At 43.6% G+C, this 288358-nt stretch overlaps 1 protein-coding gene and 1 pseudogene across 1 annotated transcript; one reads left to right on the top strand and one right to left on the bottom strand.

Moving 5' to 3' along the window:
• Nucleotides 1-56282: 56282 nt before the first annotated feature.
• Bmper (BMP binding endothelial regulator) lies at nt 56283-272749 on the top strand. The gene is made up of 15 exons (XM_090332652.1): nt 56283-56631; nt 57675-57760; nt 86153-86252; nt 110408-110490; nt 114541-114631; nt 118946-119028; nt 176644-176743; nt 182637-182746; nt 185285-185425; nt 187291-187395; nt 190121-190166; nt 207522-207851; nt 213248-213584; nt 263984-264114; nt 271870-272749. The coding sequence occupies exons 1-15, from the start codon at nt 56493-56495 to the stop codon at nt 272049-272051; spliced, it is 2064 nt and encodes a 687-aa protein (XP_090188778.1). The 5' UTR covers nt 56283-56492; the 3' UTR covers nt 272052-272749.
• Nucleotides 93877-94452, bottom strand: LOC150062818 (large ribosomal subunit protein uL6 pseudogene; annotated as a pseudogene).
• Nucleotides 272750-288358: the final 15609 nt, after the last annotated feature.

Raw genomic sequence — 288358 nt, 5'->3', positions numbered from 1 at the left:
AGGGCAGGGGCATCCAGTGGGGCTGGGTTCCTTCCTCCTCAGGGAGAGATTTTTTTTTTTCTTTACATGCAAAGAATTACTTTGTACAGCCAAGATGGTCTCAAATCTTGTTTACATAAAAGAAGTTGAACATTTATTTTGTGCTTTCCCCCCCCCCCCTTCTTCTTCTTTTGCCATTCAGAGGGTCCTAGGCAAATCAATAAACAAAGACCCTGCTCTGTGTTCATTTTGTGGCTGAGGATTGGGGTGGGGTGGGGGATGGGTAACCCTTCCATGACTGGATTAGTTATTTCTGTGAGCACTGGGATTTGTTGTTCATTCAGATGCTGGGGGTGGGGGGTAGGGGGAGTGACAGACTCCTCAGATTAGAGATGGACAAGCAGAGCCCCTGGATTCTTAGAGGCCAGGATGGACGGAAAAAGTAAAAGACTCACCTTTTCATCTTCTTCAGAAGTCAGCTGACACCCTAAAGCATATGATTTAGTTCTTCTAATCTTAGCCCAGTCAGCAGCCAGCGTTGTTGCTCGTTATTAAATCAACCACAACGAGGTTAGGAACTTACAGCCCTGATATTCGACTCCGCAGCACTTTATGATATGGAATTCCATAGTGGAGGCTCCATGCTGGGGGGCAAAAAATATTTTCTTTCTTTCTTTTTTCTTCCTAAGTTTACCTGCTTGCTGTAAACTTGCACTGACTCTTTGTTCTCTTGGTTCCTGGCAACATAAAAAATAAGCTGAAAAAACAAGTAAGTCATTGAAAAGCATCTCCTTAATCTGTGTGAAACTGACTAGCTTGTACCCTGTTCCAGTTCATCATAGTGTCTTTTAGAGTGGGCTGTCATCTGAAAATCTCAGTGCTTTACATTGCTCTTTGATTCCTATTGACTTTGGTTGGATCAGTTGGGTTGAGGTGAGAGTCAATAAAAGTGTTAGACATATCTGAAGTAAGTTACCATCCATCCTTAATTCATAGATCTTCTCTAAGTCTTTTTTTTCTTTTTAGAATAAATGGGTTTATTAGGGGTGTTTTTCTTACCTATAAAATAGATATAAGGAACACTGTTAGAGGTAACATCTATAACTAGCTTAAGATAGCCAGTAGGATCCATCATGGGTTACCAATAAGCGGGACTCAATTCATATTTCATGAAACTAATACAAAATGGAGTCTTTCTTCCACCTAAGAAGAGAGTCTGTGTGTGCTGCTGGGTCTCAGGCTCTGCCAGGCGTGGATGAGGATGGCAGCCCGGCTAACTCCACACAGTCATCATCGACAAGAGCTCATGGGCACACATTCCATCCAGCTCCATGCCAGCAACAATACCATTGACCAGCATGGCACTCTGGGGGGCACATACACTCAGGACCACTGCAGGTAGCACATGCACATGTGACCCCAGGTTATACACATGGAGATGGGGCTCCAGCTGTGGCATGACCTTGGGAAGTGCAGGCCTGCAGCTCCCCAGATGTTAGAGGTGGGTGAGCCTAAATAATTCCATTTACCCTTCACAGAGTCTTCGGCTGGGGCTAGAAATGTACAAATGGATCCATGACATTTCAGAATTGTGCATGCTTTGAACTAAAAGCAACTAGAAGAGTCAAGAGGCCTTCTCATCCTAGCATTTGTAGAGGCACCAGGCCCTGTATCCTTCAGAAGAGTATGGAAAGTTCTGGATTTGTCTCCAGTGTCTCCAGTTTCCTTGGGGACATACTGTTGGTGAGATTTCTTCAAATGTTCTGTTGCTGCTTCTAAGATAAATCTAAATGTAGTCTAGTCACCTGTAATGGCCCAGTGTTTTCTGTATTTTAGAAGCCATAAAATGATGGATATGTGACTACGAAAATATGAAATTATGCATTAAAAGCTACCATAAACAGAACTGAAAAGCAGATGGTAAAACTGAAAAAAAGTATTTGGAACATATAAAACAAACAGGAGATTAATATCTTCAATATGTCAAGGATGATTGCAAGACTATCAAAAGAAAATAAACACTACAATAGAAAGAACAAGCTATAAATATGCAATTCCTAGTGAAGAAATGTGAATGTCCACAAGAACATGAAATATGTTTGATTTTGCTTGTAATCAAAGAAATGCATACTTAAATAAATTACCTCTACTGAGTAGGGTTTTCCTCTCCAATTAACCTCTAGAAAATGGGACGTGAGGCTTGGCCCAAGGGTTGGGTGGTAGCCTTAAGCTGAAGAGCTCAAGGACAGTGCTCAGGCCAAGTTCAAGCCCCAATACCCACCAAAAAGAAAGAAAAAAAGAAAGAAAGAAAGAAAGAAAGAAAGAAAGAAAGAAAGAAAGAAAGAGAGAAACAGAGAGAAAGAGAGAGGAGAGAAAATAATCTTTAAAGAGTATATTTACTGGAAAGCTGTCTGCCAATACATAGGTAACCTGAAGTGGAATACTTAATGCAATCTATTTTTGTGAAGAATGCACGTAGAAATGTGGAAATATAGAGAGGAAAATCTAGATGCACATAAAATCAAATGCCATCAGGGGTTGCCTCCAAGTTTTAGAAACACACCTCATTTTATCATTTGTTTATTTTTATTTTCTAATTTATTGGATCATGAATTTGTATCACCTTTTACAAGACTTAAGTATAACATATAACACATATACACAGAAATGTATTCAACTTGTAAGCATTAACATTGAAATAGTTCCCTCATTTAAGTAAGCTATGGCAATCTGTGTTCACTGAGGACATCCAGAATCACCAAGTGCTGTTATTTCTTTTTTAACCTACCTGGTCCTGCCTCGACTTATCTTTCCTTTCACATTCTTTAGGGCTTAAATGTTTGCAAAGTTTCACAACGGATGCTAAATTCAGGGCAGAGGTATATTCTCTTACAATTACTGTCCCACAGCTGACTTATTCTGTGTGACAATATGGCTTTGGACATTCACCCATATTCTTCTATGTTTGTTCATAGCACATCAGGTGGATGGATGAAATGCACATTTTGTATTTTATGGTGTATCACACTACCCTACTAATATACATTTAGGTTGTTTTGCAAATAGGCTAGCCATGAGCAGTGCCTTTGAGGGATCCTTATATGTGCATTGGGGCACATGTGTAGGCTTTTTTATGTGCTGTCTACTTGGGAGAATTGCCTGAGAAGAGCATTATAAGGCGCAAGCCAATCAGAGTTAAGAGTTCGTGCCAAGTGGACTTTTAAAGCAGCCATGTAAACCTGAAGTCCTGCAGTGGTGTGTGGTGTGTGTGGTGTGTGTGGTGTGTGGTGTGGGAATGCTCTACCAACTTCACACCCTTGTCCTCATGTGGCACTGTTCTATTTTTGCCAATCTGGTGTATGTTAAAATGTTTAATTTTATTTTCCTGACCACTCATGAGAGAATTTCTCACATATTTAGATAGTGTGTTATTGTTAGTGTTGTTATTATTTGTGGTGCTGGGATTGACCCTAGACTTTGTGCAGGCTGGCTATGCGCTGGCGGTTCTCTTGCCCCTGCTTCCCACGTGCTAGGACTGGGTATTATTTGTCTTATTATTTGCTGCTTTCCTGTCATGAGTGTTTCTGTTAAGCTATTTGGAAGAGCTTACACACAGATGCTACCTGCAAACAACATGGGGAGTGAAGATCACTTTAGTCTGGAGGGAAGCCCCTTTTCCTTCCTGGCCTCTTTTCCCATCTTCTTTTGTACAGCTGACAAGAAGAGTCTCTGAGCTCAGAAAGCCTGAAAGAGACTTGTGCCTGTGTGAGGCTGGCTGCTTCTCTCCCCTGGCTCATGTCCCTAAACTTCTGGTGGAGTGAGAATGCTGCCCCTTTCCTGCACTGGAGGGAAGTGAGGACTTTGCCTTGCATGGGTGTAGCTATCGCGGATCCAAACCTGGGGAAGACCATATGTTGGATGACAGTTTGGAGACAAACAGAAATGATGGCTAGCATTTGCTGTGTGTGCTCTGTGCCAGGCCCTGTGCTCAGATATTCAGGCCCTGTGTCAAAGACATTCCTTCCTGTAGCCCTGTGGAGGCAAGGACAGGAAATCACACACAGCGGAGGAAATCACAGACAGGAAATCACACAGCGGAGGAAATCACAAAGAAAGACAGGAAATCACATGCAGAGGAAACGGCAAAGACAGAAAATCACATCACAGAGGAAATCACACAGACAGGAAATCACAAAGAAAGAAATCCCACAGCAGAGGAAATCACAAAGAAAGACAGGAAATCACATGGCACAGGAAACTGCAGAGACAGGAAATCATATCATAGAGGAAATCACAAAGAGGGAAAGTCACAAGACAGAAGAAATCACCAAGAAAGATAGGAAATTATATGGGAGAGGAAATTATATGGCAGAGGAAATTGCAAAGACAGGAAATCACACCACAGAGGAAATCACAAAGACAGGAAATCACACAGCAGAGGGAATCACAAAGACAAGAAATCACACACAGAGGAAATCATAAAGAAAGACAGGAAATCACAAAAAAAGATGGGAAATCACACAGCAGGGTAGATCACAAAGACAGGAAATCACACACAGAGGAAATCACAAAGCAAGAGAGGAAATCACAAGAAAGAGAGGAAATCTCTTCCAGGACAAGAGGAAGTGACCTGCATTCTGGGAGAGAAGAGCTGAGAAAACTCCCGGTGGTGCAGCCATGGAGCACAGGTATTTAACCTGAAGACGACAAGGCTCTGAGGGAAGGGTGGGTTGTCTTAGGACATTTAAAGGGTGAGCAGGGGGAGTGGGGGTTGGGAGCAGTTACCATCACCCCTCTCCTGGACTACAGCCATCACTTGCAGCACCACTCCACTCATGCATGTAAGTCACCAGTGATCTTTGCAAAACACAAATGTGGCTTTTCATGGCCCCAACCCTCTCTTTTCCAGACATAGCCAGTACAAGTGCCTGCACACACACACACACACACACACACACACACACACACACACACACACACACCTTACGCACATGCATCTGCACACACATGTGCTAATACACATATGCACTTGTACATACATATGCCTGTATACACATGCCTGAACGCACATACACAATGCTCTGGATACAGTTTCACCAGAAAACAAAGGCAAAAACAACATATCTTGTGAGATTCATAAATCGTTTCAATATATTTTTAAAAATGTATAGGTTTTTGGTGATAGATAAAAGCCATATTCTACCTCAAGGGAGTCCTGGTGGCTTTCACTCCTGTTAGTGAAAGGTGTCTAAATGGATTCATTCCCTGGAGAAAGGCTGAGAGAGGAGTCTTGAGCAAGTGGGTCTGTCTGGTTAGTTGGACTTCTGTGATCTCAGTTTTTGATTCAAAACCCGGGGCTAAGTTTAGTAATCGATTCTCTTGTTTTTCTCCTTCCAACACTTGTGGGTGGACACAGTGTGTGGCTGGGGAAGGATGTGGAATAGGGAAATATTGAGACAAGATGAGGTTGAGGTGACCAGAAGAGGGAGGCCAACCAGAGCAGCCTGTCCTTAGCAAACAAAAGCCCAGGCATCTGAGGATGTGACTCCACCACTACCACTTCTGCATTTCTGTGCACCGCCCCCCCCCCCAAAATCTCTGCAAAGAGCCAGAATCTCAAAGTCTGGCTTTCAGAGCAGTATCTCTCTTTAAGAGTGTATTCTTGTTTGTTTGTTTGATTGTTTGGCCATCACCTATGGTTTGTCCTGGTACAATGCTTGTTCATGCAGTTTCATTGTTGCCTGGGGAAAAGAGAAGCCAGCAAATGTAATAACTGCTTCCCAGCAGGGCCTCTGCTTTGAGTCTGGGTAGTGTCTGCTCCAGAGGTGTAGGATAAAATCTGCAGTGGCTGCCAGGCACCGTGTGAACTCTGTTGATGCGAGGATTAACTTTTCTGTAGTAATAGCTAAGGTGGTTCTCTTTCTTATTTTCTGGAGGTGGAGCAGTCTCCTGGAGTGCCAGGAGTGTGGAATGGCTCTGCAGCCATGTCCCCTCCTTACCTGAGACCTCACAAAAGGTGGAGGATGATAGGTGAGCTGGGCTGGATATTCAATTCTGTCTGTCTCATAGGTGGCACATTGAAGGTGCAGACGAATGTTGGGATCATTTGCAAGAGTTTCAACCAGTCATGGCTGTATTTTATTTTTTTTTTTAGCTATCTGTTGAATTTAATCTTCATTGCAATGACAAACTAAGAACTCCCCTCCATCTGACAAGTTTCCACATGCATTTTAAATCCTCCAAATAAAACTCCCTGACCTGGGCTGCTGTAAGGAAAAACTGAGATTTATATTGAGAGGTAGAAACGTTCCCATGTTCATGCATCAACTATTCCAGAAGCACTGATCCAAGGGCTGGCCTTGGATCTTGACTTTCCTATCTCTGCCTCCTAGTAGCTTGGCTGGCAGACCTATACCGCCATGTCCAGCTTGTTGGATTACATGGGGGTGTTGCTGCCCTCTTTATCAAGTAGCCAGCCTCCAGTGTTTCGCTAAAGCAATGGAAAAGGAACAAGGCTAAGCTGGAACCCACACCTGGTATACCTACAGGCAGACATGGCCTCAGGCAGACATGGCCTCAGGCCATGGGGGACTGGTTGGAAGTGGGGGTGCTGGGTGAGCAATCAGTTCTTCCGATGTGTTCAAAACTTCCCAATCTAGGACTAAAATCTGGAATCTCTCTCTACTCCCCACCTGGTTGTCCCAGGGACATGGGGATTGTGGCTGGTTACTCTAGAGCCATGCAAGAGGTTCAGAGTCAGATCTAGACCACAAGCATACAGTTTTCACATGAATTACATTTGTTATGGAGGGTAGGAGGTGGGGAAGAAATTGATTGACACTCCCCCAGAGCTTGGCCTGGGGTCCAATGACACCAGATCTCAGTGCTAGTGAGCAGTGGAATGGTTTGAGAATGGTAAACAGGACACTCTGGGGATGATGCATCCGTCAAAACTTGCCCCCCAGTGGGCCCAAAAATCCCAGGTCAAATCAAGAATGGGGAGCCTGGGGGGGGGAGTTTTCTCCCCTGAGGGTCTTTGACAATCAGAGAACATCCTAGCTAGAAAAGAAGGTGAACTTTGGGCCCGGCTGGCTTGAGTGTCCTGGCTTTAGGGCTGATTAGCTGTGGGATTTGGGGACTTGGAGCTGCTCACGTGACTCCTCTGACATCCAGTTTTCTCATCTTTAAAGTGACTGCAGGGAGGTGATGGAAATTCTCTGAGATGCAGGGTGTCCTGTTCGGTAATGCTGTGTTCCTGCCTCTTCTTTCCATGTAGAATGCAGGGAGTGCTGCCTGCAGTGGGGGTTTGAATCCCAACAACCTCCACTGGCCGCTGTGATGAGTGAACTCTGCCTCCAGGGGTCTATTTACTTGCCAGATGCGGTTTCAAAAAAAATTTCAGACATGCTCAGCCTCAACGTACCCCAATTTGAAGATGCATTTGCGTGCCAATCTCTTTTACAGCCCTTCAGATTATTGTATGTTCTTTCATTTCTTCTCTGGTTTTGCTTTTCATTTCTCTTTGTTTTTTGAGTTTCTTTTTCTCTTCTTTATGTTTCTTTTCTTGCCCCTCCCGCCCAATCTTACCTCCACCTCCCATGTGGTTAGATGTATTAGCTCTGGGCTCTTAGAAAGTTATTATCTGGAAGCAGACTCAGTTTCCTCATCTACAAAACAAATGCAAAGGGGCCGGGAGTTTGGCCTAGTGCTTAAAGTGCTTGCCTAGCATGCATGAAGACCCGGATTCAATTCCTCGGTACCACATACATAGAAAAAAGCTGGAAGTGGTGCTGAGGCTCAAGTGGTAGAGCTCTAGCCTTGAGAAAGTCCAAGGACAGTGCTCAGGCCCTGAGCTCAAGCCCAGGACTGGCAAAAAAAATAAATAAATAAAACAAAACAAATGCAAAGCCAGGTAGTTTATAAAGCAAGGGCAGTCCTCCTTCCTGAGGTAAGAGGAAGAATTGCCTTTTATCTGCTTAGCAGGTAATTATCAAACACTTACTGAAGACCAAGCGCAAGACACAATTTTAAACAACCACCATCAAAGGCTTGACTGCCTGGAAGCTTACCTAACAGTGAGGGGACGACATGACCTAACTGAATATATGATGCAGCAGGGTGGTAAGTGCTGGGACTGCAAGGCAGAGTAACGGACAGGGTGACAGGGACAGGACAGGATGGGGTGACAGGATGAGGTGACATGGGATGGCCGGGAAATACTCTTGGATAAGTTGACATAGGGGACAACAACTGGAAGAATGAAGCAGACATTATGCAGATAGCTGGGGAAGAGTGTTCTTGAGAGAGGGAACAGTGCATGCAAAGGTCCTGGGTGGGACGAGGTGTGCATTTCCAGAAAATAGCAGGGAGGCCCTTGTGGCTTTGGGTTGTGCCAGCCAGGGGAGAATAGCCAATGGCAAAGTCAGGGAGGGGACTGAGGATGATGTTATATAGACCAGACAAGATGGGCTCGTGGTCAGCCCAGAATCTGGACCCAGTTCAGGATGTGTACAGACTCTAGCACACCGTCCAAGGCCACCTGTGCACCATCTGGTTTGCAGGTACTGACTCTCACCATCTTTCTCCACAGGACATCGTGTTTTTGAACCTTGTCAGCTGCAGGCAATTGGGCTCAGAAGTGTGTGTGGGGGGTGGGTGATGGGAAGGAGGGGGTTCTGAAGACACAAGACTGACTTGCGGTGTCTGGACAGCCCCTGGGTGCCTGCTGCAGGTCTGGAATACATACTTGGTTTAGTAAGACCCTTAACACACATTGCTCTTGGTCTCATTCAAAAGGGAACAGTATGATGAACAGCAAATCTGGAAACATCAGTCCCTTTTTAGTTAACACATCCACAAGATTCCACCCAGTCTGTTCCTCTCTGTTCTTCCTATTGTTTTCTCCATCTGGGTTAATGCAGAATGCTGTAAAAATGAAGTTTAGCTATGACGCCCTTTCTTAAAGTTGATACCAGATTCAGAAAGGCAAGGCATGATATATATCTTAACCCTTGTTATAGAATTAAATATTCTGGGCCCAGAGTATGTTGACCTGTGTCCATGTGTATAAATGCCACTCAGGGACTCCAATACATTTAACCTCAAGACAAACTCAGTGTGAAAAAATGGCAATGATTTTTAACTTCTCAAATAAACAAAAGACCAAACAACAACAAAACCAAAAATAACCAAAATAACAACTACAACAACAAAAAAAAGACCAATTTTTAAAAAAAGACCAGTGTTTCTTTCCCCGTTTCTGCCAGTAACTCCTAGCTGTACTACTGAAATCTTACAAATACAGCACAGTGAACATGAAAAATGAGCTGTGTGATCTCAGGGCAGTCCAAGTTGAACAACACATAACTTGGCACAATGTGATGGGCTGGGATTAAAGGCAAATACAAGTCTGGGAAGAAGGAGGCTTTATGATTCTCATCTCCTTCCTCAATGCAGATGATGTTTCCAGTTCCCATCTCCGCTTCGGGTATGAATGTCATCTCCTTTTGCCATAAAAGCCAGACAACAACTTGTAAACAACCCACAGTATGTTCTTCCTTGGGTGATGGTCACAGCAGCACCTCTGGCCTGTAGATGTGCTCCAGATGGCTCTTGCCAGGCGCTGGTGGCTCACGTCAGTAATCCTGCCTACTCAGGAAGCTGAGATCTGAGGATCATGGATCAAAGCCAGCCAGGGTAGGAAAGTCTGTGAGTCTACCAAAAAACCAGAAGTGGCATTTTAGCTCAAAGTGGTAGTAGGTACAGTGCTTGCCTTGAGCAGAAGAGGTCAGAAACAGTGCCACTTCTGGAGAGAAGGAAGGAAGGAAGGAAGGAAGGAAGGAAGGAAGGAAGGAAGGAAGGAAGGAGGGAAAGAAGGAAGGAAGGAAGGAAGGAAGGAAGGAAGGAGGGAAGGAAGAAAGGAAGGAAGGAAGGAAGGAAGGAAGGAAGGAGAGAGAAGGACAGAAGAAAAAGAAAAGAAAGGTGACTCTTAAAGAAGAGTCAGATGCTAAGGCTCATGGCCAAGATCATGCTCACTGTGGTCCAGCAGAGAAGTTTCTGTTTGGCCCTGATGCCTTTGGATTCCCAGGGCACGTGTTTTACCTAGGGATGGCTAGAGTGCAAAGCATCTTGGGAAATAAATGAAATAAGGATAGAGAAGGCTTGGTGAATCAGATTGATTATAGCCAAAAAGGCTAAATGGCACTGGATGGGCTTGTGGCCTTGGGCAGGGCATTTGTGTTAAATCATGCTAATCCCTATGTCAGAAGCCACTTTGAATGATGAAGTTAGTGGCTTGCTGTGGGCACCAGAGGTTCTGGGTTGCCAGCCCAGCTGGGGCTGGAGTGGGGAGTGCTGTCAGCTCTCAGGGTGCACTCTGGATCCTGTCTTAGGGGCCCGGCTCAGCCTCTGCGAGGAGACTGGCAGACATGGCAGGTTTCAGTTTGGTTTGGAGTTTCACTGTGTGTTTCTTGGCAGGAGGTGACCACCTCCATCCTCAGAGCGCCTGGAATAATGACTGCATAACACCTACCAGTTGGATTAGACCAGGCTCAGGGCGACTTTTTTTTGCTGTTTTTGACCCACAGCCGCACTCTGTTTTGTGGGTGGTTAGAGGCCAGTAGTTGATTTGTGCCATTGTGAATCCCAGGGCAAACACAAAATTCTCTTTATGTGACAATTGCGACTTGGGCAGGATGGAGTGGCTCAAGTCTGTAATCCTAAAAACAGATATTCTCAAGACTCAGTCTCCGCCACTGATTAGACATGGTGAGGCCTGCTGTCCATCTACAGGGGAGGCTCAGTGGCTGGGGGCAGTGGCTCATGGGAAACACAAATAGGAGGATCTCAACCCAGGTTGGCCAGACCCTATCCAAAATAACCAATGCAAGAAGTAGCTGGAGGTGTGGCTCAAGTGGTAGAGCAGTATGTGTGTGAGGCCCTGAGTAGTGAGCCCAGACCCTGGGGGTCTGAGCTCAAAGGCAGGCCTGGAGCTTTCCCTTGGGCTCCAGGGAATTGATTGATCTTCATTGTCACTTTACTTCTGCTCTGTGATAAATCTTCCTGCAAACAAGGCTGGATGCTTTTTTTTTTTTTTAATCCTTTTTCTGATCCCAAATTGTGCCAAAGTGTGTGATTTTTGTTCTGCTTGGTAAAAGGATGGAGATAAGTATTTTCCTAATCTGTCTCAAGAATCTAAAGTAAATAAAAATGCCTCTTGCAGAAAGTTTTAAAAGGGGTTAATTTGGCTTGACCCATGGCTGTGATGCTGTTACATATTAAGCACTTGTTTCTACAGTGGGTAGTGGAAGGGTATAAATCTCAAATCAAAAGAATGGCTTAGTGTCCCTGGAATTCCTACATACTTCCATTCAAACAAGGACAAAAATGAAGGGAAATAGGAATGGGTCAAGCAGGGGGTGTCATGTAAACTAAATAACTAGTGCCTACTACATGGAGGGTGTAGAAAATGGAGCTGCCAGGCAGGCCCTTCCCGTATATGTATGTGTGTGCATGTGTACGTACATGTGTATATACACACCACCTCCCTCACCCCAACAGCAGACAGAGGTGGCATTGCACCCTATGGTGTAGCTCTGGGTTTCCTATCCTTGGCTCTATTTGCAGCTGTGAACCAAGTCTTACCTCCTCCCTGAGCCAAAATTGTTCATGCAGCTGACAGTGCTTGAAGGCAGTGGAGGTCATTGCACAGGTAGGTGGTTAGTACAGATTTATTCAATCAATTTACTTTTAATTAGAAGTTGAATCATGTATTAGTGCTCAGAGGCCCCACCCTCTTTAATTAGCTTGGAACTTTATCAGGTTGACATCTTCTAAGACGATATAGCTTTTTGGTAATTGCCAGGATTTACAAGGGGCTGGGAAACAGGCCTAGGCCCACATTACTAATGTGACTGCAAATTGATATGAATAAAATTATTTGGGAGCTATAAATAGAATAATGCCTCATTCAAAAACTTACCCTAAGGATATGATCAGTGATGTCAACAGAGGTGTATGCACATACACACATGCATACATGCATTCAAGCCCATGTGAGGATGATGTAATGATGCATCATTCTTTTTGAGGGGTTACTGGGATTTGAAACCATGGCTACCAGTCAGTTGCACTCCTAGTCTGATGTTCTGCCTCTTGAATCAGACCCCAGCCCTTTCTGCTTATTGAGATGGAGTCTCATGTTTTTTTTTTTCAGGTCAGCTTTGCATGTGGCTTGTTTTACATGCCCAGGTTTTCTTTGTTGAGATGAGATATTGTGAGTTCTTTTGCCTGAGCAGGCCTTGAACTATAAGCCTTCCAATCTCAGCTTCCTAAGTAACAGGTATTACTGCCCATAGTTTCATTGCATTACTCTAAAAATTAAAACTAAAATCAAATTCTCAATATGAGAGGTGAATGAATGCATTCTGCCAACACATTTCTGAAGACTGTTTAAGAGCATCGAAAGAATGTTTTCCCAATATAATATAAAATGGGGGAAAAAGGAAAAGGTAAAATGAAAATTAATTAAATAATTTTAGTACACAATATATGTATAGGACAAAGATGAGTCACAACTGATTACCAATATTCTTTGGCTGAAAATTATTCTTTATTTTCTCTATTTACCATATTTTTAACAGCACAAATTACTCTGATAATTTTTAAAATAATATACATGACGTATACATATATATATTAATCTTATATATCATGTATATATATATATATATTTGGAAAATGAGCAGTTCATTAGAGGATATAAACAAAATTAACATTTAACTTGAGTAGGTCTTCCTTCTCCTATAAAAGCTAAGATTGCTTTTAAGAGATACATATGATAAAATGTATCACATATTTAAGATAAATACATAAATAAATGTTAATACATTATCAGAAGTAAAAGGCAAAAGCCAGAGCCCAGATCTGTTGGCTGCATGTATTTGACTGATCATCTGAGCAAGTCCTGCATTGGACAATGATGGTTCTTAGCGCTGGGGAGCAGAGAAGGAACGCTGTCCAGTGGTGTGTGAGGTCTCACACACTTCCTCCAGGGAGGCAAAGTTCCAGGATTCCACCTATTGACACAAACACATGCCTCTGTCTGGTGGATGGTGGCCGACGAGGCAGTCAGGCCACTGGCCATCTCCTACTGCTACCCAGCCGGTAGATGGCACAGCCCTAGGCTATGACTCCGGGAGCCAATGTAGGGACCCCAGGTAATTTCGAACCTTCTTAAACAGAACCTAGTAAGGGCTGTGCGTCATCACTTGCTGAACTTGGCTTGTCCAGTGACTGGCATCTAAGTGTTAGAATGTGGTGCAGATAACAGGATAGCAAAGCCATGATTATATTCCCAGAAATTGTTAACTTGTCTGTGGCAGACCATCTCCCCTGCAGGTCTCAAGGAGACTATGAGAATCAAGATTCAAAGACACAAAAGGGACCTGAGACTCTTATTTCCAATTAACCTTTAGAAAATGGGATGTGGGGTTTGGCTCAAGGGTAGGGCCGTAGCCTTGAGTTGAATTGCTCAGGGACACCACCCAAGCCCCATGACCCACAGAAAGGAAGAAAGAGAGAGAGGGTGGGGGGAGAGAGAAAAGAAAGAAGGAAAGAGAAAGAAAGAAAGAAAGAAAGAAAGAAAGAAAGAAAGAAAGAAAGAAAGAAAAGAAAAGCTCAGCCACATGATGTGTAGAAATAGGCCCTCTGCCCATTGGCCTGGAGGAACTGAGTCCAGCTAAGAATCAAGGATGTAAGCTGGGGAGCAGAGCTGTCCCCAAGGCACATTCAGAGAAGACCCCAGCTCCATTCTGTGAACTAACTGCAGCCATGTGAGACACTAACAAACAGAACTAGGACCTACCAAGCCAGGTCTGGATTTTCGATCCACAGAAACCATGAGATAACAAATGGACCCTCTGTTGAGCCACCGGGTTTGTGGTGCTATGTTATGGAGAAATAAATAACTAAACATAATCATGTTTCTGAGATCTGGGGATTCAGTCTCAGGCCTGAGAACAGCAGCTACTTCCTTAGGCACTTCCTTGTTAGCTGTGAATTTACTTCCTGTAGGAAAAGATGTGTAGTCATGTGACACCTGGTGATGGAGATGAAATCTAGGAAACATCATTGTGAGGTATGAAGCAGTGGATGAATCCTTTTGGTAACAGTGATGCTTAGTAGAACCATTTTCACTTTACCTCTTCAGCCTTTATTCACCACACAATGTGCACTGAGCCCTTCTCAGTGCAACACCAAACTGGACTCTAGGGACACACTGGTGCTACAAGTTGGGCTATGCACACCAATATTTATATATATATATATATATATATATATATATATATATATAGAGAGAGAGAGAGAGAGAGAGAGAGAGAGAGAGAGAGAGACAGAGACAGAGACAGAGACAGAGACAGAGAGAGAGGGACCTCTTAAGCCTTTGTCCCTAGAATGGGACTCCGCTTAGAAATAAGGTCTCCATAGAGGTGATAGTGCCAGAGTGGGGTCTTTAGGGTGGACCCTAACCCTATATAACTGATATTCTTATAAATAGTGGAAGCTGGGATACAGAGGCACAGGCAGAAGGAATATGCAGGGACACAATCACCTAGAAACTACTGAGAGGAGTCCAGAACAATGTCCTCCCTCTGAGGCCTTGGGAAAGAAAACTCTGATGACACTTTGATTTTCAATTTCTGTCCACCAGAAGAGAAACAACAACTTTCTGTGCTTAAGTCCCCAGATTGTAGTGTTTTGTTACAGTAACCCCAGCAAAGTCATTTGATGGCAGGGCAGAATGGACAACTTTTCTGTGGTCTCAGAGTTTATAGCCCAGCAAAAGGGTCAGACACATAGATGCCCAGATAAACAATGGATCTTTGGAAGCCAAAAGAATTGCTTCAAGAGGATTGGGCTCACATATGAGGAAAAAAGCCCAGCCTAGCCCTGCACACTCAGCTCTGAGAATCAGCAGGGACCTACCTGGGTGGAGAAGTCCATTCAGGTTCCTAGAGGATTGATTCTAGATAAATCCTTGCTCAGAAAAACTCCAGTTGGAAGCTGGGCACTGGTAGCTCATGCCTGTAATCCTAGCGACTCTGCAGGCTGAGATCTCAGGATCCTAGTTCAAAGCCAACTTGGCATGACAGTAAGACTCTTATCTCCAATTAACCACCAGGAAACTGGAAGCTGTGGCTCAAAGTGGTAGCCTTAAGCTAAAGAGCTCAGGGATAGTGCCTAGGCCAGAGCTCAAGCCCCACAACTGGCAAAAAGAAAGAAAGAAAGAAAGAAAAAAAGAAAGAAAGAAAGAGAGAAAAGAGAGAGAGAAAAAGAAAGAGAGAAAGAAAGAAAGAAAGAAAGAAAGAAAGAGAGAGAGAGAAGAGAGAGAGAGAAAGAAAGAAAGAAAGAAGAGAGAGAGAAAGAAAGAAAGAAAGAAAGAATAGAGAGAGAAAGAAAGAAAGAAACAAAGAAACAAAGAAAGAAAGGAAAGCACTCTAATGTGGTCCAAGCACTGCACTGGCAGGGGAGGGTCTGGCTGATTTAATCTGGATCTTTGTTTTATTTCTCTCTCACACCAGCCCCTTGTCATTCTCCCTGATAGCTGGAGGGGTTGTGTTCCCTCTGCAGCCACAAACTTTCTTTTTTTTTTTTTTTTTTGCCAGTCCTGGGCTCAGGGCCTAAGCACTGTCCTTGGACTTCTCTCAGGGCTAGTGCTCTACCACTTGAGCCACAGCACCACTTCTGGCTTTTTGCTTTGTATGTGGGTACCGAGGAATTGAACCCGGGTCTTTGTGCATGCTAGGCAAGCACTCTACCACTAGGCCAAACTCCCGGCCTGACAAACTTTCTTTTTATTATATGTAAAACCCTTATGCAGGATAAGAAAGTGTGACCCTTCAAATAAAACAGGGTGACATTTAAGGCAAAATCAATGTTCTTCAAGAGTTCCCAAAGTCTGCAGGAGGAATAATGGTGTTAAGAAGTTGGAAAGTGGACGTGGCTATTGAGGTGCGGGGGTTGGGGAGAGAGAGGGAAAGGTCATGGCAAGATGGTGGAAGGGATGACTTGTGTACTGTGTACATAAATGGTACAACTGTTTGCAGATAATAATAATAATAATAATAATAATAATAATAAAAATAGAGCACAATTGATTAATTACCCAAAGAAAAATTAAATTTTACAAAAGAAATTGAACCTGAGGGGCTGGTGATGTGGCTCAAATGATGGGGCATGGCTCCAACTGTCAAGGGCATGGTCCAAGTGGCAGAGCACCTAGCCAGCAAAGGCAAAACCCTCAGTTGAAACACTAGGGCCACCACCACCACCAAGGAAAGGCTCTGAGTTTGTTGCTTGGCAACCTGACAGACCTTTCTCCACTTCCTTGTTGCTACTTGGCAGCCAGGGTGAGGAATGGAGAAGGCTTTCTTTCAGAAGGTCTCAGAAGCCACTTGGAGTCTGCAGTTGAAGATGGCAGTGTTGAGAATTGGTTCGGTTGGTCTATGAGTCATGTTATATCCAGCCTTCTTCACATTCAACACCCCAGACCTTGAGTGCTCAGATTTCAGAGAGATGGACCTTCAAAATCCGGGCAATGTGTCAAGGGCTGTTAGCTAGCCAAAGGACTCACTTTTGTTTTGGTTTCCTGCCAACGACCTCAGGAGGGTTCAAGTTGAGAGACACCCATCGTCTGGTTGCCATGTGGGCTGTGTTACTGAGTTCTGATTGTGCATACCACTGGCCTGTTAAGGCATAGGTGTCAGGATTAACTCCAAGGTCATGTTGGGCAAGCCAAGTGGGAACAACTCTATCCAGACCTCAGGAGTTCAGCCTGAGTCAGGAGGCAGGCAGGGGTCCCTGATTCCCACTATTGGCATCCCCCCTGGCCCCCTGCAGAGCTTTCCCATCTCCCTGGCCTGCTACATGCCCTGCCTTCTCTCTGCCCATGGAAGCAGCCACCATAGTCCTCTACCTCTCCACCCCCACCCCCCTCCACCCCCATGTTTATGGGCTGTTGTCTACCTTGAATTCCTGGAAGCGGATTTGTCTTTGAACTTGGTTTTTCATATTTCTATTCAGGTTATCTGGGTGATGCCTTCAAGCCTTTGCTGAAAGAATGATTCCATAGGAAACCTGTCTAGTACCTATGCCTTCTTGAGTCCTGAAAGTTTGGCTCTATGTGCTGAGGGTCTGTTTGTCATAGACTTCAACTTATGTGACTAAGTCTTACAAATAATGGATCCTATCTTTCACTGAAACAGACTCATGGCTTCTGTGGCCCCAAGCTGCCAACAGAACCTTCTCCATTCACAAACTCAAATGAGAGCCCTGGGATTCTGAGCTGCTTTTGCTGATTAACGCCCAGCCCACCCACATTCTTCCCCTCCCTGCCTCTGTTCCACTGAGACAGCGTCTCCTCTTTCTCCTTGGCACGGAAGATTCATTGTGGTCATGGTCACACCAGCACCTGCCCTGCCCTCATTACGTGTGTCCTCACTAGGGTCTTGAGCCCATGGGCCAGGGCAGCTATTATATTATAATTAGGCTTCTGCCCTAGGAAGATCATGAAAATGCAATAGATGCCACTCAGTTAAAAAAATGTCCAAGATCAAGACTTTGATTAAGCTGGATGCTCAGAGGGTGAAGTGTAGCTAACTGATTCCAGTATAATATATGCACACCGAAATGCCATGGTACAATTAATGCACACTGAAATAAATGAGTGACAGGCGAGTGAAGCAAGCGCTGTTATGGAAGAGGACAAGGGGAAGGGTGAATGTAATCAAAATATATTTGCATATATGAAAATAGAACATGGAAACTTGTTGAGATTGTTTTAAGCAGGAGAAAGAGGAGAAGGAAGAATGATAGAGGGGGTGAGGTTGATGGAGTACATTGTATGCAGGTATAGAAATGTCACAACTGTGGTATGCTAATAAAAGTCATAACATCAGTACATGAAAGGACCAGACCAACTGGTCTGCCTGTCTCCCTGTCTCCCATGTGGTCTTGCCTTCTCCCGTGCGGTTCTACCCTAGCACCATCTGCCATGATGTGCTAATAACCAAGGTGGACTCTCCAATCTCAGACTTTCTAAAAGTGTAAGTTAAATATACTCTTGTCACTTAGGTACTGTGTGATAGTAACAGAAAATGGACTGGTGGAGTCAGGAAGCTTGGACTGAGTACCAACTACATAAGAGACTGGGGCCTGAGTTTACCTCTGTTCCCCACTCCATAAACCAACACAGACTGCTGTGACATGACAAGATGAGCACAGAGACAAGGTGTTATCCTCTGGGCTTATTATGGGAAAGTACCTGCATATTTGCACACATGCACATACACACACCTGTTGTGTGTGATTATCTCTCCAGAGGTGATGATACAAAGGTAAGCTAGTAGAGTGTGGCTCTGTGATTGGTGGATTCTGGGATCAAGGCCAAGGCCCATCAGGCTTCTACTCAATTGCTCCAAGCTCTAAGAGGGAGCAGAGTTGTGGGCATGGAAGCTGAGGCCCACAGTGTTCTCCAGATGAGGATGGGGTCAGCAACATCACGCACCACCACCCTCCATCCTGCATGGCATCCTCTTCTGCAGTCATCATTTATTAAGTAACTGAAATCTGTGATTTGTGCTTGAGAATGCATGGAAGAAGCATCTACACAGTCTGGCTGTCACCTGGCAGGTACCCAATGAGTGGCAGTTGAATCACTTTTTCATTTTTGTTTCAACAGTTGTCCCTTTTCTTTTCCTGCAGCTCTCCTTACCTCTCACCCTCCAAGGGACATTTTGTTGTTGTTGTTGTTGCATTGTGGCCAGAGATATTTTTTCTCTTGAAACATTGTTCTATCACATGTTTTCTCTTTTTTCACATCTAAGAAACCAGAGGGGAAGGAAGAGGAGACAAGAGAGCAGTTGTAATGTTTGACTTGTGACATGTTTTTGATAATAAAAATATGAAATTTCAACTTGGTTTTTAAAAAATGTCAACTTGGAAGAGATTTGCATGCCAGAATGGATCATGCTTTTGATTAATTTCCTGCATGGTGGGAAGTATTTTGAAAGAGATTCCTCAAAATGAAAATGAGAAAAGTTTCAAAATCTATTTTTGAAAGATTGTTGGACTAGGGTAGGGGCTCCAGTGGTAGAATGCTTGCCTTATGAGCCTAAGGCCATAAGTTCACACAAAACAAAATAAGAAAACAACGAAGAGCCAAGCTGATTCTATGCTGAGTCAAGCCAGCTTCTGGCTGAAGAGGGACAATTCAGTACTACAAGGCTCTGATGGATTTTTCTTCTCTCATGGTTTCTAATACCAAACTTGGCTTTCCTGCTGCACTTCCCTCTTCCTTTGGGAGAAATCCTCTTTTGTGCATTGGTCAACCTGAGAGTAGTTCTTTATTTTTATTATTACTTTATATACTGTCCGTTGTGGGCTTGAACTCACGGACTGGGTGTTGTCCCTGAGCTGTTTTGCTCAAGGCTAGGGCTCTACCACTTTGAACCATAACTCCAGTTCTGGTTCTCTGGTGGTTAATTGGAGATATGAGTCTCACAAACTTTCTACCTCGGCTGGCTTTGAAGTATGGTCCTCAGATCTCAGCCCCCTAAGTAGTTATGATGCCAGGTGTGAGCCACCAGAATACAGCATGAGAGGACTTCTCGGATGTTTATGTCATTAGGGGCCCAGACCCTTCCTCTCAGCTGCTCATTGTCACATTCAGGGTCAAGCCTATGAGCATAGGACCAAGCCCACGGCTAAGCAATCAGGAGAAATGGGCAGGACTGGACTCTCCACAAATATAACAAGTTGGGGCTGTGAGTGTGGCCTAGTGGTAGAGTGCTTGCCTAGTGTGCATGAAGACCTGGGTTTGATTCCTCAGTACCACATACATAGAAAAGCTAGAAGTGGTATTGTGGCTCAAGTAGTAGAGCACTAGCCTTGAGGAAATCCCAAGGACAGACACTGAGATCAAGCCCAGGACTGGCAAATATATATATATATATATATATCCTCTTGCCCAAATTTCTTTTCCTCCTTAATGGAAGGGCTGCACTCGTACAGTATTGGGTTTTACATTAGGAAACAGGTGGAGAGTTTAGGTCTTTCTTTTTTTCTACCTTTCTCTCTCTCTCTCTCTTTCTTTCTTTCTTTCTTTCTTTCTTTCTTTCTTTCTTTCTTTTTCTATTTTTTTCTGCACCCTCCTGGACTGCATCAGGCCTGTGGTTTGATGAAGAAAATGAAGAGTTTGAAAGGATGAGTCGGGGGTGGGGGGGAGTGTTGTTTAAAGAGAATTAATTCTACATTCCAGAAACTTCTTTATTTTCATTGACTTTCTGAACCTTTCCACCTCTAAAAAGTAAAGATTTCAAGTCATTAGTGTGGAGCTTTGCATGCAATTTCTTGGTTTTGTAAATTTCTTTCTCTTACGGCTGAATAAAACCTGAATAGAGCTTATCTAAATAAATATCGCAAAAGTAAGACTGGAGTGTCAAGATACAGAGGTTCATACAGTGACTGCTGTCCACGTGATATGAGCTGGGCCACACTGGGCCACCTTTGCTTTTTCATGGTAATTGGCTGCCTGCTTCTCCCAACACTGTCACCTTGGGTGACTCCATTTCTGTAAGTAAAATACAGCCTGGTGTAATTGAGATGGTGTTAGATGAATCCCCAGTGCCCAGTTTCTGAAACTCTCTAGCTGAACCAGTTCTCAGATCAGAGAGGGTAAAAACAACAACAACCAGTAATTAGGTGAAGGACTTTTTCATTCAACATAAATAGACCCAAGAAAAAATTATTTTAAGGGATGGGAGTGTGGCCTAGTAGAAGAGTGCTCTCCTAGCATGCATGAAGCCCTGGGTTTGATTCCTTAGTACCACATACTAGAAGTGGTGCCAGAAGTGGTGCTTTGGCTCAAGTGGTAGAGTACCAGCTCTGGGCCATGTTCAGGGGCTATGGACATGAAAGATGACCAGTCCTGGCCTGAAGAAACTTGAAGATCTGTGGTAATTGACAAGGGTAGGCACGGTGAACTGACTCTACATAAATCCCTTTGTACCAGATGATACAGGGCTTTTGGAGATGCACATGGAGACAGGAATCGTGATCTCACTAGAGACCTGACAGGCCCTTCCCTATTGACCTTTGCTGCTCACCCACCACACACTGACTCTGAGCCGTTAGCAGTAAGTAAAGGAGACCAGGAGCATGAGGAGGACAGGTAAGGAGAGCAATGCCAGCTCTGAGACAGGGTAAGGGGGAGCAGAATTAAAGTTTCCTAAGAATCCAATCTACGTGTCCATGCGTCTATGTGCCAGTACCATCCTGGTGATCTTTTTTAATTTTTAATATCTAAGGGGAAATCAGAAAAGCGAAGACACTAGTATTTTAGCATGCATCAAAGGTTGTCCAGGCTCTGGCAGAAACTGGATCATTTCCTTCACAACCATCGTCTTCTAACCCACCTTATGGTAGCACAGATTTCTCTAAGAATTCCTCAGAACACAAATGAAGGTCTGCAGAATCAGGAACTAGTGAACCCTGGACAGAGTGAGGAATAAGAGAAGCTCCATCATCCAAGGTGATCATGCTCTTGTGAACCCTAGGGTTCTCTCAGGAGGATAAAACACCAAGCATTCTTCAGAAATGGCAAGTGGGATTTGGGGAGCCATGGGTAGACAATCTGTGAATATGATACATTTACCCAGTAGGGATTTGCATTCCAGAGAGGACAGTCTGAGGACCAAGGGCCAGGGAAGTGTTACGGCAGCAATGTGAAAAGGGTGAATGGGTGAATCAGGACATGTCTCCCTCCCCAGGGAGCAGAATGGATTCCTGTCTGGTCACCAGCCACAGGGACACTTGAGAAGAAATCCACTCCTATCACTGATGGGGAGAGAAGTGAGAAGTTGAGCTTCATCCACACACAAGCTTAGAAAAGCTTTCCTCAGGATGGTGCCCAGTGCCAAACAAGGCTTAAGGGGTCATCTTGCTTTGTTCCCAAAGTGGTTCTATTGTTCCAGTACTGCTGTGTTAATATTTCTGGTCAGAAGCCTGGTTGAATCATGTTCCCTAACCCCCCAAATGAAGTGTTGGAGCTCTCTGTCCACCAGGGTGACTCTATTTGGAGATAGGACCTGTAAGGAGTTAATTCAATCAAATGAAAAACCATGGTCCCATAGATTACTGTCTTCACAATAAATATGAAATAATGTTTATACAAGCCTATAAAATATAAACATATAAAATAACGCTTATCAAAATGAACCCCAAGAAATGGAAACATGAGGTTTGCTATTGCCCTGTTAAAAAAAACAAAAAGAAAAATGAAGGTTGGAAGGTTGCCATAAAATGGGAATCTTAATGATTATTTCTGAATAGAAAAATATGATGACTGATTTTGACTTTGTTTTATTCTTCTCTGGACACTTACATTGTATGCTCTCACAATTTTCAAACATGAAAAGCAATGAGCAGTGTCTTCCTCCTACAGCATTTGTGCGCTGTGTGAGTCCATGACACCAAAGAGGACCAGTCTTCAGAGGCCTGGGTACCACATGTGGGCTCCTGAAAACCAGAAAAGCCTCAGCAGACATGGAGTCCAGGTGGTCCTGTTCAGAGGCAGGGGTGGCAAGGGGCAGTTCACACTGGCTCAGCTCTGAACTTCCAAACCCAGCTGGGGAGATGTGGAAGTGATTATCATCTGAGCAGCGAACTGGAGCTGAGGTCTAGGGCCAGGATGCCTATGGCTGCAATGTGACTGAGCTGAGGAATGGGCCTCTCGGGTGCCCCTGCCTTTGCCTCAGTGTGAGGCATGAGAGCAAGATCCGCATTCCTGTGAACTTCTCACGATCCCAAGGCGCAAACAAGGTGACACTCTCCAAGAACTGAGTGCCCCAGATCTTTCTAGATCTTCCTTTATCTGAAAGCAAAAGGAACAAAGAACCCAGTCTCTGTTCCTTCACGTGCTAGTGTGTGGCCAAGATGGGTGGTGTTATTCATGGATTTCTTGGCAACACTTGGCTCTTGATCCCCTCTTAGATCTTCCAAAGTGTCATTTTTGGCAAATGTGCATGGGAGAAATATTATATGTTGAGGAAAAGGAAATGGGAAGGTTTCCATTGCCTCCCTCTGCCCAGGCTCATAATGAAAAGTTGTGAACGGTAGAGAGCTAGGATTTCTTTAAAGGGAAAACATGATGAATGAAAGCTACTTTTAAGTGCTAGAATGTTCTGGAGAGGATCTTACTAATTAGAAAGTCAAAGAGCTATTGTGCTCTCTCCAGGGGAGATATGAAAAGGGCAGTATTTCTAGAAGCTTTCCCAGCTTGCAGGCGAGGCTCCCTTCCTGAGTTGATGTTGGAGGGGTATCGTGGGGAGAATGAGGGAGTCTGCATATGTGTGTCTGCCTTTGCCAGAACTTGTAGAAAGTCTTAAAAAAGAAGGATCGTGTTCTGTTTGGCAATCTGCTCCCTTCAACAACAGTGATTGTATGTATCCACTGAGGTGACCAGTTCTATGTGGTACATGGAGAATACACATGCACAGATCGCACACATGTACTATGAGCTAAGGAATGGTTCAAAAGGTGTTCCCTGTCCTAAAAATATGTCTTATACATATGACTTTATTTAGGAAAGGTACTTTCAGAGGCAAATAAGTTAGACATCTTTGAGATGGGCAGATCTTCCCAGATTTCCCTAAATCCAATAACAAGTGCCCTTGTAAGACAGATTCAGGGAAAGGGACAAGATGATCAGAGAGGCCAAGATTGGAGAGTCACAATCAGAAGGCAAAGAATAACCAGAAGCTAGACCAGGCAAAGAATGGACTCTCCTCTAGAGCCATCGATGGGTGCATGGCCTTCGTCATACTTGGATTTTTGAACGAGTGAAAGCATTGTTTAAGGGATGTGTTTGTGCCACATCGGTTAGAATGTCAGACAGTGAATTAATGATGTGAGTGAGTCAGAGACTCAAAGAGAAGTCAAAGAGAGTCCTCACTTGCAAACATGGCGTATGTAGTGTGGACTCAGTGGGATTTCATCTCCATTCCACCCATGATGGCTCTCAACCCTGCTTCCTCTCTTTTGGATTGCCCTGCCAAGAAGCAACTGTTCAGGGAATTACTCATAGTGGTGTTCTTTGTTGTATGGAGTTGTTATCAGTTTTTGCATGCTAATCATTTGCTTGCATCCATGATACTCACTCAACACCCGAAAGTGTCTGGAGGGCTAGTTGCTAGTTCCCACAGCATAGAGATTCTGCATTTGACAGAAAACAAAACAAAACCCAGAGGCAATAAATACAAAGTGTTGTAAAGCAGGAGGAGCTTGAAGCCTCAACAGACTGGTGCCTGGGCTTGTTGGATTTATTTTGTGTTTGAATCTCTGAATTACCGAATGAGCGCTCAGGGAGCACTGAGGGCTTGGAAGCAGAGCCTGGGCATGTGAAGCCAGGGCTAACTCTCAGAGTCCAGTGAATCCTGGAGAGGTACGAAGGCCAGAAAACCTAGCCAGAAGTTCACTGTGTCCACAAGCCTCAAGCTCACATTGGAAAAGTACTCTGGGGTCATCTGGTGCTAACCAACCCTCCTCAGTCTCTGTTCATCCATATTTAACCTGCATATGCTACTAAGGGGAATCTGAGCTCCCCTCATATACTGGGTCTTCTTACCCCCCTGCCCCCTGGCAGGCAGGTTTTGGTGGACCCAGATCTCTTCTGGTGGCTTCATTCCACCACCGCCACCAGGCTCATCTCAGGCCCCACTCCTGTCAACAGTATTTCTGGAATGCCACATCAAATCTGGAGTGAGGTGGCAGAAGAGATTTGAGGCAGCCATTGCAGAATAAAACCATTCCTCTTTCTGCTGGAAGGCACAGGGATGGGCGAGGGGAGGCGGACCCCAAACGTGAGCATTTAAAAACCCTTCCAAAATATACAATCATTGTTTCAAAATGTCAGTTGGTAAAAATATCTGCAGATTGAAATCTAAAATTATGACTCCCATTTGTTGAGTACTTACTAGACACCGGGCTCTCTTGAAATCACTTATGATTATTATTCCTTCTTTTCTTTCCTCTTGCAGTGATGGTAAAACTTGTACCTCTCAGTTCAGAACCATTGCTTAGTTTAGCACTTGTGTAGATAAAGATCCCCAGGATTGCCCATGGCTCTGGGAAAGACCAATGAGTTAACAAATTCTGACAGAAGAGCAGGGCATCCAGGAGAGGAAACAAGGGAGAGCTGAGTTAAAACAGGTTGGAGTCTTTGAGGTAAAGGGGGAGCCCTTTGTAGCTGGTGTTGTGTCTCACCAGCCACCTCTCCTATTCTTTCTCTTTGAGCTCAGTGTGGCAAACAGTGAATCTGTGGGGTCTTTCTAAGATGGAGGGAGGGTAAGTCATCTGAGGTAGATCTGAGATTCCCTATTTGTGACAAATGAACAGAGGCCAGGGAAACACACTCTGTATAGCCAGGATCTGGCCACTCAGACCCTTCCTGCCCAGTGCCCAGTTGGCAGTGTCAATTCACAGGGCTGCAGGTTTGTCTTCACCAGACGTCACAGACTTTGCTGAATCCTCTCATCTGACCATGGCAACAAACACCCCTTAGGCAAAGATGGCTCCACTTCACAAATGAACAGACACCTTTATCAAAGGTTAAATGATTCTCCCTCCGCACCACCTGGGAACTGTTTGAAAATAGTGTCAGGCCCCCTCAGTCTCATGGCATCATTTGCTTTACCATTTTTCCTTTATTTATGTTATTGCTTTAGCAAGATCTCAGGAAATTCATATCCACACGAAGACATTAGAGCACTGCTCTAAACCACCATCTCCATGCTTCATTGTCCCTCATGCCATTATTTTTAAAACAAGAAGTCTCCAATCACGTTTGGTTTTGTTTTAATTGTTGTTTTGAGTTTTGCCAGTCCTGGGACCTGAACTCAGGGCCTAGGTGCTGTCCCTGAGCCTCTTTATGCTCCAGGATAGTACTCTACCACTGAAGCCAGAGCTCTACTTCTGACTTTTCTCAGAGTGATTGATTGGAGTTGAGTCTCATGAAATTTCTGCCTCGGGTTATTTCAAGCCACAACCCTCAGATCTCAGCCTCCTGAGTAGCTAGGATTATAGACATGGGCTATCAGTGCTTGGCTTTGAATAACAACTTTTATTGAACCATTTCCATCTTTTTTTTTTTTTTTTTGCCAGTCCTGGGCTTGAGCTCAGGGCCTGAGCACTGTCCTTGGACTTTCTCAAGGCTAGAGCTCTACCACTTGAGCCTCAGCACCACTTCCGACTTTTTTCTATATATGTGGTACCGAGGAATCGAACCCGGGTCTTCATGCATGCTAGGCAAGCACTTTAACCACTAGGCCAAACTCCCGGCCCCTCCATCTTTTTTTTTTTTCTTCTGATGTTTTTGCTCTAGAAGTTTGGCTCAAAAGGTATCTTTTTAAAAACAATAGCTTACTGGGGAAAGTTCGATTTGGTAGAAGCAATCAATACAATATAAAACTGACAATGACTAGAAGTTGTAAACAGGTAGAATTGTTATAAATGAAAAAGGCCTCTCTAAAGACTCATCTCAAGTGTGTTGTATTGGAAACTGTAAGAACTGGCTCAGGAAAAATTAGACTTGGTAGAAATAATCGACGCAAAATAAAACTGTCATCAGCTAAAATTACACATGGCAACCTGCAGATCAAAAATGATAGCAGAATCAAGACTCGCTAACAAAAACAAGTCAGAAAAATTGAAGTCAGAATCACTGGAAACTGTCTTTTAAAAGAAACATTACAAACTATGTCATTTAAAGAAACTCACAAAAGGACAGAAGACTACTCTAAAACGATTTCTAAATAGCAACAATAAACTGAGACAGTGTTAAACTCCTTGAGAGCAGGAATCAGTCTGATTTCCTGCTATGTTCCAAACATCTAGGATAAAACAGTGCCCTGGACACATAATAGTACCTTAGTAAAAATACATTGCACAACTGAGCATTGGTGGCTCATGCCTGTGATTGTATCTACCGAGGTGGCTGAGATCTGAGGCCCATAGTTCAAAGCCTGCCCATGCAGGAAACTTTGTGGGATTCTTATCTCTAATTACCTACTAGAAAATTGGAAATGGTCTTGTGGCTCAAGACCACTAGCCTTGAGCACAGAGAATCAAGGATTGTGCCCAAGCCCTGGGTTCAAGCTCCAGTACTGGCAAAGAGAGAGAGAGAGAGAGAGAGGGGGGGGGGAGGGAGAAAGCATTAAGCTGAAGAGCTCAGAGACAGTGCCAGGCCCAGAGTTCAAGCCCATGACTGACAAAAATTAATAAATAAATAAATTTAATTTAATTTAAAAGAAAGAAAGAAAGAAAGAAAGAAAGAAAGAAAGAAAGAAAGAAAGAAAGAAAGAAAAAGAGAGAACAAAGGGAAGGAAGAGCACAACAAGTACTACAAATGTTTTAATGTGCATTATAGAATTTGAAAGCAGAAAAAGGATTTTGTGGGATTTGATCCAGAAATTCTCTTTCATCCAAGAAAGACTATGAGATGATTTGTCTGTGTTGGCAAGATCCAAATTTGTCAGTGTGGGTCAAATGGGTCAGAGTATCTACCTGCTCAAAGCAGTTTGATTTTTTTTCGCTTCCATCAGCAAATCTGAATTATTCTTCATGCCTGAAATGATTTGGTTCATGTCTAAAATTTAACAACTTGCACTGAGCTTATACCAACCTAAAGAAGGATATTTTGATTCCACTTGACACCCCCATCATTGTAACCCAAAACTCTATGCAAAAATTCAAAGCTCCAAGACTTTAGAGTAGTAGGAAATCTGGAACATCTGAGAAGAATTGCTTATAGTTTTATTATAGCATGGCTAAGAAAGAAATCCAAGTGATCAAACTCATATTAAATTCATAGCACATGGGAGAGAGGCTGGCTCATATGGTTGCATCTGCCCAGCAAGTGGATTCATAATGTAAAACTAAAGACTAGACAGGGAATCAGTGCTCTGTCATCAACCGTCTGCCACATCAATTGTTGTTTACAATACTAAGAACTAGAAAAACAAACCTTTCCCCAAAAAGAATTTAGATAAAACATACTGAATATAAAATAAAATTGCAAGCTGTGGGCTGGTGGCTCATACCTATAATCCTAGTTACTCAGGAGGCTGAGATTGGAGGATCACAGTTCAAAGCCAGCTTGGGCAGGAAAGTTTGTAAAACTCTTATCTCCAATTAGCCACCAGAAAACCAGAAGTGGTGCTACAGCTCAAAATAGTAGAGTGCTAGTCTTGAACAGAAAGAGCTCAGGTACAGTACCCAGGCCCAGAGATAAAGCCCCACAAATTGATCAAAAAATTCAAAAAAAAATTGCTCATTGTTAAACTATATAAATGCTGGTTTTCATGAGAAAGGAGAGAAGAGTACAAATTCTTTCAAAACTGAATTTTTGACTAGTTGAACTCAAGACATTAGCTTTGGAGTAGATAAATAAGCACAGAATATTTTTAGTCACAATAATTGTAATTGCCAATTAATTAATCAATCAAAAATGGTTATAAAATTCATGAATACCAGTAAAACAAAGACAAAAACTGTTCTCCTGTTTATCTGATATACTGTATATATGCATATCTGGTTATTTGAAGTTGGACAGGGAAGGGGGGAAAACAAGATGAGGGTTGGGGGTGGGGGGAGGGAAATGGGGACCAAGACAGGAGAAAGGGTATCAATGATTGTTAAGTAATGCACCATCTATCTGGAAAATATAATGTAACCCTTCTATTAATTACAATAAAAATCTATGCAAAAAACCCTGAGAAATAGTAAGGCAAAGTTTGAATTGCCTTGTTTAGAAATCAATCCAAAAGAAGTCTTTCTTGATGAAAAAGCACCATCATTTGTCCAACCAATATTTATTGAGCATTATAGAGATATAATTATTATGTATATAATTATGTATGATAAATGCATGCTGTATATATGTTATATAATGTGTATAATATGAAATACAATGAAATATATAATATACATAAATAGATATATATTATACATTATACACTCTGTATACTGGATATGCAGAAAGTTACGTGTCTGTATAACAATTCTGTGGTGCTCAGTCGTTCAGTGTGAGGTTGTTGACAGGTCAACGCCGGGTTGGGTTCTACAGGATCCGATGCCCTGCAGCACTCCATGCCTGGGTGTCTTATCGTGAGAACATGCATTCTTCATCCCGTTGCACACGATCTTCACTGAAGGTGAGCTCATGTTCGGTGAGGTCTTCGTGCGTAGTTAACACCTGTGGACGTGACCTCAGTGTGTGTCTAGTTCTGTGCCAGCTCTCCGCCCACATTCACATCAAGTGATGAAATGTGAAGAGGCTCCGCGCTTCTCCTGCCCATGGAGCCACCCAGTGCCTCAGTAGCCACAGGTGGAATTTCACAAGCCATCTCCACCTCCACAGAGCCAAAGTGAAGCATGGAGATGTTTGTCCGTCCATCTGTCGGTCACACCCCACCCTCTGAGGTCTGCAGCCTGGGCAGAGGTGAATGGACAGATGTTACTCCCCAGCCCTTGGGTGCGGGTCTTTTGATTTCCCTAGCTCTTTTTGCTCTGATTATTTTTCAAGAGGGTCTCACATTCTGACCTGGCCAGCCTGAACTATGATCCTCCTATTAATGTACTTCTCACCCTTACTGGGGTGAATCATAGGCATACCATCATGCTCTGCTTTTCCTATTGAGATGAAGTCTCATGAACTTTCAGCCTAGACTACTCTAGAACAATGATTCTCCTGATCTCAGTATCTGAAGGAGCAAGCATTCCAGGTATGAGCCACCATGCCTGGCAAGATCCATGTTTTCCCTGCTAACAAGGCCTTTTGCACTGAAAAATGCAGCACAGATGTGGAAAGTCCACAAATCCCATCGTCCCTTTCTGGGAAATCTAGAACCAAAATAGGAGAGAATGGAAGGGGGTTGAGGACATCACTAAGATTATGAGCCAGAACAAGAGGCTACACATTGAGAATGTTCCCCCTTTTCCTTGTCTTATCTCAGATGCCCTCAGGGAGCAGGGACCATGAATGTCCAATGGGACTTTCACTGTACACAAAGCAGAAAGCACCGGCAGATGCTGGGGAAGGATTTCCTTTGGCTCAAGATTCCAGAGGCTTCACTGCCCAACGAGCACCATTGCTATTGGATGTGTAGAGCAGAGATTCCACCTCATGGTGGCCAGGAAACAGAAGAGACAGATAGAGAGACAGGCAGAGAGAGACATGGACAGAAAGACAGAGGGGGGAGAGAGAGAGTGGGAGGAGAGAGAAGGAGAGGGAGGGAGGGAGGGAAGAAGAGAGGGAGAGAAAAGGAGAGGGAGGAAGGGAGAGAGGGAAAGAGTTGGGGAGAGAGGACTAAGGCGAAGTATAGCCCCAAAGAACTTAATCCCAATGATCCACCTCTTCCAATCAGGTCCCAGGTCTGGAAGTTTGCACCTCCTTCCAAGGAAGAGGAGTCTGACTAGAATGAGCCTTCAGTCAGGTTGGATCCCTGTTACCTCCTTCTCTGCCAAAGGATCCACCTGCTGGGGTGGTGGTGATGGGAGGGGTTCTGAGTACATGACACTTTACACATGAACTCTTGTCAGCCCAACAGTTATGACCTAACTCCCTGTGAACAAACTGGAAGCTCCTGAAGGAGGAAGGAGAAAGACTTTGTGGGCCTTGTTGCCTTGGACTCGCCTGTGGTTTGACACTATCTGTTCCAGTGCTGCCAGTCTCCCCAAGGTCCTGCGAGAAGGTTGGGTTCAGTTCAAGGTGTCACCTTCCCACAGGTTTGTCTTATCTTCCATTGAAAGGTTCTGTCCTTCTAAAGGCACCATGGGATGCTGCTGGAGGTAATGGGCTCTCAGAAAGGAAGCTTCCCAGGGAGCTCTTGACCAAGAGAAACATCATTTGAAAATTCCTATGCTAACCAAACAGCTTAGGACATCTGCTTTTGGCCTCCTCTCAGTAACCACCATTGTCCCTAGAGACTGGATTTCCTCCTGATACGGCTAAATAGGCCAAAAGCAAGAGAATCCTCCAGTGGATTTAAAGGGTTTAACTGCATCGCATGGAAAGTTACCAGGTTTTCAAGATGATTTATGGAGTAGAAGCAAGGCTCTATTTGGATGAACTTCTTGCTGTCTTACAGAGAAAAGAAAGTAAAACATTCAATATACATTCACCAAGTGGTTCTAAGAGCCCTGCCTTGAAAGGAAAGACATAGCTAAAAAAAACAACCTAGTTTAGAAATGTGAAGATAAATCATATTTTTGAGAAGACTTTTATTAGCATCTGTTAGATGTACAAGGAGATTTCAGTTCCATACAAGCATACGATGTACCCCACTAAACTCATCCCTCCATCTCACTTGTATTCTGCAGTCTGTCTTCTTAAAACAGTGTTAACAGGTTGCACTTTTTAATTTTCTAAATATTATTTAACTTTTAAAAATTAACTAGTTTGTCTCAAGGAGTTTCAATTTGTGAATACAATGTCAATTTGTGAATTTAATTCATCTTGTTCAATGTCACATTTTCCATCATTTTTTATTGTCTATTAATTGTACAAAGGGGAAAGGATATTTTATACTGAGAGTTATAGTGCCCATTTTTGGTTATTGCCATAAATAAAGTCACTTTTCTTGTTAGCACATTGTGTAATTGCTCATAAATAAGAACAAGGTTATAAGGGGGCATGTCGCAAGTATTAAGCCAATTGAATGGAAATTTACAGCAACTGCTTTAAACACAGGTGAATTTCAGAAGCTGGTCTATACCTGCAGATGGTGAGCAAACCAGAAACAGCCCACCTTCAGCATTTGTTTTTAGTTTTGTTTTAGCTGTTGTTGTTGTTGTTTGCCAGTCCAGGGCTTGAACTCAAAGCCTGAGCATTGTTCTTGGGCTTTCTCAAGGCTAGGGCTCTACCACTTCAGCCATAGCACCACTTCTGGATTTTTCTATATGTATGGTTCTGAGAAATCAAACCTGGGTCTTTGCATATGCTAGGCAAGCACTCAAGCAATAGGCCAAACTCCTAGCCCAGCATCTCTTAAAAGTGGTTGCATTCCAAGTAAGAAGTCATTGTTCCATTCCCAAATCTACTTTAAAATAAAGGGGCCAAGGACTGGGAATGTGACTTAGTGGTAGAGTGCTTGCCTAGTATGAAGCCCTGGGTTCCATTCCTTAGTACCAGATAAACAGGGAAAAAAAGTTTTTAAAAGGGGGGGGTGTGTGCAAAGTGAATTCTTTCAGATCCTCTTCACATTCCAGGAACCTTAGAAAAGCTACAAAACTTATGCTTAACAAAACAGCTAAGACAAACTAGAGAAATGACATGATTCACATGACTCATTTATTTACCACAAGCTCCTGGGATAAACCCTAGTATTTTTTCCCCAATGACTTCAGCAATATCTATCAGTAGAAAATTAGAAAAAAAATACAGTATACATCTTTCTTTCCAAATGCAATGTCAACAGAGATATAAGAATCTATCCTGAAACTGTTCCATTATGATAAGGAGAAAAGGCAGACACTGGTGACTGATGCCTACTGATAACTACTCAAAAGGCTGAGATCTGCGGTTCCAGGTTTGAAGCCAGCCAGTAGGAAAGTCCATGAGACTCTTATCTCCACCAATCACCCAAAGTCAGACGTGGAGATGTGGCTCAAGTGGTAGGGTAAAAATCAGTCTTAAGTGAAAAGTCAAGTGAAAGGGTAAGGCTCCAAGTTTAAGACCCAGTAGCACACCAAAAAGGATAGAAAGAAAGAAAAGAAAAGAAAGAAAGATGAAAAAGAAAAAACAAAAATAAAAGGATGACTTGTTTTCATAAAGAATGGCTTCAGGACGCATCAGTTGAATTTGAGAGGTGTTGGCTATTTCCTGCACTTGTCTTTTGGACTGCTGAGATATTTGGACCACTCTGCCCTTTGCATTTGATATTTTCTGTGTTCTGTCTTGCTTCTGAGCAGTGTCTTTGCCTATACAAATTGCAGCAGCTCATGGAGGAAAAGTGCATGCCTGTTGAGGAAGGAGGCAATCACCTCAGTTTGGAAATGTGGATCCTTGAGTATGTGGTGCATAGACCATTTGGAGAAACCCATAAAAGCCAGTAGAAAAGAAATCTGTCTGTCCTGTGCATGTTGCACATTACCTTCCTTTCCAGGGTCCTGAAGCCTTAGAGGTCTGGAGCATGGCTCTGGGAAGATGAAGAACATCTATAACAGTCAAGAGGAATGAGATGAGGGCCTGGCCTTGCATCGTGGTATATTGCCTTTTACTAGGAACCAATTAATCCCACCAGACAGGATAATCTTTGCTCTCGCTTTTAAGTGGTTTATAAACAGAATTGACAGGAAGTAACACTGCTAGGAAATTGTCAGAACTGGAAATAGAACCAAATGGACTCAAAACAAGCTTCAAATAAATATAATACACACAGAATTCAAGTTGTAAATGCTATTGTAACAGGAGAGGCAAAGGAGGAAACAGTGATTTTTGAAGGGGAGAAACATTCTGCATGGTGGAGGGGGGATAGTAGGAAAAGGAAGACCAGATGTTCAATTTTCAACAACCGTGTTGTGAAGCCAAGAATATACTGCTGACCCAGGCACGATAAAATGTGCAGGGATTTCCAGCAATCTGCAGTCAGCTGACCAGCTGAAGCAGAAAAACAACAGTTTTGAAGATAATAAAGTCAGGCTGTAAATATGATTTTCTTATCGGGGATTCTATTTATTTATACCTCAAAATAAATAGCTGCATTAAGATTGCATTGTTTCTAATTGCATTGTTCCTAAGCTCAGGAACACTTCCACTTGAAAAAGTTATCAAAAGGAATCTAGTGTGTGTGTGTGTGTGTGTGTGTGTGTGTGTGTGTGTGTGTGTGTGTGTCTGTGTCTGTGTCTGTACTGGGGCTTGAACTCAGGATCTTGAGTTCTCACTTAGCTTTTTCCACTCATGCATGACACTCTATCACTTTAGCCACACTTCCACTTCTGGATTTTTACTGGCTAATTGAAAGTAAGAGTCTCTCAAATTTTTTTGTCCAGGCTGGCTTTGAACCAAGATCCTTAGATCTGTCTCCTGAGAGCTGTAAGACTTGTAAAGCTCATTTTATAGGCTACCCATTGACTATTAGGACTGTATTCTTCCCTACCCCTTCCTATGGTCATTCATCTACCCCCTTCTCCTTGGCCTCCTCAGATTTCTGGTATTCAATTTGTTGGACTTTGAACTAATTGTTCTAAGGAGCTCCACCACTGGAATTCTCCATTTTAATCTAATCTTTAGTGATCGAACTTGCATTAGGGAAATTAGACAGTGTGTGAACTGTATCCCAGTAAAACAACTTAAACATGGATAAGAGGGTGTTGATTAAGTAACAGATCATAGAATCTTGTGTTTAGATGTCTATGAAAGAGAAGGTGTAAACAGACGTGGGTTGGCTAGAGCACCTAGCCTAGTGCCTAGGCATATGGGATGCTGAAGATGATGCTGGTGGCTAAATAACCAATATTCTAACAAGTCCCTCAAGCCAGAGTTCTAGGCCAGCCCTGGATTGGGTTATGACTGAAAGGTTTTCAGTTAGCTAAGCTTTACTACTGGAACATTGTTGATCCAAGCAAGATTCTTGTCAAGGCATTGTGAACAGACATTGTGGAGCTTCTGTGTGCAAACAGGAGCAGAGTTCAGTCATTTTTTGTGTCTGTGGGTGAGTTAGGATTTGGCCTGAAACTTGCTTTCATTGTTACTGTCTGTTGTCTAAGGAGGAGATGAGAAGTGTGTAGCTCTCACCTTTTTGGGAGAGAGGCTAAAGACACTGCGAGTGATTGCCATTACCTTTCAGCTTAGCTTAGGTGACCTCTAGCTATTGTCTTTGTTCTGTCAAGTTGACTAAACTGGTCCCTTTGCTGAGCCATCCGTTAACCAACCACTCTTGAAGATGCAATGGTACCACATATTCTCCTAAGCAGAAACCTTTTGTGACCTTCTATTTCCCAAGTACTAGGCTTACCATCTCTGTCTCAAATGCAAGACTTTCATGTTTGGTATACATCTAATTGGAAAATCTCTGCAAAATGATAGCTTCTGTGCTTCCTTATCTTTGTTCATTAATATCCGTCTATCTCAATGATCTTCCTTTCCATTAGCTCTGACAGTGCTTACTATTTGTCAGGCCCTGGGACAAAGATAAAAGCACCCCCCCCCCCCATGGAAAGCTGGTTGTTTGGTATGAGTTGGCCGCGTCAATAAGCGATTATTGATTGTTGTGGGTAGAGTCAACACAGCCATCAATTCTTTGTGGCTCTACTAGAAGTGAATCCTTTGTCAGATACTGGTGGCTCAAGCCTGCAATCCTAGCTACTAGGTGGCTAAGGTCTGAACATCACAGCTCAAAGCCTGCCTGGGCAGGAAAGTCCATGAGACACTTATCTCCAGTTAACCATCCAAAAGCAGGAAGTAGAGCTGTGGTTCAAGTGGTAGAACACCAGCCTTGAGCAAAAAGGAACAATGCTCAGGCCCTGAATTCAAGCTCCACTATCAGCACACACACACACACACACACACACACACACACACACACACACACACACAACTATATTTCCTGAGTAAGGTTATAGTTAGCCTTAAATAAGATCATGCAGCAAACACCTGTTTGCCTACCTGACATTGACTTCCACACTTCCCCAAGTCAATCTCGGTGTCTCCAGCTCCAGAGAAGGTAGCTAAGCACCGCAAGGCAGCCTGTGGTCCTTCCCTGGACTCTGAGAGGGGTTAGGAGATGCATGCAATCGTTGACTGGGGTCCTACAAACAAATGGTTTGCATCTCATGTTGAAAGACAGTGGTCTGTTATATCCTCAATCTCCTCCCCACCCCACCCCCGCCCTTTCCTCCTGGATTGAAGCAAGAAATATGCACTGACTGCTGTAGGCAGCCATCTTGTGATTAAAAGGCAAAACAACCTTGGGCCAGGTTGTTTTCCCTCTGCTGGGAATGGGAAGAACAGAAGCCAGCCCAGTGCCTGGTGTAGATTCCATGCTTTGCACACAATCTAGCCTGGGTTCTGTCCGAGAGGAAATGAATCTGTCTTGGCATCTGCTTCAAGAGGACTCAGGCGTGCTGGCCAGTAAGAATGGGAAGGGCTGCTCCGTTTCCCGTACGTTGTATAAGGCAAGTGCAGTTTTGTGGCATCAGTGAGGACTCCCCTTACATCCAAGGAAAAGTGCAATTAGGACCTTGGCCCTGTATTCATTGCCTGTGGCCATAATTCTTCTCTGTCAGAGATAGTTGTTGTTTTCTTTCCTCCCGCCAAGCTGTCGAAATCACAATTTTCAAGAGTTTGGACAAGAAGTGCTTTCCCATGAGAGATAACATTTTACTTTTTAACTGTGACTTTTGTCCATTACACTCTCAAATAACAATAGCCAAGTCTTGCTTCTAGTAATACATGCTCTTTAAGTATCTGAATTAGCACCCCGGCTAAGTGAAGTTTCCAAATCAAGCTGGTGGTTTAGGCAGAAGCGAAAAATTTTGTTGCTTCTTGAATAAACCTTGACATATTCGATTTCAGCTTCCAAGCATTCTTCTGAATATAGGCTTGCCAGAATGCAGTTGTATGTGTGCACACAAGCATGCATACATGTGTACAGAAATACAGGATTATACATGTAGATGCATGTAAGTACATACAGTGTCAAACATTTAAAATATGAAAACGTGGCAGAGTTGGCTATTGCATAAATGAAGTTGTGGGACTGCTAATTGTGTGATTTTTTTTAAATGACAATGTCTTTCTATCTAGTGATGAGATTTGTGAAGCTATTCTTTTTTGGCTCCACTATGGTTTGAAACCAAAGCTTTGAGATAGCTTAGCAGTAGAGCACTTATCTAGCTCTTTTAGTCACTGGTTGTTTTGAGATAGATCTCACTTCTTGCCCATAAGTACTTGGGTCTGTTTTCCACTGCCCATTGTAGTTGGAGTGACACGCACACACCACCACGCCCAGCTTCTGCCATTGAGATGAAGTCTTAACCAACTTTTTAGCCCAATCTGGCCTGGAACCACAATCCTCCCATCCCAGCCTTTCTTTAGGATCCACTGGTTGATCCATTCTTAGCTGGCTCAAGAGTATAGTATGCTTCAGTAATATCCAGGAGGGGCTGGGAGTTTGGCCTAGTGGTAGAGTGCTTGCCTAGCATGCACGAAGACCCATGTTCGATTCCTCAGAACCACATACAGAGAAAAAAGCCAGAAGTGGTGCTATAGCCTTGAGAAAGCCCAAGCACAGGACTAGCAAAAAAAAAAAAAATTAACAGTAATACCCAGGAAACTCTGAGGTCAAATGTCAGCTTGTTTTCTAAACATGTCATCTCTGTGATCAGTACCTGAGACAAAGCCCAGATTTCAGTTAAAGTCCTGTCTGTTGGTACAATTCATTAAAAGGCAATTTGCCTATAATAGCTACTTAATGTGTCTGCAGTATATTTTCACCATAGACAAAATCAATAGAAACAATCAATAAAGAATGATCACCAATTTCCTGCCAATGCCACAAGAGGAATGGCTGGAGTGTGGGGTGAGGCTGCAACTAAGACCTCTCAGCCAGTGGAAGATCATTTAGACCGGGTACCTCTCAGTGCCAGTCTTGTCGCTGTCCTGGGCATCTGCTCACAGTTCCTTTCCTGGTTTATCTACTGACACATTCATTACCTTGACATCCTCTGATTTCCTATCCTGGCCCTCAGCCCTCCTCTAAGTATAGATGAGCTGGAGTGAGACCTGGAGTCTGGACTGCTTTGATCTGCATCCATCTTAACTCTAACTAGAAAACTCTTCAAAACCAATACAGCTGATTGATTGCTCATTCAGTCTGAGGGAGGTTGGTCTGTAGACTTAAGAGAAGAACTGACATAGTCTCTTTTTTTGCTCCTCAGTTTGCCATTTTGTCTATTTGTGTCTGCCTGACTTGTCCATTTAAAAGGACCTGACCCATCTTACAGTAATGGGGCTAGACACATGGAAATGCCGATTCGCTGTCAGGACACATGGGATTGCTGATTGACTACTAGGACACATAAGATGGCTCATTGGCTGCTAGGGTACATGGGACCATTACTGATTGGCTACCAATGAGTAGAATACAGGAAATGCTGGTATAGACCCAGGCTTCTGTCACCTTTTTCTTTTTCTTTTTTGCCAGTCCTGGGACATGAACTCAGGGCCTGGGCACTGTCTGTGAGCTTACTCAAGGCTAGTTCTCTGCCATTTGAGCTACAGCACCACTTCTGGCCTTTTCTGTTTGTGTGGTACGGAGGAATGGAACCCAGGGCTTCATGCATGCTAGGCAAGTACTCTACCACTAGGCCATGCTCCCGGCCCCTTGTGTCACTTTTGAGTGATGAATCCACCCTCGTACTGCTTTCTAGACTTCTGATTGAGTGAATCAATCAGATACTGTTCAGGGCTGATCATGTCGCACTAACACAGGTCAGTATGGTTATTATTTCTGCCACAGAGGTGTGAAGACATTGGAAGTGTGTCAAGGTACTTAATAGCTGGGTGGTAATGCCTGACTTTTTCCTCCTCTGTTTGACCCCATAGCTCAAACTCATTTCATTGTATTTTTATTGGAATCCATTAGCTATACAAGAAGGAATTTCATTGTGACATTACCACGTGAGTGTATAATGTATACTCATCCTCATTTTAAGCAATCTCCCCTCCTCTACCACTCTGCCCCACTTAATTTGAGGGGTTCCATTACTCTATTTTCATAGTTGTCAACAATCCACTTTGACATTACCCATACTTCTTTTCACTCTCATGAACCCAACTCTATCTTGATAGTACCTCCCCAACAGAGCCTCTTTCTTTTCCCTTCCCTTAACCCATTATGAATCAACAACTGTCACTGAGGTTCTTTATGGCATTTTCATATACAGTGTGTCTCAAAATTATTTATCCTCTATCTTTTTCCCCTTTCCTCTTCCCCTTCTTCTAAATCTTCCTTCAGTTAAAATCATGTTTTGTGTTTATCCATATATACATATATATATATAATTAAGTATATATGTACATCTAGATATATATCCATGAGTATATATGCCTTTTAAGTCTAGCTTCTATGAATGAATGAACATATGCTCTTGTCTTTTATTTCTTTAAGCTTGGCTAATTTCTTCAGAATTATGCCTTCTACTTCCATACATTTTCCTTCATATGACATAATTTCATTAGCATCTTCTCTGGTTATTCCTGTTAGGCACCTATCATTAGCGCAAACTCTTAATCTCCTTTATAGTAATTCTCTAGCTTCACCAGGGACCTTAGTTTAAAACAAAAACAAAAACAAATCCCGCTATTTCATTCTCAAATATTCCATCCAGCAACTCTGGGGTCCCAGGAATTTCCATTCTTAGTGAGCAGCTCAGACTTCCTACACCTCATTGAGAGACTCACAAATACTCCATCATCTCTTCCAGCGCCGAGCTCTTTCCTGACCAAATCCTACTCTTTCCTCACCAGTCTGGGCTGGCCTCACTATATCTACTTTTCCCCATACCTTTAATCTTAACCTGGCATCCCCCAGGGCCAGAGAAAATGCCAGCTAACAGTGTACGACTTGAGGTGCTAATTCTTCATGTGAAAAGTTAGGTCACTCAGGAAGGGTGGGTTGGGTCTCAGCCTCTTCAGAGTCACCTGGAGAATTATTTTAGTTGTTGAAATGGGCATCCTGGGTGGTGACAGCTCGAAACAGTCAGCTTTACCTACTCAAAGAACCAACCAGCTCATTCCTTGATGTCAAGAAATGCCTGTGCAGAACAGCAAAGGGAAACGGTCTCAGGTCTTTGCTTTGGGACCATGAAGGACAGAGATGGAGAAAACACGGCACATATTACTTAGATTGCTGAGGAGCTCCCACAGTCTTCTCGCTGTCATCCCATTCTCTCTGGCTCAGCCAGAGGTGTACAGAATCCAAATGTAATATGGTCAGAAGCTGTGAAACCAAACTTTTGAATTTTTCTCAGGAATTTCATTTTTTAATAATAAAAAAGAAAATCACCAAACCCATGTGTCTCATAAAAATAAATGAGTGTTTTCATTCTTGAACCCACAAAGCAGATGAAGGGCAGGAAGCCCTTGCGTGCTTTCTGTGTAGCTCATCCAGGCCATGTGAAGACTTAAGAGAGGAAATCATAGCAGAGTCTGAGGACGAAGGGAGCGGAGGAGCCCCAGGTCTGTGTCTTGCGTGAGGCTGCACTTCGTAGCCTAACAGCTGGAAGGGCAGCTCTGTTTCCAGCTGGCCCTTCTCGCCCTGCAGGACCTGTGCGTCTGCAAACTTAAGATCTTCATGCCTTTATACATGCATCCCTCGCCTTGCAATACAACCTGGCTCCTTTCCCACACAGCAAGTGTCCATCTGTCCATCTGTCACTTCTCACTGCAGGCTGTTGATAAATTCAGGACTTTCCCTGGCTCTCCTACAGCACTTTGAAAACCCAAAGACATGTACCTTTACCCAGCCAGCCCGACGTCTCTACCCAAATACACGGAGAACATCTTGAAGGCTGGATTATTTTCCCATTTGTCTGTAGTTTCCCAGGATAGATTGCCAGGCACAGAATAAATGCTCATTTAATGCTTGTTGAAGTGAAGGCCTGGGATGATGTGAGAAAAACAATGAAGGCCTTCAACCTCTTATGGCTCCCGACAGGAAGTTGAAGGAAGACACGAGGGGGAAGAAGCTCATTTGACTTTTAGGCTGGCCTGCTTTTCTCAGGGGCTGTGTCTCCTCTCTAGGCCTAAGGAATGTAAACACTGGAACTTGAGCTCAGATTCCTTTCCATGATAAATAGCTACTTCCATTAAGACAAAGAAGGAGGAACACGGGCAGTCCCTGCAGGGAGAGTGATTTCTGTTGGCCTGCCAGGGGAGGTGGTGGTGGCTGTCTTGGGCTGGTATTTAGACAAAGGCTCTATCTAGAGAGCTGGGATTACTTCTGGTCTACCACACCGGGGGTGAGCATTGTTAAGGCTTTTCATTCCTGTGGAGCTGCAGCTCCCAGTAAAGGACCACTAGGTAAGGGGCTTGGGGTGTTTTTCCTCCAGCAAGTCTCCCCACCAGGGGGCTGGAGCCAGGCCTTGCAGACATCTCTACCAGGCCCCCAGGCAAGGCAGCCAGCTGTGACACACAGCTCTGCTTAATGGGCTGTCCCGCTGACCCATCTTAAGTCAGGTAAATCATACTATCTCTCAGTAACCTCTTCTCACCCCAGGTTCAGGCATTTGAACTTTTATGGTGGTAAACTGGGAAATGGCAAACAGTTGTTGGAGGGAGAGGTTTCAGAGATGGCTTTGGGGAGGAAGTTTTATATCAGAGCCTGGCATGGACATGCAGCCTGAGATGTCACATCTCATGACATCTCATTTCATGCCGTGGAAGCCCCACCCACAATGTAATTTTACTATCTGTCATAAATGCAAGACAAAACTGGGGTGGGGGGGAAAGGGTGGAGGGGGAGAGAGAGAGAGAGAGAGAGAGAGAGAGAGAGAGAGAGAGAGAGAGAGAGAGAGAGAGAGAGGAGAGACAGACAGACAGACAGACAGACAGACAGACAGAGAGACTCTGCCCAAGGCCAGGCAGCTGGTAAAAGAGCCTCCCACAGAGAAATGACAAGGTCCAGGTAAGATGAACATGTTCCCAAAATTTGAATGCTGGCCTCCCCAAAAGATACACAAAGTAAGAGATTGCTGATGAGCAAATTCCACAGTGGTCCCCTAAAAATGGTTCCTCAACCCTATCAGGGCAGCTAGAGCAGCGTGCCTCTGCTGAGCTGCTGCCCCATCTCTTCTACTGCAACCTAAAAACCCTTTGCTTTCTCTTCTTCTTTCTGCTGGTAAATTATTTTACCAACCCACAGCTCCAAGATTATCCAGGACATCAGGAGGTGAAAGATGTCAGTGTGCCAAATTGTGAGAGAAGTATAAAGTGTGGGGAAGGTAGTGAAAGGGACAAATTAGAGCCGAGCAGGGCGCTGGTGGCTCCCAGCTGTAATCCCAGCTACTTGGGAGGCTGGGAGCTGAGGATCCGTGCAAAGCCAGTTCAGACAGGAAAGTTCATGAAACTCTTATCGTCAATTAACTAGCGAAAAGAAAGAAAAGAAGAAAGAAAGAAAGAGAGAGAGAGAAAGAGGAAAAAAAAAGTAGAAAAAAGAAGGAAGGAAGGAAAGAAGAAAGGAAAGATGGGTGGAAGGAGGAAAAAAAAGCTGGGAGGTGGATATATGGCTTGAAGCACTAGCTTCAAGCACAAAAGCCCCAGGACATCTCCTTGAGTCCTGAGTTCTCCATGTCAGAAATCAGCCTGGGGCTACCATGTTGTGAGGAAGCCCTGCCCACACAAAGAGGCCACGGTGTCCTGGCCAATGGCCCCAAGAAAAGGACTAGCCAAACATTATCACCTACAACCACATACAAGAAACATTTCTAGATGATCTTACTCCACAGTGGTCAAATCAAGCCATATGGGCTCCATCCATCTTTTCTTTTTCTTCCAATGGAGATTCCAGAGCAGAGGCAAGCTACAGTTCCTGTCCTCTCAAAAGTCACAATGCGTGATCACCGTAAATTGGGTTGTTCTATGCTACTCCATCCTGGGGTACAGCAGGAATTTCTGGACCATCTCTCTCCTGTATTTATTGGGAGGAGGAAGAGGAGGGTGTCACAAGTTGTGGTTGAGTCATGTACTTGCAGACTGATCTCAGAGACATTCATGACCAGGCGCTGTCAGGCTGCACAGATGAGGTCACATGATGGGACCTTCACACAAAGGGACAGCTCCTCATCCCTCCCATGTCTCCTGTGGGGATGGCAAATGCCTTTCTGTACCTTCAGCCAGCCTCCAGGATAACTTTCCTGGGAATGGCAGAGCCATCCAGGTTGTTCCCCCAAACCCCTGTGGTGCAGCCCCCAGGCTCCTGGAGGCTGACCTTTTGTGAGGAGGGCGGCTCCGGAGATGCCAACTTAGCTGTTATCTATCTGGCTCAGATTCTAACCTTCTGGTACAATGCCCCAGCAGTTAAAATTCCTCAAGGAGCTAGGTGAGCTCATTCCTCCTGAATTAGGGCCTGTAGGGAATCTTTCATCCTTCCTACAGAGTTTATTAGGGACACCCTGTGCTAATTCACAGCCCTGGTAGCCACCAGACTTTATAGTGCTGGGTCCCAGCAAGATGTTGGTTGGGGAAGGAAGCTGGGGGAGGGAAAGGGGGACAAAAATGTGAGAAGGAATATCAATGTTTGAGAAGTACGGTACCCACTACCTGACGAATGTAACTGTAACCCTTCTATACATTACCTCGACAATAAAATACAATATATATTTTTTAAAGATCTTGGTTTCTCTCCCTCCTCTCCCCTCTCACTCCCCCCCATCTTAATTGATCCTGAAATTTAGCACCTTGCGAACAAGATGTATGATTTAGAGTTCAGATTGTTCAATGGCACCTCTGCTTGCTAGCTTCTGTGACTTCCAGTTTATTTCCTTATCTTCAGGATACAGATAGGAATTCCCACTGAGATAACACTGGAAGTTCAGTTGGTCAGAAATTTGGCAAGTTGGAAAACACCATCTAAGATCTCATTATTTTTGGTGTTTGTGACTATTTGCAAACCATCCATTAGCCAGCCCTGTTGTACCTACCTTCCAAATGAACCACATCCTAACCTTTGTCACCACCTCTGCCACCAAATCACCCCTACTCTCCTCACTGCTCTCTTGGTGCCATCCTGGGTGGCTCTTGTCCCTCCATGTAGCAGCCTGAAAATTCTACTAAACACACATTTTGAATGCATTTAAACGAAGTGGGAAGGAAATGCAAGCTCCAGCACTTCAATGGCAAGTACACAGGTTTCAACCAGGGTAGATCACCCTAACAAGATTTCAGTGTCTTTTTGCCAAGATAAATATATGCTATCTTAAAAAGTTCTAGGGAGACTTAAACCTTACAGTGGCTTTTTCTCTTTTGTAGGTTCCATGGGCGGGTGGGTGAATACATCTGTGTACTAAGGGAAATACCCCTTTGTTTAATTTTTGTCTCCCATTGGGGTTGTTTGCTGCACTTTAAGGCAGCTGGTATCGGATCAATGGTTTCTGTGTGGTGACATATGACCGGAAATGAGACCTCACAAGCTGCAAGGCCCCAATGGGTCATATACATTCAGAACCACAGGCTCTTGCTTCTTGCAGTTTGTATAACACCCTGGGAATTCAGCTTTTTTTCTCTTACCTTGCAAGGCCAGTTTTCATTGACCATTACGACCCAGTCATTGTGAGGGTAAGGACACAGCCCACTTCAGCCGTAGCCTGCTCAGGATTGGCTCACAGAGCTCAGGGCAAACCCCACAGGGGCAGCTGAAATTTCTGTGATCAGGGAAAGTTAGCCCTAGCAGCCTTAGGCCCAAAGCTTCCCTCTCTCCAGGGGAATTGTCTAAGGAGCCAGAGAGCAGAGCAGAGTGTCTGCCCTGGCTCAGAGGGAGGAGGTACATTTCCTGTCCCAGGATATTTCTAAAGTCCCCTGAAGGAAACAAATTGTACATGCAAATCTGATCTTTGAGAGGAATTGCCACCCAACCTCAGCACCCTGCCTCCTCCCCCCGCCCCGCCCCAAATTTCTTGTCAGGGTAAGGGCACACTTCCCACAAATATTTGATGGACTTTCAAAGCTTTCACACTTGAGTTTGCTAGGTTCATGGGTAAGCCCCTAAATTGCCACTGTTTTGGTCATTAAAAAAATTCTAGGTTGATTCAGGAAATGGACAGTGTTCCACCATGTGTTTAACAGTCACGGCAGATTTCTGTAGTCTCACCTCGTGCTACCAAGTCTTTTCAAACACCATGGAGCAGAGATAGATTTCTGCTTTGACTCTTTGTGTCTGATGTTCCCAAGTTCTGCCTCTGTACCCCAACCTTCTGTGCCAGGTCCTCCCTTCCCTAAACACATGAGATGGCTTCCCATTCCTCTTGTGGGACGTTTGGGAGTTGACAGGAGTTGACAGAGAGACTACACCTTTACATAAATGAATGGGTAGTTTCCCCATTGTTCATACCCGGCCCAGGATCTCTAGGCCTCTTGGCCTTGCATCCCAATTCCTTCAGCTCTTCATGGCTAAAGCGAATAGCATGCCACAGCCAGAGGGTACTGTACTGGCTGGGACAAACTTCAGGTCCTCTTGGTCTGGCATCTGCTGTAGAGTTGAAGGTGATGGGGGTGGTGGGAATGAGGCAACAGTGTGCAAAATACCTACAATGGGGAGCAGAGTGGGTACCCTACATGTATACATCTTAGAGAAAGATTAAATTTCCTGTCCCCTGGGGCTTCCAGCCCATAACTAGCCTTCTATCACACACCGATTAGAAACGAAAGAGCTGTCTCTCTGGAAGTGACCTGTGGCAGGGGCAGTGACCTGGTAGCAGGGGCCACCTTGTAGTCCTGCCTGGGGGAGGGAGCCTGAAGCTCTGGGAAAACTGACTTGCAGCTGGAGAGGGGCCAGCAGTAGTGAGGTGGCCTTGCTGACACTTGGGTTGGGCTCTATGAAGGGCTGGGATTTAGACCAGCATGGGCTCTCCCTTTGTTTTCTGCAATTGCCAGAGCATTCTCTGATCTGTACTGTCCAAAGTGCCAGATTCCCAGAACACCTAAAGTGCTGGGAAATGAGGAGGGAGGACGAGATGTAGATTTGTGTGTGCTGTTGACTGTGGAACTGAGCTAGCTGCTAGCCTCGAGCCTTGTGAACTTGCAAAGAGGGTGATCAGAAGTTCTCTAAGAGAAAACTTTGCAATTAAACTTCCAATCAGCCCCAAGGACCTCCCAAAGTCACAATGTCACTTGCTAGGTCTTTTTTTTTGAGTGCCCACCCACTTAAGGATTAATGATAGGCTTCATTCCAGCTCAACAAATATTTCCTGAAACAATAGGTCTTTAATTCAACCAAGCATGTTAATAAACCCTGCCCTCAGGTCAAATGTAATTCAGTAAATCTCCCCCAGCCTACAGCTCTAGTCTTTGCCTGGGTAATGTGTGCTTCTAGCCTCTTGCATTTCCATAAAAACCAGTTGCTAGGGCACCTGTGGCTCATGCCTATAATCCTGGCTATTTAGATGACTGAGATCTGAGGATCCAGGTTCTAAGGCAGTGGGGTCAGGAAAGTCCATGAGACTCTTTTTTCAATTAAGCATTGAAAAAGCCAGAAATGGTGCTATGGCCCAAATGCTAGAGTGCTAGCCTTGAGCAAAAGTGCTCAGGGACAGGGCTCAGGCCCCTAGTTCAAGCCCCAGGAGAGGCACCAAAAAAAAAAATTATTAATTTTCTTATAAATGGTCCCTGTCAGTGTATTGGAGGTGTATTTCTCCCCTGTCGCTTGTGCTTGGTCTGGCAGTGTGGATGGAAGTGCACAGCCTCTCTGACTCTCCAGGTACAACTGTACAGTACCGGGCTAGGCCAGAAAACAATTCCAATGAGATCCATCCAGCAGAGAATCTTGACGCCCACTGGAGTTGGGACACAGGTGGTGAGAAGGACTGAAGAAAACAGGTGGACTGTTGTCTTTGCCTCTGAAGGGTTGCCTCTAGGCAAGGGAAGTGAGTGAGAGCTTCCACTAGACAGGGTCTCTCTGTTGCTCTACTGGACAGTCCTTGCCCCCCAGGCCTTGAGGGAGTGAGTCACTGATTTGACTAGAGAGAGGCTGGAAATGAAAATCTTGTGTGCCAGGCACTGGTGGCTCCCTTGCCAGTATGTGAGAGGCTTAGATCTTAGCACAAACAACTCAGAGACGGCGCCCAGGTCCTGAGTTCAAGTGCTAGGACCGGTACCACACACACACACACACACACACACACACACACACACACACACACACACACACACACACACACACCCCAGATGAAGTGTCCACAAAGTGTTGGGCAGTTTGTGCCCAGCTCCACCTCCACTTGGGTTTCTGGTACTCCATCCTGGGGCTGGGCACTGTTCCTGAGCTTTTTCACTCAAGGTTGGCGCTCTACCATTTGAACCACAACGCCACCTCAGACTTTTTGGTGGTTAATTGGAGGTTAGGAGTCTCACAGACTTTCTTGCCCAGGCTGGCTTCGAACTGTGATTCTCAGATCACAGCCTCCAGGGTAGTTGGGATTGCTGGGCTCTTTGTGCCCAGGGTTACCAGCCCCCCTCCCCCTTTCTTCCTCTTCCCACTCCCCTTCCGGCCCCTCTCTCTCTCTTCCTTTCACCCCCCCCCCCCCAGTCTTCCCTTAAGAGGTAATGGAACCTTTTAGACACTTCAATACGGAATTACAGTGTCAACTGGAGAGTCAGGCCGCCTGGTCATGGGCCGGCGTGCTGCCTGGGCTGTTGCAGCGGGGATTTCAGCATTTTCGCGGTGTCCCGAGGGCTGTGCGCGTCTCGAGGCCTGGGCAGGACGGCGGCCCTGCGCCGCCTGGCCCTTCCCCGGCGTGGAGACCCTTTATCAAGTCCGGAGAGCCCGGGTTTGGGCGACCAGCCTCGCCCTCCCAACTGCAGAGAAGCAGCGGAGCCGTCCCGCTGGACAGGAAGGGAAGCCGGGCAGAACCGTGCGCACGGGCGTGGAGCCCGGCGCGCAGCGCTGCCACCTGCAGGCCGTGCGGGGCGCCGCGCCGCACCCCGGCCGCTGCGCGGGCGGCCCTGGCGCGGTTAGGTTGACCCCGGGCGCCACAGCTCTGGACACATTGCTGAGCCTCCCAGATGCAGGGCAGCACGGAGGAGAACAGGGAAAGAAGACAGAGTGCTGACACGCCGCCGGGGGCGGGGGAAGGGGTGCTGGGTGCTGGTGCAGGGTTGGCCCACGGTACTGGAAGACACCGCCCATCCGTATCACCGCCGGGCTCGAAGCCTGTGGGCTGAGGATGCGGGGCGCAGGTCGCGGAGCCCCACCCCCACCCCCGGTGCCACAGCGCCGGACAGCGCGGGGGGTCGGGGGGCCCTGGTCTGGGCGTCGAAGCTCCGCGATGGGAATGCGGCTCCGGGGACTGGCGGACTGGCCGCGGCGGCTGCCTCCGGCGCCCAGCAGGGCCCTTCCTCCATTTCCCCGCGGGGGGCTTGGTCCATTTGTGAAGAAGCGCCTGTCCACTCCAGCTCAAATACGAAACGGGGCGCGCGCCCGCCCTCCAGGCTTTAACCGGAGCTGCCTTCCAGCGACGTGGCATGGGGCGTGCGTCAAAAGACGCCTTGGTGCCACAGCCATCGCGTCCCAGTTGGCCATCCGGGTGACGCCGTGTGTCGCCAGCCCCCGCGCTCAGTCCCGACGCGGCCCCCACGCGGGGGGGCGGAATGGATGAGCACCAAGACCTGGAAGTTCCTTAAAAGTCCCCAGAATCAGCCTGCAAGGGCTGCGTCTTCATCCTGTGCACCCCGGGAGTCACTCCACAAGCCGCACAGGTCACCCGCATCCAGCCACGCAGCACGGCTCCCTCCACCAGCCCGCCCTGTGCTCTCACCGCCACCGTGAAGTCCAGAGGCGCCTCTGCACCCTCGTGAGCTGCTCCAGGGCTCGCCCTTCTGACAGGCTCCAGAGGCCAACCAGCCAGCGCCCGGTCCCCATGTCCCAGACACAAGCCCCTCGCACTATGAGGACCCCGTGGCCCTGTGCACACGCCCAGCCTGCCCTCTCCGCCCGTGTGTCATCTGCCAGAGCCCGGCCGTGATTCCCACCGCCAGCCTCCATGCAGAGGAGAAAGGCACTAACTAGCACAGCATCCCTCCCTGGGAATATATATATATATATATATATACACACACACACACACACACACACACACACACACACACACACACACACACACAGACGTTGCCTATATTGATTTGTAGAAATTTATTGTCATTTCATACCCAGCCTCACCCAACAGGCAGAGTGAAGATTTCTTCCTCTTATTAGGTGGGGAGACTGAGGCTCCATCAGAGTTCCTTAACTTGCTTCAAGGAGTATGTGAGCTGCACAGTTAGGATGGGACAGTAGTTAAGTCACTAGGTTACTTTCAAGGATTCCCTTTGAATGAATCCTGCCTTGGTGAGATGGGTTCCTTTCATTTGGCAGTGATTGCTGACTAAGCTGGGGCAAGCAAGCTGTTCCAAGTCCCTGCTATGGCTGGGGCTGATGAACTAAGCCTTGGCTATTTGGATTCATGATTGTACTGTCTTCTGAGAGATGCTGGGGTTGCTTGTTAATGTGATTATTGTCTTTATTACAAGAGATTTTTTTTTTGGAAAATGTAGCTTGGGGAAGGAAAAGAAACCAAGCTGAAGGATTACAACTTTAAGGAAGAGATTGTTCGAAAACCTTAGCAAGTTATGAAGTGGTATCCTCTCTTACAACACCTTAGTGTTAACAATAAAGTGACTTTTTATGTTTTTGCCAGTCCTGGGCACTGTCCTTGAGCTTTCACAAGGCTAGCGTTCTGCCATGTGAGCCATAGCAACACTTCTGGCTTTATTTGTGTATGTGACACCAAAGAATCAAACCTATGGCTTCGTGCACGCTATGCAAGTACTCTACCACTAGGCCACATTGCTGCCCCTAAAATTACTTTTTAAAAACCTGGGCAGAGAAACTGGCAGGAACTGGTTACTATCTTCTAGCTCATAGAAACTTGGCATGGAGCAGCAAAGGTGGCTGTGGCCAAATAAACAATGCTGCTTTCTATAACAGTCCTCTGTTTATGCCACATGATCAATGAAGTCTAGAAAGCCAAGGGATGTTTTCTTTTTAATAAGACAAAATAATTGTATCTTCATCTACACACATCTATTAAGATAGTGGAGGAGGGTTTAGAGGTTTAAGGCCTCATGTTGAGCAAGTATATTGGTTTACTATAAAAAATGAAGAAAAAAAGTGGAAAACAGTGTTTGATTAATACTTTTAAAAATAGAATCTGGGTGCCACTGGCCAATGCCTATAATCCTAGATACTCGGGAGGCATTAACCTTGAGCGCAAAAGTGAAGGAACAGAGCCCAGCCCCTGAGTGCAAGTCAAAACAAAAATAAAACAAAAAATCATAAAAATATAATTCAGAAGCCTTCAGGCATATACCTTTGATCTGTCGATTAATGAATTTATCCCAAGGGAAATAAGTTCAGATATTAAAATGTTTACTGAAGAATTCCTTATAGGAGCACACAGTTGGAAATTACCTACGTGAGATACTATTTAGGAGAAATATGGTAACTACATGTAATAGGGTATCTCATGATTGTTAAAAAGGGATACTGTAGAGGAATAATTAGTGACACTAGCATTCCTAATCGTATAGCCAGGCAGAGGGCATCTCTGAAGACAGCTACTGGTGTTGACTCTAGCTCAATTATTTCTCTATTGGGGAATCATCTGGCCCTATGTGCTTACTTCTCATCAACTTTAAAAGGAGGCTTAGCCAGGTGTTGTGACTCATGCCTATAATCCTAGCTACACAGGAGGCTGAGATCTGAGGATCCTGGTTCAAAGTCAGCCCAGGCACTAAAGACTGTGAGACTCTTATCTCTAGTTAACCACTAGAAAACCAGAAGTGGCACTATGGCTCAAGGGGTAGGGCAGTAGCCTTGAGCTTAAGAGCTCAGGGACAGTGCCTAAGCTCAGAGTTCAAGCTCCATGACTGACCAAAAAAAAAAAAAAAAAAAAAAAGAAAGATTAACAGTTCCTATTTAGGAAGCTTGTGGAGTAAATCGAATAAGATGAATATGAACTGCTTATCACAAAACTAGGTATCAGAATATGATAAAATATATTTCCTTTCCTTAATAATTTATAGCTTCTATTCTGGGCCAGTAATTATATGCTAATTTAGTAACAAGGAAGAAAATAGAAAGCTTTACTTAACATGCAAAAAAATTCAATTATAATGAAACACATATAAAATGTAGGATTTTATGGGATTCATATTTTTGAGTCATGTGTTTAACCATGTGGTTCAGTTTTTAAGTGTAACCAGAACTCTCATTATACCAAAGTAAGATTCTGCTCCTATTCAACAACCCCTCATTCATTGCTCGCTGCTAGTACTGGGTCTTGAATTTGAGGACCTCAAACTCTAGCTTGGCTTTTTGGCTCCTACTCTACTAGTTGAGCCACACCTCGGGTCAGGCTTTCTGTTTATTCAGTAGAAGTAAGAGTCTGAAGGATTTATATTGCTCATTACCCACAAGCACCATATAAACTAGGAGTTCAAGATGGAAAGAAGTGAAGAATAGATGCCAAAGAATCTTCATCATAGCATCGTATGTATCAAGTGGTAACCCGGTAGGGGACATTTTTAGGTCAGGAATGCCGAACCATTTGCTCCGAGTCTCTCATTGATCATCATGAGCATTTCTATGATGACAATCATTTCCTCTCCACTGTGGGTTTTGCTCCCAATGAGATGGATCTGAAGTCTTGTGAGTGACATTGGCCAAATCTAGAGAAAATCATGAGCCTAATGGACTGTTACACTGGCCTGGCACTCCTGCTTCTTTCCCTACCAATGATGGATGACCTATAGGAGGTAAATTTGCTTTGGGGAAGAAATCTCTGAACAGAACAAGGAGCTCAGGCTCCCTCCTATACAGCATTCTGTGCCAATGAGCTTCCCGTGCCTGCCTAGCAACCAAGTCTGACTCACACCTGACTTTTCTAACTTCTAATATCAATGTGAATGGTTTATTTGTATGAGTCTCTGACAATGAGTCAATGCATGGAGGTCGTCCAGATGTTTCAATGAAATATGAAAATAAAACCTCTGTTTTAATGACAGAACTTTTTGGTTTTTTGTTTTGTTTTTAGCCAAAGTTTGTAAATTTTCTACCTTTAATTACAGAACTGGAAAATGTGTGTCTCCCTAACCAATCCTCTTGGCTTATGGATGTTTACATGAACAAGTACTAAGTGAAACAGCAAACCTTTCCCCATCGCTTGTAACGATGGCTCATGGTTCTTGAGACAAGTTCTGAGTGGGCTGGGCTGGGAGCAGGGAAAAAATGGGGCAGGGAAGAAAGGGTCTTGTTGTTTCAATGTTTTTATCGTCCTCATCAAACTGACCTGCCTCAGCAAGAGCTAAGTTGTGTATTTGGAAGAGTCATGTGAAGAGAACCTTGGGTGACAAGTGATGGAGAGAGAGGACTCAGTGAGAAAGGTTTTGTTAATGACTTAGAGGACCCAATGAACCATACCCACATCACTGAAATGATGATCTTGTCATTGTCTCCCCATCCTCTCCATCTCAGAAAGGCACATTCAGAGCTTCTGGTGTTTGGCTGATGAGAGAGCCTACTAGCTGAAGCCAGATGTTTTTTCCCTGTCCTCAGCAGAGATCTTTGAGATAATCAGACATCAAGCAAGCCAGCGGCCCCACCCAGACTAGTGTGAAGTCCTTTAATTTTTTTCCAGTGACCTAAGAATAAATTCATTGTTTCTCTGAGCAGCACCATTGTGGTCTGGGTTTTATTGTGTTACAACTTGTGTCTTTTGTTCCAGTTTAGTTCATAAAGATTTGAGTAGCTGTGGTGCCAACTCTAACCAATTTGCATCCTATCACAATCTTTCCCCTGAGTCATGGCCCAAGAAGGTAGAGAGTATCTTTAATGTACAGTACCATAATCAGGAAGTCAGAGTGACTGTGGAAATGGACCCATCACTCCCCTCTTAGTTTCCACATTGCTCACCATGACCTCATCCAGTAGGTGAGAGGAGGAAATTATGCTTTCTAGTATTGTAATGATAGTTGAATACCACTACAGAGAGAATTCACCTTCTAAGGATAGATAGTTTTTAGTCCAGATATTTCAAAGAAAAATTAGGCTCTTACTTCCTGATGTGTGATTGCTCATTCAGATCTATCTAGATCTATCTATCTCTATATAATTTACCTGCATACTATCTCTATATAATTTACCTACCTACCTACCTACCTACCTACCTACCTATAATTTCTCATAATCTTTCTTATTCCCAGGAGCTCCCAGTCAGACAACTGGTAGATCTAGCAGAATTACTGCTTCCCAATTCCTTTGGAAACCACTTTTTATCTGCCTGCTGTTATTTTCTGTTGTTCCCGAAGCTCAAAACTCAGATACTGCTGCCACCCCCTCTTGGAAGTTCAATCTCTCTCTCTCTCTCTCTCTCTCTCTCTCTCTCTCTCTCTCTCTCTCTCTCTCTCATATCCCCCCCCCTCTCAGCTGGTACCAGTGTTTGAACTCAGGGCCTCATGGCTTGAGCCACCTATACACCCCTTCTCCTTTTCTCTCTCTGTACTAGTACCAGAGCTTGGACTCAGGGCCTTGAGCTATTGTTCAACTTTTTCACTTACAGTGAATGCTTTGCTGCTAGAGCCATACCTCCAGTTGGTACTTTGCTAGTTCACTGGAACTAGAGCCTTTTGGACTTTTCTATGTATGTTTAGCCACTTGATCAAATAGAATTATAGCTGTGACCAATGATGGATTCTCACCCCCCACACCTCACACTTTGACACAGAATCTTGCAATGTAGTCCAGGCTGCATAAGCCTCACCTTCCTCCTGCTTCAGCCTCTTTAGTGCTAAGATTACAGATGTGAGCCTCTAGGCCTGGCTTATTATCTCTTCTTTAATCTCCCATGTCATGCTATGTTCTAATTGTATCTGCTGTATTACATGTGCTCTATGTCCTTGACTACACTAGGGTTCTTGGTGGTATAATCCTTTGTCAAGTGTGCATCTGACCTTGATGCCTTTTGTAAGTATAACCCTTACACACTTAGGGAATCCCTTGGACTGTGTCACTCTCTCTCCTCCCCACCTTTGTGAAGGGTCTGTGTGATGCCTGAATCATGTCTCTGGAAGTGATTTTGGGACTATAAAGTCCAAGTGAACTTTGCAGTGGGGATTCAGCACACATTCTCTTATCATAGGAACATCTGCCTGTTTGATTAGATTGCACATTTTGTTGTAGAGAATTAGAGGTGCCACAGCCTTCAATGGGCCCTCAGTTAAATCTTTGAGTTCCATTACCTCCTTACCAGAGTAAGGTCAAAAGCAGAGCACTTTGTTTCTTCTTTTGATTTCAGTCAAAAGTTAAGGTCGTATGGGAATCTGGATAGCTCTGCCATTTTGTGTCCACATAAAAGCAGAATCACCAAGGGTCTATAAATTGTAGCTGCACAGGATGCTGACATCTGAAGATCGACCTTCAAAGCCAGCCCAGGTAGGAAAAAATCAGAGACTCTTACCTCCCAAAGTGGAGGTACAGCTCTACCACTTCAATGGAAACACTAAGTGAGAGCTTCAGAAACCGTTCATGCCTCAACACTAAACACAAAACAATCATGTTTTTGAAAGCTTTATCTCTTTTGCTACTGGGGAACTCAGCTCTGCTTAGGTAGAAGCCAGGGAGCTGGGAATGTGGCTTAGTAGTAGAGTGCTTGCCTAGCATGTAGGAGGCCCAGGGTACTATTCCTCAATACCACATAAACAGAAAAAAAAAGAAAAAAGCCAGAAGTGGCCTGATGGCTCAAGTGTTAGAGTGCTAGCCTTGAGCAAAAGCAGCTCAGGGACAGTGCCCAAGCCATGAGTTCAAGCCCCAGGCCTACCCCCCCCCTGCCAAAAAAGATGGAAGCCAGTGGGTAGCTATCAGTGGAAGGCATCTGGGGAACCCTAAGAAAGAAAGTGGCTCTTCCAGTAGGGTCCATTTGCAGATGATGGTAAATCACTGGCCCGCAGCAGACTAACAAATGGGACAAAGAGCTGGATTCTACAAATCCTTCGTACTTTTACCATTTGCAAAGGTCCTGGCACAGAAGCTGTTCTTCAAGTGGCTTTTGGATTTGTGCCCACAGGGAGAGTTCAGCACCCCCTTTCCTCCAGACACCACTCCACGGTGGTAGGGGTGCACACATCCCTCCATTCCCAGAGGGATTTGAACTGCAACCCCAAGGACCTGTGGACCCCGGAAAGCAACCAGAGCAGCTCACTCACACACTGGAGATGGCTGCTTCTTAGAGGGCCGCTATTCCAACCCACTGAAGTCTAGTGCAAGCGAAGGCCTACCGATCTCTCCCGATTTACTTGTGTGTGTGTGTGTGTGTGTGTGTGTGTGTGTGTGTGTGTGTGTGTGTGTGTGTGTGGTGTATGTATACGAGTGTGTGTCTGTGGTGTGTATTGTGCGTATGTGTGTTGAGTGAGCCTGTGTTGTGAGTGTGTAGGTTCGCTGGGCCCATCTGTCACTGGGAGAAGGGCTGTCAAAGCCCAGCTCCTGCCCAGGGCCTCCGCCTTCCTCACCTCACCCCTTCAGTTTAGCTGAGGTCTTCTTCCCTGCATGACATCCCTTCTTGGAGGCTGCTATTTGGGCGGGAGGTGTCGATTCAGCCGGTGGGGGGTTGGGGGATCAAAGAACCCAACTTCAGAGCTAGTGCAGCACCCGCGAGGCAGGCGCCCGCCAGGCCGCCCAGCGGGCGGAGGCGGCCGGGCCGCGAGCCGGGGCGGGGCGGGGCGGGGCGGCCCCAGGCGGGGCGGGGCCCGGGCCCGCCCTCCTTGGCTGGTGAATGAATGATTAGTCAGGCGCCCCGCCCGCCGGCCGCGGGAGGGGGCGGAGTCTGGAGCCGTGGTGCCTCTTTTACGGGCGAAAGGCGTTGGCGATGCGCAGTGCTGGTCTCCTCCTTCTCGGTCTCGGGGCTCGGCTCCCCGGTGTCAAGGCGCGCAGATCCATAAGCGCAGCCCCCAGCCCCCCAGCCCGCCCTCAACAGGGGAGGCCGCGCGGTTCTGGAGTTGCAGGGTCGCCCTGCGCCCGGGTTTCTCTCGCACGCTAGGGTGCCCAGAACAAGCGCCGGCGGCGGATCGGGTGGGGGCGGCACCCGGGGCAGGAGGAGGCGGCGCGCGGGCGGGGAGACGCGGCTGTCCGGCTGGGATAAGCACCCAGGGGCGCGGGGCCGGGGGACTTGCTCCGGGCCCACGGATCGCCGGACCCTCCAGGCCCCGCGTCCCCCAGCGGGGTCCGTGCAGCCCGAAGTGCGCCCGGTGCTCGGTGCCGCCGGGGTAGTGCGCGCATCGGCCCGCCGGGCTGCTGCGGGAGGCGAGGGTGCGGCGGGAGCCGCAGCGTAGCGCTTAGAGCAGCGGCCGGGCCGGGCTGGGCGGGGTGGCCGTGCGCCCCGGCAGCCCGCGCTCCTCCCCGCGGGTCCCCGGCTCCGACTCCCCTCCGCCGGCCCCTCCGCGGGCTGGCGGCTCTCTCGGAAGCGCCCGCCGCAGTGGAGCAGCGCAGCCGCGGGACCCGGCGCCCTGCGCCCCGCGTCCGCAGGACCCCTCCCCTCCAGGGCCGCCCCGCCTCTCCCCGCCCCGCGCCCCCAGTCCCCGGCGCCCGCCCCCTCCTCCACGCCGGCTCCCGACAGCCAGCCCCGAGCCCTCCCGACTGCGGCGGCGGAGCACGGTCCCGGGGATGATGCTCCGGAGCTCCCGCAGCGTCGAGGCTGCTGCGGGGCGAGCCCGCCGGCGCCCGCCCGGGATCACCTGCTGCGTCCTGCTGCTGCTCAATTGCTCGGGGGTCCCCGTGTCTCTGGCCTCCTCCTTCTTGACAGGTAGGGGCGGCGAGGGTCCTGGGCAGACGGGAGCGCGCACCTGGGCGGGCGCCAGCCATCCATCCACCCGCCGCCGGGATGGAGCAAAGCGGGACCCGGGGTGGGAAGTGCGGGGGTGAAAGTGTGTGTGTGTGTGTGTGTGTGTGTGTGTGAGGATGAGAGCGCACCCCGATCCAAGGCGGCGATCAGAGCCATCCTTTGATAAAGTCGAGAAATCCCTTGACTGATTTCCAGTATTCTTCCTGTTTCACTCGTGTCCCCCCCCCCCCCCTTGACAATCTAACAATTCTGATCGCATCCGGCACTCGCCCTTCTCCTGGACACGCGGAGACGCGCGTGTCTGCGGGGCAGGCAGCGCAACGTGCGGCGCCGGCCTTCCAGACCCGGGGCACTGAGGCGGTCACAGTTTGAAAGGGCAGTGGCGGCAGAAGATAGGACCCACAAGTGCCAGGCAGGTGAATACCTGGCTGTGGCTCCACTCTGAAGGGCAGGCTTTACTCTCACCTGGCGCAGAAAAAAAAGGCTTCTGAGAGACCCGAGGCTTGCCTTGCAAAGCGTGATTGCAACTGCCACAAAACAGCAGATGCCTGTACAAGGCCTGATCAGCGGCAGAGTCCAGGATTCGAATTTAAAATCTTCCCGCATGGCCCCCTTGAGAGTGTGTGTGTGTGTGTGTGTGTGTGTGTGTGCACTCGCATGCACGCTTGTGTAGTTGAAATAAATGCCCTCACCAGAGGAGCGTTATTAAAGATCCACAGAAATATTTGGAACCGTGCTTAAATAATTCGGGAACAGAAAATCTGTCCATAAATTATGTGTGTGTTTTTTTTAAAAAAAAAAAAAACAAAACAACTCAAACCGTTGGAATAACAGTATTTGAAATAGATTTCGAGACATTTGGTTTTTGATGATTCTGGTCTTTAAAATTTATTATTCCTGAAATGTGGGTAAGGTGTTTTAGAAAGGGCCAGTGTAAGGACTTAAGACATTGCCATAAAGCTACTAAGCAAGGATTAAAACAAAAAAATTCCCCCTCATTTCAGGGTCGGTTGCAAAATGCGAGAAAGAAGGAGAGATTCTGCAAATCCCCTTCATCACAGACAACCCCTGCATCATGTGTGTGTGCCTGGTAAGTGTGGGGTCACATCACCTGAGCCCCATGAGCCCCACTGCTCTTCAGACAAGCCAAATTCCTTAGCTGTGACACCACTGCCAGGTCGCAGGCCCTGCTTTTCATGTTGACACAATTGTACCAAGCTGCACATGGCTCCTGTGTTGTATCCAGCTGGGTTTCTGGGGTTTGTGGTGGTTGGCAATTTCCATTTCACGGTGCTGACAATTCTTACCTTTTCATCCATGTGGCAAAGTCAAGTCAAGATGGACTTTGTGCAACAAGGTTTTGGTGGCAGGATGGTTTGCGGTAGCTGGGCCTGGGGGAGGGGGGAGGGGGGAGGAGGCTGGGACCAGGGGACTTCCTGTCACTCAGCTTCCTAGGTGGCTGTGTGGCAGGGAAAGGATAAAAAAAACACTGAGGAATAAAGGCCAGGAACAAAGACTGTGATGGGGAGAGATGGCCTCTGCAAAAACACATGGACCAAGGACAAGGTCAAGATGTAATCTTGAATCTCTTTCCTGGGCTTCTTTGCCTGTTGTGGCTTACGGTCTCAAGCCCAACTTTTATTTCTAGTTGAGAAGCATGAATGTAGCTGTGAACTTGTGGCTCATACCTGTAATCTTAGCTTCCCAGACTGTTGAGATCTGAGGATCCAGGTTTGAAAACAACCCCAATGGGGAAATTCCAAGAGACTCTTATATCCAGTGAATCATTAAAAAGTCAGAAGTGGAGCTCTGGCTCAAGTGGTAGAACACTGGACTTGAGTGATTAAGCTCAGAGGCATCACCTAGGCCTTGAGTTCAAGGCCCAGTACTGGCACCAAAAAAAATTAAAACCAAACAAAAAAAAAGATGGGAGAAAGAACAACATCGTACTTAAGGAGCAGGCACTTGGCTGTATGCAGCTTAGTTAACCCTAGTGATGGCTAGTAGTCTAGATGCCAAAAAATAATTTGTTGCAAGATATTTGAGCATAATACTTCATGGTAAGCCTAATAGCCATGTGTGTATATGCTAAGTTATATGAATATGAATTGCTAAGATGAAATGTACACTCAGCCAGGGCAACCCCCCTTGTGGGTCCCCTCCTCCCCAGTGTCTCACATGCCAATCACTTCTGGTGAAAGTCAATTATAATCGGCATATCACCAAGTTCCACTGGAAATACATTCAGGCCCCAAGTGGTAGATGATTGCGCGCCAGCAGGTCAGCTTGCCCTGAGGGAGGAGAGAGAATCCATCTCTGTCTAGTAGAAGCCACACCATCTGGGCTGAAACTACCAAAACTTGGTCAGGACCAGAGATGAGGTCAATGTTGTGATAAATGGGTGAGGTGAGTCAAGTGACTGCCTGTCTCTGATGATTACCAGGTTCTGAAGAAAAGGAAATCAAGGGAACCAAGAAAGAAATGCATCATAGTTGTTGGGACAATAAACATGGCTGTCCAATAAAAAGAGATCCTTTAGTTTCTGAGCTACTGTGTTACTGATTGCTACTAAAGAACTTCCTTAAAAGCAGTTTGGAGTTGCTGAGCATAGCCATAGAAATCTTCCCTTTTCATTTCTTTCATTGCATGATGTGAGTGAACGATTTTTATCTTAGTCTCTTAAGACTGCAGCAGCAATTACCCTGACCAAGTAACATTTAAATATGTTGAGGAGAGAAGTAGAGAGACAGAGACAGAGAGATAGAGCACACCACATGCAAAAATATCATTTTTCTCTTTGGCAGTATAACTATTTACGAAGTTTAAATATACAGTTGTGAGTTTTACAAATCGTTTCCAGATAACATTATGAAAAAATTCCCACATAGCATTTTCCCTTTTTGCTATTCCCATCCTGGTTTAAAAAAGAAATAGTGCTTTTCTTTCTTTCTTTCTTTCTTTCTTTCTTTCTTTTCTTTCTTCCTTTCTTTCTTTCTTTTTTTTTGTCAGTCATGGGACTTGAACGCTGGGCCTGAGTGATGTCCCTGAGCTCTTCAGCTCAAAGTTACCTTCCTACCCTTTGAGCCACAGGGCCACTTTTGGTTTCCTACTGGTTAATTGGAGATAAGAGTCTCATGGTTTTTAGTGGCCAGGCTGGCTTTGAACCACAATCCTCAGATCTCAGCTTCCTGAATAGCTAGGATTACAAGCATGAACCGCCACGCCCAGCTTAGTGCTTTTCTTTGAAAGTAGAGACTTCACAATAGTGAAAAACTGGAATGTTGAGAGACGCACTAGTTGCATTTCAGGGAAGGCATTATTAGGGGGGTACTGACTGAGTTCAAAGTCAAGAGCTGTTTTGTCTAATTGTGTTTGGAAGCATCTATTGGGGCAGGGGATTGTTAGGGTGTCTTTTGGGGGCTCGTCAGAAAGACTCCCGATTATTTAGGAAGCACTTGGAACTCACAAATCAGGTATCCTGGCCTTGGCAGGGATTGTGGTGAAATAGCCCAACTTGTCACAGCCAGTATTGCTTCCCAAACATTCATAATGACTTGGGAAAGTTGAGTAAGATGAGATATCCCACTGGTTCCCTTTTTATATGTGCCCCTACGTGTCCCCGGACAGGAACCCATTGCTTTCCATGAGTTTCCAGTAATTCTGTATGGCCCAGAGGAGGTTTAGCATTCTTGCACTTAGCTGTAAAGGGTGCTTCCTTGATATGATTCACAAGCAGACATTTACAGAATACATTCTGTTCACCAGACAGAGACTTTAACCTCTGTTTTCCAGAGGCTCATGACACCAGGTAACTTGATTAGGCTGTTTTATATGCACCAAATATTTACATTTTGTTTACTGAAACACTAGTGTGGACACTTAGGATTGATGTCTGTCTCTAGAGCATACCCCTGTAACCATGCACCTTCTATTTGGCAAATATCATATCATGTAACCCTTCTATTAATTACAATAAAAAATACATGAAAAAAATAAGAGAAAACTAGAGGAAATAGAAAGAAAGACCATTGAAAAATGCTTTTGCCTTTTGATGTTGGAGTTTTGGGGGAGTTTGCTTAGTTAATATCTTGTTATGATTTCAGCTGACCTGCCAGGAACGAGTGGGGTTCCTGAGCTAGGTTTATGTGTGTATATTAAGAAGGTCCGTAATGGTTTCAACTGAATTTTGGATAAAGAAAATAGTTGTATTTAGTTTGTGTTGGTCTGGCCTTTTGGCAGAAAAAAGTAGCTAAGGCTGGGCACAAGCTCATATCTTATTTCATAACATGTACTAAAAAAAAAAGCTAACCTCAATGTATGCTTTAAAAAGATCTAGAAATGTTACAGTTGGAAGGAAATGGGAGGTACAAACTCCTGCATATAATTACAGTGTCAACGTTTGAAAAAAAAATCCCACAGAATCTACTTTTAAGTTGGGAATATTTCAAAGGTGCAGGAAGGGCCTTTCTGTGGAGACCTCCAGAGTGATGGTGGGTAGTGTGGTTACGGCAAGCAAGGAAGACTTTGATTCCCATTTATCACCATCGACATAGGCTCCAGTATCTTGCCCAAGCAGGTGTGGTCCAAGCATAACCTGGTTGTTAGATGGAGATGGTGTCTCTTCTTAGAGTGGGTGGACCACAGGCCAGGAGGTGAACTGACTCTAAGAGTCCAAATGTGTTCGAGATGCAGAAGTTTCAATGTTGCGCGAGAAAGTTAATCAAAGCCTTTCCTTCCACATCAGATGACCTTTCATGGGGCCGAGGAAGGCAGGCACGGACTTTCCCTGTTTTCTTTGATTTTCCCCTTCTTGTTACCAGATTTATTTTTTCCCATAATGCCCAAGAAAACACACTGGTGCTTATGCTGATGTCAGGTCAGACCATGGGAGCCAGTCACACCCACATAAGCAGATTGGAAGCAGTTCTCAGGATGTGTGGGCACCTCCAAATTCATCAAGTGCCCCGGCTTCTCAGTCTTGCTCCTCCCTCCCTGTGTAGCACCCGAGGGAGCAGCTGGAGCCAGTGTCTTGGGCTCCGGACTGGAAACCTGAGAGAGCTGTGGAGGCCCAGGCTCACAAAACCAGAAGTCAGAGCTTAGTTTGGCATACGTTTTGTTCAGCAAAAAACAAAAACCCTATGATTGAAATTTCCTCTTTTAAATCCAGAGGTGTAGTGCAGAAGGAGACCCTGTGCTCATAAAAAGCCATGTGAGTGAAAGCAGTGTCACGGGTGGCAGCTCCCCCCCTCCCCCCACATCTGGAGCCCATGGAGTAGAAAGCAGAGGAGCCAGAGCAGAGCATACAAGCAGAGCAGACCTGGTTCCTCTCCTTCTCCTCTTCAATCACAAAAATCTTCCACCTGGGAACAAGTTGCCCCTGCCCCCCCACTACCAGTTTACCTTTACCCTCCCAACCTCATGATTCTCTCTGTCCATAGCCCAAAGGGCTGGGAAGATATCTGGAATGGGGGTAGGTACTTATTTAGGAATGAGGGAGATAATGTTGCATCCATTGCATCCGGATTTAATACACGTGTGTGTGTGTGTGTGTGTGTGTGTGTGTGTGTGTGTGTGTGTGAGAGAGAGAGAGAGAGAGAGAGAGAGAGAGAGAGAGAGAGAGAGAGAGAGGGAGAGAGTCCTATTTTATACTACACCCAGGTATGTACATGTGTGTGGATTATGTACTTTCCTCAAACTTGTTTTGTGTTATTTATAGACTTTGGATACTAACTAAGAAGGTGAGCTTTTCTTTTCTTCCTTCCTTCCTTCCTTCCTTCCTTCCTTCCTTCCTTCCTCCCTCCCTCCCTCCCTCCCTCCCTCCCTCTTTCCCCCTGTTTAGAAGGACAGTTTTTGAGAAGACTCCTAATTCATAGGCTTACGTTGGCATGCCCATAGATGTCAGCTCTGAGATGGTTGTCCTTGTCCGGTTCTGTCCAGGTCCAAGGAGATAGAGCAAATGCCCTGAGATTGCACAGGTGCTGTGGGACAGAACAGGGTGTGAGGCTGGTGTAGTGTTTACTAAAGCCATTTGCTTCTGCTGGTCACTCCTTACTAAAGAATGGCCTACCAGTGCCTTCAGAGGCTTCTGAGAGCCATTTGAGTCCCGACGGTGTTAACCTGGGTCTCTTTGCGGGGTGGTTAGCATGGTTTGGGATGGTATAGCACAAATGGAACATGGAATTTGGGGGAGTGACCCATGGAAGAGACATACAGCTTGTCATTTGGTTTGGCCCAGGCATCCAGAAGGCCTGGCTTTAAACGTAACTGATGGTGACCTTGAGACAGTGAGGTTAACTTTATAGCTCTCAGTTTGCTGACCACAGCGATAAGACATCTCAGATAGGTTGATCCTAGAACTGCAAGCAAGTTATTTGTGATACACAACTCTGTCGAGGCCCCGGGAGTGGCACGTGTGAAGTTCTCTGGGATGGCTTTTTTTTTTTGGTGGACCTTGTTGGTGATGTGCTCTTCTGTTTGCATGTTCGTTGAATCCTCTGGAAAAGGATGCCAAGATTCCCCAAGGACGCTGCGAGGGCAGCTGTACCACCCATCCTTGTGAATGCAAAGAGCTGTGCTCTGTTCCTCCAGGCTTGGACTGGGCCCATGCAGACTGCATCCTTATTGGTCTCATGTTCTGTAGGCCTTGGTCTAAGTTTCCGCTAGCTCCCTATGAAACAGGAAGAAAAACTTTCCATGCAACCCCCCTCCCCTCCCCTCCCCAGAGTAGTCACCTCTGTGTGCCTGTGGGTCACCTGCATGTGGACTTCCCTTGGCAGTGATGCAGGGTTGGGACAAGCTCGGTTATGCTGGAAAAATTGCCGAGGGGATTTTCCTGGCCTGCTTCATGGAAGTCTCTTGACCCCGTTCCAGACCCAATTGTGGTTTTGCTACCTACTTACTCAGTGACCCCTTCTCCAGTCACGCACTTGCTTCACTCTATAGACTTCCACAGTGACTTGTTTTTTAAAGTAGAGAGGGACATGGGAGGGAACAGAGCCCATCCCAGACCTGGACCACAAGTCAGGTAAGCCAGGAGAATGGGAGATGTGGGAAAAGTTAGGCAGGGTGGAACGGGGAAAAAGGCAAGCAGTTCATAAGAATGGGTTGGGTAAGTAGAAGGTATCAGTGTTTCATGTCTGACCTTTTGTGCTGTAAAAGAAAATAAATAACACCACTGCTGCTGGCCCAGAGAGGTCATTGGTGCTTGCTGAGTTTTGGTGAGTTCAGCAAATAAGCTGGGGATATATCTTGAGATCTGTTGACTCCCACTTCTATTTCTATTAAACACCATTCAAGTCACTAGGGATTTCAGGTTTTAAGTTCAATAATATTGTATTTCCTTCCATCCTTCCTTCTTTTCACACCCCATCCTAGCCTCCATGTTGTTTATTATGTGTAGCATGTGCTAGGTTTGAAGCACGTGCCGGCTGAGCATCTCTGAGGAAGGGATCTTGCCTGTAGCCTTGTGGGGAAGAGACCCACGTGCATACTAAAGGTCTGCAGGAAGGGCCAGGAATGTGGCCTCCTGGTAGAGTGCTTGCCTAGAATGCACAAAGACCTGGGTTCATTTCCGCAGTACCATATGCATAGAAAAAGCCAGAAGTGGTGCTGTGGCTCAAGTGGTAGAGGGCCAGCCTTGAGAAAGCTCAAGGATAGTGCCTGGGCCTTGAGTTTAAGCCCCAGGACTGGCCAAAAAAAGTATGTAGGAATGAGATGAAAATTATAAGACAAACTGACCTGTGTAGGGAGGTTGGGGCAGAGGTGGGTGGGGAGAGGAGATTCCAGGTAGAGTGTCTAAGGTGTGGGCCCAGAATGGTGGAGGTGGCTGAGCCTGGAGTAGGAATGTAGAGGTTGAGGCCTTAGAGCCAGCCTGGGAGACAGTGAGTGAATTCTCAGGTCAGCTCTTCATGTCCTGGGGTAGCGGTTAATAGTTTATGCATTGCCATAAGCACAGTAAGAGGTGCTGTGTCAGTGCCTCTAGGAGTGTGTGTGTGTATGTGTGTGTGGTTTACAGTGTAGATGCCAGAGTGTAGATAGCAGACTGCTGATCTGTGGTGTGGTCAGGTGATAGCCGGGGCAGGGGATGGAAAGAAGGTGTGGGAATAAACAAATGCTAAGATGAGGCGGTCAATAAAAATGAAGTTGTGGGAGAGGAGGATGTCCAGTGTAGCCTGGCTCAGGGCTGTGTTTCTAGAGAAGGGTGCTGCTCCTGATAGGTAAATGGTTGCTTTCCCAGAGCTCCCCTAAGTTCTTGCGAGTGACCACTGTCCCCCACAACTCAGTGATGCCCCGTTGTCTTTATTCTTGTTCATTCCATGAATGATTCAGCCAAGTAAGGATTTTCATGATAATAGAGTACGTGTATTTATTATACATATTGTATAGTACATGATGTATAATAGTAGTAGAGTATATAAATTGGCTATTATACATTAATTCTACTATATACGTGACTGTATAGTTATATCATATATGCATATATACAGTTGAGTATGTATGACACATTGTATAACACATAGTAAGAAAATATAATGCAATACATAGCATAGGTAATATATGTTGAGTATGTAATTATGTAATTTGTATTCAGCTGTAGCACAGATTTTCTGCATTAATCACTGCTTGTTTGGTTCATCCTGTACCACTGAGAACCAGTAGACTCGATGCGGCATACTGGACTGGTGGTAGCACTTGGCTGGAATGCCCAGGAGAGGGAGGGTGGTCTAAAGGGAATTCTGCGTCTTAGCCAACCGGAAGAGGGGAGGTTGGGGTGTGAGCAAGCTGAGCCTCGATGGTATGGGGTTGAGAGACCTGCACGCCACACACCCTGGTTCCTCATTCAGCAGAGCAATCCGTGCAGGTAGAGGGGAGAATGGCTTCATGTTAAGTATGTGCATCAGAGTTGTGGGAGCTGGTTTGGCTTGCTCATTTTGCCTTGGTGGTCTAAATGAAGAGTCTTAAGAAGTGAGCCCAGCAGGTTAACTGGACAGGTTGTGTGGCAGAGGACAGGCAAGGAGAATTTAGTACAGGCATGGAGGAAGAGTCATGGAGGCCAGAGATATAAGCAAGCGCAGGGTGAGGTTGGTGTCTGAGGAAGGCCGCAGGAAGTTACTGTGGAGAATTAGACTGACAGCACTTTCTCCGCATCTTTTTAGCTTGCAGAAATGAATTTTTGTCTCTGCCCTGTGTCACTGGACAGGTCTCAGGCTGTCTCTGAGCCTTAGCTGTGAACGCCGGGCAAGTCAGTAAAGCAGTTCTGAGTGGGTAGTGGGAGGGATTGGCTGGAGTGCTGGTAAAGTGTGCTTTGTGAGGGTGTTTGCAAGTGCCATTCTCACCATTGTGAACAAAATCATCATTCCGGGTGAAAACTTCAGTAAAAGAATGTTAAGCACAATGGTATATAACTTGGTATCTTCCAGAGCTGGATTCCCAATCCCAGCTTGGTTTATGAGGTAGGATCTTAGTACCTTTTCCTTGGGCTGGCCTCAGACTACGATCCTCCCATTTCTGCCTCCCACATAGCTGACTTTGCAGGCATGTACCATCACCTCTGACCTTTGTCTTTGGCTCTTAATAGTTATATGGCTTCAGGTATGTTGATGAGTATTGCTGTCTTCATCTTGGCTCTCTTCCATGTCTGGCTTGTGAATTAAAATGTGGACAGTTCTCAAAGCTTGTGGTAACATGGGAAGTGCTTCTGCCATGACTGTTCCCCACTCCTGTCCATTCTCAGTGCTAGGTGATTGCTGTCCACAGTACTCAGGGGTTGGAGGGATGTCAATAACTCAGTGTGTTATCTACACCTGGGACAGGTGCTTACACTGAATTTTTCTCAGGGTCCTCTAAGGAACTTGAGTAAAAGTAGTCATTGCTCTTTGTGTGGAGGACAAAAAAACCCATGTATATTTGGGCTCTTGTGAGGTGGGTGGCCCCCTTATTTTATTTTATTTTTGTTGGTTATAGGGCTTGAATTTGGGACTTGGGTACTGTCCCTGAGTTCTTTTACTCAAGGCTAGTGCTCTGCCACATCGAGCCACAGCTCTACTTTTGGTTTTCTGGTGGTTCATCAGAGATAAGAATCTCACGGACACTCCTGTCCAGGCTGGCTTTGAATGGTAATCCTCGTATCTCAGTTTCCTGAGTAGCTAGGATCGTAGGCATGAGCCATTAGGATCTGGCTTTGCTCCCTCATGCTTACCCTGAGCGTTTACTTCCTCCATCTCCCTCCATCAGCACTACTGTTGTTGTAGCGAGGCCCAGTGTGGCCCATGACCTTGGTCAGGAAGTGGCAGTCAGGAAGCAACCAGGTAAAACTCATCACCCAGGGAGCCCCTGGGCCTGACACTCCTGGGCGGTGATGTGGTCAGCAACCTGCTTCCCAGCTAATGGTGTCGTCCATGCAGGGGGCACGCTGCTGGTGGGTTTGCACTCGTGGTCCAGGCAGACCTCATAGCTCTGTATGCTTATGACCAGCCAGTCTGGCTTGTGGTGCTACTTGTGTGAATTCTTTATATTAAATTTACTTCAACGAATGAGTTGATAAGCTCAATGCATCTTGGTCAGTGTGACTCTCCCCCGCCCTCACCTTCCATACCCCCTTCTTCCCCTTCATGAATGCTGGTCCCAAGCATGGAGGCTGCCATGGTCCTCTCTGTCTACTGCTCAGCTCCCAAGCCCTGGGGCTGGAGCTTCCTGTTTATAGTTTACATTAACACTCTCCTCCGGGATGGAACATCAAGTTCCAAAACACGGCTTTTTCTGAGAGAGTTTGTCCCAGAAGGTCATCCTCTTCCGTAGAAGACATCCTAAATAATCATGACACAACCCTCATTTTTCCTTGAAAAGAGAGGTTGTTGTGGGAGAACACGGGTATCCCGTGACCTTTAAGGCATGCTTTTATGTGTGATGAAGGGACAGAATATCCTGCTGTCACATGTAGAGGTTGAGGACACACACACAGAGGTGCAGGGCAGGACGTTCTGGGATCCACTTACTTCCTGCTGCTAAAGCCACTGTGGAAGCAGTCCCCATTCTGGAATTGGCATCCCCCATCTCCTAGCCCCAGTCCTGTCATTTCCAGCCACGCCTCTGAAATCTTGACACAGGCCTTCATGTTTATATTAGGTTTTGGACGTTAGCTCCCTTGACTTCTGGAAGCTGGCTGTTGAAAATTATGTTTTTCTTTGAAGGACAAAGGCCTCATTGTATGTACATATCATGTAGTAATGAGTTTTTCTTTCTTTTCTTTTCTTTCTTTTTTCTTTTTTTTGTAAGTGTTAGGTAATGGGTAGCACCTACCTAGGGCTGCCAAGTAAAGAAGTTCACAGATCTATCTATAAGGCCACTGGCAATGTTAAGGTTTCATACAGGTAACTTAGCAAAAGAAAAAAGGAGAAGCTGGCACAAATGTCGCCCCTCAAGTGGCTACACTGTTCCCCCAAACGCCCTTACATGGGGGAAATACCATTCAGTGTCTTTGAGAGGATTTCAGGGTGCCTTATGGCACCCCAGAACTACTTCAAAGAGATGACAGTGATAATAAAAATCAGGGGGATAGTGATTGGCTTACTCAAAATGAGCAGAAGACACATTCATAAAATCTCTCTTGGGTTCTTGGTCAAATCAGTGGATCTGGGCCAGCTGGTTATTTATGGCTCTGGGTGGCAGGCGTGGGTGCTTGTGGTGTTTTTGGGTGTGGTGGGGCTGTTCAGTCTCTGCTGGCCTTTGGGGTTGTGAAGCCAGACAGGATTTGTCTAGAAGGAACCCACCTGGCCTGAGAGGAGCAGCGCAGCCTTGAGCCTCTGTGATTGTGATTTTGACATCTTTATCTTACTGTTTTTCCTCTTACTTCTTCAACTATTTTTCTCATTTTTGAGGCTGGTTTTCTGAGGCTCCTTTTTGAGGCCCATTTCTGAATCACAGCAGTACTCACACTTGAGTTTCCTTTAGCCCTTCCCTGTGTTTTCCTCAGTGAGTGAAGAAATAGCACATTTCCTCAGAGCGTCTTATTACAGCTGCTGGACGATTCATGTTCTGTTTTGTTTTCTAGCTGAACACAATTGTCTGGGCCAAGATAGCAAAGCAGTCTCTGAGCTCAAAGCACAGGCTCTGCTTTCCTCATATCTTTGCCTGCTCTAGAACCTTCCCTACCCTATTTGTCCTGTGTCCCCAGAAGTTCACTCAGTCTGGAGGTGAACTCAGCCTGTGGGTTCCCTCCTGCTCCTGAGATGTATGGTGAAAAGGCAGAAACCATAACTCATTCTCAGAGCAGAGCGTGCTGTGGTCTCCTAAATATGCAGACATAGACCAATTGTTCTCCCTTGGGGAACAATTAGGCCTCAGCCACAGTCCTGTGCTTTATTCTTTGAGTGGGATGGGGCTTGTGAGACCCTGTTGTGGCAATTTCCTGTTTTCCAAGTATGTTGCAAACACTAGTGGCGATGCCCAGGGGTCACTAGAGTGAGCTACCATGTGCCCACTGGCACGTGGGTGGTTGCCGGCACTGTGTCCCAGTGTCCCTAGCCTGCCTGGGAGGCAGTTCAGATGAGAATTGATGAAGGAGTTGGCAAGAGGTGGGAGGGTCTAATGGCTTCTGTTGGAGCTGCATGGGCCAGTTTGGGGACTTACTTAAGATAGAGATTTTCTCCTGTTTCCAGCTAAGAACTTTCCTTTCGTTTCCTTTCCTTTCTCCCTCTCCTTCCTTTCCTCCCTCTCTCCCTCCCTTCCTCCCTCCCTCCCTCCCTCCTTCTCATCTTTCCTTCTCTCCTAGCTGGCTTTGAGCCTCCAGTCTCAGATCTCAGCCTCTTGATTAGCTAGGGTTACAAGCTGAAGAGCTATTTTCTTATATCTTGTATATTCATGGGCCATGTGGAAGAACTCTAGAGTCCCCAGATTTTGGTGTTAGGAAATTGTTGATATTTGTCTGTCATTGATCTACAAAAATGGCAGTTTCATGTGGTTCAACCTAATGTGAGTTTTGAATACCTTTTGACTTTTTTCAAAGTAGGTGTTTATCCTGACAGGCTATTTCAATGTACATATTGGATAGGGTGGCAGACGTTAAATTCAGAGTGAATTTCTAATAGGTTTGAAAACTAAAAATAAAATGTGGTACAGTCAGATATCTCTTAGTCTGTGCTGTGGTAAAGTGTTTCTCAATCTGTGATCCTCAAGTGAACCAGCTCTTTCCTTCACTCCAAGACTCTTCTGAGTGTGGTGGGGGGGTGGGGGAGGGAAAAGGCCAGCGTAGCCTGGGGAGGAGGGTGTGTAGCCGGGACTCCACAGGAACTGCACTGCTGGGCTGAAATAGGAGGGTGACTGATTGATGGTCATTAAATCTGTCACATATTCATTGAACATTTATGTTAATAATGTCCCGAGGCTCTGCAAGATCGGAGAAACACTTTTTACATGAGCAGAAAAAAAGAGATTAAATTATGTTCCAGAAAGTTTTGAAGTTAGATATCTTTTATTGCTTTAGACTGCTTTGAAAAATTGATTAACTTATGCAAACCAGAGATATTAACTCTGGGCTAGAATATCTGATTAGTTGGGATGAGCTATGACTCTTTGTACTAGCTTTTATGATTAGTATATGTATATATTTTGTGGTGTTTCCCCCTTCCCAGAGTGGAGTTTGGGGTATATTTCAGGCTGACAGTCATTAGCTAGTCCTTGGTAAGAATTTTTTCTTTGGCTTTAGGTTTAACCCCAGGCCAGCTGTTACATTTTAATGTGTATAAGAGTACCAGGGAAATGCTTTATTCCAGAGGCCACCCCGAATCTCTCTGTGTGTGTGTGTGTGTGTGTGCGTGCGTGCGTGCGTGCGTGTGTGTGTGTGTGTGTGTGTGTGTGTGTGTGTTGGTGCTGGGACTTGAACACAGGACCTTTTACTCTTACTTGGCCTTTTCCGCTCAAGCATGGTGCTCTGCCACTTAATTCACACCTCCATTTTTGGCATTTTTCTGGTTAGTGGGATGTAAGAGTCTTACAGATTTCTCTGTCTGGGCTGTTGTTCAACCATGATCTTTAAATTTCAGCCTCCTGATTAGTTAGGATTACAGGCATAAGCTACCAGTGCTTGCCATATCTAACGGGAATCCTTAAAAAAAATGAACTCAATATTCCACAGTTGCAGGGTTTCACCATTATCACTTCTATCTTCATTATCATTATCATTATTATTATTATTATTATTGTTATTGTTGTGGCTAGTGGGGCTTGATCTCAGCCTGGGCACTGTCCCTGAGCTCTTTAGCTCAAGGTTACCACCCTACCCTTGGGCCTGGGTGTTTTCCATGAGCTCTTCAGCTCAAGGCTACCACCCTACCCTTGAACCAAGCCCCACTTCCTGTTTTCTAGAGGTTAATTAGAGATAAGAGCCTCAGGTCCTTTTGTGCCTGGGCTGGCTTTGAACCTAGATGCTCAGATCTCAGTCTCCTGAGTAGTTAGGATTATAGGTGTGAGCTACCTGGCCAGATCATCTTTATTATTTTTTACTGTTATTTTCTTTTTGATCACCCAGCATTTCCATGCTGGCACTGATCCTCAAATTTTGCGTGTTGTTTATCTTGGTCACTCTTGCTTTTAGCCTCTGATGGGCATGGCTTGATTTTCCTGCACATGCCACAGAAGCTGGATGGGGGTGGAGGGGTGGAGGGGAGGGGGCAAGGGGGGAAGGGGTGGGATATACGGTGCACTGAGTAGCGTTCACTGGCTGTGACTGTGATTTGTGATATCGGGAGTGCAGCTGGGAAAGCTGAAGTGCCAGCTCGGAGCAGAGTCAAGTGCTTGGGGAGATGATCAGTAAATATTTGTCACTAGCCATTTTGTGCAGATATAAATTAGCTTGGTGAATAAACGTCCAGGAGAAAGTTTAGCAGCTTCCCAATATATGGGAAGGAAATATGATGTTGAAAGGACAAAGGAGAGAACTCATCCCAAAGTTGCAACACACCATTAACTCTGGTTTCTCCTTTGCCTCTCGCTTGCTTCCAGAGTGGGTCCCAAGTCGCTCGTGGGGCTTGGCTCCTCTGCTTCCTGGCTGAAGCTGCCCATGGTTGCAACTCTTTCTTGGACCCTTAGATCCTTCCTACTTTGCTGTAGATCAGTATCTTGGTCCTGGTATTGAGTCAGGCTTTTGAGGATCAGAAATTGAGAGCGAATCTCACTCTGGTGTCTGACCATTGCAGGGTATGGTTTTAGGACTTAGTAGAGAAAATTGACATAGAGAGACTTGCCACCTCTCACCCCTTTCTTTTACTCTGTAATTTTTCTCACTTCCACACCAATCCATGATGCACACTTAGCCTCTGTGCTACTGTAAATAATCAAAATTTTCCTTTACTTAAATATAGGCTGGAAGGCCTATATTGTTGGTGCCATGGAAAAGGCACAATGGCAGTGAAAACAGCCGACCCTTCTTCAGGTGTCTTGATCTCTAAGTACAGAGAGTCAGTGACCGATGGTGGCCACTGAATTCACATCATAATGTCACCTAGGGGGGGCACCTACTGTTGTGAACACACAAGTGTGCATGCATCTCTGTGAGTTACGATTAACATGTACTGAACTCCCTCAGCAACTGTGTGTTGGGTTCATTGGAATTCTGTTTATGTAAGTCAGGATCTTTGATCCGTGCAAATCCTGTCTATTTGGGACATCAGGGCAGGAAGGTTCAAGTTCAAGGCCAGCCTCAGTAGAGAGCTCACAAGCCTCTTTTGAAGTGAGAGCTGGAAGTGATGGTGTGCACCTATCATCCCAGTTGTGACAGGAAGCCTGAAATGGGTGGATCATGGTCCGGCCTGTGGTCCAGCAGGAAGTGAGACCTGGTATCACTAACCACTGGTTTGGAGGTGAGGCTCAGCTATGGAGGACTTGTCTAGCAAGCATGCGGTCCCGCGTTCAGAGCCCAGTACCACAAAGTCTGCTTATAAATCTTTCTCTGACCTTGCTTTTTAACTGGATCTTCCTTATCATTCCCAACTTTAAATACTGGAGGGCTTCAAGGTGCAACCAAGACATTCATTGCCTCTGCTCTTCTACTGCCTAGATGTTTTCTACAGATCCACAGCTTAACAAACAAACAAACAAACACTTATGTGCTCACAATTCCTCCAGCTGAGTCCCCAGGCCCTCCCCTCTGCTCCCAGCTCTCCTCAGACTATGTGTAACCTCCCTTCTTGGGGTGTCTAATGCCTTAGTACTGTAAAGGTTATGTTTGATGGTGAAAAAGTTGCACAACTACACTGAGAAGATGAGCTTTTGTCTCCAGCGAAGAGCCATGATGGTAAGATGATAAGACACACGCACAGTAAGGTAATGTTTACCAAGGGTCCACTTAGAATATTTTTCGACTATGAGGGAAGAAAAACAATACATGCTCAGTAGAAACTGTGTTTTCTATTTTGAATCTGAATCCTTTTCTGGACTTGTGTGTACATGACCTCTTTCTAGGTGGTGTGTATCCTCCATGAGGCAATTTAACAATCCACACCACCTCACTCTGCTAAGCCAGGATGGGTTAGGCATCTTACTGACTTATTGATTAATTAATTAATTAATTGTGCTGGTCTGGGGACTTCTACTCAGGGCTTGGGCACTGTCCCTTAGCTTTTTTTTCTCAAGACTAGGATTCTACTACTTGAGTCACACCTCCACTTCTGGCTTTTTTGGTAGTTGATTGGAAATGAGTCTCAGGGACTTTTCTGCCAGGGATGGCTCTGAACTGCAGTCCTCAGATCTCAGGTGGCATGAGCCACCTGTGCTCAGTATGTTATTTTGAAGACAGGATTCCATGCCAAATTAAAGAGCATTTGTATTTTATATAAAAAATACTTTAAAGGAAAGGATCATTTCTGCTCACAGCAGATGTGATGGCCTAAGTTTTGGACTGTTCATGGAATTGTCCTGTGATTGATTGTACTTTATATTTTATTGATAACATATCTGAGTTGGAAAGCAAGGAAAGCGTGTTAAGTGTTTTCAGAAAGCAGGGAGGTGATTGCCATGCTGTCTCTGAAGCAGATGGTTTCTGCGTGCAGTCCTGGGCAAGGTCTACAACCAAGTTGGAGTGAACCTCAAGGCCTTCATGGAAGAAGCTTTCCCTGAGGGCCGTGAGATGCCAAGAGGCTATGATATGTAGGTCAGATTGTATAACAGAACTGTGGAAGTGCTCACTCAGTAATCCATGGAGTATCTCAAGATCTGGGGAGATTTGAGGGATCTGAGAGAGCTTGTGGTAGGGGAATTTGCTTGAACCCAACTGTTCCCTCCATGAACTCGTAACCAGTGTTGTCACTCTTGTAATAACAGGCCAGGCACTTATGCTGTTTTCTCTCTGGTCCTTCTCTCTCTTGGACTGGAAGGTCTCTGAGGGCAGAGGGCATATCTAATTCATATCTTCTGTTCCCTGCAAAACGTGGCATAGTCCCTGGCCTGCAGCAGTGGCTTAAATATATTCATAGATATTTAGCCAGATAGATGTGAATTCTTCAGTGTTAGACATCTAGCCTGTAGGAAAGTTTGTTTATAGGGAAAAATGGCATTTGGTGAAAGGCCATTTGTTTTTCTGTGGATGTTCTAGTGTTTAGGTACTTTATTGTTCCTAAAATTGGTTTAAACTAACCATGGTTAGTTGGTTGCTGGTGGCTCACTCATATTCCTCGCTACCCAGGAAACAGGTCTGAGGATCGTGGTTCAGAGCCAGACCAGGCAGGAAAGCCTGTGAGATTCTTATCTTCAATAAACTACTGAAAAAAAAAAAAGCTGTAAGTGGAGCTGTGGCTCAAGTGGTAGAGTACTTGCCTTGAACACAGAAAAGCTCTGAGACAGCGCCTAAGCCCTGAGTTCAAGCCCCAAGACTGGTACAAAGTAAGCAAGCAAGCAAACAAAAGCCTAACTATTGTTGACTTTATCTTTCTTTTGAGGAAGAAGGCACATCTTAGCAACAAGTTTATGTAATGATGCTCTGTGTGTAACTGGCTTCTTGGATTTCTCTATAACTTCTTCCTCTCAGAAATAGATTATAGACAAATTTGGCACTCGTTGATGGTTTAATGAGTTTGAAAATGGAAGCAAATAGAGTAAACCAACATTCTAAGCCTAGGAAATAAATCGACGGCTCCTCTGGTTCTTCCTGACATGTGTAGGTGGCCCTTGGGGAGGCTTTGGTGGGGAAAACATACGGCTAATGGCCCTGAATGAGTCAGAGCAAGCCCAGCTTGCCCAAATTGCCTGCGAATGGAGCGACTGTCTGAGACTGGGTTTTTCACTTCTGTGGACTTCTAGCCAGCAGAAGAGTTCCTGCCCCTACCATCCCATCTGCCATTACTCAGGCTAAGTGGTTAGTTGCAGGATAGACCTAGCCGGGGCAGAGACCTTTCCCTTTTCTGCCACAAGAGCCACCCAGGCCCATGGCATTCCATAGACTCAGGCTGCAGCCAGGCTGGTCCTTCTGCCCCAAGGGGACCTTTGAAAGGCTCAGTGATTGCTGGTGGTCAGGGTCAATTGTGCAGATGTCTTTAAACGTGCCTTACCGGTGACCAGAAAGTTGCTTTGTCAAAATGACGGATGGGCTGTGAGCAGCTCGGCTGCCCTGCCTGGTCCCTGGTTGGCCCTTCTGTTTACTTGTCAGAAACAGGTATTTTGGTAGCTCCCAACAGTGCTCTGGCTTTTCCCAGGGCAATCTGTGAAAAATCTTCTATTCCATCTCCCCTGTGGCTTGTTGCTGACCCACAAGAATGCAGAGTTCTTGTGGGCTTGGTAGGTTCTGGGTAGGGGTGAGAGCTGGGAAGGCGGCAGGTGCTGACAGCAGTGACAGCTTCTAGGGCTGGATATGGGACAAGGTGGCTTTGCCCACTGGATCTGACATCTTCTGTGCACTTCATGTTTCACACACATTTTGTGCATCCTTGGAAGACAATCATGCATGTGCATAAGTACAAAAGTGTACTGAATTCTTGGTCCTTGAATTTTAATTTCTGTGCTAGTACCAGGACATGAATTCAAGTGCCTTGGCTTTTTCATTTATGGCTGGTTCTATACAACTTGAACTGTGTCCCCACTTCTGGTTTTCTGGTGGTTAATTGGAGATAAGGGTGTCATAGACTTTCTTGCCCAGACTGCTTTTGAACCATAATCTTCAGATCTGAGCCTCCTGAGTAGCTGGGATTACAGGTATGAGCCACAGGCATCCGACTTTCATCATTAATTTTAATTCTCTACCCCCAACATCTTCTCTCTTCACATTCCTCTTGCCTGGTTAGCAGATTTCACTGACCCCCTCTGATTGAGAGCCCCAGGTCCTGCTGGCAGTGAAAGTGAGCCTCCTCAAATGTCATCCATCATCTTTGTATTGGCTCAGATGAGCTCTCAAGAAAGGGATAAGAATATTCTGAGAATTTCATCACCCCTTGCTTCCTTATTTTTCTTTTGAGGGTAGAAGACAAATCAGATTCATTATTCTTCATGTGTCGAAGGCACAGTAGAAAATAGTCAGAAGGCCTTTGGAGGTTCAGTCCATAGCCACCATTCCACTCTCCATCTCTTTTCCATTTCCCATCCCCCATTTTATCCCATCCCATCCCCCACTTCACCCCATCCTTCACTTCACCCCATCCCCCACTTCACCCCATCCCCCATTTCATCCTATCTCCCATCCCCAAGTCCACCTTATATATATCCCAGCTGTTGAAGCCTTCTAGTGTGGGAAAGGAAGGGCAGGGCAACTGGGCATTTGGGAAAGGCCAAGAATGGACATTCATTCCTTCACTCCTGTCCACTGGCACAGTCTACTTTGCATGTGCAAATGTGTGTGCGTGTGCATACAGCGTGTATGTCTGGACACCAGGATGGTGGCAGATCCACACATGGTGACAAGGCTCACGGCAAAGCTGCTGGCTGCTTCGCAGGCTGTCCATCTTTGTTGCATGCATTGGTGCTACCTAGAGTCCTCTGCTTGGCTTAAGTGACGTACAGGGTAAAAAAACCAGGTTACTTTCTTTGGCCTACCCTTTTTATTTGATGGTTATTTCTTTTGTGTCCTGCCATCTCCAGTGTTTTAATTCTGTTTCAAAATATGCTTTAATAGAACGAGGAAGAGTAGTGTGACACCATCTGAGCTGTACTTGAACAACTGGAACAGTCAGATGGCCCAGTGCATTGTTCTGAGAGTTCCTTGGGAAAGGCCATAAGGAAAAAGAGAAAAAGCAACAACCCCTAAACAGACAAGACCCCCAAACAATCCCTCCAACAAGCTAAAGCTTGTTAGGAACAAAGAAAAGGAAATGCTGGGTGAGTTCAGCGTAGACAGGCCTCCTATGAAGTCCTCATTCTTCTGCTGACAAGTGTCATATTTTCAAGGTTCAGCATGGTCGCTGGTGATGTACTAAGCCACTGTATCGGCTACACATAGTCTTTGTGGAAGACCTGGGACTAGCAGACACGATCTTCCAGACAGAGCAGTGGGGGGCTTTCTCTCTGCCACCCCTCCCCTTGTGTTTTGTTTTAATATTCTTCTGTTCTGTGCTGTAGAGTAGTGAATTTCTTCATGGGATATGACTTGTTGCAAAATAACTAGGGGGCCCCCGTGGGCTTCATAAAGTCTTTGAAATGGCCACATTTGAAGGGCAGCATTGTTCCAGTTTGCCTCATGAGCTGGGCCAGAGAAGGCAGAATGTGCCTCTGGGGTGAAGGCTCACTGAGCCTAGAGGGGAGGGAGGAGGAAGACAGACTCACACCTGGAGATGGAGCGTGCTCAAGTGTACAAATTGTGAACCTGAATTGTGTATTTTAGGGTTTAAAATCACATACTTTGACATGAGTAGGGATTGGATTCGAATCTTTCTCTGTCTATCTGTGCAAATCTGGTGAGCCATGTAACCTCTCTGTGTCTTACCAGTAAAACAGGATACAGAGTAAATTGGCATCTTCTGCTGGTTTGTTTCAAGAGTTTAATGACAATACATAAAACATAAAATGTGTTCAATACAGTGTGCCAGGCAATAGGTTTTCTTTACTTTTCTTTCTTTTCTTTTTTTTTTTGCTAGTCCTGGGCTTGAACTCAGGGCCAGAGCACTGTCCTTGGACTTTCTCAAGGCTAGAGCTCTACCACTTGAGCCTCAGCACCACTTCCAGCTTTTTTTTTCTGTGTATGTGGTACTGATGAATTGAACCCCGGTCTCTGTGAATGCTAGGCAAGCACTCTACCACTAGGCCAAACTCCTGGCCCCTAGGTTTTCTAGAAGTGTCTGTCACCAGGAGTTCGGCCCCTCAGTTGGGAGGCTATGCCATGTATACACTGTTAAATTGGGTCTGGAGCTGTTTGTGGCCTTGGCTGTGGAAGAAGGGATGCAGGAGTCCTACAGGCTGGGAGGGGAGTGCAGAAAGATCTGGAAATAGCACATTAGGATGAAGACTGGAGGGCATGAAGCATAAGGTGCATCGTTGACCCCTCCCCTGTCCTGACAGCTTTGGGGTGTGTGTGCAGAAGTCTCAGGAAGTCTCACTGTTTCTCCCCCCTCCACCCCACCCCAGGAACTGGGACCTTTGAACCTCACTTCTGCATGTGGAGAATGGTTTATTAATGTTTTCTTTTCCTGTCTCTCCATTTCGCCCTTGAATGCCCAAGGCCTGTTGAATGGCTTTCCAACCCAAGACCATATACCTGTATATTTAGGATTTGTGGAAGAAGCCATTTTTCATTTTATTTTATTTTTTCCCTCCAGTTCTTTCGGTGTAGAAGTCACAGGGAAATCACGGGTTCTATCCATAATGAAGAACAAGCAAATGAAACCTCAATTAAAATAATTAATCAAACAGCGGGCTCGCTTACTGCCTCTCCCCCTCCTCATTATTTCCAAGTCTGAGGACAAGTTTTGTCTGAGGAAGATGAGCTGGAGCAGGTGCTGGCTTGCACACACTCGGTGTGGGCCTCCAGTTGCTGGCAGGGTCTTTCCTTGGTGCATGATGCCCTCTCACCCTTTGCTGGCCAGAGTCCCTGTAAGCCATGGAATCCATCCTCTTTGGGTCTTGAGCTGCTGCCTGTGTGCCTCATTTTGTAACGTTTGCGTCTGCCTTGCATCTGAGAACCTTGGAAATCTTCAAGTCAGCTCAGCTTGCCCAGGACCTTGCCCTCCATTTGCTTCTCCCACTTTAATCCTGTGCCAGGCACACAGCTCAGCCAGGACCCACTGCTAGCTAAGAGACCTGTCTCTCTAGGAAAGCTTCAACCTAGCTCAGTGACAAGTTCATCCATTTTGAAAACCTCAAGAGTCACATTAGAGTTGACTGGATTCTGTTAAGACATATACACTTAACACTTAACACTGACATCTTAGCCTTCCTGCCTGGTCCTTAATCCAGGCCTGGAAACCAGATTATGGTCCCAGCTCTGCCGGGGCCAACTGACAGCAAACCAGGGTTCGCAGATTGGGGTTCCTGAAATAGGGGGCAAGGACTAGGAAGAAATAGAAGAGAGACAGACACACCGGGTCCGGGATGTCGCAGTCCAGGTAAAGACTGCTGCGTTTATTTTTCACTCCCGCTTCTTCCCTCCTCCAGACCCAGGGAACCTCCAGTTGTTACATTCATATGGTAAATCTCAGGTCATTTACATAGAATAAGGCCAGAAAACAATAAGACAATAAAGCCATTGTCTGATGCAAGTCAAGGTACAGTTTGATTCCACTCTGGCTCCCAACACAGCTCCACTGGTTGCTGGGTCTTTGAGGAATCCAGGACCCCTGAGCTCATTGTATACCCTTCGTCTGTCTGCACATCTTCAGAACACATGACATAATGTCTTTGGAGAACTTCAGAAGGCAGCCGCTGTGTAGACACAAAGTACGATTCTCTTGTCCAGGAGAATCTAAGAGAAATGGGCACCCTTATTCAAAAGTACTGGAGCACCCCCTTTAGCTCTCTCAGGGCTGAAGTTAATCAAGTCTACTTAACTATAACCAACTTCAGCCCTGAGAGATCCAAAGGGGGTGCTACGGTATTTTTGAACAGGGGTCCCCATTTCTGTTAGGCTTTCCGTGTAGACTACTTGTGTGTAGGTGGGAAAAGTTTGCCAGTAATGAGCATTTGATTAAGAGTCAAAGTGGCATGTGGCTCACCAGCTGCCATGGATTCTTGACTGAAGATGGAATTCTGCACTCTTTTTATGTCAGTCCTGGAGCTTGAACTTGGGGCCTGAGTGCTATCCCTGAGTGTTTGTGCTCAAGGCTAGTGCTCTACCACTTGAGCCACAGCTCCACTTCTATTGAATGTGTGTGTGTGTGTGTGTGTGTGTGTGTGTGTGTGTGTGTGTGTGTGTATATGTGGGAGATTAATTGGGGATAGAGTCTCTTGGGCTTTCTTGCCTGAGTTGGCTTTGAACTGTGATCCTCAGCTCTCTAGTTCCTCCGTAGCTAGGCATGGAATATTGGTATCTTGCAGAGTAGGGAATGTTTATTGCCCATAGGTCCCTTCCCCAAAGAAGAGACTACCATGATGAAATGTCAGGGCTGTGTGCATCTGAGTAGGAGGGAGGAGTAAGCTGAGTACTTTTCATTTAAGAAAGTAAAAGTTGGTGCGACCTGGCCTAAGTGCTCCATTGAGAAAATCACAAGTTTACAGATTTTTTTATTTTTCTGAAAGAGGACCTTGTACTTGAATTTTTTCCATGTACTTGGGTTTCAGTTCAAGGCTTTGTGCTTTCCAGGTAGGCACTCTACCACTTGAACAGCACCCTAAATGCTTTTGCTCTAGTCTTCCCTCGCCCCCAAAAGGCTAACCTGGACTTGGGTCCTTTTATTTATGCTTCCTAAGTAGCAGAGATTATAGACATGCATTACTGTACCCAGATTTTTAAAAATTGTTTAAAATTTAACTTGTCTTGCCTGCTTGGCCTTGAACTTCCATCCCCCTGATCTCTGATGTCTGAGTAGTTAGGATTAAAGAGGAGTAGAGAAACCATGCCTGGTAGCTTGTTTGACAAATGAGAGGCGTTGTTTTCCCAGGAGAAAGGAGTGGGGGGTGGGGGGGCGGGATGCTGCTGCCTTGGTCTGCCCACTTTGAGGCCTTCTTATCTCAGGAGGTTTGCCAGCCTGGTTCCTACTGAACATTATCCGTGGGCAGACGCCTCTCTCCACCGCTGTCTTTCTGTGAGGCGATGTGTTTCCATCTCCGGCCTTCAGTTGCTTTTCAGCATGAATGAAAGCTCAGGTGAAGAATAAGAATCCTTACTTTTCAATAGGATTGCTTCTGGAAGAGCTTCAGGCAATCCGAGTTTCCAGACATTGGCTGGTAACGTCAAGAGCATCTCAAACCTATGATGATTTTCCTGCTGGAGAAAAGCAAGCAGAAGTACTGGACACTGATGCTCTGCTAACTTGTGTTTCTTTCCATCCTTCGCTCATCACAGGGATCAGTCCTTGCATACTAGACTCAAAATACTAGATGCTGGGACCCCACCCTGGGCAACCATGGATTCCTAGAACCAGGAGCTCTGTGCTGCCATCTAGTGGCTCATCGGCAGCATAGCGAACTAGCTTTGGGGGAATCTGGTTGGAACTGCAGCTTGGTTCATGTCCTGCAGCAGCCATGTGGACTTTCCCCACTTCGTTTCCAGTCTCTGGGGCCTTTTTCTGCATGTTGGGCCTTTGCTATGGTGGAAAGAGGCTATGTTTTGGGTTTTGATGCTTTTGGTCAATGTTAATGTAGCCACTGTTCAGAAAGGAGGCATTAGTTCAGACAGACAGAGACAGAGACAGCCTCCATTAACCACAGGTGAACTGCTGGCTGGTGACTCTTACTGATCAACAGAGGAGGGTGGCAAGACTTGGATGGAAAGATGTGGTGAGGTTTGCTACTTCTAGTTACTGGTTGGGCAGAGTTTAAAAAATGTCTCTGACCTTTTCCTGCAGTTCATTTTTGCCATTATACTAGTGCTTACTTAGGTCAGGGAGCAGGGGTGGGGGGGGGTAGGGTGGGGTGGCAGGGGTGTGTGAGGAGAACCAGCTGCTTGTGTAATTTGGGAAGAGTACAGGATGCCAGGCTGGCCTGCAGAGGTGTGACAGCTGGCTCATCCTTGTCCATATCTGATCAGCACCTCTTTCTCTGATGAGGAGACAGCTGATGCCTGTGGATTTCCCATGGCTGGCTGTGGCAGGCATGTGTGCCTCCCAGTAGACTGCACATTTCATGGGCATAGGACCACCAGGACCCCAAATCTATCCCGAGTCTCAGGACCAGAGCATCTATCAGTTCTAGGATGTCTTCGGAGTTTCTGGGGAGTACCAAAGCTCATTTTTAATTGCACGCCTTTATTTGTGTCCCAGATCTTCTGGCTCTCATATGGTTTTGGGACCCTTTTCCTAACTAGCATTTAGGGTGCCAGCTGGGGACAAGGCAGAATTTGGGGTGGGCAAGTGCTTACAATTGTCAGCCCAGAGCTTGGATACCCTGCATGTCAGTCATCATGAGACATTTCTTCAATGGATAAGAACACTGGAGGGGGGCAGGATTTTGGGGTGCAGCCCTCTCCCACTATCCATGCTCTTCCTCTGGAAGGGGGAGGGAGGTACAACCCTTGCTGTTCCTTGGGGAGCTTTGGGGCTCCCAGGAAATGTTTTTGCCTCAACAAACCCCAGGAATCAAAGTAGTCTTCACTACCCCATGTCTGCATTTTACCTGTTGCTGCTGATTGAGCTGTGGAGATGAGAAGTCAGCCCCCTACCACACCAGTGATTCCATGGAGCTTTAACTTTTTCCACCAAGGAACTGTGACTCTAAGCATAGCTCCATATTCATACCAACTAGACACCTGTCGATATCGCTATCCATGCACGGTTCCTGATCTCATATAAAACACACCAAGTGCAATCAGAAGGGGTGAAAATTCCCACCAAGCACATAGTAAAGGCTGGGTTCTCTCCCGCTCTTTCCCACCCTCTCCTTCCCTCTCTCTTTCCGCCTCAATCTCTCTCTCCCCACAAAATTCTAGATGTAAATCTCTAGGCCTTCTGGTTGTGCTGGATAGCAATTACAAGCTATGCATTCTGACTCTTGGGATTCACCAGCTTCCAGGTTTCTAATTTAGCAGAATTCCTATATTTGAGATGTTGTGTGCCTTCCCATTAATCAGATCCCAAATCACCTCCTTTCATCCCTCTGTCCTGAGGGCTTGAACTCTCCCTCTCCTACCAGAGGAGATGAGATGCACTAGTTGTCTTTCTGTAAGGCTGTAGCAGAGTGTCCTGACAGCCATAAGGTTACACCCTGGTTAGAAGAGAAGCTCTGCTTGTGAGGACGTTCACTGCACAGCCTTTCCAGGGTAACAAAGTCCACCTTGACTTGTGGAATCTATGCCTTACAATGCAAAATCACAGCTAATAATGCCAGGCAGAGCTAATAACGCCAGGCAGTGTAGACCCTGTGGTTGCTCTCCCTGCGTTTCGTTGAAGCACAGTTGTTGGTATCAAATATTTAAATAGAGCATATGTCTTTGATTTGAATCGTGATCATGAGGAAGTTATGTTTGTGATTGCAGAAAAGGTACAAACATAAAGCTGGGTGTCCTCACTTAGCTGGTGATGGTACCAACATCATGGGGATCAAAAGAGCAAGCGAGGGCAGGCATTTGGAGGGCTTGGAGCCTGATCCACCCCCACAGGCAGAGAGGAGGTTCCAAGGACGCTGGCCTTGGAGACTGGGGCTGCCTCAGCCTTGGCTGCAGGCACTGTCACTTGCAAAGCAGCCCTTTGATGAATCAGACCTGAGCTGCAGAACTGGAGGCCTCCCCCTTTCCCACTCCATTTTTTTTTTCTAAAAAGAACTCTAGGGGGCCTTTGAATTGCAGTTCAAGAGGAGACTGCTGTCTCCCAGCTTCTGGAGAAGTAAACAAGGTCAGCCTCCTGGGGCACTGGTTTACCACCGAGCACACTCTAAAACCAACAAACAGAAAAACCTGGAGTTGGGTTGCGGGTGGTGGGGAGAGGGAGGGAGAAGAGAATAGAAGAGAAGAAAAGGGAAAGGAGGAAAAGAACACATATATCTCCTATCTTACCCTGACAACCAGTAAATGAAACACAGAACCACTGTGGCAGCCCTGAAAGGGTCCCTGTGGACTGACAAGATCAACACCTCTCCTCCTCTGATCATCATCTTAAAGAAACACAGCCTAAAGCTCTGGGGTCCCCTTGCTCCTGTACTGTTTCAGTAACAACAGTGATAACAGCGCCTCCAGAATTCCCACAGGGACTAGGATAATGGTCCTCTCACTGCACCTGTGATCTCCACTGGCTTACTTACTCCTAGCTCTGTTCTGACTCCATCGGAAGCCAGTGAAGATGAACCTTACACCTGGCCCCATGGCTCCCTCCCTCCCTCCCTGCTTCCCTCCCTCCCCCCTTCTCTGTCTCATTGAGGGACTTTAACTCAGGGCCAGGGCTTTTCCTCTATACTCTTTTGCCCAAGGCTCTACCATTTTGAGCCACCACTCCACTTCTGGGTTTCTGGTGGTTAACTGGAGATAAGAGTCTCACAGACTTTCTTGCCTGGGCTGGCTTTGAGCTGAGATCCTCAGAATCTCAGCTTCCTGAGTAGCTAAGATTATAGGTGTGAGCGTGAGCGGCTGGTGCCTGGCCTCTCTTGTCTCATTATTTGGCAAAATGGGGCAGAGTGGCAGAACCTAACTTGGCACTCCAGGACTTTGGTTTCAGAGATGGTGAGAGCATCTTGTGTGAGAAGCATTCTGGGAAATGCTCATCAGTCTTCTCAAGATCATGGTCACGACTGAGCTGGACACCTCCAGGTGTCCAGAGTTGGTTAGTTGGTCTTCTGCAGCTCACGCAGGCCTCAGGTATGAAGGCAGCGGTCTCACTTCAAAGTCATGCAGTTAAATGTTTTACCTTTGTTCCATCACTCCTGCTGCTACACTTTCTGAGTTTATGGATGTTTTGGCCATGTCTTCCTGGTAAGAATGCATCCTGCCATCAAACAGATGCTTGTCCTTGAGATAAGGAGACATCTTGATGTCTCTCTTAGAAGCAAAGCTAGAGCTTCTAAGTTTCTAAATACCTTGTTTCTGAGTTGCCTTCACTGGGCCTCATTTTCTCTAACTTATTCTGCCTTTGTTTCACTTTCTTTCCCCCTCTCCAGCTTGGTTTGGATTGCAGTCCTCCTATTTATGCTTCTTGCTATAGCTGGGATAATGGGGGCATGGCATTACATCCAGATTTCTCTGTTGAGATGGGGTTTCATGAACTTTTTTGCCTGAGGGGTTAGCTTTGAACCCTGGTATTCCTGAATTTGTCTACTGTATGGCTGGGACAAAAGGTGCTGGCCACAGCACCCAGCTTTATATTGGTTGAGATGAGACCTTGAAAACCTGTTTTGGGGTGAGATGGGAGACCTAGAAAACCTGTTTGCAGGGCTCCATTCTCCAAACTGATCTCAGCCTTCTCAGTAGGTAGAATTGCAGGCAGCAGCCACTGAGCCACTCTTATTGTGACTGAGTGGCTATTTCCTTATTTGTCAGCCCAGGCCTCTGGTAATTATTTACTTGAGAAGATTAAGAAAGGCCACTGCAGAGTAAGCTCCTGTAACATCTCAGATCCTGGTCAGATTTGGTAGCATGCAAACCCTCAGATTTGGCTGGGTTGAGGTACACACACTCAAATCCCCAGGCACATACATGACATTGTGCACAGGGCTCTGTGTCCACACACACACACACACACACATACACACACACACACACACACACACACACACACACACACACACATTGAGCTTGAATTTTCCCAGAGACATTTTAACAGCTGACTTCACAGAATAAAAACTGAAGATGCAGAGTCCCTGGCCGCTTTCATTAGCATAAGTGCTAATGTGACACAGCTGTCCCCTGGCTGTCAAACACGGAGCGTGGGGTCTCTCTTTGGCATGGTGAATAGTATTTTTTTCTTTTACTGAGCTGATTCAGTACTCAGCTTTGCCATTATTTGAGTTGGAACTTTAGATTCCTGCATTTTAATATGTTCTTCTATTAAGGATTGTTGGATGGCCATGAGAAAATATTTTTGTTCTCACGATGCAGTCCTGGCCCAGGTAGCCAAAACGGGCAATCTATGATTTACACAAATATTATCATTTGTGGAGTGCGTACTGAAAGGAAACCTGAGAGTGGAGCTGGAGAAAGCGTCTCCGTCCACAAAGCTGGCAAAGCTGGCTTCTAGAGAAGAGGCTATTTGAAATCCTCCCCTGCAAAAGTATCCAGGCTCAGAAGTCCCATGTGGATGGCTCTGCTGTAGTGAGGGGTTGGGGGAGGGAGCAAGAGAGGGGGGCGGGGTGGGGGGGTCTCTGCTCCCTGGAGTAATGCAGTCAGGGTCTGAAGAGGAAGCTGCAGGATCTGTTGCTGGTTAGGATTGGAGTGATTCTGTTTGAAGTTCATTCTGAATGTCTTCAGTCATTCTTTTTCTTCTTTTGTTTCTTTTCCTAGAATAAAGAAGTGACCTGCAAGAGAGAAAAGTGCCCGGTGCTGGCTGGAGACTGTGCCCTGGCCGTGAAGCAGAGGGGTGCCTGCTGCGAGCACTGCAAAGGTGGGTGCTGATGAGCCGGCCATGCTGGGTGGATGATGGTGTGGCTGCCTTCTCCCTGAACCCTCATCTCACATGATTCCATCACAGCTTCTTTCAACTTTCTATTTTGTTCAGCTTCTGGATGGGGTACAAATAGGTATTAGGAAGGAGGGGCGTGTGTGTGTGTGTGTGTGTGTGTGTATGTGTGTGTGTGTGTGTGTGTGTGTGAGAGAGAGAGAGAGAGAGAGAGAGAGAGAGAGAGAGAGAGGGCGCTGCTTGGGATGGGAACCCCCCCTGGACAGGGGTGAAAGTACAATGATCATGAGCACCTTTGGATGTTTTTCTAGGACAAATTGTACACATGATGCCTATAAATTCATGTACAAACACACGCACGCATGCGCGCACACACACACACACACACACACACACACACACACACACACACACACACACACACACACACACACATTCTACCGTGCAGTTTTTCCAGGCTCCACACTTGTCCTGCCTTCTTCTGTCAGATGAGTCTTTAAACCCACATTTTCTCATTTTGGTTCCTGTTAAAGTTTTCCTTCCTTCCAAGTGAAAGCTCACTTCCTCTGCTTGTCTGTGAAGCAGCTCTCAACTGCCTTCCTCTGGCCCTGGTGCCCAGTGCCCTCCAGTGTTCACGCTCTGTCTGGAATATGCTCTTCCTGACTCCCCAGTACATGGCCCTTGCCCAGGCACTCTTCTTTCCCTCCCTTGCTAAGGCCACGGCCAAGGCCACTGGCACCCAGGGCCCCAGCCTTCATTCTGTCTGTATGGCCCCCTTGGCATTCTTGTCAGCCAGAACTGGGGTCTGGATATGTCTGGTGTGAGTACAGATGGAAACCCTGGTTTGGTTCCTGGGTACCCTCAGGCTGTGCCAGGGCAGGAGTGTGGACATGGACTTGGGCTTCATGCTGCCAAGTCAGGCCCAGCAGCCCTGCCTAGAGCAGTATCCCTCCTGATTCATGGCAGCTGGGAACCACAGAGAACAGGACTTTCTTTGGAAAGTCTAGAACTTTGCAGATGTGATCACTTATGGAGGGGCTGTACTGGGTAGGGTGACCCCCAAATGCAGGGTGACTATTGTGTCTATGAGAAGAGGAGGAGACACAGAAGAGGACCTGGGCTTGGGGACTGGAGGCTCAAGGGAGACCCACTGTACACAAATGGAGCACTGCCAGCAAAGGCCTTGATGTGACACTTCTATTTACTAGGACTGAATGGGGCACATTCTTGTCTTTTATATAAATAGGGTTTTTTTTTCCTTCCTTGATACTACTGGGGTGTGAACCTAGGGTCTTGTGCTTTTTAAGATGGCCCTACTACTTAAGATACAGATCCAGCCCTTTATGCTTTTTCTAAAAGGGCCTTTCTTGGCCTGGACCACAATCCTCCTATTTTTGCTTCCTGCATAGCTAAGATGACAGGTATGCACTGCTATACTCAGCTTGTTACTGGTTGAGTGGAGGTCTTACAAACTTTTGTCCAAACCTCAGTGAGCCCTAGGAAGATTCTAATCAGAAGTAGTGTGAGAGCTGGAAGAAAAGGCATGCACCACAGTGTCCGGCTTATTTCATTACTATTTCTAATTAGCACATCATAGCTATGTGTGTTTATGGCATGCACAGTGATATTTCATTACATATATACAGTGGTAATGATGAGATCAAGGTAATTAGCATATTGATCTCTTAAAACATGTTTCAGTTGTCTATGTTGAGGATATTCAACATCCTTTCCTCTAGCTTTTTTTTTTTTTGGCCAGACCTAGGGCTTGAACTCAGGGTCTGAGCACTGTCTTAGACTTTCTCGAGGCTAGAGCTCTACCACTAAAGCCACAGCATCATTTCCAGCTTTTTCTATGTATATGGTACCAGGGAATCGAACCCAGGTCTTCATGCATGCTAGGCAAGTACTCTTACCACCAGGCCACACTCCTAGCCCCTCCTATAGCTGTTTTGAATTATACAATAAGCATCCCCATACTGTGTTACAGAATACTAGAACGTAATCTTTTTGTCTAACACCAACCTGGGTTTATTTTCCTGTCATCCCACCCTTTCTAATTTTGCTAATCCTTTTCTATCCACTTCCATTGCTGTTGGCCTAAGTCTCCGTGCTGGGGTAATGTACATGACAGCCACAGGAGGAGCTGTGAATCACCATATGAGGAGGTGACTTGTGTGTGCATGCCACCCTGCCCTCACTTGTCAAATGTAGCTAATAAATGTAGGAATTGATGGGAGACTTATGTTAAGAACTGAGCACCATGTCTCTATGGTAAGAACTGAGTACCATGGCTCTATGGTGAGAACTGAGCACTGTGGTTCTATGGCGAGAACTGAGCACGTGTCTCTATGGTGAGAACTGAGCACTGTGTCTCTATGGTGAGAACTGAGTACCATGGCTCTATGTGAGAACTGAGCACTGTGTCTCTATGGTAAGAACTGAGTACTGTGGTTCTATGGTGAGAACTGAGCACTGTGTCTCTATGGTGAGAACTGAGTACCATGGCTCTATGGTGAGAACTGAGCACTGTGGTTCTATGGTGAGAACTGAGCACTGTGTCTCTATGGTGAGAACTGAGTACCATGGCTCTATGGTGAGAACTGAGCACGTGTCTCTATGGTGAGAACTGAGTACCATGGCTCTATGGTGAGAACTGAGTACCATGGCTCTATGGTGAGAACTGAGCACGTGTCTCTATGGTGAGAACTGAGCACGTGTCTCTATGGTGAGAACTGAGTACCATGGCTCTATGGTGAGAACTGAGCACTGTGTCTCTATGGTAAGAACTGAGTACTGTGGCTCTATGGTGAGAACTGAGCACTGTGTCTCTATGGTGAGAACTGAGTACCATGGCTCTATGGTGAGAACTGAGCACCGTGTCTCTATGGTGAGAACTGAGTACCATGGCTCTATGGTGAGAACTGAGCACGTGTCTCTATGGTGAGAACTGAGTACCATGGCTCTATGGTGAGAACTGAGCACTGTGTCTCTATGGTAAGAACTGAGTACTGTGGCTCTATGGTGAGAACTGAGCACTGTGTCTCTATGGTGAGAACTGAGTACCATGGCTCTATGGTGAGAACTGAGCACTGTGTCTCTATGGTGAGAACTGAGTACCATGGCTCTATGGTGAGAACTGAGTACCATGGTTCTATGGTGAGAACTGAGCACCGTGTCTCTATGGTAAGAACTGAGTACTGTGGCTCTATGGTGAGAACTGAGCACTGTGTCTCTATGGTGAGAACTGAGTACCATGGCTCTATGGTGAGAACTGAGCACCGTGTCTCTATGGTAAGAACTGAGTACTGTGGTTCTATGGTGAGAACTGAGCACGTGTCTCTATGGTGAGAACTTAGTGCCATTTCTCTATGTGAGAACTTAGCACTCTGTCTGTGTCTGTGTGTGAAACTTCAAGTCCTAGGTGATGGGCATAGAACTGGTACCATTTACACACGTGACAGGCATTTGATTTGTTGCATGTGATCCATGTACGGGAACCCTGTATGAAGCATGTGATCCATTCTTCTTTCTGTCCAGCTTCTTTCTTGTTTCTTTATCTTCCATGGGAAAAAAAGAGAAAAGAGCATTCCCCTGGAGTGTAACATGATTAGACTTTTTGAACTAAACTAGACCCAAGGACCGATCAGAGACCCCAGAGTCCTGAGATCTCTTCCTGACGGTGAAAATCTCAGTGTGTGTGTACGTGTGAAAATGTGTTTGTGTATGTGTGTGTGTGTGTGTGTGTGTGTGAACGTGTGTGCATGCATGTGGGATCCTATTCTACCTGCAGAGAACCTTATGGAAAGAGCCTCTGAGTGGCTCTGAGGACAGATGCTAAAGAGAATTTCTCAGTTTCTTCCTTCTTACCTCCACAGTGCCAGTAAAGAGAGTTTTCAAAGGCCATAATTACATTTGTTCCTAAATGCTAAAGACACCCAGTATTTGTTTTGTGTATGTTTTCCTGATTAGCATAGAAATGTGTGCTTACAAAAACAACTTTGAAAAACAGTCTAAACTCATTACTCATTTCACAGGGGGAAGTTAATAATCATTGATATTTGTTAATAACATTAACATTAGGGTTACTACTATTTGGCATATTTAGCTTTATATTTTGCCCATGTAATAAGTTTACATGATAGATAACTTACTGCTTACATTGTGTTATTTTATTTCATTTTTTTTTTCTAGTTTGAGGTCAAGGTGGTCTCCATTTATTGTGTTTATTGCTCTTAAAAGCTACAGAGGGTTTCCTTGTGGAAGCATTTCTTGTGCATTTTGAGCATCTGCCCTTGGCTTTGGCCATGGTCAGGATAAAGACAAGGAGCTGAAGTCAAAGCACTTGAGCAATTAAAAACAAACAAAAAAAACCCCCAACTGCTTAAAAGAGAGCAACCTCTTTCCAGCTCTTTAGTATCCTCTGTCTGCACAGAGAAATACAATTGGTCATTAATATGTGGCAGAAATTCAAGGCTGCTGGACTTCAACAAAGTCCTCCACTCTTGTGCACTCCTACACATGTCTGTGTACTCCTATGCACTTCTATACACTCTATACACGTGTGTGTGTGTGTGTGTGTGTGTGTGTGTGTGCGTGTGATGGGGCTTGAACTCAGCCTGGGTGCTATCCCCTAGCTCTTCAGCTCAAGGTTACTGCCCTAACCTTGAGCTAAGCCCCACTTCCCTTTTTCTAGAGGTTAATTGGAGATAAGAGTCTCAGGTCCTTTTGTTCCTGTGCTGGCATTGAACCTTGATCCTCAGATCTCAGCCTCCTGAGTAGCTAGGATTACAGGTGTGAGCCACCGCACCTGGCTCCACTCTAAACACCCTTATGTACTCTGTACACTCCTTTGTAGTGCTGTACACTCCTGACGAACTTGTATATACTCCTATGAACTTCTAGATGCTCATATGCATTCCTGATACTCCTATGCACTTCTGTACACTCACGTGCCCTCTGATGTTCTTCTAGAGACTCTTATGCATGCCTATACACTCCTATGCATTCTTGTCTTTTCTTCCTTAATGAGAATGACTCAGAGATGAAACCTGTTATAACAGAAATTTTCTGATAGACTTTATTTTAGTATCAAGTGCTGTTTAGGCAAAATTGTCTCAGGGTGGACAGATTTTATCAGATTAAATTATTTAGGATAAATAATATATAAGATACAACATGGATTTTTACTAGCAGAGAATGGACCAGTTAACCTGGTGACTGCAGAGCAGATGGTCTGAAGCCATCTGTGCTTGTGAGTGCTCTGAGCACACAGGCACTATCCAGTGGGGTTTGGAGAGACAGAATCTCAGGCCCCTTGCAGAAGTGCACACAGCCTGTGCTTGCCCTGGAGGACAAATGCAGGTGCGGATCTCTCTGACTTTCTGAGGGATGAGGTGACCAGAAAGGCTGGGGACGAGATTTCTTGTCCTCAGCAGGCAAGGGAAAGATCGTCTTGTTAACAAGATGGAGAAGTAGCCAGGGTTTGTTGGCAGAGTGCCCTTTAGGCATCCATTCCTGGCTTTTGTCACTTGTTTAAATGCAGTGGACCATGGGTCAGTCACCAGTATCATCTTCTCCAGGATAACAGCGGTAGTGTCCAGAGACGCTTCGTTACTCTGTAGTATGAGAGACCCCTCACCACTCCCTTTTGTGCATAAAAATGGTTTAGTGCCTTTTCAAGGTCACAGAGCTCCTGACAGATGAGACAGATTAGGTAGTGTCCAGGTGTACAGGTGCAGGTGCTGTATCAGAAGCTTGGGGCCTGGGTCCCTGAGTCCACATGTTCAAGTTTCTGTTGAGACCCCAAGACTGATGGGCTGGAGATGCTCTGCTCTCCCAGATGAAGAGAGGACAGGAAGACAAGGTTGGCTTCTAGATGGAGAAACAAGACCCTCCAACTTGTGAGGCTGGCATCTGTCCAGTCAGCATGCCCTTAGGGTGGGAAAACAATTTGTGCTTTGTAGCCTAAAACCCAGGGTTTTTCTCTGACCATTTGCTCTTTTCCTGTTCTGGAAAGTTCACAGGTTTAGAATGATGACATAAGAAAGCCAGACAGCCCATAATGGCCAAGAAAATAAAAGTCAGATGTTGACATACTGGTGAATGTCTATCAAGAGTCTTTTTCAGCTGTTTTATTATGGGGACACATGGAAGTGGGAGTACCAGAACGCCCCAAATTGGTCAACCATTTCCCATTGGTGTTGGGACAATGTTTTCCTTTCTAATTTTTCTCTCATTCCCTTTCCTTTTCTTAGCATCCTTCCTTTCCTTAGTATGTAATTTTAGCTTTGATTAGATAACCACATAGGATAATACATTATCCTACTAAAACACTTGAGCAGGAAAGGGGGAAAAAGTCCTTTTGACCATTAAAAAAAACCCCACTTTGCTAAGAAATAACAACTGTTATCAATTTATTGTCTTTCCCAGCCCTTTTGCACTTTATTACATATATGTGTAATTTTACATGTATGTTTTCATTGGTACAGAAGTGGAAGAAGACAGCAATATTATTTCATAGTTCGCTTTTGAAAAAAATCTCAACAACAATATGACTGAGAAATTTCATGTTGTTTGAAACTGTTGTATGGCTCTCATAGCATTAAGTAAATGCTTAGGATTTTGGTTTTGCCAGGCAACAGGGAGCCAACTTTCAAAGTCTGTTGTATCCATACAGGTCTGTTCTAGAAGGAAGGAGACCTGGGAGCCTGGGAAGGGCTCCACTGTAGTGGATCTTTGTAATTGGGACTGTAAAAAATGTGTGTGTCAGTTGGGGTGCTTGTTAGCCCTTTATCTTCAGAGGATGGAGGTAAGGAAGGAGAGATAGTGATATACATATTCACTGTGTTTGACTTAAAAATTTGCCACCTCCTATCCTCATTCTCATCCATCTGGGCCCTCCCCACATTCCTGCTGGGCCTCCCACCCCTCCCTGCTCTCTGCTCCTTCTGGGGGAGGGGAAGGGGGATTTCTCCCCTTCTGGTGGTTCAGACCTGCTTTGTGCTCCTCTTGCAGTCTCCATGAGCACCTTTCCTTATTACATGCTGCCCACTGCTGGCTTGAAGCCCTGCCACAGAGAGGCCTTTGAGTTCAGACCTGCATGCTGCGTTTCACAGACTCAGGTCAGGTGTTGTAGCACTGTGGCTATAGGATGAGTCTAGGAGCTGAGTAGGTGTTCCCCCCACTGTGCCCCAGAGTTCTCTTTCAGTGACAGATGCCACATTGCCTTTATATGCAACACATTCTGCATGTGGAGCTTTTGAAAGAACTCACAGTGAATTCCTTGTTATTTATTTATTTATTTATTTTTGGCCAGTTGTGGGGCTTGAACTCAGGGTCTGGGCACTGTCCTAGGACACATTTTTTGCTATACCATTTGAGCCACAGCACCACTTCCATGTTTTTCTGTGTATGTGGTATGGAGGACTTGAACCCAGGGCTTCATGCATGCTAGGCAAGCACTCCACCACTAGGCCATGCACCATGCTCCCGGTCTTTTTTTTTTTAAGTCTCACATCAATAGAATTCTTTTATTGCATCACTGAAGTATCACAAACTGGTTATCAGAATCCTGGATGGTATTTCTGAAGATGAGTTAACTTACATATTATTCATTAGCCTGCTGAACTGTTCCTTTTTCAGAAATACAGATACCATCCCAAAATTTTCTGACATCCTTGTTTTTAACTGTTGTTGCTTGCTGAATCAAAGCAGCTGAATTTGAGACAAATTCAATATCATTTCCTTCAAGGATTAATTCATCTTTCTGGGCTTGAGATACTGAACAAGCAACACCTGCCCTCATCCGAACCCTTCGGATGTATTTCTCACCCAAGAAGTTTCGGATTTCAACTAGAGACCCATTCTCCTGAATAACGACGTTGATGGGAAGTGAGCATACACAGACCTCATCTTGTAGCGGAAGCCCAGAGTAATAGCCCTGATCATGTTCTGTACATGATTGCAGATAATACGGACAGGGGCCAGTTCCTTTCTGTTTCCCCACCATTTGTCAACCCGGAGCCTCTTCTTCTTTCCAAGGAGACTGAGTTCGACGTTGATGTGGTTGAAATCGCTGCACAGGGTTCCACGGAGGGCCCTTCACCGTCACAGTGCATCCCTTCAGAGTGATGTCGATATTTTCTGGAATGTCTACAGTCTCGTTGCTGAGAATGATCTTCATTCTCGCAGTGAAAGGGGCAGAGAGCCCGGCTCTTTTTTTTTAAATTTAAAAACTTTGGTGCCAATATTGGGGCTTAAACTTAGGGCCTGAGTGATCCATTAGTTTATGCTTATGTTTGTTTATTTATCTATTTATCATTCAAGGCTGGTACTCATGACACGTTTATATGTCTGTTGTTGTTATTGTTAGTTTTTATTTTATTTTTGGTGCCCGTTAATTGGAAGTAATAGTCTTACATGTGTTTTCTTCCTGGGCTGGCTTTGAAGTATGATCCTTAGAGCTCAGCCTCTTGAGTAGCTAAGATTACAGGCATGAGCCACGGTTACCTGGCTTTTAGTTTGCCTGTTAGATATTTCCCTTTCCGGTTTCCCAAATATTACCATCTTGAACCTCCGAAGACTTCCGACTCCAGGTCCATAAACACCGAAGCCCAAACACCACACTGTGAGCATCTGAATTCACACGGATACCCTTTGGCTTGTGAGGTATGTTCTTTACTGCACGTGCTTTCTTCATGGAAGCAACAGTTTTTCCCACGACTGGATGCTGGTTTGATGGTTTATGGGCATTGGCTTTTTTTTTTTCCCAGTCCTGGGCTTGAACTCAGGGCCTGAGCACTGTCTTTGGGCTTTCTCAAGACTAGAGCTCTACCACTTGAGTGTCGTGTCACTTCCAGCTTTTTTTTCTATGTAGGTGGTACTGAGGAATCAAACCCTGGTCTTTGTGCATGCTAGGCAAGCACTCTACCACTAGGCCAAACTCCAGGCTGGCTTTATCCTCACAATTGTGAGTTAATTACTACCTTGGTTATTTTATATATGATGAAACTGAGCATTAGGGAAGTAAAACTCTTCAGTGTCAAGTAATCAAGAAAATCAAGAGAGGATGTCCTTATTTCCAAAGAACTCGCTCTACTTGGAGACTCAGAAATAGTGACTAGCGGAGAAGGTGTCCAAGGCTTGGTGCCATAGTGGGCAGGAAAAGAGAAGGAGAGGAACTGGGCTGGAATAGGAAGTGTGCCTGGAGGTTTTCCAGAAGAACCAATACAGTTTTTGTGGATAGGTAAGAGGTAGTTGCATCTACACAGGACTGCTCTGGGAAAAGTTACCTGTCATGGTCCACACAGAGGCATGAGATAATTCTTATATATTGCCCATCTCCATCTGTCCCCATCTTCCCCCCCCCCAATGTGATACACTGACTTGATACATTGTATAAGGTTCTTGTTTGCTTGGGGATTGTTTGGGGGCAGGGGAAGAGTCAGACAATGATGTAACACAACTTTATCCCGATTTATCTTCCTATTTATCTTCCTCTGCTTCTACTGAAGAGGAAGTGATAGAGTGAAGCTATTCAAGGACAGAAATATGGCAATTTACATTCTTAGAAAGGATGTGTGTGTGTGTGTGTGTGTGTGTGTGTGTGTGTGTGTGTGTGTGAGACTACATGGGTTTGTATTCCTCTATGCTTTAATCAGATTGCTCATAGGTTCCATTTATTCATTAATTCATGGGACAGTGCTATTCACCAAATTATTCTTAGGTGAAGCCAGAATAGTCTCTAAAACAATAACATAAGTAAATTACAACCAAGTCTTCTTAAGCATGTCTTCCAATGAACTTCTGTGGTTATTCTTATACTAATAATGGTCATAAAGTTTAATCCAAATGGCCTAATAACTGGGAAAAGATTAATCTAATTTGAAAAACTCAGTATTGTTTGATGAAAACAAATGAGGTCATGGGGTGTCAGGCAGAGAGCTTTGGCAGCTTTTCTGTGTTTATTTGGACTGGAAATCACACTTTAATTTGGGGTTCTTTCATGAACAATAATGCATCTGTTATGTGATTCTGTGTTTGCTGTTAGTGGCTCACAAATGCAGAAGGTGTGTTTCAAGATTTATAGGTCAATTCTGTCTTCTTCATAGCATGAATTATTAATTGTCTGTAATACTTTGATGAAAGATAGCAAACACGCTTTCCTTTGTCTGTGTCTTTTTCACCCTATAGGCTAATGTTGTGTTTCATTTCTTTGGGCTTTGTCTTAGTTCACTGTGGATTGTGCTTATGTGGATCGTAATTCAATAGCTTTAATCTTTTTCTTTTGGTAGTCTTTGGTTTATTTTTGATAGTATTGGGGTTTGAATTCAGGGTGTTAGTCTTGCTAAACTGGAATTCTACCATTTGAGCCATGCCTCCAGCCCTTTTGGCTTTATTTTTCAGATAGAGTCTTGTATTTCTGGTCAGGGCCAGCATTAGACTGTGGTAATTCTACCTAGACCTTCTAAGTAGATGGGATTATAGACTTTTGCAGCCATCCATTGCTTTGATTAAAATGCTAACTCTTTGCCCAAGCTAGCCTCCAACTGAGAGCCTCCCAATCTCTATTTCCCAAGTAGTTGAGATTACAGGTATGATCCCCCACCTTCAGCCATGGTTTTAACTTTTATATTTGGTTTAAAAGGTACCCACAATATCATATAAAAGGGAATAGGAAAGGAAGAATATCACTTTTGTACATTTCTTTCCAAAATCAGGGCAACTATTCAGGCTTCTGATGAAATAAAAATTAAGACAGACACATGCCTGTGGAGTTTTAAGGGAATTTCCCCTCTTGACCAGAGTTAGAGAGGGCCAGGGTAAAGACACTAGCTTGGGCACTATTTATTATTATTATTATTATTAATTTGTATTTTTTAAATTGTTGGGGTGATATATAGAGGAGTTACAGTTACACTCATTAAGTACTGGGCACTTCTTGAACAGTGATACTCCTTCCCATATTTTTCTTCTGTTGTGGGGTCAAGAGGAAGGGAATCCAAACCCCTCCAGGTGGGGATTCCACATCCCACCAGAGTCCACCACACAGAGACAGTCTCATATAAAAAGTTGAATTTATTGGGGAAGTAGATGGTGAACTGACCAGCCAGGGGAAATAGATGATGAACTGACCGGCCAGGGACACAGTGCAGACTCAGGAGCTGACGCTGTGACCCTGATTGGCTCTCATGCAGGGTTTTTTAAGGGCAAAACCCATGCGGTGGAACCTGGCCACACAGGTGGCCAATGGGATAGTCACATACACAGAGGGACCATTACCAGCTCCAGCCACACGCAGGTAGCCAATAGGGTTACAGCCCAATGTTTGAATCTACCTATCACTTTAGTTGGAATTGGTGCAGGAATTGGGCAGGTCTCCACACAAAGCAGGCCCCTCCCCACCCAAGCGGATATCCCTCCTCATGGGGGTGGGGAGAAGGTCAAGGTTGCCCCTGCCTAGAAGGGCAAAGGTGGCTGGGCTGTACCATTGTCGACCTTCCACAATGGGGCAGGGAACTCTTAGGCATTCGGGGTGGCGCCAGTCCCTGCTCCTCTTAATACTCCCTGCTCCCCTTAACACGTCTACTTTCCCTCCTTTCATTGAGCACTATTAATTACTGACTGCCATTCATAAAGTACCAGTTGGGAATAGGTGTCTTGTCTCAGTGCTGCTTTGGGAATGACCTAGAAGATGGTTGTGCTGTTCAGAATATTGCTTTGTGGTTGTGTTGGAGACAGCCCACTGCTTACACATAGAAGAAAAGCTATTTTAAACATCCCATGTGAGAATAATCACACTGCATTGATGGAGTAAATGACCCCATTGTTTTAATAAGATGGAAAGGTGGAGTCAGCCACGTGCCAATCTGGCTTTTAACCAGACTTTCTTTGCCAATTATAACCATGCACCAAAGATCACTCTTCCCTCACATTCTCACCCCCATTTAGATCTGAACACATTTGCTGGCAGTTAAGAGTATGAGCAAACAGGGAGTCCTGTTGTTTGCCATGGGCTTTGAATCCCAGAGGAGGGGGACCCTACTTTTATGTCAGTGGTCTGCCAGTCATTCAGGCTATAGTGTGAATGAGGTGGCAGAGCTTTGTAGATGTTACTGTATTCACCCGGAGATATGAAGATGGTAATATTATCCTGATGGGAAAAGTAGAGAGGCTTGACAATTTCTGAGAGGATGAGGGGAGTGAGATGTTGAAGGTCACATTCTTCTTCCCTGGAGTCACAGTTCCTGGGATATAGGGAAGAAGGAGGAGGGACATTACAGTCACCAGGACCGTCAGGAGATGAGGGAGACAGAGGTGCTTGTGTGAGTCTTGTGTGGATGAGTCGTGTATATGTGAGTTGTGTCTTTGCAGATTTTTGCCTCTTGCTCTTTCTCCCTCCATGGCCTTTGGTAGTGTGGGTGTACTGACAGTTTCAAAGGAAGCTGGTGTGTCAGAAACCTTGTGAAGTGACTGACATCAACATGTAACTGAGAGGCAGTGCTGTTTTCTTACTAATTGTTATGTTTCAGGGACATGTTTTGGGAATATGTCTTATTATTGCAGAAGCATGCAAATGAGATAATGTACATGAACGTTGGGAGTATGAGTATGCTTATTTTCATATATATATATATTTAATTCAAATGAGATCTTGCTATGCGGCCCAGGCTGGCTTTGAACTTGTGGGCTCAGGTGATTCTCCTCCCTTAATTTCTGTAGTAGCTGGAACTACAGGCTTTTCATAGAAGATGCATCACACTAATGTACTACATTATTTCTCTTCTCATTTTTTCCCTTATAGTTAATCTCATATCTGTATCTGACTTTATTACCTGGTATATTGTATATATGTTTAGTTTATTTGAAATAGGGAAGGGAAGGAGAGAAAAACAAGATGATTGGGAGGGGGTGGGATGTAGGAAACGGGGACAAAGACATGAGAAGGGATATCAATGTGTGAGAAGTAATGCACCTGCTACCTGATGAATGTAACTGTAACCCCTCTATGCATTATCCTGACAATAAAATAAAAAAACAAAAATGAATAAATAAAAAGAAGATGCATCATACAATCAAGAATACACAAAAAGTGCATGTAGTTTGACCAAATACCATGCTTTATATTCAGTTTTTTTCCCCCCAGCCTTTTCTGGAACTTGTACTCAGAGCCTGAATATAGTCCTTGAACTTCTTTGCTGAAGGCTAGTGCTCTGCCACTTGAGGTTATTTTTTCTGAGTAGTTTATTGGAGGTAAGAATCTCATGAACTTTCCTGCCTGGGCTGGCTTTGAACTACAGTCCTCAGATCTTGGCCCAAGTAGCTAAGATGACAAGCGTGAGCCACCTGCTCCCAGTTCTCTGCTTTGTTTTCTGGAGACAGCTTCTAGACCAGATTCCTGAGGGTCTTGTGAGGGCTAGCCTTCCCATGTTGTGTGTGTGTGTGTGTGTGTGTGTGTGTGTGTGTGTGTGTGAAAGAGAGAGAGAGAGAGAGAGAGAGAGAGAGAGAGAGAGAGAGAGAGAGAGAGAGAATTCCATTCACACAGACACCCCTCTCCACTACCTTTCCTCTTCTCTGCTGACTTTACTCTGTCACTTAAAGCATTTTGGAAAAATACATGTCTCTCCCACCAAAGAGCTACTTCATTCCAGCAGTGTTGTCTTTACCATGACTTGGAGCTTAACAGGACTTTAGATGTGCTTCTTAATGAAAAGTCTCAGATTCAGGAAGGCTTGTGTTTACCTTTTAACCTATGCAGTATAACTAATTTTATCTACCCAGCTCTAGAAATTTGAGTAGAGATTGCTAATACATTTCAAAAGAAGAACCAAACAAACCCCCAAATAACAGGGATTCCCCCCCCATCTCATTTTTCCTAACTGAAAAAAGATGTATAAGATGTAATTCATAGATTGCCTACCCATAATGTAAACCAGGCTATTTTGGCCTTTAAGAAAAAAATGACCCTACTTGTTTAAAAGGATCTTGTTAACATTAAAAAAATCATACTTTATACAAAAATCTCTTCTTGTTGTTAAACTGGTAAGGAAACTTAAAACAGAGATCAGCTTTCCCTGTCAAATTTGTCTCAACCTATTTTCTCAGGGGTTTTGTTTTTCAGATGTTGTAGGATTTTGGAAGGCCATTTAAGGGGGGGAGTTTGTGGTTGCCTTTAAGTTTGGAGATGAGATTTCTGAAGCCTGCCGCTGGCTTTGGCTACACTGATTTTTACTTTTCTAGTGTTGGCCAGGTTGAGAAAACTCTTCATGATGTCAGAGAAGGATGGTGGCGTTGGCCTCTGAATATTCCCAGCAAAGAGCTGGAAAGATTCTTTAGTATTCTCCAGTGGTGACCTGCCTGGCCCCGCTGTCTCCTGCTACTGATACCCAGACCATTGTGTTTACACCTGATGCGTAGGTAGTGATGGCAAACTTAGTTCCCTTAACAGTAGTCATTATCATAGGTCACAGAGGTTAAGATTCGGGGTGTGCAGCTTCACTGGGCTTTTGCAGTCTGGTGTCCTTTTCTGAATTCACAGGGTGGTCAGGAGAATTCAGTTTCTTGTAACTCTCCATATGTCTTCTTTGGTGCTGGTAGGAATGTCTCTGTCCATTGTACACCCATTTTACATCATCATTTACTGTGGCAATAGGTCAGATACACTTAGAACCAACTCAGGTAGCTCAAAACTGATCAAAGACTTCACGCCTATGTAAATCTCTTTCTTCCTTTTTTCCTCCTTTTTTTTCCTCCTTCTTTTTTCCTCCTCCTCTTCTCCTTCTCTTCTTCTTCTCTTCTTCCCCTCCCCCCCCCCCACCCATCCCAGAGTTGCCATCTCACAGCTACAGGGCTTGTTTATACTCCAGGGAGGATTGTACACAAGGGGTTGAAAATCTTGGAAGACCATCTTAGAATTCTACCAACCAGATTGAGAATAGCTCCTGGATATTGCAAATAGAAACTACTAGAGAGAATGGGTCTTAGAGGTGGAAGGCAGCAGCCTACAGCTCACAGCAAGTGCTTCCCATTGGCTCCTCCCTCTCTCCCTCTGAACTGGTGACCACCCATACTGGCAAGGTGTGGCCCTGCTCCTCTGTTCTATGTGTATTTCCAAGCATGCCTCCTGGTAGGAGACATTTTTTTTTTTTAAATACATGCGGCTCTGCATTGAGCTGATATTTTCCCAGGATGGACATGAGCATGAGATGACTGAAGTCCATTGGTATGTTCGTGAACTTGCGTGCTTCTTCCTCACTGAGAGTTTATTCACACCAGAGCCAGCTCATTATGCTTCCAGAAGCCTGGTGGTTAAAGGCTGGAGATGTTTATCTGCAGACATGCTCAGGCACCGGCTTGCTTGATGTTGAGCTTGGGAACAACCTGTGGAATGCCCTGGAACTTCTGTCCTCACTTTCTCTGAATTTGCTCTTGGAGTTTTTTGTCCTGTTGGGTTGTGGGATTGGTGGCAGGGCTAATGCAGAAGCAAAAGCAGCAAGTGCAAACATCTAGAGGCAAGGCCACCCTGAGGGGCTACATGCAGAAGGCAGGCTAATCGTTTGCATGCCTAGGCATCTAGAGAAGGCCATCTGTGGTAGGTGACCTGCAGGTTGTAGAATAGTCATAAACATTCTTAGTTATCTGAAGAATGAAACACAGAAGAAACAGGGCTTGGAAGTAGACATAAAATCAGCTTCTGACTTTGTCACTCTAGTAACTCAGCCTGGACCATGTTTCTTCTTACCAAACCATGGATAAATACAGGGACTGGACTTGATTGTGGATCCCAAGCTTCCCTACCTCAGATTGCCAGAACAGCTTCTGGAATATCCAGGTGACTTAGCCATGCCCCGGATCAAGTGTATCAAGTGGTAAATAACATAACACAAAATGGACTATTTTAGCATGTGAAGGGCTGAGGCCACTGGTGTTAAGTCTGTTTATGCCGGGTGCTGGTGTCTGACACCTGTCATTCTTCAGTGGCTCACATCTGAGCATCATGGTTTGATGACAGCTCAGGCATATCAATCCACTGGACTCTTACTTTCAGTTAGTTAGCAGAAAACCGGAAGCAGAAGTATGGCTAAAGTGATAGAGCACCATCCGTGAGCAGAAAAAAATAGTGCAAGCATTAGCGGTTTTTTCCCCATTCCCCTGTTGAATCTCTGCACCTTTCTTCTAGGCCCTGGTCACTTTGTCCTAGTTCCTGTTTCTTGGTGCATGTCTTTCTAGGTAACCCATGTAAATGGAGTCTTTTGAGTCTGGCTTTATTTGACTTCACAGCATCTTCAGGGCTTTTCTGTGTTGTAGCATGCATGATAATGTTCCTCCTGTCCACTGCATGCATATGCCACATCTCATTTATCTTTTCCTCAACTGGTGGCTTTCCCATGGCTTCCACCAGACATTGTGTTCTGAATGAGTTCTCCAAGTGATTTGATGTTTTGCAGGCATGGTGACTACTGGACAGAGCATATACTCCTCATTAAATCATGTGCTTTTTGTTTTCTTTTAACTTTCACTTGTGGTGGTGCTGGATACGCAGCACCTCACATTCTCTCTACTGGCTTTTTTCACTCAAGGCTGGCGCTCTACCTCCTGAGTCATGCCTCCTGTCCCATGTTTTGTAAATAGCAGGTTTAGAAGGAGGGCAGGATATAATGTTATGATGGAATAAATGTCATGATCATTAATCTTATGTTTTTAAAATTCATTATTCTTATTATCATGTTTAAGTAGTCATCCAGGGGAGTTACAATTGCGCAAATCAGCTTACGAATACAGTGCTTTTTGGTCTATGTTGTCCTTCTTTCATTTTCCCCCATCACTACACTTAAGTCAGAGTTGATTTTGATTTTTTATACACTGTACATGGAATAGAAATGACTCCATTTCTTCTGTACACTTATCTAGGGATAAACAACAAGATTTTTGGTGTAACAGTGGGACTCTAGCCAGATGTTCATGGCTTTCCTTAGGAAGATAAGAGCTTTTTTAGAACCAATAGCATCTAATGTTAAAATAAAGACAGGTTGAATATCCCTTTCACAGATTTCTTAACACCAGAAATCTTTCTGATTTTGGATTATTTTCAGGTTTTAGAATGTTTTGTGTAGATGTGAGATGATTCAGGGTTGAGACCTCTCAAGAGATTCACATGTTTTGGCACACACAGTTCAAAGGTAATTTTACACCGTCTTTGCAATGACTTTGTACATGATACAGCTTTATACGATGTGGAATTTTCCACTTGTCTTGTCAGTGCTCAGAAAGTTTCCGATTTGGAATTCATAGAGTTAGGGTGTATTTTTGTGCACACCAATATGCTAGAACAATTTTCTTTCTAACCCTGTGTTCCGTGACTAACTGGCAGCCTGGAATCCATCGACTACAAGGGAGCACTGGATCTTAGAAATCGGAGCCTATAAAACCAGTGTCTTTTCCTCTGAGAGAGCTGGCTGTTAAACTAGCAGCATGCCCAGGGCAGCATGCCAGGTGTTTGGTTGCTTTTCTTCATTTTCCCCGAGTGTCTAGTAGGAGAGGTGCCTGGATGATGTGTAGATCCATCAAGAAATAAATGTAAAAAGATAAGCCTTCACCAACAAGCTTAAATCCCGAAGTCTGTAGTCGCTCCCTGCTCACCAGCCAGGGTGAGGAGCCAGCTTCACAGCTGGGATTTCCCTCCTCCCTCTCTAGGGTGAGGGAATGAATTAAAAGCTGCTGTTATTGCCAGATGTTTGCTAGGCTGGTGGAACGCTCTGAACCCCTGGTTAAAGTCATTACCAGTGTTGTTTCTGTATTGGGATGGGTGGCTTCTTCTTTTTAATATCTTGTGCTTCAAATGTGAATGGCGACCGCCTGATTTCATAGCAAGGGATGAGTGGCCCACAGAGGATCAAGCTGGTGTGCTAGGCTATTAAGCCACAGTTCTGAAATCATCTCAGCCTTTTGAGGCTCAGCTTCAACTGCCCAGAAAAAAGCGTGGTTAAAGGAGGGGGCGGACATGTGACTGACTGCCTGTGGGAATCTGCATTCTTACAGGGCCCTAGTCCTTGCCTACTTCCCTGATAAAAGCTCCCTTATTGAAGATTGAACTTGGCAGACACAGCCTGCTTCATTCTGCACTGGGAGAGGCTCCAAACTTGATAACCCAGAATAAGTAAATTGTGTTTTTTTTGGAGGGTGGTGGTACTTGGGTTAAACTCAGGGTCTTAGGTTTGCTAAGCAGGCACTTTATCTTTTGACCCTTACCTCTAGCCCTTTTTACTTTTGTTACTTTTCCCCCCCTTTGCTTTCTTTTAAAAACTAGCTCACAGGGGCAGAAGTTTGGCCTAGTGGTAAGAGTGCTTGCCTCGTATGCACGAAGAACTGGGTTTGATTCCTTGGTACCACATACATAGAAAAAGCTAGAAGTGGTGCTATGGCTCAAGGGGTAGAAAGCTAGCCTTGGGGAAGCCCAGTGATCAGGCCTGAGATCAAGCCCTAGGACTGGCAAAAAAACAAAAACAAAAAAAACAATCCCCCCCCCCCAAAAAAACTAGCTCACATTAGTTATATGGTGGGCCATTTCATTATTATATACCAACCATTTGTTTGTTACTATTATTATTATTGTGGGCCATTTGGGGGAAATTTGAATGTAGAGCCTTCAATTAGCTCAGCTTGCTTTCTTAGCTGGTGTTCTGTTACCTGAGCCAATCCTCCATACCCGCTTTCTGCTAGGGTAATTGGAGATGGAGTCCTATAGTATCTTCTACCTGGACTGGCTTTGAACAGGGATCCTCTGACCTCTGCCACTTGAATAGCTGGGGTTACAGACTTTTTGCCGCCATGTCACGCCTGTTTTATTGAATAGTAGTCCCAGTTTGTGGCTCATAGAATCTACTATCAGTGCTAGATATTGTGTTATGATGGTAGTTTGAAGTTATGGTAATAGAGCTCAAACTTCATTCTTTCATGTTTACCAGCAAGCACAAAGACCAAAAGTACAATCAGGCTATCTCTGTGCTGCTGGAATGATCTTTTTTGGGGGTGGGGAATTTTATTTCTACAACCTTGAAAAAGTTAAATAAAATCGATTTCTACTATATCTTATCCTATTGTAAATTATTTCACTTTGATCTAATGTTGAATTCTTAGCTGGAAGAAAAAATACAAGGTCTCTGAAAAGAATGTTGAAGAGAGGGGCACACACTCAGTAGTCTTTAAGAACTTGCTTCATGAGTCTGATTTCTTCTCCTGGGATTGAGGAAATGGTCTGACTATAAAATTCCCATTACCCCCAAATAAGTGAAATTGCCTGCAGGATTCATGGTGGGTCCAGCCTTGAAGAGCAATAAAAAGCCTGTGTTAAATGAACTCTTAAGGACACGATTTAAGCCCTCAAATGGCTAGTCAGACTTTACGTTTATCCCCTCTGATTATAATTCCAGATGCTTTGGGAGAACAGTGTGTGAAAAGTGGTTCATTAAAAACAATTGCATTGGCTTGGGATAATTTGGGGCTTATTGACCAAGTCCAGGGTATGGGGCTGCCCTGTCTGGGGACCAGGAAATGGCAGAGAATGGTAGACCTGTCTGCTCTTACCCTCTGCTCCATATCTTGAGCTAACTTCAGGGACCCCAAGTTTGGTTTCCATTTAAATACATATAACTGAATGCTTGTCATTTTTTTTCTAAGAAGGGGAAAAGCAAGAACCAACCAATAGTTGGGGAATCAAAGTGGATTTAAGGGAGGGAAAAGGCATCTACTCAAAATGAATTCATGTAATGCCTTCAGGAGAGCTTTGCTGCTTAGAGGTGAGATTGAGGGGGTCCAGGCACCCAAGAGGGGCAGAAGGCCTAGAGAATTGCCTCTGCCTCCTGTTATATTTCTGTGGCTTTCTAGAAGTGCTGTAATTGGCACTTGCTGTTTATTACCAGTAAATTTTATTAAGTGCTCACAGTGCACAACAAACTGGGAAAGGCCTGGAAATCTACATTGTGCTTGGCAAAACTGCACAGACACATCCTAGCTGAGGAAGTTTTAAGAATGGCTTCTCAGATGTTATGACCATAAACTGAGTATTGAAGGTTGAACAGGGTTAGTGCTTGGATAACCTGGTGTTCCTGGGGAGGTGAAGATGGAAGGAGAAAATGGATGAGACATGGATTTTTGTTGTTGTTGTTTGTTTTTTCAAGAGAGAGAAACATGTGAAAATTTACAAGAGACCTGGATTTGTTTGGGGAATTGTGAATTCTCTCAACTGCAGATTGCAAATACTTGAAAAATAATTTTACCTCTATTGAACATGTACTGACTTGTCATTGTTTCTTAAACAGTGTCACATAGGATCTATTTGCATGGTATTCACATGTTGTTAGTTATTGAAGCTAGAGATGATGTAGAGTAGAAGAGTGGATATGAGTAGGTTAGGTGCAGATGCTGTACAGTTTGATGTAAGGGCCTGCCCCACTGGTTTGGGTGTCTTTGATGTTGCTGGAATCAATTCCTTGTGCATGCCAATAAATGTTTTAAGTTTAAAGACCAGTGATTTTCAGTCACATTATGAGTTTCATCTTTTCCCATTTCTGGAGACTGATCTAGTTAGTCTGGTGGAGAAGGCTTGGGGGTAGGAGTAAAGCCTGTACCTCAGCCATCAGCCAAGCACGCACATGATGTCATTATGTCCAGACGTGATAGAGCACATGAAGGGCTTGGGACTATGATGGCTTGGAAAAGATCCCCTCCCCCCAGCATCAAGACCAGGAAAACAATGGTTTGGCCTGGTAAGAAATAGGCCACAGCCAAGGGGACAGAGCAGTGCTAGGAAGGGAAGAGTGAGGAGAAGGAAAGGGTGGCAACATCACACAGAGATGCCTGTAAAACAAAGGTCAAGCATCCTTCCATTGGGCACTGACTGGGAAGGGGCAGGTTGTTGGGGCTTTCCTGAGCCACCCCATGGAAGACAGATATCCTTAGCCAAGGCCCTAGGAATTCAGGAGCATTGCGAGGTGACTCAGGGATGGGCGAGGGACCTAAGCATGAGACGAAAAGACTGAGGCGGGGTGTGGTGGGCTCTGGGAGGCTTCCCATACCCAGGATTAGGTGCAAGGCCATGGTGAGACCTGGTTCTCTGCCCCTGGGGTGCATGTGAAGGCGACAAGTGAGAGGATCTAGATGCAAAGGGAGGATCCAGGCGGAGGGAAGGTTTATCAGAAGGCCAAATGGCATTTTTTTATGGTGTCGATTTTTAACAGTTGCTTTAACAACAGAATGTTGAAAATGTGTGGCCTTCTCTCTCCCTTGGGATGCTGTGGCCACTGAAAAGGTTGCATCTATTAAGAAAATGAGTTTTATTGCTCAACTGTGGATTGAATTAATTTGTATTCTCTTTCCTTTGCCACGTGCTTTCTGAGCCGCCTGGTTGACTAGGCAGAGTTCTCTAAAGAGGATGTGCGGTTAAAAGAAAAACTCAACTATGAACCTTCTCCTCACCCAGAAACATTTTATATTAGAAAGAGCCAAAATACATTCAGAAGGGAAGTGTAACTAGTTTAAGATCTTTCTGTATTATTTTAGGTGTCAAGAATGACTGAGTTCTGTATGATGGTTTAAATTAGGATTGCCCAACCCTGGTACTGTTGAATTTGGGGGCTGGTGAATTCTTTTTGCTACTGGGGTTTTGAACCCAAGGCTTCCTGCTAGTAGCAACACAAATGCTCTGATGCCTAAACTATGTTTCTGGCCATTGTTGCTCTGGCTATTTTTGAGAGTGTTAAGAAAATAAGAAGTTGTCTATTTCTGCCAATGATTCTCTTAGTCTGAGCCTCACACAGTTCAAGTTATTGTCTTACATTAAGATATCAGGTTTAGCTTAGAATATGAATCTAAAAAGCAGTGGAATACCTCCTGCCCTTCCTCTCTCTTCTCCCCTTCCCTCTTCCTTGGGGCTTGAACTTAGGGTCTGGGCACTGTCCCTGAGATTTTGTGCTTAAGGGTAGGGATCTACCACTTGAGCCACAGCTCCGCTTCTGGCTTTTTTGGTAGTTTATTGGAGATAAAGAGTCTCATGGTCTTTCCTGCTTAGGCTGGCTTTGAACCACTATCCTCAGATCTCAGTTCCCTGAGTAGCTAGATTTATAGGCATGAACCACTGATGCCTGGCTGGAAATACTCTTTTTAAAAATGATTGTATAGTCCAAGAATCCCTTGCATATTAAGTCTAATGCTTGGTGTACTGAGGCCCCCAGAACTGTCTAGTGCTCAGGAGGGCAGGTGAAGAATGAAAAAGTGTGGTGGCATTTACCACAGAGCTTTTCATAGCTGTTTCAAATTCCATGCTGTGGTTCAGATTCACCCATCCTTTGGGGAACCTCCAACGTGGTTTCAGGTGTGGCAGATCGGCAGGTAAGCAATGAAGCCCTTCATGATCTGAGTTTCCAATACTATTTTCCAGATTGTCTCTTCCTGTTACAAATGGTAGAACAAGGCTGGCGGCGGGGTGGCGGTGTTCCTGTACATGGAACCTGTAGTGATAAAATAGCTTCCTACTATTAGCAATGGAATAATCCAGCCTGCCCTGGGCTTCTCCCGGAACCCTATGCCTATGACCTCACATTTCTTAGGAACTTTGTCCTACAGTCTCCCATAATCTGTATACATTTTGTGCTATACTTCATTCTCTCAAGTATATAAAGGAAGATCTTTGCATGTCCTATTAGTAACAACAACAAAAAAAATCATCCTTCGGACTTTAGTTTTTTTTTTAAGATGATGAAACTATGTAACGTATTTGTAAATGCAATGTTAGCAGGTGTTCTATATTTACTTAGACTTACCATAAGCTGGATTTGGTTCTCTGATTCCTCACCTCCATTGATCAGAGAAAGTCATTCATTATCCAAGCCAGTCTGTCTTTGTTAGTTGACCAGACATGTACATGATATTGATTTTAAGTGCATTTGTTCGATAAGATTTATTCTAGCCCAAATTGTTTCATATGGACTTGCATTGCTAGAAATTTACTGTTTTCTTCCTTGGTTTGGCAGAAGTTTTTGTAGTGTGCCAACTGTTTGTATGGATGGACATTGTATCTCTATAACACTTCATGCAAAGAAAATTAAAAAAATATATGGTGAAGGCATTTCCCTGATGGGTTTCCAATCAGCAGTGTACTTTGATAATTTGATTTGTAGAAACTAGAGAGGGGTGTTATTAAGCTCTTCCTACTGTTCATAATTCTTTGAGAATTCAGATCATGGTTCTGAGTTTCTGAGAACATCTGTTGAAAATTTCCTAAGTCCTTTATTGTTTTGCTGATGTATTTTAAGAAGGCCTTGAAAAAATTTAAACCAGAGTAGTATCCAAAAGAACTCGGAGGAAAAGGTGAATCTTTTCTCTATGCCTGGAATAAGAGAAACCAAAATACGTTGATGTGGATTAACCTGCTAGAGTTCTATCAGTGTAGTAAAGATGAAGATGTGGTGTTTCTTCAAGACCTCATGTCACATGCCTTAATCCCAACTACATAGGAGGTATAGATGACAGGGTTGTAGCCTAGGCTAGCTAAGGCAAAAACCAAGACCCTATTTGCAAACTAGCCTAAAGCAAGAAGGGCTTGAGGTGTGGCTCACAGAACAGAGCACTTGTTTAGGAAATGAGGCCTTGAGTTGAACCTTTCATGACTGCAACAGGGTGGGGTGTGCTTCTTAGATGGGTATAGAATTTTGCAATCACTTCTTATAATTTAATTTTCTGCCTTAATTTCCCACATGTTTTACAGTTCCTTCTTGATCTTGAGCAATTTTGAATCGATTTGGTTTCACATAAGATCTCTTTTCTTGGCCGTGTTTTTAGCTTGCATGCTTCCTCCAACTTGGTTAAGCATAAATGAAATCACGATAGTATTTATTTTGGCCAAGAACATTCATTAATCTCTGGTTTTCCATCGGAAAATCGACTGCCTGAAGTTCATGGACTCAGTTGTCAAAGAAACACCGTCAGGGAATGCCAAATAGATGCTTAGAAGGTTCAGTGTGTTTTGGGGGAACTAGCTAAGGAGCACTCTTGGCTTAGGGGATGTCGTACTTTCTTTTGCTCCCCAGAGAAAGGAAGTCCATTCATTCCTGGCTTCTCTTCTCTTCTCTGTTTTTCCTGTCTAGGTTGCACCTACAGAGGAAATACCTATAACAGCTCCTTCACATGGCAGAGTCCAGCCGAGCCCTGTGTCTTGCGTCAGTGCCAGGTAAAGCCAGATATTTTTTACTCTCCAGCAAAAATGTGATTTCTTATAGAACTCTTAGTAGCTGCCAGCTTCAACCAACACAGAATGAGAGTTCCACTCACTCCCACAAAAAAAAGGCTGAAAAAAAAGAAGCAAGTGAAAAAGCAGCTGTATGCTTGTGCATATTTATTATATTCAACATAACAAGACAGGTACAGGATAGGTACTGAATGGACCTGTTTCCAGAAGCACACAGCAGAATGGTCTCCCATTGTTAAGTGGTGTCTGGGAAACCTCCAGGAAGATGCTTATGTCCTTAGGGAAAACCCATGTCTTCCTGTGAAATCGTCTTGGAGTGGAAGATGAATTCCTGTTAGCAGAAAAGAGGTATTGTTAGCTGAGGTATGTTTTCTTCTTTGACTTAGAAGGGTTTTTGCCAATCTGGAAACTATATTAAAATGAAGTAATCAATGCACTGTCATCTTAGTGATTTCCACCTCTCATTTGGAAGAACAAGCCACCAGTTTAGCCATTAAGGCACCACTGTAGCTGATTCTTGCCGAATTAAAAAATAAGTAGTAGTGGCATGTGGCTCTAATCTCTGCAGTATTAAAAATAGAAAGATGAACCAAAGGGAAAATGAAGAACCTTAAACTTTGGAATTCTACAGCATCATGATGAAACTACTCAGTTTAAAAATGAAAGTCTTGTCTGAGATTAACATAACTAACAAAAATTGTGTACATAAATGGACATTCAGTGGCTCATGCTTATAATCCTGGCTACTCAGGAGGCAGGTATCTGAGGCCATGGTTCAAAGCCAGCCTAGACAGATAAATCTAAGAAACTCTTATCTCCTACTAACCATCCAAAAGCCAGAAGTGGTATGACTCAAGTGATAGAGTGCCAGCCTGGAGTGAAAAAGCCAGAGGAAAGCACAGGCCCAGAGTTCAAGCCCCAGTATGCAAGTTTACACAGACATACAAATTTCTGTAGAAACGATGGGGGATGCATGTGCATTGAAAGGAGATGGAAAGGTAATATAATGGAAGATAGGTGTGTCTGTCTCATCATATCTCAAGCACATTGACATTTAGTTCATTAAAATCTGAAATTTATGTTGTAATGTTCTCATTATATATCTCCATTAGGCATGATGGTCACATATAAGACTTTCAGTTATTTATTCTTTTAATTATTTTGCTTGCTGGCATAGCAAGGTTTTTTTTTGTGAAAAGAAGCAATAGGTAAAACAGATGCAAGAAAAATAACTTCATTGGATCAGTAGATATTTGTTGAATTGTTTTATTTGATTATAAATCTGGCAGCCTCATGGTGCAAAGAAACAAGTTATTGTTATTCATTCTTTTAAAAAAATTTCTGCTGCTACTGGGGCTTGAACCCAGTCTCACACTCTCCCTTGGCTTTTCTTGAACAACACTACTACCTCCAAGAGTGATGGAGTGATGGAGGCACCCTGCCTCCACCCTGTCTGTGGACCTGTGACATTTCCATTGTGGTTAGGGGTGGAAGCCTTGGTAGAAGGGTTGTTAAATAAGATACACATATGTCCTATGTAATGAGATAAGTATTTGTATGTGGCTGTCTGAGATCTTTTAAATTCACACGTTGCTTGAGCTAGAGCAAAATTTTACTGTATTTGGATAAAAACATCACTTAAATTAAATGCAGCTACCAAATGGGAGGGATTATTATTCTTTTGCCTGAAGAACACATTAAATTGTTATTTGTTCTTAGAACCAAAACTCTCATTATCTATCCCATTTTAGTAGCTGGCTACTCCATGGGGCCCAGAGAAAATGGGGGGCAGGACTCCTGAGTTATTACAGAAAGTCAGAAAATGCTTGGAATCTTACACAGGAGCAGGATATTATCTACCAAAGAAGAACTTGGCCTCTTGCGTCTCCTCCTTGCTAAGCCGTTGTCCAAGTCCCTATGGTGCTATTTTGTCACTAAGTAGAAAATCAAACCTCTGGGAAGGTTACAGAAAACTGGCACTTCCCACTCCTATCCACAGGCTCTTGTGTGGAATTACCCTTCCTCAGGAGACAGATGTGGGAGTTGACCATTGCCTGCACTTTCCAAGCCCTTCTGGCTCCTCTGAAGACACAATTTCCCTCTGTCTCTGTGTCCTCTTTTCAGGGCATAGGGTCAATGCAAATGACGACCGCGTAGGACACATGCAGGCTCTGTCACTCCATGTAACTGGTTACCCAAACTTCCCACTTTACTTTACTCTTGGTACTATGAGAAGAAGTTGGAAGAAACCAGAATGAGTAGCTGGGTGCTGGTGACCCACACCTGTAATCCTAGGTACTCAGGAGCCTGAGATCTGAAGATCCCAGTTTGAAGCCAGCAGAGCCAGAAAAATCCCCGGGAGACTCTTATTTCCAATTAACCCTCAAAAGCTGGAAGTGGTGCTGTGGCTCTAGTGGCAGAGCACTAGCCTTGAGCACAAAGAAGCTCAGGAGCAGCTCCCAGGCCTGAATTCAAACTCTACACGGTCAAAACAGAAACAAAATAAAAAATAAAGCAAAACAAAAGCCAGGGAGACTGTGGTTAACATTTCTCTGTCCTTGGACTGGGAATTTGGCCTAGTGACAGAGTGCTTGCCTAGCGTGCACGAAGACCCGGGTTCTATTCTTTGGCACCAGGTACATAGAAAAAAGCCAGAAGTGGTGCTGTGGCTCAAGGATAGAACTCTAGCCTTGAGAAAAATCCAAGGACAGTGCTCAGGCCCTGAGTTTAAGCCCCACAACTGGCAAAACAAAAATTGGTCTGGACCATCCTGCATGTATGGGTCTGATGAGGTACTATGGACTGAGACCCAATGGTCTAATCTGTCTCCATTTGACTTAAAGTCTGCCTTCTTCCTTCTGTCTTCTAACTGAAGGAGTTCTGATGGTGGGAATTTTTGCTTTATGTTCTCCCTTTTAATTTCTTATGGAAAAGAAAACCCTGAAGATCCCCGATAGGAAATTGATACTGAGAACTGACCGGAATCCTTCATCTGGCTTGCAGATATGAAAAGAAAATTGACCTCAGGCCACTGCTCTCTGCATTGCTTTAGTGACGTATGGGAAGCATGGATTCTTTTGATGTTGGCTCTTGCTAGTATGTGAGGGGATTGTTTTTTCCCTAATGAGACAGAGATAGCAGTAATTTCCCTTCATGGCACAGACCTTGGGTGTGACATGAAGTCACAGAAGCTGCTCTCCTGCTCATTGAGCTGAGGTGTGCACTGCTGAGGAGCAGATGTGGTGAGCAAATGGCCCAGTTGGTTGTCTTGTTGTCACATCTGTTTCAACCTGCCATCCAAAACAAAATTAACAAACAAAAATGTGTTCATTTAGAAAGTACATAGGGAATGTAACTCTTCAAAGACGATTCCTGAAAATTATGTTTTTCTTTTAAAATTTATTTTCTGAAGAATAATATTTAAAAATGTTGTAGGTGACATTAAGTTGAGTTTGCAAATGCCCTCATGCATGTGAGGATTTAAATCTAGACTCCTGCTCTGTCACATTTAATGTGAATTTAGAAGTCATTTTGTGTTGTCTTTTCATCGGATCCTGGAGGACTAGAGCCCCGATTTCACAGGGGCTGAGTGATATTTCTCAACTTGCAGAAGTAATCTAGGCTTTTCTAGAAAGGTTGTTCAGTATTTACCAGGAATTTCAAACTCTAGATGCAAGTCTGGGTTTTATGCTGGTAGCCTATGGCTCCTGGTCAATGTCTTGACATATATAAACAATGATGGATACCTGAAGCAATTGAGAAGGAGCAGGGAGATCCTGTCAGGTTCTGACTGCCAGCAAGAAGGCTTTAACTAGATTTCAAAGCCAGCAAGTGGGGCCAGGGAGAGAGTGCACTCTGAGGTCCAAAGCAGGGCTCAGGATCTCACCTGTGCAGCGGTGGTGGCCTCTGGGGATGACACCACCCCACCTTGCACTTGTGCATTTGCCTTCCTTTCCTTCCTCGATTCCCAAAGTTGTCCCCCCTTAGGGAGGGAATTCTGGACTGATGTTCTTGTGACCCTCTGTCACCCAGGAAGGCGTCATCACCGAGTCGGCCGTGCGCTGTGCTGTCCACTGTAAGAACCCCACAGAGCATCCAGGAACCTGCTGCCCTTCATGTCCAGGTAACACTCAGAGGGAGCCCCTGGACCATCCAGGTGCAGTGTGAGGGCTCTGTGTTCTCCAGAGTGCAAGAGCCCTTTCATCCATGTCCACACGTGAGCCTAATTAGAGGGATAAGGAGTGTAGGAGGAAGAGAAGGGGGAGTGAGATTATGTGTGAGAGGGAAAGATGAGGAAAGATAGGAGAGACTGAGACAGAGTCTATTGCTCCCTCCACATGCCCAAGGTGAAGGCCACGTGGTATAATGTTGGCCCATAGCCTCTCCTGGCTTGGTGGCCACTTGCCACCCCCAGGGCCACAGGTAACACCTATTTCATGAGGAAGGGCTATGGCTCTCACTTCCATCCAGGAATCTCTTTTTATGACTTCCTATTACAGTACTTTGGTTGGTGTGCACCTGGTGATGCAGTGGGCCAGATGTTTTCTGAGATCCCAGAGCTGGGTCTCCCGTGAGTTTAGCTTAAGGTTTTGCGCCTTGTTTTTTGGTGTGGCTGGATGAGCTGGACTCACAAGGGTCTTCCTTGAGTGGCCTTTGGTCCTGCTGGCAGTGGAGGGCACTTCTTCTGCAGTATAGGAGTGACTTCTCTCACCTTCCTTAGCAGAATTGCCCAGGCATCCCATGGCTTTGTAAATGCCCAGGTGGTTTGAGATGAGATTTGTTTTCCTGATTTCTTAGCCCACTGCACAGGTCATCTTGGATAGGGTGCTGCATCTGGATTTTCTGAGCATTTTTCCTCCTTGGTGACAATGCTCTTGTTCATGGGCCTTTATATGACAGGCTAGTCCCCTTGGGGGGGTCTTTCTTCCTTCCTTCCTTCCTTCCTTCCTTCCTTCCTTCCTTCCTTCCTTCCTTCCTTTCTTTTGTTTTTTTTTTTCTTTCTTTTTTTTTTTTGTGGGTCATGGGGCTTGAAGTTGGCCTGGGCTTTGTCCCTGAGCTCTTTAGCTCAAGGCTACCGGCCTACCCATGAGCCAAGCCCCACTTCCCATTTTTCTAGAGGTTAATTGGAGATAAGAGTCTCAGGTCCTTTTGTGCCCGGGCTGGCTTTGAACCTTGATCCTCAGATCTCAGCCTCCTGAGTAGCTAGGGCCTGTTGTTTCTTGCACCTTCCTTGGGGACAGCAAGGGGTGATCCCTGGCTTGGTCTAATAATCTTCCAGTGTTTAGGACAGCAGTGTCCACCCTTCTCACATCTCAGTCTTTACTCAGCTCCCTTTTAACATCAGGGCTCTCCCCTCACAGTCCTGCCATGTGAGAAACCTATCACAAAGGCCCCAAACTAGATGAAAATAAAGGAATTCTTCCCCTAACCCAATGACTATTTTGTATCCATAGATAAGTCCTTCAGTTTGTTAAAGTTGATGAACATATATTACACTTGCCTGAAAAACTCCAAAGACTTGTCTTTGGTGCTCAAGCCAATGTTGGTCTTGTAGGCCAATTCTGAATAGACTGAACTGGGGGAGGTGATTGAACTTCCAGATAATTTCTGTATAGAGAGTGAATGAACTGCCAGATAATTTCTGTATAGAGGCAGGCTTAAGGTTAATAGCAAAACAAATTTTACTTGCACACATACAATGGCTCATGCCTGAAATCTTAGCTTCTTGGGAAGTTGAGATCTGAGAATCCACAGTTTGAAGCCAGGTTGGAAAGAAAAGTTTGTGAGACTCATCTCCAGTGAACCAAGAAAAAGCTAGAAGTGAAGGTGGCTCAGGTGGTAGAACACCAGCCTTGAGAGATCAAAGGCCAAGAAAGAGTGTGAGTCCCTATGTTCAAGCCTCAGTACTCTCTCTCAATGTGTGTGTGTGTGTGTGTGTGTGTGTGTGTGTGTGCGTGTGTGTGCGTGTGTGTGCGTGTGTGTGTAATTGGCTAGATGGAGTACGTTGTTAGTTTTTGGATCCAGGATGAACTCAGAGGCCCCCACTGATGGCCTTGGGGCCCCTCACAGACCAAGGGTAATGCGAGGGGGAACTTGAAACTGATCATTTCTTACTTGCCTCACTTTGAATCATCTTATCTGAAGCAGTAGAGTGCATTTGTTTTTCAGCCATCAAAATTTTCATATTTGAACAATTGCTTCATTTACTTTGCTATTTGGTTGTATTCTGAGGAAGAAAAGGGATGGATCATGGCTGCACACACTACATATGGCATACTACATACTATATATTACATACTATATGTTGGACACAACACTCTACACAGTCCTCCTAGCGGTGGCCAGGGAGGGGCCCGGTATGGTACACTGGACAGGAGAGGACCAGACCCATGAGGTGAAGATCTGGGTCTCTTTCCTCACTAGCACCACTGCCCACCTCGCTCCACCACATGAGAAGTGTTAGGCTTCCAGTCTGGGTGAGCCAGGAGGCAGATCCTCTTTACAAGTGAGCATGTCATGCCAGAGCCTGACGCCTGCCTGAGCAGCAATGGGCCCTCTGTGGTGAGGTCAGTCATCACCAATAGCCTTCCTTCTAGACAGTTTTGGGGATGCAAACCAGAAGTCAGCAGGCATCTTCCTCTGGGGAGAGAGGAGTGTACAGGAGCAGTCATGGAGGGCTGGGGGGACTCCCGGTGGTTCCAAAGGACTGGCATCTGTCACTGATCAATGGATGCTATTCTGTGTAATGACAAACATGTACAGTCTGTGGTCAGTTTCCTCCTGAAACAGATTACAGCACATTCTTGGTTGTCTGCTCCTTCCTTTCTGTCTGATCCTTCGCTCAAGGATGTTGGGTTGTGATGGGAATAGTTTGAATTCTCTTTAAAATTCCTTCACTTGAGTTGTCAAATGTAGTTGGTTGTGTCAGTTTGTAGGACAGAATCAGAGGAAAGAATGGAAAACTGTGTCGGAAGTGCCCCATGGGGAGAGGCAAGGGGACATCGGCCATCTATGGATGGCATCGAGACACAATTACCAGGGCATGGCATTTAGCAAGTCCTCCCACATTGTGGATGGCTAGCTCTGGGTGTGGCTGTCAAAACAAGTCTATTCCTGGGGCAGGTTTTGAGTTCAGTTTACTATGGCCAGTCCACTGTACACCCAGCACTTTCTGTTGAACAAAGGGCCCCATCTAGCTTTAAAATGGAGAGAACAAGGATGAGGTCTGGTGGGGATGCTGTTCTTTCCCTCTGTCAGAACCAGTTTGTCCAAGCATTTGGGTGGTTCTGTGGAAAGCTGATTGTCTAGTCTCAGTCATGCAGGAGAGCCTGCCAGGCTAACTTTTACCTGCTGAAAGTCTGTTTCTGCTTGTCTGCTATGGCAAAAGTAAAGCCAGCCATCCCTGCCTTGTGAGGGCCACACTAGCACAAAATGGCTTTTCTGTTAACTGACCACCCTCTCATGGCCCTGTGGCACGGAGTTGCTGGCCATCCTGTGCCTTGTGTCATTTAGAACATAGCAGTATTCTGAGCATCTTTCTGAATACAACACACCTACTGGGTTTGGGTCCTATGATAACCTAATGTGGTAAAGAACTCAACCCTTTTAACACACACACACACACACACACACACACACACACACACACACACACACACGCGAGGCTGAAAACCCACGGTGCTTTCTGCCCTGTCTCTGCCTCCTGTTGCCTGTGTGCTCAGCTTTCTGCAGAGCATGGGTGGGTAGGAACTGGTCTGTATTTCAGCGTGGCTGCCAGGCAGAGTCCCTACTTCCTCTCTGAACTGAGCATTCTTGCTCTGTACAAGGACAGAGGTCTTGCTTGGAAGATGGCGGGAGGACAATAAGACATTCCAGATTATTGTTATTCACCATGGGCTCCTAATCACATCATGGATATCTTCCTTCTTAGCCTTCCATTGAGTTCTTATTGCCCCCTCTGGGGTGTGGACCTCTGTCATGGTAAATGTATGTTGGGGCCCCAAGCTCTCACAACATGGCTCATTGCAGTGTGTTTGTGCTCCTTGGGTTGGTCTGGATCCCACTGTTTGTTTGCTGCTTTCCTTAGGGTTTCTGGTCCTCCTCCTTTCCTTCCTTCCTCCTGTCCTCCCTCCTCCTCCTCCTCCTGCTCCTGCTCCTCCTCCTCCTCGTCTTCTCTTCTTCTTCTTCTTCTTTTCTTCCTTCCTTCCTTCCTTCCTTCCTTCCTTCCTTCCTTCCTTCCTTCCTTCCTTCCTTCCTTTCTTCTTTCTTCTTCCTTCTCTTCCTTCTCCTTCCCCACCTCAACTGCTTCCTCTAACTCTGTAGCAATCTTGTGGTTAAAGAGGATGCTGCTCAGGTGGAGGTGGGCAGTGGATCAGGGGATCGTGTGAAGTTGATCAAATACGGATGCTGAATTTCTGAATTTTCCTTTGCTGTCCAGGCTGTGTGTTTGAAGGTGTGCAGTATGGGGAAGGAGAGGAATTTCAGCCAGAAGGGAGCAAGTGTATCCGGTGTTCCTGTCTGGTGAGTTCTGGCGTTGGTGTTACTGGGCGATCCTTTGGGTTTATGGAGCTTGCTGCCCAACTGGTACACCTTCCTCTCCTCTCCTGTGGAGGGGAGGGGAGGCTCTGAAGTCTGTCTTTCCACCTCAGTGCCATGGTCATGGGTTTGTTTGGCTCTGAGTCAGGAGTGCACCATGGGGTGTTAAGCAGCTCCCTGATATCAGCCATTAGGTCCCAGTATACCCTTTCCCTTAGCTGGATCCCCAACAGTGTCTTCAGATATCCAATCTCTCCCAGAGAGCAAACTGGCTTTGGATTAAGACCTCCCTCCCAGGGAGAGAGGGAGGGAGAGAGGGAGAGTATGATTTGCCTTCACTGGTCTTCTTTTTTTGGGAAGGTGATGATGGACTTTCTGACTCTCGAAGGTAGAGAGCTTGTTGTTGAGGAAGCTGTTGACTTCAGGACAGCTGGGCGGGAAGGTGGGGACAGGCAGAGTGTCTCAGTGTGTCCTGTGGGTGAGGACCGGTCCTCTGTGATACGGAGAAGAAACAGGAAAGAGTCGCCTTTCAATGAGAGATGCAAGGCAGAGGACTGATGGGTGAGTTAATCCATAAGCCTAGCTCCGAGTGTGTTTACAAAGGAGGAAAGGAACGTGGCCTGTGTTATCATTTTAGAGGAACCTTTTCTATTCATTGATTTCAGAGTAAAACCACTGGTGGTGGTAAGGGTGACTGCGACGGCAGTGAGTGAGAGGTAGCTGCTGTAAGTTATTTACAGTAGGGAATTAGGACAGCCACATATGTTTTCATCCCTTGTAATGAGGAACATACCTTTTCCAAGTTGCTTGCAACTGTGGATGCATCTCAGAATATTTAAAAAGGAAATATATGGGGAGCCCTAGCATCCTGATTTTAGCAAAGCAGAATCATATGGGGATGATCATAAATCTCAGCATTGATCATGTCTTCGTAAATCTCTATTCCCTATAGTACATGTGCATCCAGAGCCCAAGCTAGGATAAGCACGACCAAGGGCAATGGGGAAGGAGAGAGGGAAAGGAGCGAGAACGAGGAAGGAGGGCAGTGTGTGTATTCACATAGATATAAAACATATGTGGTCATTTGCATAGTGTGTCAAGAGCACAGAATAATTCACTGATGAAAAGGAGCATGAGTTTGAATGTTCCAGTTCAATTTTTAGGCTTTCTTGCTAATTAGGAGCAAATAGATTTACATCCGATTTTATGTAAGTGATTTCTATGACTTGCTGTCCAACATTGCCTAATTTTATTTCTTCTGTATTGGAAGCTGTAACATTTTTCTGATCTATTAGTACTCTTATTTTGGGGGGAGTTGTTGAGGAAACATAAGGCACATTTCATCAAGAAATTTTAAATGCGTGCCTGGGCAAATTGGCTTTCTAATAGAGGTGGGCCAAGGCTGGATAGCTGAGACTTCTGAGGTAGGGTGGGCGGTTGCGGGAGGGGGGAGGGGAGACTTAGAAGGTGGGAAATTAGAGGATGAGAAGTTCCTGTATTTTTACCATGATAACATTCAAAGGCCTTGGAAGTGGACATGAAGTTGGGACTTATGGAGACAGGAGAGATATAAATGGAAAACAGTACTGAGACACTGGAGTTTCATGTTTTTAAGCCCAATACTCACTAAACGCAATGCACTTGAGTCCCTGGGAAGTCCTGCTTTTGTTTTGTCAGAAAGATGAAAATCCAAGGCTGTTCTTTGCACAGGTCCTAATATGCAGGGAGAGATTTCCAGACCTGCAGCCCAGATCTTTTCCTGGAGGACTATAACCTAATTTCCTGGATCCTGTAATCCTACTGTTCCCGTGTCTTTTCCAGTTCTCTGTGCTGCCATCCTTGGCAATTAAAAGGCAATTTTTACTTAATTTTTAAATTTTGCTGTTGTTGGGATTCGAACTCATGCCCTCACAACTGACTAAACTTGCTTGCTTGGCTGGCACTATACCACTCCTCTAGCCTTGGTTTTTGCTGGCTGTTTTGGAAATGGAGCCCTGCCAACCCATCTACGTGGATTGGCTCTGAATTGGGATCCACTTAGCCTCCTGAGTAACCAGTAATGATTAGCTTTGCTTCTATTCCCCACACTGTCTTTTGGACGGATGGAATGTGGAGGCAGATGGCCTTTTTCCAGCATACCAGACACAGGTATTTAGGCCTAGAAATGGATGAGGGTCAGGGAGCAATTTTTCTTTCTGTAAGATTTCTTTTATAGATGGTTATTAAAGAACCTTTTCTTTCTTAGTGGAGCGGGACTCAAGGCCTTCCACTTGCTAAGCAAGGTGCTCTACTGCGGAGCCACACCCTCAGGCCTGTTTTTCACTGATTATGTTTAGCCTGGGCCACCATCTGCCTACTTTAGGCTTCTTCTTGATTTCCCAGCAGAAGCACAGGGTTCGTTTGTGAAGACTCTGAGGTTTTCACTTGTTAATTTACCTGTCCTCTTCCCCTCCTTTTCTTTGCATATGTGTATGTATGTATACTCACATACAGACATACGAATGCATGCATACATGCTTCCAGGTTAGCACTTTTCCATGAGTATAATAGTTATCAGCTCATTTCTCTGCTTTCTGTGTTTGTCGTGGAAGAGGCTATGTCTTTATGTGTTTGCTAGTCTGTTCCCAGCTCATAAAGCTGACACAAAGCTCACAGAAGATCACAGTGATGCTTCTTTTCTCTTTCACCCCATCACTCTTCTCTTCCACACTAGCCGCCCATTCTTTCCCTGCTTGGATCTTCATGTTCATCCGCTTTCTGTTGCCTAGGGAAATGTGTGTATTCCTCATGCAATCAATGAGGTGTACCGCCTCTCAAGTAGATACTGTTGGTACCACACAGCCCTTCTTCATCCTCATCAAATTTGTGAAAATCTGCCTCCTCTTGATTCCATGATGTGGTGACAGTGGCGTAACTCCCTGGGAAGATTCTTCATGTTCTTGAGACAGATGCCGTTGCTAATGAGAAATGCCTCACACATGATTTTATGTCCTGGTTTTTGTCGGGACAGTACGTATGGCATTCCAGACAGCTGACAGCACGCTAGCCTTGGATGCTATCTGGAGAGGGTTTCACAACCTTTCTTCTACTCATGGCAGCAGCAGAAAGGCCAACATTTTTTGAGGTGAGCGTATCATCATGACTCAGTTAGGAAATGCAACACATTCTTATCAGTTGTTGAACTGTGTCACCCCATTTACACATTCTATAAAGAGAAGAGCCAAGAGGAATGGCATAATAGCTCCCCAGGGCTCCAATAGTATAATGGGGAAGCAATGCCCGACATTCCTCCAGCCGTTCCATACAGCTGTCTGAGTCACTAGACAGCTCTCCTTGTGAGAGGTGAGAGCTGTGACTCAGGATTAGCCTCATTTTAAAAGAGAAAGACTACTCTTTTTCCTATGTTTGAAGCAAAGAATACTTTCTAAAGCACACTGAGTGTTGATTAAACCCCACATTCACTTCCTTTCCAGTGGGCTCTAAAAATTTCTTTTTTTTAATTCCCTGTCCACTGTTGAGCACAGAGTCCTGTGAACCATTGTCCAGCTGGTTATTTAGGAAACAGGATGGTGGCTGTTGGCCTAGTCTAGGCATTGCGGTAAAGCCTGTCTTCCAGGTTCTAAGTCTGGAGATGAGGCTGCTAGTGAGAGGGGCTGTGTGAGAGGGGCCCCGCCAGTCTGTTATAGGCAGTAAGTATAAAGCTCAGGCCTCTCATACCTTGCTTACCAAAGAGTGGCCAAATCATTTACTTTGCCTGACCAAGGTGTATTAAGTTCTGAGGATTTTTACCAATAAACAGGGGTTATTAACGGGCTGTCTGTGCTGAAGAGGCCTGGCTTTATTGGCTTCACAAGATCCTGAAGTCCATAAACACTTTTGCTTACACTCACACTGGAGATTCTGCACAGTGCCTCCTAGGGAAATGGAAACTCCAGGAAGAAAGAAAATGGGGCACAAAGAAAACAATGGGGATCTTTCAGGCTGTCCCGTCTTCCCATCTAGTCTGCCTGCCTTCAGAGGCCACACAGCCAGGCATGTCTAGCCTCTGCCTACCGCTCTTTTTATACTCTCAGTATGGACATTGTAGTCCTTGTGCTGGTTATTTTTCTCCTCAGTAGATATCATATGGCCTCTGCCTGCTGTACAGGTCTCCTCCATTGAGTTTGTTAAGTATGGAGAAACTCAGTTGCTCTTCTAGGCTCATGGAACAGAAAGCCAAAGCTTATCAAGGTCTACCAAGTATCTCCTTTGTTAGTAGTTTGAGAAACTGACCTAATGCCTCCTGATCATTATCTCAGCTGCCATCTTTTTTTCATATATTTTTTTATTGCAATTAATAGAAGGGTTACATTATATTCAACAGGTAGAAGGTGCATTACTTCACATACAGTGATACCCTTTCTCATGTCTTAGTTCCCATTTCCCTCCTCCCCCCACCCCTCATCTTGTTTTCCCCCCTTCCCTAACCCATTTCAAATAACCAAATACATATATGTCCAATATATCAGATAACAAAGTGAAATACTGTAACAATATGAGATAACCAAGGGACAGCAAATGAGATGAGAGATAACACACTACATTAAGGACAATAATCACTCATTTATGGCTTTTGTTTCTATATCCTAGAGGTTCTTTCATTTAGTGTCACACTGTATGGCCTTATGTATCTAGGTTTTGCTCTATTGCAAATCTCTGCTAGGAGAGCCCAAGGTTTCTACTGATTATGACAAATGAGGGAAACCATTGAGCCTATGTTCCTTTGAGTCTGGCTTACTGCACTTAATATGAATTTTTTCTAAGTCTTTCCATTTCCTTACAAATGGGGCGATGCCATTCTTTCGGACAGCAGCATAGAATTGCATTGTGTACAAATACCACATCTTGTTGATCCATTCATCAACTGAGGGACATCTGGGTTGGTTCCATATCTTTGCTATGGTAAATAGTGCTTCAGCTGCCATCTTTTTATTTCTCCTCACCACTCTCATCCTTAGCAGATGTACTTTTACCTTGCATTGGAACGCAAAGCATTTCTTCCTCAGGTAAGGGGGCTCTGACAGCCCAGACCAGACTACTTCTTATACCAAGCTCTTTTATAGCAAGGTCTAATGCTTTATTTCCCAAACATCTGAAATTATTTGTAATTAGCTATTTTTGTCACAATCAACACATATTTTAATGTTTTTAGTTGTGACAAACATACACACACACCCATACACACACACACACACTTATACATATAATCTCACACAAACAGTATTGGGGGTTGAACTTAAGTCCTTATGTTTGCTAAATATGTGCTCATCCCTAGCTCTTTTAGTTTTGTTATTTTTCAGATAGGGTCTCACATGCATGCTTGAACCAGCCTGGATTATGATCTACCTTGTTTAACGTCTCTCCTGCTTTTTAGGATGTCAAGTTTGTACCATTTTGTCCAGCGTCTGATGGATATAGGTCCAGGCTGACCTGGAAACACAGTCCCTCTGATCTCAGCCTCATACAAAACTTGGATTCTATTGCAAGCATGAGCCACTGGTGCCAGCTTTAGTTTTATTTTTAATGGATGTGTAGCAAATGGGCATATTTATGGAGCTTGATACATGTACAGAACATGATGGATTTGACAAGGGTAACTCACATTTTTTTAGCTGGGAATATTCAAATATCCCTTCTTTTTGAAATATATAATTTTTGATGATTTTTATTTAGACTCCACCCATCAGGCTAAAATGTTGACTTTGAATTTTTGGTGCTTGGTCCCAAAAGGGTAGTTATAATAATTGCTACATTCATGCACAAGTGAATGCAGACTTTATTTTCCTGCTACCACTCTCCTCTTCTCGTCCCTCCCTTGAGAACATTCTCAGACTGTACCCATTGGCTGGGAAAGCATGATGGCTTTGTGTTCAGCTGCACACTGCTCTTTATAAGTAGCTTTGTATGGATTGTGCATGACCTTGCTTGGGGTGGGGTGGCCTGGTGGAGGAGTGTTCCCCACACCTCAAAAGTTTCCACAAGTCCTGGAAACAGGAAGCTGTGGTGGTAGGAAGTGGCGGCTTGTCTCAGGGCCATTCAGAGACAGTGTCATCCTGCTGACCCAGTTGACCTTGGGCTGAGGTGATGGGGAGCTGTTGGGAGCTTGGGAGGCAGAAGGATATCTTGTCATTCCTGAGTCGCTTGATGCTGAGGCAGTCCAAGTTGTACACTCCTGATCATGCTGTTAAGTCCCTGATGTAGAGACATGGGACTGCTCTGTGGCCTCTGCCTTACTTTTGATAATAAGTGTGATTTGGCGCATTTGACTTGTAAGCTGTCATTATAGCTTCCCTGCCCATGGGGAGACATTTGGCTCCATCTGGGCCATGAACTGGAGAATTGAGCAATTGTTGAGCGAATTAGATCAATGTGGGCAGTTTATCTAACTCGTGTAGGCCAAACAGCCTCAGAAGAGCTTTCAAGACTAGCCTGAAATTTTGGTGTAATGGCTCCAGGGCCTCATTCTGCACTGGAAGTACCATGGCCCTGAGGATCATGAGGTCTTGGTTTGGACAGCAAAGAATGTCTGTCCTTCCATGGTCAGATAGTGCTTGGCCACTAGGAGGGTCTTGAACTTCTTACAAAAGCGATCCATGTTCTGCTTGGTTCTTTGGGGGGAAGAAGGGGGAAGAGGGTTGGATTGTGAGATTGTGAATATTGGTGTTTTATGTTGGAATGTGTCTGAGTAGGTATAAATTGTAAAAGTGCATTGAGGACTCAATGGGAAGGTGATTCTTGTTAGGCTGGATCAGTATATGTGCAAGTATTACTATGGCCTGTGTCTTGGAAAATGAAGTTTTTTTTTTGTTTTTCAGGCAAAACAGGACTGAATACTCACCATGGCCATCGGTCATTTCCTTGACAGCACCATGATGGCATCTTAGGAGGAAGTGGGTTAAAAGTGGCATCATGATGATGTTTGGGAGGGTCTGGCTTAGCCTGATTTTTTGGACTTGATTTGAGTGGACAAGTTTCCTGATATTTAGAAGCTGATAGAACCAGTGAAGCCGAGGACTCACAGCATGTGAGTTCATTAGCCTATTTTAATGATTTATTTATTAGTACTTTTAGCACGTTTCTGAAGCCAGTAGGGGGCTTGCATTTTTGTTTTGAGGGTCTGTTAAAAAGCTTGAGGTAACTGTTTTATACTTTAAATCCTATATCAGTCCTACCTTATGAATTTTCAGAAGATATCATACATCATAGTCCTCATCTATGTCTCTTTTTTATCACTAGACTATTCCATATTATTGGTTTCTGCTATAATTCTGCAGTGGAAGCATCCTGTGAAGTTTTCTTTCTACACAGGGAGTTACCATGTCAATTATCAGTCCAATAGGGACAATAATTGGAAAGAAAACTTCTTGCATGACTTTTGAGTATTTATATGAAAACACAGTTGGAAAAGAGATCAGCAAATGATTTATTTACAGAGGAATTACTGATTATAATAGCCTGTATTGCTGAACAAATATTCTGTGCCAGGTACATAGAATACTGTAACATGAAGTCTCACGATCACTTTGCAAACTAGGAGTCTTTATCTCCTTTTCTTGACATAGAAACAGAGGTTCTGAGAAGTTTTAGTAGCTTGCCTAAGGTCAAACAACTAATAAGAATTGACAACCAGCAGGATGGCCTCATTACAAAGCTTCACATCATTTCTACCCCTCCAGCCTGTGTAATTGTGAGATATTATCTATAATTGCTTGTAGACATTTGAAACTGGGAAATACAAATGGAGTTCGTGGAATGAAGAGCAAGTAGACATTTCAAGGAAGAAAGACTGGAGTTGTGAGTACCCGAAAGAAACCCCAGATCTGATGCAAGAGATATTAACACCATAAAAAAGCAAATTACACTTCCTCACTCCAGAGTTCACAAGTCTAAGCAAGTTTGAACTCATACCAGATTTCGGCATTGGGCGAGCAGCCTAAGCATATGTCGTAACAATGGCAGAAGGCTGCAGAACAGATCTGTTTCCTTTTCTTTGGTTGGAGAAATGGAGACACTACGATCTCTCGTGCTTCTCCTTGCCAAAAAAATGATGACTGCTCAGGGAAAATGCGATCATTTCTGGGACAGACCTACTCTCATTGCCTCTGTGTCCAGAGAGGGATAGGCGGGAGTGTTTGTGTGACGGATGCAGCTCTGTCTTGTAATGATGTGGGGAAAGTATTTAGGCCTCATTTCGAGAGCCCCCTCTGAGATCTTCATCGAAGAGATGGGTTCACATCCATGTGTCTGTCAGCAAATATAAGTTTATCCTCTTGGTAGAATCAGAACCGAATCGTGTTGCTTCCTGCCATCTGTCAAAGGAGCAAGTGGGCTTAAAATTTTGAATATAAGCTGGGTGCCCAGATGCTCACACCTGTAATCCTAGCTGTTCAAGAGGCTGAGATCAGAGGATCATAGTTCAAAGCCAGCCTGGGCAGGAAAGTCCAGGAGACTCTTATCTCCAATTAATTAGCAAAATGCAACAAGTAGAGCTGTGGCTCAACTGGTAGAGCACTGGCCTGGGGCAAAAGAAGGGAGGGGATAATGTCCAGGCCCTGAGTTCAAGCACCACTCTCCCTTCAAAAAACTGAGTATAGTTTAGAAGAGCTATTGGAAGCTAGTGGAAACATTAGTTCAATTGATTGCCTAATCCCATTTGGTCCTTGTAATGACTATTCCTTTTATTTCTCCCGCCTTTCCTTCCCTCCCTCCTTCCCTCCCCTTTCTGCCCATCATGGTCTTTCTCTCCCCTCCCGCCCTCCCTCCCTCCCTCCCTCCCTTCCTCTCTCCCTCCCTCCCGCCCCTCCTTCCTTCCTTCCTCGTTCCCTCTCTTCCTTTCTTCCCCTCTTTGATTCACATGTTCTTGCATTTCCTCAAAATTCTAGGGAAGAGACTGATTTTTTACTAACTGAAGAATTTTTCAAAAACATCTGAAATCCCCCTTCCATCTTGTCTCTTTACATTTATCTCTTGTCTTCGCATCCAGCTGGATTCATCCTGTATGGTGAACATATCCCTAACTTGTTAAAATGTTGCAGAAAGTAGTTTTTAATAGGTAAATAAGATTATACCAGTATACCATCATTTATTTAGCCATTACTATGATATTTAAGCTGTTTTTATTATATAACACATTATTATAAATAATGTGATAAGCATCTTGAAAATTAATTTATCCTGTGTCACTGATTGATCCCTTAGGCTAAATTTATAGAAAAGTATAATAGGTAAACCAAGGATATTGTTTAATTAGCAGTGATCAAATGTACATTAAATGTCAGTTAAATAACTGTACATAAATATACATTAACTTTAACTTAAATGATTCAATGTATACTAGTTACCACTGTATTAAGTAGAGAATGACTGATGGAAAGATCTAAACTTTTTCTCTCCAGACAATTACAGGTGTGTTGATTTAAAAACAAATACAAATAAAACTGTAAATGCAACATTTTTGTGTGCCATACACAGTTTGTGAAAATAACAGAACCTAGATATACTGAAAAATAGAAATTATTAGGGGAAATTATTAGCTTTCTAAGTTTCCTTTGCATATTTCCACATTTTCCTAAACTAGACAGGATTGCATTGTAAGCGCAGCTTTCCAACCTTATTGTTGTTTTTTTTTTTTTCATTCAATATTATGCAGGTTGGCCATCCCTAATCTGAAAATGTGAGACAGACAATGCCTTCCAACAAAAAATGTTTGAGTACAGTGCTCAAAAAGTTTCAAACTGGGGCTGGGAGTTTGGCCTAGTGGTTAAAGTGCTTGCCTGGCATGCACGAAGACCCAGGTTCGATTCCTTGCTACCACATACATAGAAAAAAAAAAGCCAGAAGTGGTGCTGAGGCTCAACTGGTAGATCTCTAGCCTTGAGAAAGTCCAAGGACAGTGCTCAAGCCCTGAGCTCAAGCCCAGGACTGGCAAAAGTTTCAAACTTTGGATTACTTTATAGTTTAGATATTTGTATTACGAGTGTTCATCCAGTAAAGTTGGTACAGATATTCTAAAATCGAAAGAAAAATATCCCAATTCTGAAACATTTTTGGCCCTAAGCATTTTGGATAAGACATATTCAACTTGTGTGGTGAACACATTTCTATCTCTTTAAAATGTTGCTGAATATATATGGGGGGGGTCATGGGGCTTGGGCACCGTCCCCGAGCTCTTCAGCTGAACGCTGCCACCCTACCCTTGAGCCAAGCTCCACTTTCTATTTTCTAGAGGTTAATTGGAGATAAGAGTCTCAGGTCCTTTTGTGCCCAGACTGGCTTTGAACCTTGATCCTCAGATCTCAGCCTCTTTAATAGCTAGGATTACAGTTATGAGTCACTACGCCCGGCTGAAAATAATTTTAATAAGTACATAATATTGTAAAAGTATACCACAATTTATTTAGCCATTTTTATGGTATTTAAAATGTTTTTATGCCTAACTTTACTTTGGGGTATTTAAAGCCTTTTTGTGAATGAGGATATATATTCAGTGATGATAACTGTATTTTTAAAGACCCTGAGAAAGTACAATCTGACTTCAGTGGATATACTGCATGGTAGAGAATGACAGAGTTTTCTGAAATCCCTTGTCTTCACTGCTTTGAATCTTTGTTCTTTGGACCTTCATCCAAATATGTTCACAAACCCAAATATTTAATGAGAATAAAGGGGAGGGGCCAGGAGCATGGCCTAGTGGTAGAGTGCTTGCCTAGCATGCAGAAAGCCCTAGGTTTGTTTCCTTGGTACCACATACACACAAAAAGCTGGAAGTGGTGCTGTGGCTAAAGTGGTAAATTGCTAGCATTGAGAAAAAACAAGGACAGTTCCCAGGCTCTGAGTTCAAGCCCCAGGACTAGATTAAAAAAAAAAAAGTGGGTAAAGGTGAGTTAGTACTGCCACCTCCAAAAGTTAGTGAAGGTTTTCCTTTCAAGTCCCTTGCTTTTCCTCTCTAAGGTTGTCCTTTGGGGAGCCGGCCATCTGCAGCTTCTCTCGTGGCGATGTGAAGTCATTCTTTAGAGGTTCTCCCATGCCTCTTCCTTACCTGGAGTGGTCCAGCTCCGTACCCTGAACCTCTGTTTCTCTTGTGGCTATGAGTGGAATGTGGTTTTCCATCTTCCCCAAGCCCAGCTTTCCTCCATTCAGGCTCTTGCCTTTCTCTTCCTCTCTCTCCTGCAACTTCCGCTCTATGCTTTAATTTTCAAGTTTCTCTTTAAGAGCTGTCATTAGTCACATGGTTTGACTACATGACTAATCCTACAGGTTTTGATGTCATAACTTACCATGTTCTTGAAAAGGACTCATCTGATCTAGAACTTTCTACCTTTCACCTTGGGTCTTGGTTTCTATTTTGAAGGCCATGAGTTAATTTCTCTTTTAATGAACATGGTTGCATGAAGGATCTGTGACAGATATGTGGGTCCCAAGATAAGCATTGAAAGAAGACAACACCAGACTGATAAGGAGACATCAGAGTTGCTGTGTGTGGCATGTGGGGTGTCAGTAAGCTCAGATTCCAATCACCAGCTGTCCTTCCTGTGGCCCTAGGGGTGGCAGCCATGAGAACATAGTTCTCTGGGGTGAGGCAGGAAGAAAAACTAAACTATCCATTTATGAAAGTGAAATAACTATTTTATTTTGTCTGCAAAATAGCATAAAATCTTAGTGTTAAAAGAATATTTCTAAATCTGTTTGATCTTTTTCTCCAGAAAGCTGAGAATGTTTTTTTCTTTTTTCTTTTATCTTCTCCATCGGTGACTGGGATCTGTAGCCCTCTGTTCTCTCTTTGTGTTCTACCTCCAGCCCCATTCTCACTGCCCTGGCCCTTCCATTCCCAGCCTTCTTCATGATTCTGTTTCCTTGTGATTTCCAGTCCTTCCTGAATGGCTCTTGTTCTAGCCCAGGACTCATAAAAGATCACAGCTCACTCCCAGTGCTGTCCTGGTCTTTCTTTAAGAACCCATCCCAGAGTTTTGCACATAGATATTCCGGAAACATCCTTTGAATGAATTGATTACACATTTTGGCACCTTTTAAATGTCATTCAAATGTTAGATTTGGAGGGTGGCAGTGCTTTTGTGGTCCTGAGAATGGTTTCAATTACCACCATTCCCTCCACGTGGAATTTTAAATGGTACCACTTGTTTGATGTGGAGGTAGCAATGCCTTTGCATTTCAAGGAGCCATATTCCTGCCCAGAGAATGGAGAATATCAGCAACCAATGCACCCAGAGAACTGTGTGTCCCCATGTACCCCAGTATCCTCACGGCCAACCCTGCCCAGGCTGCTCTGAGTTGTGAGCAGTGACTCACTCTTTTGCGAGTCATCTATGTATTTTAGCTGTGGTTTAGAAGAGCCAGCTCTGACTACTGAGCAGATTTTTCTGTATGGACAGGGGATGGACCTCCGGGATGCAGGTAAAGGGTCTACTAAGGAGGATGATGATACATCAAATGGTCAGGTCTTAGTTCGAGCTCCAAACACTGCTATCAGAATGTCATTCTAGGCACCATTCTCTTCTCTTCTCTGTGATACACATACAGAATTAGACAACATGATTGTGATTACTGTCAACAGTATCACTTCCAGATGTTAAATTATACAACTATGTGAGGGTTCTTTTAACCTCTGTGTACTACTACAATTAGAAAGAAAAGGTTTATATTTATCATGAAACAAGAAAAGGCCATCATTTCCACGACCTTCTTGTTAGGTAGGGTAGGAAGCAGGGAGGTAGCATTTGCAAGTGTTCGGTCTGAGGAAATACAAATTTGCACTGTAGTCAGACAGTAACATGATCACTCATTGTGAAGGGATATCCTTTGGTTATATTTTAGGAATTGAAACTCAGAAAATTGCTTTAGAAGCTAAAACTGATTATGCAAAATTACTCTATCACATCCTCCCTGCTGATATAGCTTATTTTTCCATGCTTTCAACTGATGCAATGCACTTTTATGACTTTTTGTGCATTGTGTTATGGGTAATGTTATCTGTAGGGATCTTTCTCCACCAAACTGAGTTGATGATTATGACTGGCAGATGCCAGAAGTGCTTCTTTTTGCATTGGTGGGAAATGCATTGCTTTCCAGTTTCAAGTTCAAGAAGATGGGAGGGAGGGGGCCCTTGAGAATTTTGGGGTTTGTTATTAGGTTTTCAGTATCCATAATATTCATAAACAATGAACACAGCTGTCTTTAATAACCAAGCCCACTAACTGAAAGAACACAGTGCATGCCAGAAAAACATCAGGCTCTAAGAAGATTTTTTTTTTCCAACACAGAAATGTTCGTGGATTGAAGCAAAACTTCATTTATAAGCAAACTGGATTTTTACCTTAAACATTCCATCATTAAGTAAAATCTTTTGACCATTCACTAGGAAAAATGTTAGGAAATTTGTGGTATTTTTCAGTGTTTTGCCTATGCATCTATATTGTTCTGATTATGTTTATGGTGTGTCATAGGCTCTATAGACTTTGGAGACTTGTGGTGATCAGATGGTCATAGTCCTGAGGGTAACAAGACTTGGGTTTCAATTCTGTCTCTGTTGCTGGCGAGCTATGGGTCCTGGAACCTTCCCATTGACTGCTTTGAGATTGTTTTCTTATCAGTGAAATGGAATTGCCCAACTTAGATCAGGCTTTGTATTCACAGAGAGAATCATTGGGAAGAATCTAAACTTAGCAGTGAATGTTATTTTTTCTAATATAATAGTAGATCACTCAAATATTTTAAAATTTACTTTAAAAATGTACTTTGTCTTTAAGTAGTTTCACAAAGGGATTTTAATGCAACCGTTTGTGAGTACAATGTATCTTGGTCAATATCACCCCTGCTGTCTTCTTCCATTCATCCATTCGTTCCCTAGTTCCATCTTCACATACATGCGTTGAATATTATGACTCTATTTTCTCACCCTTCCTCTCGCCATTCATTATAACATAAAACATTTTAAAAACTTACCTTGAAATTTATAAACACTAAAATTCATCCATTTGGGTTATATATTTAAATATATATGTCTATTATCTATCTAATCATCTATCATCCATTTATCTCTTAGCCTTGACAAATGCAAACATGCATATTTTCATAGTTAACATTATCATAGATTATATTCCATGATACAGAAAATCTTTAGCTGCAGTTACATCTGCAGATTACCATATTAAAGCAGCAACAAGAGAAGCAGCTCACATTCTTACACCATGAACTTTTTTGAACTGTTGAGACCTGTCTGCTACCTCCAGCACATTTAGGCTATTGAACAAAAGACTTCCATTCATTCATTCTCTCCAGAGATGGATTTGAGGGCTTAGTTTGCAAAATCACAGTGAGAAGGGTAGGAAGATTTTCTTTTTCTTCCCAAGACCAGAGTTAGACAATAAATTAGGAGGTTTGTGAGAGCTGAGACAAGAGCTCCAGTTGTAGCTTCTGTCCCAGATGTGACTGAGTGGCTAGAACTTTGGAGGTCTCTCTGCTGATTATTTAATGGAAAAATGTTCCAATGGCTTGACATACCCCTTTTCCCCCTTGCATTAGAATTAGGCCAGGCATGATGAGATGGATGGCTTTTTGGAAGTGTTTTGAGGTTCTCTAAGGAGAGGGCGTCCCCTGGCTTTTCTATTGGAGGAGGTTCCACAGTGCCTGTGCAGATGTTCAGGTGCTGCTTGTCTGTGTTAATCCTCGTTACTTCTCCCTTCCAGATGTCCAAATATTGGTACAGAAGCTAATGAAGTTTCCATGTGGCAAAGTGGCCATGACAGTAGAGGATTGAGTCAGGGCCCAGCTCATGTGTTCTGTATTGTGGCCCTGGGAAATGATCCCTTCAAGGTCATCGTGCCCTGGAGGAGAGAACCATGGTCTCTGGATGCAGTCAGATGGGGGTTTATTTCAGCTCCGCTCTGTATTCAACACGTTAATGCAATCCAGAGACTCACTTTCTTCCTTTGTAAATTGCAGAACCACTTTTTGTGGTTCCCCACCCCCAATAAAGCCCATGGAAATTCTGTTTGCTTCTTCCTTCTCTAATATGGTTGCTTTAGTGAATAGGACCCGCAAAGCTTCTTCATGCATGAGGATCCATATGGAAGAAGAGAGGGAGGTGGATCCTTTACTTTCCATTGTGGAAGTGACACAGCTCAGTAAAGCTTCAGAGATAGGAAGCCCAAACTACTTACCCATTCCCTCTTTCCTTTCCTTTCCTTTCCTTTCCTTTCCTTTCCTTTCCTTTCCTTTCCTTTCCTTTCCTTTCCTTTTCTTTTTTTTTTTTTTTTTTTTTTTTTTTACATCATGGGTCTTGAATTTGGCCTGGGCACTGTCCCTGAGCTCTACAGCTCAACGCTACCACCCTACCCTTGAGCCAAGCCCCACTCCCCATTTTCTAGAGGTTAATTGAAAATAAGAGTCTTGGATCCTTTTGTGCCCAGGCTGGCTTTGAACCTTGATCTTCAGATCTCAGCCTCCTGAGTAGCTAGGATTACAGGTATGAGCCACTGTACCCCTGGCCCGTCCCCTCTTTTCTAATACACAAAAGTCTAGGTGGTTGAAAGGATTTCATGGAGTGATGTGTGCTCTGTCTAGCAACAACACCTTTTCCTGCACTGATTTTTAGCTGCACTACTTTTGGTGCTAAACTGTATGAATTTGTTCTATAAGGACATTTATTTGTCTAACAAAGCTGAATATTTTATAGCTGAATTTACTAGTCTGGTTTCCCCAGGAGAAATACCTCCCTACAACCGCTCTTGCCTGTGGTTTTTGTACTGAAGAAAGAAATCTTCATCTTCAATGTCAGTGTTTCCTCTTTGCTTGGAGGGAGGTAATATTGTGTGGCTTGAATCATTCTTTCTCTTAACTTAAGGAAGTAAGGCACTTTAGTTCTTTATGGTGGGAGGTTCCAACACTATTCTACTAATATTCTAATGCTGGACTGTCCAGTAGAAATATAATTTGAACAACATATACAAATTCGAGTGGAAGTATAAAAGAAGTAAAACAAATTGAGTATATTTTAGTAATATACTATAATTGACGGAACATATCAAAATATCCTTTCAATATGTGTTATAAAAATACCAATGGATTATGGATCATTTCCTTTCTCTTTATTTTTTTTCTTTTTTCTTTTGTGCCAGTACTGGGATTTGAACTCAGGGACAGAGAATGTTTTCTCTCAAGGCTGATACTGGCTTTGAACCACAGTCCTACTGAGTAGCTAAGGACTGCAAACATGAATCTTTAGCACTCAGGTTTATTTTCTGTTCTTTTAATTTCCATGAAAGGTCTTCAAATTCTGGTGTGTAACTATTATAGCACTTTTTTTTTCAGGCTAGTTATATTTCAAGTGCCTAATCACACATTGGCTGACAGACATTGGCACACATCGGCTAATGGCCACAGTATTGGATGGTGTGGGTAGACTTCCAGGGTGAAGGAGGGATCTCTTCTGCTTCTACCAGCACATCACCCCCTGAATTTATCTGTATGTTTGGGAGATATTCATATTGTGCCAAAAAATCATGAGGGAAGTGAAAACAGAAGTTAATCACCAGCCAACAGGATTCTGGGGGGTCACCCCACCTTGCTCCACATCCTCCAGTGGCATCCCTCCAGAGTTCAAGCTAACATGAGCTTCCAGGTGTCTCCTCATCACAAGCCCCGGCCAGACACATGGGATTCCTGGCTCTTCTTGAACATTTCTACTTAAGTGTTTTGCATTTGTAAAACGATCCATCTGGAACATTCTTCAGATACCTATGTGTCTGGCTCTTTATCTCCTCAAAAGCTTTGTTTAGAGCTAGGAATGTGGCTTGTGATAGAATGCTTGCCTAGCATACATGAAGCCCTAGGTTTGATTCCTCAGTACCACATAATCAGAAAAAGCTGGAAGTGGTGCTGTGGTAGAGTGCTAGCCTTGAGCAAAAGAAGCTCAGGGACAGTGCTCAGGCCCTGAATTCAAGCCCCAGGACTCTCTCTCTCTCTCTCTCTCTCTCACACACACACACACACACACACACACTGCTTTGTTTAAAGGTATCATCTTCAGGCATGGAGGATAGCCTAGTGGTAGAGCGCTTGCCTAGCACTTATGAAGCTCTGGGTTTGATTCCTCAGTATCACATACACTGAAAAAAATCTGGAAGTGGTGCTGTGGCTCAAGTGGTAGAGTGCTAGCTTTGAGAAAGCTCAAGGATGGTGCTCAGGCCCTGAGTTTTTTTTAAAAAAAGTTTCTCCTTCAGTGCTATTTAAAATGGCGACAGAACCTTGGCACTGGCCGGCTCTGTGGCCACACGTTCTCTATTAAGTTGGCCTTATTTCCCCATGGCTTATTCATCAGCTTCTGGCATGTGAGTTTTTCTTTTTTATCTTTCTCTTCTCCCTTGGCCCCGATAGGAAACATGCTCCTCTAGGGCCCAGACCTTGTTTAGTTCATTGCTAAATTCCTTCCATCTATCACGTAGCTTAGCACATGGTAGGCGCTCAATTGATAATAGCTTAATGAGTGGATGGATGCATTTGATAGTTGAAAAGATACCAGATTTCATGCACAGAACCTTCCAACAGTTGGTTATATTGGAAAATGTCTTGGACACCATTCTGCACAAGATAGAGTCATATTGCTTAGCATGGAAAAACCAAGCCCACAATCCAGTGGTCTTTACATGACTTCACTTGGCTTGAAGTACCCCTAATGGCTTCTGTCATCCAGTTCAGCTGGACCCAGGTGGGGATGTTGTCACACTTTTTCTTCTTCTTCTTTTTTTTTTGCCTATCCTAGAGCTTGAACTCAGGGCCCAGGCACTGTGCCTGAGCTTCCTTTGCTCAAGGCTAGCACTCTACCAGCTTGAGCCACAGAACCACTTGTGGCTTTTTCTGTTTGTGTTGTACTGAGGAATCGAACCCAGAGTTTCATGCATACTAGGCAAACACTCTACCACTAAGCCACATTCCCAGCCCACACTGTTCCCTTTTAAATGGTGAATTCTTGGAATATCAGAGTCAATTCAAGTTGTTAAGCCCTTGAATGTTTTTTTTTTTCCTTTGGAAGTAGATCCTTTGAATTCCCCAAACACAGGAACCTGACATTGGAAGATTTAATGGGGGCAGGTTGAATTACCTTCTCTGTTTTATAAATCCCCAGAAACCTATAAACAAACTTCTCCCACTCAGTTTCATAGACACCCCGAGAACATTGTGAACACATCCATGGGGTCAAGGCTGACCCTGTCAGGAAGGGCTATTGTTGTTGGCCAGGCCTGTGTGCAGAGCAGTGTTCAGAATGGATGAATGCATTGAGATGCGATCCTGGATGCTCAAAACTGACCAGACAGCGTAGTTTGGCACAGTGGCCAACAGACTCTTCAGGCGAAGGGCCAGGCAACTTCCTTTTGTCTTACTTGTTTTCCCTCTCACAAGAAGAAGTTTGGAAGGCCTCTGTCTGGAGATATCTGGCATGGGGGTCATCCTCTCAGGGTGCTTGGACTTGAAGTTCTTGGGTGGGCAAGAACTTTCCACATCTGTTCCTGCCCTGCCTGCTCTTGGCCCCCAGTATAAAATTGGCAATGACTGTAAATATATGCCACACTAAGTCATTCTTCCTAGAACTACAGTGCCTCGCACCATTCTCTTCCATGCTTCCAGCAAGGAAATCACATTTTTGTCCACTGTTTTAGATTCAAAAGTGTGAAATGGCAGTTTCTAGGGGATGGCTCCTTTCTGGTTCCCTTTCCTCTGCCGGACTCATGGGACTATCCTGGGCTTCTTGGGCTCAGCCCAGCCAGCTCAGTAAGGGAGAACACAACATTCTCTGTCATGAAGACATTGCAGCTGTTGGCAACGTTTGGTCAAATAAAATAGCTTTGGATTAAACACAACCATCTCTGACTTTAAAAGATGTCTTGTCCCCAGAAAAAGAATCAAATATAGGCAGGTTTTGCTTTTGAAACTTGTGTTATTATACAATGAAGAGGAGGAGGAGGAAGAGGAGGCGTGCTTTAAAATTTTAATTAAAATGGAAAAGACTTTCCTGTACTTATCAGTTCACACTGCTACAGCAGTTACAAAACGTTGTTTTGTCCAGAAATTCTGAATGTGTTCTAATGCTGGAAATCACCTCTTCTTTCTTTCAAAGAAACTTTGCTTTGTGCACCTTCAATGTAGACCTTGTAGTCTAGAGAAGAAAGGAAACTCTAGCCCATTTGCTGCTCACGCTTTGACTTTCCTATGATCTTAGTGCAGGAGGTCCGCTGAATTTGAAGGGCTGACACTGAATCATGAAGTTGAAATAAGGCTTGAGAGTGATGTGGAGCAAGAAGGCCATAGAAAACCCATTCTTGCCCTCCAGCCTTTCCTTTTTATCTTTCCTTCATTGATGGATTCCTCCTCTTCCAAACTCAAGTGGCAGATAAAATGGAAAGTGAGATTTCCTCACACCTCCAGGGGAAGCTGTTTTTTCCAATGTAAGACTTTTGTCTTTGTGATAAATTGGCCATTAGTGGTGTTTATTTTCCTGTCCCACTAAATGATCCTTCGTAGCTCTTTTCTCAATAAACTCGTGAATCATGTACTAATCTCATGTGGAGGGCCCTGGTGGGGGAGAAGGTGGGAAAGAGATTTAGAAACAGTTTGGACAGCTAACATTTGGAAAAGGAGGCAGGCATGCAGTGCAGATAGATGGCTCAAGTCTGTGGTGTCATTTTTAAGACTCTGGCATGTTTCTGTGTGGGAAGTGAAACCATTTTATCACTCATTCATTTCAATCTGGAAAGAAATGCAAGTTGTGAATAATCATTAAGGTAGAAGAAGGAGACATTGCATATAAGGACATTTCACCATCTAGGATTGAACCTGGAATCTATTTCTTTTTCTTTCTTGGAAGTTCTTGGGTTTGAACTGATGCCTACTAGAAAGACGCTCTGTCACTAGAGCCATGTCTCCAGCCGCTCTTTTGCATTGCCTGTTTTCAAGGTGGGCTTTGACTACCTGGGATTTAGTCCTTCTACTTGTGATTGCCTGGGCTTCTGGGCACTCACATAAGCTTATGCCCAGCATTGGTTGAGAGACACAGACTTTATTCCCAGGCTGTTCTTGAGCCTGATTGCTTCCCAAGTAGCTAGATTATAGGCATGAGCCACCACCATGCCTGACTGGATCCAGAATTGAGAAAATACTGTACATGGCACTAAGACAATTGTGTAAATTTGAAGATAAGACTAATGTTAGTCATATGACATGGCTAATTAATTTCTAGAGTAAAATAATAGTATTTTGGTTGTCAAGAGAAAAAATACTTTTAGCCTTAGGAGGTGCATGTTTAATGAGGAATAAGATGTGTATGAATAAGTCTTTCATGAAAAAGTGAATGTGAAGGAGAATATTGTAGAATATTAAATACTGTGGATGCAGGTAAAGGGCTGCAGGTGTGTATTTTTTTGTTCTGTAACAATAGAGTGGATTTGAAGGATTTCAAAAATAAGTATGTCAAGAAAGAATATGTGGAAGAATGTGGAAAGTGATTTCCAAAGTATTTCTTGACATCATCCATTTCAGCGTGATGCATGGTGTTAGCTGTGGGGTTTAGTAGACAGCTTTGAGAAACTGTCCTTCCTAATGAGAATGGCTGCATGTTGTCGAATGCATCTTTTTATGCTATTGAAATGATGATGGGATTTTTGTCTTTTACTGTATTAACAAGATGTCCTATATTGACAGTTGAACATTTTAGCTGGCCATTTCAGGATCGTGTTTAAGGTTTTTGTGTCTGTATCCATAGAGGTACTCACCTATAGTTTTCTGGACTGTGATCTTCCTGTTTATGCTTCCCTGTATGACTAGTGTGTGGAGCTAGTCACTTACAGTGAATGCCAACTTTTTTTTTTTTTTTGCCAGTCCCGGGCTTGAGCTCAGGGCCTGAGCACTGTCCTTGAGCTTTCTCAAGGTGAGAGCTCTACCACTTGAACCTCAACACCACTTCCAGCTTTTCTCTATGTATGTGGTACCGAAGAATTGAACTTGGGTCTTTGTGCATGCTAGGCAAGCACTCTACCACTAGGCCAAACTCATAGCCCCATACATGCCAACTGTTTATTCACCAATAGTGCCTCGGGATGAGGCTGACTTCACAGTTCATTGCTCTGATAGTAAGGGTTTCTTTCTCTTCTGTGTTTTGGAACACTTTGAGAGCAATGTGTGTTACTTCTTCTTCAAACATTTGAAGAATCCATCTGGCCTTGCTGCTATTCATGGGGAGTGTTTTGGTTACTAATTAAATTTCTCTATTTGTTCTGAGTCTGCGCAGATTTCTTCCTGACTCATAGACAGTATTCTGTGTGTTTCCAGAAATTTGTATTTTCCATGTAGGTATCTAATTAGTTGCCACATACTTGCTCACAATGTCCTCTTATAATAATTTCTTTTCCTGGGAAGCCAGTAACAATGTCTATACTTCATTTCTGACTATAATAAATTCAGCCTATTCCCTTTTTTTCTGCTCCATCTAGCTAATAGTTAATTTTATTGTGCTTTTAAAAGAATCATTTTTGGTTTCATTTAATACTTCTGTTTCTTTTTTATTATCTGTTTTTATTTATTTTTACTTTGACTTCACAATTTCCCCTTTTGGGATTGCTTTGGGAGATAGGTCCCCCCACTCTAGTCATGGGGCTTGAACTCTGGGCCTGGGCACTGTCCCTGAGCTCTTCAGCTCAAGGCTACTGTGCAAACCTTTGAAACACAGTGCCTATTCTAGTTTTCTAGTGGTTAATTGGAGGTTGGAATCTTCATGGACTTTTGTGCCCAGGGTGGCTTTTATCCATGATCCTCATATCTCAGCCTCCTGAGTAGCTGGGATTACAAGTGTGAGCTACCATCATCTGGCTCATCTTTTTAAATATAAATTTTTTAAAGTATATATTTCTTTCCAAACATTGCTTTGGGTTTCAGCTCATAAAATTTGGTATCTCGTGTGTTTTCCTTTACTTTTAATGATATTGGGTTTGAACCCTCTGCCTCCTACTTGTGATGGGGTGCTGTACCCTGTAAGCCACCCTTCTACCTTCTTTCTTTGCATTTGTTATTTCTTAGATAGGCTCTTGCCTAATGCCCAGCCTGGCTTGGACTGTGATCCTCCTATTTTCATTTCCCTAAATTGCTGAGATAACAGGCACATGCTGCTGTGCCCAACCAAGGGTAGAGCTAAGCTTGCTTGCTTGCTTGCTTGCTTGCTTGCTTGCTTGCTTGCTTTCTTTCTTTCTTTCTTTCTTTCTTTCTTTCTTTCTTTCTTTTCTTTCTTTCTCTCTCTCTTTCTTTCTTTCTTTTTTTTTTTGCCAGTCCTGGGCTTGAGCTCAGGGACTGAGCACTGTCCTTGGACTTTCTCAAGGCTAGAGCTCTACCACTTGAGCCTCAGCACCACTTCCGGCTTTTTTCTATGTATGTGGTACCAAGGAATCGAACCTGGGTCTTCATGCATGCTAGGCAAGCACTCTACCACTAGGCCAAACACCCAGCACCCTGAGCTTTCTTTAGGACGACTATGAGCCTCTTACCTTCACCTCCCCAGAATTACAGGCATATACCACAACAGCTGGCCTGGTATCTTGTTTTTTTACTTCCACTCATCTTAAAGCAATTTTTCACTTCTTTCTTGTTTCTTCTTTAACCCAGTGTAGACTGCCAGCCCTGAGCTGAAGAGCTCAGAAACAGCACCTGGCCCAGACATCAAGCCCCATTACCTACAAAAAATATTTTAAAGTTTATGGAGGTTTGTTTTTATAGCAGAATGTATGTTCTATCATGGAGAATGGTGCATGTATAATTGAGAAGAAAAAGTTTAGGAGTACTATAGTGTTCTTTAAGATATTATTCCTTTTGAAACCTATATTACTGAGGTATAAAATTAAATATGGCCCTCTTGTCCCCTAGCTTTTTAGCACTCTGTGGAGCTATTATTAACAGTATTTTCTGTTTTATTACCCTGACAGTCTCTTCATTCACAGCAGTAAACCTACGCATTTCTTTTTGCCCATACTCCCAGCTTTAAATAGCCATATTCCATAAGCATTGTTCTATGGTTTTAATGCGCTTAGTTATACATCTTGAATGTGGTTCCAAACTGGTGTTTTTCAGTGCTACCGCATTCTTTTGTATGGCTGCGTGCTATTCCAATTATGAATTATGGGTTTACTTGTAGGTTTAGAGTACTTTCTGTGTGAATGTACATACTATGTGTGTATTTTTCCAATATTTGGCTATTATATCTGGTGATGTAATTAATATGTGTGTGTACCTGATTCATTTAATGCAGATGAAAGTATTTTGTTAGGATGAATTCCTAAGACTAGTCTAAGATTAGTCTCTCTGAATTCTGTCGTGGCTTGCATGGGCATGTGAGAGAGCTTGCTGGATGGACCATGCTTTGTGAACATTACATTTTTTTTTCTGTTTGATCAATTTGCTTGCTGAAAATTATGACTTCATGTCATTGAACTTGGTTTATCTCACCACAGAAAGGTAAGTGTCTTTTGATGTACTACAGTTCACCAAATTTAAGAAGACTTGAAGATTGAAAAAAAACCATGAAAACATAATAATTAGACGTAGAATTCATGTTACTTAATAAGCCACACATCTTTCAACTTCTGCACAGCATCTCCCTCCCTCCTCCATGGTCTGGTGGGCGTCCAGTGTTGATTCCAAAGCGTTCTTTGTGCTATGTGTCACATCTCTGGGCTGTAGCTGTGGATTCCATGGTATTTTTTCAGAAGAGAATGTTATGATTGTCAGTGGCCCAGAGTCTCTTTATGAGCATCTGGAGTTGGTGTCACCAATAAGAAGGGATGACCTTGCTTGCTCTGAGATGAAAAAAAAATGGTCTCTAGCAATTTTCTTGTTCTATGATAAGTTTAATGTCTTAGCAACAGATGATTCATCTATACAATTTCCATGAATTTCTCATTATTAGATCAGTCTCATAACATTCATTTAGTTTAAACTAGGAGTTTATTTATGGCAGGGTCAAGCTTGAAATTTCTATATAGATCAGTGATATATAGTAGTCAAAATAATTTGTTTCTTCCTTTGGAATAGTATTTCATAGATATTCAGATTCTTCTCTTGTGAAACTGCTGGCTGGCAACTGAAGAAGAGGTGAAGTATTCCTGGTGGTGGTTAATATCTCTCCAAGATATTCATAACTTCTCTACTATCTGGGGGATAGTGTCTTGTTGAGGAGAGCATGCATTCAACTCTACTTCACCAAGAGTAAAGTTAAAATGTTAGAGTCAAATTCTTTTTGTTGTTGTTGATCATGGGGCCTGAACTCAGGGCCTGGTCACTATCTTTGAGCTCTTCTGTTCAAGGCTAGGGCTCTACCACTTTGAGCTACCATGCCACTTCTGCTTTTCGATTGTTAATTGGAGATAAGCATCTCATGGCCTTTCCTGTCTGGGGCTGGCTTTGAACTGTGATCCTTAGCTCTCAGTCTCCAAATAGCTAGGATTACAGGCGTGAGCCACGGGAACCCGGCATAGAGCCTGACTCTTGAAGGTATTTATGTGATTTGCTTTTTCTTGCTTGCCAACTAACTTACTCTGAGATTAGACATTGCTCTTTCTCAACTCTTAAGGGTCCAGGAAGAAAGTACTCTTCTCATACCCCCCAGTCTGGGCTCTCTTTATAAGGAGTGCTGTATTCATGGAAAGAGACCTTTGCTTGTGGAGAACTTCCATATGTTCAAGCAAGGCTTACCTTGGCAGTGCAGGGTTTGGTCTCAGGGCCTCATGCTTGCTCAGCAAGCACTACCACTGGAGTCTCTCTGCTAGTCCCTTTCTTTGTTTGTTATTTTTAAGATATGTTTTATGCCCAGGCTGATCTAGACATGCATCCTTTTGTTTGGGGGGATGGGAATACATCGCTATACTCAGGCATTGATTGAGAGGGAGTCTTGTGAGCTTTCTAGCTTGGGTTTCCCTAGAAATCAATTTCCTGATCATCACCTCCCAGGTAGCTAGGATTATAAGTATGAGCCATTGTGCCCAGCCAGAGAAAAGATTTATTTTCAATGATTAACTTTTTTAGCCGATACATACTTATTTAAATTGACTTGTTAATACAAATTGATTTTCAGATCCATTACCATTCTTTATTTTCACATTTCATCAAACAATTTTATTCAAACTATGTGTGGCTTCATCAGTGACCTGTGACGTCACCAGGGCCGTGTTTTCAAATTCTTCATTTCTGTTTGAGTTGGTTGAGATTCAGAGCTTTTAAATCAATGCATGTTGTTGTCCTGAGTATACTGGGTTTTCTTTTTTTTTCATTCATCTTTGGGATTTATGACTATCACAACATAACTATATGCTGTGTTACATTTTCATGTGACTTTTTTTCAGAGGTTTGTGTAGGGCAAAATTCTACATTTATCAAATGTGAACTTGCATTGTAGCAATAATTACTATATCCTTGTGAAGAGTTTTCTCTTTTTCTGATTCCATAGGTGACTTCTCACTCGTATTCTGATTAATGGGTCTCATTTCCATAATAACTTGGTATTCTGAGTAATTTAGAAAATTCCCTTTTAATATAAGAGAATATGAGATTAACCCTTACTTTAATATTGGATAAATGTGGAGTTTCCTTTGGAAACTGGATTTTTGTCTTATTGTATTTAGGCATATACTGCTTCTAATATTACCTGTTAGGAAATAAAAGGATAGATATAATGATTGTGAACAAGACTGGCTTAGATTGGGGGAAAGCAGAGGAGAAGAACTGCTTTTTAATTTTTTCCCTGAGATTTGCTTTGCAGTTAGCCAAGTTTAGTTTTGAGTCATACGTAGTATTAACTTCTTATGTGATTTTTGAGTAAATAACTTAAACGCAATGAACCTTACTCTTCTCATAAAAAATTTGAAACTTACCAAATTGTTATGAAATTTAGAAATTACAGTTTACATGTGTGCTTGTGACAGGCAGTCTTTAATATTCTCTGACTCTACTCTTTTTTTCTTTTTTCCTTCCATTTTAATCTGCTACAACTTGCTCCAAATCTTACTTGATGAAGTTCAGAATTGGAGTTTTGATCCTGCTTTTGGAGACATGGCCTGGCCAGCTTCTTCATATAATACCATAAATACTTCCATTTGCTGAATCCTTACCCCTCACCAACACCTCAAGTCTTTGTGTGTGTGTGTGTGGGGGGAGGGGGGTCTGTGTGATGGTCTTGGATCTTGAACTCATGACGTAGGCACTGTCTCTTAGCTCTTTGCTCAAGGTTGGCACTGTATCACTGGAGCCACAAATATACTTCTGGTTTTTTGATCGCTAATTGGAGGTAAGAATCTCATGGATTTTTCTATCTGGGCTGGCTTTGAACCTCACTCCTCAAATCTCAGCCTCCTGAGTAGCTGGAATTACTTGCATGAGCCACCAGTGCCCACTTAACCCCTGTAATCTTGCTTAGTGCTTCTCAGGACTGTATTGGTTATGTTTATCAGGTGAGAAGCTTGTTAAGTGTAGATTTTGACTCTGTAAGTGAGCTTGAGGCCCGAGACTTCTCTTTCTAGAAAGTTCAAGGTGTTACTGGTAGTTTTGATCTATGGTCTAGACTTAAATAACAAAGAGAAGAAATGATGCTGAACCTTTAAGAATTTACTAGCATCTTGCTTGGCGGCCTGTGGAGGTGTCTGTGGAGGGAAATAAGAAGCATATTTTGTGTGTGCAGTTTCACAACACTCCACTCACTCTCATACCACTCACTGTGGAAGATGAGTAAGAATTTCCATTAAAGGAAAATCTTTTAAGTCAGAATATAAATAAGCTTGGTCAGGGCAGCAAAAGCAAGTTTACAGCACACCTTGAAAGTCCTTCCTCTTGCAAGCGTATTCCAGAGAACTGGGGCTATCTTAGAAGACTATTATTACTTTCCTAGGACTTTTTTTTTTCATTGTTGGAGATAGGAAACATGAAAGCCAGATCCAAGTTGCATTCCCAGAATGCAATTCTGGAGGATTTAGGCCAGTAATATTTTTCCCTGTAAAAATCTCTTTGGAAGGGCTTTTCAGATCTGACTCCGAGTGAACCCATTTTCCAAAATTTTGTTTCTGGAAGCATTTAATTGAAAGGAAAAACCCTAAGAATGCACCCAGAGTTGAATGTCCTGTAGCAACAATGGAAGGAATGGAAGCCAAGGGAAACCTGCAAATTATTAGGGTAAAATTGGTACAGGGCATAGAAACTTAACAGGGGGAAGAAGAGAAACTAGTTTTCCAACTGAAACTACACTGACAACTTGCTGAAGGAGAAATTCTAAATGGGAAGACCACGGTAGATGCTAAAGACTTCACAGAGGCTGGAGGGCCCACTTTTTTATTTTGACTTCTGCTGAGGGATTTCAGGTTTAGAAAAAGGTAGCCCTCAATCTGGATTCTTCTAGCCTCTCCCCAAGCACCAAAGAATGTGTTCCTCCGAACGCTGAGATCTGGAAGCATGCTGTATTAAAAAAAAAGAAAAAGAAAAAGCAAATAGGTCTTAGTGAAGGAGACAGACTCAGTTTTCACTTTACTACATATTTAATTTTCCCTTGTTTGCACTGTCTGCCAGGAGAAAACAGAAGGTGTTCATACATCTTTTCTCATTCTACCAAGGCATACACATGTTCAACCATGCACATATATACTCATCCATATGCACACACATGTACTCTCACACACACTAATGCAGACAGGAACTTCCTAATGCTGCCAAGTACAATGAGGTTATATATATTAACTCAAACTTCAGAGAAAAACGAGTAAGATCAAGGAAAATGTGGATAATATACTAATAAGGCTCAAATGGTTCTAATAAATTGCTCATCATAACCAAATAAAATGATCAGGAAAGCATGCAAAACAAACTTGGAAAAAGTCTAAAGGCAGAAACGCAGTGATACCCATCATAAGAATATATTTATTTGGATTAAAGTCTCCAAAGATGATCTCAGATGAAATCAATATAAAAATCTAGAGACACAGTGTTTGTAAGCAATACTTTAAAAGAATGACTAGCTCAAAATTTTGAAGGGACAGCATCTTTCATTATTTTTATTGCCTTTTTTTTTCTTTTAACTTGTCGAGATTTCTAGAATCTCCAGATGTCTTAGCCTAGAAATACTGGCTTGACAATAGGCAAATATTACTAAAAAGTAGAAAACATTTCCCAGGCACCAGGGCACATATCTATAATTGTAGCTACTCAGGAAGCTGATATCTGGAGGCTCAGCATTGAAAGTCACCCAGGGGTCCAGCACTGGTGGCTCATGCCTGTAATCCTAGCTACTTAAGAGGCTGAGATCTAAGGATCACGTTCCAACGCCAACCCAGGCACGAAAGTCTGTGAGACTCTCATCTCTTAAGTAACCACCAGAAAAATGAAATGGCGCTGTGGCTCAAAATGTTAAAGCACTAGCCTTGAACTGAAGAGCTCAGTTACAATTCTCAGGCCGAGTTCAAGCCCCAAGACAAAAAGAAAAAAGTCAGCCAAGGCAGAAAAGTCTGGGAAACTGTTTCTCCAATTAACCAGCAATAAAACTGAAGAAGAGGTGTGCCTCAAGAGGTAGAGTATCAGCATTATTTAGCGTACCATACCAAGTAAAAGTGTTTAAGCACACACACCCTAAGATTTGTAGTCAGAACAAGGTGCTCAGCTGCTTCTCCTGAGCTCCAGCTCTCAGTTTCATCTCTGCTTAGGGATCTTCAGGGTTCTCAGCAGAGTTAGTGTATGTTTGCTATACTTTGCTTTGCCAAGGGCACAGCCAAGGGCACAGCTCTCCACCCAGCATGGAGGCAGGTCCTAGGAGTCTTACTGGGCATTCTCCGCGCTCTGTTTTCATTTCACCAAGTTTGGTCAGGTTCGTATGATTCTTGAGATTTCTTTTCCCTACCATTGCTTCTGCCTGAGATCAAGCACTGTCATTTCTGAGTTGGCTTCTAACTAAGGCTTCCTAGCTAGTCTCCTTATTTTTATTATTTACACGTTTTAATAGATAGATTAATTCTAATTTCTTTTACAGTGGCTCTTTTTATATATAGATTTCACATAATATAAAATTCACTTATTTGAAATGTACTATTCAATGATTTTTAGAAAATTTAAAGTTATATGCTGGTTATCCCAATGCTATGTATATTTGTCAAACCTTTTGTTATGGAAGATTGATATATAGAGAAATCAAAAGAACAACATGACCTGTGTGCTTCACCTCACATCCTAGATTATTTTGATACCTTCCAGGTAGATGGCCATTTTTAATAGAATGTAGATACACATATTTTATCTAGAGCATGCAACTTTCAAAGGGAAGGACTCATTTCAAAACCATAATCATGAATGCATGATCATGTCTTGAGAAAAATACCAACAGGTCCCTGATGTTGCTGAATATTTAGTTGATAATTAGATTTCTCTTCATTTTCTTTTTTCTTTTTTTCTTCTCCTTTCTTCCTTCCTTTCTTTCTACCTTTTTTTCTTTCTTTTTGTGCCAGTCAGGGGCTTGAACTCACGAGCTAGGCACTGTCCTTGAGCTTTCTCAAGGCTAGAGCTCTAACACTTGCCACAACACTACTTCTAGCTTTTTCTGTGTATGTGGTACCAAGGAAGGAAACCCTGGGCTTTGTGCATGCTAGGTGAGCACTCTTCCACTAGGCCATGCTCTGAGTCTCTCCTGGTTTTCTTTTTTTTTCTGTCTTGTACAGGAGATTTGTTTAGATCTGACTAAGATTCATGCTTCACAATCAGTTTCTGTATTTCTTCAGCTTGTCCTAAAGTATACTTGACTTCTGATTGCCTTGTCTCTGTCCTCTTTTATGTGTGGAAAGAATTGGATCACTGATATCCTAGAATTTCCTGGCTTCTGGATTTGACTGTGGCAACCTTGTAGTGTCTTTTAGCACATGTTATCTTTTGGAAACTGAGTTATGTTTTGAGGGAGGTCTGATGCAGGCATGGATTTCTAAGAAGACTGCATCACATTCTTCCATCCCTCTTTCCAGAACCCCCACAATCCAATGTGCACCTCTTCTCTATTGTCACACCATTAGCAGGATCTATTTGTTGACATGTCAGTCTCCCACTGCAGCCACAATTAACTTCTTTCCATTTCTTTTTCACAATGAGCTGTAAAAACCATGAGCTGATTTTATTGTTTGAGCATTTTTAGATTTAAAACAAAACATGAATAGAATAACTAGATTTCCAGATGCCTCCATAGCCTGACTTTAAATACAAATGCATACAGAGGTCCTTCTTGTGTTAATTCCTTACATGAATAGGAGGTTTTTACTGAATGACTATATTGTTACAATTCTTATTATTTATTATGTTGGTGGTACTTAGCTTAAATATAAGGCTTACTGGCCAAATACTCTGTTACTGAACCATGCCTCCAGCCTCTTAAGTACTCATTATTTTGAGATAGGTTTCCCCCCCACCCTTTGTGCCCTGGACTGTGATCCTCCCATTTTTAAGTTTCTACATATCTGAGTTAACACATGCAGGCCACAGCACCAAGCTATTGATTGAAAAGGGGTCTTGCAAATTTTTAGCACTGAGCTAGTCTTATACCATAATCCTCCCATTACAGATCTCAGCTATGTACTTGGCTCACAATGAATGCTTAAAAGTGGAAATCTAGTTATTTTCTTTTGCATATGGCGGTTAAAGCATTGTCACAGCTCATCTCCAGATAGCACTCAACCTTTGGAAAGTTCTGTCTCCTGGGCTCCTGCCTTCACCTGTGCCTCGGTAGCCTTGGCATCCCCATGAGGGTAAGGATCTTGTCAGCCGTCATCCATCTCAGAAGACCTCAGCCAGTGCCTGGAAGGTGCTGGTGCTCACTTGCTGACAGATGGGCAGGAACGAATAAACAAGGGATTGGGCTAAAGGAGGCTGTAGTATTGACAAAAAGCCATTAAATACTTGCTGCTGTTAAACTTGAATGCAGGGACAAATGGGAAAGGCAGGCAGAGGTTGGAGAAGTGAGAGAAGGTGAGTGGAGAAGTTGAGGGGAGATGACTTTGCAAGATTCCAGTGTTTCTGATAGTGGGATACTGTGATCAGATGTGGAGACACAGGCACTGTTAGCAGAGACTGCAGACAAAGCATCCCAGGGCACAGAGATGCCTTCCACCGAAAGGCAGAGAGAGAGGACAGGAGTTTCTGTGCTCCGAGCATGTACGGTGCAGGCATGGAGTCCTCTGCCTGCACTGAGCAGTCCTGTACAGCTGGTGCCCCCAGTGCCAGGGCAGCACTGTGTAATTTCCTCCCCATTTGAGGAGACTGAGGTGCTAGACACACGTCTGGGGTAGGAAGTAGTGATGGGACAGCCAAGATCCTGTGGGAAAATGATACATTCCTTATCCTTTGGATTTTATTTTAAGAACTTATATAAAGAACAATATCAAATAATTTTTTATGGGTCATGGGGCTTGAACTCTGGGCCTGGGCACTGTCCCTGAGCTCTTCATCTCGAGGCTACCACCCTACCCCTGGAGCCACAGCCCCACTTTCTGTTTTGTAGTGGTTAATTGGAGATAAAAGTCTCATGTTCTTTATTGCCTGGACTGACTTTGAACCGTGATCCTCAGATCTCAACCTCCTGAGTAAGTAGGATTACAGGTGTGAGCCATCTCGTCCAGCCCAGCTCAAATGACTTGTTTTTATCTATTATTGATTCAGAAAAGCTAAGCAAAAACAGGAAAGTCTGAGTTTAAGCCCCAGTACCAGCATACACACATGCACATAGACATGCACATATGCATTTGCAAGCCTTGCTGATCATCCAGGGGTGTCAGCTAGCCAGTGTTCTTCATGTGGGAGGCTGATTACTTGAACTTGAAGAAATTCCAGCTCAGTAGGTGGGAGGTACAACTCAGAATCAGAGAGTTCTAGAAAGTCGCATTACCAGGCGAATGGGTGGCCAGATTTGGGAAGCATTGAGTTCCACAATGCTGCTCCAGCTCTGATCTTTGGAATGCTTACTGAAACAATTCCTGGTCTTCTCCCCAGACTCTCTGAATTGGAAGCTCTGGGGGGAGGCCTAAGGACTACATTTTACCATGGTCTCCACTGCTGGCTTTGAAAGTCACCATGGTAAGAGCTGCACAGCCTGCGGGCTGGCAGAGAAACATGCATATCTGACTTGTTATTTTCTAAATTTGAATCTCTCCAGTGCCTATGTTCTTATCTAGGCTTCTCTTTGGCTGGGGTTGGGGCTAGGGCTGGGGGTGCAGGATCCACCTGTGATGCTTAATTCCTTACCCAAAGCCAGTGGTTGGCTTTCATGAATGAAGATTGGGTAAGAGTGCATTTGCTTCAATTTGGTCTAAAAAATTGATTACTATAGCTTTGCCCTGAACTACAGTGTCCAAGCTAGAAGAAAATGGAGAATGCCATGATCTGAAGGCTCAACTTATAGGCTGTGGAAAATTAGGTTACTTCAAAGAGAGTATCTGGGATGTAAGTGGATATTTCCTTCCTGCCTGACCATGTGGAAACCCGTTCCAGATACCTCTTCCAATGCCCTAAAATAGAAATGGAAATCTTCCTTTTAGAGCATATTGGGGAATTTTATATGAGTCTGGTCTTTGCGGCTCGAATGAGCTGGCACAGATGGAATGTGGCTCATGGATTTGAGTTTAAGCCCCAGATACTCATTGAGAAATCATGTGTGTGAATTTCACCCACACCTTTGGGAGCCTCTGGAGACTTCTGTCCACCTCACAGGAACTGAGAAATGAAAGACGACTCTAGGCCAGGCTACCTGAGCCCCACATCCCATTTCCAAGACAATCAAATCATTGCTCAGAGCTTCAAGTTTCTGATCATTCTCCCACAGGCCTGCCTCAACTTGTATCCCCAGTATTTCCTGGGATGTTGCAGGCTGGAGAGAAGCCATGTAGCATGGCAATGATCTCTCAGAAAGTTGCTTCACTTTCCCCAATAAATCTGGAAGATGAAAGACAAATTTCTAGGAGGTTAAAAAAAAAAATCGCAGAACAAAACGGAATCCCATGTGGTTTTCTGTCTCCTGTCCCTTACCTCACCTTGAAGTGCAGCTTGCCTTGTTCTGAGGGCTTGGGGATGTGAAATACAGGCCTGTCAGCCACATGGAAGTCCTCAGTCTGGGTCTGGAGGAAAATGCTCACCAGTGTCTGGATGCACCTAAGAGCAGTATGACTCCCTGCCCCGTCCCCCCACCAGATGGCTGACCTGCTCAACAAGTTCTTTACTTCCTGGAAGCAGCTGAGTTTTGGGGAAGGCCTGCCCTGTGTTGGAGATCATGTTGCCTGGAGAACTGCATCCAGATTGTGCTTTTGGAGAATGGAGATGGACCGCTTTCTTGTTCTATTTCTGAACAGCTTGTACACTGTGGAGTCTTGGCATTGGATTGCTTCATAAATTGTGTGGTATGGACAAGGGAACCAGGACCCTCGCTGGCCAGAGAACCACAGTTAAAGGCACAACTGCCCCAGGCTGACCCCTACCCCAGCAACTCCCTGCTCAGACTTGATTTAGGGGAGCCAAGGCACGTTAAAACCACTATTTTCCCTCCCCTGATCTGCGTCATTTGTATTCTCAAGCTCACTGTAGAGCTTACAGAGTGAGCTCATGTCATCTTCAAGAAAAGCTGCCTGGTGGTTTGGGGTTGTCATAAATACAAAATGGACACCCTTGTAGTCAAGGAAGTTCTTGCAGCCAGACTCCTTCATGGGTTCATTTATTCATTTTACGAATGCATGTGGAGCTCTGCTTTGTATCTTACAAGTTACTCTGGATCCCACAGAGATGATTCCAGCCTTAAGAGCTGTTGCGAAAAAGGAAAGCAAACAAAGCAGCAGTTACAGAGCAGTGTAGACTAGAAAATGGCATGGATTACCAAAAGAGCTTTTTGCTTACTCATAATGGATGGTTCAGTGGCTGACAGGAGAATGAGAACAATTAAGCCATGCACAAGTGGCTCAGACCTGTAATCGTGGCTAATCAGGAAGCCGTGACTCAGAGGATGGCAATCCAAGGCCAACCTGGGCAGAGAACAATCTGAGAGGCTCTGTCTCCAATTAAGCAAAACGTTGAACTGGAGGCTTAACTCAAGTGGTAGAGTACCAGCTAAGGAAGCAAGCCAAATAAGCACTACGACTTGAGTTCAAACTCAGGTACTGACAAAACAAAACAAAACAAAGCCTCTTTAGGAGGGGGGATTGGTCTTTGTAAAATTACCAGTTACTTCCCTCTTCCATACCTGTGCCTCCCAGACAGACACAAACACAACCTGAGAAACCTCTGGAAGTCATTCAGAAGGCTGCTTTAAGAACTATAAATCATCTGATTAAAAAGTGAATGTTTTTGCATTCCTTGGTTAAGTAAGTGTCTTGGGGAGTGGTATTGATAGGGTTAAGGAGAGTCAAGCTTATTTATTAACAACAGTTACTTCATTACATAGGGAATAAATTCATTGTTTCTATTAATTAGGACAGACCCCATGGATCAATGCTTTAATACACACATATTATTGAGTAAATAGATAAAGATATCAAAAGAAACAGCTAAAGGTATTGGAATTAGTAGCCTGTAGAGAAAAGGATACAGGGAAGAGATAGGTGAGTGGGAAATACTATTGATTTTACTAACATTTTAGCACTGCTTGATTTTAAACAAAACATATCCACCCATTGCTTTAATTTAAAACTATAGAATCCTGTATTATTCAGAGTTTTCACTTATTCAGACTGGCATTTCCATGTTATTTCTGTCATGCAATAGCAGTGGTAATTCTAGGGAAAGGAAAGCACTAACAAGCTGTGCAGTTTTTCAGTGTTGCTTTAATAGAAGTCAAAGCAAGTCACATAAAATTGTAATCCCTGTTTTTTTGTTATTGTTATTGTTTTATTTATTTATTTATTACTTACTGTGCTTCATTGAAGGCTAAAATACACTTCACAGCTCCTTTCAAGTCTCTACACTCTTATGTATGAGCCAACTTGGGGAACAGCAGACGGGAGCCCTGAGTGTGATTCTCGAGCTAGAACTGGAAACATGCTTGGAAACTCTCTGAGAGTCTCCTACACTTGTTGGGCGGCTGGATCAGAGTTTAGTTAGCTTGTTGTTCTCTGGGGAACTTTCAGGGCAGCCTGGAGAAGAATAGATGTTCAATGATAGGAGGTGTCAGGATAAAAATTGATCTGCTTCTGTTGGAGGTTCAGGAATAGTTCTAGACCCCTCATTTGAGCTCAGTGCTGGACTGTCAATGGCCAGGTCAAATGAGATGGACAAGTCCCACCAGGCATTGGGCTCAGGGATCTCCAGTGGGTGACTCCTCACTTTTATCTTGTTCTGAGTAGTGCAGGGTCTAGGTTGGAGCTGTGGCTCAGTAAAGAAATTGGACCAGGATCAGAGTCAAGGAGACTGGAAACTTCTCATTTGGCTCTGGTAAGACTTGTTTTACCTTTGTTTTGGGTGCGCGTTCTAGGGCTTGAACTTACGGTCTGAGTGTTGTACTGGAGGTTTTGTGCTTAATACTTGGCGCTCTATCACTTGAGCCACGGCTCCATTCCAGCTTTTTGGCAGTGGTTTATTGGAGATAATAGTCTCATAGACTTTCTTGCCCAGGGCTTGCTTCAAACTGTGATTCTCAGATCCCAGTTCCTCAGTAGCTGGGATTATAATTGGATGCCACAGCACTGGCTCTGGTAAGACTTAAGCACACAGCTGGAAGGCCCTGTTGCAGGCCGGGTCCGATTCTTTTAGCTCCCTCCCAATTTATTCCTGGCCAAGTCCATTTGATGAGTTGGTGGCCATGTCTGGAGCTGAATGGAGATGGGGTCCTTCAAGGCCCTCCGTCTAATTACACGAGTTCCAAGTTACTAAAATGAGAGTGGCCACTGTGTTTATTTATAAAATTGCTTTGTTGGTCTTCTAAGTTGAAGTTGATGACAGATGTGTTTTGAGAGAAAAAGTACAATCTCTAGGGTTGTTAACATCTGTTCTTTCTCAGTCTTGCCTTTTGTGCTCACAGTTACTTCATTTTTGTAATTACCTAATGGGCTCGCTTTCTTTCTTTCTTTCTTTCTTTCTCTCTTTCTTTCTTTCTTTCTTTCTTTCTTTCTTTCTTTCTTTCTTTCTTTTTCTTTCTTTCCTTCTTTCTTTCCTTCTTTCTTCCTTCCTTCCTTCCTTCCTTCCTTCCTTCCTTCCTTCCTTCCTTCCTTTTTTATACTTGAAAAATCTGGGAGTAAATATCTAACGTGGATTCTTGACAGTTTTGCTGGAACAGAACTGGTTTTTCCTGGCTTTGGCAGCCCCTATCTGGCTGGCACTGTGGGTTGCTGCTGTCCCGCAATCCCCTCTTCTCTCCACCTTTTTTTTTCGGTGCCATCCCCCCATGTGGTATGGCAATTTATGAAATGGAATTGCTGATGTGCCTTGTTGCCCCAGGGCCAGGGGTTTAGTTTCTATGATACAAATGCCCCACTTTACTTTGGTTTGTGTATTGTGTTAGGAGAATTATTTCCTGGAGGGAAAAGTCAAAGCTTTTAAGTCAGTGGTTCTCAAACTATGGCCTGTGGACCCCCAAAAGTCCTGAAAGCCATTCCACACGGTCCATGGAATTAAACTGATCATTTATCACACTACTAAGACATCATTTGCCTTTTGTGCTATGTTTTCCTGCACTCTGGGGGTGAGTAAATGTTCTGGAGCCCTAACACATCTGAAGTATTCTAATGGTGATTGTATTACTGACTGCTGGTCTCTTAGTCAAACGAAAAAAAGTTATTTTTACTTAACAATGTCCTTGATGAAGCAAAAGATTAGGGTTTTTTCTCTATTAAATAGTACCTCTTAACTATCATTTTAACAAGGGGCTTAAAATAAATTTGCCTATTTAAATACAGTGACTGTCTAGAGGAAGAAAACATGTGTATTAGAATATGAACTGGCCCAGTTTTCCTGGAATTCCTTCTTTTTTCACCTCTTTAATTTTTACCTGAAAGAATCACTTGACAATTTATGGTTATTTAGGCTTAAATTTTTGGTAGGTGGTACTTTCTCGAAAAAAAAAAAAGGTTGTCACTTCAGGGTTAAGGAGTCATATTGTTAGTTGTTAATGATAAAATTGGATCTTTCAACTGAAAATTAAGATTTGGGATTTTCTTTTTGATATGCCACTGTGAGCTTGACATCTCTTTAATGCTTAAGAACTTTCCTAGAAGGATGATATTGACAAATAATTTTTTGTATCTAATAGTTAGATATATCTATATTTTGAAAATTTCCTAGATCAACACTCTCCAGAACACCAACTCTAAGGTGTTGCAGTTTGGCATAGAATGAAAGATCTGTGCTTACCCTTATTGTTATAACAGGGCTGTGAGGCAGCTACCGCTCCCTGTACTTCAGATTGAGGAAGCAAGTAAGAGACTCCAGTGCCTTTTATTAAGGAAGATCTGCAAATATGTAACATGATATTACTCTTCTCACTAATTGTCTTTTGGGAAATGCAGTTACCTTATTCACAAAATGGATTATTGCTGCCAAGACACAATGAGGCCTTACTATTTTATTTTTTTCTGGAGCATGTCACATATTTTGTTTTGAGTTTTTTTCATTTATTTTTTATTGTAATTAATAGAAGGGTTACATGATATTCACCAGATAGAAGGTGCATTACTTCACATACATTGATACCCTTTCTCATGTCTTAGTCCACATTTCCCTCTCTCCACCCCCACCCCTCATCTTGTTTTCCCCTTTCCCTATCTGATTTCAAATAACAAAATAAGCATATACACTATATATCAGATAACAAGGTGAAATACTGTAACAATATGAGATAGCCAAGGGAGAGCAAAAGAGATGAGAGATAACATAGTACATTAAGGACAACAATCACTCATTAGATGGCTTTTGTTTCTATATCCTGGAGGTCTTTTCATTTAGCTTCATCCTATATGGCCTTATGCATCTAGGCTTTGTTCTATTGTAAATCTCTGCTAGGAGAGCCCAAGGTTTCTACTGATTATGACAAATGAGGGAAACCATTGAGCCTATGTTCCTTTGAGTCTGGCTTACTTCACTTAATATGATTTTTTTTCTGTTTTTCCATTTCCTTAAAAATGTGGCTATGTCATTCTTTCTGACAGCAGCATAGAATTCCATTGTGTATAAATACCACATCTTGTTGATCCACTCATCAACTGAGGGACATCTGGGTTGGTTCCATATCTTTGCTATGGTAAATAGTGCTGCAATGAACATTGTTGTGCTAGTGGATTTAGTTTGTCCTTGTTTTTGGATGATTGGGTAAATGCCAAGTAGTGGAATTGCTGGGTCATAGGGGAGTTCTCTATTTAGTCCTTTGAGGAACTACCATACTGCTTTCCATAGTGGTTGAACGAGTTTGCACTCCTACCAGTGTAGTAGTGATCCCTCCTTGCCACCTCCCCTCCAGCATCTGTAGTTATTAGACTTCTTGATCCTGGACATTCTAACTGGAGTGAAGTGGAATCTTAGAGTTGTTTTGATTTGCATTTCTTTTATGGCCATAGATGTCAAGCATTTATTTCTTCATGTGTTCATATGCCATTCTTAAAGAGAAGACTCTCTTTAAGTCTTTGGCCCATCTTTTAATGGGATGGTTGTTACTTTGGAGATTAGTTTTGGAGTGATTCAATTTTTTGAGCTGTTGATATATTTTACGTATGAGGCCTTTGTCCATTGTATGGTTAGTGAAAATCTTCTCCCATTCTGTAGGCTTCCTAATTAATTTACTAGCTATGTCCTTTGCCATACAGAAGCTCTGCAGTCTAATGCAGTTCTGCTTATTTAGACTTTCTCTGATTTGTTATGTTTCTTGGTCCTTATTAAGAAAGTTTCAGCCTGTGCCAGGAAGTCCTAGCGTATTCCTATTCCTTCTTGTAAAGATTTCATGCATCTGCTTTTACCTCAAGGTCTTTGATCCATTTGAATTAATTCTAGTGCAGGGTGTCAAAGAAGGATCCAACTTTAGTTGTCTGCAGGTGCTTAACCAGTTCTGTAAGCCCCACTTGTTGAAGAGGCTGTCTTTCTTCCAGTCTATTTTTTTGGCTCCCTTGTCAAAGATTAGGTGCCATAGGTCTGTGGGTTAATATCTGGGTCCTCATCTATTCCATTGGTCTTCAGGCCTGTTCTTGTGCCAGTACCAAGCTGTTTTGGTCACTATAGCTCTGTAATAGAGTCTAAAGTTTGGTATTGAAATTCCTCCTGCACTGTTCTTTCTGCTAAGAATTATTTTTGCTGTACGAGGTCTTTTATTATTCCATATGAAATTTTGGATTGCCTCTTCTATTTCTTTAAAGAATGACATTGGGATATTGATGGGTATTGTGTTGAATTTGTAGATAGCCTTTGGCAAGATTGCCATTTTCACGATGTTAATTCTTTCAATCCAGGAGCATGGGAGATTTTTCCATTTCCTCAGTTCTGCTTTAATTTCCTTTTTCAGGGTTTTAAAGTTTTCATCAAAAAGGTCCTTAGTTAAGTTAATTTCTAGGTACTTTATTTTCTTTGAGGCTATTGCAAAAGGAGTTGCTTTCCTGATTTGCCTCTTTCCTCCCATTGTTGGCATATAGGAAGGCAGTTGATTTTTGAGGGTTAATTTTATACCCTGCACCCTTGCCAAAGTTTTGTATCAGCTCAAGCATCTTGGGAATGGAGTCTATAAGGTTCTTTAAATACAGAATCATGGCATCTGAAAAGAGGGAAAGTTTCACTTCCTCTTTTCCTATTTGGGTCCCCTTTATGCTTGCTTCTTTCCTCATTGCTCTGGCTAGGAATTCTAATGTTATGTTACAGAGGAGTGGAAAGAAGGGACATCCTTGTCTCATTCCTGATTTTAGAGGGAATGGCTTTAACTTTTCACCATTAAGTATAATGCTAGCTGTGGGTTTGTCATTTACAGCCTTTATTATACTGAGGAATGTTCTATGGATTCCTAGTTTCTCCAGAGCTTTTAGCATAAAGGGGTGTTGGATCTTCTCTGCATCTATTGAGACAATCATGTGATTTTTGTCCTTGCTCCTGTTGATATGTTGAATTATATTAATTGATTTGCATATGTTGAACCAGCTTTGCCTCCCTGTGATGAATCCTGTTTGATCATAGTGTATAATTTTTTTGATGAGTTGCTGAAGATGGTTGGCCAGTATTTTGTTGAGAAGTTTTGCATCAATTTTCATCAAAGAAATGGGTCTATAGTTCTCTTTCTTTGATGAATTTCTGTCTGGTTTGGGGATGAGGGTTATAGTGGCTTCGTAGAATGAGTTTGGCAAAGAGCCTTCATTTTCAATTTTGTTGAAGAGCTTGAGGAGTATTGGTGTGAGCTCTGCTTTGAAGACCTTATACAATTCAGCTGTGAATCCATCTGGCCCTGGGCTTTTCTTGGGTGGAAGGTCTCTTATTGCCATTTCTATTTCAGTGATTGAAACAGGTCTGTTTAGTTGGATTAGGTCTTCTTGGTTCAGTGTGTGTATGTTAATATTGGTTAGAAATTCATTCATTTCTTCTAGATTCTCAAATTTGTTGGCATAAAGGTTTGAAAAGTATTCCCTCATGATGCTCTGGATCTTGGTAATTTTTGCAGTGATATGACCATTCTCATCTGCGATTTTGTTTATTTGGATGTGCACCCTTCTTTTTTTGGTAAGATTTATTAAGGGTCTGTCAATTTGTTGATTTTTTTAAAGAACCAACTCCTTGTTTTGTTGATTCTTTCTATAGTTTTTTTGGACTCGAATTCATTTAATTCTGTTTTGATTTCAATAATTTGCTTTCTTCTACTGGAATTGAGGTTGGTTCGTTGCTCTTTTTGCAAGAGTTTAACATGCGACATAAATTTTTTGTTAGCGTGTTTTCCAATTTGTTATTATAGGCTGTCAGAGCTATAAATTTTCCTCTGAGTACTGCCTTTGCTGTGTTCCAAAGGAGCTGGTATTTTGTGTGCTTCTTTTTGTTAAATTTCATAAACTGTTGATTTTCTGTTGTGATCTCCTCGGTGATCCTTTGGTAATTCAACAATGTGTTGTTCAGTCTCCCTGAGTTACAGGGTTTTCGTTGGTGGAGACTGGTGTTCAGTTCCAATTTGATGCCCTTGTGGTCTGAGAGAATGCAGGGAATTATTTCATTGTTTCTGAATCTGCACATGTTTGCTTTATGCCCTAAAATGTGGTCTGTTTTGGAAAATGATCCATGTGCTGCTGAAAAAAACGTATATTGTGATGTGTTGGATGAAATAATCTGCAGATGGCTGTTAGATCTAGTTGGTCTGTACAGTTGTTCAATTCTGAGGTTTCTCTGTAGCGTTTTTGCCTAGTCGATCTGTCCATAGGCGAGAGTGGTGTGTTAAAGTAACCAACAATCACTGTGTTTCGATCTATGTATGGTTTTAGCTAAAGTAAAGTTTGCTTGATGAATTTCGGTGCTCTGGGATTAGGTGTGTAGGCATTTAGGATGGTTATGTCCTTCTGGAGGAGAGATCCCTTTATTAGTATGTAATAACCTTCTTTGTCTTTTCTCATTAATTTTACTTTGAAGTCTATTTTATCTGATATGAGGATGGCAACTCCAGCCTGTTTATGGGGGCCGTTAGCTTGATAAACTTTATTTCAACCTCTCACTTTCAAAAAAATGTTTGTTTTTTGGGGCAAGATATACCTCTTGAGGACAGCAGAACGATGGGTCTTGCTTTTTGATCCAAGTAGACAGTCTATACCATTTAATTGGAGAGTTTAATCCACTGATATTGAGAGATAGAATTGAAAAATATTTAGTGGTTCCTGCCCTTTTTAAAAGCTTTCATTATGGCCTTTGGCTTGACAGTTCTTGCGGTACTAAGTCAGTATGATTTTTAGGTGCCATTTCTTTGTCAGTATCACGTTTGTGTTGGTTTTCAATGTGTAGAATGCCTTTGAGAATTTTCTGTAATGCTGGTTTGGTTGCTATGTACTGTTGCAACTTTTCCTTGGAATGGAAAGTTTTTATTGTTCCCTCCATTATGAGTGAGAGCTTAGCTGGGTACAGTATTCTTGGTTGGTAGTTATTTGTCTTAAGGGCATGACATATATCCTTCCAATCTCTCCTTGCTTGCATGGTTTTGCTTAGAAATCTGTGGTTATTCTGATTGGTTTTCAAATTGTTCTCTTCTCCCTGGCTGCTTTTAGGATCCTTTCTTTGGTCTCTATTGATCCTGTATGGATTATAAAGTGGTGGTGGGATGTCCTTTTCTGGTCAGGTCTGTTTGGGGTTCTAAAAGCTTCTTGTATCTGGATGGGCCTGGCCTTCTGGATTTTTGGGAAGTTCTCTGAGATGATTCCCTGAAGTTTTCATTTCTCATGGAGAAATATCACTGGATAGATGTAATCCAGACTAGTGTCCTTTGTAGGTTCTGAAATTTGAAGAGTCAGGCTGGGGAGATGGCCCATAGCCTGGATGACCAGACAGCTTCTGATATAAGTTGCTACTGAGGCCATTCTTATCTAAGGCAGTATTCAAATTTTGAAAAGGGACTGAGGTAGTCACCACCACCACCATCATCATCTTCAGCATCAGCATCATCACCATCACCATCATCATTACCACCTCATACTCATCACCACCATCATCATCACTACTATCATCATCATCCATCAACACCACCATTATTACCACCACCACCACCACCACCACCACCACCACCACCACCACCACCACCATCATCAAATGATCTCTGGGTGATAGAATGCTAACCTCATGGAAAGTGCTTGCCATGGTTTTAGCTATGAGATAGAACATACCCATGATATTATAGTGTAGCATAGACATTTTTAATAGCTAGGAAAAGACGCCATGCTTGGGAGTGGGATAGAGTGGTGAACAAGGGATGCAGCCCTTAATTGTGAATGCGGAGCCAAATTTGGAAAGCTCCTAAGTCAAAAGGCCAATAGATTAATGGGAAAATTGTCTTAAAGTTTTACTCTCTAAAATAATTTTAGTGTCACTACTAGAAGATTACTGAGATGCAGCTATGAAATTTATGCTAATTTCATTACCATGTCTTCAAAAATTACTGCGCTAGGAGAGGAGAGGCCCTGGGAAAGGAGTGAGAGGCCCTGGGAAGGGAGCTGGGCCCTGCTGAGGTTCCCAGCTGGCCTCTGGGTACTTCCCAGAGTGGTGGTGGCTGTGGTGCACTGTTAGCTGTGCTCTTGGACCAATGCCAGGCCAGTGTCAGTCACACCTGTTGCCCCATTCAGCCCCATTCAGAGGGAGCTACGGGGAGTACAAGTGTCTTTTCATGGAGTCTTTGTTTCACCATTTCTGAGGGTTCACCACCGAGCTGCTTCTTTACAATATGGCTCTTTCTGAAGACTTCCAAAAGTAGGAGATTGAAAGACAGATTTGTTGGGCTAAAAAAAGGACAGGAGAAAGAGAAGGCCACAATATTCCTTGTATGTCTTATAACCCTCCCTAAAGAGACCCCAAAGACCACAGATCCCACATCATCTGTCTGGGGTGTTTGTAAGCCAGCTATGTTTGTAGAGGATGGGGATGCTAGTAGTTATACTATGGTGTTTATAAGTATTCCAGAAATGTTAGGTATTGGGTGGACAAACTGGTTTGTGGAATTGAAAATATCTACCTTGAACCTTTCCCTTTATCATAAAGTATAAAAAATTTCTGAGGAAAAAAAACACAAGAGACTCCTGAAAAACATAAAACCAAAGGGAAAGGGAATCCTGAGACCATTTTTGTTGACAGTGTCCTTTAGAAAAAAAGGCAATTGAACACAACAACAGCAATAATAACCCACCCTAAAAATAGGTTTTGGATTCTAGGAAAACAATCTTTTTTTTTTTGCCACTCCTAGAGCTTGAATTCTAGTCCTGGATGCTGTCACTGAGCCTTTTTGTGACCAAGGTTGGCATTCTTTCACTTGAGCCACAGTGCTACTTCTGATTTTTTCTAAATAGTTTGTTGGAGATAAAAGTCTCACAGACTCACCTGTCTGGCTTTGAACCTTGATCCTCAGATCTCAGCCTCCTGAATAGCTAGTAATACAGGTGTGAGCCAACCACACCCAGAGAAAAACAATCTTTACTTGAATGTGAAGGGTCTATTCTTTACTATAGCATTTGTAGATGGGCAGATAAAGGTGTAAGGGAATGTGAACCAACTCTATTTAAGCCCCAATTCTCCTCAAGAATTTATCTAAGTAAGAAGGATCCTGTTGCAATAGATTTTTAGGTCAGAACATTCCTCTTGACCATTGAGCATTGCTCATATGTGGTGACAGAAAGTTTCTGTGGCTAAATAAGTTTGGATAACACTATACTCTATGTCTTCTTGCCTGGCATCCTCCTGCATTAAAATATGGTAAAAAGGAAAGCTATTTGACTTTAACTCATCAATACTCTCTTGTGTGGAGATGCCTTGGGTCATGGAGCACCTTTAGAAGATGCTCTAGATTACTGATGTGATTTGTATTGTTATTTTGGGGTAGACATGTCTGGTTTGAGTTTGTGGTGTCTCTGAGAGAACGAAGTAAAGAGTGGCAGATATGGGTAAGGAATTGTCTGACTATATTCATGTAGAAAGATGGGCAGGCACTCATGTTGGGATGGAACAATTATCTGGAGGTCATGACCTTCTGTACCCTTCTTTCTCTGGCTCTCAGAGGGCTATGGTCAGAGCACTGCTCAGTGCTGTTTTTAGCAGAAAATGTATTTTAAAGAAACAAGCCATACAGTGACCCACTGTATCTTTGGGGTTGTCTCAAGAAATAACAGGGAACCACCAGCCTATTTGTGGCCATGGGGAAGGGGGTAGGGCCAGCTTGTGCCACTTTCCATAGTGAGATGGAATGATTGTCTACACTCCCCCGTCCCCCAGCCCTTCCTAAGGAAAACAAATACTTGCAAGTTTATTTTATAAGTCCCATATCAAGCCCACATAAATATGTTGTGACAGCAGCAGACAAGCTGCCTATAGCCCAAAAATGCTTTGAAATTTTATGCAAATACACAGGCGATGTATACACTACTGTAAGCCCTGAAGACTACACCATGTGTTCTTGGTGCCAGGGTAAACACAAACCTTCTCCAGTGAATCCAGAGGAGAGCTCAACATAGTCTGTGTCTTTCAGAGCCTGGCTGCCTGAGAAACACACTTTGACTGGCTAAGCCCAGGAGCAGGGGTGGGCTACTGGTTCACACATATAATGATTTCTCATAGATCAGACACTGCACGGGGCTGTGTAAACTCATCAATGCCTATCCATTTCATTTGTAAGGAAAATGGCATTTTTTAGTGATTAAAATAACCAACACTCATTAAAACAAATTGCCCAAGGACATTCATTACTTAATGAGTTAATTAATGACCAGAACACTGCTAGTCCTGCTTCCTTGAAGATATCTGTGATCTGAAAAAAGAGAAGTCCTGTATGGTATCTGGATCTCCTCCTTAGTATTAATTGTACAATGCATTTTTGTTCTTAGTTAGCTATATGATCTGTTCTGTCTCTGGACTTGGGATGAAACTCTGAAACACAAGATCTCCATCTTCCTTCTGAAAGTGGTTAGGGTGGAAAACACATTTATGTTTATATGATATACCTTACCTGAAAGATGTTGTGTGGTCATTCGTATTCCTATGCCAAGACTACTTTGGGCTTTTTTTTTTTTTAAAGAAGCCATTTCCAGTGGTCTAGAAGGAGGTGCATAATTCAGCAAGAAGCTTTTGCTTCTCCTCTGCCCTAGGCCTTCCAAGCAGCTCCTTGTTTTGAATTATAAGTGGACATTCTCTTGAACCAGCCTGTTACTTTCACTATAACTGAAATACAAGTACCACAAGATGTAACACAACTATAATAGAATATGTAACACAACTGTAATGCAACTGTAATAGCACATGTAGCACAACTGTGCTAGAACAGTTAGTTCACTTTATGCTTTAGCGATGGGAAAATTCTTTGTTTCATGGTGTCCTGAGCATAGAATGATAAAGAGAAAGCCCTTAACCAAGACCTGGAGCATGGAGAATGCTTGTGGCGTGTTAGTATTGCAGATATTTAATTCAAATAATTTTAAAATATTTATGCAAAATAATGTTGAATCCCACTCATGTTCAAATTGGAACTGATTCTATATGTACACCAAGTTGCTTATTCCTATCAGTTCTGTTATATTGGCAACCCAGTACTGTACTGGATGGTGATACTCTTTATTAATGACAGAGACAAAGTTTGAAGTGATTTTTCTCGATTTTAGAAGACATTCAATCTGGACATTTTCAAATAGTGTGTTTATTAAGAGATAACTATCCTCCTCCAAGGAGCTTGGTAGGAAAACACTGGCCATTTCTGAGCCATTGCCCCTGAATATTGTTTTTAATAGCCACCTTTGTAGAGAGCCCCTGGTGGGTCCTGAGGGGCGTAGCTCTGTCCTGTTGACCACTGAGGCCCCTACAGGTCTTTTATGTGGCTAGGCATTCTGTCTTTTTAAAATCAAAGATGGGCTTTTGCTGATCTACCATTCCCTTCCTAAGAACCATGGAGACTGTCATTGGTTTTCATAGAATCACTCAGGGTCATCCTGACAAGTCCCTGAACTTCTGTCCTTGCTGTTAAGGCCTTACAAAAATCCATTCTGTGCTACCTTCTGAAGGTTCCAGTCTTGTGGCTCAGGTAGCATTTTTATTTCAGATAATTTAATTTCATTGATTAAATGGACATTGATCTTTCTAGTAAAGAACCTTTGTGGGTGTGACGCTATTGGGAAAATTATACAGCGGTGGTCCACTTAAACCTTGTGTCCATCTGGGCAAGCTGTCCATCTGGCTTCAGCCTCACAGAGGTGTCCACTGACTTCTGGCTTCTCGAGTCTGGCCCAGGATTAGGATGATGCTTCTTTTGAACTTGGATGTTTTAGTCAACCTTTTGTCATGGTTACAAAATACCTGAGACCATGGGATTATTTTGGCTTTATTCCATAGCCAGCTGCCTCCATTGCTTTAATGCCTGTAGTGAGGTAAAACACACATGGCATGCAGAGGAGAGAGGAGAGGGATAGAGAAAAGAAGGGTAGGAGAGAGAAAGAGAAAAAAAGGAGAGCGGAGGGACAAGGACAGAGGGGGAAAGAGAGAAGAAGAGAATCCGGTTTATTCCAGGACAACCTTCCTTTACTGCAGCCACTCCCTCCTCCTAGATCTGGGCCCCCTCCCCAGGAGTGTCATAGACTGTGGCCCCAGCTTTGAACTCAGAGCCCTTGGGGGGCGTTTAGATCCCAAACCATACACTAGCCTGATATACTCTGAGAGGAGCATAATTTAATACAGCTCATGCTTTCTACAAGAGTCTATGTACATTTTTATCTAGATAATAAACAAGTTCACTTGTCAGAGAACATACATGGACTCCCTATAAACCTATATAAAGAAGATAATCTTTGAATGTGGGCATGTGCTGCTATTCTATATTGCCATGTGGCCTGGCTGATATTGAGCATCTTCCCATAGGAAGAAAGTTGCAATCCTAGAAAGTTAGAATTTGAGGAATGGAAAAGAATCCATTTTGTGCATTTTTCTCTTTCTTTTGTTCTTTCTTTCTTTCTTTTGCAAGTTCTGGGGTTTGGACTCAGGGTCTAGGTATTGTACCTGGGCTTTCTCATGGCTAGCACTCTACCCGCTAAAGCCACAGCATCACTTCTAGCTTTGTCTATGTATGTGGTATGGAGGAATCGAACCCAGGGCTTCTGCATGCTGGGCAAGCACTCTACCACTAGGCATGCTCCCAGCCATCATCTTGTACATTTTCTGTCTATCACTGCTTCCTTGTGTGGCCCGACCCTCTTTCCCTAGACTTCCCTCTAGGCCTGGCTATGCCCTACCACAAGTGCACCAAGGCCTTAGGTAGCAGAACAGCTCTATGCCTCAGAGGAAATCACACTGGCAAGATCAAAGATCACAAGACTCAGTTCATTTGGCTTCATTTTAGTCAGATATAGGGTTCCCAATTCTATAGGGCCACAAGGGGCTCAGGGACACAAGTCTTCTGAGGGTTGGCACCAGGGTTCTTTCCACTCTAGGACCAAGCTGGCACCCTTGGCCCTGTACTTGGATCGTTTGAGTGATATATGTGCCATGTCGATGTTTTCTTTTGAAACAGGGCTTGGTCACTCAGTGGTTCTATTGTCTGCAGCTCCCCCTCCTTCTGGGTGGATTTTCTCTCAGGAATAGCCAGCTGTTACCTCTCTCCTCTCTGGACTTGCCCAGACATGTCTGAACTCGAGCTTTGGGGTCTGCTGGGACCTACCACTGCTGGGTCCTGCACACTATAAACTTCCTTTCCATTGATCATGTTGGGCTTCAGTTAGAGTCACCCTCAGCTCTTGCCAGGATCACGTCCCAGACTGATTGTCTCAAATACAAAATTAAAGTTGGTTGGCAAGGGGAGTTCACTGCCTAGCAGGAATGGTGCCAGAAACCCTGTCTCTCTGAATAACGCTGGAGGCTGGAGTTTATTGCAGAACTCCATGCCATGGTACTCAATTTTAGGAAACTGGAAGAGAAAGGAACAGGCCAGACTCCATCTCATCAGGCAAGGACTGTTTATTGAAGCACAGCAAGTGGCAAGCAACTTTGGGAACTGTGCATAATTGTGTCTATTGAGTTGATATTTTAGAGGTTTTCATTTAGAGGCCACGGTGTCTGTCACATAGGAAAGTGCATTTTTGCAGGATGGGTGGTAAAAACCAAAATGCTCTGACTAGGAATGAAAATGAAGTTTGAATGTTACCTTCATTTTCAGCAATGTGTTGAGGCTTACTACACGTACAAACCCCTCAAAGATTTCTTAAGTATAGTTCTGTAAAAACTGTAGAAGTGAGGCTCAGATGCATCTTAAGAGTAATTCATTCCAAGATGACCAATATTTTTGAACCTCAGAAAACCTCACTGGAGCACAAATATTTTTGAGTTATTTTCAGCTTTAACTGACAACCCAGTGATTAGATGTTTAACTAAAACCAAATCCTTGTGATATGCCTGTGGTCTGGCTGTGGAGTTGGGCAGGGTACAAGACAGAAGGTGCATTAACATGGCTTCTACCCCACTGTGAACCCTACCCTGCTCGGAGCAAATGATAAACTGATGCAAATCATTGTGGGAATAAAATAAAGCTGTCTCAGTATGTGGCTCAGATAAATGACTTTAGGTGATCAGACTTGAAGGGGAAGGAGCCAGGTATTCAGTTCACTGGCGATACTGGGCTATCTGTTGTCCTGTATTTCTAGATGTTTCTAACCTATCCTGGGCCTTCCTGTGGCTTCTTCCCTGAGCAGTGTTGTTGTCTGAGAGCAGGGCAATGTGGAAAATGCCTCTTATACCTCAGAAAGTGGTTACTTTCTTTCCTCCTGAGATGTGTCATATTTCACAGGAGGTATGAGCTCTGACTAATTGTTCTTTCATCTCCCTGGCAGTGGGCCAGGCTTAGAAAAGAGTGTTGATGTTGAATGTGTTCGCAGTGAGCTTGTGACAGCCGACTACTCAAGTGATCGTGGTCGAACTTTGATAAAGATGTCAAGAAAAGGAAAAGGACTTATTTAGCTCCTTTAGCTCATCCACCCCCACCCCCACCCTGGGTGGCAGCTGAGAAATGTTCTTCGAGTGTTGTCTGGGAATCTAAAGTATTAGGAGCGAGCCTTCTCATGGATTAGACGGGACACCCATGCTTCCCAGCAGCGTTGGGCAGACTCTTAGAGGCTTACCATGGGCCTGACAGGTGTGTCTCCTTCTATTCCCTCGGGCAGCCCCTGGCCCCTAGGTGAATGTCTGCACTGCAAACCAGGGCTGGCAGAGCAACTCGGATTCCTACCCCTCCATTCCCAGAGTATTATTTTTGCCAGTCCAGGGTCTTGAACCCAGGGCCTGGGCACTGTCCTTAGGCTTTCCTCAAGGTTAATGCTCTAACACATGAGCCTCAGCACAACTTCTGGCTTTTTCTGTGCATGCAGTGTTAAGGAATTGGACCCAGGGATTTGTGCATGCTTGATGAGCACTCTAAAACTAGGCCACTCTCCAGGCTTCCCCAGAGTATTTATTCGGGGATCTTATTTGAGTTTTGGTCCTGGGGTGGTGGTGGTCTTTGGCTCTGTGACATCTGGCGCCATGGTCAGGCTGAGCAAGCTGTGCACTGCTGTGCTGGCGTAGCGAGAGACAGCATCTAGCTCTGCAATGACCAGATGCGTACTATGCTTTTTGCCATGGAATCTCTCCCTGGAGACCAGGACAGGCGAGAGTCTTCCATTTTTTTTTAAAGCAACTTGGACTATGGTGAACACGGCCAGACGTTCCGGGAGTCATCTATCTGACCATGCAAGGACACTGAAGTCCCAACGGAGTTCACTGGCCTGGGCTAGAAGGTGACAGCCAAGACTTTCAGTGCAGTGGGAGCTTCAGCTTGCAGGCTGAGAGCTGGCCAGCAGAGCTGATGGAGTGACCCTGACAAGGCTTATTTTAGCAGCAGGACAGCTGCTCTACTCCATTAATGTGGAGAAGTTACTCTTCACTTTATTTGTGGTATTGGGGTTGGAACTCAGTGATGCATATTGCTAGGCCGGTACTCTACAGCTGAACCATGCCTCCAGCCCTGTTTTCCAGTAGTTATTTTGAGGATATGATCTCCCATCCCTTGAGAGCATATCCCTGAATTGTGATCCACCTACTGGTGGCTTCCTGTTGTGGCTAGGGTGGCAGGCACACACCACTGCAACCAGCTTCGCTCAGTACAGATGGGATCTGGAAGACTTTTCAGCTCATTTGTGGTCTAGCACCATGATCCCCTCATGGGATGTAAAACAGTTAAGAAGAGGCCTGTGTTTGTTCAATGCACAATCATATTGCAGAATTTACACTGAGTGCTCGGTGGTGTTTCGTTCTGGGAATCATTGGTTGGCAACTCAAGCTTTTTGGTGATGGGGAAGCTAATAGAACAGGTGACTTTAACATGCTGCAGTCACTTTAGCTCTGAAATACATATTCGTGATAAGGCAGAGAAACGTGGCATCAGTAGGTGGTGTAAGGGTGTAGTAAGGGTGTCCCATATTCTTACTGTCAAGACGGCCGTACCTGGTAGAGAGACCCTGCAGACTGATGAGGCTGATTGTAGGGACAATGTCCTAGATGACCTGAGAGGGCCTGTGACATGAGCAGCCACTGGGAGCTCTGAAGATGCCACACTGGTGGCTCTGAGGATGGAGGAAAGAACCCCAGTGAGGGAAGTGGACTGAGTCTAGACATGGGAAGATGCAGGAAGAGCCTCCTCCCAAGCCTCAAAGGTGCATAATCAAATTTGATTTCAGAATCTGACCCTCCATATTGTAAGACATAAAAATGCATTGCTTTTAGTCACTAAGTCTGCCTGGTGATTTGTTAGAGCAGCACCAGGAAGGCAAAAGAAAAATATGAGCATCACCACAGGTGGACTTGGAAGGATTGATGTGTAGGGAAAGAAAAGGGATGGGTTGTTTCTGGCTTGGTTGTCTAGAGAGAGCAATGGCTGAGGTCTCTGAGTGGAATATGAAGGTTTCTGGTCTGTCACTCCAGTGGGCCTTGCTCTGGGATCATTGTCTGCTCAAGACTTCGATGGGAGAAAATACATGGAGCTTTGTTGACATGTCCTTTACTGTCTGTGTGCAGAATGGAAGTTGAGTTTAATTTGACTATACATTTTAAACATCTAAGAATTTTCACACATTTAATAAAATACACTAGCTGCTCATTTACCCTGATAAGAATCATAACAGCTTTACAGGTTGGAGTAGAATGATGCTTTTCTTATCAGTTGATACATTTGTCATATTGGCAAGTGGAAGCAGTTAATTAGTACCTGAAGTCGATTCATGTCAGCTCACATTTCATTGGGAACTTTTCTCCCTGTCCTTGCCCCTCTCCCTGTTCCTTTCCCTCCCTTCTCTTCTTCCTCTTCCCCTTCCCTTCTCCTTCAATCCTTACCCCCACTCCTTCCTCTTTTCCCCCTCCTCTCCTCCTCCTCCTCCTCCTCCCCCTCTTCTCCCTCTTCTTCCCCCGCTCTGCCCCTCGCTCTTCTTCCTTCTCCTTCTTTTTGGTAGTTCTAGGGTTTGAACTCAGGCAGGCGCCTAGCAAGTATGAACCAAGTCTCTAGCCCTTTTTTGCTCTGGTTGAGTCTGAAATAGGATATCACATTTTGTTTAGGCTAGCTAGGACCACAGTCCTCCTCTTTATACTTTGCACGTAGTCAGGATGGCAGCCAGGTTCTGCCACCCCAGTTATTGGTTGAGATGGGGGTCCAGTAACCTTTTTTTCCCAGGCTGGCTTCAAATAGCAATCCTCTCAAGCTCCTCCTCCTGAAGAGAGATCTGGGTTCTTTCGGAAGAAAAGGGCATAGGGATGCATTGCTAAATCACTGCCATGAGTCAGCTACAAGCTACCACATCCTAAGTGTTGTAACTGGTTAGCAACTGTACTTCTAGCCTCCTGCAAGGGAGCCAGGCTGCATCCCGATGAGGGGCCAAGTGCCTGGTCACATGCTGCAAGATAGTTTCCAGCCCTAAATTTTCAGTGGATCCGAAGGGGCTGGTGAAGCAGGCTGCGTGCACATGGCTGTGGTTTTTATCATCTTGCACTAATCACTTCATTCAGGAAGACAGATTTTTATTATGCAGCAGAATTGCTGCTCTAGGGTAAACTTTGACACAAAGCAATTGTGCTTTTGACTGAATCAGCTAAAACCAAAAAGAAACGAGTAGAAAATAGGCCTTTGATAGGCTTCAGGTCCTTGTTTTAAAAACAGCGACTGTCAGAGAAGCGCATGGGCATGCAACGTATGGCAGTAATATATTTCCATCTCTGAAGAACAAATTTGCCTTTCTAAAGGCAAGGCAAATGGTAAGAACTAGAATACCAGAGACCTCAGGGAAGTTTCCAATGATCCTTGTCTCCTAGAGAAGAATACAATCATTTGTGTATCTGTTTTAACCACCCAAGAATTTTCATACATTTAATGAAATACAGTAGATGCTTGTTTATGCTGGTAGGAAGCCGACCATCTTTACAGTCTGGAGCTGATGTTGCTTTTCATATCAATGGATATGTGTGCATACCACCACGCAGAAACATTTAATTAGTACTGGAAAGCGATTTCTTGCTCAGTTCATATTTCTTTGCAAGGATTTGGGGGTAGAACTCCATGGAGTGACCTAAGGAACCAGGCTTTCTTTACTCCAACCAGGGGATCTAAATGAAAAGCTAGAAGAGGAGGATTACCTGTGAGCAGTTGCTATTGGTTGGGTCCATGCGTGTATTATTTACGTCCTCTTCTCACTGTTCAAACTCAGTCCTATGGCCACCCCTACTGGCAAGGGAGTCTGGCAGATTCAACAGAGCACTATTGAGATAAGAAGGAAGCAGGGTTTGATGAACATATTGACTTCTATATGGGGTAAGTTCAACTTTATCTTATATACAGTGTGGAGTCAGCTTCATCCTGAGCAGAGGTGAGAGCATGCAACCTACCACCACTGTTTAGGAAACTTTAAAGAGAGCAGGCTTCAAGCTGGAGACATGTGGGAGGCCCTGAGTTCAAGCCTCAGATCCACCAAAAGTTTTTCTAAAAAGTGGCTTTCTATGATGTACTTACAACTCTATTTTCAGCATATAATGATGGCCTTCGGTACTTGCTAAAATAAAGGAATGATGGCTGGATGCTATGAGAGAGTCATGGTCCCTTCTAGGTTGGGTTAGGGAGTCAGTTGAGGCAGAAAACTATCATTGCAATCTGATAGACCCTGAGTTAGTGCTGTTACCCGAGGAATATGCTCATTTTTAAAAACAGAAATGTTTTACTTCTGCTATTTTAACCTTAGTTTTCAGCATTCTCAGAGACTGTCATTTCACTGGAGTCCCTGCTGAGTGGAGATGGTAGCAGCTGGGTGTGAGCAGGCTTGTGCTCCTCGGAAGGCCTGCCCTTTCCCTGCACACACTGATTGGACTGCAGCCGGGGATTTGGGCTGCGCCACCACTCTGCAGCCCAAACAAAATAAAACCTGACGAAACCAGCAAACCCAGACTGGAGTTCAGGTTACCTGAACAGACTTTTGAGAAACAGACTACAGTTGTTCTACGTTTGCAAAATTTGCTCTTTGACCTTCTGGTTGGGAAAATTCTCAGAGTACATGCAGCCTTCTGCCAGCTTTCCAAAGCGTGGGACAAAGTTAGCTCTCTTGGCAGTGGTGGCCATATTTAACATTTTGTAATTTTAAAATATGCTTGAAAAATAGATACTGATCCAACAAGCACAGAGAATATTGACCCGAAGAACACAGTCTTTGTGCATCTAAAGAGAAACACTGCTCAGGCAACCTCGTGTGGCAGAGGACTTGAGATTTCAGGAACTCCCTACACTTGAATGGCTCTGAAGTCAAAGCTAAAGGCAGCCACATCCTGTCCTCCCTCTGAATCTGGATGTGACTTTCGTATTTCATGCATAAGTGATGGCTGAGGTCAGGGCTGGCCAGACCCAGTTACCACCTTTAAAGGCTGATGGCAGGTCCTCTAACTTTAAGATTGTGCAGGACTGAGAGAGAAATCTCAGAATAGCTTGGGAAGTCTTGCAAGGTATTTTAAATGGTTCTTGCTGATCTGGAAGTAATAGGGGGAAAAAACTGAAGAGCCTTTTGTGGTATTTTTTGTATGTGCTCTATTGGTTTGGGGAACAATCCAGCATGAGAGAGGATTAAAAAGAACAAATATTTAAAAAGACACATAACACATTCTCTCCTTTTCATTCTTACCCACCAGAAAATAAACTGTAATAAAAAAAATAGAGAATGAAAAGGAGTAGCAAAACTAAGGGCTGCTAGGAAACTAGTGGGATGCTAGGATGGGGATGAATAGGATTCTTTCACACTTTTGTTTTTCATTTTATGGTGGTACTGAGTATTGAACTCAGGGCCTCATGCTTTCTAGATAGGTGCTCTAATGCTTGAACCACACCCAAAACTGCTTTTTGCACTGGTTAATTCTGAGGTAGAGTCATATTTTACGTCCTTGTTGATTTGGGATGTGTGAAAATGGCTCTGAATATTGAGGTGTCATGTACTCACTCTAAAAGAACTCAGCAAGGCAACATTTACTTCTTCAGGAAGTAATGCTATGGCCCAAGTAGTAGGGCAGTAACTTTGAGCTGAAGAGCTGAGGGACAATGTCCAGGCCCAGAGTTCAAGTCATGCAGCTGACAATTTTTTTTTTACTTCTGCAAAAGGGTGCACTATCAGCCAAAAATCTGTTAAGCAAGCAGGAAGAGCAGGCCAACTCCCACCTACCCATAACCCTACCCCTCCACCCCTCCGCTTAGACTGGCCAAGCTCAGATTCACAATCTGCTCACCATTGGCTAGCTTGAAGAGGGTAATTAATAAAAGGGTTACAGTTATATTTGCTAGATAGAAGGTGCATTACTTTTCACACATTGATACCCCTTCTTATGTTATCCCTTCCCCCAACCCTTCCCCTCAATGTGTTTTCCCCCTTTCCCTTTCCTATTTCAAATAAACAAATAAACATATATACAATATACCAGGTAACAAAGTCAGATACCGTAACAATATGCGATTAACCAAAGGGCAAAAATAGAGAAGAGAATATACTATATTTAGTACATTAAGAACAACAATCACATGATATAAAGCTCTTGTTTCCATATCCTGGAGATCCTATCATTTAGCCTCATCATGTATGGCCTTATGTATCTAGGTTTTGCACTATAGTAATCGTCTGCTAGGATTGACATTCTTCCTTACACCCTCTGCTACGTTCTTCACTCGCTGATATTGTCTTAGCAGAATAAGATAATAATAAAAAGAGTCACTCCACCATGCCAACTTTTAAGCAACCCATTTGGATAGAAAAGATAGTTTTTCTCACAGCTTCGATCCCCCTACTTGTGTTACCTTGTGTTTCTGGAGATGACCAGCCATTGATTCATCGTCAAGATGAATCTATGAACTTCTTTTTGCCTGGGCCAGCTTTGAACCATTCTCCACCTTTTAGGTAGCTAGAATGACAAGCTTGAGACTCTGTGCCTGCTGGGACTAACAAGGATTCTGGAGCTAAAGCTTATGTTCATGTTTGTAAAGAAAGTGCTGGAGAAATGTGAGGAAATGTTGGGTGTTTATCATGCATGGCCTAGGACTTTTTGAACCTTGAATTCTTCCCTCCTCAGGCCTCTTGAGATAGAAATTATCCACTCAACAATTGGGTATATGAAAATCCATTAATTGTTTCTGGTTGAAATCCTGGAGAAGCCAGGATTTCTATTTTCTGATATTCTATTTACCTACTAATGTAGTTGCCAAATTTACTGATTTCCTTTAAAAAAACAAAGAAGAAGAAAATAAAATTTTATTCGTAGAGATCACAGCAGTTCACATTCATAGCAATTCATATTGCAAGTGACAGTTTTTGCATCAACTGTTCAAGTTTCTTAGATATGAATGATCTGGAAAGTATTTTTTAAAAATGTTTTTCTCTGCTCCTCCCCTTTTTTTGAATATGAGGTTATAGCTTGCTGAAACTAAGTGAGGAACAGTGGGCAAGTCTCATCCGAATTTCGGAAGGAGAGAAATTGAAGGCAGAGAAAGCAGGAATGCTGAGGTTCCAAAAGGGGGAAAAAGGTATTGGAGGTTAGAGTGTCAGGGAACAGAGAGGGTGAAGGACAAGGGTAAAGGAAATATTCAAGGACTCTGAAAGTCGTCTCGCATTCCTCTGAGGCTATGCCATTTCAATACCAATCATTGGCTTCTGGAAACAGGCTTGGTTAGTGGATTGCATCCCAGTGGAAATGTCCTTCAGAGCATCCATTATCAACAGATTGGCCACTTCCTCTGGTCAGACCCTCAGTGAGTCACCAGAGACTCCTTCATGCTGTGGTAGAGAGTGGATCCTTCCTGGAGGAGGAGGAAGAGGAGGATATGTACAGGAACTACAGAAAGATAGGCCTCAATAGAAGTCTCGCTACATGCCAGAAAACTTCTCTTGCTTGCTTGGGGTGGTGAAGGAGGCAGCCGTTTGTGGGGACCCCACTCGACTTGGTTTGTCTGAAACCTCCATTGTTTTAGTGTTGAAAACCTCACATCCTGGGCCATCTTGGATGGTTGGGTAGTCAAGACTGCCAGAACCAATCATGGGGAGATGGTTAGCTTGTGCAGAGATGACACTGTCTGTACGAAGGAAGGGATGGCATTGTCACTAGCATCTCTTTGGGATGAGGGTTGGGGTGGTAAGAGGAGGCAAAGGTGACATCACAGCAAAGGTGACAGTGTGCTGGGGTGGGGGTTGATTTCCAAGGTTCTACGCACACTGCCTAGGGACCCGTGACTCAGAAAGCCCTTGCACTGGTTCCAGGTATCTGGTTTGTGTAGATCATATGCATTGACTTTTCTAAATGTGCTTTTTTTCCTTTTTTCCCTTTCTTTCTTTCTCTCTCTTTTCTCAGGGAGGCAGGACACAATGCGTGAGAGAAGTCTGCCCCGTTCTCTCTTGTCCGCAGCTCCTTAGTCACACCCCCCCAGGACAGTGCTGCCCTAAGTGTTTGGGTGAGTGTTTTCAGGTCAAAGAACAATGCAATGCCTTCAGTTTTCTGTGCATGATTTTCTTGGGATTCTTAAGTTTGTGTATGTGGCTTCTTGGGGGGGGGGGTGTTTACCTGCTTCTTAGCTTGTTGGAGAGCATTGGAAGGTGCGGGCAGTGTGTGGCTCCCACGTGCAACTTTTCATCTTTCCTTATGTGATCATCTCTGAGAGCTAGAGGAAGTGCTTGGCAGGCGCGTGCCATGTGAAGTAAACCAAGGCAAGAATCTGGTCTAGTGAAGCATGCAGGCTGTTGTGACAGGTTTGGAAGGAGCAGATCTAATATTCCACAGGAAGAGGGTGCAAGCCTTTCTGATGGAGTGTTCCATAAGGACTTGGCATATTTGGACATACTTTATACCCCTTTTCTTAGTTAATATTCTTGAGAAGCAATGAATAGTAGTTACTAAAAGTCGACCTCCTCATCTCAAGGCTGTGCTGAGGCCAGATCATGCTGAGAAAGCAGGTCCCTCTGGGATCTCCAGAGATACTCAGGATACCCCAATACTGTCCCTATCATTTCTGGCAAGGGATTTCAACTCCTGCCATTTCTCTTGGTCTCCCCACCCGCCCCTCTGCCCCTCCATCCCCTGACCCCTCCAGTTCTGTGAATTGAACTCGGGGCCTGAGCACTGAACCCTGAGGTACTTCTAATCAAGGATAGTACTCTACCACTTGAGACACAGCTCCATCCTTGTAGCTTTTTTGGTGGTTTGTTGGAGAAAAGAGTCTCATGAACTTTCCTATCTGGGTTAGCTTTGAACTATAGTTCTCAGATCCTAGCCTCCTGAATAGCTAGGATCAGGCCTCAGATCTCAGCCTCCTGAGTAGCTAGGATAACAGGCAAAAGTCACTAGTACCCAGCTTGGTCTTAATTTTACTTACTCTGTCTGTCTGTCTGTCTGTCTGTCTGTCTGTCTCTGTCTCTCTCTCTCTGTCTCTCTCTCTGTCTCTCTCTCTCTCTCTGTCTCTCTCTCTCTCTCTGTCTCTCTCTCTCATTTTTAACATCAATTTGTCCCATTTGGAGTCCCCTACCTTCAACTCTTTTCACACTAAATGGCATGTTGGGTGGGTCAAGATTTATGTAAAGATTTCACTGGAAGTTTTCACAAATAGTACTTTACAGAGAAGCCTGACAAACACCATGAAATGGAATCCCTAGCTCCCTGTTTCTTCAAAACTCTTCATTTTCTGCCATTGGGAGAACGTCTCTGGTTGTATCTTCCTTTTGGGCTCCAGACTCCTGCTAACCACCTTCAGCGCCTTTTTCCAGGGTCCTCTTTCCTCTCTCCAACCCCAGAGCGCCAAGTTGATTTAATTTTCTCATTCGCATATTATCACAGCCATACCTTGAAGTCTAATTTCTTTTTATAACCAAGTGGGCAGAGTGAGATATTTTTTTTAAAGTAAGATAGTTTTCTTCTCTTTTGAGATTCTACTGTCATTCTTTCTAACAGTGTTAGCCTTTCCTGTTATGCACATATACAAGCACACACAGACACACAATACACTATTACACTAATGTATGGAATAGATAGAAGAACAAAGGAGAGTTGTTTAGATACACCTGACTGAAGACATTTTCCACATACATGTGCTTTTAAATATGTGTGCATTTGTTCTCCTGAACTAGGATGGTAGGAATGGCCTTCTCTGAGTGTTGGTGGAGGCGCGGGGAGGGACAGGAAGTGGCATCTGGACTGGGCTCCATAGATAACTTGGCTTGATTAATGCTTTGAAGCTGAAGCCCAGGGCATGCACAATCAGCTTAGGTTTCCTGCATGAATGATGGCTGTTGTATTGAATGCAGGTTTTGCTGACTATTTGTGGTTGTAAGGCAGGATTACAAAAGGCACAGTCAGTTTTGGGAAACTTGAAAATCATAACTGTCCTGAGTGAAACCTTTTGGGGTTGGACTCAGCGTCCGTGGCATGTGATGGGCATGGTTCGTGTCAGGCTGCCCACCACATCTCTAAACCACTCCCTGGAATGTGTTATGTTCTGCTGGGCCATGGAGACTGAGATTAAGGTAAAACTGTGCTCTGTAGTGGTAAAAAGAAACATACCCATACAACAAAAGACAGAAAGAAGGAAAACAAAAACCAGGATGCTTTCTAGATGCCAAAAGCTTAGTCTCATTAGACTTTGGCTGATAGGGCATTGATTTTTTTTTTCCTTCTTAAAATATCCCTTGACGCAGATTTTTTTTTTCAAGAGCTGAGGACTAAACTTGGGGCAATTGCTCTTCCACTGAGCTAAATCCCAACCAGGAATTCTGTATGTAACATACGTCTGTCTCCTTTAAAAAAATTAAATGAATGTTCCTTTTCTTGATTGTCTGATTTTCTGTGGAGAGGCTAATCAAACATGAGAGTACATGGAGTGACACTCAACTCACCCCTCAGTGTGACCCAGACCAGGGTAGGATCTTATGTCAATCTCACAATGACTGCTCATCACTTGTCATTTATTGGGGGTGTTGGGTACCAGACTCTTGGTTAAGAGCTTTATGGCCATAGTTTTAATGAAAGATTATTGAATCTTTTGATTACTTTTGAGTGTTATAATACTCAAGTCTGTTCATCCGTCAGTGGATCAATCAACTGATCACTGGTCATTGTCTATCCATCTATTCAGCCATCTGTCCTCCTATACAGTAATTATAGGACACATATATGATACAGGAAGTTCTCATTCTACTGTGGGAAGAAAGGAAGGGAGTCATACATTTTACTAGGAGAAAGGACCTCTGGGGAGGAAATGTAGGTCCCAGATCTCCACTGTGGGGGAAAAAAAGAGATAATTTTCATTGGTGGAGAAAGAAAGTTTTAAATTTACATAGAGCTTTGCATATTTATTTATTTTCTGTCATTTGTCAAAAAGTACTTGAGGTCATTTGGAAAATATTTGTAACAGATGTAGATCTGCCATGTCAAAAATTGAAAAAAAAAACACATCACTTAATTGAAACAGAACTACTTTTACTTCTTTAAAGGCAGAAATGTGTCTCTAATGGATTGATAAGAAGAGAATAACATTTAAATTAGTGAAAATGGCATCATGATTATTTTTACAGAAAGTACAAAAATGATTGCCTAGAACATGGCTTATGCCTAAGGCTCAGGATGCTTTTGGCCAAACTGCTTAGAAGTGGAGGGAAAAAGAAATCCACATGCTTTGGGGTGCACAGCACTTCACAACAGCGCAGACAACTTCCTGGAGGGATATTTAGAGAAAGTGAATTTTGTATTTTATTGGTAATCCTCTAATCAGTGTATAAGTTCTCATGGGAAGGAAAAGTCTCAAGACTTGGAGTGTGCACATCAGCATAACTGTGGGTTGTGATATTTTGCTAGAAATATTTTTGATTGTATACCTTCATGTTAACTCATTCATATTCAGAATAGATGGAGGGGCCAGTAGTTTGGCCTAGTGGTGGAGTGCTTGCCTCACATGCATTGGATTTGATTCCTCAGTACCACATACATAGAAATAGCCAGGAGTGGTGTTGTGGCTCTAGTGGTAGAGTCCTAGCCTTGAGAAGGTCAAGGACAGTGCTCAGACCCTGAGTTCAAGGCCCAGGACTGGCAAAAAAAATAGATGGAGGTGGTGATATGACATGGTGACATTGTTGACTTGTTTTATGAATGCAGTGAGTGAGGTCTAGAGAAATCAGACCCCAGGTCATCAGGGAGTCCAAAGTATAATTCACTATCATTTTTGGAGGACCAAAATCCAAGTGATGCTTTCTACAGCTGTACTGTTGACCCTGATAAGTAGAGAACATTTTTCTTTTCTTTACTCTCAACAACTCTGTGAGCACAGCTTTCACTTTATGTTTGAAGATAGTAGGAGCTTTTCTTTGGGTTTACTGATTAGTCTATGTAGCTATTAATCTTTTTTCTTTTTTCAATAGGAAAGAAAAGGGTGGATGTAAATTGGATCAGTGACCATGAATCATGCTTACTTAGTATTTTTGCTGTTGTTTTTTGCCGGTGCTGAGGGCTTGAACTTGGGCCCTGGCTACTGTCCTTGAGCTTTCTCAAGGCTAGTGCTCTACCACTTGAGCCACAGCACCACTTTCAGCATTTTCTGTGTATGTGGTACCAAGGAATCCAATCCAGTGCTTGGTGCATGCTAGTTGAGTACTCTACCACTAGGCCACAGTACACAGGCCTTTACTTAGTCTTTAATTAAAATAAATTTTGGAGATGGATTCCTGTGCTTCAGGGAATAGAAGTATTGGGAGAAATTAGATCTCACACTTTGAGATTGTGCACGTGTTTCTCTCTCTCCTCTCTCTCTCTCTCTCTCTCTCTCTCTCTCTCTCTCTCTCTCTCTCTCTCTCTCTCTCTCTCTCTCTCTCTCTCTCTCACCTGGTCATTAGTCATGTGACTGAGAAATAAAGCTAACTCTGCAGAAATATTAGGCCTATGAAAGATTGTTAGATAAAGTTGGAGTCTTTCTCTATGTATGCTGTGAGTTAGTTTTATACTTTATATCTTCGTGCAGTTTTTTTTTTATTGAGACTCTGTGTTAATCTGTTCAGGCTGCTATAATTAAATAGCCTCAATGAGGTAGCTAATAAACAACAGAAATGTATTTCTCATTATTCTAGAGGCTGGGAAATCTAAGATCAAAGTGCTTGCAGAGTCTGTGTGTAGTGAGGGCCCAAGTTGAGCCCCTAGATGTTTTTTTTTTAATTTTTATTTATTTATTTTTATAAATACTTATTATGGTAGAAGAGGTCTTTCTTTTTTGTCTTAGGAGCACTAATCCCATTCATGGGGAGGAATTCACCCTGGAACCTAATCACTGCTTAAAGGCCTAGTACTATTAAGTACTATCTAACACTATCTGGTACTGTCTAACACTGTGTAGTATTTTCTAGTACTATCATATTGATGATGAGGCTCCCATAGACATTTGTGGACAGACAAATGTTTAGAACATAAGGAATATGAGTTCACTAGTCCTTTCCTTTCCCTTCCCTTCCCATCCTTTCCCTTCCCTTCCCTTCCCTTCCTTTCCCTTCCCTTCCCTTCCCTTCCCTTCCCTTCCCTTCCCTTCCCTTCCCTTCCCTTCCCTTCCCTTCCCTTCCCTCCCCTCCCCTCCCCTCCCTTCCCCTCCCCTCCCCTCCCCTTCTCTCCCTTTCCCTGCCCTGCCCTTCCTTCTTCCCCTTTTCATTTCCCTTTCCTCCTCTTCCCCTTCTCCTCTCCTCTCCTCTCCTTCCTTCCTTCCTTCCTTCCTTCCTTCCTTCCTTCCTTCCTTCCTTCCTTCCTTCCTTCCTTCCTTCCTTCCTTCCTTCCCCTCCTTCTCTCCTTCCCTTCTTTCCTTCCTTCCTTTTTCTTTCCTTCTTCCTTCTCCCCCTCCTTCTTTTTGCTAATTTTAACTGTTGAGTTACCTTGACTCTTTCTACCTTCACTTACCCAACCATTAATACCTACTTTGGGGGATACTTTTACATAAACATGACATCCTCTAAGAAGTCTTACATTACTTTTTCACACTTCCAGGTTGGCTTCTTTCTAGAACTTACCATATTGCTGAACTAAAATAATCTGTTATGAGATGTCTTCTCAGTGGACTGTGAGCCTCTGGTGGGGGGCAGCTTTGTTCTTAGGTCCCTTGGTTGGCTATGTTGGACAGGAATAAAAGTAAAAGACTGATGATGAAACTTGCTCTTCTACAATGTTGTGGCTGGGAATCTTCTGGCCATAGCTGATCAGGGCTCTGATTGTATGCACTAGATTCATCTGGTCTTCTGATGATGTTGAATAACTATGGTACAGTTGTTGAGAATACAATGGGACATCCCTGGACTGTGCCTTGCTTACCTGGTGGTGTTGTCTCCCTGTAGGTCAGAGGAAAGTGTTTGACCTTCCTTCAGGGAGCTGCCTGTTCCGAAGTGATGTTTATGACAATGGATCTTCGTTCGTCTATGATAACTGTACCACGTGCACATGCAGGGTAAGATGCTGTGGGTGGGAGTGGGGAGGATACCGCTATTGCTATGATGGTGTTTTATTTGGGGGGGATATTCATGATACCATTTGACAAGTAACATCATATTCAAGGTCACCCAGGGGACACACATTATGAGTCCCTGCCATCTTCTGGGACCACCAAGTTAGGGATGGTGGTGAGGTCCATCGTCAGCGGGAATGTGTGCAGATATTCTAATGTCAGACAAGGACTCTAGGTGGTGTGCTCTGGGACTAATTATATAAGATGAACTCTGTACCACACCTGGTGGTGGAAATAGCTTTAATTGCATTTATAAGGAGAAAAAGTTGTGGATTTATTACTCATCACAAAGATAAATCCGGCTGTTGGAGAAGAGAATGTTTCTGTGCTGTTTATTGTGACTACAAGTGAACTACTGCTTACTTTTCTCAGAAAGGCAGCTGAAAGTCTCATTCTTCATGGGGGATGAATTTAGCTGCTGCTAAAGTTGAAAGGGGCGTATACCACACACACTTTGACCGTACTTATGTAGTGAATTGTATTTAAAACCTGAAAAAGGGGCATTCATCACAGAGAGCTATGGGAATCCCTCATTAGCAAGTTAACCCAGACATCTGTGTGACACGAATATCAAATAATTTATCTTGGTGGTGATGGGGGTGGTTGTTTCTCATAGCTCAGGAGAGGGAGGGAAACTATGGATAGTGTCTGTATGTGTCAGTATGAGTTCAGGAGTTGTTGATTCCTTGAGGATGCTTTGTTGAGGAGTACACTGTCCTTCAGAGTATTGTCAGGTACTGAGTACTCCCTAGCTCTGCTTCCCAGCCCTAAGAATGCCTTCCTGAGGGGCTTGAATCTGTCCAGAACACACACCAACTCCCTCTGTGGGATGTGGCCTCCATGCCTGTCTCCTCCACATCACTCACTTCACAGGTTACTGCTTCTGGGTGTGCATGGGTGATGCCAAGGCCTCTGCTGATAAATACTGTACTCCAGCCCTCCTGATCCCAGAGCATCAGGAGCCTGGTGAGTGGGCACCAGTCACTTGTGGACCACGAAGGGGCTCAAGGCCTCTGCGAGAGATGACTGAGCCAGGCATCCTCAAATTCTGGAAGATCTGTAATTAGTCCTTTTCTTGCAAGTTGAGTGGATTTATCACAGCACACAGTCACAGACTTGAGGAGAATGGGGGCTCTAAGAATCAGACAGCAATCATTGGGGACAGTCTGTGTTATTTCCTGTCTGTTTAATGCTATCTCTCTTGAGAATCTCTAGTCAGTACCCTTCAGGGTTTCCAGGGCAGGTTCAGGAAGCCATCTCCTAGTTCTCTGAGCACAGTAGTTGGTCTTGGATCTCCCTGAGTTCAGATTTGATGGTCTCTCTCTGTCTATAGTACCCTGGCCTTCATTGATTTTATTAGCCAACTTTGCTTCACCTACAGCCACCCATTTTGGAGGCCTCCTTCTCCAGGAATCTGCAATCCTTTTCTCTACTGCCTCTGCACTTATACTCACTAGTCTGATCAATTGCATTGTATTTGTGTACAAGGTTACCTCTCTCACCCCTTGAGGGCAGAAGTTCCTCATCCATCTCCATATTCTCATTATCTGACCCAATGCTAGGCACATAATCCTACAGATGAATATTAGTATATATGGATCTCGTGTGTGTGTGTGTGTGTGTGTGTGTGTGTGTGTGTGTGTGTACACATATGCCTGGGAGATCTACAGGAAGTGTGCATTATTTGAGAAATGGTGAGTGTTCTTTCGTAATCAAAGCTATAAATCAAAGCATGTAGCTTGACAAAAGATTGTGTGTTCTTTTATCCTTCTGATTACGAGTTTGGTTTCTAGTCATTTTTATGTGTTTTGCACTTTACACATAAACAAGATGCATGTGAAATCGAGAGATTATAGGTAGAATATCACCTATTTGGAAGTAAAGCTGCTCTCCTTGAGTTGTGGATATAAACCTGTCATGCTAGAGGTTCAGCAGCCTGGTTAAGGTCAAGGCTTCTGAGGGAGGATGTAGACCTCAGGTCCAATTTTAGCATCACTCATTCACTTCCTTTGTGAGCATGAGAAATTTCAACTTGGGGTGGATAGCCTTTAGTCTCTACTCTTTGCTCAGCGTTGTCTGCCTTTATGTTTGTTCAACTCTGAAGAGACCCAAGAAGGGCATGTTAATGTAGACTGGCTAAGGAAAAGTAAAGGAAGAGGGGAATGGGCGGGTCTAGAGTGAGCTGAGCTTTCTTGCCATTAACTGGCCAGAGTGAGATGACTGACAGCATAAGGCACAGTTACTTACAAAACCCTTAGAAGGCTGGCAAGCGGTTCATGCTACCCACAATTGCTGCTCATAGTCTAGCGTATGTATTCACCAACAAGTACACTTTGAAGCATATGTGAGGTTTATGGTAGCATATTAAAATGTGACAGGACAGAAGAAGTTTTAGAGCAGTCTGCTGTGGGTTGGGCAGGCAAGGCCAGCATACTGCTTTGTAAATATCGCCTTTCATTTGTAATGTGCTTGGGCCCCCAGGACTCCACTGTGGTATGTAAAAAGAAGTGTGTCCACCCTGGCAGCTGTGCCAGAGGCAAGGAGGCCTGCTGTGAAGAGTGCCTCCTACGAGTGCCCCCGGAAGATGTAAAAGTGTGCAAGTTTGGCAACAAGATTTTTCGGGTATGTCATGAGCCAAGCTGATGGGAGACTTGAACTAATGTGATTGTTTAAAAGTTCCTTCCACAGAGCAGATTGAATGACCTTCTAACTTACATGTACATACACCTACACGTGTGGCTGTAACAGATTTGTTTCTGGTACAGTGTCATCTGTATTTCTGCATTTAGAATCTAGGACAAAGTAAGGTAGAGAAGCAACTGTGTGAAAAAATGTGTTTCCTTGGCTTTATGCTCACGTGAAAATTGAAGGCTTGCATTGCGCTATTTCTCTTTCTAAACGTGGCCAGGCAGTGACGAGGCCGCCTGTGCCTAGAAGCACCTCCTTTAGTTGGGGATACTGGCTCTCCTTGTTGAAACATGGCTCATGTCAAGATGCTGGCACTTTTAGAAGCATTTCTAAACCTGCTTTTTGGGAGAATCTTTGCCATCAGGAAGATGTGTGGGTGAGCCCATGTAGCCTGCAGAATACTGAGCAAAAGGGAGGAAATACTGGTAAGGGTCCCCTATGGCCATCTACTACCTTCCCACGTGCTTTATTGGTGTTTCCCAATCCCACATAGGAAGGTGTGCAGTGACCATGTAAACCGCACTTTCCATCTCCCCTCACAGTTTGTTCTCCCTAAGATGGTGACAGCTATTGCATCCCTAGGTGACTTCTCATCACACCTCTGTGGATCCAGACCCTTAGCAGTGAGTGGCACTAGGAATCCCCCAGACTTCCAATTACCTGGGCACAGACAGGCACAGTGGTGAGGTTTGGGTACTCAGGGCATCTGTAAGCAGCTGGGACGCACCATCCCAGCACCATGTCCTGTGCAGGGCTTCGGCTCTCTTTATACAAGCTCACCCTTTGTCTCCCGAACACATTAGCAATCCCTCATGACGATTTTTTTTTTTAAACAAAGCACTTTTATGACACCTTGTAAAAGAATGTTTGCAACTCCAGAAATGCACGCTCAGCACTGGAAGCACTTAGGTTACTTTGAAGACAGATTCAGGCAGGTCATTCTCACCTGAAGAGCATGTGAAGATGCTTCTGGAGAGTAAGGGAAGAGGAAGATGAAGAAGAGGCCACACAGGCCCAAGGAAGGAATTCTTAGTTTGTCTTTAGGTCCCATTTGGTTGTTTATGGGTGCTATTTTCAGCTCACAAGATGATGGCACATATCTCTATTGTGTTTTGTCTCAGCACTGGGCAAATTGCAAATCACAAATCACAAATGAGCCCAAGGAATTCCTCAAGAAAGTCTGAACAAGGTGTGATCTTGGAAATAAGTACCAAAGTGCTACCATTTTTTTGTGGTGAGTGTGGAGGAGAGCCAGCCAGCCAGGACCAGTACTCCGTCACTGTTCTGTCTGGGTTCTGCTCTCATGTCTGTCTGAATGATGGAAGTCAATTTGAATTAGCCCCAGTTCTTTTGCTGACCAATGTGGACCTGGGCATAGCTGAGAATAAGCATGCCACCTCTGGTTATTTCAATTCGCAGTTGGTGCTTTCGATAACCCAGTATTTCAGTGCTATGCAGCATAGGGAAGTGAGACTTTTGTTACAGCATCACATTATTGTGTCATACATACTGTTTTTGATAGGTAGAGGAACCTGTGCATTAAGAAAGAAATGCAGCAAACAAAAAGGGCGTGATTAGACACAGCGCAATTCTCTTTTTATCCTGGGGGAAGAAAACAAATGCACTCATCCTGAAATCCTCCCCAACCTTGATGTCAAGTTGATAGAACTTAGATTGACACTTCTGATTGGTTGAGTGTATGGATGGCATTGACATACTCTGCTTGCAGAGGAACCACAGCCAATTGGCTCAGCTCTGCAGCAATGACTGACTGCAGATTCCTGTGCTGTGTCCTGCAGGATGGAGAGATGTGGTCCTCGGTGAACTGTACCATCTGCGCTTGCGTGAAAGGCAGGACGGAATGCCGCAAGAAACAGTGTGTCCCCATCAGCAGCTGCCCGCAGGTACACCCGGGATCAGGGTGGACTTCCTTCTTGTCTGGTGTCCTGTGTGAGGTGTGTCACATGATCTTCCAGAATCAGAGCCCTGAATTTCCCCAGTTCTGATTTGCCACATGTCCTGGGTGCAGGTTGCTCCTTTTTCATTCTTGCGATCCTCACCCAGAGTCCATCCTTCTGTGAGAATACCTTTTGGCACCTACCTCTTCTTGACATCTCTCAATTTGTCTTGAACTTGAGGCCTCACACTTGATCCACAATTGCTATAGCACTTGAGTCATGCCCCATCCTATTTTGTTTTTAACAATTTTGGCTTGAGCCCAGCCTGAACTGTGATTGTCCCACTTCTGTTTTCTAGGAGCTGGCTTTGTGGGCATGGGCTATTCCTAGATTATTGGGTGAGATAGGTTCCCATGCACGTTTATTCCCAGCTGTTCTCAAATCTTGACCCTCCCAGTCTCAGCTTCTCTAGCAGATGGGGTTACAGGCATGAGACACTGCTCTGGGCTTCCAATTTCTTTTCAAATTGTCCCCAACTCCATTGTCTAGATCTACTCTCATTTATTTATAGTCAAAGTAATATGTGCTTTTTTATTAATAAATTCATCCAAGAGGCTTTTCGTGTCTGGTCCCATTTGCTTTGCTGGAGTTTTCTCTCTAACCCTGGCTCCACTGATGGAAATAGCATCCTTATAGAAAGATCTCTTTGAAATGCCCTTCGCCCTACATATTGAATAAAGCCACTATTATCTGCTAAAGCACTAGTCTCACTGAATTCATCTCAGCAACTCAAAACCTTTCAAGGTTTGTGCATTTTGGGAACACGTCAAACCCATTTAATGCTTTCCAGTGAATGGGGGAAAATACAGATCCATAGATTTAGGACATGCTCTCTTTCTCCAGTATAGAGAGCCTTTAATTTTATTCACATCTGTTATTATTATAAACAAAAAGTTGCTGTGTATTTTTTTCCCGAGCGCCAAACGAGGCACTGAAAACAACAGCTGTTGCCATTGCACAATTGAATACAAGGGTGAGAGGAAAAGAAAAAGAACCCTAATTAGTCTTGCTTTAAAAAGCCTCAGACATAAAACTGAAAACCTTCCCATATTAAAAAAAAAAAAAGAGGAGAGATACAATAAGTCGACTTGAACATGGCCTGCTTATACATATTCATTAGGAAAAATGGGATCGCATTATTTATGCCAGTCCTCTGGGAGTCCGGGCTGCTAATGAACTCTCTGAGCACATGGTAGCAATAACGGGCTCCCCGATTCCACAAGACAAAAACAGGACACGGTGCCAAGCTGGTGGCTTAAGTAACTCTCAGGCCTTCACAGGCCTCAGCAGGCTGCTGTGGCCTTTTCCGTTTCACTCTGTCCTTTGCAGCAGGGTCTGTGGTTTTCCTGGTCCTTTTGCTGCAGGAGTCAAGTGTTTTCCTGAGCCACAGTCTCCTTGGTGTGTGTCTGGGCAAAGCGCATCCTCCTCCCAGGGCTTTCTCCTCAGCCTCACCTCCTCCTCCATCCACCCCCAAGTCTTGTTGATGCTTGTTAGCACCCTGGCTCAGCTCCTGCCTCGGGGACCACCTTCCCGGTTCTAGGCAGCTTTCCAACCTTCCTCCAGCTCACTTCACACTTTTCTGTCTCAGAAGCCAGCATGGGGGTCTTCCAGAGACTTCCACTCTGCTGTGGAAATCCTCTCAAAAGATGAATTCTCTGTGCTACATGGTCTGGGAAGAGAGCGAGGGAGTGGAAGAGGGAGAGGGGAAGAGAGAAGGGAAGAGAGCAGGAAGAGAGAGAGAGAGGGGAGAGAGGGAGACAGATGGGGAGGGGGGCAACATAACAGGGTGAAATGAAAGAAAAAGAATTTGGGAGAGAAAAAGAAAGGGTTATTGAGAAAGAGAAGAAAGGAGAAAGGACAGTGATGGAGGCAAGGAAAGAAGGAAGGGAGGAAGGAAGGAAGGAAGGAAGGAAGGAAGGAAGGAAGGAAGGAAGGAAGGAAAGAGGAAAAAGTGTGACTCCAGGTAGGTCATGGAAAACCCCTGTGCATGTCACGACTCCCTCCCAACTTCATTATTGTTGATGGTATAACACAGATAGGTGACATCCGCATTCTAGAAGAAGATATTGGACTGAATGTGATCTACCAAACACTATAGGTATGTGTAGGTTGGAGGCATTCAGAGCTAGGATACAGGTTCTGGCTTAGTTTCTCTGAGCAAAGACAGAATGAAAAGCCCACTGGGCATGGCTTCCTGGACTGAGTTTGCAGATGGTGTGTTATTCTGTGTAGGCTCGCACTTAAATCTCTACAGAGGTCAATTTGAATATCAGGGAAAGGGTCCCTGACTGTCCCCATCTTTTTAATTTTGTGCTGGCCCTCGGGCTTATACTCAGGGCCTGGGCGCTGTCCCTAAGCATCTTTTGCTCTAAGGCTCTTACTCTACCACTTAAGCCCCAGTACCACTCCCCCCATCTTTCTTCTGTGTGAGAAAAATCATACTAGCAAGTCATTTGGGATTGTGTTTGTCAGGGAATAAAAACAGGAAAGAGTTCTAAATGACTTTACCTAGCTTTGGATTCTGATATTTCATATGTTTTATTTTCAATATCACCACCGGGGCCCCAAGTTCCAGTACAACTTGATTTCATTGTCATGTCTGGACAATTCGATTGAAAAAAAAAATTGTCCTTAGCAGACTAACCTTTTGTTTTGTTTTTCTCCCAATTAGGGTAAAATTCTCAATCGGAAAGGCTGCTGTCCCATTTGCACCGAAAGTAAGTTCATTCTTTTGGAAATGTGCTATTTGTATTAGTTTGGCATTTTATGCACAGATGAGAAAAACATGGTTGTAAGTTTTCAGCACGTAATGGTCATCTCGCCTCCCTGGGGACATGGTACATCAGCAGCTAGCCTCTAACTGTAGAGATACAGGGGCAGCTTTCCGAGCAAATTCGTCCTTAGGAGAAAGCCAGAAGACTAATGGCGTGACGAGGTTTTCAAGAAGACCAGATAATGTAATGCACATTTGAAACAGCTAATAGCACTGGTAATCATAGTGGCTGAGATGATAGGAGCCAGTAAAAACAAACATCTCTAATCTGTGGGGAGGGGTCCCCTTCTGCTTATGAAACAAACAGCTGTTCCCACCCCCATCCCTCATTCTCCCTCCTTATCCCACTGGAGGCACAACTAGAGAGAAAGCAAGAGGTTGTTGGGCTGATGGTGGGATTGCCTCTTACTATGTGTCATGGAGTTCTCCAACTCTTGAGTTTTTTTAAATATATATTTTATTGTATAGAAGGGTTACAGTTATATTTGCCAGACAGAAGATGCATTACTTCTCACACATTGAGTTTTGAGAGACCTGTGAGTTCTGAGAATTCTTAAAGTTCTCAATGTGGCCTCATCTGAAAGCCACCGGAGACTGTGCTAGCAATAGGAGATGGAATGGAGAGCAACAGGTTTCATTTAGGCACTGCGTGTGGACCAAGGCCTGTATCCATTAACTTCAGTCCTCAAATTCATGTAACCTTGAGATAATTTGCTGAAGTAGGGTACCAAGAGAAGGGTTTTAGCAATGCATAGCCAGATTAGTTCCGATATATGGTAAACGGGACTGGCCAGGCCAAGAAATCTATTACAGAGGATTTTATAAGCCAGTCTGACTTTGAGAAGCAGATTTGCATAGCAATCGAAACCACATGGGAACCTGTTTGCTCTCCCATTTTCTGAAATCAGAGTTTCTATTGCTCAAAGTAATCTTATTTTATTTTTCCTTTGATTGGTCAGTACTTTCAAACAATTGTGTATAGGATCATTATATGTATGATAGAAAAAATATATAAAATGATTATTAATATCTGTTGCTGTTAGCTATTACATGACTAGTATGTCATTATTTATTGTCAGTAGGTAGATACACAATGGGTTTCAACATGTCAGTGTGTAAGTATGATGCATCTTGTGCAGCAAGAGAGCTAGGGAACAATTAGACACTAACAGAGAGTGCCGGTTGAATGCACACACAAAAATAAATTATAGATTTAATAAAAGAGCCTTGCTTTGAAGATCATGCAATATATAAAGTAACTGAAAGGACGTCTGGCTCAGTAGGGCTCAAGAATTAACACAGGAAGAAGAAGCCGCTGTGATTAACACACAGGATGATTTCCAAGCAAGCACGTGTTCAAACTATTACCTTTAATCATCCTCCTAGAGGCCCTCTGAGGAAACTCTGTGGACGGCTGCTCCAGGGGTGCCTTCAAGTTCATCCCTTTCCAGATAAACAGCCTAAGAGTCTACACTGGAAGTTTTCTTCTGTATCTCCATTAGTGGATACAGAAGTGCCCCAAAAGTTGATCGTATTTCTCCATGAAATGCCTCCGAGTGGGAGCAGAGAGAGACCTCACAGGAGGCCCGATTATCTATCTGCTCCGGTACCCTTCAGATTGGAGAACCACAGACAAGCTGCATCTGCCAATCATGTTGCCAGGCCGGAGACCAGCTTATCAGCTTTGCACAAACACATGGCCGACCTTACCCCGAACAGCCCTCACAGGGACTTATCTGAGTTTATGTTTTAAGAATCACAAAGGAAATTTGTGAGACGAGACATGAGAGTAAAGCCGAGTTTCTTTTTCCATTTATCATTATGAAATGTCCGCTCCAGATTTTCAAAGACAGGTGATGCATCAGAAAGGAAGGAAAACAAAAAAAAGAAAAATGAAGGAAAGAGGGAAGGTAAAGGAAAGAAAATGAAAGCAAGGAAAGATAGAAGGCAAGACATGATAAAAGAGAGCAGGTTCACCAGAAGTTGTATGAAATACTGGGTTGTGTGTGCCATGGGTTTGAGTGCATACCTTCTGTCATTTGGGAGACAGCAGGCAGAGAAGAAAGCCACCCAGCTGGAGGGGCACAGAGAGGCCACCACTGCACCTGTGTGCAGCAGGTCCAAGCTGGAAGCGCCCCCGCACGAGACTGTGTCTAAATCTAAATGATATCATCAGATGGCTGCTTGTCAACTTCCCCTCATGTTCTTTCCATGGGTCAGCTCCCGCCCTCTCCAACAGGTCCTCCATCCTTGCTGTTAAACCCATTCTCCTTGGTAAGGCTCATTTGTTCAGGCTCGGTGGAGAGATGGGATGGCTTCCAAGGTTTGAAGCAGTGCCCAGCTCTTCATGCCGCATCCAGGTAGACCCATCCTGGTCCTCTCGTTATGGCTACAGACCTCCTACTTGGAAATTCCTTTGTCATTATATCTAGGATCTGGCATACACCTCTGCTCATTCTTTCCTCCTTTGTCAAGTACCAACGCTCTTCTGATGCATGAGGCTTCCAGAATACAAAAAAGCACAGCCAAGGCTGCAGGTTAGGGCTGGGGCATTCTCAAATAAGGAAGATGATCTGTATTTTCATTGAAACTTAGATTCACACATGTGTCCTTTTTTCCATCAATTTGGGGTTTTCAATCTCTGCCCGGTTGACAATTTGCCAGGTGATTCCTTGTGGAGTTGTCCTGGGCAAGGTATTTAACCGCCTATCTGGGCTCTTCCTACTAAATGCCAGGAGCAACCTGTCCCCCAAGATTGTGACAATCAAATAATGTCCCTAGACTTTGCCAAACCAAGGGCAACCTTTCTGAAGAATGCAGAGATGAATAGACATGGGGACAAGTGGTTGTGATTTGTGCCCCAGACTTTCTTTGCCTGTGTATGTCTGTTGGTTCATCTCAGCAGCAGAGTAATGTGAGCTTGCCCTTTGTGAGTGTGGGACGCCAAAGACCAGAAGCCTCAGGTTTCACTGGATGTGTTTTTATATTTTAATTCTCTAGCCTGACAAATAGTTATGCAGATGTCGCTGGCATGGTTAGAAGTAGGTGCCTTTGCTTCCATTGCTAGGCAGCTCGAACCAAGTATGCAGTGCATCTTTGGATGCCTGGAGTTTAGAGTCATTACCTCTGACTTCCGTGTTTGTGGTCCCTCCTGACGTATCATGAATTATCCGGCATGCATATGTGAATGCTCCTTCAGACCTTTGCTGGAATGAAGGAAGGTCACCTATAATACATAGATGAAATAGATGACAGATTCCATATACTTGGATTCTCTGAGGTTGTTATGAGTGCTGGATTATTTCTTGCATTCTCTTTTTCTAACACCATCCATTTTCTTCCCCTTGGTGTTGTCTTGGTCTTGGTAGTGGTTGGGGATTCTTCCAGTGCAAAGAAGAAACAAAATGAATGTGTAGAACAGTTCTGTGCAGGAAGTGATGGGAACACAGAACTACTGTTTCCTGGATGGCTTGGCAGGATTGGTCTGAAGGGACAATAATGATTTTATCAAAACTGATCGTTAGCAGGGCTGAGATGTAGCTCAGTGGCAATGCTTGCCTAGCAAGTGCAAAGTCCTGGGTTCAATCCCCAGTCCCAAAACAGAAAAGACAAAACTGGTCAAGAAAGCCCTCTTCAAATCAACCCTAGGAAAACTATGCAATGACTTGCTTTCTTTTAATAGCTTGGGACATAGTTGAATTTGGAACATAGGGTTGAATTTGGTTTGAATGATGTATTAAACTATATAAATATTATATTACTTAATATTATTTAAATTTGTATTAATATTTATATCCTTATATTATTTAATATTATATTCCTATGCTATATTTTATATTATTTCTTACTCTATATTGTCTTATATTATTTGCATATTTTTATAAATACTTTATTACTATTTTTAAAAAATAATTGTTTTATTTCAATGTATAGAGGGTTAACAGTTATATTTGCTAGATAAAAGGTGCATTACTTCTTACACACTGATATCCCTTCTTACGTTTTTGGCCCCATTTCCTTTCCCCCACCCTCTCCCCTCATTTTTCCCCTCCTATTTCAAATAAACAAGTAAACATCTATATAATATAGATATTGTAACAATATGAGATTAACCAAAGGGCAAATAAGAGAAGAGAGAGAAACATAATATATAAAGAACAACAGTCACTTATTGTCATTTTCACAATGTTGATTCTTCCAATCCAGGAGCATGGGAGTTTTTTCCATTTCCTTAGTTCTGCTTTAATTTCCTTTTTTAGGGTTTTAAAGTTTTCATCACAAAGGTCCTTTACATTCTTAGTTAAGCTAATTCCTAGGTACTTTATTTTCTTTGAGGCTATTGTGAAAGGAGTTTCTTTCCTGATTATTGCTTCATTCCTCTCACTGTTGGCATAAAGGAAGGCAGTTGATTTTTGAGGCTTAATTTTATACCCTGCTATCCTTCCATAGTTTTGAATCAGCTCAAAGAGCTTGGGAGTAGAGTCTATAGGATTCTTTAAATACAGAATCATGTCATCTGCAAAGAGGGAAAGTTTTACTTCCTCTTCACCTATTTGGATCCCCTTTATGCTTGCTTCTTGCCTTATTGCTCTGGCTAGGAATTCTAATACTATGTTAAAGATGAGTGGAGAGAGTGGGCATCCTTGTCTCGTTCCTGATTTTAGAGGGAATGGCTTTAGTTTTTCGCCATTAAGTATAATACCATCAACATCCCAATGTCATTCTTTAAAGAAATAGAAGAGGCAATCCAAAATTTCATATGGAATAATAAAAGACCCCGTATAGCAAAAACACTTCTTAGCAGAAAGAACAGCGCAGGAGGAATTTCAATTCCAAACTTTAGACTCCATTACAGGGCTATAATTCTCAAAACAGCTTGGTACTGGCACAAGAACAGGCCTGAAGACCAATGGAATAGAACTGAGGATCCAGATACTAAACCATAGACCTATGGCCACCTAATCTTTGACAAGGGAGCCAAAAAAATAGACTGGAAGAAAGACAGCCTCTTCAACAAGTTGTGCTGGAAGAACTGGTTAAGCACATGCAGAAAACTAAAGTTGGATCCTTCTTTGTCACCCTGCGCTAGAATTAACTCCAAATGGATCAAACACCTGGAGGTAAAAGCTGACACTGGAAACTTTACAAGAAGGACTAGGAGATACACTAGGCCTCCTTGGCACAGGTCGTAACTTTCTTAATAAGGACGAAGAATCAGCAAATAAGAGAAAGGCTGGATAAGTGGGACTGCATTAAACTGCAGAGCTTTTGTATGGCAAAGGACATAGCTAGTAAATTAATTAGGAAGCCTACAGAGTGGGAGAAGATCTTCACCAACCAAACAATGGACAAAGGCCTCATATCTAAAATATATCAACAGCTCCAAAAATTGAATCACTCCAAAACTAATCCCCAAAGTAACAACCATCCCATTAAAAAATGGGCCAAAGACTTAAAGAGAGTCTTCTCTGAAGAAGAAACAAAAATGGTCTATAGACACATGAAGAAATGCTCGACATCTCTGGTCATAAAAGAAATACAAATCAAAACAACTCTGAGATTCTACCTCATTACAGTTAGAATGGCCATGATCAAGAAATCCAACAACAGATTCTGGCAGGGATGTGGCCAGGAGGGAACACTACTACATTGCTGGTAGGAGTGCAAACTCGTTCAGCCACTATGGAAAGCAGTATGGCAGTTCCTCACAAGACTAAACATAGAGTTCCCCTATGACCCAGCAATTCCACTACTAGGCATTTACCCAATTGTCCAGAAACAAGGGCATACTAAATCCACTAGCACAAGGATGTTCATTGCAGCACTATTTACCATAGTGAAGATATGGAAACAACCCAGATGCCCTTCAGTTGATGATTGGATCAATAAGATGTGGTATTTATACACAATGGAATTCTATGGCACCATCAAAAAGAACGACATCGCACCATTTGTAAGAAAATGGGATGACTTGTTTTGGTTTTGTTCATGGGTCTTGAACTCTGGGCCTGGGCACTGTCTCTGAACTCTTCAGCTCAAGGCTACTACCCTACCCCTGGAGCCACAGCACCACTTCTGTTTTTTTTTTTTTTTGCCAGTCCTGGGCTTGAGCTCAGGGCCTAAGCGCTGTCCTTGGACTCTTTCTCAAGGCTAGAGCTCCACCACTTGAGCCTCAGCACCACTTCCGGCTTTTTTCTACGTATGTGGTTCCGAGGAATCGAACCCGGGTCTCCATGCATGCTAGGCAAGCACTTTAACCACTAGGCCAAACTCCCGGCCCGGCCACTTCTGTTTTTTATTGGTGAATTGGAGATAAGAGTCTCATGGACTTTAGTGCCCAGGCTAGCTTTGAACAGACTCCTTGGCTCTCAGCCTCCTGAGTAGGCATGCTACCACATCTGGCCTATTAATACTTATTAAAATATTCAAAGTGTGCTAACAAAACTTAAAGCACTTGTGCAGTGCCATTTTATGACAAGCTCTCAGAAGCAAGTCTTGCCTGGCCTTGGCTGAGCGTCATGCAACCATGAATTAGTGCCATGTTTTGATGCATCATTTATTTTGTGTGAAATGCCATCCTGCAGTGACCTGAATCAGATAAACTAATTTGCTGGAAAAATGTCTATTTTCAGATTTGACAATTATACTTAATGTTTGAGTTTTCGGTTAGAAATGGGGTGTGGATGTGGAAGAAAGAGAGAGGGACTGCCTAAGTGTTTACATGAAAGAACTGAATTTCTCCACCATCTAAACACCAGTGACCTCCAAAAGCAGGCTGCCCGGGGTTGTAGCCACCAAACCCGAGCCATCAACAGCTCCACCTAAAATGTCAGTTCACGATTCTTTATCACTGAGCTGTTTAGGGTATAGTAAGCACAGACGTGCACTTATTTGAAAGAATATTCCTTGTATGTCCCCTAAGTGATAGGACATGTTAAATTTCAGCAACGCGTGGTGTAGGTTGGCTGACAGCTGTCAAGTGACTTTATAAACCTTCAGGGTTTAATTTCTAGCTACGTGTCTGCACAGTTCTTAGAGTGTCCCCTCCCTCACCCACCACAGACAGATAGCCCAGAGGTGCGATTCGCCTGTGCTTACGTCCCCCAGACTTAAGCCTATAGGTAAATGGTAGCTGAGGAAATCAGTTTATTTTCTGTTTTCTGTGCTGTTCAGCTCTAAGTGATATGGCTACTTTAAAATTTCTGACTGTAAATCTATGCAGAGTTGAAGGAGAATGAAGGCATTTGACAGTAATTGGTACATCCTCTGTCACTGGCCACCTCTTGCTAGCTTGGCACTCCCTGTAGAACTGCCCCTGGGAGGAAGAGCAGCGGGTTGTTGGTGAGTGTGCCACCGGCACGTGTTCCGTGAGTAGACACACCACCTCCACCTCCATCCTCAGCATGGAAAAGAAATACAGTGCTAGCTGCACAGTGGCAGTACATAATTCTTTCCCATCTGCTCTAAGTCCAAACACGGTCACCGGCTGTCCCATTGGGTTTCATTGGATTCTCATAGCCATCCTGGTGGCCATGTAATGTCATCAGCTCCATTTACAGCCGAGAAAACTGAGGCTTCGATGTTGAGGTCACCTTCAATTTAGGGAGCCTAAATTCCTACTGCAGCTTCCCCCAGAGCCTGGCCAGCTACTTCCCTTGCTTCCTTTGTCATTTCTGAGGTAAGAGAAAGGGAGAGAGGTTACCAAGGGTCTGTAGAGCTGTAGATTGGAAAGGAGTTTTTCATTTAATATCTTTTCTTTTTTTGCCCCGGGAGAAATAGACAGCCAAATCTCTAGGCTTTATCTACATGATAGTGTGTCTGCTTGTCTGCTCTGAAGTAAAATAGTGATGGTTTGTGTGCTCTGAGTTCTCTCTAAATGTGGGAGGGTTTTTCTATGTCTGCTCATTTTTTCTAGCCTTTTATTATTTTCCCCTTTCTTAACAACTTGAGTTGGGTATTTTTTCAGGAACAAGTAAAAATCTCCCTATTTTTCCCCCCTGGTCCTGAGGCTTGATTTCAGGGCCTAAATGCTGATCTTGAATTTATTTTGCTCAAGTCTAATACTTTACTCCACAGCTCTACCTCTGTTTTTTTTTTTTTTAAACTGGAGATGAGTCTCATGAATTTTCCTATCCAGGCTGACTTTGAATTGTGGTCCTGAAATTTCAGCCTCCTGAGTAGCTAGAATTACAAGCCTGAGTCACCAGTGCTCAGCTGGCCCTAGTAGTTTTAAACTTGAAAGACCACTGTGTCCAGTGCCTATCAGGAGCGAGAAAGAGCAAGATCATCTAGGGTCAAGGAATTAAACAAGCATGTACTCTCACTCTGAGCCACCCCTCCCCACTTCCTGGGGGCAGGCTCACAGTTCTAATTGGAAGAGCTGAGATTAGTACCCAGTCACACATTTTCCTGCTGAATGAATATTTATGAATGGTAACTGACTTAATGGTGATGACCACAATAGACGTAGAAAAACACACTAATTCAGGTGATTTCTACAGTCCCACTTTTGGGGGACTTATTTCCCAAGTGATTATAAATGAAATCAATTCTGCCAAGACAAGTCTCTCAATACCTGAAAATGGGGGATTCTGAAAGGAAATTTTCGTTTCAGTACATGAAACTCTGTGTAAGGATTAAGATATTCAAATAACATATATTCAAGGGACTAGCACATACCTACAAATTAAAGCAATTAGTTAATTGCTCTATTAACTGGTACACACTAACAACTACATTAAAAAAAAAAGCCTAATCTCACAACGAGCCTTTATAGGCTTTTTGGGAACATTTTAAAGTAGAGGAAGTATTATTGAATCATTGTGTTAAAATTTAACCAGGTTACCTGAGTGGAGGAGTGGGGTGTGGAGAGACAGGAGAGATGGATTGGAAGGGATGACACTGACTAAGATGACATACTCAGAACCGGGCAAGGTGAAAAGTGATTCTTCTTTGTACTGTTTCTTAAAGAAAATAATAAAAAGGGACTTTTGATGGCCCAAATAAGTCACTTTCTTGCCTGGTTTTGAACCAAGTATATATATTAATATAAATATGAATATATATATTTGACATCTCCCACATTTTAGTCAAGCCTCCATCTTAAATCTCAAGAAAGATGTATCGAGGTGTGATTGAAGTGACAGATGACCAAAATTTTCCGATGGTGTACACCTGAAATACATCTAAATGATCCAACCAGTGAATAATGAAGACCTCAAACTAGGCAACTAAAATACACTTTGTGGAAATCCCTGGAGCCAATAACACATGACAATTGGCCACAGGAAGACAAGTTACTCTTTTATACCTCCGAGGAGCAAAATAAGATCAATGCAAGTTGCTACCCATGCAATTTGTATAGTAGTGGGGTTTATGGACTGTCAGACTTTGAGATAGATGCTGTTTACACATCTGCTCACACAATGATACTGTGAAGTGCAGTGTGTTCACCCCATTTAACCATGTGTGCTATAAGGTCACAGAAGGTAAAAATGTGAGGTCAGGTAATTCTCTAATCCTTGCCACTCCGAAGGCCAAACTTTTAAATAATATTTGATGACTTCTCTTAACTCTGTTGTTTTTACTCATTTTGGAGTTTTGCCTTCAAATATATGATACTTGCCAAACTTTCTTCTTCTATTTTTTTTAATGATTAGGGATTTCTCACCTTTATAAAATGTACCCATGTTTTTGGGGCCACTTTAGCAAGCTTAATTTCTTGGAGTACAAGTTCCCCCCTTCACTGTCAATGTGGCGTTCTGGCAGTGTAGTTTATTAGCTGCCCTGTGTATTTCTCTTTGCTGTGAAGTTGATGATTATGCCCCATTCTTACTCATATCACAGTCCATTTCTAAGTAGGTACCCCTTGAACCACACTCAACCATGTTATTTCCATTCAACCATTGTTCCCATCCTCTGCTCTGCCATTCCATCTTCCTTTAGCACAGTATCTCTAGTTTCCCTTTGCTTTTTGCATTTTCATTCTGTATAAGCCAGGGCTCTGCCTCCTCTACACCTCCCTCTGATTCTTTTCTCATCCTGGTTTCAGAGTTTTCCCAACTTTGAGGTTCTTAACTTACTTTTAGACGAGATGTGAATGTGGGGGTCTTCACTCTGAGTCATTTGGGGAAGCACAGTCTTCTTGGAAAGTATTGCATTTGAATTTTATTCACAGTCACAACCTTTGATTCACCAAATTGTCTGAGTTGGGAGTTGGCTCGAGGGGTTCTGGCTCTTTCCAGTGCCTATTGACTGAATTCTGGCATTAGGTTCTCCCAGCTGCACAGGTTGTGAGCCTTAATGTTATTTCTCATATTTCTGGCATTCCTCTCCCCTGTTGCTAATCAGTCATCAAGTCTGGTTGATTGTCTCTTTGGGTTGTTTTTCTAATAAATAATTTCCTTCCCATTCCCACAGCAGCCAGGCCTCCCCCCCACTCCCCCCCAACATTGCCTGCAGCAACTCCCTATCTTCTTCAACGGTTCATCCACATCCCTATTAGAAACCACACCTTCAGTTTCCCCAAGTTTGTGCTATATCTGAGGGGTGGGTGGTCATGAGTAATATTTCAGAACAAGGCCCTGTGATTAAAGAGGGGAATTTGGAATGAATTACATGTACACGTTTCTGTGCTACTCAATCCTCAGGGCTCTTTCCACAGCAACAGGCATAATGACAGTGGGCATGGTAGTGGAGGGTGAGGGGTTCTGGGGTGCCCCCCAAAGTAAGTTGCTACAGCCTTGAAGGAGGTTTCACTAATCTTTGACAGTGCAATTGGCAGGATTGATGTTTCGTGGGAACCATGTTCAAAAGTGTGGGTTCACCTTGCAAGCTAGCAATAAATCTCAGGGAGATTTATTTAGACAACATGAGTATCTCCCTTCTCTTGAAAAATATGCCCCACTCAAGACAGACTGATCTTTCTCTCTTTTTATCCAGGTCTGTGATTGACTGGTATTTTTCTTTTGGCCTAGTAGATTATCTTCTTCCTGGCCTTCTATCTACACTTTTTATATCTTTCATGTTAATTCAACACATGCAGTGTGTTTGGTATTTATGTATTTGGTTGTTTTTATGTCACTGGGATTGAACTCAGGGTCATATGCTTGCTAGACATGCCCAAATCCTTTTGATTTTAGCTTGTTTTTTTTTCAGATAGGGTTTTTTTTAAATTATTGTTGGGATAATGTATAGAAGGGTTACAGTTACGTTCGTCAGGGAGTAGGTACATTACTTCTCACACATTGATAGCCCCTCCTCTCATCCCCTCCCAATCATCTTGTCAGAGAGGGTTTTGTCCTAACTTGGAGCTGATATCAGGCCTTGATCCTTGTACCTCCACCTTCTGAATTACTAGGCTTACAGTCATGCCTTGCCCATCCAATCTACATTTTTAGAGTCCATATTTATATTCATCTTTATTTTAGTCAGCAGTAATTGCCTATTTACTAGATTTGCATAAATCTATAGTAACAAAACTAATAATCATCTTTGTTCAGCCTTGGGACAGGAATTATGTACCAAGAGTCGGTTATATTCTTGGTACATTTGCCATGACCCAGTAAAGTAGTTGTCCTTAGTTTTAGCTAAGCAGACTAAAGTTCCCATGGGAGTTTGAACATGATTTTATAGTCACTAAGTAGCAAGACCAGGGTCCAAACACAAGAGTCTCCTCATAGCTATATATGGGTGCCACAAGGCATGCTTGACCAACTCCTGTTTATCAATTAGGGCACTAACACATTCAGTACAGTGCAGTACAAAATATGAGATATTTTGCCAAGTGTCTTAGTGTCCTGTGGATGCTGCCATCACAAACCTGCTGGCTTAAAATAATGCATGTTAATTACCTTACCCATTTTGGAAACTGGAAGTCAGGAATGGGACTCACTGAACTGAAATCATGGCAGGGATGTTCAGGGGAAGAGCCTTTTTCTTGCCTTGTCAAGATTTTAGAGGCTGCTCATCACAATTCTTGGCTCCTGGCACCCTCCATGTACAGAACTGGCAATGGCACATAGAGGTCTTCCCATGCAGTTCCCTGTGAGGGGCTCGACCTTGCCTTCCTCTGAGAGGGTTGAGTGTAACCCAGGGTCCCTGTTTGGACTAGCTACAAGCCTCCTAAATTCCGTCCCCAATATAGCCTTCTCAATTGCCAGGAAATTATCCTTTCCACAGTCTCTGGGCATTCAATGTCCACTTTGGGGGAGGGGGGAACAAATACTTCACCTGTCATACTTAATCTAGGGCTTTGGACTTCAATTATTGTCTCATATTATTGCGACTCACTTTCATAACTTTTGATTGAAACAATCCTTTTTAGTGGGTGAAGTTATAAAGACATTGGACTTCTAAACAGGGGGAAAAACTTGCTGCCAAGTGAGCAGCAGAATTATCTTTCTATGGATCTATGTATCTATATATCTATATATCTATCTGTGTATCTATGTACCTACCTCCTTCCCTACCTACCTATTTCTTTCTTTCTTCTTCTTCCTTTTTTTGATGGCTAATTAGAGATAAGAGTCTCACTGACTTTAGTGCCTGGGCTGGCTTTGAACCCTGATCCTCAGATTTCAGCCTCCTGTGTAGCTAGGATTACAGGTGTGAGCCACCATGCCAGGCTCCTATTTCTGCTTATACAGTCTTGAACCAGGTACCTCTAAGTACCAGTACCTGTAAACTTTTCATGGGAGAAGCTCAAGGCCTGATTTAAGAGTTAAGTATATACTCTAACTATCAACTAGGGTAGAAATGGATTTATCCTAAGTGGTGTGTGGCGATGGTGACAGGAAGACTCAATGGCACTGTAAGATAGACTATTTAAACTCCAGAATGTTCCAGATCCTCAGCACCAGGTGGCCAGTTTTGCTTCCAGAATTTGGAAGGAGATGACTCTTCTTGAGGCATCAGACGTGGTACTCTGGGTGACCCAGCACTGGAACTGAGGGGAAGGGCCATCTTGGTGTCTGTGGTAAGAGTTGAGTGGACACAGAACCAGATGAAGGGTGGGGGTGACCTGGGCTCCAGAGGACATACTTGGAGGTGCAGAGCTGGCTTGGGTCTGAACTTTTAGAGTAAATCTTTGAAGTTAGAGTTTCTCCCTATACCCCCCAACCCTCATTACTCTCTGCTCTTTTGTTAGACACCTGTGCATATATGGAGTCATGGAAATATGGAAAAGTAAAATCACATAATAGTAAGCAAAATTCCTGTCTCCCTCATGTCCTTGCCCATCCACAACCTAGTTAAATGGAGTGCTGGGTGCTGGAAGCCCTGGGTGTAGTTTTATAGGCACGCAAGTGCCACCTGGTGGAGTATCTGTTGGACCTCAAGGACCCTGTGGGCTGTCAGCTCTCGGTGACACTTCCTGCAAGGCCAGAGCTCTGCACAGAGGGGCTCAGACCCACAGGGGTCTCATGTGTTTCTTCTGGGGTCTCCCTTGCTACTCAGGAGGAGTCTTAGCACTTCCAGTCTCAGCCTTCCATAACCCAGACTCACCCTCACCTCGATCCTCATCTTCTGATCTTCCCAAGATCTCTGCACAACCCAGTGACATGAAGTCCCAGGGGACCTGCTTTCCTGCAGCTGTATTGAGAAAGGCTTAAAGCCATTCCATAGGCCTCCTGGTGGCTTAGGTTATACATGTTATACAGGGCACTACAATGGAAAGGTACTGATCTGCATGTTGGCAAAGCCTTTCCTCTCCACAGAAGAGAGCCACCATGGTTCAACATTCCCCTTTGAGTTCTCAAAGCCAAATGTGTATGAAGGACTGTGGAAATCTTGTGAAAACTGGAAATGAAATGTCATGTCTAGGATTATCCTAACTATGTTAAATAACAACGCGCTCCCTCTCCAAATTGCAGACAGTGGTTAATTCCTGGTGCTTCTCTTTTGTTTTGTTTTGCTTTTTGCTGCTTTAGGCTTTTCTGATTTTGTTTTGTTTTTGTTTGGAGGAGGAGAAGGGAGAGTGTGCTGTTTCTATTCATTTCTTCTTTATAACATGGACTTGAATAATTTTCCCTTAATTTTCTTTGACGGATGTTTTGAGAGGAACTACAGCTCTCAGAGGAAAGGCATTTCATTAGAATAAATACATCCATGGTCAAATAAACATACTCGATGCACTTAAGAGAAAAACATTGGTGTTATATTTTCAGAGGCAACAATTTTTATTAAGGTATGTAACATCAATGTAATGCACCTTAACTCGAGTTTTAACCTTTTAAGGCCAACATTGCTTTAAAGTATATATGGTCATGATAAATAATGACATCTAAGTGCAAATAATAGTTAAATAATACATAGACAAGAAAGAGGAAATGCCATGCATTTTTTTTCCTTTTTGCCTTTTTGGATTTAAGCCTTGTTCTTATGTGGCTGCTGGCTTTCTGCTTGAACCATGACCTCAGCTCTGGTTTTTGGTGCTTAGTTTGAGTATAGAGCCTTCTTGCTACTGGTGCTCACTAGAGCCAGAGCTTCCTACTTTAGGCTTGCTGATGTTACAAACCAACAGGCCCCTGCTGCTGTGTCCAGCTTCCCTTCATGGAGATAGCATCTACAAGGTGGGCCTGGAACTGTAGTCCTCCAGTTCTTACCCCTCCAAGTTGTTTAGGTTTGCCAGTGTGTACCAACCACTGTGCCTGACTGGAGGTAGAGAAGGGATCATGAGAACTTTTCTTCTATTGATTGGCCTCAAACCATGATCCTCAGTTCTCAGCCTTCCCAATAACTAGGATTGCAACAAGTGTGAGTTGTAAGTGCTTGTCTTAAACATATTCTTACAAACATTTAAGTTTATATACTAGGGATCTCCTTTCTTCCCAAGCCATCTCTTTTTGTACACATAAGTCGATCTAATGATTAGACTTCAAGACTATGACAGAAAGTTTACACCAGGAGAAGTGGGCATCTTTCCCTCCATCCTCTGGCTTAGGCACATTCGATCCAGGCCAGTTTCAGGATGGTTTGTTTATATATGTCCTCTCTCTGTCCTCCTACTGTGGGGCCAAGCTTTCCAGAAGAAGTGACCAGCACCTGGACATCTTGGACCACTGCTCATTTCCTGGGGTCTGCTGGGAAAATAGTTGTGTAAGGATACACTTGGTTTTTATTCCCTGGCCCTTTGTCTTTTCAGCAAGCAGGTTTCCGTGACCCTCGGATTCTCACTTCAGGCATTCTCCAGCACACATGTTTGCTGCTTCTACAGGATCTGGCAAGAGGAGCTGGCAGTACCAGGAAAAGGGGCCACGGATTCAAAATCCCTTTAGCTTACAATGCAAATATCCCTGACTGCAACACATAATTCTCAGGCATCCTCAGAGTCATGAGATTTTCTTGGCCTCTTCTACATTGCTGTCACGGAGAAGAATCATCCTGATTTCCAAATTCTTCTCTTCTATAAGTTAGGGACTCTTGAAAATCTCTCTTCTGACAGCCGGGTCCATGCCTGACTTCCCTTGCTCTGGTCTCTTTTCGCCTCCCTGCTGCTTCCTGCTATCTCTCAGCAGCTGCCTTTCTGTTGTTTCTTTGAGGTTTGCCTTATGTTCCATAATTGGTTCTATCTGCAGTTACCCACATTTTGACTCTTAAAAATAAGGCAGTGGTCTGTGAATGTGGGTTAGTGGTAAAGGGTTTGCCTAGTGTGCATAAAGCCCTGAGTTCAGTTCCTCAGTATTACATACACAGAAAAAGCCAGAAGTGGCATTGTGGCTCAAGTGGTTCCATGCTAGTCTTGAGCAAAAGAAGCTCAGGAACAGTGCCCAGGCCTTCACTTTAAGCCCCAGGACTGGCAAAAAAACAAAACAAACAAACCAGGCAAAACTAAACCAAAAATCACAAGAAGGAAAGGAAAAGGGAGTTGTCATTCATTCATGGTTATACCATCAAGAAGAAGCCACTGTTTTTTTTCATACATTTTTATTGTAATTAATAGAAGGGTTACATGATATTTGCCAGATAGATGGTGCATTAATTCCCATACATTGATACCCTTTCACATGTCTTGGTCCCCATTTCCCTCCCCCCCCCACCCCTCATCTTGTTTTCCCCCGTTCCTATCAAATAACCAAATACAAATATATCCGATATATCAGGTAACAAAGTGAGATACTGTAACAATATGAGATAACCAAGGGACAGCAAAAGAGATGAGAGATAACATAGTACCGTAAGAACAACAATCATTCATTATATGGAAGCCACTGTTTTTAACTTCAGCTGTGTAGTGTTTATTTAGAGTCAAGATACCGTGGAGTAGAATAGAAATGGATGCAGCTGTTTCACATATCATTCTCCAGTCATGAAGATGAGCCACATGTTTGCTACCAGATCAGTTATTGTATGAATCTACTAAATGCTTAATGTCCCTCTCCAATCCATGGGGATTCTAGCCTCGAAGGATAGCCCCGTGATCAGAAGAGCGGTGGAATCCCCTGCAGCTAGCTGCTTTCATGAAGGAAAACTTGGATACTGTTGTGGCTCTGAAAGTTCCTGTGGTCTCAGGAGCAGGGACAAAATTGTCCCCACAGGGTGAAGGCACCCCTGCATCTGCTCACAAGGGGACATTGCAGTCCTCTCAGGAGTAGAACTCCAGCCCCACCCTGGTGGTCGGCATTTCTGTGTCCATCTGAGTCACTAGCTCAGGAGCCTTGCTTGGTTCTGAACTTGCTTGCTGAAGAGGTGGACTCAAAGAAGATGAAGAGCCATCTCTTGGCTTGCATTACTGTTACTAACTAAAGTTAATAGTCAATCCTTTTTGTGGCATGTGGTAGAACTCTCATTCCTGTGATAGTACTTGGGCATCTCAAGGAACTGCCTTGAACTCGGTCAAACCCAAAGCAGTGCATTTCTGGAATGGCTTCCATGTGTCAGGCCGTGAGGCCAATGTGTGGTGTAGAATAATGTCCGTTGTGGTCCCTGTGAAGAAAGGATTGGGGTAAACTGTGGAGGATCTTAGGAGGGCGAAGTGTATGTGGGTTATGAATGAAGGCCAACTTTGAATTGTCTGTAATAATTTTTACCCATGGAAGAATGCCCAGGTTGTAGGCCAAAGATGCTTCAGAAATCCAGAGATGTTATTAAATACCGTTCACATATAAATATGTCAAGAAATATTCTAAGTGTTTAATTAAAAAAAAACCCTAGCTTTTTGAAAAGTCGATTTTCCTGAGTGTCTCTCCTAAGACCCTCCCTTAGCTGTCCCCAGCCCACCCGGGTGCAGGGTGGGGACCCTGGTTTTCCCATGATCCCTCTGCTCGTTTGTGATGATGTTTTATCTCTTACTCATCCGTAGAGCCCGGCGTCTGCACAGTGTTCGGCGATCCCCACTACAACACTTTTGATGGACGCACATTTAACTTTCAGGGGACGTGTCAGTACGTGTTGACGAAAGACTGCTCCTCCCCTGCCTCGCCCTTCCAGGTGCTGGTGAAGAACGACGCGCGCCGGACCCGCTCCTTCTCCTGGACCAAGTCGGTGGAGCTGGTGCTGGGCCAGGGCACAGTCAGCCTCCAGCAGCATCTCACCGTGCGCTGGAATGGCTCGCGCATCGCGCTCCCCTGCCACACCCCCCACTTCCACATCGACCTGGATGGCTACCTCCTCAAAGTGACCACCCGAACAGGTGCGGCCTCCATTGCCTCCTCTCAGCCTTGGCCATCACTCAGCCTTCTGAACACAGTGGCCCTTGTCCTCTGTCTAGGGGACCGGAGGCAAAGAGGCATCCAACTACTGGCTTTGTGTTGGAGATGTCACAGCCCCAGGACATTGGCACCACATGGAGTCTTGCATGGCACCCCAGGGTCATGAGAAGTCTTGTCTCTACGTGCCTACATCCAACAACTGTTCACCCTCCTTCTGAAGACAGAAATGGTGCTCTCCAAATACCTGCTGTCCAGTTTCCTTGCTATTTTAGGGCTTTCATGTCCATTCAGCTTAGAAATGCTATTTCTGTGCAGTTACACATCTGGGAGGAAGAGGGTTTCCTTATGAGCATCTGTCTACAAGCGTGCTCAGAGGAGGGGTGGGATCCTCAGAAGTAAGCCCCTTAGGCTCAGTGGTGTTCAAAAGAAACACAAATGTCCTCAGCAGGAGAGCCTGGGATCTGTTCCCACTTCAGGGTGTTGTGTCGGTAGGATGGCACATCTCCTGTGGGAATGCAGTTGCAGTGGAGGCAGGCAGGAGTCCTATCTACTCATGACAGAGGGGGAAGGTTGATGGCCAGAACCCGTTCCTCCTTAGAGGACATCTCGGGAGGCCAGCTTTGTGGAAGGGCAGCCCTCGGCCTGCCCTTCCAAAGAGTTGGGGCTGAGGCTCCTGTGGCCCCAGGAGCTGGGGCTGAAGCTCTTTCCCTGTTTCTCATGCTGCTGTAGGTTGACAGGTCTATTTTCACTCAATGGGTGGATATTTACTCTTGGCTAGTAGTGAGTGGTCCATGGGACTTCTGTGTCTGTGAGGTACTTCTTAAGAAAAACATCAGAGGAGTTTACTTTAGCTTCTGCTTCTCATCCTCTGAGAATGGACTCCGCTCGCAGTTGGGTGACACACACAGGAGTGAGTGCTCACAGCGCTGTTGAGTAGCATCAAGGCATCAGTCCAGAAAGGAGCCATTAGAAACAGCTCTACGAGGCACTCTTGAGGGTCTATAAAGACCCTTTCTGTTGGACCTTGGGAATCTTGGTCATTGCTTCCCTTCAGACCCAAGTACATTTTGATGAATGGATTTGCGTTCATGGCAGCGTAGCTAAAGAGAGGCAAGTAGCGCAAGTGACAGTGAACTTTTAGTCAGTGAGTATATAATCATTTCTGTAAGATGATGTGAAGGATTCTTGATGGGGAAGTTCAGAAAAGGTGAAAAACTCCCACCTTCACTAGGCAGGTATGTAAAGCTCCACTCATTAGTCTAGGATTATGTCCTGCTCAGGACAATTCAGACATCTGTTTTTGTATCTAAAAGACAGCACTCTGCAAATACAGATCCTAGCTCATTCCTTTAAAGGAGGCACAAGTTTGGGGCCCACTCTTAAGTAAGCTCAAGTGCTATACAGAAGTAATTAGAAGCACCTTGCCTATGTGTTTGCAAGCCAGCAGAATACAATGGAGTCCACTGATATGGAAAATTATTAGTCAGCCCTGGGCTCCTTTCTCAAAGGACTCCTGGGTACTGGAGATTATTCACAGCCCAGGAGGGTCCATGCTGTTCTGTGCAGGGCTGGCAAAGCCTCTTCATGAAGCTTCCATGTCATAAAAATGAGCAAGAGGATGAGGCAGCTGAGAAAACAATAATAGATCATAAATATCATAATGAGATTAGTGAGTTTAGCTATTTGAGACCTTGGATTCAGTTTTACACTTTCTTTTTTTCTTTCTTTCCATCTTTCATCCCATAATACCCAGCTGAACAGTTTTCTGTAGCCAGTAGCACACAAATCACACGCAATTCCTCCTTTATTCCTAGGGATGAAGCACTTGAACTTCACTTTGCCTGTCTGGATTTCCAGACAACAGTGCTTCAGCCTGGTCTAGCCATGTCAGATTGAACTACACCTTAGGGAGAGTTTCTTCTTCATTGTCTATTGTTGTCTATTTGAAATATCTCCGTATGTCCTGAGAGTATTGCTCTTTGATAGTGTTTTGTGTCATTCCCTAAACTTGTATTTCAAAGGGTACTGTCTTCAAAATGCCTGCTTCCCTCTACTGTAGCTGGAAGAGGAGGAAATGAGGGTGGCTTTTTGTCCCTGCTATTTATGGATTGAGTGCTTCACGATAGAATCTGGCGGAGCACCAGTGTAGTTTGGGTGGAATTAGAATGCTGCTATTTACCTGCTAGGGCAGAACAAGGGTTAGTAGGTTGCATGTTGCTTATTCTCACAGCACACATTGCCCCAGTGCTTGGCATTTGGTTGAGTATGTATTATGTATGTATGTATGTATGTATGTATGTATGTATGATGTATGTGTGTATGTATGTGTGTGTGTATGTGTGTATATGTATATATATATTATGTATGTCTATGTAAAGGGCGAGGGGATACAAAATCTACAGGTACAAAAGCAAAGAACACAGCACACAAGCCATTTCGGTGAGCAGGCTGGAGGTGGTTCTCCCATCGGAAGGGAGAAGAGCCAGGTGCGGAGGAGAGAATGCTAGAAGCTTCACTAACGTGGAAGGAATGTGGTGGCTGCTCACATCCCCAGATGGCACATGTGTTTCCGCTTTAGCCTCCGAATCTGCCAGTTATTTCTCCCCAATTTCTCATGTGGAGAACTAAGAAAGTCATCCCAGCTGCAGAGAGGGTGATTCCCCAGCCAACCTCTCAGTGTTTTCCTCTTATACAACACCTATTTAAGATCTCATTTAGAAGAGCAGTGCCCTCAATTACAACTTACTAGGTTCCCGCCTCTCATGACTGTAATTCATTTTGCGTGGATCTTTCTTGGGTAGAGGAGAGAATGTGTGAATGTCACCCATACAGCAGGAGGCACAATTGTTTAGGGTAGGGTAAGTTGCCTCCCCAGAAGGAGAAGCCTGGCACTGGGCAGTGATTACAACTTAAATAGTAACAAATAAAGATGAAGAATGGAGAGTGAATTACCAATGACTTTCATGTTTGGGGGACCATGTTTTACGAATGAGATGTCCTGAGTTTGGAGAAGATTTACCTGTGTCTTTCTAAGCATACCTAGACCTCCAGTTACCCAGAGAAAGCAGACAGTGATTGGCTTTTTCCCTGTGAGTTGAATTTCCATGGATTCAATATCCCAAAGTTTCAAATTTATTCTATCATTGTCAGAAATGACACTGGAGCTCCTTTGGGTGTAAATTCTTGACTGTTCATGGCACTTGGAAGAATCGTATTTGTTTGCTGTCTAGGAAAGATTTGTAGTTTGGAAAATTTTGCAACATGGAAAGTCTTTGGAATTATGCACTCAAAGTTAGACTTTGTATGGAATTGATTTTCTTCCCTCATTTCTCTTGCCGAGTAAGTTCACGATTGCAGGCTTGTGAGGTTTCTTCTATACCTCGGAGAACAAATTACAAATCATTTTATAGTTTGCCTATTTTCTTTCTAAATGGTTATTTCAGGGTCTTAACTAGCATGAAACTCGCAATTTCTCTGGCTTTGCGGGTTCCATGGGCCCATATTACAAGGGTCATTCCTTCACATACTAGTAGATGGTGGATATGAAGAAATGGAAACTGTTTTGTGTGACAATTGTGGGTGTCAGAGCTGACAGGTTTCTCACAGAGGGCCACATGGTGGGGGCAGCCTGGTGAGTTGGGCTACTCACAGGGTCCCCCCCTTCTCTTTCCTGGTTCTGTCACTGTGTTCTTGACACCAGATTATTCTCCAGTGACACATCCTCAGGACCTTCCTTCTTGCTACTTTTTCTAACCTATTTAACCCAGCCTCATCTTGAAAATAAGAGATTGTGTCTGCCATTGGAGTTGGACTGATCCCTTGGAAGCATTGGCTTCTGGCTTTTTGTTTCCTTTTTTTTTTTTTTTTTTTTTTTAAATAAACTCAGTTCTAGACCACTGGCCTATTCTACCAATAGCCTTCTTTAAACCAGCCTGGTCTCAGGCCAGTTGTATGGTTTCTTCGTGGAAATCTGTGTGCTTAGCCTTCTTTCTTCTAAGACCACATTTGACTCAAGGAGTGTTGCCATCAGTGTCTTCCCTCTGGGTGGTCGGTTGCATCACTCTGCTGTCGTTGCTTCATGCCAACACCACATCTCAACAATAGTCAAGTTCTCTCTCTCACTCTGTTTGATCCCCACCTCCCTCCTTCCTTCTCCCCCTCCCACCTGTTGCCACCTTGTCATACTTCAGGACATACTCATCTTTCAGGAACAGACACAAAGCCTTTGCATTTCCACTACATATGTAAGTCATAAAGAAACACTGAAAAAACTTTTGTCTCTTGCTTTGGGTTGCATGTCAGAAGTCTTTCTACAAAGATTTCCTTTCCCTCGTGCAAAGTATCTACCTACCCAGAGTCATAGTAGATTTGAGAGTGAATGGTCTAGTTAGAATGATCTCCAATTGATGTGTGCTAGGGGATTCCAAGTCCCTTACTCTAACAGAGAATTCTACAGAATTCTACCATTCAGAGGGGTCTTTGGCTGTTAAGTTGTAAAATGGCATTTCTGGAAAAATGTGCTTATTTTTCAGACAAAATTCTGGCATTTTAGGTAGTTCAGCCAACCAAGAAGGGTTTATGTCCTTGTACCCCTGAAATGAAGACAGTTTCCTTGATGATCAAGGAAGCATTGGTTTATGTTTTTGAAGCCTCCATTTCTCTGCCCCAGGACGGAGGCCAGGTGGAAGGGCCTCCCAGTTGCTCCCCTGAGGGACTGTGGGCAATGCAGAAAAGTGACAGAGCAATTGTTTTTGTTTCTAGGACTGCTGTCCTTTGAAGAGGATGTGCTCTGCAACTTGCTATTGTTTTAATGTCTCCATTGTGATAAATAATTAGAAAATATTCCCTTAACATGTAGGGAAACAATTATCTAGGGGGATTTTTGAATTGAGAAACGAGACAAAAATGACACTGGAGAACTAGGATCTTTGCTTTTTCCCCCCTAGACATTATGTTCATCATTGGACCAATGAAGGCACAAGTTGGATTAAGCCTTGCTTTAGAAAGGAAAAAAAAATAAACCTTGACCTAGTGTGGTCAAAGGGATCATTATCTATAGGTATTAAAATGGGTAGATTTTTAGATATATGTATACTCATACATATTTATTATATGTATTATATGTGCAATATATTTATATAAACTTCTTACTATTAAAAAAAGCTAGTAGATTTTATAAGGACAAATCCATGCAATTGAAAATATTCACCTTTAATAAGTGAGAGATGTATGTAATTTATACACCATTGAAAGTGATGAGATTACAGGCCCTGGGTGTTACCTGTTAGCACCTGGCCATCATCTGGACTGTATGAAGGTGTGTACATTTGGCAGCTGATTCCAGAGTGTTTCATCCCCTTTTCTCCTTTTCTTCTAGGTTTGGAAATATCCTGGGATGGGGACAGTTTTGTGGAGGTCATGGCTGCCCCGCATCTCAAGGGCAAGTTGTGTGGTCTCTGTGGTAATTACAATGGACATAAACGTGATGACCTGATCGGTGGAGACGGAAACTTTAAGTTTGATGTGGATGACTTTGCTGAGTCCTGGAGGGTGGAGTCTAATGAATTCTGTAACAGACCTCAGAGGAAGCTAGTGCCTGAGCTTTGTCAAGGGACTGTGAAAGTAAAGCTCCGAGCCCACCGTGAATGCCAGAAGCTCAAGTCATGGGAGTTTCAGACCTGCCATTCAACTGTGGACTATGCCACTTTCTACCGGTAAGCTCAGAATGCTCAGTTTGGGTAGTGGACCAAGGGTAGACTTGACCTTGGAACATGGTAGAGGGTGCCATACCTGATAGGCGAAACAAGATCCCAAAACCTGGTGTAAATAATCTCCCTTCTTTTTGTTGTGCAGCTGATCTGAGTCTCCATATTGGGAAATGTTAGGAAGTATTCCAGGGCCATCTTCTGTAGGTAACAATATGGTGTCCATGTGTTCATTGAGAAGCTGGTTATACCCCAGGGTTTTCTAGCTTGACTCTAGAATTCAGAAAGGTTCTCCAAATTCTGATCTAGGTTGCAATAGTGAAGGGTGGAGGTGATTTTCTGAGACAGAATCTCCAGTCCCTGGCTACCTCTGAGTGTCTGAGAGATGTTGACAGGTTATTCCATGACTGAGGAAGGGTTCACGGTTTAGCTCAGACCCAGTCTGCACAGGGACAATAAGGAAGTGGAGGGGAACCATCATTGCAATTTGGTGTGCAGAGGTAGAAGGCAGGTTGGATGAAGGGAGGACTGCCATTAACAAGAGCCAACTTTGAGCTCCCTTCCACGTGAACAGCTGACTGCAAAGGAGGCTTGCATTTGACTTGCAATTCTGCGTTGGTGACTTCGGCCTGTTGCGTTTCCATTAACTACACAATCCCATGCATTCAAGAGCTATGACTGCCTGTAACTTTAACCACTGGGGGTGTGCAGGAAACATGAGACACACACACAGCCTGAAAGGCTTGTTTAAGTGATTTGCCCTTGCCTCTTAAAATTAGGAAACTCCTGTGGTCTGTAACCACTGAGGTTATTTTTACCCTTTAATTGCCACCAATTTATTTCCCCTAGCACTCATTAAATGTGGTCTTTGAATTTGAAAAAAAAAGAACTTGATCTTTAGACATAAAAGATAAAGTTTTATAAAGGGTGGAAAGAAGACTGTCTCTGTCACAGATCCACGAACATGGCTGAGTCTGCCAAGTCATTTGGCTCCAAGTTATCCATTCAGGCTCTTTTCCTGTAATAATTTGAATGCTCCCCAACTTGCACCATCCCCTGGAGTAGCCCTGCCTCTTTTCTGTGAAATTGAAGGATCCAAGTGAATGATTTAAGGGGGCCTGGATGGTCTAGGCTGTACTAGGAATCAAAACTCCACTCACTTCATTGAGAGCCTAAATGTGGCATGACCTTCTGGTACAAAGCAAGGGAGCACAGCAGTTGAGAGCTTTGTGGTCTTCCAGGGCTCAAAGCTCAGCCTGGTATAGAGGTACCTGCTCTCAGCCCATCTGTGCAGGAAGCCTGTCTTGAAGAGGTGCTGTTTCCCTGCTCCTGGGCATGATGAAGCATCACCCTCTTGAGTTCCTTCCACGATCAGTGAGATGCTAAGTAAGAATGGAGTCCTTTTGGAAGTTCCCACCCATTGGAGATTTGGAGTGGGCTCTTCTCTGCCTTTGAGAGGATGGAAGGATCCTGCCAACCTGTATCTTTTGGTGTGTTTTTCTCATTTGAAAAGATAAATATGGTGGAGCAGGCCCACACACATCAACTCCTTTTTTTTTTTTCTTTTTTTTAAATTTCAAATCTCAATTTTGTTCATCTTCAGTAATTTAGCACAAATACAATGAATGCCTCGGTAGAAGCCATGAGAAGCAACCTAGATGCTCATGAGCATAGAGCAACAGAGTTTCTTGGTGACCAAGCAGCTCTGCCCTGCAGTGTATGCATGCAGTAGGAGGCATCGTGGCAGGGGTCTCTAGTCTGTATCAGGGATCTGATGTCTCGAGTCTAAGCAACTCATGATGTGCTCCTGGGTCTTCGTGAGAAGAAGCTCAAGGATGGATGTAGGTGGGACTCTGTTCCCCAGTGGCACAGTACCCTTCCATGGAAAGGATCAAGGAGCCCCAGAGGAGAGCTCTGGACCACCCTGGAGGAGAAGAGCAGGCTCCCTCCTGCTGGTCTTCCTCCCCCACAGAAGGTGCAGCCTCATGCATTTGGGGCAAATAGTGGGTGTTTGTCTTTCCTTCCAAGCACAGATGTGGCAAGAAGATGTAGCAAGGAGTAACAGAGAAATAGAAATCTCTTCTCAGCAGAACTCTAGGTGTGACTGAAGGTGATGGGTGGTGTGGCTTCAGCACAGGGGAAGTGGAAACTGTGCTCCTGTCTTTCTGTGCAGGGGTTTCTTTCTCCAGCCCCAGCAATTGTTGACCTTAGTAGTTGTTGATGCCCTTTCTTCTCATGGAGAGCTCATGCATTGGAATCTTACCGATGACTCCTTGCAGTGATTTTAAAATGAACCATTTTTCTCTCATGAAGCTGAAAGAGATAGCGTAAAATCAAAATGATATTGCAATCATGCAAAAAATTAAAAATTAGTTTCTTTTGTCCTAATAAACTCCAGTGATCATACAACATCCTATACCTGTGAATTTTTGCCTGATAGATTTCAAATGACTAAATTGAATAATTTCAAGTTTCAAAAATACTAAAATGAAGCTGAGAATGTAATCCTGTGGCTGTGATATATATAATATATAAATAAATATATACATTTATATATGTTTGAGTCCTCATAGGACTGAAGATTGTTGATTTGCTATCATAACAGTTATTTTTAGAAATTACATTGGAATTTGATTCGTTTTATTTTCCCTTCATCCTTCAAAGAAGTGTCTGTATTTTCCTTGAAGGACATAGCCTCTCGGCATGACTGTGTTTGGGTTTCTTAAACCACATGATATATTTCACAGAAAAGTTCTTTATAAATATGAGATTGTGCTTTCTGTAGAGTCAAAACAATAATTCTAATTTTTATGGGTCACACTTTGCTTTTGAAATATCAAGGCCCTCATATGCTTATGTTATTTTTGCTTCTTTACTTAATTCAACATTTTAAACAGTAAACTGTCCATTCTTTCAATATTTGTAAAACATAATCTCTTTGTAAGTGAATAAGAAATGATGAGCCAATATTTATTTGTTCTCTTGATTCAGGAAACGTTAAACTTTGCTAAGTTTTCATTCATGTATCAGTTTCACCCCCTCGGCTAATTTAGTATAAAAGTTGGATATCTGATCAAGTTTTTTATAATCAGCATAATTTGCTTTAATTAACAAATTAAATACATTTGGATATGAAGTGATTTAGTAACATACCATGTAAAAGTATTGACTGTTGATAATATGTCTGAAGTCATAGCTTTGATAAATATTTTTTCCTTAAGTTAGATAATCCTTATTAATCATATTTTGCATTATTTATTGGTGTGGTGTGAGAGATTTCTGGTGGCTTGCGGGGATGGGTATATGATGCAGGAAAGTTATTGTGAGAGCAATCTGGATTACATTTGGATTCATATGTAGATCTCCCACTCCTTTCCCCACCTAGAGGTCAGTGCTGGGTGTACTCATGGCTCTTTTCCCATTCTCATTTTCATCTCCCTCCCCTAGCCTCATGTTGCTGCTGTCTTGTGTCCCAGAGGCTAGCTAAACAATCCCGGAGGAATATACCACAGAGAGTTTTGGAGGGCCTTGGCAGCCAATCACCTCCCCTCTGCCAACTCAGGCTGGGCAGAGTCACAAGGACTGTGCTGTGTGGTCAGACTAGGGAAGGAGAAAGCCTTTTGTCCCATGTGCTCTGGAGCTGTTGGCCTTGCTGGACCTCAGAGAAGAGGTACCTGCAGGAGAATCTATTTGCAAGTTAATGTAGCCTACCAGCAAGGCAAGATCAGAGGTGAGAATAGGACTCAATTTCAGAAAACTCAGGGCAATGCAGGTCACATACAAAACCTAGGCTTGCCCAGACACAGGCATGTTGGTGCTGTCTTCTTACTGGCTCCACCATGGGCTATAATTCACCTAGGCTAAAGCCCTGCCCACTTGTTCAGTTAGTTTGGGAAGGTGTCTGGGGATTCTCCAGCTAGGAAATGTTCTTTTCTTTCCATGCAGTTTGTTTTTTAACAGCTGTAAGGAATTGGGGTGATGCCAGTGGGTTCACAGATGTGTCCCTTCCTGCAGAGGTATAGGGAGGTAAGCCGTGGGAGGCCCTGCAGAATACTGGAACCTGGAGAGGACCATGGTAATGGATGAACGGGGGTCCAGGGACTGCAAAGGGCTTACTTCCAGGGAGAGCTTAGACCTCCAGCAGAGGAAATGAACCTTTCATTGTAATGTCAGAGAGAGGAACAGGCCAGGAGCACAGACAGGGGAGAAAAGCGGGGGAGGAAGGGAGGGAGGAAGGGAAACAGGGAGGGAAGGAGGGAGACAGGGAGTGAAGGAGGGAGAGAGAGAGAATATGTGTGTGTGAGTACACCAACTAATACTGTTTTTGGATACTTTTTGCTCAAGGCTAGCACTCTGCCACTTGAGCCATAGCAACACGTCTGGCCTTTTCTGTGTATGTGGTACAGAGGAATAGAAACCAGGCCTTCATGCATGTTAGATGAACACTCTAAAATCAAGTCAGTTTCCCTTTCAAGAACATATTTGGGAGTTGGGAGTTCAGCCTACTGGTAGAATGCTTGCCTAGCATGCACGAAGACCCGGGTTCGATTCCTTAGTACCACATACATAAGGGGAAAAAAGCCAGAAGTAGTGCTGAGGTTCAAGTGGTAGAGCTATAGTTTTGAGAAAGTCCAAGGACAGTGCTCAGGCCCTGAGCTCAAGCCCAGGACTGGCAAAAAAAAATTACCTGGGCTATTTTGTTGACTCTTAATGACTTGCTAAGAACTTCTCATAGACTAGAGTTCTAAATCAAATGAGACATTCAGGGGCCAGGGGTTTGGCCTAGTGGTAGAGTTGTTGTCTAGCATGCACAAAGCCCTATGTTTGATTCCTTGGTACCACATACACAGAAAAGGCCAGGAGTGGTACTGTGGCTCAGGTGGTAGAGTGCTAGCCTTGTGCAAAAAGTATCCAAGGACAGTGCCCAGGCCCTGAGTTCAAGCCCTGGGACTGGGAAAAACAAAAAACAAATGAAACATTCATTCTGAAGTTTGACTTCTAATTTGGCCTTTGACAGGTCCAGCTTGTAGGATGAGTTAGTATTGAATGTGTAACTCTATAATCAAGGTACACTAACATCAAAGGACAGTAGATGCCTCTGCTATTTATCAGATTCCTTCTCCCTGCACCAGCCCCCTAATGCCCCAGGGTACTAAATGCATAGCACGTGTCTTGATTCCCTGAACTGCCTCCTTTTCAGCCTTCATGTACCCCAAAAGTCCAGCTCCTACTTGGAGCACTGTAGCTCTTTCTCTTAGTTACTTAACTGTGTTTGCTATCATTGAACACATAAACTGTCTTACACTGCCCTTGCCTTTCTCCAGCATTGGGTTAGAGCTCCCAAGAAAGATGTGTGTGTGTGTGTGTGTGTGTGTGTGTGTGTGTGTGTGTGTGTGTGTGTGCGTGCGTGCGTGTGTGTGTGTGTGTGTGTGTGTGTGTGTGTGCCCCTGATAACTGGCTTTCCACCATGGTACCACACAGCATGGAAGAGAAGTAGCATCATCTCAGCCATGTCGTTGTTTCTGACCTTTTGCCATTTTCCTATCATCCTCCCTCAGCCTCAGGAACTCTTCCCACTTTGATCCATCAAGAGCAGCCCTTTCAGAAAAGGTCTGAACAATCCTAGGTACCTGGAATTTGCTCTGAAGGGCCATTCTTGTCAGTTCCATTTTCTTAGAGCCAATTTAGAAACAGACATATGCGTGCCATTTTCTTGGAGTCTAAACTCTTGTCACGTATAGCTATCCTTTAAAGAAGAAGCAAAGAAAATGATACTAGTCCTAAAATATAGATTAGACCAGAAGTGGTGGGAATTGTGGTTCCCCTGTCCAGTGAGCCAACTTTCTCTACAGAGATAAAGTATAATTCAGACAAACTACCCATGAGGTTTTTTTCAACGGATGGGCACAGTTGGATGGTGTGTGTGTGTGTGTGTGTGTGTGTGTGTGTGTGTGTGTCTGTGTCTGTGTGTGTATGTATTTATATATATATATATATATATATATATGGAGGGGTTGAACTCAGAAGGGTGCCTCAGGGAATGGAGCCTCTGCCATTCTCTGCCTAGAGCATCAAGTGCTAGTGTTAACATTCTGCTGGCCACGGGATGTGGCGATACTCATTGGGGTTTTCTAACTAGGGCATCTCGCTCTCACCTTTCTTGTTTATTGGGACTTGATCTTTGCTTTCCATTGCCCAGCCCTCTTGAAAGCTTTATCTGCCAGTACCTTTCTCTGGAAATGAGTACTGTTATCATAGGAGTCCAAATTCCCATCCTAAATCCCCTGAAGACTAAAGTCTTCAGACACTGCTAAACAAGACATCTGGGGATTGAGAGGTCACCTCTCAGTAGTTATAGGCCAAGGTCAGACTGTCTTTGTTTAAGGTTAAATCCTCACTACTTGACCTTCCTAACTGCAGGCTATGCACAATTGCAATTGGATTTTATAATTGTTGATCCGAGTTTATTTAAGCATAAACATTTTAGAACCCTGCTGTGCTTGTCCTCAGAAAATTATCTTTCCACATAAAATTAGATGAGGTTCCTGCAGACAGATTTGAACAAGAATTGTTATTGCAGGTGAAACACTTATTATTTTGGTCCATCTCTCTTGGATACCTAGGGAACTTCCTGATTACTTCTCAGTAAGCAGGACGCAATATGGTGTGACTTGGTTATGTTTTCATTATTACAGATGTAAAACCTTCACCTAGGAGATGAGCCTGTGTGAGTTCAACACCAAGTGTTGAAGGGACTGATTCTAGGCCTCGGCAGCTAGCTTGATGGAACAGCTGTTCCAAGAACATGGCAAGGGCTGCCATGGATGCTGCCAGCCTTCACCACTATCCACACAGTCTTTCACAAGTCCTTCTGCATCCCTGTGCTTCTAGGGAGAAGTGTATTCTTCAATGCATTCCTTTTGATAACTTTCAGCTGAGTATCTAATTACCTGCTAGGCACTGTGATAAATAGAAAGTAGCCACTGAGGACAGAAGAGAAGAGACAAAGCTTCAAGAAATTCATGGCAACTAATGGCAAACAAGACCTCTCCCAATTATAAGGAGCTTAGTGGGGAAAATAAAGTCATGGCAGGTGGGACTAAGGGGTGTTTGACTTTGTGTCAGGAGTGCCTCTAGGGGGAGCTCTCCTGTGAGTAGAGCCCACACGTGGGGGTGGGAGTGGGGGTGGTGCAGGAGAAGAAGGTGAGGAAGCCCAGGAAGGAAGCTGCCAGGGCAGAGGCTTTTATAGAAAGCAATGTCTCTGTAGTGCTTAGGGTGTGGCACAGTGGTGAAATGCAGTTTGTAGTCAGGCTGACATTGGGCAGTTGAGCTTTTACCAGTGGAAGTCCTTGATGGATGGACCATGTGTGAATGGGGATGGCGAGAGGGTCTACTTGCATGGCCACCAGGCCTGAGTCCAGAACTGGGCCAGGCATACCTTGTGATGTCCCCATTGGTCCATGTGCTGAAATGGAAACCTGCTTGGCCTCCAGGGTGACTTATGGCCATCTGCTCAGACTTGAGGATATGTTTTCTATAATATGGAATGTATGGAGATGAACGTAAAATGTAATGGGTTCATCCACCATGATATGGGCAGAAGTGAGGCCACTAGGACAAGTTCATGTGATTTGATTTATTTGTCTGACAAGTAGACTTACAAGGTACAAGAAAAGCAAAAATGCCTGTGTATTTTGACTTTTTTGACACTGATGTTCTTTGTTTTCTTAACAGCAAGATAAATATCATTGACTGGTTATCTGAGGACTTGTGGTTACTGGGGGGGGATGCAAGCTTCAGTTAACATGTTTTTCTTAGTTGACTTTCGGTGAGGAGAAGCCTCTGAATTCTGTGGTACTTAGATCTTTTCATTAGGATATATCTCCATGTTGTAGTTTCTGCTTGCTCCACTTCCTTTGCATTAGATGGAGCATTAATCTGAGTTTTTAGGTAAATGAAGTCCTGACTTCTCAAAGTTGTCCCATGAGTAAAAAGAGCATGGGACATAGGCTGTACTTTTAAAAAATCTTTCCAGTGGCTGGGTTACTGGTGGCTCATGCCTGTAATCTTAGTTATTCAGGAGGCTGAGCTCTGAGGATCACGTTTCAGAGCCAGACTGGCAAGAAAGTCGGGGAGATTCTCATCTCCATTAGCCATCAGGAAAGAAATGGAAGTGGTGTTGTGGCTAGCCTCGAGAAAAAGAGCTCAGGGACAGTTATTCAGGACCTACCACTGACCAAAAGAAATAAGAAAGCAAAAAACAAAACAAAATAGAAACCACTTTCCAGTGGGGATCTTGCAGCCTCAGGCCAAGTCTGTGACCCACATCTATGATCTATACACAATGTTACAACATGTATTTTCCTTCCATCCCAACCCGTGCCCTGGAGCTTGAATTCAGGGGCCAGGCACTGTCCTGGGAACTCAGGGCCTAGGCGCTGTCCTGGGACACTTTTTGCTCAAGGCTAGTGCTCTGCCAATGGAGCCACAGTGTTACTTCTGGCTTTTTCTGTGTATGTGGTTCCATGGAATTGAACCCAGGGCTTTGTGCATCCCAGGCAAGCACTCTACCACTAGGCCATACTCCCAGCCCCATGGGTTTTGTTTTAAAACAAATCTCAAACCTAGTTTCAGTTTTTCCCTTTCATTAAATTTCGCTTCTTTTTTATTCTGTGTATAGTTTTGTAAGCCAACATAAGTCCTTTCTGGGAGAAGTTAAGGAGCAAGTGGCAGTGGTCATGGGTGAGGGCTCTAGCTTCTGTGGATGTGCAATTTGATATGTGAACTAGAGATAACATCTTCACCTCCATGATTCTCATGAGTCTAAATGATAAATCTTGGACAGAATGAACATAGAGGACATGTCCACCTGCCGTAGTACTGGTGACATCTTAACTGTCCTCACAAAAACAGTCTTGAGCCTAAGGTTTCAGCCTGCCCTTTGGAAACATCAAGGCAGCCAGCCGAGGCCGATATGTCTGATTCCAAAGCTCATGGCGTGGTGTGTGCAGAGGCAGCCTTGTGTGGGCTGGCTTCTCCTGGCTGTGTACAGGCTGGCTGGGACTTTGATGTGCCAGCTTTGTGACTCAGTGAAATCAGCCAATATTTCTCAGAGAGGACATGCGAGCCTCATGTGGGTCTGGGGTTCCAGGCCAGACCTTGTGTCTAGACTGGATTTGATGGCCATCCAGGATTTTATGCATTTCCTAATGATAAGTTAAATTCATGGATCCTGTTCACAAATGAAAGGGGAACAGAGGCTTTTGCATTTCTGGACCCTCAGCATGTCGTTCGTGGTTCATATAGAGGTATGGGATTCTGTCTCATGGTCTCTTTTGACTTGTCAATTGAAGGGACAGCAGAGTAAGGATTTGACCCTCCTCTGGGCATATCAGGGACCATGTGCCCAGGGACCAGAGAGTCACCAGTACATGTATCTTTGAGAGAAAAGTGAAGACTTGATTGTATGCAATTTTGTTGAGAAAGAAAGTATTGAGAATTTTTTTTGCATTCACAGATATCTTTGCTAGATAAATAGTCAATTATTTATGCCTAAAAGTCAACAAACCATTCTGTAATGAATTAAAATTGGTATATGGTACTTCTTACAAAGAAAAGTGCTTTGATTACATTGTCATCATGATTGGTTGAGTAAATAACACGGGCCCTGCTCAAGGTGTTGTGAACAGGGAGCTAAGTGAGGTAAACGGAGGCCTTGTATTCACAGCTGGTGGTGTGGATAGAATGGGAAAGTTAGTAGTTGGGAGAGTTCCTTCCACAGGGAGGGGAGGAGATGGTTTCTGGTGGAGGGTGAGCTGGGTAATGCAGGAACCCATGTTTAACCAGGGGCATGACTCCTGGTAGAGGTGAGTTCCCAGGACAAAAGCAAGAACATTTCATGCAGGATTTAGCTGGGCAAAAAGAGGAGTGAGGTCTGGGCAAGAGAAGCAAGATGGAGGATTCTGTCCATGGAAGACCACCAGGGAGGATCTGGCACAAGCTCATGTGGGATGCTGCCCTCCTGGGTTTATCACCACCGCCCTGAGTCTGTGGGCAGTGAATGGGAGGAGATGGCAGGGGCTCAGTCATTATAACGACTCAGCATTCCTCAAGCACCACACTGCGGATCTGAGTATTAACTGAGAACAGGTTGTACTGACCATGGAGTTCTATGTACTTCACACTTCTGACACACTTGTTTCCTAACTGGGGGTGTTTCTTCTGCCTATTAGATTGTTAGGTGTAAAGGTGGTTAGGTAGCCAGTTTGTAGGTGGATAAGGTAGCTGATCCTCCACCTTTAGCACAGAACAGAATGAGTTACGCAGCTCAGTGAGTTTAGGGAGAGCTTGCTGATTTGCACTTCCGAAGATCCCTGGGACCGTACATGGAGCACCCTGGGTAAAGGAACCATAAGCGTCTCTGTCCAAGTTCCTGTGGGTCACCCAGAAATTAATAACCTGAGGCTGTTTCCGTCAGGATATTTATTTGGCTAATAGGACATAAGTTTCTTTTGTCCCTGTTTCATAAGTCTCCAAGTGAGTTGGAAATACAGGGTAAATGCACAGGTTACTGGATTGAGAGATAAAGCCTGGAATCCCAGCAACTCAGGAAGCAGAGATGGGAGCAACATGGGTTGCAGGTCAGATGGGACAAAGGGCTGGAGGCATGATTTAAGTGGTAGAGCACTTGCCTAGCATGTACAAAGCCCTGAGAATGCCTTCCATCCTGACTATCCCCTTCTCCCACTAAAAATGGTTTAGAAGCTAAATTTATGCTTAGGTAAACCATAGTATTAATTCTTGTTCTATAATTCAAAGTATAAGTCCAAATTCAACTTCTTTATGAGTTTGGTATAGATATGTCTGTGACTGTTTGCATACCATTTATAAATCTGTCTGTCTGCCTGTCTGTCATTTGTCTATACTACTGGTTTCCCTGTTTCCTTGTTTATAACTGGAGAAAGGACTGGACTTGATAAACTGGGATACTCATGAAGCTGGAATTGATCCAGAGTCAAGGTGTTCAGAGCTACTGAGCTGCTTTCTCTGGAAGGATTAGCCACCACCTGATAATTTTTGGGTGAACAACATGAGAACCTGCCAGTGTAGGGGGAATCTTGGGGTATAATTCGGCTTTATTGCTAGATCCAGAGGAGCCCTGTGTATCCTTCTCAGAAGCAGAGCTGACCAGGCCTTCTCTCCCCCCTTCGGCAGGATGCAGAGGCCCAAAGGAATCCAGGAGCACAAGCCTGAGCATCCAGAACAATCCACAGGATGTACCTATAAAACTCCACTTCCTTTTATAAGCTTTGAGATTTTTCAAGAGTCTGGTCAATGGGCACAGAAAGCCAAGGAATAAATGCTTTGTAAGGAAGTAGGAGACAGCGTGGAGCTCAGCATGCTTTTAAGATGAAAGGGCCGTTCTTTATGATCCTCACTGACTCACCTAGCCTTTGGAATTGGGGGAGAGAGGGGAGTGAACTGGCTTCCCCCCTGCCATCCCAGCAAGCCACCACGTGTGAGCACAAAGGTACCTGTGCCTGCCCTGCTCAGGGCATGTGGGCCAGAAGACTGCTCCAAGCCATGAGAGCTTTTCCATATGCAAAGGAAGCCAGGAAATTAGAATCTTCACTTTGTTTTTGTGATCAAAGCCACAGAGGAAAGATCTTAAGCAGATACTGACCTGAAGTTCTGTGGCTACTATGAGGATGAGGATTGATAGACTCAAATGGCAAAGATGGAGAATGGGGAAGTTGGGGTGTGTATTGAGGGAAAGAAAGATGAGATCTTGGCTGAAAATGGAGGGCTCTAGGGCTCTAGGTACTGGATCCTCTGACTTCAGAAGGGGAGGTACAAGCCACTGTTGAATGTGTGTTTAGTGTTTAAGGCTCTGGGAAGCCAACTAACCCCTGGCAGTTTGGATAAGAGTGGGCAGCACTGTTGGAGAAGAGTTGCTCTCTAGGTGCCTGGCAGCAGGTGAGAACTTGCCTGAATACAGAATTCCCTTTGCACAAGTGAGGAAGCCCAGCTCATATTTTGTCTTTGGTAACCAGGCAAGAAAGGGGCCCAGTGGGATTTGAAACCACTCCTGCTTGGGCCAGCATTTTTTTGTTGCTTTTTTAGTCCTGGCACTTGAACTCAGGGACTTGGCACTGTCCTTGAGCTTTCTCAAGGCTAGTGTGCTATCACTTCAGTCACAGCACCATATCCTGCTTTTTCCGTGTGTGTGTGTGTGTGTGTGTGTGTGTGTGTGTGTGTGTGTGTGCATGTGTGTGTGTGATACCAAGGAATTGAACCTAGGGCATCGTGTATACTAGGCAAGCACTCTGCCACTAAGTCACATTCCTGGCTAAGTTCCAGCTTTTGATTGACCATTGCCATCATAGTCTGGTAATATTTTTTCCGGTAACTTATCCTTGCCTTCAGATTTTCTGTGTTCTCTCAGTTGAGATAAATCCCTTGGGATTAGTCCTTTTTATTCTAAAGAAATTATTTGAGATGTCTTTGCAACCATAATTTCTTCCTTCTTTTTTTTTTGTGTGTGTGGGGGGGCAGGTCATGGAGTTTGAACTTGGCCTGGGTGCTGTTCCTGAGCTCTTCAGCTCAAAGCTACTACCCTTCCCCTGGAGCCACAGCACCACTTCCTGTTTTCTAGTGATTAATTGGAGATAAGAGTCTCAGAGTCTTTTGTGCCCGGGCTGGCTTTGAACCTTAATCCTCAGATCTCAGCCTCCTGAGTAGCTAGGATTACAGGCTTGAGTCACCAAGCCTGGCTCAACCATAATTTCTATGCAGTTGCTGGGAGAAATAATTCTGTGCTTTATAATGGCTGGATGTTAAATACACTAATTCTATCTTATTGGTCATTTAAAGAGAACTTTGCAATTTGGCTGCCTTTCTTTAATTAAGAATTTTGTCTTGGAAGTGGAGCTGTGACTTAAGTGGTAGAGTACTAGCCTTAAGTACAAAAGCTCAGGAATAGCTTCCAGTCCTTGAGTTCAAGTCCTAGGTGGTCCTGCAGTTTTGTTTGCTCTATTTTGTTTTAGCACCAGGATATTCAAATCTAAGGCTGTATACTTTTAAGTTATTCTCCCCTTTAAAAAATTACTTTTTTGGTTTTAAGGACTGTTTAGAGACTTAATTTTTTTTTCTGCTTTAGAAATTTCCTGAGAAAGAAACCAATTTCTTTTTTATATCATGCTCAAGATGTTGTTGTGAGTTGAATTATATGAAAAACAGATACAGACTCACTTGTGCCTTTCCACAGTGTCAGAACTTATCGAATAACAACAAAACCATAAGCTACATCCAGCTCATTGGTTTTCATTTGCCAAGAACTACCAATGTCGCTGCATAGCCTTGGGCCATTGGCAATACTAGTATTTTCATTCCAGTCTTAATAAGGAGTACTAAGTCTGTGATCACACACAACACTTCACACAGTGACAGCATGTTGGGAAGGCCACGGAAGGGCTAAACAGGCTGCAGAGTTGGGGGCTAGAAGCAGAGAGGCGATAGGAAAATTCTCTGTTCAGGAACAGGTTAGAAAGCCTAGGAACCCAAGTCAGAGCTGTTAAAGGTGCAGCTGCGGAATGCAGATGTGGGGTTCTGAGTATGTGTTTGAAGTGGGCAGCAGGTCATGGGCACAAGATATTCCTTTTTGAGCTGGAAACCAGGGACAGGGGCACAGAAATCCTTTTCTTTAGCAGTTCTCCCGAGATGAGGCCTGTGCTGGGTGATGGGATGAAGGGTCAGGGTTCCAGCTGTGTTTTAGCCATTGGACACCCCTGCCTTTATAGTCCCAGGTGAGGGGTTCACTTGGGACGACTAGTAAGTTCATGGGACTGATCTATCCGGGATGATTTGACAGAATAAGAGACATCAATGTTGACACAAGTAATTATTAATCATTCCGTGCTTCTTCACGGAGCGCTGGCAGATGGTGGTTGTTTGCTTGCATACAACAAGATGTCAAGCCCACTTGTTTTGATACTTGTACTCTGAGCAGAGTACAAAACTGTTGCTTGGTAAATGGAGTAAGTCAAGGTTAAGCACGGCCTTAAAGTTGTAGGTCTAGAACGATGTAGAGAAACTCAGCAGGCCAGGCTTGTTGTCAAATGGCAATAACTCATCAGTCCTCAACTTCAGGGAGACATCTTTTTTGAGGGTCTGAAGACATTATTTCCTAAGTGCATGCAAGCGGGGATCCTTTAAATGAGAACCAGCCTGGACTAGTTTAACAACTCTTGTTCTTTCCTTCCTCCCCTCTCTCTTCTACTCCTCAGTAGATACTTTTGTTAGTAGTAATGGGATGAACAGACATGGGTCCATAATCCTCCACTGAGGATGCACTTGTGTGGAAAAATAAATGTTCTGGAGCAAGCTCGTGCTCTGAGCATGTGGTTCAGAGGAAGGCAGACATCGCGTGTCTCTCTGTAATAAGAGACAGGGCCGATGCCACATTACATGCGGCTCAATTCAGGGTTTCATGGGAATGGCAGCGTGGTGCTTTCCTCTGTTCTTGTCTTTGTGTCCTCCACACTGGCTATGGCATCAGATAGGCCCTCAGTCCTCCTCCATGCTCCATATGCTTGTGATATTAAGTTATTCAGGGCAGGTGAGTCTTTTGTCTCTCGGCCGGTCTTATACGCCTGTGGCTTCTCACTGGGCTGAGCGACCATCCTCAAACCAATCACAAAAATTAGTGTCTCTGGCAGTAGCTGTCACTCATCAACCAGCAGGCACCAACTCCCCAGAGGGTCTGTGACAACAGACTGCTGGCCACATACCCAGAACCTTTCATGGCTTCCTAGGTCTGAGGACTGGGCTTCAGAAACCACTGGTTTAAACCATCCAATGTCCAGTTAAGCCACAGACTCAGAGAATGGGACAGAGGTGTTCTCCCATGGCTCTTCCAGTCACTCATTTGCCCACAGAGGGGGGAAGGCAAGCCTGTATTTCACCAGGCTGGGATTGAGATCCAGCAGGAATCAATATTTGGAGTTTCCTGACCTAGAGTTTCCATGTGGATGAATGATCACAAGCAAATATATATGTCACATACCAGTTGATTTCATGTGCTGCAGAGAAAAACAGAGCAGGGAGATGGAGGGCAATGCTGGAATCTCTGGGGCTGCCAGGGAAGGCGTCTCAGATGAGGAGCCATTTTGAGACCTGAAAGAAGTGAGGGTGGGCGGTGTCCATGATTTAACTCTGGGAAATGTGCTTTTACACAGAATTCGGAGGGAGAGGTTGAAGAATAAAGCTGTACATGTGTGGAACAGTGAGTGAGGGGAGGAGGAAGGGTAGAGAAGGGCAGATGCAGGGCCCATGGATGGTGAAAGGATGTTAACTTCTAGAATCAGGAGAAAGGGATTTAAATTAGAGTGGAATGAACGTGATGGAAAGAGAGCCGACTGCACCCTTCCATTCAATTAATGCCCAACTACTGAAGCACTCAGCATTGGGTTCTAAGTGCAACTGCCATCTCTGCTTCTGACCCAGAATGCTTCTCATAATCAGATGTTTGGAAACTGCATATTTAATAGAGAGAGGCATCCGTTACTCATCCGTCTCCAGTTGGTGCTCTGGATCTCTAGCCTGAGTTCCTTTCTAGTTACATCTAATCGAAAACTCTTTCCAAGTTTCAGCTCTGAGCGCCTCTCATATAAACTTGAAGCTCAGCCACATCCACCACTCCTCCTCCACGAGACATAGGGTTTTGTCTGTGAACAAATGTTGGAAGAGCATTGGTTTGTACTTTGTGATGTTTTAGCATTTTATTTTAAATCGCTTCTCTTCAAAAGCAAAAGTGAAAAAGCAGATCTGATCTTAATGCAGGTGTGACCAGAAGGTACCTGTCTACAATTGTGCAGACGTGTAGGAATGGAGGCCCCTGGGGGCCTTGGAGAAAATGAATCTCGAGGCCGAGTGTCTGCCAGAGCAAGCTTGCACCATGGCTCTGACACATCCTGAAGCTGGGTTTCTGGGGTCAGTGGGGGAGGCCCAGAACCTGCCTCCTGTGAGCAGGGCAGAGTGACCTGTCCTCCATCCTTCAAGGCTACTTGTCTTTGCCATAATGTCTGTTCTGAGGTTTGTGCAATTCTAATCCGACCATCCTAGCAACCCTGCATTCTCTCATGTTCTCTGATGAAGGATGATTGTGCTTTTGCTTACATTTGTGTTCTTTGTGGGGCTAAGCATTTTCTGCCTCTGGGTTCAAGCCGAAACAGAGGAACATTTCTTCTCTGGGAGTCTTTCTCCCTCCCCCGCCCCTCGCCCCAGCTTGATGAGTCTCCTCTCCTTCTTTCTCTCTAGCCTTTTGGTTATTCTGTTTTATGCACTAACTTTTTGGCCTTGGATAGTCTACCATTATTCCTCTCTATGACAGCTGCCCTCAAGGGAGAAAAGCTCCCGAGGAAGGAGGCCATTTGTCATTCATGTTTATGTCTCTCCCTTCCCGGCATGCCCAGCACCCAGCATGTGTCAGAAGGAATCAGAGGAAATGTTTAACAAAGACACAGTGAGAAAGTTGTGTTCAACTAAATTGCTAACTTTGGCTGCATGGCAAGATTTGTGGGGTATTTTAGCCTTGGGATTTGTCAAGCAATTTCTCTCTCTCTCTCTTTCCTCCTCCTTTGATCCTTCCCTCTCCCCCTTTCTTTCTCCCTCTGCCATCTCTCCTCTCCCCTTCATTTCTTCTTCCTTTTTTACTTTCTGTCTTTGAGGATCCTTAGATCTTACCTCTGTGCTCAGGGCTATTTTCCCTTTTCTTTTAGAAATTTCCAGAACCTCTGAGAAATAGAAGTGGGAGTTAACTGAACCAAGTATCCAGTCCACATCCAGGTTGAAATTCAGTGAGCAATACTGACCAGAGGTCCCAAGCCAGTTCCTTCACATTCTGGTCCTACTTAATCACAACTTCTTTCCCACTGTGTGTGACATACTCCTGTACCTACCACCCCACCCACTGTCTGGGTGGGAGAGAGGATCTGTGTGAGGTGCAAGGACAAACACATTTCGTCTCAGGAAGGAGAACAGAGATAGCTGATTTGTGGGATTTCCAGCTTCGCTCCTAAGGACACATGTGTAGCTTTATTTGCTTTCTTTTGGCTCATGATCTGCCTTCTGGATTTATCCTTCTTAGAAAATGCTTCCTGGGTGGGAAGGTGACTGTAGCGCCAATGGCCTGTGAGGGCTAGAGGTGGCTGGCCTTTAGGGAAGAGAGAGGGACATGTGATACCAGATGCTAGGTGTCCCTGGTTCTTAGTTCTTGGTGAGCATGGGCCTTCGTGACCACATCTCACAGATGCAGTTCTGTTTTAGGCAGATGGTATTCCACAGGGAACTGTCAGGGTAGTTGTGTGCAGTGAATTCTGTACACATTCCCCTGCATGCACAGAGCCAGCTTGTGTGAGCGTGCCACTGGCATCGCACAGCCTCCTGCCTCCCTCGACGGTTTAAGGAAGGTCTGAGAACCCTAAACCTGTGTTTGGCTTGGGGTTAGTTCCTTCTCTCTCTGGATAACATTAAAAGCACCTGACAAGCTGTCACAGCCAATCACATTTAGGCTTGGAAACTAAGTTTGCTCTTCAGGGCCAGTCAGAGATGTCCAGACCCACTGTGAATAGATTATTGGATCTTTAACTTGGAAATCTAACTCATTTCCTTATGACAAATGGAAAGGACAAAGTTAGTCCTTCTTTAACTCAGATCTTGAGGCAACTATATAGTATACAAGTGTATGAGTGTGCCTTCACAGTTCAGTGAAGAAAGGTGACTCTACAGCTGTCAGTGTCCATTTTGCCTTGAAAGGACTGAGTTATTTTCTTGTGTACCAATGACACTCCCACTCTGGCCAGCCTTGTCCCTGGGCTGAGGAGCACAGAGACAATGTCACTGCTGTCTCCAGTAGATTGGCAAAGTGAGTGGAATAATCAAGTCACAGCCCTGTTTTCTCACAGTGGTCCAGGCTTGGGGAGAGACTTAGCCCAGGGTCTGTGCTTTGGACCTTTTGGATTCCAGCCTTCAGTGTCTGTCTTCCAGGTGGTCTTGTCAGGTTTTGACAAAGCAAGACATGAAGACATGGTAAGCAGTGGCACAAGATTAAAGATGAGATGTACAAGGCTTATGTCCAGTGAGAGCCCGGATAGAACAAGCAGAATGTCTTCCTTGGTGCAGCTATGTGGAGGACAAACTCAAGATGCTGGTTAATTTTTAGGAGATCAGAGTCTCTTGGCTTTGTGAGTAACTAGGATTACAGGTGTGAGCCACTAGTATCTAACTGGGTTCATATTTTCATTGGAAGAGATCTTTAGTCTCTTTTACTTGGCACATGATAGGCCATGTCATAATTGATTCCATCTGCCTTTTGCTTCTTCTTTAACCAGTTATGAAGTCAGTTAGTTTACATAATAAACTATGCACTTATCACTTTTGTGCTGTTGTCTGGCAGTATGAAACTACCCCCCCCCCAATCCTTCTTTGTCTACAAACCATGACGGTTAAGAGCTGTTCTCTACTGTTGCCAGAATCCTGTAACGCAGCAGCTGTAAAGCATGAGATGCAGTTCTGGTATATAAATAGGGGCCAGCCCGTGTGGTACTCCTTCTCTCTTTGCCTTTGTCAACTCATGCCGCCCAACTGCGTACTACACCACAGCCTCCCACAGCTTTCTAATGTGGCTGCTTTGCTTGGTCGTTTTTGTGCTAGCACAGAGCACCCAAGACTGGGAATCTGTGAGCATTACAAGAGTTTTTGGCCCATATTTGGTGAGGTTGGCCTCAGCATCAGGGAGTGTTCTTGCTGCAGCCTCCTGTGGTGTTGAAGTACATGGAAAGGCAGACAGAGCCACAGAGGCCACACTAGTGATAAGATCGCTCCCCTTCTTCCCCAGGACATCCATACATTTAGGAAGGCAGAGATCTCTTGATTGCATTACTGCCTATTAGCTCTCGTCTTTATTGCACTGGTGATTATGTTTTCAACACACGTCTTTGGAAGACACATTTGGACATTAGCATTGTGTCCTCCTCTAAATCTCTGCCTGGAAAGATGTTCAGTCCACTCATCAAAAGACTCTAGAGTCTCTTTGCTTTCAGGACAAGTTCCAGACTCTTAATCCCTACCTGACTATCTTTTACAAACAAAACAAAAACACCCCAAACTAAACCTCTTGTCCAATCAAACTGTCAGGCTTGGAGGGTACCAGACTGTTTTACCTCAGGGCCGTTTTCTCTTCCTTCTTCCCTCCCCCAATCTTTCCTGCTGTTCTGTACTCAGCTCAGAACATCTCTGCATCCCATACAATGATGCATTCATTACTTTTCTTTTTTCCGAACTTACACTAGTCAGTTTGTTTTCCTTATAGCCATATGCAATAATGAACTTAAGAGAAGAAGGTTAATGCTGGCCCGCAGTTGAGGGGATTGTAGGATGTGATTGGTTGGCTGCTTTTGACTTCGTATCTGTGATGAGACAGTATTGGGCAAAGGAAGCTGCTCACTCTGTGGAGCTGGGAGGAGGAGTGGGGGAGAAGGCAGAGGAGAAAGGAGGGAGGAAAGATTAAGAGGAAGGGAAGGGAAGAATGAAGGAAGGGAGAGAAAGAGAAAGAGAAAAACACAAGGAGGGACAACTCACCCCAATGGCCTAACACCTCTCACTAGGCCCCACCTCTTGAAGTTTCCTTTCAGTGGTGCCAAGCCTGCTATGACTCAAGCCTTGATTGAGCTCATGGGCCTATGAAGGACATTTTACATTCAAATGATAGCAGAGTTCTCACATGAAGTGGCTGACTGCACAATTAATTGGGTTCTTGCTCCACTACCTAGTTTCATGAGTGGTCATTAAATATGGATTTCAAGCTCCTGTTGCTTTTCCTTTGTCCTTGGCCTTTGCCCCAAGTCCTCAGCTAGAGGACGAGAGTGCCAGAGTGGGGGGGCCTATCACATTTAGCCTCCTCATCTACCAGCAGGGACTCCCTGGTACAAGGAGCTTTCAATAGTTGACTTGGTGGAGGAGTGGTCATCTTGATAGAATAAATCTTTTCCTTAGGTCATTTTGATAAGAATCAAAATTACAGATTGTGTGTGTGTGAGTGTGTGTGTGTGTGTGTGTGTGTGTGTGTGTGTGATTCCTGAGCAGTGGGTTTGGTGACTGCCTTAATCATATATAGCATCTTAATTGGAAGAAGCTAGTTTGAATCACTTCTTTAGCTGAGCAGCATTTACAAACTAATTTGTCATTGTAGCTTCTGGACATTAGAACGCTAATTCTCTCCACTATCATTTCTTCCTAACTTGGGAGCATGGCTTAGACTGACACTCTCCAGAGACTGAACTGGAACAGAAACAACTGGCTAAGTAAGCCACTTGCAGTGTTATGCAATGTGGACTTAGATTTAGGTTTTCAGTCATTCCTCCCACCCCTGCCCCCGGAAGTATAATAGAAATATGATACCAGCTAAAGCCCTGGTGTATTTCTCTTCCCTGCTGTGTTCTAGTCTTCATACAGTAAGGCTAGGGCAGCTCTCTGTGCTTTATGATTGCTTTTCCAGTGGAAACTTTTGTATCCCCAGCCGTGCCGGACCCCTTATCTGGTAGAAGCTGTGTGACATAAGATTTGGTCTCAACATAGGATTTGGCACACATTTGCATTTGGTTTATTTGGTATGCTGAAGGTTTGGGGTGATGACTTAAAATGACAGTGCATTTTCATACTGTTGGACTCAAATTCTGGCTGTGTAAATAGCATGTGTCATTAGGCAGTGGCATACATTTTCTATCAATCTGTTTATAAAGTGCACATAATGAACTATTCATAAGATATTTGTGGATGTTAAATTAAGTATTCTATCAATTACTCCATAAGGCCAGTGTTCAATGAATCATTTTAATTAAAAAATACTGCATAGTCAGTTGCCAATGTTAGAGATAGCCACATAAAAGCAAGCAAGCAAGAAACAAATGAACAACAACCACAACAAAACATGTTCAGACTGGTTCTGCAAGGTTTGTAGAGAATTAAAAATACCAGGAGAGGGTCTGCTGGTTCTGTGTCATTATTCTCAGTGGGTAAGGACCAGCCATCTCTCATGGTGCTGGTCCCAGCAAGTGGGCTTTCCATGAAGGCAGAAACCTTTGCTTTGCTCAGTGCAGTGAAATGAACTTGGCTTAGTACCTTGAACAACCTTGCATTATAACTTGAGGTAAGACAACCAACAAGGCCACTGGAACAATGGAGGCGTGGTCATGGGGTTCTCTTAATAGTGAAGTTAGCTTCTTCTGGGAGCCCCAGACCAGACCTGAGACATTGTTTCAGATGTCCTGTTTCCTTGGTAACTTCATTATTTTTTCTGGATTTATAGGCCAGTGTCCTTCACAAAGTTAGAAAGGGTCATGGTATGTTGAGTAGAATACAGAGTATGTGTTTTCTGTTGACTGTCTTACTTCAGAGACTTGGGCTGTTGCCTTTGCCCCTGAACTTAAGGCAACATCTCATCCTCTTTAAGTCCCCATTAGGGTATCGCTATAACCTGAAGCAGTAAGATTTTGATTTAAAAAATGGAGAAAAGGAGAGTGTTCTGATGACATTGTTTCCATCTATACTAACATTTTTAAAATACTAGCTTCCAGTTGCCAACCTAGTTTTAGAACTTCATTTTCGTTCATCTAATTGAGCTGAAGGCTGCTAGCACACAGAAGATATCTGTGGCAATTTCATTTTCTTAGCTTTTACCATTGCTAATGCCATACATAGCTCTTTGCTCTAGCATCTTTCTTGTCATTGCAAAGGTTCCTTCCCATTGTCACATCACTGCTTTTCCTGCTATAGGTTTACCTGTAGCATCTTGCTCACAGCTGCTTTTTCTTTTTTTCGTGTGGCAAGGGGGCTGCCACCCAAGTAAACCTCTCTGCTGCCTCAGAAACTTCTCAAATGAAGTCACGATCCCAATGAGAAGCAGAGACCTGCATTTGAACTGTGTGTCATGGTTTCCGCTGGCTCCAGCAGCGCACTTGGCTGTCTTGACGCATCCATTGGCTCTGTGCTGGAGCTTGCATTTTTATCATCTTTGGTCTTTTCATGGGCAAAGGACACCTGGCTCAAGAGCCACAAGGCCACATTGTCTCCCATTGTCCATCCCAAGCTGCAGTTCCATCTTCTCTGCAATCTATTCCTGTGCCAACCCACTCTGTGTCTAGGATGCAAGGAAGGTGGGAAAGGAGAAATGGCTGAGCAGGTCAGCGTTTGCTGTTTCCTGTTTGCTTTGATTAGTGGATCACTGAGGCTTAGTGCCAGATTGCAGGATCTCCAGAGTGGTTGGGGACAGGATGCAGCAATGAGAACAGCAGCTGGCCAGTGGGGTGGAAAAACAGTAAGTCATGTGTTGGTTGCTTTTCTCACCACTGTTGTATGTGTGTTCAGACTTTCTATACTGCGTGTTCCTGTGATGTTTGGGAATCTGTACAAAAATGGATTTCAGATGGAAGGGTTTGTTGTGTCTCATAGAGATGTGGAATGAACTGAATCTAGGAAAATTTCCTATGCAAGCCTGAGGGGCTAGATCCAAACCCTGAATAATTCTCCCAAATCCAGATCAAATTTGTAATTTTAAAAAATGTATCATTTGAGTGAGAAATTGATCTAGATTGAGCAATCAAACAGAGGTGCGAAGAATTATGTCTGGAATAATTGACATCGGTCTTATTGAGGTGAAGGTACAAGTTCTTGGAGGTTTTGAGAGTGTGCAAAGATCAGTTGGCTTTGCCCTTGGTAAGAGTTTCTGAAAGAGAAAGTCCCCCTGGTTGCGTGTAGTTTTTAAGTCTAATGGCAGAATCTGCTTTGAAAGCAAAGCAGTAAGAATGAAGACTGGGATTTCCATAAGAAAGATAGATGCTTAAATTAGTTTTCAGGGACATGTTCCTGTTAACAACTTGCTGGGAAAATTATTGAAGAGAGACAGCATTTTATTATTTTTTAAAAAAGCTTTTATGGAATCTCCTGCTGTTTCATAGAATTTCAAATGGGAAATCAGAGACTCAGTAGCATAATTTTTTGTCTCTGATTGTCAGTAGAGCTTTTGTCCTGGGGCCCTACACCAAAGGATTTACTTATCCATGGCCCCCAACCAACCTCTTTGTTCACCTTTAATTTGTCCCACAGTTCCCTTTCCATGAATATGGTTTGTCTGCACAATCCATCAGGCGGATTTTGCTCTTGATCCAATTGGGTTGTAAAGACTTCGTGGACTGACCACAGTCTGAATGTTACAGTCATTTGGATCGCAATTGGGTGGTCTGTGGAAAATAAATCTTATCAGGCACTAACAAGGTGGAGTAAATCTGGAGCTTAGCTGGCATGGGAGGATGATAAATGATTTCTGGGGAATCTGTGTGACTCTAATAGGCCTTTGCAGACCCTGAAAAGAAAATAACTTATAGGAAAATTATGAACTAAGGGAATTCCTGTCAACTCTGAAACGAGCTGTTCATTAACAAGGAAAATTCTTGTATTATCTAAGTGGTTATGAAAGAATGCCATAGCTATTGTTTTATGGAACCTGTAGAAACTTTTGTACGAATCTGATGTTTAAACTCTTGGAAGAGTTTATAAGATTTTTCCATTTAGCAAGTTAAAACGCAAGTTCAGTATGCTCCAAAAATGTGTTATACATATATTATGTATGATACAGGAAATGTAGGAAACACAAGCAGTGGAAAAGGCAAAACTCACCTCATCAGGGTAACTGAATTTTATTATTTTAAAGTATATATGCATATGTGTGTACACTTACACTTTCTACACAAGCCAGATCAGATTGTGCACACTAAAGAAATCTGTTTTTTACCATTTAAGCACTCAAATTCTTATACACCATTAAATAGTACTTTTCTACAGTATTATGTTAGATGCTTGTCCAATACTTTATTTGGTTTTTATTTTCATGATAGAGAGTTTCTTATGTGTCCAGATTACATTTTACATGTTAATTCTCAATATGAACATAAAGGTGATAACCTATTTTAGTATTCTATCAACCTTGAAAATTTACAGTGTTTTTTAAAAAAATAATTCAAAGTATCATTGCAATGTCACAATTGTCAGATAAATACTTGTGTTCATTTTCTTTTCTTTTCTTTTTTTTTTGCCAGTCCTGGGCCTTGAGCTGAGGGCCTGAGCACTGTCTTTGGGCTTTCTCAAGGCTAGAACTCTAACACTTGAGCCATAGCACCACTTCTGGCCTTTTTCTATGTATGTAGTACCAAAGATTTGAACTCGGGTGTGTGGACATCTGCCTGTCTGTCTAGATAACCAATTTTGCATGTCATTTCACCTAGCAATTCCTCTTCTGAAGTTTTATACGAAAGAAACTTTTTGCATATATAATGCACAAATGGACATATGCATAATACATATATGTATTATATATTTCTAAGTTGCCTGCAGTAATCACCAGTCTATTATTATTATTATTAATTATTAATTATTATTATTATTGGTTGTGGGGCTTGAACTCTGGGCCTGGATGCTGTCCCTGAGTTCTTTAGCTAAAGGCTACCACAGTAACCGTTGAGCCACAGCACCACTTCCATTTTCTGGTGTTTAATCAGAGATAAGTGTCTCATGGACTTTAGTGCCCAGGCTCGCTTTGAACTGTGATCCTCAGATTTCAGCCTTCTAAGTAGCTACGATTATAAGGCGTGAGCCCACAACTCCCGGACAGCTTTGTATTATTAACCAGCAACCTTCAGTAACCAGAATCATTTCATGGCCTTTGCTAAAAGAATATTTTGTAAATCATAGAATAAATATATAGAATCTTTAAAGAAAAGGACATTCTTTCTAAAATGACAGTTAAAATTGATTTTTTGCTTTTAATGGTATTCATCATTTCCATATTGACTTTGGGAGATTCTGGGGTAATGAAGGCATGAGTCTTCTTACCTTACAATGCTGTGGACTATTATTCTCCTTTACTATTAGCATTTCTTTGATTACAGTAGTTATCTTTGTGTGTAGGGTTACTTTTTTAGCAGCTAAATAGATCTATATTTTTTTCTTTGTGGTTTATGGGGTTTTCCCTTGGAATTTGTGCTTATATGGGGTTCAAAAGCTTCTAGAAATATAAAAATGCACATCATTTTTTCAAACACACTTACAGTTTCATTTTAAATCTTTAATCCATCTGGAATTTATATATGTTTTATATATATATTAACCATTTAGAATTCTTTCAGTATGCTATCTTGGTGGTTTGGAATAAGTTGTGTAATGAAATATGAAACTTTTGGTTTAATAACAACAGTTAAAATTAGCATGCGTTAAATTCTGTATGCGCCAGATAGAATGCTAAACGTTTTATATGAGTTAGTTTAGTTATTTCATTATCCTCCAGTAATGAGCTTGTTTTAAAGCATCCTGTGCTAACTCAGAATGGGTCATAGTGGCGGTCATCTGCTCAAATGGGCAAGCTGATGGATACTAGGTGGGGGGTGCCCAGGACCTCTCCCCCAGGGCCCCTTCTCCATTCAGACAGCTGCTCTGGAAGTCTGGGTCATGTTGTTGCCTCTTCTTTCCCTGCTGATTTCTTCTGGCAGCATTTTGTCAGTGCAACTGCTCCTGAGAATGTGTGTGGACCATCGTGTCTCATTCTGACAGCATTTATTGTCTCAATTGGCATTTTTATTGCCTTTCTGCTTTGAATCTAAAGGGAGACGACTCCCACTTAACAAGCCTGCGTTTCCATTTTTAGATGGCTGTCTTCATGTGGCTTCCTCTTGTAACCCCTGCTATAGGCAGCAGCATCTGCATGTGGTTTTTGTGGGGGGCTTTCTTCCATCCCTGTGGGGCCCAGTGCTCTAGGAATTTAGCTCTTGGATTGCACTGCTGCAACTTCAGCCAGCCAAGGCCTGCGCTTCCCAACATTTTGACGTGTGTCCCTCCCTTGCCATTGAGCCATTCTATGGCTCTTTCTCCATCCAGAGTTCACACATCGTTTGTTGATTTGTGGGGTCTTACTGAGATGGACACTGAGGTTCTTCCTCACTTGGTTTTATTTATGACCATTAATGACTTCATTCATTCATTCGTTCATTCATTCACAAGTCTCTCAGAGCACCTGTTAATTCCCAAGGCTTGATATGTATATGCAGATCAAAGGAACAACGTCTTGGCTCAAGCAGGAGAAAGATATTATCGCACCACACAGGCGATTGTCTGCTAACTCTGACAGGTCCAGTGTCACAAGGAAAGTTGTGAGATATCACTATGTAAGCCTATTATGGCCCAGGCCACAGGAAAACACCCTGAGGAGAGAATGGGAAGAAGACTGGATGTGGATCCTGGGAAGGTAGCACAGAACTCCAGTGCAAAGGCTCTGAGGTAGAAAGGACTAAGTCATATTTCATGTATTAAAAGGCAATGGAGTGAGGGAAGATTTCAGCCTTGCCAACACTTGTCATTATTTGAGTTTCTATTTATAGACTTCCAAGTGGGTGTGAAATGGTATCATTTTATGGGCTGAGTTTGAATTTTTATGATGAATAATGATGTTAATTATTTTTAATATAATAGGATTATGTGTGTGCATGTGTGGGTGTGCATGTACGTGTGCAATACTGGGGTTTAAACTCAGGACTTTGTACTTGTTAGGGAGGTGTTTTACTACCTGAGCCACTCCATGGGCTTTCTCTGCTATTGTTATTTTTCCAGTTAAAAATCTTACTTTATGCCTAGACTGGCCTCGACTATGAGCCTCCTATTTTTGCCTCTCGGCATTGCTGGAGTGACAGTACATACTATTTCATTTAGCTATTTTGTTGAGCTATTTTGGTGAATTTTGGAGGGGGCGTCATCTGGCCTTGGGCTTCCATACTCTAATCTCTACCTCTCAAGTAATTGGGATTATAGGCTTGAGCCACCCACTTCATGTATACTTTTTTTGTTTCTTTTTAAGTGATGAAACCATGAGATTGTTAATGAAGTAGAACATAAAAGAGTGTGCCAGGAGAGGCTCTTCTAACTTATTCACAACTTGAGTTCTGCTACTTAATAGTACACAGTAGCAGAAGGGAAGACAGGGTTGAATGTCAGGCTGGGAAGGGAGTTGGTTGACTGTGGCCTTCTTTCTTTTGACCGAGGTAGCAGAGTAGGGGTTTGTGAATGGCATACAAATTTTCCATTGGTCTTTTATCTTACATAGCATATGACTCATTCCTATATTTATAAAGACAGCTTTTCAGCTAAAACCCTATCGTAGTTGGTGTTTCACAACTACTTTTTTCATATCTCTCAACTTTTCTTCTTCAAGATGTGTAAGATTGTGGGAGTGAAGGGAGAATTTTAAAACCATTAGAAACTGAAGAAACTAAATACTGAATATTTTTAGTCAAAAAAATTTTTAAAGCACCTGATACTCTTTTTTTTTTTTTTTTGCCAGTCCTGGGCTTGAGCTCAGGGCCTGAGCACTGTCCTTGGACTTTCTCAAGGCTAGAGCTCTACCACTTGAGCCTCAGCACCACTTCTGGCTTTTTTCTATGTATGTGGTACCGAGGAATCGAACCCAGGTCTTCGTGCATGCTAGGCAAGCATTTTAACCACTAGGCCAAACTCGCAGCCCTAGTCAAAAATTTTTAATGTTCTTCTCTTTCAAACAATGATTGTCATGTCCTTTGATCAGTTTGCATGATTTCAAAAAAAATAAAAACCAAAAAACCAAAAACCAAACAAGAATGAGCAAAACAATAATAAGCATTATCTTGGCCCAGCAATAATGGTTAGAAAACTTCAAAAAGAAAATTGGGTTAATAAAGTCACTATACTTCCTTACTGGAAAAAAATTCTATGACAGTTAGTGAATATTAGAGGGCCAGAGTTTTAAAATCTTTATAAATCTGTGCCCTGCCAAGCCTTCTCTACCCCATCCTTAAGTTTGGGGGAATGATATATGACAGTAAAAGGACACATCTTCAGCTATACTAGAGATCTGATTGCTTCACTCATTATTGGAAAACTTCAAAGTGTTAGATTACTGTAAATACAGAGCTGTATTCTCAGCTATTTTTATTTGATGCCCCAAAGTCTAAAAAAAATCAACTTGCCTTGGTTTCAGGGTGTTTTTAGGGCTCCTAACCTTTGAAGGATGGAGCCCAGCTTCCCAGATGGGTGCCATCTCTTGTCCCAAGCCCCTTCTAGATCAAAAGGACTTAATTAATAAGAATCCAGCAAATGAGCAACTCAATTGATAATCACATCTGATATATAATATCTACAGAGAGATAGAGAGAATGACATTTTTCTCCCAATCCCAGAATCTTTGTGATAGCTATAAATTATAATGTTGTATCATTATTGCCTTGTTTACAACACTTGATTTTTCTTTTCATTTTTTGTTAGCTGTTACTTAATACCTTGGAAACTATGAATCTTTGAAGATTTTCTTCTTGCATAGCATAAGCCAAACTTGCTTCAAAAATCATTTTTTTACCAGAAACAAAAGACTGGGCTGAAAGAGTTTTGCCAGCCTGTCAGCAGGGTGGAGGCTAGATGGATAGTGAGACAAGGGCTGGTGCCTTAAGTACAGGACTCCCGAGGAGATGAGAAAGCCTCTTCCAGAACCTTTATTTCTTGGGTTGAAGACTTAAGAATAAACCTCTGAAAAATCCTTGGGAACGGAATTTCTCTCTTGTATACATTGCTTTATGATGGTTTTTCCAGTCCTCATTTTTCCTACGGAAGCCTTGAGCTCATCTGTTCCATTTGCATTAAAACAAAACAAAGTGAAGTCAGAGAAAGTCACTTACAAGGAACCACTTCATTCTGTACACAAAGTACTTCTGTTACTTGCATCTTTATGTGTGTTTATGGGGTCTTCCCTGCTTCATGCTGGGTCCTGGGTCCCCCTTCACATCAGATTCCCAGCACGTAGGACAGTGTTCAGCTGATATGGGATTTATTGCTTTGAGGTGTAATTATTATCTTGGGCTACTGAGGAGGCAACCACGCCTGGCATATATTTGGTGTTCAATGAAAATCTACTGCCTAGAAGGGTAAATGAATGACACAGCAATGGCGTATGATCCTTCATGTTACCTGTCAGTGATGACTAAGCAACAACCTTGACTTAGATATTTGGTCATGTATTATTCTGTGCAGTTATATTTTAGATAACAATAACATTTATGTTAGGAAACATTAAAAAAAGATGACCCTCTGTAATGGCGGAGAGCCTTCTATCATCAGTTGAAGGCCTTTATAGGGAAGGCTGACTTCTCTCAAACAAGAGGGAGTTCTGCCAGCCTTTGCTCTTTCTGGAGCTCATGCTGCAACTTTTGGGCTTGCCCAGTGGCCACAAATGTGTGAGAAAATTGCTTGAAACGAATCTGTCCTTGTGTGAATATACCTGCACACGCACACACACACACACACACACACACACACACACACACACACACACTAGCATGCATGCTAGCATATATCCAGTTGGCTGTGTTTTCTGAAGAACACTGAACAACCAGTGGGTTCAGGAGTGCTCTGTGGAGGAATGCAAAGGACCTCTGAGGGTGGACATTAGGGATGTGTGGCTGCTGTCACACATACCAACGAGTCCATGGAAGGCACCCAAAGCAGAGCGGGCAGGGCTGCCCCTGAGAACCAGCCAGGCTGAATATCTTTCAGTCCGATGCCAACAGAACTTGCCTTAATCCAAGGACTCATGGTCTGCCTGGGATTTTGTATTCTGCCTTTTTTCCTCATGGAGAGACCGTCATTAAACATTTTCATATGCTTCAAAGGCTTTAGAATACTTCCAACTTTCACAGGACCTGGCTTGACTTTCCTCACTACAGAAGGAAGGTGTTTCCTTCCACCTGTGGACAGTGCTTCATAGACCCCAGTCTTGTACGTGTACCACCTGGTCTTGTGTTTAAAACAACCCAGACAAGATCACCAGACCACACAATAGAAATGCTTTGTCTAAAAGAAAAAAAAAAGGATCAGGTGTTTGGCCTAGTCTAGAGTGCTTGTCCAGCATGCATGAAGACCTGAGGTCCATTCCTCAGTACCACATACATAGAAAAAAATGCCAGAAGTGGCGCTGTGGCTCAAGTACTAGAACACCATCCTTGAGAAAGCCCAAGGACAGTGCTCAGGCCCTGAGTTCAAGCCCCAGGATTGGCAAAAGAAAGAAAGAAAGAAAGAAAGAAAGAAAGAAAGAAAGAAAGAAAGAAAGAAAGAAAGAAGAGGCAGGAAGCAGAGCAAAATAGATGAAAATCCTTTATAGACCGTGGATGACAATTGCCTACTAAAAATTGGAGAATCTCAAACTGAACTTTGAAAGAACCTAGTTGTAGATGTTTACAAATTAAGAATATCTAACAGAATGATACAGAAAAATTGGGAAGAGGTATGAAAAATGCTATTCCAGTACTAACTATGAAAAACCATTAAGACAATAATAAAAGCTTAAAAAGTTAGATTATAATTTATCTATTAAAATATGTCATGGACATGATTTCATGTTTACATGAGGAATTTTTCAACTCACATGGGAAATTGCCTAGCTGTTTCATCATAGAAAAGTTGTTTTTATATGCTGAAAGCTGGTGTTCTACCACTGGAGCCACACCTCCACGACTCCACTAACAGCATTTTTCTGCTGGGTAGTGAGCAGAAGGATCTCACAGATTTGTCTGTCCAGGTGGATACTCTTATCTCCAGTTAACAAGCAAAAAAAAAAAGCCAGAAGTGGAAGTCATAAAATGATTGGATTCTATCTCCAATGAGCCAGAAAAAAAACTGGAGCATGGTTTAAGTCATAACAAGGAAGACAAACCAGAGATTGAGACTCTGTATTCAAGCTAGCCCGCCTCTCTCTCTCTCTCTCTCTCTCTCTCTCTCTCTCTCTCTCTCTCTCTCTCTCTCTCTCTCTCTCTCTCTCTCTCTCTCACACACACACACACACACACACACACACACACACACAGAGACAGAGACAGAGACAGAGAGAGGGGGAGGGAGAGGGGGAAGAGAGGGGTGAGAAAAGGAGAGAGGCAAGCATAGTTATTTGTTTTTGCAGAGGAAGAAAGGAGAATGGAAATAAGGATGGGCAAGGCCAAAGAGAGATTTCTTCTGTACTTCTCTAATATTTTCTTTTTTGCTGGAAACTCCAGTAGATACAGCTAAATGGTAACCTTTGTTTATTCCGAGCTCTGGCTAGATAGCCATATGTTGTATGACTCTTTGTTCTTTTGTATTTGAAATATTTCACTATAAACTAAAGTTTGCATTATTCACTGGCCAGTAGTTCACATTTTTAGTTTTAAATTTTGGTTTTCTTATTTTCTGAGTTTCTTTCATTTCCCCAGAATTCATTTATGCTTACTTTTGCATCTTTCTTTCTTGAAGGTAATTCTTGAGTCTTGGTGGGTTATGAGGCTTGAACTCTGGGCCTGGGTGCTGTACCTGAGCTCTTCAGCTCAAGGCTACTACTGCCTTACCCTAGAACCTCAGCCTGGCTTCTCGTTTTCTAGTAGTTAATTGAAGGTAAGAGTGCCTGGGCTGGCTTTGAACGGTAATCCTCAGATCTCAGCCTACTGAGTAGCTAGGATTACAGGTATGAGCCACTGCGTGAGTTTTCATCATGGATATTTAAATAAAAGAGACACACTTAAGGAGTCATTTTTATTAGGGATACTTTGCTGCAAGTTTGCAGTCCAAATCTACTTTTGTCACTGACTCTACTCTGTGTTAAGTCTGATTTCTGTTCAGTATAGACCACTTAAGTCTTAAGAAATAAATGTGTCATTTCCCTTTTAATTTTTTTGGTTTTGTTTTGTGCCAGTATTGGGGCTTGAACTCAAGCCCTCAGCTCTGTTTCTTAGCTTTGTCACTCAAGGACTCCCTTAGCCTTTCTTTCCTCAATTCAAGAGTTTTAGATGCTGACAGAAATCTTCAGTTGAAGAACAAATATACATTTAAAGTACTTTGAGAGGAAACAGTGTAGTTCTTGAATGTTTTGATAATGATCAATTGTTTATTATTTCCCTTGAGTTTAGAGTATTTATATAGGAACGATTTTCATCCAGGGTCTAAAGTAATATCTTTTCACTCAGCCTTTCTCTGGACCTCGGTGCAAAGCATACTAGGAAAATAATACTGTTCTGCTTAGAATTCATAGAAAAGGTTCAGATCATTTCTTATATTGCATCATTTAATATTGTGCATTACTATAATGGAACACTGCCTAGAAGGATAAAATTGAGAGTTCAGTAGCAACCAAACTCTTACCAGCATTTCTAAGATAAAGTTATTTTAATGCAAATTTAAGGAAAGCAGAGTTATATTTTGACCCTCACATTTTATTTATACAGAGAGTAAAAGAAAATCATTAAACTAAATGTACTTTCAGCACTTTTGAAGTTAGAAAGCCTTTGGATTGTAGAAGAATCTAAAAGTTGATATCTTAGTTCTTTTGTTCTAAATGTGGGAATGTACTGAATGTGATTGAGAATTCTGTGGAAAATTACAGGCTTCGAGTTCCATCTGTGGGCAGCAGCACTAGGTTTTCAGAGCTGTACTTCATGGGAGGAAATGTCTGGAGCATGAGCCAAGGATTGTTAGGGGTGATGATCCCTGGCTGGAGGTGATTCAGGGTAGCCTTGAACTTCTGAGTCAGGTGGGATGTTCTGACCACACCTACACCAAATACATCAGAATCTCTGTGGGCTGTGGCCTGGCAGCAGCGTGGTGAAAACTCCTTGGGGATTGGCAGGTACACTAAGGGCTGGTTACCAGTGTAGGGAATGGCCAGGCTTCTTTTTCACATCACTCTGTTGTCTTGGGGGTGTGCTCTGCCCCACATTTGCAGACCATCATTCCCTTTCTCTAGAATTCCCCATTTTTCTACTCCACTAATGAAATGCATTTAGAGTCTCTCCTCTGGCTTATTCTTTCATCCTTAAAAAAATTTTATTGAAAAGATGATAGACAGAAGGGTTGCAGTTACATAGGTCAAGTAATGAGTACATTTCCTCTCTTCCAATTTTCCCCTCCCATTCCCCCTCCCATGCTGCATAGTTCATTTCCAACATAATGTCCAGTGAAAATCATTGCTGGATTGCTTTACCCTTTGTTCTATCATTTCTGAGCTTCCCTTTCTCCACCCAAACTAGATAAACTCATATAGAAGAGAAAGGGCACAGAAATCAAAAGCAGTGACAAAATGGAATTAATCAAAGGGAAAAAATAAAAATAACAGAACAGTACAATAAAATATAATTTCCATCTAGTTAGCATCTGTTAGATATTTTTTTTTAAAATTGTCTTTAAAGCCACTTCTATGTTGAAACTGCATTCTTTAGTCCCTTCTCTTTTCTAGGAAGATGCAGAATTAATATGTTTTATCAAATGTTATGGGGTCAAGCATCCAGTTTAGTGCTAGAACATAAAGAAATACTCAGAAACTATTCATTGAAGGTGGAATTCACCCTTGACCTTACCTTCAAGTGGTGAATCAGTTTCCAAATCCTGTTGATGCGAACTCTCAAAGGTCCACTTCTTAGGTTGCCTCAGTCACCACTGAGGTAGACCATACACTTTCCTGCCTCTACTTGCTTCCCCTCCCTCCTCCTCCATGGCCCCTCCATGATTCCCTGTCATGGTGGCTGGCATGAGCCCGTGTACCTTCCTGCCTTCCCATGCAAGGGTGGGTTAGGAGAAGCCTGACCTCCTCTAGCCAATTTGGGATGGCTGAAGTGAGTTTTTTTTTTTTTTTTTTTGCCAGTCCTGGGCTTGAGCTCAGGGCCTGAGCACTGTCCTTGGACTTTCTCAAGGCTAGAGCTCTACCACTTGAGCCTCAGCACCACTTCTGGCTTTTTTCTATGTACGTGGTACCGAGGAATCGAACCCGGGTCTTCATGCATGCTAGGCAAGCACTTTAACCACTAGGCCAAACTCCCGGCCAGGCTGAAGTGAGTTTTAAAAATATTTCTTTCAATTGACTATTCTGAGTTCTATCAGATTATTAATATTTATGTAATATAAACCTTTAAACTATAACAATAAAGTCTACTGTTTTCCTCTGGGAACTATTTACAGGAGAACTCTTTCTGCATCCCTCGTCTCCCTGCATACCAGATCTTGCACTCAGGTACTTGTAGTTAACTTGGCTTGCTACCTTGACTGACATTCTGTTGAGCCACATCTCCAGTTGGTTGGGTGAAGATGAAGTCTTAAAGACATTTTCTCTGTAGATTTCAGCCCCTTGTGTACCTAGAATTACAGGTGTGAGCCTCTGGCACCTGACTCAGGAGTATATTTGATTGTTTAATTATTATGAGTTCTTCATCTCTAAAGTTTATATTGCGTGGTTGGTGTTGTGAATTGTGTTTTCAAAACTCTTTTCAGCAGTTATTTGTGGGATTTAGATTTTTACAGATGATTCCTCCCCTTGAAGTTTCTCCGAGACAAAACATTTGTAAGCAACTAAAATCCCCTTCACTTTCTAAAATCTAAGCTTATTTCTTGTTTCCTTGGATAATTTTAGGAGATATAATTTTAAAGATACTGATAATACCGAGAAGGTTCCTTTTGTTTGTATTTACTGACAGGCCTTTCCTCTTTCATCAATAAAGATGATTCTGGCTCATTAAACAGAGAAGCATTCTTTGTTTTAGTGCCACCACCTTTGGAATGATTTAAAATTAATGTTGAATTTATTGTCTAAAATATTAGACATGTTAACATAAAAATATACAGTAGCTTTTTCCTTTACTAATGTGGATAGTACATCTTTAAAACCATGGTATCAAACCAACCTTACATTCCTAAGCCATATCATTTGATTATGCTATGTTATTTACTATATTGGATTTTATTTATTAGCGCTTATATCATATTTTGTCCTTTTATTTATTAATGGCATGTAGTTCTCTTATCTTTGCTGTCCTTGCTAGGTTTGAAGATCACAGTCCCATCCCTCCCAACATATATGGAACTGCCTAAAAATTCACGTAAGAGTTCCTCACTGAGTAATGTCATCTCAGGGCATAATAGTCTCTTCCTACTATTCTGTCATTTGAGGTTTCCTTTCTTTGTCTTCGTTTAAAATTCATGCAAGAATGGGCTGTTGATGAACAGTAGTCCCTTCTTCAACAAAGTCAAGCATTCTGCTGTTCTGCTGTCTTTCCATATAGTTTTTGAATCTCCATTATAACAACAATAATATGATATCAACAAAATTTATGACTGGTTTTACATCTTAAATGAACAGGAGAAAGAAACCTTTACAAGATGCCCTCACAGTTGGTCCTCCAGTGGCCTCTTTCTTCCACCTGAGCTTACCTCCTCAAGTTTCCAGAACCTCACAAATTAGTGCAACCAGTTGGGGATTTATGCCTAAAACCTGTTCCAGAGGGGATATTTTATAGTCAAGTCAAGAATAAAACACTCTCAGGATGATAATTAGTTGAAGAGATGAGAAGGAACAAGTGAGTCACACCTTCTCTGTTGACCCTGTAAGAGTGTTTCAGGCTGAAGCTGCAATGAACTTGACATATTTAAGGAAAAGCAGCCTGACTGGAAAGATGGGATCTGGGGAGCTAAATAGAGAGAGAGAGAGAGTTACAGAGCAGGAAGGGCTTAAAAGCTTAGATTATTCATGGCCTTGTGGGCCGTGATCAGAACTTCGTTGTTGTATTTTTGTATGTGATGAGGTATTTTTGGAAATCTTTGATTAGAAGAATGTTACAAGCTGTTTAATGCATTTAAAAGAACATTTGGCTGCTATATGGGGGATGAAGACTCTTTTGTTCCATTAAGTATTATTATAAAAAATGACTGCACAAAAATATTCAACTACTGGACACTGGTTGCTCATGCCTGTAATCCTAGTTATTCATGAAGCTGCAATCTGGAAGACTGTATTTCACAGCTAGCCGGGGCAGCAAAGCCTGCAAGATGCTCTCTCCAAAATAGCCAAAGAAAGCAAGGTTGGAGGCTAACTCAATGATAAAGTTTCAGCCACAAAATAAGCAAGTCAAACAAGTACAGGGCCATGAGCTCTTTGGTGTGTGTGTGTGTGTGTGTGTGTGTGTGTGTGTGTGTGTGTGTGTGTGTGTGTGTGTGTGTACATACTGAATCAGGCTTGATGGTGTGCTGTATTCATAGCTACTTAGGAGGCAGAGGTCAGAAGACGGGATGCAACTTGAGGCTAACCTGGGCAAAATATATGTGAGACCCCTTCTCAACAAATAAAAAAGCTAGGTGTAAGAGGGCATAGTTGTCACCTCAGCTGTTTGGGTAATATAAATAGAAAGACTGTGGTTCAGGGAAAAGTGAGACCCTATTTAAAGCATACCTAAAAGCAAAAAGGAGATGGAGGTAAAATTCTTGCCTAGCAAAGCTCAAGACCTTGAGTTAAATCTTGATAGGATAAACCTTTAAAAAATGCTTTCTACCTATTTCTTTCCCCCCATTTTCCTCCTACTTTCTTCCTCAGGGTAAGGCTCTAATCATTACTTACACAGACCATTTACTTTGCTCACTTCCTCGCTTTTTGTTCTGCATCACACCCATTGCCAACCTCATAGCATCATTAAATATCCCAATATATCTAGTCATGCTAGACTTTTATATACCTGATGAGACATAGAAAGTAGACTGGAGTCTATTCTCTTTTTTTAAAGAGAGTCTCAATTGCACCTTAGAACTGACTGAGCAGCCTCATGGTGAGACATTACAAGGCAGCAGACAGCCCAGAGGTATTTGAGAAGGCAGCATTAAAAACAAAGCAACCTTTAAACTGATTTAGGAAAAACACTTAGTTACCACTTCATGGTAGGCAAAACAATAATAAATCTTCAAGGAAGATTCATCCTAGCACATTATGAAAAATAAAACTAGCATAAACTCATTGGAAGCAGTTAGTGTTTGTTTTTATAGCTGTTCCGTGAATGTTTATAGGGATGGAAATCTGTTTATTCTTCTGGCTGAAGTTGGAAGGACGTCAGTAGGCATGCTCAGGTCTCTCTGTGGCCATGACTTCAAATCTATGTTTGGTTATGGCTGATGCCATTTCGGTAACTCCAAAGTAGCCACTATTCCCAGCGGGAAACTATGTGTGTTCCTAACACCACTCAGAGTCTCCCAAGACCCTGGAGGCTGAATTGGATTCAGAACTCTGTGTACCACAGCCTGGTGACCGACCAGAAATTCCCAGGTTTTAATACAAAGCATCCTCTCTTCTCCTGTTTCCACAATCAGTGTCTCCTCTCACCTTCTACTGGTTTTCTCTAGGTGAAGGCTGGTTGGCTGTGTCTTTCTTGTCCTGTTATCTCTGGTGGCATTGTCAGATGCCTCTTTGCTTCCCACAAATCCTCATTCATCCAGTCTGTTGTAATCGTTTCAGCTGACTTTCCTCAGGTATTTTTCCTCTTTTCTCATATTCCTGTTCAAGATGGCTATGATCCACAGGCTGTCATACAAGAAAATCTCTTCCCTGAGCACAGCTTTCTTTCCAGTACATTCTCCTGGGCTTCTTTTCCTCTCCCTGCTACTTACAGATCCTCAAATGAAATCTCAGGTATTTCAAAAAGTATATGTTGACTTATGGATAGATTTTTAAGGAAAAAGCCATCCTTTCCTTCTGCCTGAATAAGACTTACTCTTTTGAAATACAACTCGTGAAATCTTGTCAAATTTCCAACCCTCTCCCCCAACCCTATGTTCAGTATTTTCACAAACTCTGTTGGTATTAGTGCATTGTTTTTCTGCTTCTGTTGAAATTTGTTGGAGCCCCTGGGGGTGTGGAGTGGACCCTAGCTCATTCCTCTTGGCCTCATCCTTGGAAGCAAGCATGGGGTTTTGTTTAGGAGAGATTTCTGGGAAGAACTCAATGGGAAAAATGGTTCTCAGGCCTGGTAAATCTTCCTCCTTTAGCTGCTCCACGTAAAGGAAATGGAGGCCCAGGAGATGAAACGCTGTCCGCATTGGAATATTTCTAACTTCCAAGTGGAACAATTTTAGTTTGTGTAATATACCTCAAGAGAAATTCATTATAGAAATGGAAAGAAGAATGACACAGGATAATTCTACAATGCACCAGAAGCAAGAATTTGAACAAATGAAAGAAGTTACTGAACATGATTTTCACTTGATATATAAGAAAACTTCGTGAGAGACAGACTCTGTGATTCTCTCTCACGGAATTATGATTCCTAAAAAGTTACTGAGCTCCTATCATCGACGTCATGCTACAGATGGCTGACCACCTGTTAGCACGATTATAAAAGGAATTCCTGTAGGGAGTGGATGTTCTCCAAGGTCTTTAAAGCCTTGATAATTCGATGATTCTGTGACTGTTTATGGAGTCTTCAGCCTATTATGCGGTTTGAGCACTGGCCATCCTAAACTGAGGCAGTTTGCTGTGGTCATTGCTGTCAAGACCTTTACTCTAGAATGAGATTATTAAAAGATTTAGGAAGAAAACAGCATAAAAGACATTATTCATGCCCCCTCCTCCCCCACATCTACCCCAACCTAGTTTCTAAATTTCAGGTCCTCTGCTTTGGGTACAAAATGAATCATCACTGGTTTTGAATCATAAAATTAAGGTCTAGCAAACCTATCCTGCCATTTTTCCCCCAAAGCAGCTTATGGCAGATTTCTCCGCCAAATCTCTCCTGAGTAAAACCTTGGCTTAGCTCTATTTGAGTTCACCTCACCTGTATCCTCAAGGGCACATCAAGGATTTGCTTCTAGTCTTGTTTGAGGCCTTCCTAACTTGGCAGCATCATCTGAGAAGAGCATTTAATCCTGTCCCCTTTATCAGGAGGTGATGTATGGGGACCTCAGTCTTCCTTCTAGAAGTTGTTTTTGACTTTTCCTTCCTTCTTCTGCTGTAAAAATATGTTCATTCATTTCTTCTTTTTGCCAGCCCTGGGCCTTGAACTCAGGGCCTCGGAGCTGCCCCTGAGCTTCTTTGTGCTCAAGGCTAGCACCTTACCATTTGAACCACATGCCACTTCTGGCATTCTCTGAGTAGGATATTATAAATAAGAATTTTTCAGACTCTCCTACCTGGGCTAACTTAGATCTCAGCATCCTGAGTAGCTAGGATTACTGGTGTGAGCCAATGGCACCTAGCTAAAAATGTATTCTTTATTCAGATTTACTTTTGTATTCTGTGTGTAAGGGCAGGAGCTTTTATGGTTTCTTTATCAGGAATTTGAGCTAGCTGTTAGAGGTGAATAGAAGAGCGTCTTTCAACTCTGTCCCTCTCTACCCACTCTCTGATTCCTCATGCTGTCAGTGGACGAGTTACCTAACCTTTCTGTCGCTTTAGTTTCAGCATTTTCTTCTGGACTGATTTCATTTCATGTTTCAAAACATATTTGAGTCTTCTTGACATTCACACTCACATATACACAAGCAGCATGCATACATATGCACACATTCCACATATGTTGCACACTTCCACACACTTGGGTGTACACACATGTGTTCTCTCTTCTCTTTTTCTCTCTGTCTCTGCCGCACTCTCTCTCTCCTGGCTTCCCTTCCCAGTAGCTCCTCTTTCTTTCTCTACACCACCAGCCTACTGAAGGGAGTATCTCCTCCCTCAAATCTTTGAAACATTAGAGAGAGAGTGGGAGAGTGAACCCAGCCGTCATGTTCAGTGTGCCTACATGAAAATGGAATTGGTGGGGGGGGGTGGGGCGGGGAGAGATGCGGGAGGACCATGGAAGGTGGGACATGGGTCATTGTACTCATAAAGTGTTACGTTGAGAATGACAGGGAGTCTGACTGTAACTTCTGGTAGACAGGGGCTGAGAGAAGAATCACACTGAGGGATACCAGTTGATAATCTTATGCTTGGATTTTATTTTAAAAATGAACAAAAATTCATGCTTAGTACAACATCTTTGCAAAATGAGCTTTTGCATAGGAGAGTTTATTTGCTCTCTCTTGTGCTGCCCTTTGCCTAACCTTGGCAGAAGTGAGCCTAGAAGATTCTTGCTGGTTTTGTGAGCCCCAAAGGCCCACCAGCCTTCCACTTGTTTTACAGAGAATCTGAATTTAAGAGAAATGTGACTTGACTGTTGAGCAGCTATTTTTATGTTTTTATCAACCTGGCTCAAAAAAAATAAAAAAGAAAGACAAATTTTAAAAAGCTGGGTGGTGGTGGTGGTGGTGTGCTGCCTTTGATCTAGATGCAATTTTCCTGGACCTTGCGCCTTAACTCTTGGCCGCTAGAGGGGGCTAGTGACCAGGCTTCCCTCTGCTTGGCTGGCTAATAAGAATTTGTAAGATCTGCCTGGTTCTGCCAAGATTAGCCCAAATTGAAATAATGAAGAATTCTCTCCAGGAGTGTGCCAGCTTAGCCAATGCCTACTAGATGGTGTCCCTTTCCTTGTGGAATCAATGTTTCATACTTGGGCAAAGACTGCTCATCCTTCCACTGGAGTATTTGTAACCCTATCATCTTGCACCAAAAGTCCAAAAGCTGATAGGCTCCCAGATCTGAAGCTTTTTGAGCATTTATATGATACTGCAGTGAGATACCTGACCTCATGTGACTGGTTGTAATACCCTCCCACTAATGGTACTGTATATGTGTACAGTATGTGTACACAGAATGAGCAAATTAATAAGCATATTAACTTTGGGTTTAGATTTGGGTTTCATTCCCCAAAGGATTTCATTTTGTAAAAATTTCAAACTCTGAAAATATTGCCACTGGCCAAAATGCATTATACTCATAAACTGACATGTTGAATTGTACAACTATCCTAAGATAATCAGAACAAATACATTAAAACATACGAAGGCCCGGGTTTGATACCCCGGTACCACATACATAGGAAAAAGCCAGAAGTGGTGCTGTGGCCTTGAGAAAGCCCAAGGACAGTGCTCAGGCCCTGAGTTAAAGGCCCACGGTAGGCAAAAAAATTAAATAAAATAGGTGGAAAATTATAAGCAATGCTTCCTTTAAGAGGAAGCCTCTGGGACCATGTATGCGTGCATCACACTACAAAAATAACCCATGTTTTTAAAAGGACAACAGAGACTGGGGGTATTTTTGTACAACAGGGCCACACTAGACCCTACTGAGCATACAATGCCACCATTCCCTAAGAATGCCATGAAGAATAGAAACCAGGGATTTCCAGGGTCTGGAGAGTTTAAGGCAGTCTAGAATCATTGGCACAGAGTATAAATTGACACTATGCATAGGGTAGTAGTATAGGTGTGTGTGTATGTGTGTGTGTGCATACACGTGCATGTGTGCATATATATATATATATATATGTATGTATGTTCGAGAAATCAAGGAAGAGGTTCATTTTAGACAATCATCCATGTGGTAATTTTTTTCTCAGTTTGGTGGATGGACTGTCTCCCTCTTGGTGCTGGGAATGGCAGGTTTTGGGCAGGAAGGACTCTTCTGAGGAAGAGAAGGGAGCATGTGAGGCTGCACAATCATGCTCAGGAAGATAACTGAAGGATCCAGCCCAAGAGCTCTCAGGAAGCTGATCTGAGAGCTAAGGTTATTGTGATGACAACCCAAATCCTTGGAAAGAGAAGTCCTCCTGCCATACTCCCCTGCAGGGAGACAAGGCCCCATTCTCTGAACCTTCAGGAAGAGGCTGTCTGTCTTCACTCTTTGGCTTTCATTTGTTTCCTTTGAGAGGTAGACCCCACAACTACCAGACCTAAGATGCAGTGGTCTGGAAGCTCTGGGCCTTTCATGGGGCTCGTCCCTTGGCCTGGAATCTTCACTGCCTTGTTTTCTACAAAATTCCCCATAGCCTTAAGCACCAGATGACTTGTCTTCCATTGGGAAATCTTCTGGAATTCCCTTACATCCCTTGGAATCTCACTGTACTGGTTCCCTGCCCACAGTATCCATATGTCATTTGGTGTTTGGCTTGCAGTGCCCACATCATCTCTTTCTAGGCAGAGCCCATGCCTATTAGTTTGTACCTTGCACCCTGCCTGGAATAAACTAGGATCCATGAGTTTTGTTTTGTTCACTCAGGAGCAGGCTAAACGTGGAACTCTGAGGGTCAGTAGGAGAAAGATTTGGTGTCTACAATGAGACTCATTCCAACATCCACCTCTCGATCAAGTTCAGGAAATAAACAAAGTATTAGAGAAGCCCAGACTTATTCTACTGCTTGGCAAACCCAGACAGCCTGAGAACCCAGAATATTGTGGACAGTGGACAAATGTGGTAGCAGTGGCAAACATTTGCTGGCCCAGGAAAAATCTAGATCACGAATGGCTCATGGATGAAATCTGTGGGTCCCAATTTTCATCTGAGGGTGTGTTTTCCTACCTGCTCAGTTGAAGAAGAGTATACAAGAGTGTGCAAGTATCTATACCTTTCATAGAAGCATAGTGGTGGCAGCTACCCTGGGGAGATGTTCTGAGGGATAATGGGGCCCTTGAGAGGCCTTTTTACCTTGTCTCCTCCTTCTAGTGGTTCTCTGCAACTCAAGGTAAAATGATGGTGACAGAGTTTTAGTCTCATAGTAGTTGACTGAGTTGGCCAAGACGTTACCACCTCTTCACTTCTTCATCTAGATGCCTTTACTTCTTTCTAAGAACTTATCAGACCTGCAGAGCAAAGAACGCTGGGATATGTGTTTCCTACTTCTCTTCCTCTTGCTGCTGACTTCTGTTTTATTCTGGTCACTGCTTTCAGGAAAGCTAATCTCTAGATTAATAAGCACAGTTCAGCCAAAGACCTTTTTCTGGTAATGGAGGGGAAATTCAGTGCTCTAGGTTTCTGGCTCCTCTGTGGCATTGGCTGTTATCAATTCTGACTTGTCCTGTTCTTCAAAAGTGGAATGAAGGATCCTGATGGCTAAGACATGTCGCTTTCTAAACCATATTTGCCTTAGTGGTGGCCCTTGTGCCCAGAGAAAGCAGAGGGAAAGCCACTTGGATGTGCTGTTGCTAGGAAGCACAGACAGGGCTGATTGTTAGGATGTTAGCAGGATTGGAAGCTTGCCTTTTGAACAACATCTAGAGTGGCAGGCTTTCTTTGTGATAGGGAGGCTGTTCTATGCTGGAATTGTGGTAGTGAGTCAGCCATTCAATTGAACATTCCATTAGGAGGCAGGAGAGGAACGCAAAAAGTTTAAGATGAAAATGACAGCCAAGAAAGTTCTTGCAAAAGTCACTTTATCCAGGGGCTTCTTGTGACCAGCATTTCCCTTGCCCTTCTTAGGAGGTAGCCAGCAGAGACCAGTGACAGGGATGGGAGCTGCATTCTTCCAATATCTCTGTGCAGCTTCCAAATCCTACTTTTGTGTGCAGGCGACCAGGACTCTTCATCCTATATGGGTGTGGAAGAAAGGGTTCAGGGCAATGTCAGGGCTTGGATAGTCTACCCAGTACTGTGATTAGACTCAGTCCCTGAGCCCAACACAGACAAAGGTGATTGGATAAAGCCCTTGGGTACATCATGGACAAAGGTGATTGGATGCAGTATCCTGCCCCTCCCTCATATCCAACAAAAGAGGCAAAGAGGATTATGGTTCAAAGGCTCTCTGTGACACCACAGGTGTGGATGACATGATTATCCATTAGGGAGTGGGTATCCTTTCTTGGACCAGTGGGTAAGCACCACTGAGTAGCTTGCATCAGCTCAGACAGGGGCAGGAAGGTGAGAGGAAGATTGAACACGCACTGGAATTTAGTAGAAGACTGAACAGGAAGGAAAGGATGGCCTTGGAAAAGTAGATCGGATCCTACTTTGCTAGAGACCTTTAATTGAATTTGATGATGCCAAGAGGTTCTTTCTTTCTTTTTCCTTCCTTCCTTCTTTTGTTTTTGTGAGTCATGGAGCTTGAATTCTAGGCCTGGGTGCTGTCCATGAGCTCTTCAGCTCAAGCTACCACCCTACCCCCTGAGCCACAGCCCTACTTTCCTTTTTTTTTTTTTTTTTACTAGTGATTAATTGGAGATAAGAGTCTCATATTCTTTAGTGCCCGGACTGACTTTGAACTGTGATCCTCAGATCTCAGCCTTCTGAGTAGCCAGGATTACAGGAGTGAGCCACTGTGCCCAGCTTGACCTTTCTTTTAGATGTCCAGGCCACGGCAGAAGTGAGCTTGATCCCAGTCTCACTGTTCCAGAATAGGCTTGGTCACCTGCTGTGGTGCAACTCTACTCTTAATAGCACCATTCAAGGGAGCTTTCTATGATGAGATATCCTGAATTGCCACCAATCAACATGGTGGCCACTAACTTTCGTTGGTCACTGAACATGTGAAACATGGCTGGTCTGTGGAAATGATTGTCATTTTGTCTCTCTGTTATGAATGTATTCCAATTTATGTAGCCATAAAGTGTAACTAGTGGTTGCCATCTCCAACCTTTGCAAGAGATGGTGTCAATAGCTTGAATGACAGGACAAGTGTTGAGGTTCTGGTACAGAGGAATTGTGAGAAACTGAACCACAGTTTGGTTTGGATACTGATTCTGTGCTGAGCCATTGAAACACACACACACACACACACACACACACACACACACACACACACACACACACATACACACACACTACACTAAAGACAGCAGGCAGTTGCACCAGCTCTCTTGGCTTTTTCTTACCATCTCAGCGGGTGGTCACATACCAGGAACAGGAAGACATTAGAGTAAGTGAATCTGAAAAACAACTCTAGAGGACTGGGAGTTTGGCCTAGTGGTAGAGTGCTTGCCTAGTATGCACGAAGGTCTGGGTTCGATTCCTTGGTACCACATACATAGAAAAAAGCTGGAAGTGGTGCTGAGGCTCAAGTGGTAGAGCTCTAGCCTTGAGAAGTCCAAGGACAGTGCTCAGGCCCAGGACTGGCAAAACAAACAAACAAACAAACAAAAAACTCTAGAATCACTGTGTTGGAAAGTATGTTTTCAACCAACTGCATGGCTGTTCCTTCTTCATTTTGTTATTTCTCTTGCAGAGAAAACAGAGAGGTGAGTGTTCTTTACCTGTAGAGCAGCCCTGGAAAAGCTCAGTGTGGTACAGTCTGTTGAGTGGCTGAGTTTCTTGATCTCTTCCACATGCAAAGGACCATAATTGTGACCCACAAACAGATGCCAAAGCCATCAGTCTTGGTTACTACTAAATATAGTTACAATTTGGTTATTTATCATATAAAATAAGTATATATACCAGTATGTATATGTATAAATATATATACATATAACCAGTATGTTCATATTATACATGCTGATTAATCTTCCAGAAACATAAAAATTCACCTCCAATGTGTCATCAATTAGATGTTCCTTGCATTGAATTAAGTGTGATTAACACAAACTGAATAGTGGAATAAGTGTAGGGCTTTTATTTTTCCATTCTTGAAGTTTGAAGTGCATGTCTAAAAATGAGTTTTATTTTTCCCCAATGAATTCCTTTGCAACCAGAAAAACCACGATTATTCCACTATCTGTTCTGTCCATTTGGCTGTTAAGCTCATAGCAATGGTCAGGGGGTGGGGAGGGAGATGCTGGCATGTGGAAGTGGGACAAGCAATGTGAAGCGAATCCACTCACAGCCCATGTCAGGAGATCTTAATAAGAGACCAGGGAAATTCTGAGCAAGAGAATTATTTAAAAGCTATGGCCTCTGTCCCTCATGAGGCTCACTCCTATAATCCTAGCTACTCAGGAGGCTCACATCTGAAGATTAAGGTTCAAAGCTAGCCCAGGCACAAAAGGACCTTATACTCTTTATCTCCAGTTAACCTCTGGAAGACTGGAAGTGAGGCTTGGCTCAAAGGTAGGGTGGTAACCTTGAGCTGAAAAGCTCTGGGATAGCACCCAGGCCCAAGGGTAGGGTTGTAGCCTTGAGCTGAAAAGCTCAGAGACAGTACCCAGGCCCAGAGTTCAAGCCCCATGACCACCCACCCCCCCCCCACATACACAATTATAGCCTACAGATAGATTCTATCTTTTCCCTCATTGTAAATTTCCCTACTGTAGTGCCTGAATTGTTATTTAAATAGTAAAGCATACCATGTTATTCCTATCTGTTTTCTTATTAATTGTGATATTTTTCCTTTTAGAAGTAGTTGTGTTCATTGCAGGAGACCAAAACTACAGCCACAGATCTGAGCCTATCTGTTTCCAGTTATGTTTTGTGTTCTGACTATGATTATACAATGTCTAATTTTTGTTATCCAGCTTCTTCCCCCCCTCCCCAATTAATCCCTTCTGAACATTTTCCCGTATTTTGGGAATTCATTTCCAAAACAGCATTATAATTTCTGGGGAGTATTTTATAGCCAGGTCACCTAAATTTGTCTAACTGGGCAAGTTAGATTATTTCCTTTGTTTCTTCTTTTCTTTTTTCAATTTAAATATTTCATTGCAATGAAAATCCCTATATTTAAAGTTTTGTTCATATGAATTACTGTTTTCTTTAATACAAAATTTTCCCCAAAGATTAAAAACCTTTCTTTGGACTATTGATAATGATTACCAGAATATTCTCAAAAATACATCTTTTTGACATAGTCACTGTGATTTTTGTTGTGGTGGTAGTACTGGAATTTGAACTTGAAAGATAGCAGCTCTACCATTAAGTCATAGCTCCAGCCTTTTTCGTGCTGGTCATTGTTATTTTTATTGCTGTTATTGTTGTCAGTAGCAGGTTTGAACTGAGGGCCTTGTACTGCCTTGGTTTCATTGCTCTCTGTAAGCTAAGTCTCTACTTTTGTACTTGAGCCATTCTACCAGACCTACTTTTCACTGGTTATTTTGGAGAAGGAGTCTTGTGGATTTTTTCTTCCAGGGCTGCCATTTTTCCATGGCTCAACTTCCTCAGTAGCTAAGATTAGAGGCCTGCAACACCAGTACTCAGGTTGGGCAGTTTACTTTTTAGGTATGGTCACATTTCCTTCTCAGGCATGTACTTGGACCATGATCCTTCATGTTTTTAGCTCCCTATCAATCATAGCAATTATGACAGTCATATACCACCATGCTTAGCTTTCTCCATTCAGATGGACAGACTTTTCTGTACATGTTGGCCTGGAAACACAACTCTCCTCATCTCAGTCTATTGAAAAATGAGGGTGACAGACTCACACCACTATGCTCTGGCCTTGAGAAGGGATCTCATGGACTTTTTGCCCTAGTTGGCCTTGAACTATGATCCTCATGATCTCTGCTTTGTAAATATCTAGGCTAATGAGTACGAGCCACCATCACCAAGCTGAATATGGATCTTGACTGTGGTCCTGGTTTGTGGTTGGATCTTCCTCAGCTGTAGGACCGTAGGCACAATTCTTGACATCTCCAAGCATCTGTTCTCCTATCTGTTGAGGGGGAAGTAACGATGGGGCCCTCCTGCCTGTGTAGACTCCTGGACACATTCATTGTAAAATTCTTGGCCCAACAACATGTTAGCCTGAAGAATGGTGGATTTAGCCTTTTTGCAGCTGAGGATGTGTGTCTCTTTTTCATGTTCTTGCAAACTCTGGCCATCATTTTGTATAAAGGTATCAACGTGACAAGTGAAAAAGAATCACATCTTACAATCTTAACGTGTCTTTCAGACCTTTAAAAATATGTAAAACTCTTTCAAGTGAATGAATGTTTCTGACAAATGTTGTCAACTCTTGTTTTTCGTGAATGCTGTGTCATACAAAAAGCTCAGATTTTCCCGGCTTTTCCTATGGGACTAGTTGTTAACAGATCCTGTTGATGAGGTAGAAGAGTACAGGTCTGCAGTGATTAGTCCATGTGTATCTAAAGCAGTTTGTCCCCACAGTCTCAGTGCATCAGGTCTAGCTAGCCATAATTCCTTTTAAATTGAAGAGATTGCTTCAGGAAGCAGCCCATGGAACTCAAGTTAAAAAAGCAGGTTGAGGAGAGGGGATATAGTCTTACAAACCTTTTATTCAAATTAAATTTTACTTGTTTATTGTGCATGAAATCATACAGAATCACAGATGGTCTTCCCAGCTGGGTGACATTTCCTCATATGAAGGCCAGCCCTTTCCCACATGACCAGGTCATGTGACTAGCTCTGTGAATGCCAGGGCATCCATGCCATGTGGTGGTTGCTGTGTAGGTGGGAAAGTGCCCCCAAACCCTGTGGATCTGGAAAAAGATGGGGCCTAGAGCCCACTTAGAAGTGAAGTCGCCCTGAGGTCAGAGGTCAAAATCCGAAGAGGCCACAAATGTAGTAGTCCAGTCTGAGTCTGGAGATGATGGATATGGACTCCTCTGAAATGAAAAGTAAAACAACAACAAGGAAAGACATGGCACTGGTGAGGATGCATGTGTCGATGTGTTTTAAGGGCAAAGTTGATTCAGCTTTTTTTTGGAAGCCCAGAGGCTCCACTGATAGAGAGATGGTACCACGTGCCTGGCTCCATTTTCTCAAACATGGTTTCATGGGCATTCTGTAATGAAAAGGGCTGGAAGCATTCATAAATACAGCTCTGATTACTACAGAGAGGAGAGACTGGTCGTTCTGTCCTGGTTTTTGTGACATAAACAAGACTGGGTGGGAACATGCAGCAGGCTTTTGAGATTGAAGCTCACTTATCTCCTTTGTCTCTGATCCATGTCCCTGTGTGCTTGGCTGGGATCTTTTCTTAGATGCCATAAGGAACCATCAGCCTTTCCATGTTCTACTGTTCACAGCAGGAGGGGTGCCAGCCAAGCCCCTGCACTAGGTGAACGCTCTCTGCCGCTATGGGCAATGCATCCCCCATCAATAGACAACATTAACAAGCTGATTCCGGACGTCTGTAGTCACACTCTTGTGCTGCTCAGATTTCATTCCTATCTATTTCTGTATCCAGTCTTGCAATGGATTCTGTGAGAAAGGTAATTCTTTCTTCCTTCCCTCTCTCCCTCTCTCCCTCCCTCCCTCTTTCCCTCCCTCCCTCCCTTCCTTGCTTCTTTCCTTCCTCTCCTTTCCTTCCTTCCTTCCTTCCTTCCTTCCTTCCTTCCTTCCTTCCTTCCTTCCTTCCTTCCTTCCTTTTCTCCCTCCCTCCCTCCCTCCCTCCCTCCCTCCTTCCTTCCTTCCTTCCTTCCTTCCTTCCTTCCTTCCTTCCTTCCTTCCTTCCTTCCTCTCCTTCCTTCTTTCCTTCCTCTCCTTCCCTCTATCCCTCTTTTCTGTCTTTAGAACTAGAGTTTGAGCTCCTAGGACCTCTACCACTGGAACCATGACTTCAGCTCCGAGTGCTCTTGTTATTTTGAAACAGTGTCACATTTTACACATACCAACACATCCAGCTTTATTGATGAAGATCGTGTGCTGAGAAGTTTTAAATCCACTGGCTTCGAATCATGATCCTCCTAATCTCTGCCTCTGGAGTAGCTGAGATTACAAGCATGAGCTACCACACCTGGCCGTTTTATTACCTTCAGTGCCTCATATATAAATGTCAGCTCAAAATTTGTAAGATAGTAAAGATAATAAATTTGCCCTAAGAGGGGGGTAAGGATTATAATACGGTGTAATAAAAAGAGGACTACTCTCAAAGTGAGGAAGGATGATTTGATTTGTCCATTTGCCACTTAGAAGTGTAACTCTGGGCCCATCTATTCATTTGTGAAATGAACCTTCCATTAATAAGACAGGAGCAATAGTATACCTCATTTGCAGACTGCACGCATGAGCACTTTTTAAAGCGTGAAATGATCTACAGGGTAAGGTCATTATTGAGTCTTTACTGTGGGTGTGTTGGAAATGTGCTATTTTGCATTTAAACACAGTTCACTTCCATTTGTGCTGTGTCTTGGCATCACCATATTTTAACAATGGAGATCTTGACTCAATTGTGTTCATTTCTCAGTCCACCAAGTGGCCTTAAATCCGTGCTTTATTGGAACTCATCACCTTATGTTGTAAAGAGTGAGGCATAGGAAATGTGAATGGTACATTTTCAGAAAGCCGCAAGGGTTGACACTCCCATCAAGTTGGTGATCATGTTGGGTTCTATCATGGTGGATCTGACAGTTTCTCTGTCCATGCGATTCACAGATGGTGGTGGCATGGTGAAAGATAATTATTGTCTTCTAGGTTCAGTAACATGAAATGAACTCAGCTCCTTAGCTGCAGTAGCCAAGGTGCCAAGTACTCAATAAGCACATACAAGACAGTGACACCTGCCTACGACACTGGAGCTCATAGACCACTGTCACTGCACCGGGTCCTGCCTAGCAATACTGTTGTACAAGAAAGAAGACCTAATATTGCATTGCTCAGAATGATCCAGTACTAGAATGATGTAGAGAATTTCTACAGTATTTTTACTTTCGCAGGTTAAGATAGCAACCATGAATGATCACTCATGGTTTTGCATCCATCACCCCAGTGCACATATTCATTGATGTGATGTGTTTGTGTGATCTCTCTTCTCTGACCTATCCCTTAGGTCCTGCCTGACCGACATGTGTGAATGTCCTGTCCATAAGAACTGTTACTGTGAGTCGTTCCTTGCCTATGCTCGGGCCTGCCAGAGAGAGGGCATCCGGGTCCACTGGGAGCCTCAGAAGACCTGCACAGGTAAGGGGGCCCTGGTGGGCCATCGTGAGAAGCTCACAGCCATCCCCTGGGGTTGTGTGGGAGACTCCCAGAATGGCCACCTCACACCAAGGACGAATGTGAATTCCATCCGTTGGCCCAACTGACATCATTTTTTTTTCCTTGCCAGTCCTGGGGCTTGAACTCAAGACCTGAGCACAGTCCTTGCGCTTTCTCAAGGGTAGAGCTCTACCACTTGAATTACAACAGCACTTCCAGCTTTTTTTCCTCTATGTATATGGTACTGAGAAATCGAACCCATGTCTTCAGGCATGCTAGGCAAGCATTCTACCACTAGGCCAAACTCCCAGCCCTCCAACTGAACTTATCTTAATAAAACACAGGGACTTCCCACGAGTAGGGCAGGACAAGGCAGACAAGCATTTAACACAGATGCTTGTGACCGGCACATTTTTAACAATTTCAGGATTTCCATTGTTGCAAAATTTTCCTGGGCTTCCAGCTCCCAGCTGGATGCACTTAGCACAGCTTAGTCGGCAGCATGGCTTAGGTGGCTCAGGGAGTAAAGGGGACTGGAGAGTGCTACAGTCATTTAAGGTCTTCAGAATGAACATGATGGCTTTTTAGAGATCGTTATATTAACTCTAGAAGAATATGACCTCCCCTCTGATGTGCCAGAGTTCTGCCACAGTGCTGATTGGTTCTTGGTGCTTTAAACTTGTGTGTTATCTATAAAATAAATGCCTTAGTACATCCAGGAACTATTTACTTCAACGTGACTAAGTCCTGGGCATTGACGTAGGTGCTGTGGGTACTTTGATGCCTGTCAGGGGTGAGGTCCTGTCATTGAGTCTGCAGCCATCTGTGGTAGAACCAGACCCCCCAAACAACTCTACAGTAAACACTTGCCAATTATGGTTTGTTTGGAAAGGACATAAATAGGGCAGAGACACAGAGAACAAATGGAGAGGCGGGAGGAGTGGCTACTTAAGGGATAGGGAAGGGGGATTCCAACATTGCTGAAGGACTGAAGAGAGCTGGTACAAGCAGTCTAGGCAGCCACAAAGTAGCAGAAAATAAGACAGTGCACTCTAGTAAGCTGCAGGGGTCCCGTGTGCAATGACACAATGGGCTGAGAAAATAGGGGCATAGCAGAAGATCAGATGGGTACACTCAGCCAAAGGGACGTTGTGCAGGATTTTGTAGTCCCTGAAAAGGAGACAAACTCTTCATGCACCTCATCTTGGGGCTTGAAACTGTCCTTTAGGTTTTTCACTCAAGGCTAGGGCTCTACCACTTGAGCCACAGTTCTACTTCTGGCATTTGGGTGATTAACTAAAGATGAGAGCCTCATGGACTCTTGCTCACGACTGGCTTGGAGTTGCATTCCTCAGATCTCAGTCTCTCGAGTAGCTAGGATTATAGATGTGAGTCAGTGGTGCTTGAGAATGGACCAGCCTTTAATCCAAAATAAATAGAGGCCCCTCCTGGATGGGTTTTGAGCAAGCCTCTTCATGGAATAGGAGGAGATGAGGTGACCAGTAAGTAGTCTTGGAGTAAGCTACAGACAGGACACATCGGTGGAGGGGAGAGAGTCCAGGTGTGTTTTGGAACTTTATGATGATATCCTGTGTGTCAAAGTACCAGCATTAGTGACATGTACGTGATATATCTCAGAGGGTGTCCCACTTCTCTGAGACACTCAGCCAAGGGCAGCTACTTCTATAGCTTAGATTTGAAGGTCACATGACTGAATGAACTTTCCTATATAAAGGATTTGATTCCCCAAGAGTGACGAGACTGGGGTTCTCAAGATTCTACAACAGACTTGAGAGCCTTCATTCAGCTCTCAGGGGAGAAGGAAGTTCATGGCACTGCAGGCCCAGCAGGCCTTCCTTGGTGGGAGAAAGAAGAGGCCATTGGTTAAAGGAGGCATTGCTAACAGGAAGAATCTCTGTACCGTGCCACTACCATATTTTCTGCTCCTCATTGGTCTTGGCCTGCTAGAATTCTTGCTGGACCCTTGCCTGGGGCCAATACCCAGATAGCCTTACTGCTTCTACAGGTTTTGTGTACCCTGAAGAACCCACAGCCAGAATACAAAGCACCAATTATGTGCCTGCTCTAGTGTCTTTGTGGGGTAGGATGATGGGTCTGGGTGAAGGACAGCTTGAAGGGGCCCTCAGTTTCCCTTTGGTGCAAAACTAGGCTGTGTCTTCAGAAACCCATCCAAGTCTATGATCTGGCTCTGACAGCTCTGTTGGCCTTGCTCTCACTTCTGCCAGCCCAAATGTCATCTGGGTCAGGATCTGCCATCCAATGGCTATAAAATACCCAGATTGCTAGATGGGGAGGCAAGTGGGTGGCTTAAAGGGAAGTCAGGGATGCTGCATCAAATCTATGAGGGTCATATTTGGGGGGAGGGGGAGAGAAGGGTCCCTTCAGCCTGCAGCTACTGTGAAAGTATATGAAAATTGAATAATAGCCTATTTATGATTTTCTAAGTCTCCCCTTCCTCAGGGACTCTATTAGCATTTATTATTGTTTTATGTCTTGCCCTGTGCCCTTCATAACCTGTTTGATAATATTGTAGCTCCCATATTTTACTGCTAGACACTGAGATTTCGAATAGTTGGGTAGTTTGCTGAAAGGCAAAGGTGCTAAAAGTGAAACCCAGATCAATTGTCATCATAATTTATAGTTTTAGTTATGATGGAAATATAGGAAAGCAAGATCACTGGGGGAAAAACCCATGAATATATTTATTTATGTATTCATGTGAGACTCAACCAAATTGTTAGTGTTTGGTGTCTCGGTCTTCATTAACCATGGTGACTTTCTGAGTAGTATTCCTGTGCTCCTGGTTGGTATGACCTGATACCTTTTGACTTGAAGTCAGTAAATTTATTACGATCTTATATTCCCTTAGCAGCAGAATTCCTACTGCCCACCTGCCTCTGACATTAATTATAATTGCACATCCTGCAATCCATTTTACATACAGCAGAGGGACTGGGAGAGCAGGATTTTGTGTGTCACAGGTGATCTGCTGGTCATGAAAGCTATTTTCCTCCCTCCTTGTTCAGCACCACATGCTTCATATGGTTCTAGATCCTTCCTTGAAGACATTCTGCCCTACCTACTAGCTCTGTGTACTCTTGGCTCTTTCTTGACTGACTGGATGCCTCTGTCAAAGTCTGGGGATAAAGCAAGGCACTGACCTTTGGGTGAACACCTCGTGTGTGGGAAGGATGAGAAGTGGCACAAGAATCCAATACACTATTCAGAAAAGGCCAGAAGTGGCACTGTAGCTCAAGTAGAACATTAACCTTAAGGACAAGGAGTTCAGCACCTAATTCAAGTCCCAGGACTGGCACAAAAGAAAAGTGAGTTAAATAAATGAATCATTTAAAAATGATGTGTGAATGAACCAAGTCACTTTTTTGTATTTGTCCTAGCACTCTATCACTTGAGCCACAGCTCCACTTTTGCCTCCTCCTCCCTCCTCTCCCTCCCTCCCACTCCCCCCTTCCTCCTCCTCCTCCTCCTCCTCCTCCTCCTTCTTCTCCTGCTCCCTCTTCCTCTTCCTCTTCTTCCTCCTCCTCCTCCTTCTCCTCCTCCTCCTCCTCCTCCTCCTCCTCCTCCTCCTCCTCCTCCTCCTCCTCCTCCTCCTCCTCCTCTTCTTCTTCTTCTTCTTCTTCTTCTTCTTCTTCTTCTTCTTCTTCTTCTTCTTCTTCTTCTTCTTCTTCCTCTCCTCCTCCTCCTCCTTCTTCTCCTGCTCCCTCTTCCTCTTCCTCCTCCTCCTCCTCCTCCTCCTCCTCCTCCTCCTCCTCCTCCTCCTCCTCCTTCTCCTTCTCCTTCTTGTTTAATTCAAGATACAACAAGTCTTCTGGACTTTCCTGCCCAGGCTGTCTTCAAACAGTGATAATCAGATCTCAACATTTTGAGTAGCTAGAACTAAAAGCATGAATCACCAGCACCCAGCTCACATTTGGTTTAAAAATGATCTATTGCCTCTTCTAAGTTTGAAAACAACTAGATTCACAGAAAGTTAAACAGGACTCTAACCAGTAGTAACTTTCTAGGGGCATCTGAGTTGTAGAGTCACAAAATGGCATGTTGGTTTCAAATCCTTTTGTGTAACTATTTAAAAGATGGTGCTTTTTCCTCCTTAAATGTTGTGCTGAATTGAAGGCAAATCTGATGTCACTTCTTGGCCAAAAAGCTTCCAAGATATCCCCTGTCCATACCTTGTGGGCTACTTCTCTGCTTTTATGTCCCCTCCCATCTTCTCTCCTTGCATTCTCCACCTGTGCCCATCTGTCACCTGTCACCTGCCACCTGTTAAGCCAAGGGTACACTTTCCCTGATTCCACCTCCAGCCCTGCCTCACCCACAGCCCCTCCTGGCTCTCCAGAGGCTCTTCCTGATATTGTCTGCCTCATAGGCTTCTGCTTGTTTACATTTTTGTGGCATTGGAGGTGGAATCCAGGAGCTTATACAAGCCAAGGAGCAGTGCCCCATTCCCCATGCCCTCTAGAGCTGACTCTGTGATATCAGTGGGCTTTGCTCTCCAGAGACTTCCTCAATCTGTCCCCAGTGCTCTATGACACGTCAATACTCCATGTCTTCTCATTTACTGCATTTTGCTTTCACCGTGATGGCGCATCTTACGCTTGGTTTGTATGGTAGATTCATCTATTTGTTTATAAATGCAGCCTCCTGTACCTGGAGGTCTTCACTTTGCACACTGAGGGCAGTAGAAAATGTCTAGTATATAGCATCGACCTCATGGATATTTCCTGATACAGTCTGAGTTGAAATGGAGTTGGTATTTACCTGATGGAGAAAACACTGGAGGAAGGTCTTTTTTCTCCCTCTCTCTATAATAGTTTCTCATTAACACCGGTCTGTTCTCAACCAGTAAAAGGTAAATTGGGCCAAAATTTGGTATTGAAAAGGGTGAGGCAGTTGGACACTGGTGGGTTATGCCTCCAGTCCTAGCTACTCTGTGCCTGAGATCTGAGGATTGTAGTTCAAAGCCAGTCTGGGCAAGAAAGTCCGTGAAACTCTTATTTCCAATAAACTAATAAAGAGCTAGAGGCAGAGCTATAGTGGTAGAACACTAGCCTTGAGCAAAAATTTCAGGTTCAGAGCCCAGGCCCTGAGTTCAAGCCCCAGGAACAGCACTAAAAAAAAAAGATTGAGGCAGAAGAAAGGATTAAGGATGATAGGAGAGGAGGCACAGGAGACATCATTATTGTGAGAGTCAGGAAGGACAAAGAGGAAACTGTGGCAAGTTCTTCCTACTAGAAGCTTCTAGAGAATTCTCTCTACTAGAAGTGTGCCCCGCAAGCATCCCAGAGTCCAGAGTAGCTGAAATGCAGTCAGAGGGCAGCAGTGTGGAAAGTAAACTATAGGCCACATGCAACCCACCTAGGGAAATGGGGGTCAGATAAGTGACCATTACAATGACATTGTTATCCAGCAGGTGGTTACTGAGCTGTTGCACTGTAGTTGTCAAGTTCTATGTTGGAACTTTGGGCAAAGCAAGACCTTCTCTCAAAAATAACCAGAACATCCAGGATATAGAAACAAAAGCCATATAATGAGTGATTGTTGTCCTTAATGTACTATGTTATCTCTCATCTCTTTTGCTGTCCCTTGGTTATCTCATATTGTTACAGTATTACACCTTGTTATCTGATATATTGTATATATGTGTATTTGGTTATTTGAAATCAGATAGGGAAGGAGGGAAAACAAGATGATGGGCGGTGGTGGAGGGAGGGAAATGGGGACCAAGACATGAGAAAGGGTATCAATGTTTGTGAAGTAATGCACATTCTATCTGGTGAATATATTGTAACCCTTCTGTTAATTACAATAAAAATATGGAAAATAAAAACCAGAACAAAACATAGATGTGGTGGAGGCAAAGGAGAACTGACTTGTTCTCTGCTGTGATGTTTGCTCTATGATTCCATCATTTCCGGGGCAAGTATCCATTGCTGTCCTTTATCCCAACACCCCCTAGACAACCAGAAAATGATTCTCTAAATACTCAAGATATAGGGATAGACCTCAAACCTCTCTATTTCTCAGCAAGTTTGAAGTCTAGTGTCAGAGAACAGAGAGCAAACATAATACCATGGGGGAGGGCGACATTCGGGGGAAAGATGAAATTTAGTGGGGAGAGGTAGAGTAAGTGGCACAGTTTCAGATAGGAAGTTATCTTTGAGAAGACATTTCATACCACTCAGAGTGAACTAGGCATAGAATGTTATAAGTTACATTTGATGTTCCAAGAGATTTCATTGGTAATCATCCATTAGTAACTTATTCTGCTGTTGATGGGTTGGATAAATGTTCAAGTCATTTATCTCCATTTTCAAATTGTCTGCTTTGTGCAGAACAGGTGTTTAGTTAATAGGTCAGGAATAAATATACCAGTATTTAATAACCTCCATAGAGAGCAATAGCTGGCTTTATTCAAATGCTTTCCAAGATTATATGTTCATCTAGCTTCATTTTGTAATAAGGAAGAACGAATCCATGAGGGATAGTTAATTGGTCTTTGAAAGAGACCTTGTTTCTGATTTGGTTTTAACTAGTGTGATTGGCATTTGAGGGGCCTTCATGGAATTTATTGTGCAGTTTTTATGAACTTACTATTAGACTAATATGGTCAAATAATAACAAAACTTTGTGATAATACTAAATCAATTATTTGAAAGACAGGAATGGAGGCTCATTTTCTTGGAAACAAATTTTATCTGTAAGTGTTAGATGATATCATACGATATATTTCGTGATTTCTATGCATGTGCTCATTTTCAAAACATAGATCTTGCAATAGAAAGTGGAAGCTCATGAGTTGGGTCTGCCACTGCCATTGGTTTTGTCTGGGGCAACTTCAAACACCAGTATCACTGGTGTTCTCAGAGAGTCCCTGCTCCAAACTCCTACACGTTTCAAGTACAATTGGTGACAACAAGGGGAGAGAAGTGTACTTATTTGTCATTGGAACAAACTCTACAAAGTCTACATGTCATAAAACTTCCAGAATGTTTATTGTTTTCTGACAAATCTACATATGATATGTCAGGATCTCTGAGAGTGTCAAAAACTCTCTCAGCTCTAAGTTAGTAAAGATTTAAAAAAAATTGGCTGTGACTAGTCTGTCAACCAGATCATTTTTTTTTTATATCTTCTGGCCCAGCCAGCTGTTGCCCTGGCTCCAGTCACCTATCTGATTTTTCTGATTTGGTTCTCACTTGACTCAAATGGATTCACTCAGCACACAATCAGTTAGCTGAAAATATGTCACACAGTTTCAGTAGCTTTGTTTGATTGGTCCCCATGTGTGCAGTGCCATACATTTGAATTTTGATATAGCTGAATGAATGAAATATTTTAAGGTATCACAGCTCAGTAGCTAGAGGGACTATTGGGAGTTAACTTGCATGATATTTGCAATGACTAAATAACCCTAATCCATTGCATATGACTGTATCAATTTATAGTTTATCTTACCCAGGAATGGAAAGCTTTTATGATTTCTGTGTTGGAGTTCACTGGTCTGGGATATAGATCAGTGGGTTTATTTTTTATAGATGTGGGCTATTCATTATTCCCCTGTTAAAATGTAAACATGACCCTGCACTATGGAAAAGTTTAGGCACTGATGGGCAGGATTGTGCAGGCATGGGTTCCAGCTGAGGGCGAGTTAACATGGCTGTTCTCCATATCACCCCTTTCTTTCCTCTCTTGCAGCCACCCAGTGCAAGCACGGTGCTGTGTATGACACCTGTGGCCCTGGCTGTGTCAAGACCTGTGACAACTGGAATGAGATTGGACCCTGCAGCAAGCCATGCATCGCAGGCTGCCACTGCCCAGCCAACCTGGTGCTTCACAAGGGAAGGTGCATCAAGCCAGTCCTTTGTCCTCAGCGGTGACCTCTGTCCCAGGCCCGGAGACTTTGCAACCTGGGGTCCTTGACACAGAAGTAGAAGAGCCAGCCAGGGACTGCAGTGTGCGTGCGTCCGATGCCTCACATACACACACAGAGTATATATGTGTACATATATAGATATATAGATATATTCAAAAACATTTCATCATTTATATGAACGACAGGTGGATTGTTATATGTATATTTTTTGCTATACGACATGTATTGTTTCTAGGGTCCTAATCTGTAGACCATCGGATGTACACATTGTATAAATGAAGCAGGTGCTTTTTAATTTAATCAGTTGGCATGCAGACACAGTGAATGGCTTTTCCCTCACATACATTTGTCATTTGGTAAGGAAGTTTTCTAAGAAGTCTTAATTGCCTGCCTGCCTTCATTAGAGTCGGGACTTATAATTTGATTAGTGTGTGTTTCTTTGCAGAAAGGCACATTTATCAGGCAGTATTTCATGATTCCAAAGAAAGGCAAGTTGGCCAGGAGAGATGGCAGGGCATGGGTGACAGTTGTTAATGGTACCTGCAAAGCAGGGGAAAGGCTATTACTTTATTGAGTCCTAAGCTGACATTGTTTCCCATACTGGCTAGTTGCCAAGCAATACGCATTGTCACTAGGGTGTAACCAAAGAGTCAGGCCATTTTTGTATTTTCCTTGAGTCTCTTAATCATTTACCTGTGTGTGATGGCTGTGACCGCTGGATGTAAGGCACTGGGATGAAGGAAGAGGTGTCTGGATGACATGTCAATTATGTTGGATATGAGAGGATACTTGGAGAAGCAGTTGACCAACATATGAAGAAATAGCCATTTCTCGGAATCTCAGAACCTATATTTATAGGGAAAATCCAATGAGTATTCAAAGGCCATCTATACTTTGTGATTCTCCTTTGTACTCATTGGAAAGTTTTGTCTGTTTCTGTAAGATTCCTGTCCAGAACAATTTGGGGAATATGACTGTCATTATTAGTAAAAAAGAAAGGATTTGCCAACCATTTGATTTAGTATCATTTCAAAAACAAACCATGTCTTCATTTGCTGTAATTCCCTGATAGATAACTACCAATCTGGTATGTTTCTCCTAACTTTTCATTTTGTGTTGAACAAGTGAAAATGTCATCCAACACAAAGCCACTGAAGTCTACAATTAAAATGTTCTGCATTGTAGTAAATAAAAGACTCAAGATAAAAAACCATGTATTTCTTCCTTCAATGTGTCCTATGTTGTCCTTTGTAAATTAGCTATATCAGCTTCAGGTAAGTCAGTTTTAAGGTTATTTTTTTAAAATCATTTTCTATGCCCAACATTATCTTGTTTTTCAAGAACATCATTAACAAATAATTGTAGCCATCAAGTGTCTTTACTTCCTTAGCAAATTTATATATGTGCCTTTTACATATATTCCTGACAGCTAGGGTAGGAATTTGTTTTGCTTTTTATTCTGGTCTTGGGGCTTGAAATCAGGGCCCAGCGCTTAGGCTAGGGCTTAAGGCTGGTGTGCCACCACTTGATGAGCTGCTTCAAGTCTGGCTTTTTTTTTTCTTGTGGTGGTTAATTGCAGATTGGAGTCTCATAGACTTTCCTGCCTAGTCTGGCCTCAAAAATGTGATCCCTAGAGCTCAGCCTCCTGAGTAGCTGGGATTACAAGCATGAGTCACTGGCCAGAATTTGTATTTTTTTTAATTGAGACATCCCTTATTGTTTGAGTATGCAATGTAATCATGATGATTTGAGTAGGAGTTCATCTGGTTATATCACTGTGGTGTCTGAATCCCAAATTTAAGATCTAAACACATTGTTTAAGTCTTTGGGCAACATTGTGCTTTGCTATGACACAAGAGGAATGTGCATTAAACAGAGAAGAGAGCCAGGAGGTCTGATCACCTCCAGCTAACCTTCCCTACCAGTAGTGAGCTTTCAGGGCTATAATTGGAGGCACTGGAGCTCACAAAGACCACCACACTTGTTAACGAATTTGTTCCCCACTTTGCTCTGAAAGGGAGGATAGGTCAAAGCAGTTGACCTCCTGGTTGGTTCTGTCTTCTGCAGAATGAACAGGTTCCTTTCTGTTGGCTTTCAAATCCCACTCCAGGTCACTCTTGGGTTTTTTTCCCCCACAAGACAGCTGCAAAGGGAAAATGATGCTGAAGGAAACTTGTGGGTGGTTATTTACAGCTCATGATTCATCCAGGAACTGAGTAACTCCAACCAGTACAGCTAAGCAGACTCACTTTCCTCACTGTGCTGAAGGCCAGCACTGGTGGGCTGTTCTGTCTGGATCAAGTCCACCTTTCTTATGTTGCTTGAATTGGTGTGACATGTCCTTTGCAGAGCTTGGCTTTGCCTCTGTACATTTAAAGAAAATCCTTAATCCAAGAAGGAAGAAATTAGAAAGGGCAGAGATTTACTCAGGCCTACAATCTCCAACAGGTGTCAGAGACGTTGTCAGCTCATGGTTGTCCTCATATTGTGGTTTGAGCCATGGACTATAGCTGCATAATGACTTTACTTAGTGAGAGGTCATTACAGAGCATGACTAAGTATTTAATAAGTATTCACATGAAATACGTAGAGTTGCAGGATGAGGGAATAATGGTGCCCTGCTTCTCCTTTAATGCATTTACTCCAGGAAAGTGGCTGTGTTGGTTCCATGGCAGAGAGACATCTGAATCATGCATTAGTGCTGCTCTGTGGTGTGGAGAGATGCTCTCCTCTGCTGATGCTATTAGCCATGGATGTTGAATTTGACACAAATGTCTTCGATGGCACATAGCACAATTTTGATTTCAGTAGGTATAAGAATTTCCTACCTTCCGTATTCTTACTCAAATATTCAACATGTTGCAAATGCTCAGGATTCATTAAGCTAATTAAGAAACCAAACCTGGCATGGATCAGTAAATTTTTTTAAATTCATTTCCTTTTTATTTATTCATTCTTGGTGATCCTGAGATTTGGGCCTCAAACTTTTTTTTCATATATTTTTATTGTAATTAATAGAAGGGTTACATTATATTCATCAGATAGAAGGTGCATTACTTCACAAACATTGATACCCTTTTCATGTCTTGGTCCCCATTTCTTTCCCCCACCCCTCATCTGGTTCCCCCCCTTTCCTATCCTATTTCAAATAACCAAAAATGCATATATACAATATATCAGAAGGTGATAATACTGTAACAATATGAGATAACCAAGGGACAGCAAAAGAGATGAGAGATAACATAGTACATTAGGGACAACCATCACTCATTATATGGCTTTTGTTTCTATATCCTGAAGGTCCTTTCATTTACCTTCATACTATATTTGCCTTAAACTTTCTTGACTGGAGTAATAATACTGACCCACATCTCCAGCTCTGTTTTTCACTGGATATTTTAAGGATGGGATTGAGCTTCCCCCTGGGGCACAGAGTTGAGCCAATCAGCCTATTTATAATTTTCCCATTGTTCCTGGCATCATCAACATGAACCATGACATCCAGTTTTCATCAATAGCACTGAAATCTCACAGATTATTTTGCTGGGCTGGCCTGAAACCATAACTCTCTCATTCTCAGCCTTCTCCTCCATCTAGCTTGTGATGACTGGCAGGCATGTGTCACAGGGCTGAGCTAGGGATTGAAAAGGGGTCTCGTGAACTTTTTAGCCTAGGGTGGCATCAAATCTCCACCTGCCTAATCTCAGCCTCTCAAGTCACTAGGATTTCAGGTTTGAGCCACTGGTATTTGCTTGAATAAGTCAAAACTGGTAAGCACCTGGTCTCATGTTTTGCCATCTCTGTGAGGGATGTATCAAGTCCGGCTTTGTGCTACCACTCTTGCGGCAGTGCCACACATGGGCATCTGGAGCTGACAAATATGAGCCTTTACTTAGGAAAGCTTTCTGTGTGGGAGAATGATGCCATGGGGGCAGGCATCAAGATAGAGCAGTTAGCAATCGTCTCCAAATGGAACTCGGGAACAAGCAAAAATAGACTTCATTTTGAAATCCTGATGTACAAGCCTTTTTGAGGACCCAGGATTTTAAGTTCTGACATGCTGGCAATATTCAAATGACCCAGACAGAACAGATAGGGAAGTCAAATAATGCTGGTGGTTGTGCTGACCCTGAATTTAGGAATCCAGGCATTTCTTCCTTCTAGAGACCTTTCTGGCTTAGAGTTCTGTCGTTATGTTGTGTGTAATTAAACATTGGAATGACAAAAGCATCAGTTCCTGCTGATTAATTTTGAGCAAGCTAGATTTGGAAAGTTTAACACGGGGGCAAAAGATGAAGAATTCATATTTAGAAATGAACCTGGAAAGGTGGAGACCATGAATTCTGAGAAAGAGGCTATTCCACAGGCAGCACCCAAAGAAGAAAGGGTATGCAGGGAAAAATGCATAGGTGAGCAGGGACTCAACTGGTGAGGGGTTCAAAGAGGAGGCCCAGAAGGGCCTTGCAGTTGTGCTAAGGATTATGAGTCTTGTTCCTCCCAAAGACTTTTATGCTATTGTGCGCTCTATAATCATGCTTATCCGGGGTCAGGGGTGAGGGCACCAGCTTGTTTGTAACTAGAGGTCACTTCTGGGGACATTATAGGACCTGTCCAGATGCCCTAATGGTGGAAGGAGTAAAAACCCAAGATGCAACATCATCTACAGGAGAGTTGGGGCTGTGGAGGGTGATGTCCAGGACATTATGGCAGTGAGGTGACAGGTGGAGGAAAGGAAAGAGGATTTTCAGCTAAAGCACTCACTCATCACTTTCCCTGGACTATCTCGGGACCAGGAGGAAGTAGAGAAGCAGATTTGGGAGCAGATCTGATCGAATGGTACCCCAGGAAGTGAGTCTCTGGCTTGAGTGACAGGGAGGAGGTGCTATCAATTTCCTCCATGTGGGGCTCCCTTTTGTCAGCCAGAGGTTTTGTAATAAGCTAGGTGTGGATTAACTCAAGAGATACCCTGAATGCTGGGGTTAAGAACTGTGTCTCACACATTTCACACACACACACACACACACACACACACACACACAGACGCACATATGTTGATGGAGATGTTGGCAGCTGGCTATATAAGGTACAGGTAGCTATGGATAAGAAGTGGCCTTCAGGGAGGGTGGAAGGAAGGAGGGAAAGACAGGCTCCAGGATTGCAGGGGTGAAACATACTGAAAGAAAAGCTGTGACATTGCACTCACATCCCAAGTACAAAATCTTTCCAAGCATCCATGATGCTTACCATGATGGGCACAAGTAGGATTTAAGGTGTATCATCAGAAGACATCTAGACTTCCTGTGCCAGCCTGGGTTCAGTTTCCTTGATTGATCTTCTGGACATCTAGGGAGGGAAGGAAGAGGAAGAGGGTTCACTGAGTGAGAGGCATTTTCAGACCATGTAGAATGGACATGGTGCCCGTACATGCCGCCACCACACTGGCTGTGGGCTGGCGATGGAGGAGGTTTGAGTCCAGGCAGCTGATCTTCCTGCCGACTCCCGCCCTGCCGACACCCACAGGCCAAAGCCCTGGAATCACAGCTTCTTCACGACAGTTTGTCATGTCCTAGAGACCTTGTGTCGTAACCCAGAATGAACATTTCCATCCGATGCTTCTTGGTGTTCTAACCAATTTGGCTTCTTTGTTCCTTCTGGGAGTCACAAGCCAGTGGAGTGTGGGGCTCTGGGAAATGTTTGCAGTGATTAAATGTTTTGCCTTCAGCTCCAAGAATATAACCAACATTCGTTACACAGTCGTCCCTGCCATCTTCCTCTGTGTAAAGAATCAGAGTCCATGGAAGTGGTGCTGTGGCTCAAAGTGGTAGAAGAGCTCAGGGACAGTGCCCAGGCCCAGAGTTCAAATAAAAAGAATCAGAGTCCTAAACAGTTCCTTCTGGATCCACCATCTCCACTGGCATGAGGGTACAGGAGGCAGCAGCAGGTGGCCCCTGCTCCTGCTGTGCTGGGCAGGTTGCCAGGCCATTCAAGGGAGAAACCACTCAGTGGGAACCCGCCATGCTGTAAACTCACCAAGGCAGACGGACCAGGGAGCTTCGTACTTCACTTGTTCTCAGAATTAACCAGCTATGATGAGAGAGGGAAAGTCAGAGAAATGACAGAGGATGAAAAGGCAGGTTTATCCACATACTTTCTAAAACCTCAGGGAGACTGGGGAACAGATGGCTTGATGGCTGAGACGAGTCCTTCTGTTTGATGCCATGATAATGTGGGGATGTTGGATTGTTAAAGTGGATTTTTGTTTTGTTTTGTTTGTCTTTGGTCAGTGTAATTTCATTTCCATGATGGAGCCATGAAACCATCCAGACTGGTTTTCTGAGATGTGCTGGGCAGCATTCTTCTAGTCATCATTTCCACTTGGGGTCCTTGAGGGGATGTCGATCCTAGACGTGGTTGGTTTTGACTGCCTGGCTCGCAGGGTGTTGGATCAGATCACTGGCTTTTCCCTTTAGTTTGAGGACCCATGAAGCCAAATGAGGAAATCGTTTTTCTTTTGTACCCGTTGACCCTCATAAAATTTTTCTTAATTTTTTAAAAATTTCTTTTGGTCTTACTTTGGAAAGGGAGAGTATAAAAAAATCTCATGGAAAAGACAAATTTATCTATTTTATTTATTATTGTTATTATTATTTTGCCAGTCCTGGGGCATGAACTCAGGGCCTGAACACTGTCTTTGGGCTTTCTCAAGGCTAGAGGTCTACCACTTGAGCCACAGAACCACTTCCAGCTTTTTCTATGTATGTGTTACTGAGAAATTGAACCTGGGTCTTTGTGCATGCTAAGCATGCACTCTACCACTAGGTCAAACTCCTAGCCCCTATTTATTTATTTTTAATGAACACAAATTTATTAGGTTACAGTTGAAGATGTCAGAAATGCAAACATTATTCTACCTAAAGTTACTACTTACTTTTTGAAATTTCACATTGCGTTGGATTCAAGTTCTAACTAATCTAGACTTACTGAATGCTAATTTTTTCATATCCAATTGATTTCAAGTACATGCATTTTGAATGCCATTTTCCAAAACAAAACTTTTTTTTTTTTTTGCCAGTCCTGGAGTTTGAACTCGGGGCCTGAGCACTGTCCTTAGGCTTTTTCAAGGCTCTACCACTTGAGCCTCAGCACCACTTCCGGCTTTTTTCTATGTATGTGGTACGAGAAATTGAACCCGAGTCTTCATACATGTTAGGCAAGCACTCTACCACTAGGGCAAACTCCTGGCATAAAACTTTTTATTTTCTTGAAATCAATTCCACAACTTATTGCTCTTACAGCTAACTTACTTGTACTATGTGTGTGTGTGTGTGTGTGTGTGTGTGTGTGTGTGTGAGAGAGAGAGAGAGAGAGAGAGAGAGAGAGAGAGAGAGAGAGAGAAAGAGAGAGAGAGAGAGAGGGCAAGTATATTGAAATATTGAAATATTTGTCTAAAAAGTTGATATGCATATTGTATCTTTACATGAACAGTGCATACAACTTTATCTTTCATTTGATTCTTCCCATTCAAGTAAAAGCTCCTGGTTCTTTTTGATGGACAAAACATGGAGTTCTAAGGAGCCAGGAGTGTGGCCTAGTGGTAGAGTACTTGCCTAGCTTGCAATTCCTTGGTACTGCTTCTACTAAAAAAAGCCGGGAGTGGTGCTGTGGTTCAAATAGTAGAGCACTAGCCTTGAGAAAACTGCTCAAGAACAGCGCTCAGGCCCTGAGTTCAAGCCCCAGACCTGGCCCCCTCGCAAAATAATGGAGTTCTGAAACTCATTGTGTGGGCTCCGCAGCCTAACTCACTCTGTTCGCAGGAGTAAATTTTATAGCTCGTGTGAAAACAGTTCCCCTGTTTCAGCTCTTGACTCCATTAAGGCTGTGAGCTGTGAACTAGGCAACTAGAGCAGAGGCCAATCTGCAGCTGCACTGACCTCCTCACTGCAGTGGCTGGGAGAGGGCTGAGATTGTGCGGCTGGGGCTCCATCTGACTATAGACTTGGGATGGGAAGTAGAGCGTCCGGGCAAGTGGCACAGGCCATTGCATAGGTATGCTCATCCCTGGGATCCTGTGGAGCTGGCAGCGCTCTGTGCACTCAAGTGAAGCCTCTGGTGAACCCTCCCCAGCAGACCACAGGCACTGAATGTCCCAGGAGGAGAGTCAAAGCAGCTAGGGCCCAGGTTATTTCTCTCACTGGATAAAACAGTGGCCTCATGGCTTCTTCAGAGTTCTCATCACAGATGAGAACAACTTTTGGGCAGGCGCTGGTGGCTCATGTCTATAAAAACTCAGTCCATGAGAATCTTCTCTCCAGTTAAAGCTCCTAAATGCCAGAAGTGGAGCTGTAACTCCAGTGGTAGAGTGCTAGTCATAAGCAAAAAATTCTCAGGGACCACACTTAGGCCCTGAGGTCAAGCAGCAGGATGGGTTCAACATTTTTATGTTGGCTCTCAGTTTGTTGCACCCTCCTCTCTCTGCCTGTCCTCTTCCTCCAGCTCCCTGCTCTGAGTCTCTTCTCCTCCCTCCTCCAGAGTGCCCCTTGCCTTTACCTACTGTCTCCCTCATTTCCTTTCCTAATGGGCCCCCCAGTCTGTCTGTCTGTCTGTCTGTCTCTGTCTGTCTGTCTCTGTCTCTGTCTCTCTCTGTCTCTCTGTCTGTCTCTGTCTCTCTCTCTCTCTCTCTCTCTCTCTCTCTCTCTCTCTCTCTCTCTCTCTCTCTCTCTCTCTCTCTCTATCCCTCTCCCTCTCCCTCCCTTCCCCCACCCCCTGAAACAATCTGGGCTGTAGTTCTTTGTTCTTTTCTGGAACATTTTAAACCTGAAGCGGACCTACATGCGAACCACTGAACAGTCACTTGCTAAGGATCTGTTCATGCTGTGCTGTTTGAAGTCTATATGGCATCCGTATCAAGCTCCATGATTTCATTTCCTAGCTTGGGTCCTTTTGCACTTGAACATTGTTTAACTGTGGGTCAGTGTCTGTGAGGGCCTGGAGGGAGGTGGTGTAAAGGGCAGCAGGTCTTTTGGTGCCCATAACAACATGATGTTTATGGTCTTTCCTCTTTTCTTTCTTGGGGCAGTAGTGGGGCTTGAATTCAGGGACATGCTTTCTTGATTATTTTTTTTCTACTCCAGGCTGGCATTGCTACCACTTGAGCCATAGCTCTACTTCTGTCATTTTGCTGTTGGAGATAAATGCCTCTTGGATTTGTCTGCCCAAGATTGGAACAAAGATCCTCATTTCACATCCTCCTGAGTAGCTAGGATTACAGGTGTGAGCCAAGAGAGCTTGGATTCTCACAATCTTTAGTGATTTCTGGTATTCTGTGTTAGGAATGGGACATCATTGTGAGATGTTCTAGTAAAAAAAGCAGTGGACTCCTTGCAAGGTCTGCACAGGACATAGACATTCACAGACATACAAAAGGTCCTCACTTATTCCATATTGCCAGGTTCAGCCCCTAGCATCAGTTAAGACATGCTGAAAAACATGTACATACACAAATGCAACGACAGCAGAAATTCACTATTCCTTTAGGAGTCTTGCATAGAATTTTATATTCCATTTGACCTTTAGTTTGAGGCACAAAAATTCACGAACATAAAAACGGCTAAAACAGCTCAAGCTGCTTGTGAAATTGCAGAGTAGGAACCTCAGCTTGCTACAAATTGGTCTAATTAAGCCTTATTAAAATTGGTACCCTAGGGTGAGTGTGTATCTCTTGCACAAAGAATGACATGGCAGAATCCTCCACACAATGCAGGGAATTCGAATGCTTGGATGGAGGAATTTTCCAAATGGGGATAGCAGGAGAGCCAGGAACAGCAGCTCTGCACCACGGAGGGATGGATAACTGCTCCATAATTGCAGCTTTTATTCGAGAAAATTAAATAGAAATGAAAACACAAGCCATGTCCTGTCTCTGCAGTGTCTTAGAAATCCACATCCAGGCAGCTAGGGGAGCTTTGGGGTGGGGGTGGGGTGTGGACTTCAAAAAAGCTGTAAAGCACTGGGGACAAAAAGCCGCCAGGCCACTCTGCCTCCTCTCCTCTCCTATCTTCTGCTCTGTTCTCCTCTCCTCTCCTTGCCTGCCTACCCTCCTCCCTCCTTCCCTCCCTTCCCCTTCCTTCCTCCCCCAGAACTGGAAATTTCAATGCAAGTTCTAGCATTTCCTAGACAGGTGTCTACCACTTGAGCCACACCCTCTGCTCTGCATCTTGTTTTTCTTTCTCCTTTCCTGAAGCCTCAGGCTGGCTCTTCACAAACAGGGGAGGTTTCCACCAGGCGATGTCTGCCCAAGCGACGGTCATGCTCACCTTGTCCAAAGCTGTTGTGGTAGCATGATGGGCCAAGCCTCTGGCATGGGGTCCCAGTAGCTCCACCATCACAGGGCAGGAGAGTGTGCTGCCAGGTCTTCCTCTGTCCTCAGATACTCTCCATCGCCCCTAGAGGCCTAAAGTGGAATTGCCCCAGTGGAGATCAGTGGAAGGTGGTCCCAGGTTGCAGTGAGGAGGCTGGGAAGGTGTGCTACTACCATAGCCCAACACCGGAACTTTGAGGGTCAGTAACCCAGGGTGTTCTTTTTGACATTCTGTGTTTAAAAACCCATTAGGGTGTGTCTAACTGCCTTCTTTCATATTCCTAAACTACCACTTCCTGCTGACACTAGCTCTTACTTGCTTGCTTGCTTAGGGCTCCTGCTCTGCCACTGGAACTACACCTCCACTGCTAGATAATTGGAGATGAATATTCTGGATATTCCTGCTTGGCCTGAATTTAAACTGAAATCCTCCAGATCTCAGCTTTCCATGTAGCTAGGATTATAGACCCAATCCATCAGTGCCCATCTTAAGCTAAACTCTTAATACTTTTAGAGATTTGAGTTTATTTGAGAGGGAATCTAAAGAACATGAGAGAAACTGAGGAGAGTAAATGGAAATCCAATCTAAGGAAGTACGATTAAGCTAGTTATTGCTCTGAGTGTCTTGGGGCTCAGTTCTAGTGCACAGCTGTAATGCACAGACATATTTTCAGAATTTTCTACCAGATTCCGAATCTTTAATGATCAAAAATTGTCCCTGCGGCAGTAACTTTATGGGTCTTCCACGGATACTTGGGTATCTGAATAGCTGCAGGAACTTGTACAAGAATCTCATAAAGGAGCACAAAACCTTCAGGGATGCCAGCAAGGTGGCTCACTGTAATCTGAACCACATGGGAAGCTGAGATAAGGAGGATGGTGGTTTCGGGCCAGCCTAGGCAAGAAGAGACCCCATCTCAACCAACAAATTTTGGGTATGGTGATTCATGGTTGTCATTCCTGGACCATGGTCCAGGTTATCCTGGGCCAGAAATGAGATCCTTTTGAAAAACCAATGAAAGCAAAGAGGGGTTGGGTGTGGACCAAGTGTAGAGCACCTTTCTCTGTAGCACAAGGCTGAATTCAAACTGAATTCAAACAAAAAAAATGAAGAGGAAGAAAAAAAGGAAAAGAAACCTTAAAATATGAAACAGGAGATACAGCAAGGTGCAGCAGGGGCAAAAGTGCTGGCAGGCTACTCCCACAACAGCTGGTTGCCACAGCAACTGTTGTGAGGAAAGGGTTGCCCGAGAGGCCAGGAGAGGGTGTAACACCTGAGTCAGCCTTGATTGTACTTTCTCTCTCCTGCTTGCCAAGTACAAGTCACCCTATGACCTCAACACCCACACAGCCATCAACAATCTCTAATCCACCTGTCCTGTCTGCATGTAATCAGTCTCCATCTTTACCCCTGCTTCCTTGCCCAGACCCCTAACCATGCTACATACATACATGGGCGCATGCTCTCGCATGTGTGTGTGTGTGTGTGTGTGTGTGTGTGTGCGCGCCCATGCACGCGCACACAGACACACACATACACAGGCACACACACAGCATGCAGGCAAAACCTTTAAAATCTCTTATTATAGGTCATCTTTCCCTTTCTCAAAACTCATTCACCTCACTCAGAATTAAACACCAGATACCTTCTATGGCCAATATAAGCCTGCAGTCTTTAGTCCCTTTCTCCCTTTCTGCTATGGTTTGGGGTTGATGTCAGCTCCAAAACTAACATTAAAGCTTAATTCCAAACACACTGATATTAAGTAGTTGGTCTGCAGGTAGCAGTTAGGTCACAAGAAGTTGACCCTCAGGAATGTGTTAGAATCTTCCAAGGCAGCTGGAGGGGTAACCTTTTCTCTTCTGCCCTTCCACTATAGGAGAGACATCTTCTACCCTCTTTGGAAGCAGAGGCCAGGCTCTCACCAGACACTCAAATTGCTGGTGCCTTGATGTTGCTCTTTTCAGCCTTCAGAACTGTCAGCAATAAATTCCCGTTGTTTGTAATTACTCAGGCTCAGGTATATCATTACAGCAGGAATTGACTATTTGACCTCGTTTTGTACTTACCTCTCCACACCTCACTCACTGCCAGTCACTATGTCATTTCTACTCTTTCTATACTCCCAGACATATTTCCACTTCAAAGCCTTTATACCTGCTGTTCCTGCTCCCCAGAATGTTCTTTCTTTTGGTATTCACTCTGCTCAGCCCCTCACCTCATGCAAGGTTTGGCACAGATATCAATTTATTGGAAGGATTCTCTCTAATCATCCAACTTAATACCATCTGACACAGAATAACAAAAATTCAATTTAGTGAGGATCCTCCAGAGGGCAGGGGATCAAACCAACTTAATCAGATACTGTTTTTAGTGTCTACATAGAAAAAGTACCACTGGCTGGGCACCAGTGGCTCATGCCTGTGATCCTATTGACTCAGGAGGCTGAGATTTGAGGATCATGGGTCAAAGTCAGCCCGGGTAGGAAAGACTGTGAGACCCTTATCTCTGCAGAGATAACCACCAGAAAACTGGAAGTGGCATTGTGGCTCAAAATGGTAAAATACTAGCCTTGAGAAAAGGTTCAGGGATGAAACTGAGGCCCTGAGTTGAAGCCCCACTACCCACCAAAACAAAACCAAATAAAACACTAACAGAGCGTAGGCCATGGAGCTAAGTGTATCCTGAGAGATGCTGTTTGTGTTCTGCTTCTCTGCCCTTCATTATTTGTAATGCTATAATGTAGGTGGCAGCTTGGCAAAGTGGAAGATGCTAGTTATGGGTACCTTTAGTCCCATGTGTTCTGGACAAAAGCTCCAGTACTATCTAAGGGAATCTGAATATGCCCTCTTTCAGATTAATAGGGGCCCTGATTCACACTAAGTGCTTTGGAGGTCTTCAGATGGATCCTTGGTCTCAGCACAAACAAGCACCTTCTTCTTTGTGACAACATGTATATTAGGGTCCAGTTCCCCAATATTAGGGTCCGTGATCAAAGGAAAGAGTCTGACACAAAAGCAAAAGTTAGACAGAGTTTTATTCTGCCTAGCATTGAGAATCATACTGACCGGTCAAAGCCATCTCTAAGATGTGAATGAGAGAGCGACCACACTTAATCTCACAGGCTACTTTTTTAGGCCACCAGCCATGGGGTTGGGCTTGGCCATACACAGGTGGCCAATAGAATTTCAGCATACTTGAGTGACTCCTGAGGCGACCACTGACACCTTTGCTGTTTGAACCAAGTTATCATCTTGGCAGGCTTCCGGCTCACTGCTCTGATGACAAAGGAAAGGGGAAGGGTGCTTTCCTTACCCTGGTAGACAAAGGGGGGAGGGAGGAGCTCTGGTAGCTCCACCTGGTCAGGCTGCACCTGTAATCTGAGCTCTGTTATCAGGGAATTTACAGCCCCCAGCTTGATGTTTAGCAAGTCAAATACTCCTTTGTCATGAGGCTGGGAAATGCCTATAGGGGATGGAAGAGGGGTCTCTACATTTTAAGGGGATATCTAGAGAGGGGTCCCTTCAATGTACTTGCCTGTGACTGTAATTAATTTTAATCTAAGAGAATATAGAGGTAAAAATCATTTTAGATCATAGATTTCAGATCATAAACAGAGATACACTGCTGAGAAAGAAGGAAGGAAGAAAAGTAGGTGCCTGGGTGTTGGGGTTAGGAAGTCAGTACAACATGAGTGCATGTGGAAAACACATATATCTAAGGACAATGGCACTGCATGGGTCAAGGGAGTGGTCTGCAGGAGGATGAGAAAATACAGGATGAGAAAATGCTGTGTGATGCACTAGTTAACTTAATAAAGTTTTATTAGGACATAGCCATGCTACTTTTCTTCTCATATTTTTGGGGGCTATGTTAGGAGTAGGACAGAGTTGAGCCATTCTAACAGAGATACTATGGTGCACAAAGCCTGAAGTATTTACTATCTACACATCTACAGATAAAGTTTACTGACTTCAGGGCTATGGGAAAAAAGTTATAGATTGAGAATTAGGCTGACCAAAATTCTGAACAACTGGTCTACCTGAATGACTTAGAGGCTTATGTGAGCAACTGATCTACCCTCAAAGAACCTTGGCTCCATAATGTATCCTATGTGCACAGGATACAAGCTGGATTAATTCACTTTGGTGTATTTTCATTTAAATTTTTTCTAGTTGAAAGAAGGTTCGCAGTACAAATTGATTAAACAACAATATCCAAAAAATATATGAAAATGCCATAGGAGAATATGTGTATCTCATGGGACTATTGTGACAATCTGCTGTAAGTACAACTGGGAAGTGCTGAAGCTATAGTCCTTTCTCTGTGATCACTGAAGATAAAGCCCAGATGGGACCTCATCCCAAAGAAGAGGGACAATCACTCCTCAAGCTATCCCTGCTTAGCACTGATCATCTATGAATCCTCTCCTAACTGGGAAAATGAAGTTGAGTCTAGAACCATCTCTGGTGTTCTAGGCTTGAAATGGGGAGATTTTTAAAGAACTTCTAATTATATTGGTAGCAGGTAGAAATGAAAATTAGGTTAGAGGAGAATCAGGAGGGACCTGTCCAAAGCCTGGTGGCTGTCCCTCTGAGAGTGCCAAGGGACTGTTCTCATAAGATGTTTCTGTTATTCTTGTTGAGCCCTGCCCACCCTTTTTCTGTATCTCATGTTTGGCAGGGGTTTTGTTTTCATTTTGTTTTGTTTGGGATTTTTCTACTCAAAACAATCCTACAGATTCCAAGTAGTAGTACTTGAATAGCAGTAGCTTCAGTAGCCAGTGCCAAGAGCCCAGGATTGGCCATCAGTGAGCAAAAACTAGCTTTGTGGTTCACATTCCCTATTGACAACTAGTATGACCTTGAAAAAGTTGCTAAATCTTTCTGAACCCACCCCCCCACTGACTATGTAATGAAGACAATCCAGACTCATTAAATCATTGAGAGAATTTTAATGAGATTGAATACCTCCCTTCACCACCTCTTCCCCTGCCCTTTATAGAAACAGTGGAAACACAAATTAGATGCATTAAAGTCAGAGGCAGCCTCTATTGTCATTTGCAATAGATGAATCTTGGCAAGCTAGGTGCCTGATTTTTTTAAGCTTTGCTAACATATATATGGAAAATATGGAGGAGTTTATCACTCACGTCCTACAGAGCCAGCTCCCACGGGTCTGAGGATGTTTAAAACAGAAACACAATTAAATATAGACCAAGATCACCGAAGGACAAAAATCTTTCTGTGAAAGTCAAGCCAATTAGGAGAGATTGTTAGGAATCTCTCGACTGACTCTCTGTTGGAGTTAAGTTGAAAATCCTAGATAAAGAAATGAATCATTTTATTTGTTATAGAATGTGTTTACCTTGAAAAGGGAGGCATAGGGCTGTGAATTAGGAAAGCACAAATGCATTATTAGAATTCTTTTTGGTCATATTGCCCCCTCTCCCCAGTCTCAGAACTTGAACTCAAGGCCTGGATGCTGTCTCTGAGTTTTTTTCACTCGAGACTAGCGCTTTACCACTTGAGTTACAGTTCTACTTCCATTTTTTCTGTAATTGGAGATTAGTCTCATGGATGTTCCTGCTTGTACTGGCTTTGAACCTTGATTCTTTGATCTCAGCCTCTTGGTGCCCTGCTTTATTGGGGTTTGAACTTAAGGTCTTAGAATTTTTAGACTGGTCCTCTACCACTTGAAACATGCTTCCAGCCCTGAGGTTATTAGCATTCTTCAGGCTATGCTGTGGGTCATGTCCATTTTCTTGTGGCCTTTTCCTTTTCAGGTAAGCAAAATGTGTGGCAGAGGCAGGTGACCTGACCAGATACAGCAGGCCACTCAATGATAAAGCCAGGACTCAAAGTCTGTTTGACTAACCTGGTTTTCCCAGTTATCTGAAATCCTAACAGTAAGACATAGACAGACAGGACTCTTGTTGAGTTCCAGCCATCTA

Source organism: Megascapheus bottae, chromosome 5 (assembly GCF_031878675.1).
Source record: "Megascapheus bottae isolate mThoBot1 chromosome 5, mThoBot2.hap1, whole genome shotgun sequence".
Taxonomy (NCBI): Eukaryota; Metazoa; Chordata; class Mammalia; order Rodentia; family Geomyidae; genus Megascapheus; species Megascapheus bottae.
The sequence above is the reverse complement of the archived record's forward strand: the minus strand, read 5'-3'. Positions and strand labels throughout refer to the sequence as shown.

Coding starts and splice junctions, on each gene's coding strand:
- Bmper (XM_090332652.1), top strand. CDS start 56,493: ATGATGCTCCGGAGCTCCCGCAGCGTCGAGGCTGCTGCGGGGCGAGCC. Junction 56,632..57,674: donor GGCCTCCTCCTTCTTGACAG/GTAGGGGCGGCG, acceptor CCCTCATTTCAG/GGTCGGTTGCAAAATGCGAG. Junction 57,761..86,152: donor GCATCATGTGTGTGTGCCTG/GTAAGTGTGGGG, acceptor TTCTTTTCCTAG/AATAAAGAAGTGACCTGCAA.